Raw genomic sequence first — 239,918 nt, 5'->3', positions numbered from 1 at the left:
CCCACATCCCAAAAACATGGACACTCTAAATTGCCCCTAGGTGTGATTGTAAGTGCAGCGGTTTGTCTCAATGTGTCCTGTGATTGGCTGGCAACCAGTTCACTTCTGCCTGATTTCGGCTGGGATTGGCTCCAGCACTCCCGCGACCCTCATGAGGATAAGAAGCTCGTAAAATGGATGGATGCAGCAGTTCTTATTTGTGACCCCGTTTATTGGAGCTCATGTAATTACAGATGGATAAGAAATTAACATTCAAGTAAAAATCATGCAAATTGTTTGAGGATAAAACAAAACCAAGGTATAAAAATAAGCTTGACATCCACTTAGCACCTGTTGTTCCGTGGTCCTCTTTCCAGTCCCATGTCATTTTTCGGTGTAACGTCCAGTTTTCTGTTGCAAAACGGGTCTCGACTGCTGGGTGAGCAGAAGTCCAAAACGTTTATTCAAGATCACCCTGTACTGAGAGAACTTGTCCTCTGGGAAAAAAACCGACAGATTTTTTTAATTAAAAAATGACTTTAAGCTCCACAGACTGTGGAGGAATGTTTGTTATGAGTCCAACTCCTCATTTTTTTTTTTTTTTTTTTTAAAAGCTGTTGGATACTTTGGTCGCTTGATTAAAGATTGGGGACTACCTGGGTCAACCAACCATTGTAAAACAAGTACGTTGTAATTGTTTGAAACATCTTACATCAAGGGCGGCACGGTGACTCAGCTGGAAAGCGTTGGCCTCACAATCCCGGGTTCAATTCCAGACCAGTCTGTGTGGAGTTTGCACGTTCTCCCCATGCCTGCGTGGGTTTTCTCCGGGCACTCTGGTTTCCTCCCACATCCCAAAAACATGTAACATTAATTGGACACTCTAAATTGCCCCTAGGTATGGTTGCAAGTGCGACTGTTTGTCTCGATGTGCCCTCCGATTGGCAGGCAACCAGTCGAGGGTGTACTCCGCCTCCTGCCCGTTGACAGCTGGGATAGGCTCCAGCACTCCCACGACCCTTGTGGGGATCAGCGGCAAAGAAAATGGATGGATCTTACATCAACTCCGAAGGGGAGCGGTGGTCCAGTGTCCGTGTTCCTCCCTTTGAGACTGGTTGGGTTGAGCTGTCCTGGTGTGTGGGTGGTGTCCCCCTGGTTGGTTCCCCTGCTGGATCGGCTCAGTGTTTTGGCCCCCCCTTGCAGATGGAGCGGGCCGGGCCGGGCCCACTCTTCTTCAATGTGACAGCTCAGCAACTTCGAACACCAGTTGACTAACATGTATATGCTATGGTGTTCACTAATAAGTTCAATATACTATAAGACTTGTTTGCTTGTGCTATGAGCATTAATAACCACTGGTCACACTAACATCAACGAACAGGTTCTTACAGGAGTTTTGACACTAAAAAGAATCCTACCTCACCATATTTCATTCCTACTCCCTTGGTCATGTCCCACATCCTATCCTGGCCTTTCCAGTCCTTCTCTCATCTTGTTCTCTTGGTCGGTTATTGCATGTTGTCACCAGATGCCACCCCCGTCCACCCATCCATGAATAAGCACACAATATGACTGTTGTAACGTTCCTGTCACTTGTCCTTTTCATCCCCTAAAAGCCTTTTATGTCTGGCTGCCTTTTCCTATTAACAGAATAATTAAAATGTTTCAAAAGAAGCAGAGGCAGCATTTCAAACTACCCTGTTGCATAGCAAAATTGTTCCAGCACCAAAGGGATACACATTCCCCAAGGGCATAAAACTAAACTGAGCAGGTTATTCAAATCATAAAATAAATTCCACTTCAGCAGATTATGAATGACATTGCAGTTACAAAAATGGCCCAAGGAGGACAGCATTATTTCACTGTTTAGCCTGTCTCAAGAAAGGCATTCATTTAAATGTGCATCGCAACCATTTTGAAGAACAGAAGAGGGGAAAATATTGTTTGCTGCTCTTATAGTGTGCAGCCTGAGTGTCCAATTATTTTCTTCTAAGGGCCACATATAAAATTGAAAGGCATAAAGGCCACTTTGAAATTCTTAAACACTTTGAAACCAATTGCATTGTTATTTATCTAGTTATTTGGAATAACTGTTAAATCACAGCTTTCTCTTAAAGGTGTTAAGGCAAATCATGTAGGATTTTTTTCTGGTTTTCAGATGGCCTGTGACCATCTATGTAACTTACAGAAAATATTCTCCCCACTCGGAGCCAAAATGAGAACAATCTGTTGTCAGCTGAGGATTTTTAAGGCACAGTAATGCCAAATGTTCACAAATTGAACCTTGACAGGGAGGAGAAAGTTCACCAAATCATTTGTTTCTCTGAAATTCAAATATATTCACTGGGGCATAAGAGAGACATTTTGTCACAATTTTAGTTCCAGATGATGCATTTTGTAAAAGTACAAGTGTTCTCTATTATACCAATTTGTTCATTGTAATTGTTACGTGTGGGTATAGGAAACACTGTCATCACCCCCCACCCACGCCCTCCCACCTTTGTTTTCATTTTTTTTACTACCAAGACTGACCTGTGAGATGGTCACACAAGGCATCCAGACTGCTGGAGATTACAAAGAAGAAAGAGGAGGAGCAGAAATAGAAGATAAATGTTAGTTTATCAGGTGACTACAACTTTTCACCATTATGATTTTCATTGAGCTGACTGATTTTTCAAATGTGTGGCACTTTGTGAAACAAACCATGGTTTATTAAACTTTCATTCCCTGGAAATGCTAATATTCTCAAAACAGTTTTGCTAAAATAATTAAATAATAATAAAAAAAAAACTTGAAAATTTAAAGTTCAGTGTCTTCAGGTAGTCGGTGCTAAAAATGTCCGTTCGCTCCACCTCAGCTCCCAACCATCACAGCAACAGTCACAAGTGTTACGGTGACGACGAAGGTGTTGGCGACGAGACCTGTGCAGGAATTGCAATATGGCCGATCGCAGCAAGCATAGCGCATCTTGTACATGACCCCTTTGTACGAGAGGTCATGCTCTAGGCTGCAGACGCTCTTCGGCAGGCAGCCCTTTGCCGACAGAGCGCTGAAGTTGCCGAAGCGACCCTCAGCTTTGAAGCACACCTCCTCCGGCGGGCACTCGGTCACGATGGGATCCAATTTGTAATCCTTCTCCAGGATGGGCCTGAAGAAACAGCGCAGGTTGCCGCACAGTCCAGACGGCACGAGGTAGAAGAAGAATGTGGCAACTTGAAGGAGCTGCCACATGGTCGGCCTGGAGCAAAAGACAGTTTTCACTGTTATAATGATATATACAGAATTAGAATCCACTACAAATTACAATATTGCAATGCACGGGACTAAAACATCAATGTTTCTTTGTTTACAACATACACATTTTACTCTCTACCACCAAAGTGGGACCTTTGTAAGCACGTTTGCCCTATAGTTGAGAGCCCACAGGTTTCAATCTCTGCTCTGGCCTTCCTGTGTTCCCGAGGTACTGTGGCTTCCTCCCATATTCCAAAAATGCATTTTATCCTCATTGGACACTAAATCATCCATTGGTGCGTATTGCTTGGTTGATTATACCGCTTGGAGTCAGGTGGGGTCTCTTGTGCTGCATCTCCAAAATCATCCCATTTCAAGGGAAAAAAATAAAAATGCCCATTTGTCTACTAACATTCATCGTCAAAGCCAATTTCAACACTTTAGATTGATCAATAATTTGTTGAATAAAAAATTAAATAGATCCACATGGGGACCGTCAAAAAGTATACATTTGCAATAGAATGGAAAATTGAGCAAATGTGAACATTGAAGGTTTCCGCCCAACAGTGACAAAGTGCCCTGCAATTGGCTGTCGGTCAGCGGTCAGGTGACCACCCAGCCTCACACCCAAAGTCAGTAGGGTTGGCCTCCAGCTCACCCGCTAGTCCTATCACTTGACCTCTGACAAGAGAAATTCAAGTTTTTGGGTAGTAAACAACACCAAATAAATACTTCATACTTACACAAAAACTTAAATATAATGATAATAATTTCATATAAACCTGTTGCTGAAAAACAAAGCATGGAGGGTCTGTCACTTAAAAGCATGAGCACAGTCAATGACTGGGGCTGCCTTTCACCATTTCCTGTCTTTGTCTTATCACAGCTACAGAACATCTGCCATTGAAATTTGCATTCATGTTTTTGGAATGGAAGAGGAAGAAGTAACTGGAGAAAAGCCACACAAGCGAGGGAAGAAAATGTTACCATGAGACAGGAAGGTTGGAGCCAAAAATTCAAATTCTGAATGTCAGAACTGCAAGGCAGTTATGTGAACCGAGTTCACCTTGCCGACGTATTACTAAATCTCCCAAACAATCTAAAATGCTTCAAGAAGTCATTGAAAATCGAAAGTTAGAGTTGAAAAATGTAGCTGAACATTTAAAACTTGATTTAAAAAAAAAAAATAAACAATCCATCCTGGATGCAAACCTTTTTTTCCAGAATGTATAAATATAAATGATTGACAAAAACTGAAGTAGATGTCCATGTAATCCTTTCTATGCTGTTACCAAGTGACTCGTTAATTTTTAACAACCAGCATGTTAACCAGTCCGAACATTATCTTTGACAAGACTCCCGTGACAAAGTAAGCACAAAATTTTAAGTACTAAAAGTACTCATTTTGAGCACTTATGAGTAAAAGCAGCAGTCTGGTAATCATGTGTCATGCAAACAGGTGTGAATGCTTCCATAGAGATGTTACCCTGAGCCCAAATAACGTGCACAAAGATGGCATCTTTACAAGTAATATGAAAAACAAAACTTACATGGCGCCCGTTTTGGAAGTGGAACTTGACTAGCAAAAGCGTAGCATTGCGGGGATCGTCTTCATCAAGCCTCCCTGAGCACTGAGCGTCTTCACATGTAGGCCACACCTTCACTTGCACACACACCTGCTTGAAACACAGCCTAGCCAGTCTTTTTGCAGTAAAACAATATTACGAAAGCAATTGGTGAGATGTGTTACATTTCTTTTCTGTATTCAGTGACCATCAGCAATTAAATTTAACAATTTTAGTGTGGTGTCAAACTTAAGGCTGAGCGGCCAAATCCGGTCATTCGCATGACTTTGTGGCCCATAAAAGCAAATGAAGTGTATCTTTGCCATGTTTCCCACCAAACGTTTGTTCTTTAGATTTTGGCTGAAAATCCACCCATCCATTTTGTGGACTGCTTATCCTCACAAGGGTCTTGGGCATGCTGTAGCATATACCAGCTATTGTTGGGCAAGAGGCAGGGTACACCCATGACTGGTCTCCAGTCAATCACAGGGCACAGAGGAGCAAACAATCATTCACATCTACAGGGAAATTTTGTCAAAATACCACACTTTTTTTTTTTTTTTTTTTATAAATGGGGGAGAAAACCAAAGAAACCCATACAGGCACAAGTAGAACATGCAAGCACCACACAGGCAGATTTCCTAATAAGTTGTCTGCATGCCACCACCTGGCTAAAACTCTTCAAAATTGCACTTTCCCGTTTGAACATTTTCTAGCTTAATATACATTAACCCACAGAGGTTGGGGCTTATTCCATTTACCTCATGAAGTGCAGAAATGAATTATAAAAACATAGAGGGGAAATCTATCATTCCACAACTTTTTTTTGGTTGGGTGCCAGTATATTTTAGCATAATATCTATCATTAACGATTTCATGTTTGGACTGACCAAAATGAGACAGTACCTTTACATCACTCAGCTTTCAAAACAGGAAGTGTTAGTAGACTGGTTTGTTGCGCAGATGTGGGGGTGTAAGAGTATTTAAACTGATTGAAACTTAATTTGGCAATATTTTTTAAATTGTAAAGAGACATTTACAAAGTGGTATGTTAAAGCTTTTATTAGTGATATAATCCAGGAGGAGGGTTGGCAAATCCACCTTTTTTCTCTCTCTGGAGCAGCACAGAAACATCACGATTGTGATTCTCGCTAAAACAAAATGCATGAGGACGTGCTGAGACAGTAGGAGAGTGCCCTTGGCCATTAGGCCTTGCCTTCAAATCATGTACATTGTAAACATTCCTATTTCACAGATGCCGATGTTGCCGGGGTAACGGGGTCATCCCCGCAAGACCCCTGAAGCTGCCCCCTCAGAGCACGAGTGGCGTTGGCATACGCCTTCTCCATGATCATGCCCAGTAGCATTTTCAGTATGGCTTTGGACGTGGGTGGCACATTGCATTTGTCTTTACAGCAGCAGCTGTGCCTCGCCAGGTACTCCACCCCCATGTGGTAGACCACTTGGCTGGTCCCGCAGAGTGGGGCGTCCAAGCAGCCCTGGGAGGACAGCACCTGGACCACGCCGTAGTAGCCCCTGGTGGTAGCGCAGCGCTGGCCTGGCGCGCACTCAGTGGCGACGTTGGGACACGGGGCGTCTTTGGGCTGCAATGGGCAGAAGTAACACAGGAAGTTGTCTCGCTGTCCCACGGCTGAGAACAGAACTGCAGCCATCATGATGGAGGCCAGAGTGAGGCTACAGGAACAAAGTAACAGGTTTAAAATCACCCCCACCTTTTTTATTTTATTTTGACTCAGGAGACAAAGATTTTATTTCTATTTTGGATGAGTTTAACTCAAATAGTCAAAACTTATTCATGTAGAATAAAAGGGGCATCCCCCCACTCTTAATGTCTTCCTAAATATGTCTGTGAGGACTTCTTTGCAAACATTATCCACCCCAGAGGTACACCATATCAAGATGCTGACAAGATGGCATGATTGTACATGCACACGCGACAGAGGCCGCTTAGTGCTTACAATGAAAGGTCGTTCTAAAACATACAGCAAAGAAAAGCGCTCATTAGCCGAGGTATTGACCATATTCGAGAAACGCCACGCTTGTGTACAAAGAACAAGTTTTGGTGCATTCATAGGTATGTATGAATTTTATTCAATAAACTACTCAACTACCAAATTTCTAATGCCGTTCAGATGGAACACACACACACACACACACACAAGTCACAATAGCTTGAAAAAAAAAAAAAAGTGAACAGGATGTACTAAATACATCCCTTGTGCATTCTTTACTTTCTAACCAGCATATAAGATTTTTTCATGACCTATAAAGTCCACTACAGACAGAAAAAAATAAAAACTATACAATGGAACAGAAGAAATTAGTCCAATCATAGATTACCTCTGCTTTTTTTGTGCTGTCATCTTTGAGTGGTTGAGCCCAAATGAGGATGGGCCACAGCTTCCAAAATTTATACACTGACCAATTGCCAAGCAGAAACAGGTGTGGATTTTTCAATCATCTTAACTCTTTGGTATTTTATTTATAGACACACTTCACAGCATTTAACTCAAAGCGGGGTGGTCAAAAACCATGTTGGATTTCTAAAAACAGATTGGTGGGCTAGAACATTTGTGTATCAGATTAGATAGATAGATAGATAGATAGATAGATAGATAGATAGATAGATAGATAGATAGATAGATAGATAGATAGATAGATAGATAGATAGATAGATAGATAGATAGATAGATAGATAATAGATAGATAGATCATCCTACGATGGAAATCAGATATGCAAAATGGTGTAATGAAAAAAAAGTGATACTCATTTTTACTTTATCTAGAATATAGCTTTAATTTCACCACACTTAAATTGTTTATTAAATCAGAAAAGTTAAATGTCCAACCGTATAGTTTGCTAATTTTTTATTGTATTTACAATACTCCACCAAATGAGAAAAATGAATACAAATTATGTAAAAACCTTAATTAACCACTAAAATAAAAGATATAAATGTAAAATGTTAAATGTTAAATGCACATGTCACATGGTTTATTTTACTGGCATTTTTTGTTTCCAGTAAATAAAATAACTTTAAGATGTATAAAATGGTACATTTTAGTGAACATATTTTTAAATTAAATTAATAAATGTGCAAAAAAATGATTCATTTCCAAATACATTTGTCCTATTTGCAATCCATCAATTAAATCATGCATCTCTTGACCAACACTGATCAAGTGACCACTGATCATGTATTGATTACAAGATTGTTTGAAGTCTAATTTGCTTTAAAAATATAAGTAAATCATCCACCCATCCATCCATTTTCTGAACTGCTTATCCTCACGAGGGTTGCGGAAGTGCTGCAGCCTATCCCGGCTGTCAACGGGCAGGAGTTGGGGTACATCCTGAACTGTTTGCCAGGCAATTACAGGGCACATAAGTAAATCAATCAATAAAAAATGGATTGCCGGTATCTGCGGACAAACATTTAGATGCATGCATCTCATTTGTTCAAGCAACTCCAAACAAATGGAAAGATGAACACAGTCCCTTGTCATCTTTAAAGGCTCTGTGGTGACATCTTGTCTTTCAAAACAGATTTTGGAGCTGTTGAAAGTTCCTACGGATGTTTGTAAAATCCTTTTTCCCACTCACGCGAGTGAGGAGCGAGGGTTTTTTTTTTTTAACAGTGTCGGATTACTTATTATTATTACTAACGATAAATGAATATTACCAATGATTTTTTAATGAACCAGTTATAAAAATAAAATGTTTATTGTACGTATTTTTTATTACGTTGTTTTCGATTCATAATAAATTAAAAAAAAACTAATTTGTAGGGAGGAAAAACAGTTTTGGTCAAAAAAAATTTTAATTAAAATATTGCAGAATTCAGGATGATTTAAACGTTCGGTGGTCTGATGAACATGGGCCACACTTTGGCCAGATCTGGTTTAACTCATCAAAAAATACTTTGTGCCGCAACATTAGGTATTCATAGAATGTGCTAATGGCGCCATCTAGTGTCTATTAAGGCACTTGCAGTCCCTTGATAAACTCAAATGGACTTCAGGCCACATGCGGGCAGTTCAACGGTTTCTTCTGTTGCTGGAGTGTCTCTTTATTCAGAAGAAAATTTGCGATTGTTCAAGATATGTGTTCGTCCACACCAAACTGATCCAATTTGGTCTTTGTCGTCCTTGTTTGTGCTGGAGCATAAAAGGTGTCTTCCAAAAACTGTTCCCCAAAAGTTGGAAGCGTTCCGTTGTCTGTCTCGTCTGTTACATGCAGCAGCACAACGGACGCTACCGTCCATGAGTTGCTGCTATTAGTGAGCAGTGAGTACTTGGTCACTTTCCAGTGTACCATCCTCCCATTGGTGGTCTTCATGCTCTGCAGGATCGATCGTAGCTGTATGTTGGAATCAGCCGGTGGCGCAGCTCATTTAATCTGACACAATGAGGCATGACTATTCTAAATGATTAAACCTAAGGATCGTGATTCGAGCCAATGAAAATCTTACCTCAGTCTCCTCTTGAGGAACAGAACCTGTGGGTGAGCACAGCACTGCTGAGGTCACGTGATCGAGCAAAGAGGAATGGAAGAAAGCGAGAGAGCTCCTTACCAAGGCTGCCATACAAGCGAGCAGTGTAAGGAGGACAAGAGGGACGAGAGCGTAGCAGCCATCGAATCCTCTGTCGGGGGTCGCGGGTGAACTGCGACGAGCCGTTTGGTTGGGATACATTTTGATCCGCTCGGTCGCCTCCTGGGCGGCCTCTCGTGGCACCTTTGTGTCACATTTAGTGGTGCGCCGTCGCGTCCGTGACGCTTCAGTAGTGTCTAGATCGGGGGTCACCAACCCTTTGGAAACTGAAACCTACTTCTTGGGTACTAATTACTGCAGAGGGCTACCAATGTACGCAGAGGGAGAGAGGTCAAAAAATAGATGCTTGTAATATGATGCAGTATTTAAACATCCATCCATTTTCTTAGCTGCTTATCCTCACAAGGGTCGTGGGGAGTGCTGGAGCCTATCCCAGCTCTCAACGGGCAGGAGGCCGGCTACACCCTGAACTGGTTGCTAGCCAATCACTGGGCACAGGGAGACAGACAACAGCTGCACTCACAATCACACCTAGGGGAAATTTCGAGTGTCCAATTAATGTTGCAGGTTTTTGGGATGTGGGAGGAAACCGCAGTGCCCGGAGAAAACCCACGCAGGAACGGTGAGAACATGCAAACTCCACACAGGCGGGTCCGGGATTGAACCCAGGACCTCAGAACTGTGAGGTCAATCCTCTACCAGGTGAACCACCGCAATATTTAAAAAAAAAAAAATGAAAAAATTCCCCATTGCCTCAAAGAATGTTTCTGCCTGCGTTTTAAGGGTCGGAGAAGCATTCCTAAACCTCTTTGCTTAGAATTCCCCATGGTTACTAGTTTGACACACATAAGCTCAAAAGTATTTTTAATTGTGTTAGTAATAAATAATATACATACGCTGATCTTGTTTATAATTCATCACAATAATTCATTATCAGTGATGCAGCAGCATAGGAAACACAATAATATCAATCAGCAATACTTTGGCTCTAGTTTTCTTGACTGTGCAACGTTGACAAATGGTGTCATATTTTGGGTTTCATTACAAGTGATCTTTGCCAAAATGGCCGTACCAACGCAACAAAGGTGTGTCCTTTATCATTGGCCTAGAACACGTGAGTGGCAATTGGGAGATTGAAACTTGCACCTTGCTCAGTCTACAGCTCACTTCCGGCACAACGTACACCACTGGGCTAAGAATTTTGAAGGGTTTGATCTTGGTGAAGGTAAATATATACACAAGCTCTGCGGACATGCGAGATATATTTCATTCCTAAATATGTGAACATCATGCATCGAACCCTCTGAATCATTTTCAAAAAGGTTTACATTTTTAGATGATCGCTTTTCCATCAGGCGGCACACTGGAGCAGCTGTAAAGTGTTGGCCTCACAGTTCCGAGGACCGGGGTTCAATCCCGGGCCGCCTGTGTGTAGTTTGCGTGTTCTCCCGTGCCTGCGTGGGTTTTTCTCCGGGTACTCCCGCATCCCAAAAACATGCATTAATTTGAAACTCTAAATTGGTCATAGGTGTCATTGTGAGTGCGAATAGTTGTTCATATGTATGTGTCCTGCAATTGGCTGGCAACCAGTTCAGGGTGTACCCGTCTCATGCCCATTGACAGCTGGGATTGGCTCCAGCACTCCCGCGACCCTAGTGAGAATAAGCGTCTGAGAAAATGCACAGATGGACGTTTCCATCATTCACAGGAAATCACAATGCACGTCCCATCACTTCACTTCACTTCACTTCACTCATAATGTTGAGTAGTATGTACTGCAGATTGTCCAGTGGAGTGAAGTAGTGCTGCGTCAAAATATACTGCCAACTTTAACCTGTTTATTAGCATTCCTGAGGGAGGAGTGGAGGTCAGGTAGGTCATGCTTTGTTTATGTAAAAGTAAAGGAAGCTAGAGCGTGTGTTATTTTAGGAATTAGAAAACACTTCTATTGTCTGACCAGTTTGAATTTCAAGAAATACAAAACATATCAAGGTCATTTTCCAGTCAGAATTTCCCATTATGAGGTACACCAATGAAATCTAGAAGTATCCAGTACATGATGATACTTTTATTGACACACAGGCTTTGGAAATTCTTCCTCACCTTGAGAGGGAAAGGCTGATGTCATTCCCTCGACTGTCAATAATTAGCAGCTTCACCCTGAAACATGCACCCAGATGTTCAGAGCACCCTCGAATAATGCCCTGTATTTCATTGTCTTGCAAAACTCTAACTTATTACTTAAACAGATACTATGTTTAAGCTGGCTGTCTGGCAAGTTAGCCAGACTGTGTTTGGAAGTATTTACTGTTTATTTCCAAGATTTTTTTCTTTTTCGGGCCTGGGAATCTTTTACTGCTGAGATGGTCAAATTGGAGTGCAACTACCGTAATTTCCGGCCTATGAGCCGCGATTTTTTTCACACGCATTCCAACCTGCAGTTAATGCAGGGATGTAGCTAATTTGTGGATTTTTTTTGTAACGGCCGCAAGGGGGCACTCAAGCGGAAAGGGTATGAGTGAGACCGGTGGAATATATGTGAGAAAGTGACTTTTACCGGTATGTTTTTTTTTAACCGGGCATGTTGCTGCTGTGGTACTGCCGGGTCTCTTTTCTTTTAACCGTGTTGCTACTGTGTAGCTTCCATGGTTGATTTTTTTTTTTTTTTTACAGGTTGTTTTTTTTTTTTTTTTTAAACAGCCCTGTTCGTGCTACCGTGTTGTTGATATGTTAATCTAAGCTAAGATATTAAAACTTTGAAGACTCTTTCTGTGTACTCTCTTTCTTTGTAAATATCTCGTTTTTCAATGTGGGCATTCGCGGCCTTTACACAGCTGCGGAATATGTATGTGCCAAATGGGATTTCCTTTACAAATGTACTGGGTGAGACTTATGATCAGGTGCGCTCTGTAGGCCAGAAAATACAGTATATGATCTGACCAGGCGGCACGGTGGCTCAGATGGTAAAGTGTTGGCTTCACAGTTCCAGGGTCCTCAGTTCAATCCCGGACCCCTCTGTGTTTGCATGTTCTCCCCGTGCCTGCACTCCCACATTCCAAAAACATGCATCATTATTTGAATACTCTAAATTGCCCCTAGGTATGATTGTGAGTGCGGCTGTTTGTCTCTTTGTGTGCTGCCATTGACTGGCAACCAGTTCAGGCTGTACCCCGCCTCCTGCCCCCTTGACAGCTGGGATAGGCTGCAGCACGCCCCGCGACCCTCGTGAGGATAAGCAGCAAAGAAAATGGATGGCTGGATGTGCTGACCACTTTGTTCTGGTCTGAAGAAAGAAGGAATATTGTCCAAATGACTTATTAGTTATCAGTTTAAGCCATTGATATACAGTAAATAAATTTTATTAGTCGTATTATTAGTCAAAACAAGGGCAAGGAACCATATTTCTGCTGTATTAGGCAGAATGTTATTTCTCCTTGTCAGTGTCAAAAGATTATTGATTATAATTCAATTGAATGGGGAGTAATATATATTCCAAATAAGCATGTTCATGATTTTAAAACATGGGTATAAATGCTACTTAAACAAAGTAACCAAATAGTTTGGTTTATGGGGTTAAACGTGTCAAAGGTCAGCGATGGCCCAGCCTACAGGCTTTCCCCGCTGTCATTCTACTTTTCCTCCAGCAGAAAGCGCGGCGTCGGTGCTGTGCACGTGAGAGGGAAGCAGCAGGTAAAGTTCATCCGGTGGGAGGAGAAAATGCTCGAGCGTCACCGCTGAATGTTCAGGTTTAACTCGCTGAGCGTGATGGCCTCAATTTACAAGAAACATAGGACGGCGACATCATCTCTGATGGTAGGACACAACTCAAACACTCTTTACATATTATTTACACTTGGAGCACATTTTGAGCACGTTTTAAGTTTATCAACACTACACACCTGTGTTTTAGAATAAAATTACATTTGTGGATATGAGTAAAATTCCTCCTATGTAGCCATAAGACTCGGTATGATGATTGTTGTTGTTTTTCCATTAAGGTTGTCAAAATCTTGAGACTTAATTGTGGCATGCTGCAGCATTTCCGGTTAAGATTTGAAAGGCTGTCAATGATTAGACTCGACTCAAAGCTTCAGTCACATACACTGTTAACTAAAAAGTTAGGGATGTTCGGTTTTTAGGTGAAATTGTAGGACCATTATAAGTTAACTCAATTATACCTTGTCTATACTTCTGATTTCAAATGTCAGGTTTTATTTTTTACAACTTTCTATTGGCTGACAAGGAAATGAGCGACACAACACGTGTTCTAGTCACTAATCGACCAATACATTTCCTTGTTCAATTGCAGTTACTATTCACACAATAATACTGTGCAGGTGTTGACATCTTGAAACCAAGACAATGCCAAAGTATCGATCAACGGTACAGTATGTTCTGAGAAAGAAGTGCCAATTAGGCTTTGCATGTCATAAGGAGACTGACTGGAAGAATCACAGAAAAACATAAAAGTGGACATTTTGGGAAATCTTTTTGGATCAAACACATTTTGCGAATTTTGCTGTCCAGCCAAAAGTACCAGCACTGAAACATTAAACAATTGGACAACTGCTTTCATGGGTTCACAGAAGGTCAAAATAAATTCACCTTTAAAGGTTGTACTATACAGTAAACACTGTACTTCGCGGATCACCTATCGCGGATTCAGTGCATCGCACATTTCTGATTCTCCCCCCCCCCAAAAAAAAAATGGCAGATCCCTACGTATCAATGCACCATCCCCGGCTGACAACATGGACCAATGAAGCAGAAAAAAAAACCCAAAAAACCAGCATACATCAGTAAAGTACCGTGGCTGGAAGTCGCATTGTTAGGGTATAATGCGCCATCCCCAGCAAGATGACATTGGGGGAAAAAAAAGAAAAAAAATGCCATTTACCCCTACTTCGCGGTTTTTCACTTTTCGCGGGTGGGTCTGGTACCAATTAACCGCAAAAAAACAAGGAATTACTGTATTGCATTTCACCTGAAACTAAATATCCTTAACTTTTTACGAGTAGTGTAATCCCATGCTGCCATTTCTTCCAGGGTGTCCTGCTGTGATGTGACACACTGCAAGCATCAAGACCCACTCCAGCTACAATGTGATGGATCCCCGTGGACCGCAACGGGGACCACCCCCTTTACCAGCCCGTAGAGTGTTCCACAGACAAGATGCAAATGACATCGCCACGACGTTGACAGACGCTGAATTTGCCAATCATGTGTACGAAGAAATTGACATTATTGCGGAAAATAAAGAATCCTTGAAGAACAACTTACTCCATTCGAAATCCCAGTCCGACCCACAGGCTGACGGCCGACAAGGTCCTAAAAGTGCGCAGCCAGGAACACGCAGGCCTCCCCAACCTCTACGTGCCGCCCCTCCGGTCCGGAGTGCAAGTGCGCCAAGCGGACAGGACCACATTTCCCCACCCATCCCGCCCAGGAAACACGTACCTCTTGGCCACAACAAAACCAGGTTCTCCTGTGATCTGACTGTTCCTGTCCACAAACTGACCCGCTCCAACACACAACCAGATGACCTGGTAAATACCTGCCACAGTTTCTCCATGTGGTCGATGAGGTCAAATTGACAGTGTGGACGCCTAAACGATTGTCTTTAATTTTAGGATAAATGGGAAATCAAACTAACAGATACGCCTGAAGGCAGCACCACAGTGATGGCTTCATTCTGTCAAGCCACATCCAAGTAAGGCGATGGCGGCTGTACGAGGCAGAAAATGCTGTGCTGAAGTCTTGGGCCGCCACTAGCTTTGTTAGTTTAATGCACAGCCATTATGATGTTGGGATGGAGTAAATTGTGGAATTCATACACTTGGAATACCCGAGAGTCCAATTTCCAAAAAGACAAAGACCATATTTTGGTGATGATTTGGATAAAGGCGTACCTCTGGGAATTTTACACTTTGAGTCGTTTTGGCAACAATGGAATCCATGGAATGGAATCATAATGGCATAGATTAATCACTTTTTTGTTAAAGTCCCTGTAAATTGAAGATTATAGGGGGAAAAAAACATATCAGAAGGGGAGATGCATTTTTATGGTTGTGAAAGAAGGCACTTACTTTCTCATGCAGGAAAGGAGGGATGACTAAATTATGTCACTAGGTACTGCTACACGCGAAAAAATGCAAAATGCTAAAATGTTTAAAAAAAACCAGCTATGTCATCATGCTTTCATGCTGTGTAGCTCTGAGCCTTTGCAGATGTTTTCAGCAATTATCTTCCAATATGTATAATGTGTCTAGTAACAGCTCTGAATTTACATTATGGGTATTTTAACGGTTCAGCCTTGGTGGAGGTCAATTTAGTCCAACATGCTTATTGAAGCCTTGCCATAGCAACATGTTTATTGGTAGGCTAAGGCTTTAAAGGTTTTAGGTATACACCTGTATATCCTATTTTGTTTTTAATTGATATATTTTCGCAGGAGCACCACAACGTTATAGAGATTAGCAGCTCTGCCTCACAGTTCTGTGTTCAAACCCCAGCTGCATGGGGTTTGCGTGTTCTCTGTGTGTTTCGTGTGTGTGTGTCTGTGTGTGTGTGTGGGGGGGGGGGTTCTCTCTTGGTACTCCGCCTTCCTACCGCATTCCAAAAATGTGCATGTTAAGTCGATTTGAACATTCTAAATTGTTGATAGGCGTGAATGTGTGTTTGAATGATTTTTTTTTTTTTGGGGGGGGGTGTCTGTACTGTATGTACGCTGGTGGCACAGTGTGTCAGCTGGTAAAACATGGCCTGGCCTCACAGTTCTTAGAACCTTGGTTTTCTCTGGGCACATCCCAAAAACATGCAACATTAATTGGACACTCTAAATTGCCCCCAGGTGTGATTGTGAATGTGGCTGTCTCTAAGTGATATGCGACTGGCTGGCAACCAGTTCAGACTGTACCCTGCCTCCTACCCGTTGACAGCTGGGATAGGGTCCAGCACTCCCCACGACCCTCGTGAGGATAAGCGGCAAAGAAAATGGATGGATGGATATACCCTGTAATTTAGTAGTCCCATATACAAAGATAGCTGAAACAGGCTCCGGCTCAGCTCTCAGCTTAATGAGGACGTGCTACAGAAAATAAATGGACGCATTTTATGGCAAGCGGTGTCACAAACGGGGCTCGAGGGCGGACCCAAACGCACGAATCCAGAGGAAACCTTTATCCGGTCCAAGGTCAGGGATCAGGCAGCTATTCCAAACAAGCAGAGTTAATAGGAACGGCAGGCTTAAGAGGGTGGTCAGGGGACAGGTGTGGCTCAGTACACAGAAGGCAGAAGTCATGCAAGGAGAGCAGGAACAAGCTCTCAAAGGCAACAATCTGGCTGTGGACTCGTCGTCCCCCGGGGTCCTATATGTACTGAGTGTAATCAGCCAGGACAAGGTGCAGGTGTGCGCCGAGTAATTGGCTGGCCACGCCCAGCCTGGGCAGCAAGCCAGGAGCATGACAAGTAGTCGATAGGATATGGACAAAAGTATTGGCACACGCTTCTTAATCAGTAAAATTTCATGTGTTTGGCTAGAACACTAAATATTAATATTTCATGTTACTAAGAAAGTGTTGAACAAATAACATCAACCCCATTAAACATGATCATTTAAAAATACGTGAAATACAAATAAAGTGGTCACTCCCTTTAGTTGCAATTACTGAATGTCCTTTGTCCATGTACAGTCTTCCCCTTCTCCTGTTAGGGGTCGCCACAGCGTGTCATCTTTTTCCATCTAAGCCTATCTCGTGCATCTTCCTCTCTAACGCCCCCTGTTCTCATGTCCTCCCTCACCACATCCATCAACCTTTTCTTTGGTCTTTCTCTCCTTCCTCTTTTGCCCAGCAGCTCCATCCTCAACACCCTTCGACCAACATACTCACTCTCTCGCCTCTGAGCACGTCCAAACCATCGAAGTCTGCTCTCTCTAACCTTGTCTCCAAAACATCCAACTTTGGCTGTCCCTTTAATGACCTCATTTGTAATCCTATCCAACCTGTTCACTCCAAGCAAGAACCTCAGCATCTTCATTTCTGCTACCTAAAGTTCTGTCCAGTAATCCCTCATTTTTCAAAGTTAATTGGTACCAGTCCCACCTGAAAAAAGTGAAAAACCGCGAAGTAGGGGTAAATGGTGTTTGTTTTTTTGCTCCATAGGTCCTTGTCGTCCTGCTGGGATGCCGCATTATACCCTATCAATGCGGCTTCCCACAACAGTACTGTACTAATGTATGCTGATGTTTTATTTATTTTTTGCTTCATTGGTCCATGTCGTCGCGTGGAGGATGGCACATTGGTATGTAGCGATCCAGCAATTATACTATGTTTATTTATTTATTTTTTTTTTGGGTCGGGGGCTTAGAAATCCACGATGCATTGACTCCACGATAGGTGATCCGCAAAGTAGAGAGGGTTTACTGTAGTCCATTTTTGACCTATTAATCTGCTGTAATTATTCAAATAAAACTTTGTAAATTCAAAAGAATGTCTTTGCCGGCAGTCTGATGTCGCACTGCAAGCACACACAAAGAGCTCACAACTCAGGGGTGGTGTCTGCTCGAGTGTCACCCATCCATCCTGCGCTGCTGCAGGAGGTCGAGGTGACTGTCAGCGTGGCAACCAAATACAAAACTCACCAGCTTCCAATCCCAACTGCAGGTATCAAAACCATCACTCAAAATATAACACATACCAGTACACTACTTGGAAAAAGACACGGATGTTCGGCTTTTGCAGCTTTTGAATTTTAGAGTAATCATACAATTTTAGCCGAATGCTAAAAATATTTTTTGTCCCTAGTTTATGCTGTGTGAAACTTGTATCTTTTGTCTAGTGAATAGGACGGTGCAAAGTTTAATCGATGAGATCTTCCAGCTGCTGGAGCTCACTCGCAAAACCCACGGCCATTACGTTCTCAAGTTGTGCAACTCTGAGGAGTATCTCCACAAGTAAGTAGCTTGATTGGGCGAACGTAATAATTTCCCACACTGTGTATTTGTGCACTGACGGCCCACTGTCGCGACAGTGAAGAGCTGCTGGGTCTGCACGAGGTCGTTCAAACTCACTGCAAGTTCAACGTGGACCTCCCCCTTCGGCTGCTCCACTCCAGCAACCTGAAACACAGTTTGGCCAGGGATGTGAGTCACTTCTAACACTCCCAAATGTTAATCATTGATCAACAAAGGAAGACCTGCCCTGCCACATATTTATCAAGGCCAGTGTGGCTGTAAAACAAAACACTACCTGCAGTTTTCTTGAAGTCTTTGTTGTGCATACAAATCCTATCCACTACTGGCTACTGACATTTAGCGGAGAGTCTGAGAAAAAAATAATACAGATCTCGGTATTCTTTTTAAGTGTTTTTTGTCAAATACAGGATACAGTTGAATCTCTAAAGTTGAACGCAATCCGTTTCAATTTGTGGGTACTTGTATTTTTCCCATAAATGATGGAAAAAGTACAAAAATGTGTTCCAGTGGTGAACTGTTTCTAGAATCGTAAATATACAAGCAAAGGTTTTAACCAACGTTTTAACTAGTGATGTACCAAATTTTGAGCCACTAACGAGAAAAAGGCTCAAATGTGCTTTTTAATTTTTGTCACTAAAATAGTGAAACACAACGTTGTTATGATACAAGCAAAATAATTTCATGCCGCATAAGCTCAATACGAGGTACAACTATCGATCCATTCATTATCTGAGCTGCTTATCCTCACGAGAGTTGCGGGATTTCTGAAGCCTATCCCAGCTGTCAACGGGCAGGAGGGGGGGTACACCCTGAGCTGGTTGCTGGCATATTGTAGGGCACATAGAGGCAAACAGCCGCACTCACAATCACACCAACGGGCAATTTAGAGGGTCCAATTAATGTTCCATGTTTTTGTGATGTGGGAGGAAACCGGAATGCCCAGGAGAAAACCCACGCAGGGATGGGGAGAACATGCAAACTCCACACAGGTGGCCCGGGATTGAACCCGGGTCCTCAGAACTGTGAGGCCAACACTTTACAGGAGCGCCACTGTGCCGCCAAGCCACAACTAATGCTGTGAAATATTTTGCGGCGCTGCAAAGGCAAACATTCATTTGGCATCTAGTGTCAACGCAGCATAAATCACTAATCGTTGCCTCTCAGGCCGCGAAAGAGCTGCACTTCTGAGAAGTATCATTATGACAAAGTGAGGATGAGGAATAATTCACAAGGGGAAGACGGGAATGGCATGCTAATTGCTTAGCTATTGTGAAACGAAGTTGAAAAATACCAAAGTAGTTCTTTTAACACACTTGTCACATGAGTGGAAGCATGATCGTAGAGTAGCCAATTTTGAAGAGCAAACTAAACACGATACTAAATACATAATAACGCTAAAGAACCGGAGGTCAAAATGAATTAGTACATTACCGCGAGTCCACTTTCGCTTGAGAAAAGGGGCCTATAAATTTAAGAATATATTAATAAATATTCACAATCCAAGAACACTGCAGAATTATTTTTTTTCTTATTACATAATTTTTAAAAATTTTGAAACTCGGACAAATTGTTCTCGAAGTGAACTTCTACAGGTTTACAGCTTTTCTGTCATAGCCAGCCATTAATGCAATTTGACTAATAATTTGGTGCATCTCAAATTGTAACATTCTTATCGGGCATACGTGAGGGATGGATCTCGTGAAGGAGACGGTGTCCCAGTAGCAGTGACACTTGTGTTAATAATATACAGTAGCTCCTTAGTAAAACATTTTCAGACTATTTCTGGAGACTAAGTAAGTAAGTCCAACTTTGTGGGAACAGCTCAGAGAAGGTCCAGTTTTTGTTCCAAGTAGTGCAAAAAGCAAGATTTACGTAGTTTGTTGGACGAATGTGGTGTGGAAGACTAGTCGCAAATGTCTTTTGTATGAACTAGAGCAGATCTTGTCGGGCGACATGCTCGCTCTCATGTGTATCCACCATTCATCCATTTTCTGATCCATTTATCCTCACAAGGGTCGCGGGGTAATGTGTATCAACTAACCATTTAATTGTCATTTCTCTCCTGGAGGAGGATGACGATAAACTCTCGAGTCACCTTTATGAGCTGGTGCGGCCCGTATCCGTCTTCAACACGTGCAAGTAAGACAGCGAACTGTCACGTCTTTCTATTATTACTACCGTCACGGGGACATCTCCCTACACCACAAGAAGGTTTGTCCACATATGGTTGTCATCACTTGGGTTCTTTTCTCTGTCAGGTTGAGTCTCCAGAATGTGCTTATGAGCTACAACAGGGAGGAGGCCATGCTGATGAGAAGCAAAGTCAGTAAAAACAGGTGACTGCTTATGTGTCAAATATTTGTGAATGAAGCATTCCACAGTGACTTGATGTGTGTAGTCGAAGATGAACGTCAACGTCCTGGTGGCCCACGTTCGTACTATTACTGATCTCCTGTGTGGCGTCTCAAGCGGGGAGCTGGAAGACGCCATTGGCCGGATCAACAGAGTCAACCCCACATCTCTGGTAAGAGAGCACATACAGTACGTGACACTATAATCATCACAATCCGGCTTGTAGCTTGTGCTTTTCCCACATCACATCTTCAATTTTCCATGTATCTGATGCATGAAAGGTGTGTGTGTCCTCTCCTGTCCTTGCAGATTCATGAGGAGATGTTGGAATGCGAGAGCGGTGAGTAGATGTTTTGCATCTTTAGATGCTGTAATTATGTTTTGATCAGTGGGGGACAAAATATGCATCCTTGGGTCCCTTGAAAATCACAGATTAATTAGCGCAGATAACACAAACCGACGTACAGAAATGGAGAAGTAAACATTTTTTTGTTTGGTAATCCATAAACAATTCCCTAACTGTGTGTGTGTGTGTGTGTGTGTGTGTGTGTGGTGTGTGTGTGTGTGTGTGTGTGTGTGTGTGTGGTGTGTGTGTGTGTGTGTGTGTATTCTTGCCTGTCTTGTAGCCATGGAGGTGCTGCACAAGTCCCTTCTGAAAGTCATGCAGAACTTTTTTGACAACTTCCTGTCCAACTTCAGAACTCAAGACATTGCCAGCAAACCTCTGAGCAGTGATGTGGAGCGCAACAGTGAACTCTTACAGTTCAACGTGGCCGCCCTCTATAAACTATTACCCAGCTGGGTGACCACGTATGACATCAGCAGTAGATTTTTTTCGCACATCATGCCAAAAAATCTGATCTTTACGCCTTCTCTTTTTTTTTCTAGGTATGACTGCTTTTCTATTTCCTGTGAGCTGACGTATGGGGAGACGCAGCTTTGCTCACCCGCGGTTTCTGAAAACATCAGCACAGCTTTGGCCTTTGAAAAGAAAATACGTTGTAACCGCATGTGAGTTCTGTATTCATATTAATTATACGGTACAGCCTTAAAGAGTCCCTCGCAAGGCGACAGCGGAGCCACGATGCATCGAGTCGCAATCATTTGGGCGTGAAGCGCCTTGTTATTCACGCCGGCTTTCGTTCCAGCAAACGTTAACCCGCAGTTCAGCAAGTGCATGCTAAAATATCATTTGATGCTGTCTTTTTCAGAAAAAAAACTTTGGGAAACCTTCCTGCTGTACTGTGAGCTTTCCTCACAATATCCCACAAATTATTCTCCCAGAAGATGAATACCGTGATAAAAAGAAACTGTGAGATTGAGTTATTGTTGCATCCCTACTTCGGGAGCATTTAACTTTGTTGTTTTTACTTTGTATTGAAATTTTATGAGGCGGATAAAAACACAAATATAAGCGCAACACTTCTGGTTTACTCACATTTTCCAGGAAGAGCACACATTTAAATTTGGAATCTGTAGTTCTAAAGGCAATTGATTGTGACAAATGTGATGTTTTATTGCACAGTACCTATTTTTTAAAAAGTCATTTTCTTTTTGCCACAAAGAAATGAAAGATAAACAGATTTTTTTTTTTTTTTACCAAAAGGAAAATTGTAGCATAAATGTAACCATAAATGTATGTATGTTTGGATATAACTTTAAACATTCCCACAATTTGCTGTACAGGCCCTAAATTATCTGGAGGAAAAAAAACGAATGTTTCATTTAAATGAACATTTTATGATTAACTTCCTTACGTTAATAAAAAAAATAAAAGTATTTTAGGTTTTGGGACGTTTTCAGGCTGCCCCAGACCACTTTAATGCAACCGTTAGAGTACATAGTATAAATGGGCTGCAAACTTGCTGTAAATTCAAACCCAAATAATCATGTTGGCGTTTTTGAATGTCAGGATGGCGTTTCCTGTCCCGGTAAAGCAGTTGCCCTACGAATGCATGCTGACCTTCCAGCTGATGGGCTCAAAGCGAGGAAAGAGTCCCGAGCTGCTGGCCTGGGCTGTTCTACCACTTTACAGCAACAGGTACACCTTAACCACGCTGTACAGAGGCTGAATCACATTTTCTCTGTGAGAAGAGTGAAGAGCACCATTGCAACATTTTCCATTGTGCAGCAGAGTGAATGTTGACTAAACTGTGTGTGTGTAGAACCCTGGTAAGAGGGACCATCCTGCTCGCCTTGTCTATGTTGGCCATGCTGTCTTCGCCCCCGTCCCCAGCCCTCTTTGACAGCCACAGGCAAACAGTGGGGGTCATCCTGCAGGTGAGTAGAGTCAGAAAGCTCTGCCCTCTGTTGGCAAAAACAAACAAAAATAATGGGAAATCTCATCATCTCTTCCATGCAGCTTGAGTTTCCCGATGAGGTGAAGTGGACATATAAGAGGCCTGTCGCGCTGCCGGGGTCCTTTATGTTCTCCTCGCCTTGTGAAGATCTGGAAAAAAAAATGTTACAGGTGTCGAAGAAGATGTGCCTTTGCTTGTGAGTTAAAGAAAAAGTAGTTCCACTCTAAGAACATTTGAATAACTGAGGCATTTTTTTCAATGAAGAATGGAAGAATTTTAAATATGTTGGTGAAATATGATCGTGAAGAACCAATCATAAAAGGTTAACTATACGTCCTCTTACCAAAATTGCTAATGAGTTGAGACGGAGACAAGCGAGCCAGGAATGAAAATTGGACTCACACTGGAACAGCTAATTTCCTTTTGTCTCCAGTCTGTCAGAAAACGAGAAGAACTTCCTGTGGAGTAAACGTCACAGCGGTGACAAAGCAAGTACCTTCCTCCATCTGGTCTTGGGTGGAGCCCCTAAGTGGCAAGCTGAGGACCTCACAGAGATCTACACAGTTCTGGACCGCTGGGCTATCCATCTTCCCGAGGAGGCGCTCTTCCTGCTCACTGATAAGTGAGGGAGCAGCTCCGATTCCTGCCATGATACCAATTTGCTTAAGTCAAGAAAAAAGAGTCCTGTTTGTGTCATCCAGTTTTCCAGACCAGACTGTGCGCAAAACCGCTGTGGAGTATTTTAAACAAATTCCCGATGACGACTTGGAGCAGTTTTTGCCACAGTTGGTCCAGGTGAGCACCACAACACATTCACATCCTTTCCAGTCTCAATGCTATTTAATTTGGCTTCTTCTTCTTCTTCTTCTTCATCTTCGTATTCCCTTTTATGTTTCTTCTTCTTCTTTTGCAGGCTCTGAAGAGTGAATGGGAATTGGATGGACCTCTGGTCATGTTGTTGCTGGAGAGATCACTAAAGAAAATTCGGATTGCCCATCAACTTTTCTGGTGTGTAGCAAATCAATCATGGAATGTGGTGTTATTACACATATCTGATTAAAATAGCAGCTATCGTTGTCTCCAAAACATCTAACCTTGGTCATCCCTGTGATGAGCTCATTTCTAAATTTACAAAAACCTTGTCACTCCTGAAAAGAACCTCATCTTCATTTCGGCCATGTCCAGTTCTGCTTCCTGTTGTCTCTAATCCGTACATCATGCCCAGGCTCCCCACTGTTTTATAGAGTTTGACCTTCATCCTAGGAGAGACTCTTCTGTCACATAACACACCAGACACCTTTCGCCAGCTGTTCCAACCTGCTTGGGTCCGTTTCTTCACTTCCTTACCACACTCCATTGCTCTGTATTGTTGAACCCAAGTATTTGAAGTCATCCACGCTTGCCATCTCTTTTTCCTGTAGCCTCACTCTTCCGCCTCCACCCCTCTCATCCATCCATATATGTTCTGTTTTACTTTGGCTAATCTTCATTCCTCTGCTTTCCAGTGCGTACCTCCATCTTTCTCACTGTTCCTCCACCTGCTGCCTGTTTTCACTGCAGATCACAATGTCATCTGAAACAGGAAGGGGCTCAGCATGGATCCCTGATGCAGTCCACCCTAAATTCTTCTGTCGCACCTAAGACACACCTCACCACATTTCTGTTGCCCTCATACATGTCCTGTTGTATTCTAACATATCTCTCTGCCGTTCCAGACTTCCGCAGCAAGTACCACAGTTCCTCTCTGGGTACTCATAGGCTTGCTCTCGATCCACAAAGACACAATGTGTCCATCTGACTTTCTCTGTACTTTTCCATCAACATCCTCATAGCCAATAAGGCATCTGTGGAACTCTTTCTAGCCATGAAGCCATATTGTTGCTCACAAATACTCACTTGTGTCCTGAGTCTACCCTCCATAACTCTTTCCCATATCTCCATTGTGTGGCTCATCAACTTTATTCCTCTTATCACACCACTGCACATCGCCTTTGTTCTGAAAAATGGGAACCACTACACTTTTCTTCCATTTCTCAGGCCTCTTCTCACCAGCTAGAATTCTGTTGAACAAGCGGGTCTAACACTCCACAGCCACCTCTCCTAGATGCTTCCTTACCTCCACAGGTAAGTCATCAGGATCAACTCCTCTTTAGTGCCTTCTAATTTCCTCCTTACTAATAATTGCTACTTCCTGGTCCACCAAAATGGCCTCTTCTCATCTTCTTTCTCTCTGATTTTCCTCATTTAACAACACTTCAAACTATTCTTTCCATATGTCCAGCACACTGCTGGCAGCAGTCAACACATTTCCATCTCCATCCTTAAAGGGGAAATCCAGTTTGCATGAACAGTGTATCCAGTAGGTCATGTAATATGTACCCTGTTTTGACAATGTGATGTTAAATCCTCTCTCATTTAATAGTGTTTTGAGAAGATTTTTATCGATAATTACACATTTTCAGGGCTGCTGCCAATTTCTTGAGTCACATGACCTATGTGGACGGATGTGACGTGTTACGTGCCGTTCCAAACGCTCGATGACATGGGACACCATTTATGCCCAGCGCTGATTTTGCGGATTTATCCTCATCTGATGAAGAAATAGCAGTATTGTTTGATCGGGAAGACAGAGGAATACTTCCATAAAGATTTGAACCTGTGGCTGTAATTAATGTTGAGTATTCGGATGGTTCTTCGGGCGGAATGACGCAGAGTCTGACTACTCTGAGGCCTATATGGGACATAAGTGTATAAACAAAGGCCCCCGGAGCTCCGGGGCGGCAGCCGCAGATGGTTCTTCAGACGGGAATGACGCGGAGTCTGATGAGCGAGCTCCAGTGGCGGCCCGTCTAGGGAGGCCGTTAACTGAGCTTTGGCGTCCAGGGAGGCCGTTAGCCGAGCTTATGTGGCGGCGGAGGCCTTTAGCAGAGCTTTGCCGCCGCCGCCGGAGCGCTGCTAACAGCCTCCGCCGCCGAAGCTCGACTCGTGGCCCGCCACCGGAGGTTGCGCATCAGACCCCATGTCATTCCCATCCAAAGAACCTTCCGCAGTATTCCTCTGTCTTCCCGATCAACCGATACTGCTATTTCTTCATCAGATGAGGATAAATCCGAGAAATCAGCGCTGGGCATAAATGGTGTCCCATGTCATCGAGCGTTTGGAACGGCACGTAACACGTCACATCCGTCCACATAGGTCATGTGACTCGAGAAATTGGCAGCAGCCCTGAAAATTCGTAATTGTCGATTAAAAAATCTTCTCAAAAGACTATTAAATGAGAGAGGATTTAACATCACATTGTCATAATACATGACCTATTGGATACATTGTTCATGCAAACTGGATTTCCCCTTTAAACACCCTAATCTTCAGTACATCCTTCCAATGTCTGTCCCTCCATCTGGCCAACTTGTACAGATCTTTTTTCTCCTTCTTTGTGTCCAACTTAGCATACATGTCATCAAATGAATTGTTTGGCTTTTGCCACCTTTACCTTCGCCCTATGATGCATCTTTATGTATTTCCTTGTCCCCTGCTTGGTCCTCTCATTGTCTTATTTTTAGCTAATCTCTTTCTGTGTATAATTTCTTGTACTTTGAGGTTCCACTACCAAGTCGCCTTCTTCATTCTCGAACCAAAAGATGCATGAAGTACTCTTCTGCTTGTTTCTCTGATCATCTGGGCTATAGTGGTCCAGTCTTCTGGAAGCTACTCCTGTCCACCAAAAGCCTGTCTCACCTCTTCCCAAACAGCCACACAACATTCTTCCCTTGTCATCTTCCACCACATGGTCTGCTCTAACTTTGTCTTCTTAATCTTCACTCTTCACACAATTGACAATTCTCCACAACCAGAGTCACTTTACACACCGCTATGCTATGCTGTCTCTCCACACTTTCCCCTTCCACTACCTTACAGTCAGTAAACTCCTTCAGATTACATCAGCTGCATGAGATACCCCCATCTGTGTCTCCAAGTTCCTTTCCTGGATGCCAAACTTCCCCATCACTTCTTCTATGCCTTGTTTCCTTCCCCAACATGTTCATTCAAATCAGCATCGATCCCGACTCTCTCTCGGTCTGGGATGCTCAGAAATATATTGTCCAGCTCCTTCTAGAAGTTATCTTTAAACTCCAGGTCACATCCTACCTGTGGGGCTTAATTACATTTTGCAAAACACCCTCAATTTCAAGTTTTGATCATCATGCCAATCATATCAACCAAGACCCGACCATTTTCGTTATAGTCCCAACTTTCAAATTCCCTACATTCAGTTGTAGACTGTGCTTTCTTTCTGCCAAAGATCCACCTCTCCTTTTTCTTCGACCCAGAGTACCTTAATCTCCACCGGTAACCTGTAGGCTAACCGCACCATTGGCAGACGTTGTAAATCCGGACCACAACCCATTCAGCGAGGATTTCTTTAAATTAATGCTTATATTGGTTTGGCAAAGTTTTAAGTCCTTCTTGACGGAACCCTCTTAATTCATCCACCCTGGAAATTGGCCTCCAATTTGCATTGGCTTGTGGCCCCCAGAGGGCTGCATTTAACTTGATAACTATTGTATGCATTAAAACAAAACAAGACACAATGTAATTCACAGTTTGGACTGGTTTCTGTTAATTATACTTGATAAAATTATTACCATGGTACAAGTATATTTGCTATAAAAAAAACAAAAAAAACAAATGTAATGTGGAGTTGTGAGGACAATACTGTATATGAGGTAAGGTGAAATTTAAAGCATGCACCGTACTGTATTATTTCCAAGATATACCAAAGTTAGTTTTTTATAGCAGAAGAATCAGTCTATTGCTTATAAAAAGAACAATTATCAAGAAAATAGTATGGAAGTAGATTAGTGCCACCAGGATTTGAATTTGAAATGTAAAGTGATCACATTTTCAATAGTTGCTACAATTCGCTGTCTGAAATTCAACCGGCTACATTTCACTGTCTGAAATCCACCTGGCTACAATTTGCTGTCAAAAATTCATCGGCTGTGCCAACAGGCAGAACCCCCAGCCAATCGCAGTTATGCTTTCTTAGTCACATGACGTCACATACTAAGAAAGCGTAACTGGATTGGATGGCTGTTTGGTTCTGACCTGAAGTAACCCTGCCTGGTGGCACAGTGAATTGTAGCCGGTTGAATTTTAGACGGCGAATTGCAGCCATTTGAAGCGTTAACGTTGAAAAGTTACACTGAAATACAACTGTTGGAAATGTTTTGACTTCACAGTTTAAATTCCAATCCTGTTTTCTGTGGCATTTCAAATTCAAATCCTATTTCACTTTACATTTCAAATTTAAATCCTGGTGGCACTGATCTACTTCCATAAGATAGACTAATATCTGTGATACTACAAATGAATTAGTATGTTAACGTTGTGCTATCGTCCATTATTGTCTGCGGTGCCAGGTTGCTGGAGGATGCTTGCACAGAGCCGCACTACAAGAGCTGGTTCAGTAAGGTGCACGCGGCCCTGCGCTTCTGCTGCGGCCGAGCGCTGAGGGAGGAGCTGGATAAAGAGACCCGTTTGCTCTCGGCACTCGTCCAGGTGGCGGAGAAAGTCCGGACGTCGGACAAGACGCGACGGAAGGTCTTTTCATCTCATTCACAGGTTTAGACTTGGCAACAAAGCAAATAAATTTCAATGCATGTTAATTTTCCTCCAGGCTGTGCTGAACAAGGAAAAGGGGAAGATTGAGGAATTCTTCAGTGATCGGGGAAGTTGCTGTCTACCATTAGATGTTGGCGTCCGTGTCAAGGGGGTTGACCTCGATGTAAATGTTAAACAGCATCATGACAATCCAACCAATATATCTTTGAACAAATGTTTACAATGTGAGCTTTTATTTCCAGGCCTGTAAGTTTTACAACTCCAATACCTCTCCTCTGGGTGTGTCGTTTGTTTGCACTGACCCGCTGGCTAAGAACTTCACTCTGATCTGCAAGGTTGGTCATAAAGCAGCACTTTGTTGATCCACGTCGGCTCTTTAGTTATGCCCCCGTCAAGGAGAACTGTGAACTAATGGGCAGTTACGCAGCTGCTTGCACAAGCACGCCACTTTCAGTGGAAATGAAGCTTTTGACTAAACATTTTCCATCACTGAGTTGGATGTGCTCTCTCCAGACAGGAGATAGCCTGCGCCAGGACATGCTAGTACTGCAGATGGTCCGTATGATGGACAGGGTGTGGCTCCAAGAAGGCCTGGACTTGCGAATGGTCACCTACAGATGTCTTTCTACTGGCGCAACTCAAGGTGACTTGATTTGAACATTTCTTCGACCAGTACCCTAATGCTGTGATTCCCAACCACTTTTCCAATCACATGTTCCCTGGAAAATAATCCAGTTTTACGTAAGTGGTCCAAATTTCACGTCTCATTTATGCTAACAACATATAATGCAGCCAGAACAATGAAATGATCTTCCATTCGATGACAGAAGGTACTTAACGTGTGTATCCAGCTGTTGAGATGAGATCATGAGTTTGATATGAATATTTTTTTGGGCTATTTCTGTTAACTGGTGTGGCGAGTTCTCTGCTGAGAAAAAAATAATCATTGCCTTTATAAAAAGGCGCCTGGTACTCTCTGCAGTTGTCACGACCCATCGGAACGGGAGTAGGACCCAAACGCAGGACTCGGATGATGCAAGGTAGTTCAGGGAGAAACGTTTATTATTTAGTGGTTAGGGATCGGGCAGGCAGTCAGGTGCAGCAGCGGTAGTTGGGACGTCGGGCGAAGAGAGCAGGTGAGCGGGCCGGCAGGAGTCGGTACACGGGAGAACGATCAAAGCAGGCAGAAGTATCAAAGGAGTCAGGCTTACGGGGTCGGTCGGAGAACAGGCGAAGGTCGGTACACACGGGTTGTCGATCAGGGATACGGGAGTACTGGAACGGGACATGAAGCTCAATGAACTGGCACAGACCAGTCATTATCGGGGTCATATAAATATGCCGGATAATCAGCCCGCATGAGGCGCAGGTGTGCGCCACCCAATCAGCTCAACCGCACTGGCACCCGCACAGCCCGGGCTGGAGCGGGAGGATCATGACAGCAGTAGCATTGTAAAACCCATCGGAAACTATCTGTTATGAAGAAATAAGGTCGAGATGTGTCTGGAGTTTGTGCTTCATTGCTTGTGTTTGTGACGGACAGGCCTCATAGAAGTGGTTCCCGAGGCAGTGACGCTGGGGAAGATCCAGCAGGAGTGGGGTCTGGGTGGGACCCTTCGACAAGACACCCTGGAGAAATGGTTTCACATGTGGAATAAAACAAAGGAGGACTATGAAAAAGTAAACCGATCCCGCGAAACACTGATGCAAGTAAACATCAAGGGCTGGTCGTTAACCTCCGCTCCCGTTTGTTTATCATGTGTTTTCAGGCTGTGATGAACTTCATTCACTCATGTGCGGGTTGGTGCGTGGTCACCTTCATCCTGGGGATCTGCGACCGCCACAATGATAACATCATGTTGAAGCACAGTGGCCACATGTTCCACATCGACTTTGGCAAGATCATGGGCAATGCACAGAAAATCGCAAACTTTAAAAGGCACATGAATATTTCAACAGACATAAGGGGTGAAATTAAATACATCAAGTGCTAAAAGAAACTTTTGTGGGGTTTTTTTCCTCTATTATTTTTAACAATGTAGGGACCGATCACCGTTCATCTTCACCTCGGAGATGCAGCACTTCATCACAGGAGGTGGGCAGAAGCCTCAGCGCTTGCATCGCTTTGTGGAACTTTGCTGTGAAGCTTACAATTTCATCAGACACAGATCTGCCCTCGTACTCAGCCTGCTGGAGCTAGTAAGGACAAATCTTTTATCCACCGTGCCTATCAGATGTCAATAAACATTTATTTTAATGCCAAACACAAACACAATGGTGGATCATAAAATAATACACCATAAGTCAGCGTGAACTATGGATAAGTAAGTTGATAACACATCCGCCACGACATCTTCAATTTTAATAGAAATCACTGGAGTAGTTTTTGTGTAACAATACTAATGGACAAACACTTGACTCAGTTATGAATACATTTTCACTCATGTATTCATGGTGTTTGTGTATTTGCGATTCCCCAGATGACCAACGGAGGAATGCCCGAACTGAAGGACCGTAATGATCTGCATTACGTCCAGAGAAACCTCAGACCTCATGACACTGACCTGGAAGCCACGTCGTACTTTACAAAGTAACTGACCGCGTGCACACACAACACTTACTAGCTCTTCTTTCTTAAAACAAATTGCTCAAACCAAGTAAACGTCAATACTGTGTACATGTAGAATGTGTTGTCAAACTACACGTCAGAATATTTACAGTTCTGTTTTTGTTTTTTATTTTCGAAATCAACTTACTTTGAAACTGTTTGCAGACATGCTTTATTTCCGGTTTAACCTTTTTAACATATTGGAAGCCGCTCGAAACATATTTGCATTTTTAAAAATTTGATTCTTGCTCCGCCTCTGCATGCGCCGTTGTGTCTGTTGGGTAGGAAGATCAAGGAGAGCATGGGTTCTGTTGCAGTCAAGTTGAACTTCCTCACACATAGCATGGCCCAAGGGAAGAAGCAGACAGCATCGATCCGTGATGGGATTCCTGCTCCCAGCACCAACATTCAAGATGCTGTCATCCAGGACTTTTCTATCAAGGACAAAGTTGCGGTGAGACCAGCAGCGGAGTAACCACCGGTCCGGCGGTCCTTCGGGAGTGATTACCATGCTGATTATTTCTTTTACCCCTTATTTTTCAAAGAGACTGCACAACTAATTTAGAGTCACAGACAGTGTCAAGGTCTCCTACCGTAAACTAGCATTTAACTAGATTTAGATGTAATGGCGGCAGCACGCTGGCTCGGCTGGTAAAGCGTTGGCCTCATTCTGAGGACCTGGGTTTGATCCCGGTCCTGCCTGTGTTTGCATGTTCTTCCTGTGCCTGCGTGGGTTTTCTCCGGGCACTCCGGTTTCCTCCCACATCCGAAAACATGCAACATTAATTGGACACTCTAAATTGCCCGTAGGTGTGATTGTGGGTGGGGCTGTTTGTCTCCATGTGCCCTGTGATTGGCTGGCAACCAGTTCAGGGTGTACCGTGCCTCCTGCCTGTTGACAGCTGGGATAGGCTACAGCACTCGCCACGACCCTTGTGAGGATAAGCGGCAAAGAAAATGGATGGATGGATAGTTGTAATGGCAATAAAAGTGACCCGATACTGCCAGTGTTTTATTTTCACTGTAAAAACTAAAAAAAAAAAAAATAAGGCTGACTGGTTGTTTTGAGACAATATTCACTTTTTTTACTTGAAACATTTTTACAAAACATAGTTTCAACATAAGCCGCCAGTATTTTTTCATCACAGTGCATTCTGGGTAATGATGTAGAATGGGCACGTGCCGGATGCCTGAGCTAGTTTTTACCAGCAGCCACAGTGGCAACCCCCTGCAGTGGTGAACGGTATAGAGCCGTTTTCGTTTGAGCCGAGTTTTTCACTGCTGACTCAGCAATAATTAGAGTCCGGTTTGGGATGACGAACATAAATTGCTCTAATTGGTCATGCTCCGCTAATTATGAGGGCCCAAAACTAGGCGGAAACTGTCGGGGTCAATTATTTTTGTCCAGCCCTGGGTGAGACTAACAGATGCACTGTAGTCCATATTGTTCCAATAATTGATATTATCTATATCTGTAATTGATTTTATCTGAGACTGGTTGTCAACCAATTCAGGTTTTACCCCACCTCTCACCCAAAGATATGTGGGTCAGGCTACACCACGCAAACGACCCTTGTGAGGATAAGCGGTGCAGCAAATGGATAGATATTTGATTTTATTTCCCTCAACTTTGGTTTTCAAGGAAAGTCACGTGGTAACCCATCGTCAGTGGAGGAGTGGCCACCTCGCACTCTCTTAATCAGCCGCTACTTGTATCGGTGTTAAAAAAGTATCCAGACCCAAAAGTCAAACTCATTCTTGGTTTGTTTTATTTTTCATCCTTTGATTTGTCAGATCTTTGACCTGAGAGTGACTATTGATGATGGATTTTGGTATAACAAAATGACATTTGAAGATTTTGAGCTGATCCACAAACAGCTGCAGAAACACTTCATAGAATCTGCGATGCCTCAGTGAGTCAAGAGACAAGCGTTTATTTCACACAATGTTTGTACTGTAACACAGTACAGTAGTTGTTATTTTTCCTTTCCAGGTTTCCGTGTTGGTATATGATGTCATTCACCCCCAGCAGGAAGATGTCTCTGTTGAATAAATACCTCAAACAGCTTTTTGAAGGACCTTGCAAGGGTGTATGTTTGCTTGACCTCCTCTTTTTGCTTTGCGTTCTTCTAGTTTAGCTTTGTATTGTATTGATATAAATGCAAATCTGCTTTTTTCTGCTTTTAGAATGAATTTGTGTGCAGTTTGTTCTTGGATGGGCCAAAAATGGTTAAGGAAATTGTGGGAAAAGGTACATTTCTGCTTCTAAGTATATATTTTCATCAGCCTCAACTTTATTGGAGGTGCACCTGCACAATTTTAACAGATTTAATGTAAGAGCTGTGTCAAACCATTGAATGTTTATTATGGGCATAGTTGTCAAAGGTGGAAGCTGTTTTAATTTTTGTCACCTCATGAGGGGTAAAATGTCAGAAATTACAACTAAATGATATGATCTTCATAGCGGCAGACTTTCTGGTTCAGCACTGATTTGATTGTGCCTGTGTACCTCATGAAGTGTGTAGTAGGATGTACAAACTGTATTCGATAGTGTGAACTTCTCACTTCCCGTTACAGGAGCCTGTCCCCAAATCCAGCTGTATATAACTTACAAGGAACGAAAGCTCTCTGTTTTGGTTAAACACCTCAAGAACATTGTGAGCTTGTCACACTGGTGGGGGGAAAAAAAACCCTCTGTGTTAAATGTTCTTTGTTCTGAAGTTATTTTATTTTATTTTTACAGAAAATGCCCAATGGCTCCAACCCTGATGCCTACGTGGTAACGTGTCTGAGACCGGACCCCCAGCAGAAGTCCAAGAGAAAGACTAAAGTGGTGCGGAATAATGACAACCCCACCTTCAATGAACTGGTACAATTATTTTTCTTTGATGCATTATAACAATGTTGCATACAAAAATGAAATGCCCTTGTGAACTACAACAGCCTTCTGGCATACATTTTTTTTCTTAAATTATTAACATTTGAAGTGTGTATTATGTGAGTGAACGGTAAGTCTTAAATTTGATTGAAAAGTCTTAAATTGGGCTTTTTTCCAGCCTGTCTACAAAAGCTATAATCTATCCCAGCTAACTTTGGGCACAGCAGGGTACACTGGATTGATTGCTGGCAAATTGCGGAGCAAATCCACAAACGACACTCACATTCACACCTACAAAGAACTTCTGAGTCTTCAGCCAAACTAGCAGCACGTTTTGGGAATGTGAGAGGAAGTGAAATCCTGTTGGAAGACTGAGAGAGCATGTAAACTCCACACAGACAGGTTGGAGCTGACGTTTGGACCAGGAACCTGGGACCAGGCAGACCTGATAATCACTATTCCACCGTGCAGCAACATTATTTAGCTATACTAAGCAAGGAGTGTATATGTATCCGTATATGTATTACTTTTCAAATGCCCAACTTTGACATGTCCCCGAAATGTTTGCGTTGTTTACAGCTGGAGTACGCAAACGTCCCCCTCCTGTATGGGATGGTGCTGGAGGTGAGCGTGAAGAGCAAAAAGACGTTTGTAGCTGCCACCAACATTAAACTGGAAGAGGAGCTGCTCAACAAGGAGACTTGGTTGGCACTGGGAAACTCGGCACTTTGACCTCACTTGCTGCACTGCAGGCCTGAAGCCAACAGGGGGGGCAACCGCAATGTATTTTGTCTCGACTACCGCGCTGCACTGTGAACAAGAGTGTGGATGAAGTTGAAACTGGAGGCAGGGTGAAAGAACTTGATTCGGTATTTTAACTGCATTGATTGAAAGCAGCTTTTTTTTTTTTTTTTTTTAATTTCAGATGTCGGGATGATGACGATTACCGAATACGCCTTTTTCAGTGTTTCATTACCACGTAACATTGGATACACAGTTTGCATCCCCATGTACAGTCCACGTAGGCATCCTTGGTTGGCTTTGGTGTAGAAGCCATGACCACAACCCCATCAAATAATCCCCATATTCTATTTTCACCTACTGGATGGCAAGGGGGTCAAAATTTTTTTGGCGACAGTTCTTCCCTCACAGCTGGGTCCTGCTGAGAAAATTGCCCATAGATGCCACAAGATGGCAAAAAAGGAGCTTTTCTGTTTGCCAACGATATGGCCTGACTAGTAAGTTTCTTTCGCGTTGTCCCGTTAGGGGTCACCAGAGCGTGACATCTCAGATGAACGCTCATATTTGTTTGGCACAGCTGCCGGATGCCCTTCCTGACGCAACGCCTGGTTTACCAGGCCAATGCTCTAACCACTGAGCTATGGGGCCTCTACGGCTTTGGCCTGACTAAATCAAAAAGAGTTCCTCCCCTCACTTCAACATAATTCCGTAGTACCTTGGTCTCAAGTTCACTTGTTTCAGTGCAGAATGGGACTCAAATTGCTTATTCTTTGCTTAAACAAGTGATTCTCAGTATGATACAGTTCCCAATTTTGGTCAGCAAACTCCCTCTGGTGCAGGGGTGTCCAAATATTTCTTTGGAGGGTCGCATACAGAAAAGTGAAGGATGTAACATGTTGTTTTTTTTTTTTTTTAAAAACATTGTAAAAACATTCTGTCAAGCAGGCATGTATTATAGTAACATTATAAATTGCTACATAACAGCTTTGTCATGATAGGAGATTCGGTAAATAGATAGTTTGGGATTTTTCTATGATTTTAATTGGGTGGCCTAGAGCCCTGTATCCCACCAGATGAGATTTGCCCCTGCCTTGAGCAAATTTCCAAATTCAGAACCAAAAGAAGAGCAATCTGGAACAAGATGACAATCTTTAAAGCAGTGTTATTTGAGGATCATAATTGATGCGATATCTTCACAAAGCAGGCCTTAAAACAGCATCAGGTGAATTTTTGCCCGTAAAACTTAATTCTTTATTCACAAGGCATTATAAAGAGAAATTTTCAGCGGCGTGCATAGGTGTGTTGGTCCTAGGGGCCAAATACTGTAGTTTTTTTTTTTTTTTTTTCCCAAGCGGAGGTCATGTTGGAATGCCCACCCACCCCAACCAGTTGGGTTGATGCACGGTCGCGCCACTACATCCTCCGACTGCCCCTTTGCACGCCACATTTTTTTTTTGTGACTGTTACAGTTGTAAGTTGTTCTTGGCATAGCTGATGTGTACACAAACCGTACCATCCCAAAAAGTACTGGAATGCGAAGGTCAATCACTTTTTGTCTACTGAAGCCTTTTGTTTTCAGGGGCTGGAAGCTGCATTAACACTATTTCCGTACGATACTTTACTTTTTACAGAATGCAATTTCAAATGATTGAACAAGTTTGACATTCTGCCGAAAGCATACTGCTAGCAAGATGCTGAGCTGCACTGCGGTGTTTACATATTTTGCATGTGTCCAGAGCACAAGTGTCGAACTCAAGGCCCGGGGCCACATGATTTTATGTGGCTGGCGAAGTTTCCGTGATTCTTGTCAAAATATGTACCAAAATTTAAAATTGTCACATATCATAAATGATTTTTGTGTTACCAAATGTGAATAGTTGAAAAACACATTACCCTTGATTTGATTCTAAAACTTGTTCATAAATATGAGATGATTAAATATTTTTGTTCCAGTCATAATGGCCCGCGGGAAACCTGAACTACAATGTGGCCCGCGTGAAAAATGAGTTTGACACCCCTGGTCTAGAGTGAAAGACAGATGAAAATTGTGACTATCTTTTACATCATGGAAGCAACGTAGAGTATACCTATGGAGGGCTAATTTGAAACCTTGCTGATTATCATGTGTAAGAAAGATGCACACACACACCTCACAACTAAAAGGATTTGTCTTTATGTAGGTTCTGGTATGATCTTAATACCACCCTCGTGCTGACAGGACCGCTCAGCCCTCCTCTCACTGTCTCATTTATTGGAGTTGGTGATGAAGCTCGACAGAAATAGATTTTTCTTCACTGGATTTACTTCAATAATGTATACCTCTGTGGATTCTATTTATATGATTCCCTGCTGGATTCCTCACGTGGGAGGGAATGAGAGCATTTCTTTCAGAGCAGAGCTCGTGACTTGGTCCTCTAAACTAGTGTCATTTGTTCGGTCTCAACCCCACCAAAAGCATTGGCGTTGTTGTTCTAAGAGGGAAAACAACTTTGCTCCCATTAACTGAACTCGCACCAAAAGTTATTTTTTGTCACAGGAAACTAAAAGTCCCACTCAAGGGATTTTGCCCTTCACTTCGATTTATACACGCCGCAAACAAAGATATGCCCACTCATTCGAGGGTTCTGGTATTTTCCCCCGTGCAGCACTGGCAGGAATATAGCACATCTATTTTCACACAATAAAACTGATATTTATAACTGAGAAGAGGCAATTGCTTTGATTTATTTGCATCTTTTTGTTGTTGCTCTGCCATACTCGTCTCTGTTGGCGGTGTGAGTGTGTGTTTTTCTGTGTCTGTCAACTCAAGCTGTTTTTAGGAAAACCAGACAAAAACGAAAAGAGAGGCTGGATCCAAGCTGCAGCCGTCTCGGGACCGAAGCGGTACCCAGCGATAGCCTGGAGGTACAAAAAGACAGTGTGGGTGGAAAACAACGTTTAAATAACTAAAAATGAAACAAACTGGAGTCTTTACAAAACAAATCTGCGACTGACCTTTTTTCAAGCTAGTGAAAGGCAGTGTGTACTGGCCCACGAATTCATTGGACAAAAATCCGGTCTGGTCGCGGACACTGAAGCGGACGAGGCACAGGTCAGGAATGCTGATGCGGAAGTTCATGTCGGTATCCCAGTACGGATTCAGAGCTGCAAAAGTCACCAGGTTTTTCAATCAATTCTATCGTTAAGAAGTTCGATTCTGTCACTATATGTGAAGGCTGACACGTACTGTGGTTTAGGGGAGTGGTTCCCAACCACGGAGCCCCGGACCGTTACTGGTCCGTAGATCATTTTGTACCAGGCCGCAAAGAATGACTAATAAATGATTACCTTAATTTATCAAGTATAATGTGTCCTGAAGTATAATGCGCACCCCCAAAGTTAACCTAAAAATATCTGTAAAACTCTTCCACCAATGTACAATGCGCACCACCCATTTGTCGCTACCCATATGCTCAGAATATTAGGAATCATCTGTGTTTATATTTTGTTAAGTTTGTACTTCTATTGTTTTTCAAAAAATTGTCTGTACAACAATGATTAATAATAATCTTTGTGCATGTGCTGATGTAGCGGTAATATAATCTCGGGACAGGCCACAGGGCACACTTGTCCTGGTCCCTGTAATTGTCAGAACAGAATCCCTCAACCAACTAAAATAATTGCTCAATGATGGCACAACATCTTATTTTTATATTTTTATCATTGTTTTTTTTCCCCCGGTCTCTTATTTTGAAAGACAACCATTTCCGCGCTCGCCTTGTTTCTGCGCTTGACTCTTTGGCTGGTCTTTCTCTTGCATCGGCAGTTTAAGCTAGCCCTCGTAAAATGAAACAGAAACAGTTCACTGGATCGTTTCTTTGGAAAGGGTGTACAAGACAACATGAGACAAAAGAGAGGTCACAGAGTGCTTGCAAAAAGACAGCTGCATTTCAAAGAAAATATCAAGCTTCCTGTCTGTGTTATGGGTTCATCGCAACAGGTGATTCACAAGCCCCACACCTGCAGCGTCAGGTCACTATCAAAAAGTGAGCTCAAAAGTGAGAGGTGCTTTTGTAAAACTGAGCAAACATTTTAAATGTGTGCACTCTCCCGCTTTTTTTAATGTGCCCATTACACTCGTTTCTACGTAGTTTGAGCTCTCGTTTTGTTAGAGACCTGAAACCCTTACATTTTCAGTAAACTTTTCGGAGAGGTTGCAGTAAAAATAAGAAATGAGAAAAATAAATGAAATAGCAGGGGACATCGAGGCAAGTTACTTGAGGGGATAACTCGTATGGGCTATGCATTATGGGGAGTTCATTTTTTTTTCATGAATTCCGCATTCGATTTTAAGACAGTCATGTGAATTTATTTTTGCTGTGTGTGTGTATGCGTGTATGCCACACCTTGACAGCTAGCCCGTAAAAAATAATGCCTACTCGAAACCGGTCCGGGTGCAAAAAAAGGTTGGGGGACCACTGGTTAAAGGTAAAATGCCAAAATAAAGATCTAAATTCACAATAACGAGTTATTATGTGATAGTATATTTTAGGAATCCTAGTGTATTCCCTTGTGGCTGTGAGAAGTACAGTGGTGCCTTAGTATTTCAAACTATGCATTTTTTTTGGGATATGAGCAGTCTGGCCTGCTTCGACTTGCGAACAATGACTTGAGATACGAGCACTATACAGTGGCAGGTCACTCTGTTCACGACACAACAAGCAGAATTTGGTGGATACAAGTGTGGGGAAAAAAAATTCTTGCTACGGCCGTCTGAATTTTAATTTCAATTAAAGCATATAACAAAGATTTTTTTAAAAGAAAGTTTATTCAAAACAGCCACATTAAGGTCTTTCAGGTTAATGCTAAATAACATTATATTAATTTTGCCCAAGGATGGAACACAAACAGTGCAGCAGCACAAGTAGAAAGTCAGTATTCCAAATCATAATCATATATTACAATCAGTAAACGGTAACGTATATGCATTTATCTGTCTGCTCCGAAACAGAGAACACCAGAAGGAGCAAATTATTTTAGTTGTTTAATTATGTATGTGTGTGTTTTGTTTAAACGCTCTTGAAGGCAGCCCGGTGGAGAGATGACATTTGGGCAATGTCATTTGAGCCTTAGTAATTTTAGTGCAATTCCAAACATAAATAATGTATTATATTTGATTTTCTCCTGATGGCACATTTGGGGGGTAAAAAGTCAAATGTAGAGGAACCTCTAGGTGGCTCTGAAAGCAGATTTTTACATCACATCTAGGCCCCATGAACCCCACATTATGTTCTTAATTGGCACACAAGTGTAAAAAGAAGGTAAAAATAAAACCACATCACTCTCCCTTTGAGAACATGCAACATCACCTTTAGCTCTATATACGGTACTTAAACATAATACATCATTGCATAGTGTACCTCTTTAAACATTCCTTGTTGACAAAGCTCCTTATTTTTTAAAAGTAACTCAGAGTCAAGAAAAAAAAAAACATTAAATTCTCTCACGCATTATGATATGAGACTGGTGGTCCATCTCTTGAAAAAAGTGTTGCCAAAATGTCAAAGCGCTAAATAAAAACCAAAACTCTCCAAGAGTTTGTGCTTCTATGGCCCAAACTGAACTCATGTTATGTTCAGCTTTTGTGCAGCTTTGAAGTCATAATTTTTCTGAAAATGTTAGCATGATTTTGACTTCCACAATCTTCCTTTCCCTTTGCACAGTGAATAGTGCACGTCTGCCTAACAACCTAAGAAGTCCTGAAAGTCCTTTTGAACCTTAGCTCAGGGTCTCCAGTGTGGAAATACCTGTCCAAAAACATGCATGTTCTGTTTATGAAAAACTCTAAACCAGTGGTTCTCAACTGTTGTTACCCTGGGACCCGCATTTTTTTGTAGTTACAAAGTAATGACCCACTTTCATACAAGTCAGGAACATTTGTTTAAAAATAGTATTTCAAAGCATTTACAGTATTGCCTTCCTTTGTTACCGTATATCGGAGTTCGACAATTGCATATTCAGCGATTTGCAATTTTCAAAACATTCATATCACAGATAATCGTGCGATTTGGAGTGTATGCAATAATTGAGTTTGTTGTCAAATATATGATTTCTAGACTAAAACAAAATTGCCAAAAAAAAAATCATTAAAATTCATTAAATCACATATTGGGACTAAAACGTGCGTAGCATACAATACTACTGTGCATTGCTATAACTATGACTTTAAAAGGTGTTCAAGAGTATAATATTATTAGAGTACTGTATATGTTAATATGCACGTGTGGAAGATTATGTCATGCTCCTGGATTCCAGCCAGGGCTGGGCGTGGCCAGCTAATCTGAAGGTGCACACCTGCGCCTCATGACCACTGATTAGACCCAGTACATATAGGACCCAGGGGACGACAGCTCCTCTGCTAGATCGTTGCTCTTCATGCCTCGTTCCCGCACTCCTGCTTTCTCGACTTCTGACCTCCGTGCACCGACCCGCGCCTGTTCATTGACCACCCTCGTAAGCCCATTCGTACTGGTACTACGGATTGTTTGGACTGTCTACCTGATCTCAGACCTCGGACCGAATAAAGGTTACCTCTGTACTGTCTGCTGTCTCTGGAGTCGTGCATTTGGGTCCACCCTTGAGCCCCGCATCGTGACAGAACGATCTAGCCAGAACATGGACCCAGCCGACTCTGAAGCCATTCGCCGTGCGTTGCAAGTGCAGGGCAAATGCCTGGGTGACCAAGAGGCTGGTCTCCAGGGTATGACTCACCAGATCCAGGAGCTCTGCACCCAGCTGGAACCGTGGCTAGCCTCCCAAGCTAGCGCGGCCGCTCCTGTGCCTCTCCGTGCCACCATCACTCCGCTCTCTCGACCAGAGCGGTTCTCAGGCGACTCCGGTAACGTTAAGCCCTTCCTGGCGCAGTGCGATCTCCACTTTGAGCTGCAAGCGTCCGCTTTTCCCACGGACCGCTCCCGGATCGCCTTCGTCATTTCCCACATGACACGGAGGGCAGAGGCATGGGCCACCGCCGAGTGGAGCCGTTAACTCCGAGACCTGCCGCTCATGGGCGAGCTTCGTCTGCGCACTCACCCAGGTGTTCCAGTACGCGGCTCCGGAACGCCAGGCGGCGTCCTCGCTCATGACAATTCGCCAGGGACGTCGCCGCGTGTCCGACTACGCCATTGAGTTCCGGATTCGGGCTGCCGAGAGCCGCTGGAATGAGGAAGACCTCCATGACTCGTTTTACGAGGGACTGTCCCCACAGATCCGTGGCCACCTCGTGGCCATGGATCTTCCGCCTTCGCTTAACTCCCTCATCGCATTGGCCCTCAAGGTGGACCAGCCCCTCACCGTGCAGAGACAGATGGAGGGCCTGAGGGAGGAGGAGAGGGAGAGTCGCAGTCCGGTTGCTTCCGCTTCCCGGCCACCCGTGTTGTCAGCTTCATCGGAACCCATGCAAGTGGAGGGCCTTGGCGGCTCAGCGGAGGAGCGCTTACGTCGGCGACGAGAGGGACGCTGTTTTTACTGCGGGCGTTTGGGACACTTGATCGCCCGCTGCCCGACTCGACCAGGGCACTCTGACATCAGGATCTCTGCTCCGGTGAGTGTGCGGTACACCACGGCGGGGTCAGGGAGGTCCCTTCTTCAACTCACCTTGGGAACGGACTCCCGTTCATGCACTGTGACGGCTTTCATAGATTGTGGGTCGGAAGCTAACCTGATAAATCCCCGCGTGGTCGAGGAGCTGGGGGCAACAACCTTCCCCACGCAACGGTTTCGTCACGCCTATGCCGCCAACGGCAAGTTCCTTTGTCGGGTTACACATCGCACTCAGACGCTACGTATGAACTTACCGGACGCTCACTCGGAGCGTATTAGCTTTCATGTCTTCGACGCACGTAGTAGCGACATCATCTTGGGCAGCCCATGGCTCAAAGAACATAATCCGCACATAGATTGGCGCACGGGTCAGATCAAGACTTGGGGAGAGGACTGTCTCAGTCTCTGTTTCGCTGTCCGGAGAGACAGGGGTATTCAAGTTGCGCCGGTTCGGCTAACAGAACCTAGTACCGTCCTGGACCTGACCGCAGTGCCCTCCTGCTACCATGACCTACGGGAGGTCTTCTCTGAATCTAAAGCAAAGTCTCTGCCGCCACATCGGTCATACGACTGCGCGATTGAACTCCTGCCAGGCGCCTCTCCTCCCAGAGGGAAACTGTTCTCTTTAACAGGACCAGAGCATCAAGCCATGAGGGACTACATCGAGGACTCGCTGGCAGCCGGACTCATTCGCCCCTCATCCTCACCAGCCGGTGCGGGGTTTTTTTTGTCAAGAAGAAGGACTCCACGCTGCGACCCTGCATCGACGACCGAGGACTGAACGACATCACAATCAAGAATAGGTACCCTTTGCCGCTTATCTCTACAGCATTCGAACTCCTCCAGGGAGCCCGGATCTTCACCAAGCTCGACTTGCGCAGCGCTTACCATCTGGTGCGGATTCGGGAAGGGGATGAGTGGAAGACGGCGTTCAACACCCCCACAGGGCACTATGAGTATCTTGTGATGCCCTTTGGACTGACAAACGCTCCGGCCGTCTTTCAGAACTTCATTAACGACGTGCTTCGGGAGTTCCTGAACAGATCTGTCTTTGTTTACCTGGATGACATTCTCATCTTTTCAGCAGACCTAACCTCTCACATTCAACAAGTCAGAGAGGTGCTCCGGCGTCTGCAGCAGCACCAATTATACGTGAATATGGATAAGTGTGAGTTCCATCGGGCATCCGTGTCCTTCCTGGGCTTCGTCCTGGCTGAGGGAGAGATACGGATGGATCCAGGGAAGGTCGACGCGGTGCTGCGGTGGCCTACCCCCACCAACAGGAGGGACGTGCAGAGGTTTTTGGGATTTGCCAATTTCTATAGGAAATTCATAAGGAACTTCAGTTCCGTGGCCGCTCCTCTGCATTCGCTCACCTCGCCACATACCCCCTTTGACTGGTCCGGGACCTGCCAGGAGGCCTTCAGCAGGCTCAAGGCAAGTTTCACTACTGCGCCCGTTCTCATTATTCCGGATCCAGATAACCAGTTTGTGGTGGAGGTGGATGCATCGAATTCAGGAATCGGAGCAGTCTTGTCGCAGAGGAGTCCCAGGGATGGAAGGATCCACCCGTGCGCGTTCCTGTCTAGAAAGTTGACCCCGGCAGAGAGGAACTACGACGTGGGAGATAGGGAACTGCTGGCGGTCAAGAGCGCGTTGGAGGAGTGGCGGCACTGGCTGGAGGGCTCGCAAGTACCGTTCGTTGTCTTCACGGACCATAAGAACCTTGAATACCTGAAGTCTGCGAAGAGGTTGAACGCCCGTCAGGCCAGGTGGGCCCTATTTTTCACCCGCTTCCACTTTAAGGTGTTTTTCCGCCCAGGCTCCAAAAACGGCAAGCCGGATGCACTCTCGCGGATCCACGAGGGAGGGCGCTCGGATTCAGACGCCGCTACTATCCTGCCAGCGGGGTGCTTCATGGCCGGTTTCGAGTCGCGGGTGAAGGAGGCCCTGGGAGAGACACCGCCACCCGCGGATTGTCCGTCGGGCCGCCTTTTCGGCATCCCATCTCTGCGGGGAGACATCATCAACTGGGCCCATACCAACAAGACGGTCTGCCACGCGGGTATGGCGAAGACACGGTCAGTGGTCGAACAAAGGTTCTGGTGGCCTAACCTCAGCAAGGATGTAAGGGAGTTCGTCAACGCCTGCCCGGTGTGTGCTGCCAATAAGACTTCCCGCCTACGGCCTGTGGGTGAGTTGCAACCCCTGTCCATCCCCTTTCGTCCATGGTCACACATCGCGCTGGACTTCGTCACCGGCCTGCCGCCTTCACAAGGGAACACAGTGGTGCTGTCCGTAGTGGACCGGTTTTCCAAGATGGTCCACTTCGTGCCGCTTCCGAAGATCCCGTCGGCCAAGCAGACAGCCCAGTTGGTATTAGACGAGGTCGTCCGTTACCACCGCCTACCCCAGGACATCGTTTCGGACAGGGGTCCGCAATTCAGCGCCCGTTTCTGGAAGGAGTTCTGCAACCTCATCGGCGCTTCAGCAAGTCGGACATCGGGTCATCACCCAGAGTCTAATGGCCAGACTGAGAGGATTAACCAGGAATTAGAGATCGGTCTTCGATGTCTGGCATCCAGGGACCAGAGCACGTGGAGCCAGCACATCAAGTGGGTGGAGTATGCCCACAATTCTCTACCCTCCGCTTCAGCAGGTATGGCTCCACTCCATGTCGTGCATGGCTACCCTCCGTTCCTGTTTCCTCCACTGGTCACAGACTCCGCAGTTCCGTCAGCCCTGGCCGTGGTGCGTCGCTGCAAATGGACCTGGGAAGCAGCTCGGAGGACATTGCTGCGCATGAGCAGCGCCTACAAGGCCGCAGCAGACCGCAAGAGAAGGGCCGCACCAGAGCTCAGAGTGGGACAGCGAGTGTGGCTCTCCACCAAAGATCTCCCGCTGCTGACGGAATCCCGCAAACTTGCTTCCAGGTTCATTGGCCCGTTCCCGGTTTCCAAAGTTATTAACCCGGTCGCCGTCTCGTTGAAACTGCCCAGGTCGATGAGGGTGCACCCTACGTTCCACGTCAGCAGACTTCGCCCGAATCGCACGTCGTCGCTGGCTCCTCCGCTCAAATCCCCCCCGCCCCCCCGCATGGTCGACGGTGGGTTGGTGTATACTGTGCGCCGGTTGCTGTCTTCCCGTCGCAGAGGAAGGGGGGTCCAGTACCTGGTGGACTGGGAGGGATATGGCCCGGAGGAGCGCTCTTGGATCCCCTCCCGCTTCGTCGTGGACCGCTCCCTCATCAGGGACTTTTACGCGGCTCACCCTGATGCTCCTGGGCCGTCCAGAGCCGGCCGTTGAGGGGAGGGGGGGGCACTGTCATGCTCCTGGATTCCAGCCAGGGCTGGGCGTGGCCAGCTAATCTGAAGGTGCACACCTGCGCCTCATGACCACTGATTAGACCCAGTACATATAGGACCCGGGGGACGACAGATACTCTGCTAGATCGTTGCTCTTCATGCCTCGTTCCCGCACTCCTGCTTTCTCGACTTCTGACCTCCGTGCACCGACCCGCGCCTGTTCATTGACCACCCTCGTAAGCCCATTCGTACTGGTACTACGGATTGTTTGGACTGTCTACCTGATCTCAAACCTCGGACCGAATAAAGGTTACCTCTGTACTGTCTGCCTGTCTCTGGAGTCGTGCATTTGGGTCCACCCTTGAGCCCCGCATCGTGACAGATTAATAAGCATCTCAAGAGGTAGTACAGCCTTAGAATATGTAAAAATACTAAAAAAAAAAAATATTATAATAATAATTTCATGTAAAAACTTAGTACGCTTCTGTAATGTACTATAAAAAAATCTGGATGGGAATAAGTAAAATGTTCAACTAGTTGTCTGCGACCAAGGAACATTTTGGGGTCTCGACCAACCAGTTCAGAGTTCCTGCTCTAAAATGCCCATAGATGCGAACGTGTGAGCAAATGTTTTTATTTAGGGGGAGACGTGTGGGGGCTTCATTTATATGTGCCTTGCAAATGGCCAGTGACAAACCTCTTACTCAAAGTCATCTTGGATAGGCTGGAGCTCACCCGTAATCCTAACGAGTACAAGCACTACAAAAAATAGTTGAATGGACTCTAGATCTTGTACTATACAGTATTTAGGTACAGCGAAACTATTAGCACAGATGTTCTCTGAACAAGCCACATTTCTCTTATTGAATGAATCTGAATTTATTAAGGAATGTATTGAGTGTTGAAAATTATGACATGACGATTTGTTGTTTTTCTTTTTTGAACCTTCTACAATTCTGTGATGTTTCGAGCAAGGCTGAAATTAATTCTAAAATTGACACAAGCGTTGAGTGCACAAATAAGACAGAAAGCTCTCAGCTGAATCTTTCAGAGTAGGAGTTGAGTCTTGAAATGAAAGTCAAGGCTGACAAACTGATGAGTCATTAAAGTTACACAAACACATTTTACTGAAGTACTTACAGTTGTTTTTGACTGTGTTTGTGCTTTTTCTGTTGCAGTCCGATCCAATTCCATGGATCTCCACTCTGACAAAAGGATCCAGAGCCTTGCCACTTTTGGGAACCGGTAGGTTGGACCCACTGATCACCTGTTGGCAGGCACATGGAACGTATGATGGGCTGAACTGATGACCTCATTAATCATTCATCTTGGACAATCACCTCAAACCGGCCCTTATTAAAGTCAAACATTGCTATTTTTTGTAATGAGTTGGGTTGAACGTCTGATGTTAAAAACAGGCCATCGTATCAAGTTGCCAGTGTCATCCTAAATGCAGACAAGAAACCTCAAGAAAAGATACTTTACCCAAACACATGAATCATTTACAAGTTTGTATCACTGGCTGTTATTCATGATTCCCACAGCGTTGACTCGTCGACACGCCAAGGTTTCCCCTGAAATGATCAAATAATACCTGGTGGCAATTTGAATAAAGGTGATGCTCTCCCCATTCCTCCCTCATCCTAGCACAGAATAGAGCACATTTATATTTCATCCACGCAGCCGAGAACCGTAACTGTTTGTGCAAGCTTGGCTATAAAAAAAAAAAAAGTAAGATCTCTGGCAAGCTTTTGTCAACATTGAAAGGAATTGCTTAATGTTTGTTTTCAAGAGTGGCAACATAGTGAATGGAAGATAATTGAGGCAAGCTTCTTCTAGTACACACGATCTGGAATGAAAAAAACAGTCACAATAGCCAATACAGTGAAGGAAATTATTATTAGATACCCTGTCGGAAAGGGAGCCACCACATACATTGGGAAAACTTCAGAATCTAACGGTAACTTTGACCTTAGTCACCTACATACTTGGTAACACTGCCCCATCTAAACCACTCAGCGAAGACTTGGAGAAAGTGATGAAACCTCCATATTTGGCATCAAATTGACCTTGCTTGAAAAATGATTAATATCACAGAATGATGGAAAGAACACTAGCACCAAAAGAGTCGTGGCATTTAGCATACAGGAAGAGCTTTTTATTCTCTCAGCTTTTACACGTTGTGTGAAGCTGTTAGAAGATGAGAGAGATTGAAGTCTCCTGTATGTGGGCGCCACGATCATAGATTTCAGTGACCGGAATACTGAAATTTAATCTCGTGATCGCACCACGTGTGATGTCACTCATGTTTGCTACTAGCTGAGTTTGACAGTAAAAAAGCAACTGTCGTTTTCTGACAGCCAATAGTTTCTCTGTTGGCACATAAGACACATAGAGAAAGATTCCTTCTGTGCCATATTTTGCAGTCTCTCTAGCTTTACTTGGATACATTTGATCCCTTTCGTTCCCTCCTCTGGGATCCACATTTTTGGGGGGGTGAAGCTCCTGGTGATCATAACTCCGCGCTCGGTTGTTGTAAACAAACTGCCAGTAAAGCCACTAAACAAAAATCGGCAATACAGACCACCCAAAAAAAAATCTCCCAATAAAAAAATTCTGGTAAACTGTAAATTAATGAGGAAAATTTGCATAGCTGTCGTAGCAGGCTGCCAATTTAAAGGCGCCATATTTGAGATTTTTTTTTTTCAGACACGGAGAGGTCATGGATGGACTTGATGGACTTCCTTGAAGACAGTGCTCAAAAACATACTGCTAGGAAAACTTGAAAAAAAACTGCAGGGGGAGATGAAGTTTCAAGTTTCCAAGTGCCTTAAAAAACAGCAAGGGGCTCACTCGCATATGCTCCTGCTGTTGTGTTTTTGTGCTGGTCTTGCCAACAAAAACATTTCCTTTTTTTTTTGTTGGGACTGCCAGGACCATTGGGTATTGGGATAGTTTAACAGCAGTTTGGACCAGGTTTTGAACCACTGACTACTCTGCCAACTGCACCCCAGCCACCCGGTAGAACCAGCATGCTGCTGTTGACTTGATGGTAGCTCGTGCCAGTGTTATGCCAATCATGGTAGAATGCTCATCCAAAAAAGTATATGCTGGTAATCCTCCTGAGCACCATGCTGGTCTATGCTGTTTCTTTTTTTTTTTTTTTAATCCGAGAATCCTGTGATGGTGGGCCAAAATTGCTTCTAAGATGTGTTCAAACCTGGTGACCAACTACAAGAAACGTACTTGTTTTGAAGGCTGGCTCCATCAAGTACTCACTTATCTTTTTTCTTGGGGATTATATTCTCATTTCACTCAAAAGTGTTCAAAGATGCTGTATAAAGGTTTGACTGATTGAAATTAGCAGGGGATAAAATAATGACATCCTCCAATTTAGCCTACCCTAACAATGGTCTTCGACCTCTCTGTATGCCTTTATGTTCCGCTTTTTAATTAGTTTTTTTGTTGAAGTATTTCATGTTTCAAAGAATCATAGCAATATATTCTTGCAGTAATGATTTAATTGAGTAAAAAGACATATATTTTTTTTAGGAATTTTAGGCATCCATATTAGTATTGATTTCACAGACAAAGGTGTCTATGTGTGTTTATGTGTGCCTGTGTTTGTGTTCATTTGCATGCAGGCATGTTGGTGTGTATTGGAATGCTATTACAATTAAAATTACACCAGCAGTGCTGGGGATCTGCATAAATAATTTGTACAAACGCTGGTGACTGTGTGCAATCATGTCAAAGAAATTGAGTCAAAATGGAGCGGAACCGTTGGAAACGCTGTTCATTCAGTCTTTGTAGAACCTCAGTAGACCTTTGTAGCGGTCTGTTGAGACAAAGACGGAGCTAAGCTGAAAGACGAAGCTCTCAATTTACCGGACGATCACTTATGGTCACGAGCTTTGGGCGTCACTGAAAGAACAAGCACATGAATGGGGAGAGAGATAGATAGTTTGCTGCGATTACAGTTTGTACTTTTCACCACAGACTGTTGAGTTTGCTACATTGAAAGGTAATGTAATGAAAGGTAGTGTGCTCGTCAACGAAATTACCAAAACTCAGTCTGGCCTGTCTCCGTGCAGATTTATGCCGTCCAGATCAGGAAAATGGACCCATTAGTGGCAAGGTAACTATTACAAATTATTCATGCTTAAGTATACATGGATTTTAGGTTCACTGAATACTGCTGTGTACTTCACATTGTCCATCAGTGTAAATGTGAGTGTGAATAGGTACTGGTGGCGACCAGTTCAGGGCATGCCCTGCTTCTTGCACAAATTCACCTAAGGTTATCTGCGATCCTAATTAGGACAAGCAGAAAATGGATGCATAGATGCATCGCAAAGACCTTCAGCCTACCCATTGAATGGACCTGGGTGAAGGAAGTTCTCGTAATTGCCCTTAAATCTACTGTACCGTCGTCCTCCATCCAATAAACACTCACTCGACAATGAGCCAAATTAAAATAGACACGCACAACCCACACTAAAATTATTCTCTAACCCATTTAGAAAAGCTCAGTCGAATGTTAAAAGTGTTGCAAAATAGTAATACCTTGAGCAGCAAGTGTGTTGGTTGAACACTGCGTTGACTGCAGCTTGGATCAAAGCTCCTGTCACTGGACATGAGCACGGCAGGTTTAAGGACGTAACCGCAGCCCCCGTTGTCTTGGAAACGGCCATCATTCAGGTCCATAGGCAACCCCAGGGACTGGAAATTGAGCGCTACTGCAAAGTACAAGGCAGTGGAAAGATAATTAAAATAACAGCCCAAAAAAAGTAGCATCAAGCCTTGCTGTATGGCTTAATTTTTTTTAAATGCTCTTCCAGGAGGGTGCTAGGTGATTTAACAACTTGTAACAATTCTGCATGTTGCATCAGTGAGGCATTCAAGAACATCCAGTATGCAAGGAGTGCAATTTACTCCCCACTGTCTGCTCCATGCCTTTGAGTGAACAAGCATTGCAGATGAAATCGAAGTAACAGATGTAATCTTTTGGGGGAACTTTCTGTCACGTCATAATCATTACTGTCAGTTGTAAGCATCCGTCCGTCTGCATCACTTAAAAGAATATTCTGCTCATTTAACTATGATTGATCAATTCCAGCTTGTCTGGCACTGCGGCCTCGATCTGCATAGCAAAATGTCACCATCTGCACAGTTGGCCCCAGCAGTCTGCAAGATTTCAAGTCAGGCTCACTTTGTGGCAGATGAAGACAGGCCAAGCGGTAGACAGAACTCCAGACAGAAGACATAACAACACTACTGCCTGCATCAAGTCTGTGACTTTTTGCCAGTGTGCAATAAGGCACTGCCGGGATCCAAAAAAAGTGAGAGAAACACAAAAGAAGCAGTGGCAAATCAATTTCAGCAATGGTTTTGCAGGGTTTCAGGGAAAACACAGATTAGGTGGCCAGGCTAGGGACCGGAAGGAAATGTTCCTTTCCCCCCAGTTAATTAAAACAATTTCCTTCTGATGTTGAACAAAGCCATTCCCCAAAGACAAGATTTATTTTTCTCCACCTGCAATAAGAGGCTCTCTCAACTTACACCTTATATTTATGAACCATTTAAAATGGAATCCAGTCACTTTTTCAGGTTCCTGAAAGCACTTTGTTGCTTTCCAATAAAAAACATGTTCTTATTATTTGAAACAAATGAAAGATAAGGATTTTGTGGTTAAAAAAAAGGAACCGTTTTTAGGTCCAGTCATGCCTTGAGATGCAAGTGACACCAGTAACAAGTTATTCAAGATAGGTGGTTGTTTGGCTAGTGATTTTACATTGGCCGAGCAAAAATGTGTACCATGAGCCCTGCATGATGGCAGTAAATACACCTCAACTCACCAGCATCCCCACAAGTTTGGCACATACCAACTATTCTTCAAAAAAGACGCTTCAAACTGTTTAATGCCACTCCCAGTTTAATGTCAAACCAAATACAAAATGAAGAGAGTTACAGAGTTTGTAGTCAAAGCAAACACAACTTTGCATTATCTTAACTTAATGCTAACGCACAAAGAAAAACGGTGTAGTCGGGCTAACAAATATCATCGATAGTCATGGTGTTGTAATCCTTTCAGCGATTTGAACACAAATAGAGAATCAATACATGTAGACAGACAAGACAACAAAACTTAGAGGTATACATTTTTTTTATATTTACCAAAACATGTTACACCAGTTTAGAGTCACTGACAAGTAAGTAATTGTAAGTCTTCTATGTTTGTGTCTTCATGACTGTATTGTACTGACCTCCCCTGTCTGATTCACATAGACCAGAACAAGTCACAATTCCATGAAGCTAAAGTGTTTAATCTTTTACACTCCATTTAATTTTGTTACAAGTAGAGCTACAAGTTAATGGTTACTTTGAATTGACCTGCGAATGTGCCAGAAAAATACTATTTTTCGGATTCCAGTCAAAACTGACGACTGAATAACAGTACCAGCTGCAAAGCCGCCGCAAATTCGCATAACTTCCTTTGTTTCGAATGACTTCGCATGTGCACACCAAGTCTTGCAGCGGATCGTGACTCACGGATCCAGGTAGCCATCTCCGCTGAGGTGATCGTTTCCATGGAACGACGTGTCCTAAGGCAAAGCCCGAGGAGCTGCACAGATGTCCATGGTAGACTGAGACCGCCGTAGAATGAATTGGATAAGGTTATGCAATATTCATCCACCCACGTCGGGGCGGGTGATTGATGAGAGCTAGCAGCTACAGAAGATGTTCCCAAGCAGCCGTTACGCATTATGGAACACTTAGGCCAGAGCAAAACAGACGATGCATTTTAAACTCAAAAGAAGCGTTTCAGCAAGCTTTGTCAAAACACGGCAGCCCCCCCCCAAAAAAAAAATATATATATATAAAGCTATAGTTTTTAAATAATATTTTTTTTTCTTTTGATCAATGAGATGTGTTACAAAGAGTAAATGATTGGATTGGGATTCGCTCAGAACTCGTGACTGTCATTGTGAATAGTGAATGGGGATTTTGAGTGCACGTCTCAGTCCTTTAGGATGTTATGTTATGATGTTATTATGTTTTGAAATTCAGTATTGTTGTGTGCTATTTTCACACACACACATTTTTGGGGGTGGTTCAGAGGAGGTTGTAACGTTATCGTTCATTTTGTTGGGAGTGACTTGAGATACGGGTGTTTTGAGTTATGAGCGTGGTCACAGAACCAGTAAAGCTTATACCTCGAGGCACCACTTTAAATGTTTTTCATCAAACACCAACAACGATGTCACAAATTGCACATTTGTTTCTTTCACCCACCGAGCTGCGAGCCAACGTTCCAGAATTCTTGAGGGTTGTAATTGGACGAGGATGTCCTGGAGCCCGCTGGATAAATCCTGCTCAAGAACCTCTGGTTGTGCAGAACAAAGTCTTTACCTGAACACAAAACATGCTCCACATTCAATAAGGTGAAAAAATGTGACTATAATGCAGACACACATACAAATGTCCTACAGAGTCTCGAATTTACTTTTGCTGTAGTGGCTGAATACAACAAAAATGAAAAATAAATGAACTGAAAATAATTGTTATAATTCATTGTAGATGCTAACTAGTAAGACTCCAGATTAAGCTCTAGTGCTCTAGGTTCTCTGCAGATCCATTTTATTTTTACGTTTCTTTGCAATAGGGTGCATTTAGTTGTAATATTGGTGATTAAGCAAATATGGCATAAAGGGTGGGAGGAGCTGCAACTTAGTGAGCTAATACCTTTTCTTATAATGTGTAAACTGTAAATTATTAAACTGTATATAAGAGGCTAATTACATCCTTATTATTTATTCACAAACAATTTGAAAACCACAATAAAAGCAGTGTTGTAACAATAATGTAATTCCACTATTATAATGCTTGCTCTAATCATCTTTAATAGTAGCCCCGTATAGCTTTATTGCTCTGTACACAACCTTGAAGGGTTGTGACTTTGTCGAAAACCAGGTCAAATATAACATTGTGGACAGAAAAAAAAAATTTAACCCATTTTGCTGTAACTCAACAATTGGATGTTTGTGATCCCAAGGTAGACCATGTAGAGTATAGATTTGACCATGAATGATGCAGTCTGCGTATTTGCTCCATGCAATTTCTCGTCTTGTTACAAGAACTAAACTAAAAAGATAACTCTTGCCGTTTGTTTCCCAGTGTTGATTACACCAAGTAGTAATGATGCATTAACGGGTAATTCATTTCTTTAGCATTTTGGGTTCAAGACTTTTTTTTTTTTTGTCTCACAATGCTACCACATATGTGGAGGAGCCACAAACCTGTCGGTGATACTGCAAATTTACTTAACATTTCACATACTCGCCGTGAAAAGACTTGTCATTAACTGTGCAGAAGACATAAGTCACAATTACGGCTATTTGAATGGCACTTTATAAAATGTTGCCCTACTTTTAGTCTACCATGTCAATGACTAGCCGAACTTTTGCTATTTGTCACCCGAAACAACTCTCAGTAATAATTGTCGTTTTCAATTAGCTCTTTGGAGGATTATGACCAAAGATAAACGGCATAGCAGATGAAAAAGGGCCCTGCAGGGACTTCTGTTTAAGATCAGTGCAGTTATAAATCATCCAAATCTGCTCTCACCCAAATGACACGTCCGAATCAAACTTCCTTTTCCTTTTGAGTGAGTGTACCTGAAACTTTGGCCAGCTTGCGAGCTTTTTTCTCCGCCATGGATGTGTTCTCACAGGAGTTCTGGTTGTCTTTGGAGTGTCCAAAGCTGATGAACTTGACAGACACGGTGTATATGACGAGGTCAGACAGAGTCTCTGCCACCACCACCCTCTTCTTCTACTCATTGGATTCAGGTGGATGAGAGACAAGAGAGCAGTCACATCTTTGCAACGAGTGTAAATAGCATATACTGCGTTATGGCGCCTCATTTGTCTATATGGTGTCTTGGCTTGTTAATGTTGACTTCAAACCGGTTCAATGGCCCTGACTCACTTTCTTCTTTGAGCCTGCCTTTCTGGGGGACCAGAACTTTGATTTGCTCTGTTGATCCTCCTCTTCTTCCTCCTCCTCCTCTTCCTCCTCCTCCTCTGCCTCATCTGCACTGTCGCCTGCCTCTGTCCCTGCTGCTCCTTCTATCCTTGCACGAGGCTTTAGCTTTTTATTCTTGATGAGGATCTTATACTTTAGGTCCTGCGTGACCATTTACACACAAACTCATGTAGTACAATGTCACTTTACATATTCCTACACGAAACAGTGCCATGAAAAATATTTGCCCCCTCTCAAATGTATTTATATTCATTATTTTTGTGTATGTTTCCCATTGCAGTTAAGATGTTCCAACAAAAAAGTAAAAATCAGACAATTCGATACCAAGTACACATACAGTACAAATCCCAATGAAATTATCTAAAAATATAAACAAATACGATAATTAGCAAATCCTTGTCAACCTATCGTCAGTTGAATACACTTCAAAGACAAGATGTTTATTTATTTACAAATATTCACTCATTTTGAATTAAATGCATGCAAAATGTGCCCAAAATATGGGACATATGCACACTGTTTAAGTATGTAAAAAAGATATGTATATATTTTGGAAAATTCTGATGAAAGTGAACAATATTGCCTGGCACAGCTTATTAAAGAGTCTTTTTTTTTTTTTTTTTACTTCCATTTGATTCTATTTCCACGCAAATTATGTGAAATTAAATAAATAAATCCTCAAAATTGTTTAGATTGTGGGCTCTGAATCTGTAATCTATGAACGTTTAACCATTTGTATGGAATTATTATTATTAAGAAAATACCTTTTTCCATGATGTTGAATTATTTTTTGGGGGGGAGTGTCCAATTATTTATAGAATGCGTGTGTGTGTGTATAATTTTGAATTAATGACTGCAGCACACACACAAAACTAATCCATCCAAGAAACGATCCAAAACTTACTTAAAAATAGGAGACTGGCCTTATGAGAAGTGTTTTGCATTTTGAATTAAACCATAAAAATACTATAAATTTTCAAAGAAATTCAAATTCATTGCGATACATCTGTTTGGTACATTGAACTTCACACTTGTATACAGTATTTCATGGAGTTAGAAGCCCTTGAAATTTGGATTCTTTCTGCATTATCTCACACATTACCAAACAGACATGAAAATATTTACTTTGCAAGCCCACACATTGCAAAGAGTGAGTCTGAAAATTGCAAGTATGTAGTAAAAAGTGGTTACTAGATGTGATTCTGCATCCAAGAGAACTGTGTAGTCCCACTTGAGTAAGGTGCAAATGAAGCCCCTCCCCCTGTATTACTCAGGTGACATGAGACTGTTTCACCAACCTGTAAATATCATATTCTCTCGGTAAAGGCACAATTAACACTAATTCAGCCAGAGGCAAGATTATTGGATGGCAAGTACTGACAATAGAAATGAAAAAATAGTAGTGTACTACTGTTTAATGGACAAGTCATTGTATCCCTAAAGGTATGCTGATAAAGTGTCTGTTAAAAAGTGTTTGTCAGATTGACCATACTATGTTTGGGTTGCATGTTTTAACCAAGTTTCATGGGGGGAGGGGAGGAGTAAAATGTAAAATTATTTGAATTTTTTTACTGAGAATAACATACCTTCAACGATTGCGATATATGATTTCTTACTCTTAGTGTTCAAATGTAGCAAATGAGGGATCTTGAATTCAATCAAAAAGGCCTCAAAGTGGTCCTAAACCTTGCTTCTTACTTTCTTAAACTTGCACGTACTCTGGGCTCCCCACATCTAGTATTAATGATTTAGCAGCATGGTGTAAATCTGTGAAGTCTGCTAACTTGTGTGCTTAAAAGTTGCTTGTTTCACCATCCAAACAATAAAATTGCCAATTATTGCATTTATTTCCAAAGGGAAAATTTAGCCGAGCATCACAAATTTTGTATGCAAGGCTCTGGCTCGCCTTCTTTTGCCTGTGTTCCTCCACAAGTTAACATTATGTATACAAACTCCCCAGAAACCTAATATTTACTCCAACTAATGCAATAATTATGGTGCGTTCTCTAGCACTCAGTGGGAGTGTTGGCGTGTTGAGTAGTCTGGTCGAGTTTGGTCACTGTGGACACATTATGGGATGTTCGTAGCAGTAGTAAAATCAAAGAGGTGTTACTCACTATGCACTTGTTTCCCCTCCTTGCTTTATGTAACCCTGCTGCAACCCCTACCCCATAGGTGTCAAACTCAAGGCCTAGGGGCCAGATCCGGCTTCTATGTGGCCCGCAAATGCAAATCATGTGTGTCAAATTCCATGATTCTCGTCAAAATGTGTACCAAAATGTCAAATTGTCATATCATGAATGATAGCAATGAGATATTGCAAGCATTTTTTGTGCTGCTAAACATCAACAATAGTAGAAAAACCCATTATCCTTGATTTCAAAACTAGTTCATAAATATCATGGGTAAATATGATGAGCCGAGAAATGTTTATGGATTCAGTTATAACGGACCTCAGAGGGAAACCCTAACTACAATGTGGCCAATGACAAACATGAGATAGACACCCCTGGCCTACCCCAAGACATGGTCATGGCCCCTACCCCGCTGTGAAGTCATCAAGGCTGCCACCAGGTTTGTATAGGTGTCGAGTATGTGTTTAAATACTGTGTAGCAACAGAAACCCACTTGGTTTTGTTCATTTTTAAGTGAAACACAATGATAGCAGTAAAGGGTCAAAATGGCTCAAAACAGGACCAAAGCACCCATTGGGCACTATCGGTCCACTGGCATTACTGTCTGATTACTGATTTTTTTCAGGTCTGAAACAGCACTAGGAAAAACTTTAAACTCAGCTTTCAGAATTGAGGCTATAAGACATGTCTTTATGACACTTTGAGACTCAAGGTCTCATTCAATGAAAATACTTTCTTGCAATAAATTTCAAATTAGGAACACAAAGAGCTCCCAGATGAGAAAGCCGACAAAAAGCATCCACTCTAGTAGAAAAGCCCTTCATCCAACTCATCATATTGTCTACAGGCTGCGGTGAGTGTACACACATCTATCAGTCTGCTGTTCAGTAATTGGCTGATGCAATGCTTTGAAGGAGTCTGAATAAGGTCAAGTAGTTCGAAACACTAACAACTGGTATAGATTTAGATATATTTTAAATGGGACTATAATTGTTATAGAACAAGTTTGCAACTCACATTGTTCTGAATACCATTAATCAAATCTTAACTGGTTAGACAAATGTCCAAATTACATTAAGACACCTGTTGGTATAACTTATAACCATAGTCTTACATTTGGACTTGGGATGTCTCCTGTGGTTGGATGATCCAAGCGCACATCAAGCAGCTTATCCCCAAGTATGGAGGTGAGGTAGAGGGCCATGACTTCCTGCTGCTCTTTGGAACAATGGTTCTCTAGTGACAGGATTACTGGGTAAACAGACACCTGTCAGGAAACAATCAGCAAATGGAACCGAATTGACAAATGACACTCAAAGACAAGCAGATCTCGTTGAGATGTTTTCAAAATGGAGCTAATGGTGCTCAATTAGGGGGAAGGCGATGGGGGATATTTGGGACACATAAGGAGTTGTACTGTTCTAAAATTGAACTTACTGAGTGTTACCTCAAAAGCATGCTGTTCCACAGTTGTGATGACATCCTTGAAGAGAATCTTTGTGGTCAGCGTGTAGCCATGGTAGACGATGGGCTCCATGCCTGGGCCATCCCAGCAGTCTATCTCCAGACAACGGCAGCCTTTCCTCAGAGCGCTATGAATAATAACCTTTCTTAATGCAACTAGTGTATTGATTCACCTCTCAATTATTCTTCCAGGAGTGGATAGATTCAGCCCTGCAAGGCAGGTTGGCAGAAACACAAAAGTACACCTTCTCCTGTCACCAGCACCCATCTCTAATCAATTCCATCTTCTTGACAGGAACTACACCTTTTCCTCCACTTGACTCAGTACTCAAGCATCTTTGTGAAATAACAAGAATGTAAAGGGTAAGCCCTGGTTCCAGAAGTGAGGTTCAGTAAAGTTTACATTTTTGATGATGTGACCCGAAATGTTCACGGTTTAACATCTTTTTGTTGTATATCAGTCTGTACCCAAGCCAATAATGGAGACTGGGGCAAACAGTGAGGTAATAAACTAAAAGTCAATATTAGCTATCCCATAATTCCAAGGATGCATCTTTGAGAGAACCCCGGTGACAACGCCCTCGGAGGCACTCCTGAAAGCCACACGCACACACATAAATGCATTTTCTGAGCCGCTTAAGAGTATCATAGCTGTCTCCGGGCAGGAGGCGGGGTACACCCTGAACTGGTTGCCAACCAGTCGCAGGCCACATAGGGACAAACAACAGTCACACTCACAATCACACCTAGGGACAACTTAGAGTTTCCAATTAATGCATATTTTTGGGATGTGGGCTGAAACCAGAGTGTCCAGAGGAAACCCAGGCAGGCACGGGGAGAACTTGCAAACTCCACACAGGTAGGGCAAGGATACCAAACGTGGTTCTCAGAACTGTGAGACCACCATGCCGTCCATGTTAAAATCAATGCTATTTAATTTCTTTTGTAAGTTTATCTAAATTGCAAATGAAGGGCAGTGCAAAATTGTCTTAAATGTATGATGGGCTTACCAAACATAGGCATCCAGGTGGCTTTTGCCTACTAGTTGGTCTCCTGTCAAGTAGGTGTTGTGCGATGAAGAGATGAAGTAGTTGGTGAGCGGCTGGTCCATGTCTTGGTAAACAGACGTGTGGGTCTGCTCGAAGACACAGCAGTCTTTGGACTCCATGTAGCGGAGGAAACCCCCAAATGTCATACATTGACTTTCTATTGCTGCAAGAGCATAACCAAGCAATGTCACAATTAGAATTGCATTCATCCAGCCATTTTTCATGCCGCTTATCATTTTGGGGGTCATGCAGAGCTGTGACCTTTTCCAGCTGACTTTGGCCAAAAGGCAGTTTACACCCTGAACTGGTCACCAGTCAATTGCAGCAAGCCACACTGCTTACGTGCTGTAGAAGTCTACAGGTCCAGTTCACTATTAGTGACCCCAATTACAACCACATTTCCACAATTCTATGCACATTAGTCTTTAAAGATATGTAAATGAGGCAAGTATATGACTCGTCCTGTTGGCTGCACTGGTAGTTCAGTAGTGGAGCATCCTGCTACCTCTCATGCATATGTTGCAGGTTCAACTGCCGATTATTGACCCAATACCCCTCCACACCTATTTCCAAGACTGGATAAAAATTGTGTGAACCAAATCATGCAAGTGATCTTTGGTAGGGACATCTGATGGAACAAGCTGCACTTATTTTTCACTTTGAGGCCGAATTCTACTCTTACAGTGGCAGCATTTCCTGACTTTGTAGGTCAGAATGCATCCGTAACCTATACATTAACAGTCATAATTATAGTAAATGTTTTTATAATTGTTTGTGCTGATTAGTAATTTTATAATGTGCAATGTTCATAATGTTGAAATGTCATAAACTAGCAGTCTTTTACTTTTTATTGACTTGCATGACGTCTGTGTATTTATTAAAACATTACTTTGAAAAAATAAGATGAGCTCCTTAACAGATTGCATTTGATGTGCGACGTTCCACCGTATCTTCCAAGTGCTTATACCTGATGAGATTGTGCAAGTGCACCAAATATTGAGATCATTGAAGTGACGAGACATTGCAGTTTACAGCAAATCACATCAAAGCTTCCCAAAGTTTTTTTTTTTTCCTGTCAGAGCACAGCGTTCTCCCCACCGGCAGCCTGACGCGTCACAGCACTCGTCTCTCTCACCTGCCTCTTCGATTTCATATCTTTCGATCAAACTCTCAGCCGTGCCCTCGTCGGCGGTGACCTCCAGCTGCTCCTTGTGGAGGAACCTGAGAAGGGAGCAGGCAGGTAACGTGGTCTGGCCCGAGGCATATATGTTGAAGAGGTTCTGGATCTCTCCTCTCCTGGTGGATGGGGTCTTGCTTCTTTTCATCTTGCTCTGCAAACCACCATTCAAATCCCCATCTGATCCTTTTCTACTGCTAATATATAATTATATAAACTCAAAAAGATCATCATTTTTAGTTGACGTGCTGATTATAATTATCCACCAAATAATTTTTTTCAAACAACATGTGTGATCAACAGCTTGCTAAAAATATGCAGTTTTGGGAGAATTACCCTGTCCTTAGCTAACCTAAATGGAACAGTTTTACCAGATTATGCGCCTGTTCATTTAGATTGCTTGTTGTAGTGTCACTTATTTGTTCCAAAAAAATCTTACAGAAAACTGCAAAATAAATATTGAAATAGTCAAAGCAAGGAATAACAAATCCCCAAACAATTGATACACTTCTAAGTAGCTGAATCTAAACATGCGGCTCATTTATAAGTGAATGTCAATGAGTGTGCTGTTTTATTTATCACACATTTATTACTATTTTGAGATTGTAAATCTAAAACTCTTCTGATTTGGTCATTTATTCATTCTTGTAATAGTTTGACTTTTCACTTGCCATGAAGCATTGACACCGTCTCACTTGCAGCAATCCACAGGTTGCTTATTTCCAACAAATGCAAAGGGGATGTCAGTGACCCCTGTGCTTGTCATTCGTGTCATTCGCTCAGACATCTGCGTGTGTGTGTGTGTGTGTGTGTGCGCGCTGCCCTAGCTTTGTGCATCTCACGCTCCCAATCTTTCATCTTGGGTTCTACAGCCTCTCACAGTCGTGGCACTAGTTCAAACTAAAACTAAAAACGGGTACCCAGCAGCAGAGAGGACTCTCGGTGGATCTGGGGCCCCGTGCAGGATTATGTTCATTAAAACTCGGGCATCTGTGCCTGCGGGGCACTTGAAGGAATCATATCAACAAATCCTCTGCTTTCTGTCATTTGACAATCTGTAGAGTCACGTGAAATGTTGCATGGTGAATATAATTGCTTGGTTGGCCTTAAGCTGTTGGACAGACATTCATTTTCATGTCACTCACACATTGATGCTGTTTATTATTATTGATTACTACCCAATGAAAAACTCAAAACAAATTTGCAATTTGCTGTACAAGCCACAGCATTTCAAAAAGAAAAAGTAAGGCTTGATGGAAAATATGCTTCAAGTGTTTCTCATACCTGTGGCAGTCCCTTGACTTGACAGAACAAGCACAGACGTTATTGACATCTTCGTTCCTTCACACTCTGTGAAAACTAAGTTGGATGAAAATAACCATGTGCATCATTATTTTGGCTTGGCAAAGCCAAGATAGAGTACAACACACTTTTTTTTTTCCTTACGAGTGCTTACATACCTCTTTCAGCATGCCAAGGGAGACTTGCTCAGCTCTGCTCTATTCAGTATCTCCATTACCTTGTCTAGTTGTTTCTTGTTTTTTAAACAAAAAACAAACAAAAAAAATACCCGCAGGACATCTGGCTCTATACTATGACATCATCTTTCAAGATTTGTTGAAATCCTCTTGTTGACATCATGATAAAGTTGTTGACATCGTAACAAAGAATTTTTCACTAATTCCTGTGAAAAGACCCCCCCAAAAGTGACAGGATTTCAATGAGCGATGAGATTAAATATTTCACACATTTACACATGCATGACATGCAAACCGGACTTTTGGATAACAGCACTGAAGGAAGCAAACAGTGGCGTCATCGATTGTACTCGGGGAGTCACTTGCTGCATGGCAAATTACGGCAATTTAGGACATTTACTCTCCTATTCTGTTGAGACCACCTGTTTAATTCAATGCTTAGTTACCTCTAGGAAACATATGAGTGTCCGTAGGGCAATACTATACTTTAATGCAAACTAAGCAGATATGTTGAAAAGGAAAGAGGAGGAGGAATATGCAGTATTTTGGAAACTTGAGTGCTAGTGGATCTTTTCCACAAATCATGGGCAACATTTCAAACTCGGAGCCTCTCCAAACGGCGGTTACGCTTCTGTGCATTGATCCTCTCTATCTCTGGAGAAGACACCTTTCAAGATTTGGTGCCTCCTTCTGGTCTCAGTCATTGTTTTCTGTCAAGAAATGTACAGGACGTTTTCCAATCTGTAGGGTACATTTCAGGGGTCACAATTAAATACAGCTGAAGTCTGAATCAACGGTTGCAGAGTTTGGATTTAACTTTGGATTGCTCTCGACTCTTCTTTCAAAGTAGTTTTATAAAGTCCTTCTTATGATGGATAGTAATGTGTGGTTGTTATAAATTACAGGTTGTTTTCATTTTCTGACAGTCTTTCCACTTCATTTCTGATCCTACGGTGAGTTACCTTTGTGAGCTGACTTTCTGTTAAAGGTAGTGCTTATGTTTCAATTGTGACTTGATCTTGGGTGACACTTCTTGAGATTACTGTCTCTCTTCAGCCCAAACCACAAATAAAGCCCTGCATAATATTAGCAGTCTCTTTTGCCTGTGGAGTTTGCGATTAAGGACATTTTTATATGTGGAATTGAATTATTTTTACTTTTGAAGAGGTTAGCCTGAAATAAAACATTCTGTTTTTGATTGATTTTCTTGTCGTATATAGTGCATTGATTCAAACATTTCAATTAATTACTCTATCTCTTGTCTGTTCTCCAGAAGTCAGATTTTTCTTCAAGAAACTTTATCAGATGTTGCTGACTACAGTTACTACAGTTTGAATATAATATTATTTCCCTAACTGACATGATATAGTATTGATACAACATCCAGTATTGATTATCTCACTGTTCATCTCTCATGCTGATGAGATTATCTTTTTAATGTGATATGATTCTCAATACTTTTGTCAATGCTATGCATCTAAACCACCAATGAAAACATGCTGTTATTTAAGTTTTTCAACAGCTGGGCAGTTACTTTGTATTAGTGAAGGAAATGTAAACAGCCTTGGAAAATAAAATCAAAGCTTTCAACAGATGACTGACAGATCTAACATAGTTTCACAGCGCAGTCATCCAAGGGTTAATGGAGGCAGGTCATTGGATGAGTAAAATCTCAAGACATTCTTTTCAAAAGATCAGCTCTGTTTGCATTCAAAACATTTGACGTTGACGTGGTTTGTAAAGAATACTCACTAATGGTCGAGTGGCATGTCCGCCAGACTGCAGTGTGGGCACTGTGGGTTCCGTTCCCGCTAAGTGAAGGACCATGTGAATTTCTTTCTCTGTGTGTACTGTGTAACTGGCGACCAGTCAATTGTGTATTCCACCAAAGCTTTTATTAATTATTTATTCTAATTCAAACACTGTAAATTAAACTGTTAGTCGGAATCCAAAAGATAAACAGTTAAAATATTTCTGCAGCTATTTGCTTGACTTCAAACAAAAACAATTTAGCCGTGTAACTTGCATGAATCCCGATACAAAATAAATTAAATTTATCTTTTTCCTTGGCCTTTACACTCAAAAAGTGCCGCGGGGCTATACTATATGATATCACCTTGAAATCTTTAAGACATCTTTGCCATCACATCACCTTAAAAATATTCATAGCACAAAAGGATTTCCCATTTCTTAAATTGCACAGCTTATAAGTAATGCTCTGTTTCTGAGGACCATTGTTCACAGTGCATTGTTACAGGTATCAAACATTTGTCATGAATACATTATTAAAGGTTCAAAACAAGTTGATTTTATGCATTATAGTAGGTGTAAAAATCATCGCAGTGGTCTGACTTTTTCGACAGGTTCGTACAGAACACCAGTTGGTGGTTACCATAGTGACAACTATTCTTCTACTGAAGCTGTTTGAAAGAGCAGTACATGTTAAATGTTAAACGACCAAATTAACAACATTCTCACCTCACTGGACACTCGATTTGGTCCCCAGGTTCATAGATCATTTTACATTTGAGTTGGAGCCGTGGAACAAAGAAGCCCTGCAATTTGTCAAAATACAGATACAGTAAACCTCTGATACAGTATATCATGGTTCCTGCTTTGTGGTCCTGCTATCTTGCAGATTTTTTTTATTGTAATTGTTATTCTCTTTTATACTGTTGGTAAAATACTTTTGTTATCCATTGCTCTCTCTCTCCACAATTTATTATACTATATGTGTTTAAGCCTGTCATGATGGTAATTTTTTTAGAACAATAGAATGACCACAAAAGCTTCACAATAAACAATAGTATCGTTGATGTGATTTTTTTTTTTTTAAATGCCACTTAAAATTTACATGACAGCATAATAAAGAATTGTACATATCCTACAAATTCTGCTCTGGTATTCAAACATCTGAGCAAAACTGTGAAATACTCTCATTTCTGAAACAAAAGTACAGCTCCATTTCACAATAAAAGCATTCATCCGTCCATCCATTCTCTGAGCCGCTTATCCTGACACGGGAGTCTTGGAGCCATGAAGCCGATTCAAGCTATCTTCGGGCAGGAGGCAGGGTACACCCTGGATAGGTTCCCAGTCAATCACAGGGCAGGGAGAGGGAAAGAGAGGGACAACCGTTGCACTCCCAATATTACCCAGGGGCAATTTAGAGTCTCCAATGAATGCGTGCTTTGGGGGTGTGGTAGGAAACCCAAGTGCCCAGAGAAAATCCACGCAGGCACAGGGAAAACATGCAAACTCCACACATTTGGATCTTTGTCCTCGGAACTCAAAGGCAGACGCTAACAACTCGCTCGCTTTTGCCACCACAGTGAAAGAAAGTTGATAAAATGAAAGGTATGCATATTCAACTTAAAAGTAAGAAAAATGAAAAAGTTACAATTTCCCTTTTTTCAGTTTAGTATTTTGACAACATTGCAGTCTTCATATTCAATTGAACCAATTACCAATTGAACTGTTTTAGAGTTTCTTTGTTGAAAAACTTTGCTTCTTCTTTTTTTTTTAATCATGCGTTTCATATATTGTATTACACTTTTAATAACTGCTCCCAGTGGGAACTTCCCACTGAGAACAAAAATGACATTGATAGTTCCATTTCAAGCAAAATTTGTTTCAAATGTTGTCTTGTTTAATCTGTCATTTCTCATTTAGCTCAGTCTTTTACCTAACTTCTTTTTTGGCCACTATTTGGGTCCGTGTCGGACTGTTTCGGGATCCAGACGTGAAGCCTGGTCTGCCAGTCACTGACCTATTTTAGACAACGTTGCCAAAATCATGCGAGCTATTGAGCTCCTCGTCTCAGTTAGCTAGTTAGCTCCCAGGCTAGCGAACATAATGAATAGTTAATTTTCCTAAAGTGTCAACAGATGCAAAGCTGTGTGAGCAGCGTGCCAGATGTTACCACAACAATGAAAATTAATCGAGTGTGGAAAAAGTAGTCTCTGTTGTACTTTTGGATTGATGAGCCACCCATCTCTTGCAGGTTTGCTGTTGTTGTTGTGGTGTATGTAAAGCAGAGGAACCTAAATATTTTTGACTCACAATCATTTCTATATGTTTTATAGGAAAACACATTAGATCGGAGATTTTTCAAACTGTGGCACCAATAGTGGTATACCCTCGAGTGGTACACAAAAGAATCACTTCTCAAGTATGTTTTAAGAAATACAGTTTGATTAAGGTTATTTTTTACAAACGATTCATTTCATTAGTTTTTTTTCCCCCTGCATTCAAGTGTAGTGTCAACATTGAAACTGTCCATAATATTGCTATGGCTTACAATAGTGCGAAACATACTTTTTCAATGACTTGTTTTGATAAACATTTAGGACAACTACGCTACTGTACTTTAATATTTGTCATGATGGTATTCAGTGGTATTTTGAGAGTTGAGTAGAATTTGACATGGTATTGTGAGTAAAATGGTTGAGAACCACTGGATTAGATTATGTGAAGGAAGATGTGTTCCCTTCATGTTGCTCCTTGAGCATGAGGTTAAAACTACAGTACTGTGATTTCCTTTGCATTATGAATGCATCTTTATTTCATCTTATTTTCAGGTGCTGCCAGTTTGACAGCATACAGCTTCAAAGCCTACACAGTCTAGTAGTGGGTGGCAGTTATAATAACGTTTTTTTTTTTTTCATGCAAGCTCAACTCTGTGGAGTTTTTTATCCGTACAGTATAAAGAAACTGAATTGTGCATTTTGCAGCAGTTTATCAATTCAAACAAAATGTGTCATGTTGAGTGAATCTACGAAAATGGTAGAGTAGTCTTATGTACACCTTACAGTCGTGTGGTCCTGGATTCAAATCGAGCCCAACAGGTTGACATGAAAAAAAAACACACAGACTGAAATGAGAATGCAAATGTAGGCACAGTGGTGCGACTGGTGAGAGAGCGTGAGCCTCACATTTCTGAGGGTTCAAATCCCAGTCCTGTCTGTGTGGAGTTTGCATGTTCTCCCCATCCCAGTGTGGTTTTCTCTTGGCCATTCTGGTTTTCTCTCACATCCCAAAAACATGCACTAATTGGAGACTCTAAATTGCCCCTTGTGTGTGATTGTGAGTGCGACTGTTGTCTGTCTATATGTGCCCTGTGATTGGCTGGGAACCAGTGCAGGGTGTAGCCTGCCTCCTGCCCAAATATAGCTGGGATAGGCTAAAGCGCTCCTGCGACCCTTGTGAGGATAAGTGGCTCAGAAAATGTATGGGTGGACTTAAATGTATTCCTTCAGGCACACTCTCAGATCTTCTATAAAATATTCATCATATCCTAGGTTACAAATTAAAACATTGTCGTTTTATGATCATGGATAGTGCTGCAGCTTGCAGGGGCCAATAATCACATCTCCCAATAATTGCTGCGGTGACTTACTTTTAGCAGTACTACTTTCACAGAAAAAAAAAAAATCCAGATTTATTACATCTCAAAGCCACAGCACTGATGAAAATCCACATAAATCACAAGCACTCATGTGTGCAAATGTCACCGGTGCTTAAACAACAGAGGATCGCTAACTGACCGTTGTTTGTTGATTCAGCATGCTCAGCAAGAACTTCCTTCTCCGGTTTGTCTGTCAAGTCGAATGTCATTGGTGGAATGGAAAATCACTGGTGCACAACACTGGTCACAGTGCCGGCTTTACACCGGGCTCTAATGGCTCAGCTCCAAGCCTGTCACAACCATCGGTCGTGCATGTTTGATATGATAATTCGCAGTCAGTGAACATGAAGCCGTGGTCTGTCCTCCGTCTCTGCATCAGTGCACCTCCCTCCGCAGTAACACTCGTTCGGCACCACAGGGTGCATGTTGTCCACCTCTGCTGTGTGCATCTGTGCCAAACGCCAATGGTTCTGGATAAACATCAGCTGTCCAGATGTAGTTTTATAGAAGCATCGATATGCACCGAGTTTATATGCACCTCACTGCATCACTCCTCAGTCACTTAAACTGCACTGCTCAAGATGAATAGTTAGAGAATCATAGATGGAGATGATCTCAGACACTGGTGCACTTTTGTTTTCCAAGTGGACATCAGGTCAGGCCCCGTTTGTGAATTATAATGAGCTCATTTGGTACTTACATGATTCATTGGAGCAATGAGTCAGACATGAAGCCAAGTGACTGTGGCAATGCCTGATTTTGGATAGTCACTTATTTGAGGAGCTGTCAGTGTGTGACACAAGCTCAGCTTTGGTGTCAATGTGCGCTTTATGGTCGCTCATCCTTTGTGTTCTTCCGTATATGCCCCCAAATAATTATTACATAGTACTGCATAATTAATTGAATTTTAACTGTGATCGTGACTTTGGCTACCGCAATTAAATTTTACATTCAAAATACTGATACTGCTACATAATGAAAAATGCTTCATTTGTAGCAGTGCATGTAAACTAGTCAGCCAGCCAACAGGGGGCGAACACATGGTTTAGGCCTCATTAACGGCCAGCACCCAGCTCTATGGCTAACTTCAAAATAAAAGCTTAAAATAGCATTGATGTCCGATTCAGTAATATATCACGTGCGTAATGAAGCCTAGCCCAGCGTGCTCTGGGAAAGAGGCAATGTACACCCTGAACTAGTCGTCAGTTAATCGCATGTCACATTTCATCAAATGACTATTTGCTCTCATATTCACACCTACAAGCAACTGAGAGTCTTCAATTAACCAACCAGGCATGTTTAGGGATGTGACAGGAAACTGGAATACCCACAGAAAACCCACACAGGCATGGGGGGGACATGCAAAATACACTCAAGTGAGACCGGATTTGAACCTCAGTCCGCAGAACTGTGAGGTTTGGTGAATCCATTCATTCATTTTCGCCTCCGCTTTTCTGAATTAGCTCGAGGTGGAGCATACGTAAGCCAAGTTTGGGTGAAAGGCGCAGCAGATACGTGAATACAGGTGATCTGTAAACATCTTCCTAACCCTAAACATAATTTCATGAGAACATAACCTTAATTCTTGGGGGTGAAATGCCAAATGAGTTATTCACTAATTTTAAGAGAAATTTAAAAATGTATGCAAAGTTTTAAGATGCTGCATTTTGGGCTGTCAAATTCCCTGGATGTTTGGTATTGTCACTCCTCTCTATAGTCATTACCATAGCTCTGGGCAAATGCTCATCAATGAAAGAAAAATTCCACATCCATTTTGTGACATTATGATGCTGATGAAGAAAGCATTTTATGGTTATGAGGAGATGGTCTCGTTCAGGTAAATGTCTGAGTTCAAGAGATATTTTGCTGTTATTCATTACAGATTGGATGCACGAGACAACGATTTGCCTCATACATTCATTTTAAAGGATGTACAATGTAAAGAATACATGCCAAAGCATTCCTTGTGCGGCAGGTCCTTCACATCGTCTCAGTTGCCTCGAGACACATTTGCTCGTTACTCAAGCATACGTTAATTATTGAACTTTTCAGTCTTGTGAACACAAGACAGAAAGATAACAGGGTGTCCTGATGGCATCTCCAAAATAAAACAACCTGTCTCTCGTCGATAACTGTAATTATAACTTTTCTCACTGTGTTGGCAGAAGAGACATGCAGTAGCTGACTTTCTGATGAGCCATTGTATATTTTTTTCCCTCATTATCTTTGGCTGCAGTTGTCAAACTACAGCAAAGCTACTTGTGTTCATCTTCTATTAATGATTGAGCTAGAACAATGTTTGGGTGATACAAAAGGAGTGTTGCTATAATTAGAGTGCAACACCAATTTAGTGCGTTACAGCATAATCAACAAACTTCTGCTGACGACTGTTTTAATTAAGACTGACTTGAGGCAATATACTGGAATACTCCGTAAATACTAATCCTCACATACAAGATGCGTCAATGCTTTTTCCTGACCAAGTCATTCCGTAATTGTCAGTCCGTGAGAATCATTGCTGTTATTTACCTGTAATGTGACAATTGGATGTAGACAACTGAACACCTGGATTTAGAATCCGTTAGCTTCCCAAGATGTCCATATGCTTTAATGCAGTTTAAATGATACAGTAGTTCATGAAACATTGAGACTCCCTGGAGTAAAAGCAATTCAGACATCCTGTCTTGTGATGGAACCTGTTCTTGTGAGAATTAGGATGAATTTCATAATCGTAATATTGCACTGCACAAAGTTAAGAATTAAATAGTTTTTTTTGTTTCAGTAGATGTTTTATGAGTGTCACACTTCTGAGGTTTGGGGTACAAATCCGGGTTCCTGCATTCCTGTGTGGAGTTTACATGTCCTCCCCATGCTTGTGTGTGTTTTCTCTAGGTATTTCTACTTCCTCTCATATCTCAGATCACCTGGTAAAGCGTTGGCCTCACAGTTCTGAGGATACGGGTTCAATCCCAGCCCCGCCTGTGTGGAGTTTGCGTGTTCTTCCCGTGCCTGCGTGGATTTTCTCCGGGCACTCCGGTTTCCTTCCACATCCCAAAAACTTTCATCACTAATTGGACATTCTAAATTGCCCCGAGGTGGGATTTTAAGTGCGGCTGTTTGTCTCTATGTACCCTGCGATTTGCTGGCAACCAGTTCAGGGTGTACCCTGCCTCCTGCCCATTGACAGCTGGGATTAGATCCAGCACTCCCTGCGACCCTCATGAGGATAAGCAGCAAAAGAAAATGGATAGATGGAGGTTAAGTGACAACTACAAATTTGCCATAGCTGTGAATGTGAGTGTAAAGTCACATTCTGTCTATACAGTCCTGCAAGAAGTCCAGAATACTATGTGGACGGGACTTTTGAAACCCAAACTTTCAGACTTCTGATATGCAAACATACACTATATATGCAAAAAACTGTTTTAGTTTTTGAAGTTTCCGCTTGTTTCTTTTCACTAAGTTCGTTGTATCTTGGGGTGATGGTAGACAATGACACCCGACGTGTGTCACTTGTGTCCCGTCAAGTCAGCAATTTTGTTTTGGTTATCATTACTGAAGCAAATCTCGCTTCATGAAGATTGAGGATGAGCAGTTTAGGATGCTGGAAGTTTAGCTAAGGTATTCAGTGTTTTTTTTTCAAGTTCAGTTTTAATAAGCTTAATTGAGATTAGTAAAAGCAATGGGAAGTGGTTGGTCAGTGCCATGGGAGCCTTTTTTGTTAGCCAAAAGACTTTCAGAAGTACTGACCTGCATTTGCAACCACATTTTTAAAATGTTGCATTTTAGTTTCATTTAATAGTATCACTTTATTCCCAACATTCAATTCATTTTTTTTCATAGATTCGTATTAGTTGTGTGCGTGTTTTGCTGAAGTTGTTTTTTTTCTTCTCTTGGCTAAACTGCTTCCATTTGTGGACGTTTGATTCTTTTATCTAATGAGATTTCAGCCTCTATGTGTTGCCATGTTAACCTAATATGATCAGGGCTATCAGAATCTTCATAATTGGAGAGTAAAAGTTAGTGACTTTCATTTTTTTCATTTTTTAAAATATTTGACATTATTGCATACATATCCAGATGATCCAGATTATGTTGCCAAGTTGTGTGTTGTTAGATTCGCTTTTTATATTATATATATATATATATATATATATATATATATTATATATATATATATATATATATACACACACACACGTGTGTGTGTGTGTGTGTGTGTGTGTGTGTGTGTGTGTGTGTACAAACAATCATTACTTTCCTATAAAAAGTACAGTTCACCTCATTGTGTTTAACGAGCTTGGTCAACGAAGCTTGTTGCCACAAACTCGACAAAAACAAAATGCTTCACTAGCCTAAGTGTTTTGTCATTTGAATCTGCGAAGAGCGTACATGAATACTAATAACCAGACAAAGAAATATCAATTTGATGAGACGATATTACTCACTCCCTTTTCTCCCCAGAAATGGTTCTTGATTTTTACTCTTTGACTGTAAATTGTCTACTGCAAGTCAAACAGCCAAACAAATCTTAATTTCACCCCGCAATATTTGGGGAGTATGGGGTTGCGGAGTCTGAACCATTGTCATACATGTCATCACTAAAGTCCTCACCATTCTTGTGAAACCTCAGTGTAGTGAGCATCAAAAGCATTAAGCTTTTTATTTCTTTTTTGTGGTGAAATATATTCGGAGTAAAAAATAAAATGCAATAATAAATAAATACAATGACAGAGCACTGTGGGATAGTGATTAGCATATTTGCCTCACAGTTAAGAGATGCAGGCCTTGCCTTTCACACAGAATTTGTTGTAATGGGCTGCAGCTCACCATAATGAAGACAAATGCTATAGAAATCTTTCAATGGGCTCCAAGCAGATATCCGTGTTTTGTTTCAAAATACATTAATTATGTTTGAAGTGCTGAAAACAGATTTAGCAGCAATTTAGTGCTGTATTTTTGAATAGCTTAAGCATCTTTTTCACTGTTTATATTTTCTTGATTTTGCGGGTGGGGTAAAATGCAGGCCTGTGATCGTGAATTGCCTCCGCCATTATACTGTATAGGGACAACAGTGCTATGCCCAGTTCAGTCAGTTGTGACTTCACTTTTGTTAACTTCCATAACAAGGCTCATTTACCACTCCAGTTGCAGTTAGAAAGTTCATGATGTCGACACACTGAAAATTCGCCTTCACCCAATCCCTCATTTAACAAAACAGCTCCATGATGAGTTTTTAAGCTCCAAAAAAGGAAACTAAAAAAGAAATAGAGTGACTTTTTCAAGACATACAGATGGCGAGCTGAATTGCAACACCACCAGTTGACCCTGCAGTGCACATTTTACAACATATTTGAGTTTACTTTAGTTTCACCAGAGAAAAAATGACTTTGTGAGTAAAGTGATACTTGTGAATGGGGCATTCCCAACTTTCTGACTACCTGGGCTTCCGCCTACGGTCAACCTGTCATCAGGAACTGGGTTCGGCTGTGACATTTCCTCACCAACAATGAGGGTAAATTGACCTGTGTGCTTATTTTTATGATTATAATCCACAATGAACATTCTATTTTGAAGTTGAACCTTCAAGCCTGGTTTGACATCATATAAGTTGTCACCGCCTCACTATGTCTAATTTGTATTGGTGCATCCATTCAACACGCCCACAGCATTTGGGACCACAGAGGTGGACCTTATTATTCAAGTTTTAAATGGAAATTAGATTGGATATTTTTTAATTCTGATTTTTTTTTTGTGTTCATTCAAATTTGGTAGACTTTTTAAGATTACTCCACTCTGGTGTGTCCAATTTACATGCCATTTTTTGGGCATGTTTAGTGCAGCGTTGAAAAAAAAAATGTTATCATTTTATTGGGTTTGCCGATAATATAACTTGAAAATGCCCAGAATGTCCTTCTATGAGCTATTCTGGTTGGTATATTTGAGGTGGCAGTTGAGATAATCAGATTTCTCATTCATATGGAACATGTACCTAAATAAGATTTGCTCCTGTTGGCTCTCTCATCTTCTTAATTTAAATATGGAAAACTTTGCTCCGCTTGGCTGTTGGCAACATCTCTGCCAAACTTTCAAAGCAACCTCACGTTTGGATCATTCAATGTGGTTTCGTAATATCTGCAGTGTTGGCCCACGACTCACAACCACTGAGAAAAGAGGATGCGGGTGAAATAAAAGAGAAGAGAATATTTTCAGGAACATGTCCCATTCAATCACTTCAACATAACTAACTGTGCCGCAAGCCTCTCTCTCACATATTGTTTCACTCACAATGACCGCTAGCTTCGTAATTTAATCCACAGTTACATTCCGCATTATAAAGATCCATCCATCCATTTTCTTAGCCACTTATCCTCACAGGGTCGCGGGGAGTGCTGTAGCCAAACCCAGCTGTCAACGGGCAGGAGGCGGGGTACACCCTGAGCTGGTTGTTAGCCAATCGCAGGGCACATAGAGACAAACAGCCGAACTTGCAACCACACCTAGGGGCAATTTAGAGTGTCCAATTAATGTTGCATGTTTTGGGGATGTGGGAGGAGTGCCTGGAGGAAACCCAAGCAGGCACGGGGAGAACATGCAAACTCTACTCAGGTGGGTACAGGATTGAACCCGTGACCTCAGAACGGTGAGGCCAAGGCTTTACCATCTGAACCACCGTGCTGCATTATTAATACATTTAAGTATTTATTTTTATTTTTTTTTTAGCAGCAACACATACGAACTATTAGATATTGTATTTGCAGTGCTTGGTGGTGTGGCGGCTCGCTCTAAACCCAGAAATATACATAGAGGAGTGTGTGAAATCTTACTTTACGAAGTCACCCTCCACGAACTGTCTCTGAACACGGCACAATTCTGGCTCTGAAATGGTTGGGAAGTTCTTCCATAATAACTGAAATCATTTATTCCTCAACTCGTCTGAATTTGGCAGGTAATGGAATGCTTTGCGCATAATACAGCCGTATTGTCCAGCCAGTTTTCCTCAGATGAGTAAGCGGGTACCAACCATGAAGTGGGCCAGTCCATGAATAATGGTTTAACTTTTTTCATCACTAACTCTCGGAAGTCAAATCCGGTCATTTGTAAGCTTTGTGCCATTTGTCATCTTTTCAATTTAGTGCACAATCTTAAAACAGGTAACTGGCTTACTTTGACCAACATATTTTAAGGGGGGGGGGGGTAAATATTTGGATGGAAGGAGACCTTTAAGGTAAGAAAAACAATTTCTTTGTTTTAATATGAGCCATGGGGGCAAAGCATCACAGTTCTAGTGTCCTGGGTCTACAGCGTAGCCTCTATGCTTGTTAGAGCATTGCCTTCCAATTGATCGGGTGAGAGGTAGGGTTTTTGCCAACTTCCATCCTCCACAAGAGAACACCCACAGCCCTGACATGCTCCATCAGGCCAGGAACATCTACAGTGGCCCTCCACTTTGCAAAGCCCAGATCCCAACCCGCAATGGCCGCTACCAGGAAGCCCCATGAGTCTACGTGCATCTTCAAAGAGACGATCCACCGAATTTAAACATACTGTAACAGTAGCACTTTATTGATAATTGATTGACTGTTATCTAATGTTGAAGTTCGTGGGTGAAAGAACAGCACACATAGAGGGACAAACAATTACTCCCAGTTATATTTCTCTCCCAAATCCATGCATAAATGTATCATCTTACATATTAACTCCTGTGGGATGGAGTTTAGTGAACCTAATGATGACAAGAAGAATAGAAAATGTATTGTAAATATAAATCAGAAAATTGAGCATTCCACTGTCCTTCAAATGGATAATCAAACTATTTTCTCTAACTCAGTCTTGCAAATGGTTCTATGTACAAGTTTGTATGTGCAAGTGCTTCTTATGTTTTCTCTTTCCTGCCCACTCATGTCACGAGCTGTGACAGCGCTTAAATCCCTCCCTTAGAAATCATATTAATTTCACTGCGGCTCTGCGACACCAGCTGTACAGCACTGTACACACACGCTTAGTAGGAACACATGCCGCATGGCAATATCTGACAAGCGCTGATATATTGAAGCAAACTATCAGCCTATAAACACTCGCTATGCCTATACTGTTTCGGAAAGACGGATGGAAGTGAAGTTGAAGCCATTGTGCAACCCATCAAGCCTGTTGTAAATACCTGGCAGGCACAATGAGTTTGACAAGGACATTTGCATATTCAGGCAGCCTTAGTGCTACAATGTTTCAACTGGAGTCTTATTTACATTTTCTGACGGTCTCAGTTAATCAGATAATATTCTGGTTTGCGGTGGAAGCGAAGGATTGCAAGACATTAATAATAAATACAACAAGGCTTAGTGGTTTTGGAATTGTTCCCTCTTTCAATCACTATTTGCAAAGCCATTACAATTAGAGGATCTTTCAGTTTTTTGGTGTCATGCTGACAGATAGATGTTGTCTGCATGCAAAAAAAGAAATGAATTCTGCACCCTCTGCGTGACACACTTGACATATTTGCAGTGACATGCTTTTCAAACAAGCACTAAGTGCATTTTTATTGTATGGACAACCTCTACTTTCGGGGATTTTGTGTTAGTTACATTTTAATTTACATCACTTGGACTGTGCTTTTTCCTCATACGGTGATAGAAAAACATTCACTTCCTAAAGTCAGAATTAAGAATTTTTTGCTGAACTGTTGTGCTAAGGGGACCTCATTCATCTTGGCCCAGCAAATTAGGCAGTAATTTGTTAATTGAATTTCACAGCAATCAGGATCACCACATTAGGACCGAAGGAACTCATGTGGTGCACATGATAATAATTGCATGGTAGTTACAAATGCAATTAGTCTCTAGTCTTTTTAAGTTTTGTATGCTTTAAATTTTATTCATATGTTTTTATGGCACCGTCTGTAAAATGGTACAAATGCAGGATTTTATCCCCACACCTTTCATTTCAATTATTTGCCAGGTGAGAACATTTAACTGGCCATTTGTTCAATTGCTAGTCTTTAAGCTTCTGAAGTGGAAATGATCAATTTTATTGTTGATGAGCTTGCCTCATGACTGAAACAAACGAGGTAATGAACCACAAGAAATAGTATTGGGAAACTAGTAAAATAGAGACTTGAACTCGTCTGGGAAGAATTTCCTCAAAATTTTGGTGTACGTCTGTGTATTTTTGTCCTTGTAGTATATTTAAAAAAAAAAAAAATCTGATGCATTCATGAAGTCATTGCCATGATAAATAGTAAGAGTATATAGTATGATTCGAACATTTGGAAACATTCTAATTCACATTGCCAGTTTTGTCTCGAGGTTTGACTTGTATATTGCCTTGTCAAATTAAATGGTGTGCAAGAGAAGGTGTTGTAGAGTGACTGTACTCAAATATTCCATTTTGGTGCATTTTTTTCCCCAAAACTCAACATACTGGGGATTAAACAAGCACATACTACATGTGAATAGAAAACAGTTTAGGAAACAAGACTTTTTCTGGTGTTACAACATTTTCATTCTGACACTTTATTGTTTTTACACTACTGACACAATCGGTGCTTTTAGGTCATCCTGATTTTTTATTTTGCATCATCCTTCTATCCATTCATCACAAAGATATCCATCTTCGATGCATCCACCAACTGTTTTAGGTCACAAAAGAGCCAATTAAATTATAGATCTGTGTAAAGGTGCTGATATAGGAATTTAGTTTCATTATGAGCTGAATATGACATCAATGGAATCATCCACATCCCAAAATCATAATGGCCCCTTCCATCGGTTAATAATGAAACAGGAAGTATCTCATCAATTAGTCTGGCTTTGATTAAAAACACACAAGAAATGTGTCAAGTAATTAGTGCATATCTAATAAAACAGCAAGAGAATAAAATCCTCTTTAAGGCCCACCGCACGCCGAGCAATGTGACTAAATGCAGTTGGCGACTACTTGCCGCACACCAAGTGACTAAGCACTCACATCTAACCTGAACGGCAAAACTGCAAACTTGTCAGATTTCGATGTCCCAAATACAATGTAATTTACAGTAATATTTTTAATTGAATCATAAAAAAAGGTGTAGAAGAACCCAAATTTAGTTATTGTAAAACTAAACATATATTTAGTAGGGTCTATAATGTGTATTTTTAGGATCGAAATACTAATGTTCAACGTTCAGAGTCATTAAGCAATCCCGTATAATATCATTCCTGCTGACAAACACAAGCTTGACAGAGAAGAATATGTAGCTACGGCGAGCCACTATTTTTTTCCTCCCACATTCGTTAACAGCTTGGCCTTGGAGGATGCCTACTGATGTTCCAGTTTTACAGAATGTGGTCATTGTAGAATTGCTAAAGCAACAAATCTAATGGTGGCCTAAGGTGTTTGTAAGTTTACGCAATACGGTATCAGCAGCCATCAATAAATTCATGCCTCAATGCATCTCCCCCACCTCACTGTCTCTTTTAAGGGTTCAGTCACCCTCTATCTTATTGGTTTCTGCTGATATCAGCAAGTGCAGTGTATGAGTGTCAGCCATCCAAACTACAAGGCACTGTTTCATTGTCTGACTGCAATGAGATGACGTACGAGAGGGAAGGAGTGGTGCTTTGGTGGTCATTGTTGCAGGCAAGGGTAGGTGGAGTATAGCTGATCCACACGGTCTATGAGAGGCCCACTAGGGACCGAGTTTTCCTCTTAGTCAACTTGTTTAGAATGTTTAACCTTGGTTTTCACATCACAGTGCTTACTCTGCTGGTATCCATTCCTGACTGCGGGAGTGCACGTCTCTGACATCTCATCAGCCAGGCTGCCTTTGAGATAAGTGAGCAATCAATAAATATTGATTTCATGGAGTCGCCAGCAGAGTCTTCTCTTTCCCCGCCAGTTTTACCTCGGTGCCCGAGCGCAGGCGGCAGATGGCCTTGTGTACTCAATGGTGTGCAGCACATGGATGTGTTTAGTGGCCCAGGGACATTTTCTCCACAGGACTCAGCTGTCTTTTCCAAAATACCCACTGATTCTTGTCCAAACACACATAATTTCATTTCATTGAACATTTTAGTAGGCTTTTGTCAGGCATATGTAATAACTCCACCAGGTGCTTTCTCAAACTGAAAATAGACTCCACAGCTACGGAACATTTGTCAAATTGAAAGGGTTGTAATGCAAAGATTGTTAGTGGATTCAGTTTTTGCGTGGGCGATTCCACAATCTCTTAGGATTTGATGTTCGTAGTTTTGTCAAGTCAACTTTACAGGTAGCATGATATACGAGTACTCTTTGTGTCATCCATAACAGGTATCAATTAAAAATGGAGTCTACATAATACAAATATTTGAATTTGAATTGTATCTTACTTTTATACTGTATAATTCACAATCACAAACACTGGATGATTTACTTTTAATTTAGTAGCCACAACCTGAACACAGTAAGATACTTAGCAATCACAAGAAAAAACAGAAGCGCTTGTGAAAGCAATCAGTAACACATTCTGTTGAAACAAATGACTTCACAATACCTTTTCAGGTAATTCAGACAACAACGTAGAGAAAGTCTAGCAACAACCATACCTAGTATAAAATGTGCAAATAATAGCCTTGTCTGTGTGTGTGACCTTAAAATTAAAATAATGAGGAAAAAAAAATCCATGCCCAAGACAGCAGATGTTCATACATAAAGATGTGTACTGTTGATGTCAAAAAGCAGGTCAGTGGTTTTCTTTGTTTTTTTTTTTTTTAAGAGAACCCTCACTCCTGTCCTCGCTTTTTTTTTAGATAAATGAACAATTTATATATGCTGAAACTATTTCACCTCCTGTTTGCCATCATGTGTTTGTACATACAACAATCATGTTGATAATACTACTACTAATAATACTGTACTGTAAAAAAATGTTTTGAAAAAAAAAGTGTGAGATCAGCATCAGTGTTTGGTGCAGTGTTGGCTCCCCAATCATTGTTTTAATGTTGTGGAAACCTCACAGAACAGATACTTTGGATTTCATTGAATTTAAAAATAGTGACAGAATAACGTAATAAATTTAACACGGTTACTCCATTCTCCCAAACTGAGATACCTTTGGGAATATACTGCAAGTCTGTGAGGACTTCTTGTGTTGCCAATTTAAAACGACGAATGTCAGCCCAAAACCTCTCTTGCTATTGCTCACATGACCCTAAGTCCTCTTAAAGAAGATGGTCATGACCCGTCTGTCACACAGATTAGCTTTCCCATCAGACACAGGAAGTCAATGTCAACAAGGGACGACTGCATGTGGAGAGAAAAACAAGCAGATGTTGCATTTACACTTTATCCCCTTTTTCAGTCCAGATACTTTTTACAATACCATGGCGTTGTACAGGTATGTATTGGCTTGTCATGTCCTAATTGACTTAAACTTGATTTAGAATCTGAAACTTGAGCAAAGATACTCTACATGGTGGTGGTACATTCAGACTTGTGAAAATGAAAGTAGTAGGTGAATTTGTGATGTCAGCAGAAATGAATATATGTACGATCACTGTGTAGGCATACTCATGGACAGCATCGTCATGTTTGAATTTTTCTCGGGGGGGGGGCACATTCTCCAGTTGGTAGAACCCAGAGAAATCCCAATCAATTACAGTACTTGGATATACATTTTGGTCATAATGATGATAGCCAAATTTACTGAGCAGCACACTTCCTGAAGCTGTAAAAGTGGATTTGCATATTACTGCAAATACTTATTGCAAATACTATTACTTAATGTACAGACATTTATCAAGCAGAGAGCTTAATGGAGACTTAATTATTTTGCTACTAATGTAAAATATTCATGTGATTCAGTAATTGGAAATGCATGCAACCTTGTGATTATCATTGTTATTTTCATGCTGACCTGATTTTCAAAACAAAATAATCAACCAGTTCAGTTGGTTTGATGGATGGGTGATCATCAGTTTTCTTTTTTATATCGCTTAAACTTATATTTGCAGTTGTAGGAGAATTAAGAATATTAAAATAGTTTTAATAGGATGGGAACGGTTTGAGTTTTGTTTTGGATTATTGACATGATTTTTTTAAAGAGGGAACACTTTTGAAATATAAATAAACCAGAAAATATCTCTGTATTTGCCCTTTGAGGTTCCATTGTACTTTTTAATCAGCTGAACCACCACAAAGTAGTTCTGGGTGCTTAGTTTGGTGTTTGTAAAACCGCCACACCACAGCTGCAACGCATTTTGTGTCACAATCAACCGAGTCACGCTACAAACACCATCCTCTAATTACACAAAAGTCATTCAAACATAATGACACATCACTTATGGAAATCTCGTAAAAACTGAAAACAAAACTCTGGGGATGCTATGATGTCACCATTGTGGTCGCTAAACAACACCACAGAGATCCATTTGTTGATTGTCAGGTTTTGACCAACGACAGTTCAGTTCAATTCAGCATGTTCAGTGAGCCAGAGGTGAGAAATATTAGAGCCCGTTTGATAAACATTTTTATATTTAAAAATAAATAAATACTGTCAACTGCACATTTCAACTTCCTATGATCCTCCTGCCAAATAACCTCCGGCGTTTTCATGTTGGTCAAATGATGCCATGTGTTGAAATTGAAGCACAGATGACCTCATACAGAACAATCTGTGAGGTATTTTCTGAACGCTGTTGCATTATCGGATATCGTTGAGGTTAGTCCCTCCAAACGCTGTCTCTCTTAGGCTACACCTTTACACTAGATACTCTTGTTGTGTTTAGCTAATCACATAATTGCAGCATTCTCAAGGGATCAGTTCGATAGCTCCCATTTACAGTCATAAATGCTCTCAATTCACCAAGTACAATCTGGTTGATGTCTCTGTCGATACCATCTTTAATGCCAAGCAGATGAGAGCTGCACAGATGCAGTCTAAAGTGGTGAGTGCGTCCTCCTACAAAGTGCAGACATGCACATGGTTACTACTGGGCTGGCACCGGAACAAAGCAGTTGCTTGATGATGTGCAATCATTAATTACATTCTTATGGTGCAAGTTTGCTCTGCGTAACTGAGCAGAGAAGCGTGGACGAGCTGAGCACGAAGACAATTATGTAAGAATGCCACAATAGAGTGGTGGCGTACAAGACTGTTGTGTTTTTTTCTGTTCCTACAGTTTTAAAACAGTTACTTAATGATGTTGACTCAGTTTGAAATACACTTTTTTTAATGAAAATAAATACAATAAGTAAAGATCAAGGGTTAATGACGCAGCGGCTACAAATCCATCCATCCCACATGTAGAAGTCCACTTTCACCTTGACATTTTGCTACTGCTTCGGCCCACTTTCGTAAACGCTCCCACTTAACCTAAAGGATATTGAGCTGTGTCAGAGAAGATGGAAAGATCTCAAGTAGATCATCTATCATTCATGTTGACGAGTGAAAAAATGTTTGGCTGCATTTAAAAGATGAACTGAACTGACTTCCTGTTTATGTTTGGCTAAATCAACATGCACATACCTCTTTATGTTTGTGGTGTAATTATCTGATGGTACTGTGCGTCATTTTTATCCCGCATCCCAAAAACATGCTTCTCGGCTTGATTGGACATAAATCCGAATGTGAGTGTAAAGGATTGTTTGTAACCTGCAACTGACTCAGGACTTGTAGTCCAAGGTGGTTACTCTATAGAAAATAAAAGGATGGACAGTAACTAATATCCTTAGTCAGTCATATTTCATATTCAAGACTTGACTATTATCTCTTGGCAAACAAATATTGGTTACATCTATTGAATTTTCCCAGCTAATTCAGGATGTGCTGAATATCACGTGACCAAAAGTGGAAAAATGCTTTGCGGACTTCCTTCATGTAACGTAATAAGTAGCACAACATCGGGTTGACGAAATTATGATTTGAAAACAAACTTATTAAAATGTTTTATGGTTCCTATTTTCACAGTAAAGGTACAGTACAACGTTCATTTATGCAAATACAGTACGTGTCAACACAAACAAAAAAGAGATTTTCTCATCTTAGGTAGCGCTTGAAGAATCTTTTGAAAAGAAAAAACATTGCCAATGTTTAAAGTTCCTACAAATGCTTTGTCCCGGCTTCCTGCCATAGGACTTCACCATTTATCATGTCAGTGTCACGTGGGGTCTTTTTGAGGAAAGGAAGGCTAGACAAAACGTAGAGGACCCAAGTGAAGGGAAGAAGGGAGGCAAGGCAGAAGTCTCAAAAATGATGTTTAATTGCAAGTAAAAGGCAAACAAGGATCATAGAAAAGCTAACTGAACAAAGTCACAAAACTGATAACAAAAAGTAACAAATAAACACTTGAATAATCCCAAAACTGCAAAGAATGCATGACTACAGGCAACTACGACATGACCCAGACCGTCACAATGACAATGAGTTGACAAGAACTGAAAGAAACCAGGGAATTAAATCCAAACAAATTGACAAGACGATGAGGAACACCTGCACAAGACACGGGTAGCTGGGGGGAGGTTATTGGTTGACACAAAGTAAAAGGTTGCCGGGAACAGGCCAACATGACCAAATGAGCACACAAGACATGAAAAATGAGGGACTGAGAAAAACACGAAACATAACCGAAGACAATCCAAACTCAAACACAGACCATGACAGCAGGAGAGAAATGCATCGTTCAGTATTGCCAAAAATGGAAGTTGGTCTGGCTTATACAGTCCACTATTATGACACAGACCTCCAGATATTACCTCCATCTAGATGCCACAGGTATACAAGCACACACACGCACACACAGGTATCAAGCTATAATCCAATTATTTCCAGGCTAATTGACCTACTTAGTTGATTTGTTTTTTAGGGGAGGTGGGGTGCTGGCGGACGGAAATCAAGACAGCTATAATAAAGTACAGTACTGTATTTATTGTCAACAGTTAAAAGTTCCGTCATTCAATTTCAGATGCGGCAACCCTGATCAATACGAGGTTAATGAGAGGGACACATAAAGCCTAAATTGGTGACAATTGTGATGTCACACACTATTGCTTTACTGACCCCAGGAAAAAGAGAGAAGTATTTTGTTTGCACAATCAGTTGGTTCATTGCTTTTTTTTTTCTCCTGACTGAATGGAGATCAGTGCCCCTGTTGCCCTTTGTTTGGAGTTATTCTCAAAAGCAGATGACCGAGCCTTTGGTAGCTATATCCACTTCCCACTGCCCTTACAGCAGCGAGGTACCATGTGTCTAGCACACAATAGAAAACAATCGAAACAAATGGGCGTTGGATAACTTGTCTTTGTTTGGTGTGAAAGGCTGATGCTGCACTTTCGCTGCTCGATGACAGAAGACAGGCAACAACAACCTAAAAGTAGAGTGAGTTGAAAGAGTGTCTGTGCACTGTAAGTGTATCAGTCTCCGTCCAAGTGTCCTCTTATGGCATCCAGCAGTTCACTCAACAAATTTCTCAAGGGCTTCGGTGTTTGTTGCACGATGTTTGTGTATGACTCAGTTTGAAGGAGTAATAGTAAGTTTCTTTCAGCTTGTCCCTTTCGGGGTCGCCACAGCATGTCATCTCAGATGAACGCACATATGTTTGGCACAATTTTTACGCCGGATGCCCTTCCTGACGCAACCCTTCTCAGGGAGTGGAGGCCCCAGTGAGATACGAACCCACAACCCCGGATTTACCAAACCAGTGCTCTAACCACTGAGCTACGGGGCCTCTTGAAGGAGTAAGATCATACAGATATTAAAATGCCTCTTTCTGTGATATTAGGCATGCTAATTATGCTGTTCTTTTTTTTTTTTTTTTTTTTTTCAAATCACCCAGCCATGAGGCATATCCAAAATGGGAATTATGCCACTTGTTTGAATCCACCCGAAGAACCCTTTGACGTCCCACATGCTGTTGTTCTTTCAAAAGCAAGTAACACTGACTTCAGTTTTGTATTATCCACATTGTGGGTTACAATGGATAATGCTTGAATTATGAAAACAAAAATTGGACCGTTACACAGCTCCAGAAAATTGTTATGTTGCTGCTTTTCTGTTCTGCCTTAGACAATGAACTAAAGATGAGTCAAACATTAAGTATTTTAAAGAAGGTAAAAAGTGACCACTGATCAATGACACTCAAATTTTGAATAAATTGTACATTTGTATCAATAGCATATGATGTCAGATAGCTTCGTCGGGATCACACGCAAGAGCATTTCCCAATCTTAAATTGGATCTGACCAAAGGAGGGCAATTTCTAAGACACATTCTAGAAAGATAAGTAAATGGTCAAAATCTCATTTTCTCTTTCGACAAGGATCAAGAGGGACAATGAATAGATTTCATTTTAAGTTCTCATTTCCTCTGGCTGAAAAAAAACATTTTTCTTTTCAAATTTGCACTGCCAAGAACATTTAAAAAAAGAGATAGACAGACCTATGTATGCATGCATGTATGTACCATATGTGTGTAACTATATAAGCTATATATTTTCGGATAGATAGACAGAAAGGTACATACATACATGTATACATAAAAAAAACATTTTCCATCCAAATTCTACACCATGATAAATTGACCACATGAACTATCGACTAAATAAGAAAATCCCATGCTTATAAATATTCACACCCTTTGCTCAATACTTTTTTGATGTAACTTTGGCAGCAATTACAGCCTCAAGTCTTTTTAAATATTATGCCACAAACTTGGCACAGCTATCTCTGGGCGGTTTCACCCATTCCTCTTTGGTGCACCTCTCAAACTCCGTGAGGTTGCATGGGAAATATTGATGTACAATTTCAAATTTCCCCAGAGATATTTAGTTGGATTCAATGTCTCGCCACTAATGGACATTTACAGAGTTGTACTGAAGCCACTCTTTTGACATCTTGGATATGCGCTTTGGATCATCGTCCTGCCAAAAGACAAACTGCTGCCCCAGTCTGTCAAGAGCGCTATGGAGCAGCATTTCACTGTTAATAGATGCTTTTATTGATATAAATTACTGTATGCAGTAGTACATGGATAGGTCCATGACAGATGGCCACAAGAGCGGACCGATTTCTTCAACGCATTTTGAGAAAAATGAGTCAGTGATCCAAATGTCGTTTTCAGTTTTCACCAAAAGCAAGAGGGACAAAGAATTGATCTCCTTTATTGAGTTAAAAAAAATCTACAGCACACAGACACACACACACACACACTCACACACACAGAGAGAGAGAGAGAGAGAGCAGAGAATAGAGCCTGGTTAGAAATAAAAAGACAGTGACAAATGCACATAGTAGCTTTTATTGAGCCAGGGCATCCATTTTACAGAAATACAAATGTCGTCTCACAAAACATTACCAAACAAAAATATCCCCAAAAATTTAATTACTGGAATAAAGATTATCTTGTCTCAATTTATTGTGCGTTCAAAATTAACTAACGCAGTGTGAAATCTGTGCCTATTTAATAGAACACAAAATACGTAGTGAGTGCGAAATGTATTCTGTATGTATAGTGGCAAAATATGGATATTGCTTTATTGTACTTTGTGCCATCTCATGGAAGATTATTTTATTGTGCACTATGGCTGGCATAGATTGATGACATAGAAACAGTTGTAGCAGTAATTGGTAATCAACATTTTTTGACAAATTAAGGGATACTGGGTAATTTTCCACAGTACCTTGGTGGTGGAATCACTGGCATATACATCCATCCATTTAATGAGTCACTTATCCTCACATGGGTTGCAGGAGTGCTGGAGCCTATCCCAGCTAACTTCGGGCAGGAGGCGGGGTACACCCTGAACAGGTTGCCAGCCAACACAGAGATTTGAACCGCAGTCCACAGAACAGTTCGGCTAACGCTATGAGTCGGGCCATGTAGCCTCAGTATAAACGAAGAATATAAATCTTATTAAAATTAGGGAGAAAAAAAATAATAAATGCAAAGCAACCAGCCTGCATTTGTAAACCCCATCACTTGTGTTTACCGTTTGACGGGTTTTATTGTCACTTAAGGGACCCAGGCCGATCAACGCTGCTCCTGGGCGTCACGGTTGGGATAATTCGGCCCTGCCCCTTTAGTGCGTCCTTGCAGGCTCGGACTGGGCTGGCTGCCTGGCTGGGTTCGACAACAATAACACCAGAGAGTCAAGACACTTTGAGTGGAATTGTGAAAGTGATTGAAGGGAGGAAAGGAGAACTTTTCAAATGACACGTCAGAGAGTGGGCAAGCCGTGAACCGTACCTGGCAGCTGCTAGCCAAGTCAGCCGTTGCCAGGGTTTCCGTGTACGCGCTGCCTGCCTGCCTGCCTGCGCGCGCGCGCCACACTCCATTGGCAGACATGGCGGCGGAGCTCCAGCCCGAGTGGATATGCGGTCTGCCTTGTTCCTGGAGTTACGGGCTTACTCGTGACGGACGTGTCTTTTTCGTCAAGTAAGTGTCACCCCAAAAATAATTGAAAGGACGGCGCTCTACAAATGTCCGCCCACGGCTCATTCGAGCAAAGTCGCCGAGTGCTAATGTAATGCGTCTCGCTCTCGCCACAGCGAAGAAGCCAAGAGTACAACCTGGCTGCATCCCCTGAGGGGCGAGGCGGTCATAACCGGACACAGGAAAACTCCAGGTGAGGCGTCACTTTCCTTCCACCGCCTCTGCATGCGTTGTTACACACGTCGTCATGGCTTGTTCTTGACAAAACCTTTTTTTTTTTTTTTTTTTGGGGCGAGAGAGGCGGTGACATCCTTGCTGTGGGTCTGTTTAATGGGCTGTGACAAAGTGGCAGCTCCCATATGGTCACCTTTAACCGGGTCGTGACACTCCCCCTAGAGTGGCAAACAACACCGATTTCACAATGGCCATACACTTCATTTCACATTTAAAAAGATAAAGAATTGGATTTTGCTCAGTTAACCGATGTTCGTTTACTTGTCAATACAACATTCATGTATTGTCGCTATTCTATTGCTGTTTGCTGATGAATGTTTCTGATAATACAGTTCCTGCCTAGACTACAGTGTTGCAAGTAATCCCTTTCCCAATTTTCCCCTTTACAGATTATATTGATGACTCATCGGTTATTGGTCTGTCAAAACAAAATGTCGTAAGCAAGTTGTGATGATTGAAATATTCCTTGTCCCAAAGCAGCGCCTCTCAAACTTTGTACACTAAGTACCATAAATAAAATACCTCTCCTAGCACCAACATCAAGACCAATATTGAACTTTGTTAGTCCAAGTCTTGATCAAAAACTAGAAAGCGGTTTTATTCCTAAAAGTTATGGTATGGCAGTGGAAAAATTGGCTGAAAAAGTTTGAACGTTAACAATCCAGTCAAAGTGAGGTTTGGAAGATATGATCTCTTTGACTTGAGTAACATTTCCAGATTTATATCCATCCATCCATCCATCCATCCATTTTCTTAGCTGCTTATTCTCACAAGGGTCGCGGGAACTATTTTTTTTATAAAAAAAAGAATGGTGTGAAGAAACTCGAGTTGGTCATATTTGGTGGTGTATTTGTAGCAACTGCTTAAGTGGGCTGATCAAGGTACGTGGCCATCACCTCCTGTCTTTCCCAACTTTTTGTTCAGCTATTGGTTGTTACATGGGGCTGTCTATGCTCCTTGTGAGGAAAGAATAAAAAGAAAGAATCTGGCCTGAATTGACGAGAACACAGCCACTCATCTTTCGGGAGCTCAATTCTTCCACCCGCATCTTTTCACCAGTTCTTCAACTTTCCCTCAATGGGAATGAATGCTTCCGTTATTTTTGCGCTCCGTCCCGATTGAATATTGCATACCAAAGCGGCGCAGTCTTGCGTTTTTAACTCTTTTCGCTGACGATAAAAATTCTTCACAAGTGGCTAGTTTAGCTCTGCAGAGTGCAGCAAGTTAACAATTTTAAAACAGCCATTCCAAGTCATTATTCTCAGAATGCTTTGCACAAGCCAAAATATGGCAGCAACTATGTATAAAATTATGGTCTAAACAGAACAGTTTTTTTTAACTTTTAGGAATAAATTATAAATCTATAGTACTGGGGCGGCACGGTGGATCAGCTGGTAAAGCGTTGGCTTCACAGTTCTGAGGTCCCGGGTTCAATCCCGGACCCGACTGTGTGGAGTTTGCATGTTCTCCCCATGCCTGTGTGGGTTTTCTCCAGGCATTCCGGTTTCCTCCCACATCCCAAAAACATGCAACATTAATTGGACACTCTAAATTGCCCCTAGGTGTGATTGTGAGTGCAGCTGTTGTCTGTTTCCATGTGCCCTATGATTGGCTGCAAACCAGTTCAGGGTGTACCCCGCCTACTGCACGTTGACAGCTGGATAGGCTCCAGCACTCCCCGCGACCCTTGTGAGAATAAGCGGCAAAATGAAAATGGATGGATGGATGGATATATAGTACTGTGTTTTAGTAGAGATCAGTATTTATAAGATTAATGTATTTGTCGATTAAATCGGAATTGACTTTAAACTGAGAAAAAAAACTTTAATAATAAATCAATTCAAATGTATGGAATGTATTGTACATGTATGTAATAATGAAAATATTACCTAAAAAAGTTACAAAAAACAAACAGTTCTTAAAGATTAAATGGGAAAGTAAAATACCACTGAACTGTTTTGAAGCTGTTATTCTTTTCCATCCCACTAGAGGGAGTCTATGTCACAGTCATATCTGAATGAGAATAACTATCATAATTGCACTTAAAAAGTCGCATTTTTAAATATTTTGAACTTGTCATACTCTTCATTTTATTTTATCGTAAGGCATGATTGACTTACTGGTTAATGAATGAAAACAACAGTTATTTGATACATTGTTGCAGCCCAGTGATAGAACTTAATCAGCAAATGTGTTCATGCGAATAGCTTTTCGCAGATATTCTTCCATTCGTCTGTTTATGTGACACATTATTATTAGCTGTTGCAGCCGTAATGGTTTGTTATATGATTGTTCTCTTTATTCTTCCAAAATGACTGACAGAGAAATCAATTGTTCATTAGTGAGTGGAACTCCTCCCAAAATGGTTTATCTCTTTTTCACAGATCTACCCACTGGATGGGAAGAAGGATATACGTTTGAGGGTGCACGATGCTTCATCAAGTGAGTGACACCGCTCAGTCGCATTTTTACAAGATCCAAAACATCGTTGCACCCTTTTCTTGAATTTCACAACACATTTACTATACATAAAAAAAGGATTTGTTTTTAAATTCCTTCCTGTGAATTTGGAACTCCGACTCTATATCTTTACCCGGCTGCCCTGTCAAAAGTTAATGATTACACATAGTAACATTGTGCAAGCACATGGCAGACAAGGGCAAAGTATGGTTGTTGTCTTTATGAGCTGATTTTATTGATTCAGTCCTACCCTGAGCCAACTTAAAGAGCGTGAGCCGTGTTATCAGGTCTGTTTTCTTTATCCCGCTTGAGTGTGTATGATCTGCTCAGACTTCAAATTCCTCTTGTCTTAAATACTTTAGATGGTAAAAGGTAAAAAGATGAAAAACATTTCCCAGGTTTGTGCAGCATTACAGCAAATTTTAACAGCTTCGTGTTCAGTTCGCTCGTTTCCAAGGCTTGGATATACATAAATTATTTTAGGTGCTGGCTGAAGTCAGGTTTCTATCCAAATGGTTCACTCATCTTAAATCCATTTCAGGAAGAGCTGCAAAACGCAACGCAAATGCACAGGCATTTCATGTATTTTTATCATTTTTTTCAGTTGTCATTGAACATTGAGTATGAGGTTCACTAAAACATTAATTATGAGGTAAACTTTCATTGGAGCTTAAGTCGCCCTAAAATGGTGTCATGTCTCAATAGAAGGAACTTGATAATGCTCAGGCAAGTTGAGCTCCATCCAAAATGCATCCTTAATGCAGAGTTGTCAAATATTGCAGATTATCTGTATTTTATTATTTGCAGAGCCCAAGTTAAATGCTCTATCAGTTCAGTAAGAAGTAGAAATACCAAGATAAGAATAAATGTGGGTGCTTTTGAATATTTATTTTTGATGCCAGATTAACGTGTCAAATGTCACATCACATTTAAGCACTTAAAAATCTGAACATAAATATTTTGCATACACCTTATTTGTGCATGAGGGTTACAAAAGTAAAAAAAAAAACCTCGAAAGGTCAAGTGCATTTAATTTTAGAAATTGTACAAAAAAAAAAAAAGGAAATTTAAACAGTCTTATTTGTACATTTGGAGTACGACAGCTTTGTATTGGAAAAAGTAGTGTATGTTTACATGAAACAACATGTCCTTACTTATTAAGGTTAGTGTTACTATTATTATTTACATTCAGCGTATTTACCCTAATTTCACATGTATAATGTGTATAATGTATAATATGCACACCCAAAGGTGACATCAAAACTCTGGAAAACCCTTCTTTGTATAATACATTTTTACAAAGCATGATTTTGCTTTTACCTTTATGATCAACACATGAAGAATTATGTTTTTTAATGTTTTTTAGTATTTTCAAAGAATTGTTCTGAAGTAAAGGACTTTATTTGAACACATGATACATTTTTTAATTTACTTGCTCTTGTTTTGTTAGAAGCCCTACTTTTATTTAGTATATTTGAAAACACTTGTTCTGTATATATGCGTGATTACCCAAATAATTTGTACGATTGTCACAATTCTTTAAATAAATCTTGATGAGCCAGATGAAACATATTTAATTTTATTTTAATGGGATTCAAATATTTCCGAAAAGGATGATCATGAAAAAAACATAACCATCATTAGCATGTCGTTGTTCATTCATCAGTCATGTTTAAAAAAAAAAAAAATGGTATTCCACAAATTCTGCGATGGTACAGGGAGTCCTCGGTTTAAAGCTGAGGTCCGTTCCCACAGTACCGACTTAACTCGAATTTCGATTTAAGTCGGATTTCACCATTAAAGTCAAAATTTACGATAACCGCTGGGATTGGCTTCAGCATTCCCGTGACCCTCGTGAGGATAAGTGTCTCAAAAATGGATGGGTGTTGGTACGTCATATAATAATGTAAAAGATATAAGAAGCTTAACTTACTATTTGGGAAGATGAGGCTGGGATAGTGAAGAATGAAGTCAGGCTGTGCTCAGCTGCTAAACAAGCAAGTGCAGGAAGCCGTTGCTAGTGATAAATGCCTCCTCGGCGTCCTCTCTTTTCTGCTCTTTCAAAGTTAGGAAAATACTCCGAGCCTTTTCCCTTAATGAACATGAGGGTGATATTAAGCCTACGTTGATTCAGCTCCTTGACCCATAACGTAAGTAATCTTTCCATCTTGGCCACGATTGAAGAACATTGCTTTGTGGGTTTTTTTTTTTCTTACCCAAAAAAGTTGCTTCGTGATCACTGTATCCCTCATCGGGACGAAACCCTTCACGTGCGCTAAAATACGAGCTTTGTTCTTAATAATAATCACCATGGTCATCCGACTGGTGCCCAAGTCTTTCTCCGTCAGTGTTTATCCTTTCTCCGTTGTTTTATTTTTTATTTTTAATGATGTTAAGCTTCGGTTCCATGGTCCAAAAAAAAAAAAACAAGCTTACTTCTTTTGGGCCATAACGTGTAAAAAGGTGGGTGAAAAGGGCAAATAAACTCTCAGCACACAAACACAGATAAACCAAATGCATGAGCGAAGCAGAAGCACTCTGGTGCTGGGGCCATAATGGTGTGCAGGACTCGGGTGTCATAAAATCGAAACGTCTTAGGTCGAGACCGTCTTAAACCAAGAACTCCCTGTATATAAGCTGACTAAGTCTCCATGTCCATTTTCCAAGACATTTATCCTCACAAGGGTTGTGGGAGCGTCAGAGCCTATCCCAGCTAACATTGGGCTGAAGTTGGACTACACCCTGAACTGGTCGCCAATCAGTTACAGGGCACATATCGACACCATCAACTGTACATACAGTATATGCAGTCTTATGTAACCCTGTCATATTGGAATGAAAGTTGTAGGCTCCACCTTTTTCATGACCTCCAGGTGGGATATTGGAATGAAAATATACAGCTTTTTCATAACCTCTAGATGGCAGCATCCATTTATAAAATGTGATAACTCACAGAGCTAACCAATCTAAATTACACTCCACTTCTGAAAAAAAAAAAACATCTTACTTAAGATGTAATAAATTATTGGGAAGAATGGCTACAGAAATGAAACATTACTGCAGATTATTTATTTTTAGTGATTCTATTTAAGACCACATTTATATGGTTTCAAAAGTTAGATTCTGTTGCAGTAAGTTTTTATTTAAAAAAAAAAAAAAAAGAGAAAAATAGAATCAATCTAGGTGGCACGGTGATCAGCTGGAAAGGTTCGATCCCGGTCCCGCATGTGTGGAGTTTGCATGTTCTCCCACGTGCCTGCGTGTGTTTTCTCCGGGCACTCTGGTTTCCTTCCACATCCCAAAAACATGCAACATTAATTGGACTCTAAATTGCCCCGAGGTGTGATTCTAAGTGCGTCTGTTTGTCTCTATGTGCCCGGCTAGCAACCAGTTCAGGGTGTACCCTGCCTCCTGCCCATTGACAGCTGGGATGGGCTCGAGCACTCCCGCGACCCTCGTAAGGATAAGCAGCTAAGAAAATGGATGGATGGAAGAATCAGTCTATCCACTCTTCGGAAAAGCAAACAGGAGAGCAGCCTAAATGCTCCCAACTTTAAACACTATTTAGCTAACCAATTACAATACCTCATCAAATGTTTGCACCACAATGAAGAGCGTAATTAGTGACTAGAATTGAAACAAATAGACTGCAACACCATCAAACTCCCAAAGTTCCCATTTATTTCCATTCATCCATTTTCTGGGCTGCTTGTCCTCATAAGGGTCACGGGAGTGCTGTAGCCTTTCCCAGATATCATCGGGCAGGAGGCAGGGAACACCCTGAAATGGTTGCCAGCCAATTGCAGGGCGCACAGAATCGGACAACAATCGCGGTCACAATCACACCTATGGGCGATTTAGAGTGTCCAATTAATGCTGCATGTTTTTGGAATGTGGGAGGAAACCGGAGTGTGCGGAGGAAACGCACACAGGCACGGGGAGAACATGCAAACTCCACACAGGTGGGTCCGGGATTGAACCTGGGACCTATGAACTGTGAATCCAACGCTCTCACCAGTTGCCCTACCATGCTGCCTCCTATTTATTTCCATTCGTCCTAAACGCCATGCTTCAGGAACCCAATAAACGGATCCACCTTGAAGATTTGGTGGCAAAGTTTAGAATACAATGGATCTCAATTAGCTATTAGTTTGCACTCCAAATCTGACATAATCCACATTTTGAAATTAATAATGTACATGTTCATTTTAGTAGGTGGGACCAACATTGAATTGTCCACCTACAACTATTTAAAAACAATGTTTTTAGGACAGGAGATGAACTGTTCAAAGAATTCCAAATAACAGGCGGAAAATTTCTTCAATATTAACAATTAACGGGAACGATTAAAAAAATAAAAAGAATACAACACTCCAGAGCACCCTTGAGCTGCCAGTTTGTCGAGCAAATAGTGAAGTTTCTCACGCAAACTAAAAGAAAGCTGTCAAAAGTTTATACATAAGTTGTATGTACTAAATCAATGCATTTACCATTCATCAAAAGGGAAGCCCTCTCCTTGTCTGCTGACCATAACTACTTGGTACATATATACAACAATACATTTAGAATGACAAAAAATATATACAAATTTACAGCTTATACAATATAAAATAGAACACACTTTACTGAGTACAGCATGCATAACACAGGCTTTTCTCCGTCTAACATAAGCGTGCAATATACCAAAAAATACCCCAGAAAGCCTCAAACTGAATAGCTGTATGTTATACTTTCAATTTGCATTGGGCACGCGCGCAGTTTAGAAAGAACATTGGCTGACTTCTTTTTTTTTTTTTTTTTTTTCACACTGTCCCACGATCAACCAAGACCGCCTCGCGATCGACGCATTGAGCACCCCTCCTATATGGGAACATATACCAATTCAATGCTTTTGGTCTTCAGTTACACAAAACCTCTTATATTTTGAGTTGCATACTTGGCGACTTAAGCATCATCAACCTTCCTAATAAATATACACAATCATTACTCATTGCATTACCTACTGCCAAGAAAAAAGTCTATTGACGTTGAAAACAAACAAGCTATTAACATTAATCTGTGGCTAATTGTCATAATAGAATATATTGTGTTGGGAAAAATATCATCAGAACAAAAAAATCATTTACATAATAGATGATCACCTTTCCTCAACGTGCTAAATGTAGACTTTTGATTCTTTTCCTGGATAGGGTGCTTTCTGACAATATCAAGACTACTTTCGCAAGTGTGAAAATGAACTTTGAGTTCTGTATTCTTTGTTGTCATTGTTGTTGTGTTTGATTTTGTATTATTCCCACACATTTTAGATTGGTTTGCATGGTGAAAGGACAGATGCAGGGAGTGGGGATTTTCTTTTTATATCCCTCTGTTTGTGGCTTCAGCTTCTGTGGCGGTTGTTGTTGTTTTTTTTTTTTTAAATTATTATTATTTTTATTTTTTACTTATTCCCGATCTTGGAGTGTGGGGCGTTGGGGGTCAGAGTGGGGAGAGGTGGGGAGACCACTTGGGTGACCTCCCAGGAAGTATTGGTTGTGTGATGGTGACTCGGCCGTGTTCTGCGGTTACTGGAGCCGAGCGAGCTTGCGCCCGCCAGGGTCCCCCGCTGTGGCGGCTCCTTGGACCTGCTTCCTCCTCTCCGTTCTTTGCATCCCGCTGCGCTCACCTCTTCCTTTTCCCATGAGGGGCCCAGGTGATCCCCTGCAGGCTGTGTCTTTATTTATTTTTTCTGTACCTGTGGGGGGTTCCACCTTTCACACTATGGTGTGCTTGTGGGAGTGGGTAGGATTCGGGGGGTCCTGGGGTCGGTGATCGACGGTCTGTCCACATTTTCTTCCGAAAACTCACTTTGTATTTTGGCTTTGCAACATTTTTCAGACCAGACCTTTCTCGTTTGAAAAAGAGAAACTCTCATCCAGCTTCACTGCTTTTACTCCAACAGTCATTGCATATTAAAATTTATTTTTGTGCTTTTTTACTTTCACCATTATTATCGGGGGTAAACATAAACAGCATGTCTAGCTCGTCTTCGCTTTATGTTGCCCAGACCGCTTTGATAACTAAACACCGGTGGTGGGCAGTGCATGAAGACACTGGCATTATAAACAACATTGAAGGGCTGCGATTCAATCTGGGTACAGTTAGTAGTTTGTGAGTGGATGAATGCGCAACAGGCTTGCGCGCACATAGCGTTAACCTTTAGTGAATTGAAAAAAAAAAAATAATCTTCTACAAGGGTTTATTGTCTTGTACAGAATGTACCCAACAAGTACCATCCCATCTCTATGGTATATTAGGATAAAAGTACAGCTCATGAAATATTTCTGCGTTTCTAATCAAAGGCTACATCGAGGCCACCATCATTTAAAATATGAAAGTTAATCCCATTTGTATATTTTTGACTGGATTTCTTTTACAAAATCATGGTAAAACGTTGGCCTCACAATTTTGAGGACCCGCATTCAATCCTGGCCCCGACTGTGTGGAGTTTGCATGTTCACCCCGTGCCTGCATGGGTTTCCTCCGGGCACTCCAGTTTCCACCCACATCCCAAATACATGCAACATTAAGTGGGCACTCTAAATTGCCCCTAGGTGTGATTGTGAGTGCGGCTGTTTGTCTCTATGTTCCCTACGATTGGCTGACAACCAGTTCAGGGTGTACCCCGCCTCCTGCCCATTGACAGCTGGGATAGGCTCCAGCACTCTCCGCGACCCTCGTGAGGATAAGCGGCAAAGAAAATGGATGAATGGAAGTAGACCCTATGAGGATGATTTTGCATTGCAGAAGATGGAAGAGTCTTGTGTCACCATGAATTCATGCTCCTGCTTTGACTTCCTCATGAATTCGAGCAGCTCCATGTGGCAGGTTGTCAGGGAGTGAAGCTGAAAGTCACTTTATAGCCCGGTGTTTTATCGTTTTTGTCTTTCAGTGCAACCCAAACTCCACACTACATCTATTAGTTGAAAAGAACAAGACTCGTTCAATTATAGCTCATTCTATTTCCTCATTCGTTAATAAGTATGGATTGTTCAAATGTTTGAAAGTTTACACCGGTCGAATTTGTGATTGGTTGTGAAATTTGTTGTAATATCAACTTTTACTGTAAGAGAATGATTATTGATTATCTGACAAGTGAGTAGCAAAATCTATGTGCCCTGATGTATAATGCCCTTTTAGTTGTGTGTGTTTGTGTGCAGCGATCCTTAAGAGACACGAAGATGCTTAAGTCCAATGCAATTAAATTAGTCATAAAACTCACTCACGGCTGATTCAATTGGCTGGTCTTCTGACCTGCAGGCAATATTCTAGTATGTAAAGGCTATGTTTGAAATTGCCGTAAGTGTCTTTAAAATGTGATGACAACACCGCTCTTCAGCACATGAAGTTGCTTGCCTTCCTCTTCATTTTCTAGCTGCATATGCTTCTGCAGCCTGTTGACCGTGTTGACACCTCCGTCCACAATAACGCCTCAGACTTTGTGGTTGTGGGTTAGTGGAGATATTCCACAGTGCCAAACAAAGGCCTGTCAGTGTTACCAGCCTTGCAGCCCACTTGGCAAACTATTACCCTGTTATACAATATGTTGTATAAACATTTTGCTACTTTAGTTTATTCCCTGGTTTAACAGCCCAAAGTATTATTTGAGGATGGTAACCCAACGGTGACCTTTATATCTGTAACCTTAACCTGCTTTGTAACTCAGAAACATGGATGATATCAGAGTAAAGAACAAAAATCTATAACATGACACCAGGATATTTGACAGATTATAGAATAAGAAAGGCCTAGATGTACCATAGAGTTTATAGCCTTATTGAAGAAACATGATTTAAATACTCAGTTTTGTGTTTTAAATGTGATATTTTGGACTTAAATAATCCTTGAAAGTGCCCTATAACCACTTCTACCCGTGTGGTCGGAAATAGTCTGAACAGGTTCTGCTCCAGAAATTCTCATTTCTTTCTGACTCAGATAGTATTTGTTGACAGGTTAATGTAATGGCGATGTTGGAGAATACACAGTTTGAGACTTTAAGACAATTAGCTAGTAAGCGCCTGAGAAAACCACCCAGGACCCTAAACCTGATGATTAGAGACAACCTGTACTCCGATTTTATTCTCTTATTCAGTTTTTACATTTCAAAGACATCGGTTTTAAGTGTTTCAGTTGAGATCCCACCATGTTGTCTGACTTAAAAAAGAGCTAAGTGCATTATTGATTAATCTTTTTGACCCGACACTGACACTTTTTTGATGCTGTAAAAGGATCTCAGCCATTCTGATGATGGTCGCATGTCTTGGCTGTCATTATTAGGTTACACAGTGTGGGCATCGAATAGCAGCGTGTGCTGACATCAGCTGTTCTTTGAAGGGGAGGGTGGGTGCAGGGCAATTGCTGTGATGGTGTGGACTTAGTATTTAATTATATTATTGTATTCAGTAGATTGCATTGTGAGTTTGTAATTAATCTTTTCAGTTAACAAGCTTTTGGCATCTGGCCTAGTGCACTTAGGATGGTTTTTGGAAGATAATGCTCTCTAAGATCATGAGTAAACAGTGGTTTCGTGAAATCGGATGCAGCAATTTTGTGTTTGATCCAAATTTTGTTGACGCTCCCACAAAAACTTGACCAAAGATCTCACAAAAAATCAGCTCAGTGACCATCTAAAGAATTTCACAAGGGTGGTGTATTTTTTCTTGTTCACTGCAAAATCAGCATACGTATGACTCATTCAAGAAGTGCACGCAAGCGTTGATCCTGTTCTAGTATTAACAGTGGTTTTGTTTCCCCTTTAACTAGTAATTGACCCCTCCGTAGAAATTGCGTAGGCCGCGTTGCTGACCAATCAGAGGCCAGAGATGTGCCTAAACCACGCCCCTTGGTGTCGTCCGCCATAACCTCAGACAAAGTCACATGGTTCAGGAGAGCTTTTGTTTGCGTTTTATCACGTCTTAGGGATCCTTAACAATAGATATGGTTAAGAGGTGTAGTCACGGGCTTTGTAATAGTGACGACAGGTATCCCGATAGGCTAGTTGGTGGAGTTCAATTTGTACCCTTTCCAAAACTGAAGACCGAGTACGAAAAATGTCTTTGATGGATCAAACTTTGTGGAAGACCGCATGATCAACTGAATCCATCTAAAATCAACTGGAACAGATATGTTTGCACAAAGGTAAGCCCTATTTGTTATTTTCAATACATGTCCTATATAAATGAATTGGCAGTTCTTCGCTCGCATAACATAGCTACGTGTGAATGATTGACACACTTGATCTGTGTTGAGCGATACTTTGCAAGGACCTGACTGCACAAACGTGTCTTTTTGTTGGCGGCTAGCGAGCTAAGCTAAACCGGACTACCGAGTCCTAAAAGCCTTTGACGTCCACCGAGACACCAAGAATGAAGGCAGGATGTTTGAGGACACTAAAGTAGTTATTGTCGTACTCGGTCGGGACTTACATAGGTTCGGCACTAATTCAAGAATAGTTATTGAGGGGAGCGCGTGACGTTACACAAAGAAAACGAGAGAAACAACTCGTAAATCAAGCCTCGCCTTCTTCTTTTCCTTCATACGGCGGTTCACAAACGGCTATACAGATACACATACAGATTCTGCTCACAAGTGTGATAGGTAACACGAAAATAGGAAACTGTCAATGATGAATTCGTCGTTGGGTTATAATATATTATATTATGTGGCTTCTCGGTCTTCCTCTGACTCCGGAAAGATCTCGCGCTAATATCAATGGTTTCTCCGTCGATATGCATGGAAATACCATTGAAATACCCCTCGCTGAAATACTTGAAGCCCCGCTGTCTGCTCTTCAACGATATTTCACTATTCGGTAAGAATGCGAGTGAAAAATCAGATGGTAAATCGAACAATTTCGCTCTCGACTTTTCTTCCTGTGACACCATTTTGTCTGTTTGGAACACTCCTGCCATTAGATAAGAAAGGTTATGAGAGAATTTTTTTTTTTTTTTACATTCAGCATTTTTAAATCCAAACTTGATCTGAGAGGTTGCACAAACCAAGTAGACTTCTGTTATTCAGCTACTTTTAAATACCTCGCGATTTCCTTTGCAAGCATTTTATGACTATTCCTTATAGGAATTTGTTTGTTTATTGACCAGTCAAAGAGGAGAAAAACATTCCAATCATTAATTTTCTCTGTGGACAAGACTGTTGCTTTTTTGATAAAATGTCCAAAACTGCAGCGGCTTGCTACAGTATTTAATCTTAAAACAGCATAATATTATGAGTTACTGAACTATAATTTTTTCTTACCGTTTTGACTTCAAATTGTTTTGGTTTGTGCACCAGCAGGCGATTAGCCAGCAACACCCGAAAACAATTTTGAAGAACGATGTTTTCCATTTAATCATTGCGCATGACAATAGAATACGTAAAACGCCTGCTTCTTTTTCTTCATGCTGGTCTGTCCTGTAGATTAATTTCTATAATGTACTTTGAGTATCCATGTATAGTGATGAATCTATCGCAATGTTTCTCTAGTGTGTGATTGGAAAAAAAAAACATCGCATATCATCACACTTTTGAGTTTTATTGCCATATACTGTTTCCCTTTTATTGCTCGTATCCATTTTAGGGTCACAGAGAAACTGTCGTCTGAAAATACTTGGGCCAATGCTTCCCAACAATGGAGATGTGGCACACTAGTGGGCTGTGAGAGATTCTCAGGAATGTTTTGGGAAATTTGAGTTTTGAGTTGTTTGAGATTAAACAGTTGGCTTTCTCTTTAACGCTGCGGGACAGATTTTTATTTTTATTTATTTTGTGACTGGAGTACTTTGTAAATCCAGTCTGATGGGCGGTACATCTCTGTGCCAGGATTGAGTTAAACTAGTGTTGGTATTTTCCTGGAGCAGTGACCCCAGCACATTTAAAAGAGGGAAGGTTGTCTGTCTTTTTCCAGCTGCTTAATTTGCCATGAATCAAACCAGCTTCTCTCCTTCGCTTTACATGTGGCGCGTTAGTCGCACACTGACAGTCTTGAGATGCTGGAGTGCAGACCTCAAAATTTATTTGAGTGAAGGGTGCAAATTACCTTTATACTGAACTACAAGCAGACTTCCATGGGTGAATGTTAGATTGGGAGAGGAGATCAGGCTGTGAAGTGGGCACTTGGAGACTGTCCCCTACCTAATTGTTCACAAACCCCCCATAGTTCTGCCGCCCAGTGGGATGATTTAAAGTAATAGGATACTACAGAAAATAATGGAGGTGACATGGCTCGCCCATCTGCCTTACAATTCTGAGGCCCCAGGTTCAAATCCAGTCTTGCCTGTGTGTAGTTTTGCAACTTCCCTTCATGCCCGTGTAGGTTTTCTCCCAGCATTGAGGTTTCTTTCTACAGCCCCAAAACATGCATGCTAGGTTATTTGAAGACTAGTTTGCACGTAGGTGTGAAATTAAGTGCAAACGGTTGTTTCTTTATACAGTGGTACAGTACTTACAAAATTAATTCATCCAGGAAGGCGTTTCGTAACGTGAATTTTTCACAAGTAGAACTGCTTTTTCCATGTAAATAGCCTCATCTAGTCTAAGCCCCCCGCCAAAGATAAGCATAAGTACATAATGTAAAGAATAATAAAAGTTATGTTCATTTACTGTACCTTTGGTCTTGGGTGACTATGCAAAGAGAAGGGTGAGTGACAAGCAAAAGGCATCGTGGCCAACGCAGGAGGAGGCAAATGTTTGACAGTTGAGAGAAAACATACATATGAACGTACAAACTCACGCACACAAATTAATTCCACTAAAGTCTCTTGGGGCACTCAGTGAAAAATGATGAATAAATTTGCAAAAAAGACAAACGAAAAACTCACAGAAAGTTGTACTTTACCAAAATGTGCTAGCGTGTGACAGCGTGTGAAAAGACTATTAGGATTCGGTGTTGAGTGCCCAAGGGAAATGAAACGGATCATGGATAAAGATTGACGTCGCTCCTAGCTCATGGGATGCCAGTAAGATGCTACGGTGAGAGCCAATGGGAGAGCAGCTCTTATTGCGCCACACAAACCAAAATACAAGATGTTTACGTTCAGTGGAATTTGGGGGCCTATTTTTTCCTTTCGTATCTTGAATTTTCCTTCACAACTAGAGACAATATTTTTCCGGGGAGATGTTTCGTAACTTGACTTTTTCGTTACTAGAGACGTTCGTAAGTAGAGGTACCACTGTATGTGCCCTGCAATTGGCTGGCAACCATTCCACGGCGTACCATACCTCTCACCCAATGATAGCTGGGATAAGCCTCCATCAAGCCTGTAAACCTTGTGAGGATAAGGGTTATGGAAGATGAATGAATAATTCAGAATCACCTTTAATGGCCAAATGTGTAAAAACACGAGAAATATTTCTCCGGCAGTTGGTGCTGCCCTGGTGTGACATACAGAACAAGAACAAAGAACAAGAGACATTTCTGTTTACAGGAATTATTCCCAATAAGACGTGCAAGATGTAAAATCTATATAGATAAGTGTGTTAACAATTGCAAAGGGAGCAGTTTAAAGTGATGAATCGTGTGGTCTCAAAATATAAAAAAAAAAATCTAATATATATATGTGTTTTATTGAAAGGATTGGTGCTGGTTGGCGCTCAGGAGACAAAGACGACACTCAACAAAAGACCAACATTCCCAAGTGCTATTTAGCCTCAATAACTGGCATATTTATTTCGACCAAATGCAAGTTCTCAAAACACAGTTGACATTGCGTGAAATCAATCATATGAGCCCCTTACCTATGCCGAGAAGGTGGAGAGCCGATCACCCAGGTAGAGGTCCGCTTGTCAACCAGCTGGGCGTCCGTACGAAACCCGCAGCAGACTCTACCTGTTAGTACTCTGCATCTCTCTATTATACTTTTCAGTTGCGTGCGACAGAATGGACGGGTGGCCTACCCGTCCCACCTGGCGCCGCAACAATTGTTTCCTGATTTACTATTGACACCTAAGTGTGTCCTTCAGGCTCTGAGAAACATCTTACGCAGCCATAACTGTCAAGACATCCCACAACAATGTTCGTCTTTGGTATGCATGTGAACAAGATAGTGAAACGGTCCAGACGTCTTGACCAGAAAAACAAGTGATGCGAAAAACAAGTGAGTGATACGAAAGTGAAAAACAACTGAGTGAAATACAACTTATATAACCATGGTTGCACAATACATTCGGGTATTCAACGGTTATGGGAAGCATCACTAATTAACACTCCTTTCATTATGTGTATATATATATATATATATATATATATATATATATATAACTAATACTGACTGGACCAGCGGGATGTGAGTGAGTGTCCTAACATGGCACGAGGCAGAAAAATAGTAGGTTCGCTGATCAAGAATTTAATGACTTAATAGCCAAAGGGAAAAAAACTGTTCGAATTAGTAGTGGCAGGGTACTTTTGACTTTCATTGATCTGTAGCTCTTTCCCGACCGAAGGAGCTGGAAGAGCTGGTGGCCAGGATGTGGAGGATCCGAAAGGATCCTGCCTGCTCTGGACCTAGTTCGCGTTGCGTGGAAGTCCTCGATTGTGGGTAGCGTGGTGTCAACAATCCATTCAGCGGTTCATTCATTCAATGAGTTGCTTTCTACAGTGATGCAAAGAGTTTGATGCCCATTGTTTACATAATTTTTAATTCAATACATGTTTGACATGCATCGCACATCCACAGAGCACCTCATCTTTGTCTGTCTGCGCCTCGATCAAGTTAATCAAACTCTTATTAGACCGGAGGTGTACGGTGGACCAAAAGTTAGACATGGTCTGAGCAAGCGGAAGTTTACATTGACTTTCTGCCACCAAATTTTCATTCTGCTGGGTGCAACCCATAAGACACACCCTTGTTGGTCCAGAATCCCCAATTTTTCGCAGACCAGTCTGTGACCCTTGTACTTGCACAATAATCAGCCTACACCAGCATTTGTGCCCGCCATAGATCCACTGTCTAGGTAAAAAGAGCCCTGAATGGTTAGAGCACACAAACCTCCTGTCTTTAGTCACTATTAATGGGCCTCATTTACTAATAAATACATAGTAATCTTCTCATTGTGCCCACATACATATGCACAAAATCCCTGTCAGATTCCTGACATGTGTGTACCTGCTAATTTTCTTCGCCACCACTGTGCGTATGTTAATAAATCACAATTCAGTCTAGGTCACATGCTTGTGCCCGTGACCTGTAATATGCATGAACCATGCTCCTATTTCCTGATACACAAATACTGTACACACAAATATAAATGCACATGTGTATGTGTACAAGCGCTTGAACGGGATGAAGGTAAAAGCGTTGAAAAGTGCCTTTTATAGTTTTTACCTAGGACAGTCAATCCGCGAAAAAAATTCAGGTTTGAGTTATTGTTTTTATTTATGAGTGTTGTTCCAATATGTTGTGCATCTTGGGTAAAAGACGTTTTATCTAATTATGATGGCTGATCCAAAGTTATTTGTACATATGCATGGTCTAAAAGTGTTCTTAATTTGTTTGCAACGTACGTACATAGATATATCACATGTTTGGGCGTCAAATGTGCATACGCATGATATATATATATATATATATATATATATATATAAGTTCAGATTTGTGCAAAAACACAGTAAATGAGGATTTTTGTCTTTTTGAGTAAATCTTGGATGGCGATAATTGAACTTGGCTGCTTTGATGAATTAACTATCGTCTAATGAGAAGCAGCAGAGCCTCACAAAGCTTTAAGCCAGTCTAGTTGAATTCTATTCCATTCTTTAGGTCTCATTTAATGATATATTTGTCTGTCCTTTGTGGGCAATTTGCTGTAGCATCAACATGAAGCACGACAGAAATATTTTTATACTGTACTCTGCAGTGCTTTCATAAGGCGGCTCACTTGTGCTTTGGTATTATTCAACAAGCAGAACTGTGGAAGAAAGCTAGTGGAATTGAACTTTGGCCATTACAATAATCACTTTTAAGCTTCTCCATCATTTGTGCTTTGAAGTTTGTTTAGGGAGAAAAACTGATGACTCTCCAATCATCCTTTTTTTCCTGATAGGATATACTGTAAGTTTTTGTATTGTACCTCTCTACTGAGTTTTCTGTGGAGTTTAAAATATACTATGCCGATTTGATCAGCGTAAACGGATCTGCCTAATCGGATCAACTGATAATTGTTTTTTTTTTTTTTCCGATCGGTTTTGATCTCATAATTCACCGATCTGATCAATGACATCATACATCGTCCTAATTTTGAGGTCCAAAACAAGTCTGGGCCGACAATTTGAAATAACGAACGTGTTCAGTATTCATTTATTAATTCCTTCGTTCATTCATTTTCTGGGCTGTTTATCCTCATAAGGGTCGCGGGAGTGCTAGAGCCTATCCCAGCTATCATCGGGCACAAGGCGGGAGGCAGAGTTCACCCTGAACTGGTTGCCAGCCAATCGCGGGGCACATAGAGAGAGACAACAGTCGCACATACAGTCACACTTAACAGCAATTTAGTCACCCATTATTGCATGTTTTTGGGATATAGGAGAAAACTGGAGTGCCCGCAGAAAACCCATCCAGGCATGGGGAGAACATGCAAACTCCCCACAGGTGGGGCACCCCGGTCCTCAGAACTGTGAGGCCAATGCTCTGACCATTTGTCACACCTGTCTTTGTTTTTAGGACAACATCATTTTACGAGGTACCTTCAGCAATCTTCCAGAAACATTGGCGCATACCAGAAGTGTCTCTTCCTCGTCCAATTTTTAAGATCATGTGATCGTGCGAGATTTTGAGCTCAATTATAGAAGACAATGTTTGTGTATGGTGTTCTGTGTTATTATCGGAGCATACCACACACAATATAACCAAAACTGTTATGTCATAGTTATATTATTTGCATCTGTGAGATCTTTCACCAATAAATGATCTATTAAGTTTTGAAAAATCCTCATCTGTGTAACAGGCCTTATGTTTGGAGTTTGCAAGCTCTCCTCAACCCGCATGGTTTTTTTCCCAGTTGCGTTTGCTTTCTTCCACATTCAAAAACATGCACATTAGACTCATTCAACCATAAATTGCAGTGTGTGTGAATGCAAGTGTGAGTTGTTGTCTATATGTGCCATGCAATTGGCTGGCGACCAGTCCGGGGTGTACCCTGCCTCTCGCTGAGAGTGCACTGGTATAGGCTGGAGCTGGCCCTCGGGCAAACAGCATATAAAATGGATGAATAAATGAAGTGGTATATAACGTGGAGGCATGGATGAAACATTCTAAAATATTGGAAATGTGTCAGCACTTTTTTTACATTTCTTGTTAAATATGATGCCCCAGTGCAATTTAATCGAAGGGCATGTTTGTGACTAGTTATTGGGATTCATTACTAAAGTTGATGCTGTTACATTGAAAATGCAGTACAGTTGTAGTTTAACACTTCCTCATATTCATAATACAATGGCTTCAACATTTTGTGCACTCAAATGAAATATGGATAGAGCATTTTTAGAGCCGTTTCATCAGATGGAGTGCTTCCCTCTCCAAGAATAAAATGTGCCCACTGTAGTTCAATTGCACTGTGATAGAGTCCTCTGTCTTCCCAAAACAAGATTACAGCTGCAGTCAATAATATTTACACAGTTAACCTTCAGTGTATTGGAGCTGGGAACATTTACTATATTTTTACAGTGTGGGCATTGCAAATTACTTCATCCATTCAGAACATCATCACAATAAAGAGTTAGATGTAAATGATGCCACCTAAATAACATGAAGTAATAAAACATTGTAAAGTCACAATTTTTCCAATGGCCCATCTAGCCAAAAAATATGTACATCAAATGTGACCAAATCTAAAAAGGCTAGAGGAAAGAGGTTAAGATCATTTAAACATTATTGTGGCACTGGTGTCTACTGTGTTTGGATCTGAAACTGGATACTAGCTTAGAAAAAGATGGGCTCTTCTCTATCTGCCATCTGGCCTGCACAGGGAAAAACACATTCTAATTGTTTGGCTGCTTTGTGTGTGTGAACATATGTTTCAGGATCATTTGATGCCAGTGATTGCTTCCAACCATGATTAAAACCATTTTGTCTGTAAAAATCATCCACCTCAGTCTTACTTACAGGATAGTACAGTATATGGAAAGTATTGATTGCCTCGCACATTACACGTTGGTCGTGTATTTGCGGTTTACATTTCTTTTTAACTGGGTCGTTATTAAATCAGCTGTTATACTGAATACTTGAGTGTAGTGATGTGCATATGTACAGTTCATATATGCTTATCCAACTCATTTACACAACTCGATATAAATAATTCATGCTGCAACCTTCTGATATTTTACTGTATATTGCTCCTACTTAACTGAGATTAGCATCAGAAAGTATCGAAAGCTGCATTTTACTATTCAGTGCTCCCTTACATAATTTATTTGGTTAATTAGTATTTTATAATTGTTCTCAGTTAGCAGTCACAATGCAACCCATAGTTGGCTGTAGTGAAATGGAGTGAACACAACTAACCGTAACAATTATTAAAAGGGCGGTACACAACTTGTAAACCTGTGAGTTTTTAGAATTTGTGAGCCCAGGCGGTGATATTGAATGAGCTGTTATTTCAAGCCTGCGTGTATGCATTGATAAATTACAAGTGGAAGTCGATGTCTCAATCAATCTTAAACATTTCTGGTCCCCATTTGAACACACACACACACACACACTACTGTTTTAACACTTCTTGAGACTGATCTCGAGACTACATTTTGAAAGTCTTGGTCCTTTCTCAGACTGGTGTCCCCAAAGTTTCGGTCTTGTCTCGGCCTCAGACTGGCGGGATTTAGGATTTCCTGTTGAGATCGGTTGCGATCAGTACTGATTTGCCGTTTTTCAGTTTCCTTAATGGAGATAAAGAAAATAGAGAAGCACTTTTTCCCACTCATCATGCCCGCAAATATTATAACCTTAAATAGGGCAACGAAAACAGGATAAGACTGAACACACACGATGTCATCTTCATTCATTTGTTTAGAGTGAGCATGGTGGATGCTGTTTCAAATCCTTACTTCCATCAAAGGCATGGCCAACAGACAACAGAGCAGTCAGTCCTCGCAGAAGAGGTCAGTGTTTATTTGTTAATAGCCATTCAGCCATATCCATTTTCTGTATTACATATTCTCACATGGGTCGCAGGCCTCCTGAAGGCTATCCCAGCTATCTTCGAGCAAGAGGTGGGGTACACCCTCAACTGGTCAGCAGCCAATCACAGGGCACATAGAAACAAACAACCACTCACATTCACACCTACGGGCAATTTAGTCTTCAGTTAATCTACCATCCAGGTTTCTGGGATGTGGGAGAAAACCTGCGACTAGTTCAGCGGCTACCCTGAGACAGCTGGGATAATCCCCAGCACGCCTGCGACCCTAGTGAGGCTAAGCGGTGTGGAAGATGGATGAATGAAGGATTCATCCCTAATTTGAGGTTGACTATGTCTGTCCAGCAACATTGCTTCATCTAAGAGAGCAAGCCATTCTCAATACTAGTTGATCAGTAATTTTTGAAAATAACAGACCCATGTGGGGATCAGTAGTATAGATTTGTTTAATAAATGACAATGATGAAAAGTACTACATATACAAGTATGTATTGTTCATATATTTTTGTACTTTAACTTGAGAAGTGCTTATTTTACATTTTGAGCATTTTAACCCTGCATCCATCCATCCATCCATCCATTATCTCAGCCGCCTATCCTCTTAAGGGTCTCGGGAGTGCTGGAGTATATCCCAGCTATCTTCGGGCAGGAGGTGGGGCTCACCCTGAACTGGTTGCCAGACAATCGCAGGGCAATATTAATGTTCCACCAAACATAATTGTAATCACAGAAACATATTCCCTATCACAATTTATACATTATGTGCCCAATATATCACTCAGTGTTCAGTATATAGTATGAATGAACGTGATAATATAATCTATGCTATGAATATGTCAGTTGACTGTAGGCCCACATCTGACATTTTGAAGGGAAGCTTTTAGCCTGCAGTAATTCTTTGGTCTCGAAGCTTCTTAGATTTATGCTATCTTGTATTTAATACTGAGAAAGCATCGAGTAATCCCCATAGTAATCTGCAGTGAGCTGCCCTTTGCTGATGTGGTGCCAGGTTGAATCGAGGGACAGCTGCTATCATGGGGCCTTTGCTGTTGCTTGACTGGCGTTCCCCCACTATTTCATTTGTATCAATAAAGAATCTGATCAACTTGGCACAATTCATCTCATTCCTCAGAAGTAATCTTTCTGCAATTGGCCAGAAGATGGTGTGCTACATTTTTTATGCTTGCCTTCTTTTCTTACTCATTTATGATTGGTGGAAGCCAAACTGCGATATTACAATGCCGAAACGATCATTGTGTACAGCATATCATTATTATAGGCTGTGTGTTTGACTAATATTCTGTCACTTATTTGTGCTCATCTTTTGTCACATATTTTCATCACTGACTTGTTTGTATTTGAGTGGTAGAAAATATCTTTGTGATGATCATTAAATGATAATGATCACTAAACTATTTATTTGAAGTTCAAAACATCTGTTTTTTCATTTGGGTAAAGATGTCCCTCAGTCTTAACACAGCTGTCATATTTTTCTTTGACAACCAATCATTATTTCATTTACCCTTTTGCTCCTTCTGTGTTTCTTTTCCATGTTTACCTCTGTCCAGTTGACAGTGCACAGCCTAGTTGTTTTCCAGATGGTCTGTGTTGATTAGGCAGCTTTTAGATGCTTTCTCCTACCCAAACATGACACAGCTGTGAGCTCTTGGAACACAGTGGTGAAATGTGCACAAAGTGATTTGGAGCAGTTAAGTATTTCCTTAAACATTCATTATCTGAGCCGCTTATCCTCATGAGGGTCGGCGGGAGGGTTGGAGCCTCTCCCAGCTATCTCCAGGCATGAGGCAGGGTACATCCTGAACTGGTTGCCAGCCAATCACAGGGCACATAGAAACAAGTATTTTCACTCAATATCACACCTAAAGGCAATTTGGAGTCTCCAATTAATACATGTTTTTGGGATGTGCGAAGAAAACAGAATGGCTGGAGAAAAAAAAAGATGCAGACACAGGGAGAACATGCAAACTGCACACAGACAGGCCTGGGGTTTGGAACTCAGTCCTCAGAAGTGTGAGGCTAACGCTCTAACCAGTCACGCCATCATGCCATCTTCCTTAAACATATTTCTTCAAATTCAGCAATTTACATTGTATCTGTATTGATCCGAGTCTAAACATGCAGCTTTTGTGTGTGTGTGTGTGTGTGTGTGTGTCTGTGTGTGTGTGTGTGATCGTGTGCGTGTGTGTGTGCGTGTGTGTGTGTGTGTGTGTGTGTGTGTATATGTATATATATATATATATATATATCCATCCATCCATCCATTTTCTTTGCCGCTTATCTTCACGAGGGTCACGGGGAGCACTGGAGCCTATCCCAGCTTTCAACGGACAGGAGGCAGGATACACCCTGAACTGGTTGCGAGCCATTCGCAGGGCACATTGAGACAAACAGACACACTCACAATCACACTTCGGGGCAATTTAGAGTGTCCAATTAATGTTGCATGTGGGAGGAAACCGGAGTGCCCAGAGGGTGTGTGTGTGTGTGTGTGGTGTGTGTGTGTGTGTGTGTGTGTGTGTGTGTGTATATATATATATATATATATATATATATATATATATATATATGTATGAGAGAGAGATAGAGAGATTTACGTATTGACAGGTGGAATACAAGTAATTGCATTACAGTATCCATCCATTATCCAAGCTGCTTATCCTCACAAGGGTTGCACGAGTGCTGGATCTTATCCCAGCTATTTTTCTGTCATTCTGTCTATCTGTCCATCCATCTGCCTGTTACTCCGTCCATGTCTCTGTCCGCAGCATATTGAACAAGTGGTTAGCAGTCCTGAGGTTTTGTATTTTAATGTCAGGTGTTCTGGAATCGGCAACCACGAATTATAATGGAAATTGAATTGCTGCTTCAACAAATCATTACTCCTCTGCTACAGTACATCAGGTGTTCTCAATGCGTCACTCGCTATGTTGGTTGTTCCCATGACCCCCATTGTTTGATTCAGGTGTCCCCAATACGTTGTCACATGTTGTTACATGTCATGTCAATTGACTGACTGTCGGTTTGACCAATCCTGGCCTTTTCTGACATGCGTCAATCCACTTCTTTGCTCATGTGCACATAAAGTTGTGCTTTTGCAAGCTTGTGAGTTGGCCTCCAATTCATGTCTAAACTTAAGCGTATAAAAATGAGTGGGAAAGCTGGACCAGGTGAAAAAACTAAAACATACTAAATGAACTATCAAAACCGCAGCCCTCCCAGTAGGTAAATCACGGGAGGTTGGCTCTTTGAAAAGTAGATCTTTGGGCAAAAAGGTTTTGGCAGCCCTACTGTATATCAAATGTGCTGGAGCCTAGATCCTAGATCAGCTGACTTCGGGTGAATGGCAGGGTTTTCCAGCCGATTCCAGTGCACATGAAAAAATGGAACAGACTGTACCATGACAAATTGTACTGATTGATATATGCTGGAAAACTTTATTCCTGCAATTTTCTGAAATTGGTAGGTTGTTGTACAGTATCTGTTGTATTAATCTATTGACAAGACATTTTATGAAGGACTTGAAGAGATTCCATAAATAGGTAAGGGTTTTACAGCTGCAAGAGGTCAATTCTGTGTTCATATGCTTGGAAGAAGCCCGTCATGTCTTAAGTGGATGGTAGATTTTATTGCTTGACATTTATAAATAGATTCCTGGCTATCTCGTCTGCTGCAAATAAGATTTCAGAGACATCTACTTTATAGAAACATACCGTTCATATTTGGCAAAAAATGAGAACACAATACAGCATGCATAGTTACAAACTTGGTGAGGGTTTTAATTGTGTTTCTGGGCGACAGGGAGACATTCTGAATAATAATTTGTTACGTTTATGGCCCAGCAGCTGTGGGCATACTCTCTGCTGTGAGAGTCTTCTCCCACGCTCTGTCCTCAGATCTGGAGGTCCCTGGCTGAACAAATATTTGAACTGTGTGGGCTTGTGCTCTTTCTGAATAATCTATACAGCCTGTGATTGATATTTTACTTTTGTGTCTCACTGTGGCATCACTAGCAGTTACTCAAAGAATGCTTTAACATAGGATTGCACTTGCCTAGAATCAATATCATGTACAAAAAACTTCATACAGGTATACAAAAGGTGAGTCAATGTGTTTCACATGATTAAAACTATTTACAAAAAAAGAACTCAAGAAATTGAAAAACAAAGTACATAGAAATAAAAGAGCATAAAAGCATTGAGATTACTGTATTAATTTACCTTCTCCTTCCTGGAATTCCATTCCGTACTGATCATCCAAGGTCATACTTTAGATGCTTGTTAATATGTTAAGTAGATGTGATTTTGTCAGGCACACTCAACTTCTTCAGGCCCGTAGTGGTTTTATTTATGCTATTCAGTTTAGTTGTTTGATTATCTCACTTATTTTAAGATCCTTAAAAGCATGGTATATATAATTAATGATTTTGGATGTTTTTTTTTTTTTTCAGGAGCAAGGAAACTTTCTGGAACTGCTCTGAACATTTTGACAGATGTATTTTTGGCCCATTTTATTTTTTTTTGGTAGAGATCTCAACATGTTTATGTCAATGTTTAAAAAAAATAAATAAATACATTCCCTATTTTATGAACCACAAGCCACTACTTTTTTTCTGGGGCTTTAAACCCTGCAGTATATTGAACGATGCAGTGAAAATTTTGATTTTTCCTTGTTGTTGGTTGCGGTTATAAGTTTAAACGTACAACAAACTTGTTCAAACATCCATCCATTTTCTTTGCCGCTTATCCTCATGGGGGTCGCGTGGAGTGCTGGAGCCTATCCCAGCGGTCATCGGGCAGGAAGCAGGGTAGAACCTGAACTGGTTGCCAGCCAATCGCAGGACACATCAAGACAAACAGCCGCACTCACAATCACACCTAGGGGCAATTTAATGTGTCCAATTAATATTGCATGTTTTTTGGGATGTGGGAGGAAACCGGAGTGCCCGGAGAAAGCCCACGCAGGCACAGGGAGAACATGCAAACCCCAAAGAGGCGGGGCCGGGATCCAACCCGGGTCCTCAGAAGTGTGATTATGTTCGAACATAATGGTTAAAATATGGTCGGTCCCTATCATGCTCTCGGGGTAAGGCGTGCGCAGATTCCTCCAATGTGAAGTCAAAGCTGCCTCAAGCATGCATAGAAGACTACACTAGATTTTACTGTGCTCAAGGCAAAACGCAGCATGACACGCACGAGAGCAAAATATAGATTTTTAATTTACTCAATTTAAAGTCCTTCATAAAAACTGGGCGCATGCGAAGGTCATCCTTTTCTGAGCCTGGCAGTAGATCTTAAAAGCGTGGAGTCGTGTGAAAGAGTCAACCATCACCAACGCATTTCAAAATGCTGGACTACTATGTGAGAACACCACAGCTTCAGTGGTAACCTGAGATAAATTTGATATTGAGAGAGACAAAAATGGTGTGCGACGGAGACTCTCTGAGGCTCTTTAAATCTGACACCGAATATGACAACTTTCGTGGTTTGAGTGAACAGGAGGAGAGGTAATATACACAATTACTTTTCTGTTATGTTTGAGCCGTTTTACTGCCATGTTACAATCACTGTTTAAAAAACAAGGTATGTTATACAGTGTTCCTACGTTATTCGCGGGATTACGTTCCTTGTGCGAATCACAAAAATCTGCAAATAATGGATGCAGTATTAAACTCACTGGTTACACTGTCAGCATCCATGCCAGCACCTGTTTTGGCATATATGTAAGATACCATATGAGGGCACTCACGAGGTAGTGAGGAACAATTGGATTTCACATCTGTAAGCAGAAGAAGCTTACATTGCCCCCCACATTGCATATCTAGCCAGGTCATTAAGTATCATAACTAGAGTTTAAAAGCCATTTTTCCCCTGTAGAGCCCTTTGAAGCCTCTTTTACACACACCTTCTCCAAATTAGCTGCATTCAAGCTGTAAGGAATTCGGTAATTATCCGTTTTATACAGAACCCAGCAAAAATAGGATATTGCTGCAGTTGGATATTCTTTCCCACAGTGATATGGCATCACACAATAAAATAATTATGTGGGCCGACATCAGCATCAGCCTCTGGTGTGAAAATTCGCATCAGACAGCGAGATTACTTCAAGCACAACAGTGTAGAAGTGAATATCAATTGGGAAACTCCACACTTATCTTGCCATTCCAGCATTCCCTTCGATGCATGCTCTCCTGGCTCTGAAGTTTTGATACTACAGTACCTCTTAATGTGAAATTTTGGTGGGATGACTTCACCATGCCATATCAGTTGAGTTTATTCGGAAAACATCACTGACAAAATACTGTGGTTTTAAGGTTTAGGCTGTTTAAGAGGCTTTATTTGCCTCTGTCCCTCTGTGTTTTTGTTTATTTACGGAAGGGGTAGGATCATTAGTCCTTCACACAGGCAATTCTAATATGTACACATGATGTTTGCTCTTTGCCAAGAAGAAGGATGCTAATTGACAAGCTTTAAAATGGGGTGACTTCATCTGCACTTACAAAACAAAAATGTCACAGAGCTCTTCCTGCCAGGTCAAAATTTGCTTCGATATTTATCAGATTGTCCTCAAGACTTTAAACTCTCTACAATAGCCTTTTACTGAGCTCATTTTTACATTGTTAAATAGTAAATAGTAGTTGCAATGCAACTATTTGGCCCAACGATAGCACTAAATTCCAAAGACATTTTGCACGATGTTGTATATTTATGTGGTAAACATCTACTGTTGAAAATACCTCTTGAACATCTTCATTTTTCTTCAGTCTGTAAATGCCACCCTCGGGTCAAAGTCTTCAGAACTTTAATGTTGACTATCGTAGGTATGCATTTCAGACATTAAGATCCATGGTATTTAACAGCGTCTCCAAATGATAACAGTTCAATTGAGGTGTTGTGTCACTGTCTGAAAAAAAGAAGGGATGAACCAAAATTCCCATGAAACCTTGGTGCGCTAATACAAAACTCCAATTCCAATGAAGTTTTGACTTTGTGAACGTAAATAAAATATTTATTGCTTTATAGTTTTCACTTTGAATGGTTAGAGTGGGGGGCACGGTGGAGCAACTGAAAAGTGTTGGCCTCACGGTTCTGAGGACCGGGTTCAATCCTGTTCTCCCCGTGGGTTTTCCCCGGGCACTCCGGTTTCCTCCCATATCCCAAAAACATGCAACATTAATTGGACACTCTAAATTGCCCCTAGGTGTGATTGTAAGTGCGGCTGTTTGTATCGATGTGCCCCGCGATTGGCTGGCAACCAGTTCAGGGTGTACCCCGCCTCTCGCCCGTTGACAACTGGGATAGGCTCCAGCACTCCCATGACCCTTGTCAGGATAAGTGGCTAAGTAAGTGGCTGGATGGATGGTTAGAGTTTTAACTTGCATTTGTTGATGTGACGGCAAACAGTGTCCCTGAGCCCACATGGCAATATCCTTTTAAATAATGATACTCCTTTTTAATCATCCTGAGAGATTAAAAGTTACGGGCATACAATGGTTGTTTGGTTTTGCCGTTTACATCCAGCGATTTCTCCAGATTCGCTGAATCGTTTGATGATGATATGGACCGCAAATGATGAAATCCCTGAAATCCTTGCAATTGTACATTGAGAAACATTCTCAAACTTGGACTATTTGATAACACAGTCGTTCACAAAGTGATGAAACTCACCCTATCATTTCTTGTTCACAATTGCGCCTTTCCGAGATGTTCCTTTTATACCCAGTCTTGACACTGAGCTGTTCCTATTTAACAAGTTCACCTTTAAATTTTCCAAACTTGTGATATTTCAGCATCCTTCAACTTTCAGTCTCTTTTTTTTTTTTTTGCCCTCCCAGATTTTTGTGAAAAATTTTGTCGGCCTCAAATTCTAAATGAGAAACAAACAAGATGAATCAGTTTAAACCATTGAATACAAGTTGGAAAAATTTGCAAATCATTCTATTCTATTTATATTTACACAACGTCCCAGTTTAATTGTAATGGCCGTTTGTAATTAAATATGCATTCTCTCACTTTGTTTTTTTTTTTTTTTATTCTACAGTCTCGCAGAAACTTTAAGGGTTTTTCACATTAAAATCTCCCAACTCTTTAGCAGTAATTTGCTCCCATAAGAACTGAAGCTCATCTGCTTTGCCTTGCTTTTTAGGGAGATTAAACATGTTCACTCCCAGACCCTCTAAGGGCATTCGAGTCTGAAATCATTGGCAGAATATTCATTCTTAATTTGCAATACTTACTAAATTAACAATAAAGCTTCTTGAATCTTGCATGTCAAAAACGGTAGCCCTAGAGCCCAGTGATCATTTGGAATTATTTTTGTTGAAATAATCTCACTAGGTTTAAAATCTCTGAGTATTATATTGTGTCTGTGATACTATACTGGAATGATAATCAAAAAGTTTCATACTTGAGATTTATCATCCTGTTGTTCTTATGACTTGTGTCTGAAAAAAATCACAACAGGTGTCCCCCCCCCAAAAAAAAAAAAATCAAAACAAGACAATCAAAGCAGGTCAAAAAAGGAAGGTGAAAGCAGTATATTTAAATTTTGATATTTAAATTTTATACCAGTGTATTAATACTTCTCTCATTATTTCATATTAAAATGGATTTTTTTTAGCTGCTAATTTCTGTAAAGACATCTAAGTTAAAGTGACATATCCATCCATCTTAATTCTGGATTTAAATTAATTGTAATGTCTCATCAATACCTTAGGAGGGCAGTGTTGTGTTGTGGCCAAGCATTTCAGTCGCCTCAGTGCATGGGAGAGAGTCCGTTTAAGATTTTGTATGCTTTAAAATTAATTATTGAGTTTATGGGCCATCTCATATCGTTCTAACCTCAGTTTTCACGCTAATCACTCTCTCCCTGATTCATCCAGCCTTCTGCATGGTCCATTATTGCTCCAGATAAGATCTAGTTTGGTGCATTTTACATTTAGGTGCTAAAAAGCATTGTCCCACAGAAGTGAGAGGATGGACAGGCAGATTTCGTCTTGATGTGTTCACAATTATGTGGGTGTCCAACAATGAAGACAACTTCTGTCTTGGTTTCTCGTTCTTTTTTCTCTGCAGATACAGTTTGTATTTACAAATACATTTTGATGGCACCATTGCAAGCTATTTGTTTATACTATTTTCTTGTCATTGACACACAATGATAAACTTAAACTCAGAACTCAATTTGGGGCATTTCCAGAGCAATTTAATGCCTTGCTTGGGGACACTCCCGGAATAAATGCATGGCTGTAATTGTCCTTAATTCTTTGCCGGTTTGGGGAATTCAAACCAAGCGCTCTTACATGGGTTCCACCTTGTGTTTTGATTTTCAAGACAGTTATTTTACTACATACAATTTATGGATCGTCATCGTGACCCACAAAACACATTGTAACCTCCACGGACAGGTAACTCGGAGTTCAAGCAACATTTTTTGGAAAAATAAGACGAAAATACTGAGCGGTCCATCCATCATCATATATCAGATGTTATCCAATATGAACACATCTTTCTCATATGTGTAGCAACTTGTTGAGAATCTTATATTATGAGGATGATTGAAATAGTGATGATTAAAATATATTTAATTGGATCGTTGTTACAAAAAAAGGACCCACTACTAAGTACTCTGTATACAATATTGGTAAATCAACACGCGACATCAGGATTAAAGGATTGTATGTACACCACAACATGTTTAAGTCTTTGTGAAGAGACTAACCTCCCACACAAACACGGTAATGTTTGCATGTTCAACAAACATTGTCAGTAAAGGGTGAGACAAATATGTTGAGTTTTACTTTACAAAACTCACATAGTGTATTTTGACACATATGGGTTTAAAGCATGGTCTCAAACATATGGCCTGGCGACCAAAACAGGCCAGCTTCGGGGTACAAATCCACCTGCAGGATAAATTTGAAAGTGGGAAAAATACAAAAGACATAGTGATAGTGGGGACAAAGAATAGTTTTGAGATCCTCCTATTTAAAAAGCAAAACAAACAAAAAAAACAATTGTAATAATTCCCAGATCATTGTAAGTTGATTCAATTTTAAAGTGGAACACTAATGTTCCAGTTCCAGTTCCAAATACCAGTGACTTAAAGGTTTGTTCCTTAAAAAAGAGTCACTGAGATCTGTTGCACACTATGTAGACCACAAACTGACACAAAATATTCTAAATCTGAGGGTGGTTTTAATCTATCCATCCATTATCCAAGCCGCTTATCCTCACAAGGGTCACGGGAATGCTGCAGTCTATTCCAGCTATTTTCGGGCAGGAAGCGGGGTACACCCTCAACTGGTTGGGCGATAATAAATGGGATAGGCTCCAGCACTCCCGCAACCCTCATGAGGATAAGCAGCTGAGAAAATAGCTGGATGGATGATTAGAAACACAAACGGTATCCTAGAATGAATTGTGTTTGACTGTTGAGTTGCCACTGTGAAAGCATCCTTATTTTAAAATGCAGATTCTGGTGTTGTATTGGTTTTGTAACTTCTCCCCAAACCATGAATATACTGTATATGTATCTGTATACTTGACATATGCTGCAATTTTTTTTAAAATTGCAGTTAACTTGATATTTGTAACAGAACATGGAGCTTGTTTACATGGCGTAATAGCTTCTCTCATATTTATAAGGAAAAAGATGGATTTGACACCTGGGAGTATTAGACACACTAAGCTGCAAACAAAGAGTATTTGATCACAAAGAAAAGACAGTTTTCCTTTTTCTCAGTGGACACCAGCAATGTACTGTTGCTGCACCTCTAAAGTCAGCAGTGGGCGATGGACACACCCTGAAAAACTAACCAAATGTGGCTTTGCGCTCCAATGAACCATTAACATAGAGAGCCTACTGTCTAAATCACAGTACAGAATGTTTTGCCCTGTTATTGTCTTGATTAGCTATCGTGGATGAATTCCCAGGTCAGAAAGAACAAGACATATTCTAGTGTGGCATCATGTACAAGCAACAATTTGGCCCAACCATTGCCCGACAACGTTTGTATTTTTATATCTCCCTGGAGTGTGACATTGTTGTTAGCACTTGGGCAACGCACTTCAACATTGACCAAAAGTATTGCGTATTGGGTCTGGTGCTTCACCTCCCATGCTTGCCCGTTGTCATCATACTTGGTCCTCGTTGGCAACATTGATTCACACGCACCGACCAGTGTTTACCAAAGTTTAAGAGCATGTTTCAACAGAATACTGACTTGTTTAGAGACATATGTTAGTGCTAGCACTTTCTTCCAAGGCTACAGAACCGTATCTTGCGTGCTTGTGAGACAGGTTGTATTAAAAGTACGTGAACTTACAGCAACCTTTTCTTGAATGGACAGCCCATTCCCAAGCACCGGTGAGTCCACCATGCATTTTCTCTTTCTTCTTTTTTTCTCAACATAATATAATACAATGGTGCAATCCATTGTCGTTATTGTTGCCATGGTAACAGGTGTATCTGGTCGCGTTGACAGGGAATACATTATCTGACTGTGCCTGTTTAATAGTGTTTGATTTGACAAAATAAAGCCCAGTGACCATAAAATAAAGAATATACTGCTATCAGAATGCACATCATGGAGTGTTGCTACTGTCTGCTTGAGATATGACAAGGTTTTATGGCAGTCGTCTGACATAGTGCATGAAAGACCATATCTGTCTTGCAGTTTGATCCAGGCATTGGTTTGACAAGCCAAGTAGGGATGTACTATCTGGCTGCCGCTTTTCAATGGTACTCAGTCATATAATGCTTTAAACTTTGAAGCTTGTGAAGTGGAATATAGAGGGAGGCGTCACAACTCAAGTTGCAAGAACATGCCACGCTCTCTCAGTTGCTCCAATGCTGGATTGAGTTGCTCACTGGGCAGCTCTGAAAGCTGCCCTCAATTTGTCAGCTGCACATTCATCTTTCACTGCCTAACGCTTGTTGTAGAGTGGCATTGATTGACCCCATTTCGGATATGGATTAATTGAATTGTGCAACAGTGTAGCAAATAATGATGTGCAAAAACACTGCCATTCCACTTCAGCCTCAATGTGAACCTGCCATTGTTCAAAAACATCATGTTTACAAACTTTACATTTCATCGAACATTCTGCCAATTAAAAATAAATTACAGAACTGCAGGTCAGTCATCCTTAGTTCTGCATTGCAGCATAAACAAACAAAAAACTGGAAAAAATTAAATATGGAACTGATGTTGCTGCATGAACTGTTTATGAACTATGATGTTTAATGAACTGAGGTAATCAAACTCCAAAATACATTTGAAAGTAACATGCATTCTGAAAGCCAAGCTGCTCATCATTGTTTATAGGTGTCATGCAAACACTTAACCGGTGAGTCAGAAATTGAATAGTTAATTTTGACATCTCCTGTTTGTTGACACATTACAATTTATTGACAATACGAACACATCATAATTGTTTGTAGACTCGATAGGAGGGAGGTGTTCCGGTTTACCGGCCAACATTATTTTCTGTGTTCTGAAGGCTGAAAATGTTTGGAAAACTGAAACCTATCGATGGCAACACTGTTCACGTTTCCGTGTCTTCTTTGTCGGGTAGAAGTAATGAAAATTGTGTTTTGTGAGAGCGGAGGAGATGCACATTTACTATTAGGTGTACACTGATAGAGGGCCACATGGGTGTTGCATTTTATGTTGCTCAAGAAAATGACAGCTAGCCAAATTCACTTCACTGCTGCTGCACTGCATCAAAACTTATGGTTCATGAGTAGTCTTTCTTTACCAAGCTAAGGAAAGCACTGTACTGTACAGTGTGTCACACCAATTTTCTTTTTTTTTCAAGGTCCATGTGAACATGGATCGTGCTGATCTTTTCTTTTACTGGAAATTTTTGAAACATAAAAATCATTCCCATTTTGATTCCTCTTGGTCATATGTCTTCCCTTTGTTTCTGAATTCACTCTCATTTGCACATACTTCTCTACCCTCTCTGTTAGCCTGGTGTAACTTGGTCTGTCCCACTCATGGTTGACCCATTTCTGTTGGTGATCTTTTTTTCAGTCGAGTCAATGTGTGCAACAGTGGCCTGTCACGATGCCTACGAACAAGGCCTGGGGTTCTGAGGAACTAGAGCTTGACAGATCCTAAATTCTTTTTTATTTCAGCTTTTCACGCTTCTTTTCCAGCTGTGTGCTTTCTTTTTTTTTTCTTTTTCATCAGCCACAGTGCATTTCTATCTTTGCGTGTCAAAAATATGGCTCGTAAATATATCCATAGGGTCACTCAGCACAGGGAATATGCATTTGTTTAAAGCTCTGGTTGATTGAATTGTGGTGTGCACCTCGATTGAGGCCACGTAAGTGTTTCATTCCGTCACTGACACACGCGCTCACACATACACATGCACATTCACTATAAAGACAGTTTCCATGACATTGTGTTTCTGAGAAGTAGGCCAAAGCAGTACCCGGGTCCTCCGGCAGGCCAACTGAGCACGATTATCAATGCCAAAGGCGAGTAGTGGATCAAAATGTCATTTCCCTTCCTCCACCATGGAGTCACTAAAGCAGTATTTTTTCAATTATATAACACACATGCAACTCCCTTTTCCTTGTGGAAAAAATGCTGAGCTCATAAAATATGTTGCAAGTAAGTGGCTAGTATACTGCATCAGTTCCATAGTTGTTCTGTTTTTTTTTTTTACAGCACTGGTTTCACACGAGCCTATTTTGCACCATCTATCACTAGGTCATGGTTTGGTTTCCATTTGGTGCAGCAGTTTTTAAAGACATTTTAAAAGACATAATGAACAACGAACACATGAATCACAAGTTGTGATAAAGCTGGAATTTAAGTCAGTTGTGATTTGTTTGAGATGTTTTTTGTTTTTGTTTTTTTTAGCTTGAATAGAATTTGCTGATTTTTTTTCGTTCTTTTTTTCTTGTACCTATTGTGTCTGAGACAAGTGTTGGAAAAATGCTCCAACAGAGGAAATTGAGGATGAGGGAGATGACCAAGGAGACTGTAAATGCTCTTTTGTATTTTTTCGACCCTGTACTTAATTCATTGCTTGGAAGAATTATACAGGGTGATGGTATACAGTTTTATTATTTCTTTAGCACATGGTAATATCCAAACATTTTGTTTACCGCAAGGACAGCCTTTAATCTGTCCCTCTCACTATTATTGGTAATAAATTTCTGAATCTGAATTTCTGAATCTTGACGAACCAGAAACATTCCCCAAATGCTACAAGTTCGCCAGCTTGCCCCTTCTCTTACTTCTGTTAAGTGGGTCATATTTGACCAAATATATACACCTGCTCAAGCTGTTCTTGAGTTCTGACTTTATGACGAGCATTCTTTAGGTTGCAATTCTAGGTCTGTGTTCTCGTTCAAATGGATTCAGACATTCAAATTAGTTGGTGTCGTAAAGCGTGAAAACTTTTTAGTGATGGATGTTTGAAATATTGAACTGTGGTGGATCAAGCTAAACAGACATGAGAAACTTAATAATTGAGGGAGTAATCTGAAAAGGCTGTGGGGGTGGTCAAATGGAACTCTTTTTATATTTTGCAGAACGATCAATGTTAATAAAGGAAAGTTTAACGTCTGTTCTGGAGAAAGAGTTACGGGAGGCTGGCTGCGTGCCATCGCTTTTATCATCAGATTGATTGTAAAGACTGTCAAGATGTTTATAGCTGATAGAACGTTATATTCATTATGGTTATGCTTGTTGTTGGCTGTAAAAATCATTTTTGTTGCTGTGTCTTACAGTGTTCATGACAGGCTTTGCCCTTAGCAGATCAATCACATATCTTACAACAGGCTCATTACAGGCGAAAACGAGAGTTCATGATTCATAAGCCCAGAGAGTATGTAATTATATCTTCTGTGTAGTCTGGAAATGAGTGAGGTCTGGCTTGTAACACCGTTTAACAAGAGGAAGTGGATATATATGTAGGTGGTTATGAAAGTTCAATGAAGATATCATGAAACTGTTGTCATAACCACGGTGTACATTCCCGTACGCCTTACTTGTAGTTATGATGCCTTTGTTGCAGGGAAGTGAGTGTAACCAACGAGAACATTGGATTTTCCTTTGAGATCAGAGTTCTAACAACAAACCAGGAGAAATAATTGCTCAGAGACGGGACACACTCTGGACTAGTTGCCAATCACATGGCATGTATGACAACCATTTACATTCATACATATATATATACATATATATATATATATACAGCACAACAACAAATATGCAGTGGAACCTCATTTTTTGGGGGGGGTTATTTTTATTAAAAATGTAGCTGGACAGAAAAGGATTTTAGGGGACAGAAGGAGTGGCAGAGTGGGCAAGAGGACTGGGGGGAAAAAAAACACCTGAACAATAGTTAATGTAGATGTTTGCACACAAGTAACATTACAACAAGTTTTTTGTAGATTGGGGGGGTTAAAGGGGGGGGGGGCAACTGGTGAGGCCATCGAATACCTAACCAAGAGAACAAGCTAAGAGAGAACAGAAAAGGGTGGGACAAGATATGAGAAAATTAGCAAGGTATTACTACTGTCGAGTGGTGCAGCGGGATTCGTTTTAGTCTAAACTGTAAGAACCTGTGAGTTTATGTTAATACAACCTGTAAACTCCTATATAAGTGCAATCCATTTACCATATTATATTTCTCAAATATGTAGCATTTGCAACCTTTTGTAATCTTGCAACTTTCATTGGAAAAGATGAAAGTAAAGCTCGATCAGCACGCAGTCATGGTTTGCTAAAGATTTGTTAGCTTGTGTTGCAGGGAGGGACGGGGGTGAAAGCTGATGCTTACGTGCGGTGCTGTTTTTCATGCAAAATTTGGAATTTGTGACAGTCAGTTAGGCCAAGGTTTAAAGTACTCTAAGGCCATAAAGTCAGGCTGTCCGACATGTTGTCCTCTTCATGACCTCTTGTGATGCCACTCACTTGGAATAGTGTGCTTGAAAACAACTTAATGATTTCTAATCTGCTGCGCTTGTGTCTCTCCACACTTTTGCCTCTGTTGGGACTGCAGTACCTTTGTTTAATGACACAATTGCACATCTCTGTGCTTCCAGTTCGTTTTTTTTTTTTTTTTTTGCTTGCTCTTGCAGTGTGTCTCACTATGATACAAATCCGAGATACAGCCCATTGATTTTGTATGAGTCATTTGTACAGGGATTTTTAGCTAGAGCATGTTCTGTAATTATTGTCAGCGGGGTGTTCAGCTCGAAAATCCTAGCAGCTAGGGGCACTGTAGAATCTGACTTCCTCATTGATTGGTCCATTTGGATGGCTTGTGTAAAATGAGCTGCATTCCTCTTCATGTTCTAATTAGCTTGTGTGCGGACATTTTCCTTCTACATCCTCCCAAAAAGCAGATGGCTACAACTGTATTGATGTTCGTGCTATGTGGGCTTTCCACATTAGAGGTATCACATCAAAAATGGAAAATGCACTTGTTTCATGCTGACTTGTTGACAATTTTAGAAGCTAGCACCTGTTTCCTGTAGAAAGTAGTCACTTATTTCTTGAGTGCTAAAGGAGAAGGGTAACATAATTCTGGAAAGGCAAAGTTTATTATGTTTTACTCTCAGCATGAATGTGCTAAATCATTAATTATCAGTTAGTTACCAGTAATGTAATAAATTCATTATGGATTTATTATTTCTTGAATAAATTGAGGCAAAATGGAATGAACTACTTGTAATGAGCAGATGCACTGTTGATTAATCCACAACTAGTTTCTACTCTGATGAAGAGGATCATGATGTCATGGGGGGAAGTTGAACAACATCCATGCGAATTCTCGCAATATAGCACCACCCCTCCAATGTTATTCCATCTTTAGAGATGTCCAATGGTAATGTTTTTAAATAAGCTATAATTTTTTTGTAGTCCAGTGTTTACCAACCTTTATTCAGCCAGGGCTCCCATTTTACTTTGGAAAAACAGCACACAACCAAAAAGAAGTCTCTCAAAAACTACTGAGAGGCTTATATCCTTTCAATTTACCATATCATACCATTTTACATACAAAGCCTGAATTATCACACGAAGCCACGACTTATTCTGATGTATAAATGGTAACTGTCAGATCGGATTAGTTCATTATATGTTGTGCCCTCTAATGGAAGAACATTTTATTGGTCTTCCTCACACGATGGATCGCTGCCATACATAGATGAACAAAGATAGCCATCCATCCATCCATCCATCCATCCATTATCTTAGCTGCTTACTCTCACAAGGGTCGCAATTTGTAATATATAGATAATACATTTCTGAATTTAGTCATTTTCCGCTGCATACCCGGTGATCTCTCACAGTACACTAGTGTGCCAACATAGCCTGATTAGGAACCCCTGCTGTAGTCAATTAAAAGAGCCACTGTCAACCCTTACTCATAACAAATGGAGCAACTAACCAAGAAAGAATACGTGATTCTTGCCTACTACTCTTACCAGTGTGAGTCCTATTGCTTCTTTCGTCCATCCAGTTTCTGGAGCCGCTTATCCTCACGAGAGTGGCAGACGTGTTGGCACCTAGCTTAGGTGACTCTGAGTAAGAGGTGGGGTACAACCTGAACTGGTTGGTAGCCACTTGCATGGCACCTGTAGATCAACAACCATTAAGACTCACATTCACAATTTTGGACTACTTAGAGTCTTCTGTTAACCTACCATACATATTTTTGGACTATGGGAGGAAAACAGAGTACCTGGAGAAAACCCACGCAGGCTTTGGAAGAACATGCAAACTCCACACAAGCGAGGCTGGATTTGAACCTGGGCCTCAGTAGGGGGCAGCATGGTCGTCTACCATGCTGCCCCCTATTGCTTCTTTTTGGGTATTTTTGCATGCAATATGTTCAAAATTAATAATATGGAAAGGCAGCAATACCACAGATTTCTGTGATCGGCCAATATCAGAAAGGGCCCCCATCTGAATGTAGCTTTCTGTTCCTGTTTAAAATCAGTGGTGCACATTTTACCCCGGCATTTTTTTTGCATGATTTGAGAATGAAATGAATCTCACTGTTCTGCTTTGCCTCATTAAATGGTTGCTTGGATGCTTGCTCCCTGCAACATGAAATGTTTTCTTAGAAAGAAATAGCAGTAATACTCCAGTTGAGATACAATTAGCTTGGAGTGTGGTTTAAGTTGACCTTTTTTATTTAATTATCAAGCCAATAACATACACGTTCATTTTTTTGCAGTTATTTCAAGCTTTACAAATAGTTGTTTTCGGCCCTTTAGATATGACAGATGACAGCTCAAACCTATAATTACAGGAGTAAAACACCTGGAGGGTGCATCAGTCCATCATGTCATTGGCTTCCTGAAGGAAGACAAGTCATTCATTTTGCACTCTTTAGCCATCGTTGAGTAAGAACAGAAGCCCCTCCAGCATGCTAGCCAATGCTAATTCTGATGAATCCATGCTGTCTTCTTGATGATAACATTTCCCATGCAACCACACTGTCTGCAGCTGTTCTTCCCAACTCCAGCAGGTAACAACCTGATCTTCACTTACAAAGAAGAGCGTGTGGGTGCGTAGGTGGATGAGGTAGGAGCCAGCGTCCAGAGCAAGTGAATATGTAGGTGGAAAAAAATCCTCTGAGAATTGATAAACATGAGAACACTTAGCAAGTCCCTTTTGCTGACTGTGTGTGGGTAGTTAATGAGTCTGAAAGCTTCTCTGGTGTATCTGTCACTGAAAACCGAATGGAGCCTCTAATGTGGCTGAAAAAGCAACATGCTATTGCTCATTGATAATTGCCCCAGTGCAGAGAAAACCAGCTCCTCTTCTGCTGAATCTATGCATTTTGGACCATGCTTATACAGTAACTGTTGAATGATGCATGCCCTGTGGCAATTGTGCCCACTGTTGGATGATTTAGACGTTTTAAAATATAAGGTTGTCTGTGTTCCGATGCAGGAACTGTTAAAATGATCTGCAGCGATTCACGGAGAGTAGGCACTGAGCCCTGCTGCAAATAGTAAAAAGCAAAATCTGAGTAATCTCTTACTTTTTCCGACACTGACATTTCAGACAAGTCATCAAAAACATAAAACTATTAGGTAAACACATATAGCATACAGTGATGGTACTGAAAATATAACTTTCTTTATGTCGCTTGTTGTTCAATGATAGTTGTTTGTGTGGTATTTTTATTTAGTCCAGCAGTATAAAACGGCTTCCTCTTGATTATGACAAAATAAAGTAGAAAAAAAATATATAAAACATGACATGTAATTGTCAATAGACTGAGAAATGAAGACATTATTGAATTAAACCCATAAAAGTTTGTTTTTATTGTTAAAATAAGTGATCCAGTCCATACAACAGGGGTGGACCTCAAATGCACCGATGGGAAATGAAGTATGTCAGGTTTATGTCAGTTTTGAGTGACAACAAGAAATAGCAGGAACACAAAATATACTTTTTGTGAAACGTTTGCCTTCAGCTTGTCACGTACAGTCACATAAGAAGATAGAATATGGAATACTGGTAGACCTCAATTATTGTTAAGATGAAATGTATTCTGTTCCTTCTCTTTATTGAATGTACAGGTTTCACTGTTGCCTGTATGATGTTGCATTATTTATGTAACCAAGGCACCTAATCCACCTACAGTACATGCCTTGTGGACAAAACATGAGCGAGATAGTGGTTTACCATTCCTTTTGTGTGTATTTCTGGAAGCTAACACAACATTTTCACTGTTTAAGATTGAATTATAAAGCCTAATTGTTGCAATTATACGTACTTTGAAACACTGTGTCCCCCTCGGCAAGCGTCGGCTTGAGATAGCTGGAGTCTTGGAGACAAACTAATTTGCATTTCTACCATCAACTGATGTTACTACTGTAAACTTCAATGGTGTGTAGCCAAAAAAAATAAACTTTTGGTTGTTGGAGAAACAGTTATTTAGAGTGAAACTCTTAAAAAGATGTGGAACAGGTACTCCCACTGATGATTGAAGTAATGCTATGAGTACATTCATTCATTACTAGGCTGGGTGATGTACTGGAGTCCATTCCGGGCTTGTCTTGGCGAAATGCAGGATACACCTTGAACTGGTCGCCAGCCAATTGCAGGCCACATATAAACAAACGCACATTTGCACTCATATTCACACCTACGAGCAATTTAGAGTCTTCAATCAACCTTTCGTGCATGTTTTGGGGATGTGGGAGGAAACCGGTGTACCCAGAGAAAACTCATGCAGGCACGGGAAGAACATGCAAACTCCACACAGGCGAGGCTTGATTTGAACCTGGGTTATTAAAACTGTGAGACAGATGCACTAACCAGTCCTCAGATGTGCCACCCGCTCTATGTACTTTTCATTAATATTGTTGTTTCTGGGGCTGCACATCTTATATTGTGCCCTTAGTGAGCCAATTTGTCAAATGCTTGAATGCAATTAGAACTGCAAGTAGTTTTCGTATCAAGGCAACATCAATTTCCTACTAGTTTTATTTTGATGAATAGCGATTCATCTTTTCATGAGTGCTTTGAGTATGCTTGATAAGGTTTTCTAGTAACACAAAGGGTTTGTCTGTGGGGAGAAAAACTGCAGTAGACCAGTGTTTGATGTGAGCAGTGATAGCAAGCAAGGTTTCTGCTATCCTGGATAGAAAGATATTCTCTCTTGAAGCAAGACTGCACTTACACAGATGGCTGAACAGCTTGCTTTGACATTTGCCTCTGACACCTTTTTCTCTGTGTTGGAACACACGATCCTTTGCCAAGGATTCTTTCTTGAAGGACCCAGCCACTGAATATCATACCACATATCGTCCAGATATGGTGTTCATTCTATGTCCCAAGTGGTGGCTAAATCCGATGTCTCTCAGTCTGTGCAGGTGGTGCGGGCTGCCCTGGGCTTCTTGGAGGACCAATAGTGAGTGTGGGAGAAAAGTAACCGCCAAAAGTGTATTGACTGGTTGGAAATGTCTTCGTGCTCCGCTGACTGCTAATAACAGGGTGATGGCCGGAAGAGCTGTTTGACTACTGGGCAGGGGACAAGGTCATTATCTGGGGTTTCATCTTTTCAATGATTGCAGGTTCCTTAATTGAACCTATTTCATATTTATTTATGTTTCCCAGTGATTTACCAGTTACTGTATTTCCGGTATTTAGAAAGGACACAACATCAGGAACACATTCACATTTTAATGAGATGATTAATAAGATGTGATACAAGCGGCAGTCAATGCACTCTAGGATGAGTTTCTGGTAAAAGCAGGTTTTAATTTTGTATTGTTCTCTTTTTTTTTTCTTTCGCTCTCTCTCTCAGTGGTCATGGAATATGATGCAGCTAGATAGTTCCTCTGAGTTGTGTGCAACACATTCACAACCACTTCATCAGAGGGGAGTCAAATAGTTTTGGGATGAGCCATTCACAGTTCAGAGAAACCATATTTATTTTCTCAACAGGCCACCTTTGTCAGGGCTTGCTGAAGAATGAGCCAACGGAGGTGCAGCTACGCTCGAGACATTACATGCAAGATAAAAAAAAAAAAAACTACTAGGGAGTGAAAGTATACTGTTCAGTATAGTATGCTGCATATTCAATCGAACCTATAATTTTAGATGTGTATGCTGTTTAAAATCTGTTCAAATTATTAGCCGACACTGTGATTGGTTGGCAACCAGTTCACAGTGTACCCCGCCTCCTGCCTGAAGATAGCTGGGATAGCTGACCCTTGTGAGGATAAGCGGCTCAGAAAATAAATGGATGGATAGGGAAACAAAAATTGACTGGCCATACATAATCATGGTAACGCGTATATGTTGTCTTTTTTAATGACATCTACAGCCATTAATTATTTGTGTTTGTATTGTTGATTTTTTTGATCTGTTGAATTGGCTGCAAAGAAGGACTAAAACTGATAAAGATTTTGGCGAAAAGTACTCAGCATTTGATTTGAGGTGTGAATCTCTGATCTGGCCTTCCTTTGTGTAGTTTGCATGTTCCGCCTTTGCTGACGTGGGTTCTCTCCAATATCTTCCTCCCACATTCCCAAAACACGTACGTTAGGTTCTCCAAATTATGCAGAGGTGTGAATACAAGTGTGAATTGTAATTTGTCAAATTGTGTCCTGCAATTGACTTAGAGGCAACCAGTCTCTGTGCCCCTGCCCCTCACCCCAAGTTAGTTTGGCCAGGTTCCAGCTCAGCCCCTGGACAACTGGTATAGAAAACAGATGGGCAGATGTCAATATCTCTTAATAGTGGCATTATTGTGAAGGATTATGGTTATTTTTGGTATAATCAAGAACAGGTGTGTCAAGTCAAGGGACACATTGTGGTTATGGTTGCTCTCTCTCATAGATAACAAAATATGCAAATAATGGTATATTATTTACATTTCATGGAGTTATCTTTTTTATTTTTTAGTGTTACAGACTGCGCTGCTGCTTTTGTGATGAAAGCACATCAAATACCTCTTTTAAAGACCTATTCAATGAACGATTTTATCCAAATTAGCCTCAATTGTTTTACATTTACAATAACTTTGAATAACTAGAACTAGATTTAACTTTTTTTTTTTAGATAAGTCTCAAAGAAGGGAAACGTCTGCTTTTTGTTTTTAACTCGCTTTATTGAGTATACAAATGAATGTAAATTGACATTTTTGTTAAAATATAAAAAGGAGAAACACTATAAACTCATCTGTCAATAGTAGATGTAATTTATAATTAATTTTTATAAAGCATACGATAAGTTTGTATGATTGTATCATTGTAGTATCGATTTATGTCTCCTGTCACAACACTACGGTATCATGCGGTCATTGCGTATGTATTATCCGAGCCCATGCTTGCAGAGACTGCAACGTGCACCTTGCTTCACATCCGGGCGGTGACGTCACCGCCTCTCGGGTTTCACTCCAGCGTGCGTGCGCGCGCGCGCTCGTATGTGCGCCTGCAGTCCTGCGCGCGCTGCTCGTCAGTCAGCACGAGGAGGAGGTCTTGATAGCACAGCTGCGGGGCGAACAGGCAACAGCACTTCGACTTCTAAATAACAAGAAACTAACTGTGCGACTTGTTTTTTCTTTTTACCGGATTAGCAGAGCTCATTTCTTGACTTTTTTTTTTTTTTTTTAAAGCTTCATGAGGATCTTGAACTGCGTGAACGCCACGGAGGGTTTGTAGTGTAAGTATGAAAAGGAAAAAAAAACAACCCCAAAGCAGGTCGTCACGAAAATTGTGCTATAAAGGGGATGGTTCAGTACATCACTACGCATGTTAGAATTATATGAAATTAAATATTGTGCATCAGAGGCTTTTTGATGTTATCTGGAGTTGCATTTGGATTGGTGAACACATTCATGATAAAATAGTCGTAATACAGTGTGCAGGTACAGTAATTCACTGCAAACTAATGGTTAACATTAGTTTGTATTTATTGAAACAAACTGTTTCATTCGTCACTCCCAAAAAACAAACAAACAAAAAAAAAAAAAAACACGGATTGGCTGGCGACCAGGCCAGGGTGTGCTGTAACCAGTCTTTCATGCAAAGTCAGCCAGGATAAGATCCAATGACCCTAATGAGAGTAAGCTTTGTGGAAAAAGGATGGATGGGGATTAAATCATTTTACGCTAAATAGTGAGCTTGCCGTTCTGATTAAGTAGTATTGTATAGATCCCTTTTGTGGGTCTTTTTGATTCCATGCAGTGAGTAGTTATTGTAAGCCATAGTTTTACACAGGACACTTCCATCTGATGGTGATTGTGGATTCTGGCTGCAGCTGATCTTTTGGTGCTTTTATTGGCTAATTATTGTTTGTTATATACTATAATTAATCCACTCATTCTCTACAAACCAGCCAAAGGACATCGATACAGAATTACTATGTTATCAAGCATCACAAGCAAGGCATTGTACAGCACCGTGTTTACTTTTGTGGATAGTGTTGGCTGTTATGCATGGAGTCCTTTAAAAATAAATTGAAGTGGCTTTCCACTTTGTGTTTGCAGACTTGATGTTATCAGCCCATTCTACACTGGCTGAGCCTCAAACAAACTCCAAGCAGTATAATGTCACTCTACACTACATTTTATTGTCTGTGGCTACCATTTGTTGTGTTTTGTGTGTCAAAGCAGATGTTTGTCTTTTCTCAGTCTAACTGACTGTATGCAATTTTAAAGGGTTGAAATTAATTAAAACACAAATTATTGTTCAGTTCAGGAGCTAAAACTATACCAAAAACTGATGTGAGTTTAGTGTATTTACTCATCAATGTTGAAAACATTGATAGTGGTCTGTGTGGATCTCTGGGGGGCACTTTCTCATTGAAGACTGGGCCAGAACATCAGCCAACGTCTTGGTAGAGGAAATTGAGCTGCTTCGATGGAGAATTCAAATGAATTAAATTTGTAGTTGCGCCCTCATTAACCAGCGGATTAGCAGCCATGCAGATGCACAGGCGGGTTGCACTGCTAATTGCTTGGCCAGCTTACCGGACAGAACGCATCAGTCGCAGCGGGGGGAAGCGTCTGATTTGATTTTAGGCTTTGAGTCATGAGAGGATAAACAGCGACAGCTCAATTTCATCCAATCATCTTTTTGTCAAGTCAAAGTCCTCCTGTGACCTGTATTTACCACCCTGCTGCAGTCAAGTCTCAGTTTGACTCAAGCATAGTGTGTCGTATAATTTTCCTTTCTTTAATGTTACAGTAATGCACTTCCGAATAGCCGCCACTGAGACTTTGTTGTCCCAGCCTCTGTCTTCATCTATTTCTTTAAGAAGTTGACCTTGATTAGATTGTCTGAATACTATTTTGGGTGTACAGGTTTTACTTTGTCTTACAATGGCACTACAGTCCAATACAGCTCAGTAGGAAATTGTTTTATTGTATTGCTCTTTTCACTATACTGTAACCAAATGAATATCCCTTTTGTTTTATATTTTTCTTCAGACGGCAGCTCGTCACCATGGCGCTCAAATTCGCTCAAATCGCCTGTTCAATTGTGTCACCTTGACACTTTTAACACAGTCAGTATTGCCTCAAGGGGTGGCAAATTGAGTTATTTAGACAAAAAAAAAATAGATTTGTAGCCAGAATGAGCAATTGTTTTCTGTCATTAGGTGAAAAGGTTGAAAGGTGAAAGTCAAGGCTTAAAATGTGTGGTGATGGCACACAATGGGCTTTAGCATCATAAATATATTAGTGTACAGCTTTGCAGTTTTGTGGCAGCACTTGCTGGATTTGAGGTGGCCTATCTCATGGGGGTGGGGTAGGGGGTTGCTGCAAAGCCGTTTTGTGTTTTGGGGCTTTTCTTCTGTTGCCCCCCACATGCTCTCATCCAAACTGCTTATTCAGTCCAGCTTTTGTGAGGAGGGCTATTCATACCTCTTGCCAATGTCCATTTGGTATTGAGGAGTTCCTCTGCAGTTAAACTCCTTTCAGCCAGAGCTGAGGGCACTCATATATGGTACTACCTCACCTCCTTTCAACTTTAATAGGTTCAGATTTAAGATTTTACAAGGAAACGTGTTACCACTGAGAGACTATAAACTATCTGAAGTCCTCCACCTGTCACCTTGTCTGGTATTTAATCTGGATACTTTACAGTAGAGCCTCCAACATCAAACACTCGTGAGGGGATATCCAGCAGTCTTACGTATGTATGTATTGCAGCAATGCATAATATAAACTGTAAGGATATTGACCTCAGAAAATCTCAGGAGACCTGTAATGTGCAAGCATCAAATGATTTGCAAAACTTTCAAGTCAGTCCCAAAAGAAGAGTAGAAACATTTGAGAAGAGAAAAATACACATGAAAGTTAGAAGCAGGGGGCTTGCAATCGACCGAGCAAGACCCGAGTGCTCTTGCAGTACAGTGGTACCTTGAATGATCAGTGCCCCCAACTTATGAGTATTTCGAGTTACGAGCTGTTGGCCAGGAAGTTTTTTGCCTTGTGTTGCTAGCCAAAATGTTACTTACGAGAAGATATCATACAAGCCACAACTCTAGTAAAGAGATGTTACTCAAAGATGTAGCTTAAAAAAAAGTGTGCACGGTCAATAAAGGTCTTGGGGTATTAAGAGTTTGGCCCAGGAACTGATTTGTATTTCCATTATTTCCTGTGGGGGAAAACAGTATTAAATGCAAACAAATAAAAACAGTGCAAACAGTGGCCTAACATCTCCTTGTAACCTATCGTGTTCAACCTTAGAGGTCCATTATACTTCCACAGATAATGATAATAATGAGTTCTTTTCACACGAGCAGTCGCATTAGGTGATTAATGTCTTCATACAGATGTGAATGGAGAGTGGCTTGTGGCTGGTTCAGATAGGAAGCAAGGTTATGGTGTGAGGAACCTGGATTGTACAGTATATCATGGAGACTTTTTAAATAGGGTCATAAAATTTGACCAGCGCACTCGTGCCAGAGGAACGATGGGATCCCACTGGCCAGTACATCCCACTGTGGGAAGTACTGATTTAAAACAACCCATCTATGCAGTGGCTGTTGTTAGATCATGTCCTCAGGGAAGCAGGCTGGCTGTCTGGCCTGACCTGCACTTATTAAATACAGAGTTGGCCTGAAGCAGCTTTCATTTCCATATGCATATGTTGTATGTAACCACAAACTTTCAAATGACATTAGAAGATCAGTTAAGCAGTTCAAATGTGATTCAGTTTTTCCATTCCAGCTCAAGCATTAGGAATTTCCCCCTTAATGCTCAAAAAGTATTTGAAGTAACGATTCCAGGTTTGGGATGGTTTTCAAGTGAAATATTTCGAGAAAGGAGCTGCCGTCAGGGCCTCTAACCTCTGTTGTTAAAATAACATGTTTTGCTGTTAGGACACTTCCAGTGTTGAGAGCCTCTTGGGGGCTTCAGTTGTTAGTGCTTGACCTAGTAGAAGAAGGGGAATAAAGAAACAAAGACCCACCCAGAGCAATAAAAGCTAAGCCTGTGATGTGTTGACCCTAAGACCTTAAGCTCCCCATTACTGAATTTCACTGCTCATTATTATGGACAAGACAGTCCAGAATCCAAGACGCTGCCCTGCCCCTCCCCGCTGTGAGGCTGTCAGCTCATCATGTTACCCCAGGTTCTCCACCTCTTCATCTATTGCCAAGAGGGCTTCTTTGGCCAGATCCACCTCAGAAACCAACTTTTTCCTTTAAAAGAATTCTTACTAAATAAAGAAATGTGAAGACCATGTCATGTTTTTGCCTTTTGAGAAGCAGAAAAATGTTACCATATGTTGCATTTTGTGGGCACCCACATGAAGAAACTCCAAACCTAATGCTGACTGTGGGGACCAGAGACCACATCTGCCATTGTAAATGGGGTTGTTGCTAAGTTTAGTCACTAGATGTGTTATTAATTTCACCCTCCTATATTTATTTTTGTAATAGCAGCTTCTGTCGAGAATGGTCTAATATTCACAATCTGTCGCGAGGCCCTGGCTTCTGTTATGTAGTATTAAGTCACTTTTGTCTTTTTATTCTTTTGAAGACTGGCTAAAGATTTATTTTTTTGAAAGAAGCTGTGATTGGATATAATAAGATGGTAGATTGTGTGATTTGACTGAATTTAAACCCATTTTCCTTGGGAAGTACTACAAGTACTACCCCTTCTTAAGATCTTATGGGATGTTGTGTTAGCAACAACATAAAATTGTTAAAATGCTGAACCCCACACATCCCAAAAAGTAGGTTAATTGAAAACTCTGACTTGCACGTTGGTGTGAGTGAGTGTTTGTTTTTATGTGCCTTGCGATTGGCTCGAGACCAGTTCAGCGTGTACCCCACCTCTCACCCAGAGTCAGCTGGGATGGACTCCAGCACAACCATGATTCTAGTGAGGATAAGTGGTATGGAAAATTCATGTATAGATTTACCTTATACTATCACATCAAAGATGCGTGTACAGTACAACTTTTCAATACTGTAAGATAATATGATGGTGACTTGATATAATGCATTGTGTCACAGTTTTTCTTTTGGTTCCTATACAGGCAGGAGTGATGACACTTTTAAAAGCGGCTGCATTAAAAGCCCTTGTCGACATTTTTTGTCTGAGTTTAAATTAAAACAAACTCACGAGCAACCAATTCTGATGTTTGGTGCAGTAGCAACAAATATGCTACGCTAAATGAACGTAAAATGGCAAACTCTCGCGTGCAGGTCAGGAAGCTCAGGCTGGTGGCGCACATTCCTGTAATACATATAAATGTGTAACATAAGACATCGAATATAATATTGAAATGTTACATGTAGACCTTTTTAACCCCCCGTGTACCTGTGTATGGCTATAGAGTGTGATTTTCTTTTTATTTCAAATCTATACCTATATATAATGCACTCTACTTTTTTTATAAATATTTTTGGAAAATTGTACGCATTATACATGAGAAATTAAGGTATGTTAGGTTAGTTAAATGCTTAAATGCTCAATGAAGCTAGATTTGCAGAGTTATTGTGATGAGATCCATGACTTTAGCGACGTTTTGCTCCCAATATGTTCTTTTTCATTCTAAATTTTGATGATGTCATGGGGCTTTTGAATTTCGAGGTTCCACTGTATGTTTGACTGTTGCACTATTTATTGTATTCATTTTGATAAGTGTGAGACTCCCTGCTTCCTAAGTGCGGCAACTGAAGTCATTTCACTCCTGATCATTCACTGTAATCCATGGGGGTGCTCCTTCTGAGTCAGAGTGCAGTCAAACTCAAATTTGTGTACAGAAATATCTCATCCTGCATTTTCTGGCCCACACACAGCATCACGTTGCTTTATAAACTCTGTGCTTGACAATGAAGTTTAGCAACCATCCTTCCATATAGTTGTGTTAGTAATGTTGAGGACTTTCTCAAGTAGTTTACCTCCATATGAGTTTTGACTCTTTGGTTCTCCGCAGCCCCTCTAAAAAACCTTAACCCTTGAATACATGTCAGTAAACACATCTGCAAGCCTTAACAATTGTTTTACTTGTAGAGTCAAGTGATATGCTGTGGTTACAAATGAGAAAGGTTAGTTGGAAGTTTGAAGCTATCAGAAAATGTGACCTTCTAATAAATTACAAGATGATCTTGCCTACATATTTTTCTTTTCATTTAGCACTTTATGTAAGAGGGCAGCGGTTGAATTAGACTGTTCTTGCTGGAATTCAACATTAGTCTTAAAGCAGTAGTGTGATCAAAAATGGCAAATAGAGTTAAAATATTCCAGTGTTCTCGAAAGTGAACATTGCGAAACCCACAGACTTGGCAAACTCATTTATATCAAGGTCATTGCATTTTTCGGCCAATACCACATCACTATATCAAGTTCAAGTATTTGTCGTAACTATAGAGACAGAGCAATGTGGTCATGCTGTTGAAGCCTGGAACAGAGGAAGCAGATGCTCTTTGTAGACTCCCAATTGTGCTGTTATGTATTACCTTTATGATTTCATTAATATCAGACTGTTTTTCATGAGGTACAAGGTGGAGAATTAGCATAAGCTCACTGTAATGCTGTTTGTAGCTGCTGTGTCTAAACTACAGAATCTTCATCAAATAAGTTCAAGAACTTAAGTGGTTTATATACAATACATTGAGATAATTTTGACTGAACTAAATTAAACTCATCTCATATTTTATCTAATATATGGTACATGCATTAATGCATGTTTTGTTTTTAAATGTGCTGTATTATGACCAACCCATTTAAAATGTAGCTTTTGTATCGCTAGTGGGTCTGTCACTAGTGTCAATTCTGACATTCTTTCAAGTGTCAGCCAACCTATGAGGCAAAAACTATGTGTAAAGGGATAATCGTGAATAATGGTGCTATTTGTCTGTCCCCAGACCACACAGAGCTCTGCAGCCAACAGTGCCTCCTGTAATTATGGACCAGAACTGTGGAGACTATTACTCTCCATGCTAAACTGAAACCAAACCCCCTATTTCACTTTTGGTATTTGCTCTTTTCAGCACACGAGAAGCCCGTGTTTAAAGGCTGTGTTATTTTTGGGCTGCAGTTTGACTCCCTTCTGTTGATAGTGGAGCCTGAATGAGTAAAAATGTAAAAGCACATGAAGGAGGCCACATTCCCAAAGACTGTTGTTGACATTGCTTTTTTTTTGCTTATTTGACGTAAATTCATGTTTAATTGTTCCTGCACTCAGTCACTTTGGGCTTTACTCTAAATTGACAATCTTCGGCAGTTACTAAACTACTTTTATCAAAATGAAATGACTGACAATATGCTATATTTACTAACCCAATTCCAGTGAAGTTGGGATGTTGTGTTCAACTAATAAAAACAGAATACAAAGATTTTCAAATCATCCATGTATCCATTTTCCTTGCCGCTTATCCTCACGAGAGTCGCTGGGAGTGCTGGAGGCTATCCGAGCTGTCAAAGGGCAGGAGGCGGGGTACACCCTGTGCTGGTTGCTAGCCAATAGCAGGGCACATCGAGACAAACAGCCGCACTTACAATCACACCTAGGGCCAATTTAGAGTGTCCAATTAATGTTGCATGTTTTTGGGATCTGGGGGGGAAACCGGAGTGCCCGGAGAAAACCCACGCAGGCACGGGGAGAACGTGCAAACTCCACACAGACGGGTCGGGGATTGAACCCAGGACCTCAGAACTGTGAGTCCACCGCTTTACCAGCTGAGCCCCCATGCCGCCATTTGTAAATCATGTTCAACCTATATTTCACTGAATACACTCCAATGATAAGATATTTAATGTACAAACTTATAAACTTTGTTTTTAGCAAATAGTCATTAATATAGAATGTTATGGCTGCAACGCATGAGTTGCATCACCCTTTCTTTTCGCGACATTCAGTAAACGTTTGGGAACTGAGGACACCGATTGTTGACCTTTTGTCATGGGAATTCTTTCCCATTCTTTCTTGATGTAAAGCTTCAGTTGTTCAACAGTTAGGGGTCTCCATTGTTGTATTTTTGGCTTCATAATGCGCCACACATTTTCAATAGGAGGTAGGCTAATCTAGTACCTGTAGTGTTTTACTACGAAGCCACACTGTTATAACACGTGCAGAATATGGTTTGGAATTGTCTTGCTGAAATAAACACGGGTGTCCATGAAAAATTGGTTGCTTGGAAGGCAGCATACGTTTCTATAAAACCCATATGTATCTTTCAGCATTAATGGTGCCTTCATAGATGTGTAAATTACCCATGCCACTGGCACTAACACAGCTCCATACCCGCACAGATGCTGGGTATTGATCTTTGTCTCCATAACACTCCGAATATTCTTTTCCTCTTTGGACCGGAGGACACGACGTCAACAACTTCCCCAAAAAATGTGAAATGTGGAATCGTCTGACCACATAACATTTTTCCATTTTTCATCAGTACATTTTAGATGAGCTCGGGCCCAGAGAAGCAGACAGTGTTTCTGGGTGTTGTGGATAAATGGATTTTATTTTGCATAGTAGCATTTTATGTTGCACTTATGGATGTTGCGCTGAACTGTAATTACTGACGTTGTTTTTTTTTAAGTGTTCCTGATCCCATGTGGTGATATGCTTTTTAATGCAGTGCCGCCTAAGGGATCAAAGGTCACAGGCGTTCAATGTTGGTTTTCAGCCTTGCCGCTTACCTGCAGTGATTTCTCCAGATTCCTTCAAACTTTTAATTATATTACGGACCGTAGCTGATAAAGTCCCTTAATTCCTTTCAATTGGACGTTGAGGAACATTGTCTTTGAACTCTTGTACTCTTTCATCAGCACCTGTTCACAAAGAGGTGAACCTCGTCACATCTTTGCTTGTGGATGACTAAGCAATATAGGGCGCTCCTTTGACAACCAATCATGGAACCAACTTGCTCCCAATTAACCCAGTCACCTGTGGAATATTCCAACTAGGTGTTTGATGATCATTCCTCAATTTTCTGTCTTTTTTGCCTCCTGTCCCAGCTTCAGCCCAACTTCATTGGAATTAGAATTGTATACAATGAAGCTCAGTAAGGAATCAATTATCTATTCTTTTTCTTTTTCATCCACAGTAAAAACATGATTTATTAGTGACAGTGAAGTATGGTGATGCTGGTAATGTCTCCCCGACCATTCACATTACACACAATTGACTACTTTACTGGAAGGCTGCGACCAACAAGTGAGTGTGTGGCTGGTGTCCTGGAATGCAAAACATGTTGTGATAGAAATAACTTGTCTGGTGTTTGTTGCACCATAGTATGAGTGAAGGAATGCCCCACAAGATGGCAAAACAGTTCCCCTCACGTTGTACTGTAGATTGTGGGAGTTTTTGACTGTTATAGGAATTAAATAATTTTGCAATATTTTGTTTTACATCTAAATCATCCAGCAGTGAAGTATTTCTTCAAACAATGGAAGTCATAGTAAGTCTTGGGAAGCTGAATGGGGAGCTGTTAGAATTTCAGGATTTTTTTTTTTTCCCCCAGACAGTTTTTGAAACAGTTTTGGTCTTTTCTGTTTGGATTCTGTTGTTGTGATACAAACTCATCCGAAACTAAGCTGTAAGTGTCAGGAGCATGGCCAAGGCACTGCCCTGAGCAGAGCTGCCTCAAGCAGGAGTCCCACACCTGCGCTCCATGGACACGAATTGGACCAGGAATTTCAGCCTTTAGTTTGTCTTCTGCACTTGCCAGTTCGTTGTGCTACTGTGTATTGTATACTCCACTATGGTGCGTGAGTACGCAAGCGTTGTGTAGTGCTTTCCTTCATCACAGGGTTCCTGTGCCACTATAGTCTTTTTATGTCTTGTTCACGTTTCCAAGTTTTGCCTCATAGTCATCGGACCTTGTTTCACGTTTTTTGGACCTTGCCTTTTGCCTTGTGTTTTTTTGTGCCTATACAATCTCGGACTGCTTACCTGCGTGTGACCTCAGTTTCGAATATAACCACTCTCAACATCATGTCCTTATCTCAGAGTCCTGCAGTTGGGTCCAGTCCCTTGCCTCATGCTTATGACAGTAGATTATTACCATTACTATTTATTTTATTATATATATTATTTGCATTGACGTTACTTTACCTTAATGGAGTCCATAACTTATAGCCTATGTTTACTCTCCCATCTGGTTACAATAAGTACTATATGTAAAGGTCTCGTGCCACCAAAATCAATTTTTGTTCTCCTGTTTAGTGCATAACATAGATCTCAATTAGTCTGCCACACTTTTGACAACTATCGTCTTTGTTTATTGAATTCAAAAGCCAGAAAACAGCAAAAAGGTGGCTCTGAAATCATCGTTGTGACATAGTTTCGCATATTAATATACCTTCCCACTTTGTGGTTGGGGCTAACTCATTTAACTCAGCTGAACGGCAACACGGCAGACTCCCGCCAAGCTAAACAAATACAGTATATAAAGTTTCTATACACTGCTGTTGAAAAAAGTATTGGCCCCCTTATCAATTTTTTATATATTTTTTTATATTATTTTATGTTTCCCAGTCAGTGTTTAATATCATCAAACAAATGTAAATATCAGACATATTTAGACCCAAGTGGACTTATAATGCTGTTTCTAAATGGCAATGTCATTTATTAATGCAAAAAATATATTTGGATATTTATAAGTTACCAGGCGCTGTGTGTGGAAAAAGTAATGGCCCCATAAACCTAATAAGTACTTTGACCATTCTGAGCAACAAGAATTAAAATCAAGTGTTTAAGTAATTAACTAATTCATGGATTTTTTTTTATTTATTTTTTTTTTTTACTTTTTGACATAAGGCCAGGTCACTGTGTTTTTTTTTTTGTTTTGTTTTTTTTTTCAAAATAATTGAAATAAGTTAAAAACAGCAATTTAATTTTACATGGGTTATATTTGTCTATTTACATTTTCTTGATGAACTAAAAGGAACTTCAAAAATATAAGAATTTGAAAAGGGGTCTAGTACTCTTCACAGCATTGTACCTCTTGATGAAATAGCAAAGTTTGCGGTCATTGTTGCCAACATGTGTTTGTGCGATGAATGCCACGTGCCGGTTATGTTTAAGTGAATGCGGCATTCACGTCCCCTGTCAGCTCACGTTTCCCTTTCGTGGGGCAACAACACAACACTTGTCAAATTCTCCCTCACAATGCTAGTAAGACCCCACATAGAAGGAGCTTAAGATCACTTCCCTATGAACCCTTGGCCGCCACAACCCACAAGTTGCTGTGATATTACTGAGGATCAATCAGCAATCAGTTATTTTCTTATTTAAAATTAAGAATAACATTTGTCCAATCAGAGCAAAGTGTAGTTACATATTGAATACACATAAATGAGGAATCTGGCTGTCAATTCACAGGCATAAAACACAAAGTAAAATAACTTGAACCTGCGCATTTCCAACACAAATGATCTTAAATCAGACTAAAGAACATCATAGATTATGAAAATTTAATTTTTAAATTGGTGGCAGATCACTTCGATTTTAATGTTTTGCTCTGAATGTTTCAAAAAATGTTTCATACATTTGTATTTTCCTCAAAGTTATTGTCCCTTTGTGATTATTATCTTGAATATACAATATAACAACACAGTAAAGTACAGATTACTTGATTTTCTAAGCCCATAAAAAATTTGTCTACAGTGTTGTCCAATACATTCTCACCTTTTCTCCCCCATTTCACTCTTTGTTTCATAGCCATAATGAGCGAAAGGTGACTTGCAAGCATCCCGTTTCAGGCTCGCCATCTCAAGACAACTGCATCTTTGTCATCAACGAACAGTAAGTCTTTTATTTTTTTTTTTCTTTCTCCAGAATGTCGCTGGGTTACATTTCCACGAAAACAAAATGCTGTTCAAACTTCCGATGCCTTTCCACCCCTGCCTCTAATTGCAGCTCTGCTCTAATCATTCAAAGGCTGTTCTTCCAAGGCCTATAAGTGTGTGCCAATTATTTCGTAGATAAGGGAGGAAAATAAAACAGCCTTTGTATCACGTAATCATCACTCACTTGGAATGTGATGATTCACATTCAGTTCCTCTTGACCCGGACTAGTTTGTGACCTTTTCGGAAGTCATGAGTCCAATACCCATGTTAAGTCCATGTGATCTCCCGATTTCAGCAAAACAGTATTTTCATTCTGACCAATCTATATATTTTATATCTTTTTGGTGCACTTGTGTGCCACCTCTCACCTGGAGTCCGCTGAGAATGGCTCCAAATTCTCAAGAGTTATTAACTTAATATGCCACTGAATGGCTGTCGAAATTAGTCACTCAACTTGCCAAACATACAATCGGAGATTTTGAGTGGCGGTGGAACTGTTGTTTTCCAATTAACTGCATTCACGTTTTTTTTTGTCTTACTCACATACACAACTGACAATTAACTAAAACAGGTGTCTTCTTTTAGCTATGACGTCTTGTTCTTTGATATTTGAAAAACAGTCACCATGGCAGCTCATGTTTTGTGTCACTTTCAATGCTAATTGTATTAAATATACATTATGCACACATATGTGTGCACACACAAGATTTCCAATTATACCATTCATTCATTCGTTTTCCATACTCTTTATCATTACTTGGGTTGCAAATGTGCTGGAGCTTATCCTAGCTGATTGTAGGCGAGAGTCAGTATACCTTGAACTATTTGGCAGGCAATGACAGGGCCCATTGATACTAGTCTTTTGAGTACAGGATAAAAATGAAGTGTTATTAAAGTTTGAAACTCAGAGTCAACCAAAAAGGTCACAACTAAAACCTCGACCACGACATTCACTGCCAGCCTTCCCAGTTAACATGGATATTTGACTTCTGAAGCGATTGTGATTTAACTTTCAATTAAGATGTTGACTCTAAATTGCTACAATTTTACTGATTTCAAAGAGTCCAACCTTTCTAATTTGTTCCAGGAAAATGAAACCTATACCTTAGAATTATAATTCAACCATCTGTGTCTTATAATGAGTGTAAATCAATTCAACATTTGAATTTTATGCAGATACCTAGAGAAATGGACACATTGCCTGTGAGGCTTCTTGTTGTGCGACAAGCGTTGCACTACACTCTCTTGACACATTCCTCCCCTCACTGCCTTACTCTCACTTCTCTGCTGCTTCTCACATAAATAGGCACAACATTCTGGTGCAAGATGACAGCTAAACTGGAAACAAGCACCAAAAAAAGTGCGTTGGATTGCACTCTTGGTAAAAAAAATAAAAAATACAATGGTGAACTTCCAGCATATGACTGTTTTTCAGTGAAAGTATTATAAATAACCTATGAACAAGGAGAAAATGTGGATTTTGTCTGCTGCAAGGATAAAGAGGCCATGTGGAAACTTAAGTGACTGCACTCAAATTTGGCATTATAATAGGGAGCATCCAGCCAGCAAATAATGGAAAAACTATACACTACAGTGGAACCTCGATATGACGAACCCCATTCTTACGTATATGGGATAAAACAAGAGCACCGAGACAGAATAATATGTCCTAAAAGAGTTTACATTTGTCACTTAAACTGTTGTTGACAGCCTTTTCATGCATTACAGGCAGAGAATTGGACTGATGCACACTCACAGATGTACAATATGACTACATCCAAGACTTCCTGTGCTAATGTGGCTGGCATGTTTAATGTGGCACATTTTCAGGCCTTGGTGATGCTGGTACTGTCCATTGTATATTGTGCATAAAGTGCTGTGCAGAAAGAGTGACATAGCAGCAGTCTTAACTCTAAGAGAATATGAAACACAAGTCTCTGGATTTAGGAACACAAAGTTTTTAGTCCATTAACAGTTTTTTTTTTTGGTTTGTTTGTCAAACCATTCGTTTGTGGCAACAGATTTGGAACAAGGGATCACATTAATTCCTTGAAGCTGATGAAAACAACTCGCCTATTGTCACGACCAGAACATGGGGTTGGACCCAAATGCACGACTCGGGAGACGCAGAGGCAGTTTGGGAAAAGTGTTTATCCGGTCCAGTGTCGGGGATCAGGCAGGCAGTCTATGGGAGCAGCAGTAGCAAGAACGTCAGGCGTAGGAGGCAGTTCAGTGGGCAGGAGTCGGTACACGGGAGATCAGGAACGGGATTACGAGAGTGCGGGAACGAGGCATGAAGCAACGATGTAGCAAAGGCCAGACCTTACGTGTGGTTCTATATAACTGGGATATGATTACTAGAGACGAGGCGCAGGTATGCGGCAGGTGCGTGCCGCCTCGGGGACTGGTATGGCCAGGACATCTATGAGCACTGTGAACTAGTACTTTTATGTTTGTGAACGTTTCGTTCAGAAGTAAGAATGTTTTTAGTGAATGAACTGAACAGAATCAATTTATAAAATTATTTTCTATTTACTTGGCCGCCACTTCTTGGCGGGCGGTGAACGAGTTTCCTGAGAGCAGAAACTGAACAGTTGAAGCATTCTGTCAGCGAATGACCAATGAAGAGCCAACGTACAGGCGGAGGCAGTCATGATTTGCGACTCGGCAGCAATGTCACATACTTGGCTGAATGACCAATGAGGAGCCAGCGTCAGGCATTGCCCTGCAGGCAGAGGAAGGACTTAGGTGAACTGAGTTATTTGTTCTATGAACTGGTGGACTGAGGAACTGAAAAGTGATTAGTTCGTTTGTGATCTGCTAAGGTGTGATGTATTAGTACAATGAGTGATTAGTTTGCTAGAGGAAGTGTGCATACTCATCAGTGATCTTTAACTAGCAGTCTTTTTTTTTTCTTCCAAGCTAACGGCTAATCACTATTTTCAACAATGTCACCAAGACTAAGCAAACCAGCTGCTAAGTTTGGGTAAAATCTAAAATGTTTTATACCTTTTCAATCATTTACACCCCAATTCCATTAAAGTTAGAATGTTGTGTTAAACACAAATACAGTGGTACCTCTACTTATGAATGTTTCTAGAAACGAAAAATTCAGGTTGCGAAGCACCTCCTCGGAAAAATATTATCTCTAGTTGCAAAGATAAATTCGGGATACGAAAGGAAAAATTTGATGCAGAATTAGCAGGCCCTAAATTCCACTGAACTTAAACATCCTGTAACTTGGTTTGAAAGTGGCGCGATACATCTGCTCTCCCATGGGCTATCGCCATAGCATGGAATGGCTATTTACATGTAAAAAAGAAAAAAGCGCTTCTACTTGTGGAAAAATTCACGTTGCAAAACGATTTCTGGAACAAATTAATTTCATAAATAGAGGTACCACTGTAAAAAGAGTTTCTTGATTATTCCCAAATCATTTTCCACCTATATTTCATTGAATACAGTACAAAGACAAGGTATTTAATGTTTAAACTGTTAAGTTTATTTTTAGCAAATAATCATTTATGGAATGTTCCAAGCAGGTATTTCATGAGCATTCCGCAACTTTCTCAGTCTTTTGCCACCAGTCCCAACTTTTTGGAAAGTTGTTGCAGCCTTAAAATTTAAGTTAAGTTAGCGATTATTCACTAAAACCAAAGTTTATCATCCATCCATTTCCCGAGTCACTCGTCTTCCAAAGGGTCATGGTATTTCCTAACCCTATGTCAGCTAATATTGGGTGAAAGGCGGACTACACCAGTTTTAAAATTTAAATATATTGTCTATATAGTGTATTCAGTTAAATATCGGTTGAACATGACTTCCAAATTATTATAATCTGTTTAACACAACATCCCAACGTCATTGGAATTGGGTTTGTATCTAAAATAACATTATTGTATTTACAATACAATAACGGGCAATGCCCTGCCCCAATTCTATCAAGGTTCCATTGTATATAAATTAATTTATATAACATAAAATAAAGCAATGAAAAAATGATCAGAACTAAAAAATGATTCACTTAAAGGCCATCCAAATTATTCCAGTCAAGAAAAAAAGTGGGCCACTATTACAAGTGACATAACCCACTTTCTGTTCCGAATGTTCGCTTTGAGTGTTGAGACAGCTTTATGCCACAGATATCTTTCACTTCTTTTTTTTTTGAGTTTCCTGCTTTGCAGCTCGTGTTGACGTCCAGTGTAACCATGTGCCTAACCCACTTGCAAGGACAGGCAGTCTCAGCATTCTATCGTTACTGAACATGTTTCAACCTTTTTTCCTCATGATCATGTGCATGCTGAGAGCAAATAGTTGCTTGAATATTACCAAACGCTGACATTCATCAATTATACATAAATCCAATCTGGAAAGAGTCATGATTATAGCTACATTTTTTTTTAAACTAGCAGATGGCATTGAGATATCTGAACTGGAATTATTGATTCCTCCCTGTCCTGCATGCCTCCACTCCTGTCCCTAACCTGTCTGGTCATATCCTATATTGTCCTGACCTTCTCTCACTTCTGGTGTAGCATTGGTGACCCATAAACACTTGAATTCAGTGTGTCATTGTATTAGATATATAATTCTTCACTTTCCTCTTGTTTCCAGAGAGTGTCTTGTGTTTTGTTGTGTTCTTTTACAATTTACAATCTTAACTCTCCTTTTTTTTCTGTCACTAATATTTAAAAACTTTCTGTTCAACTTAACAACTGTAATTCTCAGAAAATATCCATCAGAATAAAAAGGAACCACAGAGGCCACTGGGACACAGTAAAACTGTTCCGGGATCAAAGGGACACTGATCTTCCTATCTGCTTGACCTAACAGCCAAACAGGACAACAAAAAAAAAAAAGATTTTAACGTTCTTATCCATACTCAATAATCAATTATGGTGGAACCTTGAAAGTTGAACACATTTTACATTACAATCCAACCCACTTTTGAGTTGTTGTTTTTTTAAGTCTAAAGTCGCACAAGACTTGAGGTTCGACCACTGTCTTTAATTGTGATGTGATCTTAGACATTCAGCTCGATTTAACGTTAACTAAAATTCAAGTGTTTAAAATGATACTCCTTATGCTGTGCATTATATCTTCATCATTTGTGAATTTGTCAATTGTTAACACCATTTACTAATGACAGTGGGTATCTTATTTTCACACTTCACTCACGGTTAATGTTACATTTTTATTTTTAATGATGGCGACAGTTTAAACAAGCAACACATTATTTCGGCGTATTAGTTCCACTGTACCCTGTTCACGGAAAAATCCAATGCTACCCATTTGCTAAAAGTTCCAACTCTATTATCTGATATAATGGACAAACTCAACAGTTTTTTCCCCCTCTGTTTTGTAGTGTATATTGTGGAAAAATGTTTCATCCAACCTGTAGCAGGTAAAAATCACTGTTGGCTACAAGCATACTGTGAACATTTGTGTGTATTTGAAGCACTTGAATGTGTCAGTATGATGGTAAGCTTTGTTGATGCACACTAACAGATTGTGGGTGATTTGAATGCTGTGTTGTGTGATAAGATGTGCTGCATTTACATTCCAAAATCCAGTCTATGTTCCACCCAATCTTAGCGAACAACGAACATAAAATGGGCAGCTGATACAAAAATTTATAAGCTATATCACCTTTCTAAAGGATTGAGATGCTGGGTAAATCTTCAGCACAACAAGGGCCACAATGTTGACCGTGTGCTCATTTCCACGGAACACCAAATCTGCTCCTCCTTTGACTCTGCAAAAGTTGCTTGATAACATGCCAGTTGGATTACAGATTGTGGTTCTGTGCTGAAGATACATGTTGCTCTAAGCATAAGCTTACCTTGTTGCTTACTTGGACAGAACAAAGACGCATTCATGTGATAAGACTTGTTGAGCTCTCTAAATAGTTGTAAATTGTTCTTCACTGCTTGGCTCTACAGTATACGATATCGTGATCCAAGTCTTTTGTTCACCAAAAAGGGAAAAAAAAACGTCTGGTCCATTACCAAACAAAGGTGTTAGTTTTTGCTTTAGAAATGCTGTGTGGCCATTTTAAAATGCACCCTCAGCCAGTCTCACTTCAGTTATCCCCAGCCGCCACCCAGCTATTACTGTACGCAGGCCACCAAGCCTCTCTGCCAGTGTTATCATTCCTGAGCCTATTGTCGCACACACACGCACTCAACCACACACAGATGTACACCGCCGCACACACGAACACATATGTACTGTCACTATTAGACATAAAGGAACAAGCCTCATATATGTGATACTTTGCCTTGTTAATGACAACCAACTCATAACGGTATAGGATTTTAAACCATCCATCCATTTTCCAACCTGCTTATCCTCACCAGGGCCGCGGGAGTGCTGGAGCCCATCCCCGCTAACTTCAGGCGCATGGTTTTAATATAGTATTCTGCTTTTCATCACACTTTGATATGGTCTTCTCTTTTTGCAGTGTGATGCTTTTCAGCTAAATTTAAAGTAATCCCAGTTAGTACTTATAACTCTGCCCATTTAATTTATGTTGGGGTATTGTTAAGACATACATTTATTGTTTTATAATATAAAACAATTAGATGTTTGATTTTGGAAATGATGCAAAGTTAATCTTGACTTTACCTAACCTAGTAAGATTGGACGTTTTGTGGAACAAGAAGTGTATAGCTCAGTGCAGCAATGCAAAAAAAAATAATAATAATCATCGAGTTCATTACATGCTTTGGTGGGTACAATTATCTTACTGTATTTATTAACTACACCAGAACAACAAAGTGACCTGTGAAGGAGTGAGGCGCTTTTTTTTGGGTGGGGGGGGGGGCTCACTCACTGTTGTCTCAGTTATGGGCATGTGCACATTTGTATCAAAGTACATTTAAAAAAGAGCCTGTGTATGCTTTGTCAGTCAACACAATCTGACTGCAAGCTGTAATTTAAATTTGGGAATGACATCCTGGTTCAAAAACATGGCTGTTGTTGTTTTGTTATTTTGGTCTGTTACTGTCTTCAAAAGTCATAATCATAACCACTATACACTTGACTTGGAGAGAGAGGATCTCAAATGAAATGCCCCAAAATACTCCATAAAGTCGACAGGCATGCAGAATAATGTTATGCATATGGTTCTAGGCTTCAGCATAGGGCAAATCCCAAACTGTCCTTACTGAAACCGTTAGTACACAAATCATGATAAATCATCATCTCATTTCTAAACGAAAAAAAATGTCACACTCTGATTGAGGGCAGAACAAACCTTATTATGGTTATGCAAATCAGATGTAATGTAGTAAGAGTTTATCCTTTTGCTTAAGTGGAACCTCAAAGATAAATTTTAAGGTTGCGCATGAGCCTCTCTAACGGGCGGTGGAACATGGAGCATGGCTATTTTGTGGTACATTTTCAGTCCAAAGGTTCACTCTTCTCGTGTGTGCGTGTATAAAAAAATAGGAGCACTACAAGACTAACTTCGTAGGTTCCACTGTACGCGCATGCTTTCAGTTGTGCTCAGTACACTGTCATGAAAAACATTTTATAACTTATGAGGAATGGCAACAAATTCTTTGTCCACAAGACCACTAAACTGATTGTAACACACAAACTAATTATCCACTAAGTACTATGTATATAAAATGGTGGTAGTTAATGTGAAATGAACATTAGAGAAATACCTCATAGGCCTACTGAATTACAAATAATAGAAATATTAAAAATAATAACTATTAAATATTTGAACGATATGTAAAGTATTCAAAATATCTTTCCAAGTTTTTGTCCATATCTTTTTTTTTTTTAAATATACAAATCAAACAAAAAATCCTTTATGACTGTGTCCTTCATCCCTCAATGGCCCTCCCACAATGTTTTAATGGTCAGTCGACACATCCTTGATTACAGCTTATTTAATATTTTACTCTCCACTGCAAGTGCAGTAAATCTTCCGAGCTCATTACCAGGAGGAGGCAAATCTCAGTGGCCGCTCATCACTTTTCACAGGACGCTATTTTAGAGATGGAAACTGTGTCGGCTGTGATTCAAAGGAACATGAGTGAGCTGGAAGTCCATCACAAGAGTTCAACTCTGAATGAAACTCTGTTAATTATTCAATCCCTGACACAGCAATATTTCAAAAATAATGAATAAAATAATCTTTATGAGCAGTCATCAATGAAATACATAATCCTTATGTGTGGTCATTCGTAGTTATATTTTCATAATGAAAAATGCTGCTGCATCTTGTGGCCAACAAAAAAAAAACTTTTGCTCAAAATACAGGGAAGCACCTGATTGTTTTGAATGGTTAATTGTTCACGTTAGATAGGTTGCTGTGCTGCATGGTATTTGAGCATCGTGTTAGTGATGCCTGCATTTTATTTTATTTTTTTTTTACTGGGTAATGTTTTCCTTGTTCTATTGTCTCTGTATGCGCACCTTGACAATGACAGCATGGAATCCGAGTGTCTTTGCTACTACAATAGTCTCAGGCTCATGTGTAAGATGGGAAATGACAGAAGGAATGAATGGAAAAGTACTCATAGGCTCTTGTTCGTGCATGATACCATGTAATCTGAGGATTTGGGGGTCACTGGCATCAAATGAGCAAGTTTCTTGAGGGAAATTTGAGTTTGCAGCAAACTTGGTCAATGACCCACAGAACACTGCAGAACACTGTCAGTGCTGCAGTGCTTCTGCTGCTCTGTGGTGTCATGTTTCTACAAGATTATAATGTTGTTCCCCTCCTAAAGAATGTAAGACAACCCCATGGGCCAGACACAACTTGATTTACATGGCGTTAAAACCGATGACAGGTTTTGTGAATATGCTAAGAGGTTCATATAACAAGCATTCTGGCATGATTTACCCCAGCTATGACTTTTTCAGTATGTCAGCATTCTCAAACTAGGAATGTTTTCAGAAGTGACTTTGTGGTTATAGTTGACTTGATTCTTCCCTCCAAGCTAAGACCTTATGACAAAAGTTTTTAAATACAGTGGAATGATTGGTCATAGACAATAGAGGTTGCCTTCTTCTATTTGTTACCTTTTACTGGGATTGCAAAGTTGGACTTCATGTGCTCCTGTTTGGCTTGTGGGCATGTTTAGATCGGCTGCGAAAGTACCAGTGAATGAAAAGAAAGAACAACCACGAAGCACCATGAGCGAAGTCTCCAACAATGCAGGCGGCTCCGACTGTGGTGCAAACCAAGCCAGTGCAGCTGCAAGAGTGAGGAACACACTGAAATGTTGACACATTTTTCAAAACTAAAGTGAAGCAAGTAGAACTAAGTGCTCATTTACTCTTAAAAATGTGAAAAATAAATAATAATGGCCGTTGATATTCTCTATACTCCATCTGTAGGCATCTAGACCTCCCAAAAAGCTTCATAATTTCGGGAAAAGATCAAATTCTATTCGAAGAAATCCCAGTGCTCCAGTTATAAAGAGGAACTGGCTTTATAAGCAGGTAAGCAAAGCTCTTTTTATTATTCTTACTCTTCTGTGCATTTATATCAATAGTTACCTAGAGGTAAGACTTTCATGATAAATCACAGAATCTCTACCATAATAGTCGTGGTGCTTTATTTTTAGTGTATGGATTTTATGTATAATAGATAGGTGTTCAGAATTAGGAGTAATAAGAATCCAGTTTTCCCTTCCAGATTTATTTTGAATATAAAAAGTCGACACCTCTTGTAAAGCTGGGTTACACAAAAAAATATACTGGATATGAAATATGAAATTTCCTCAATGCATTTGGGAAAATGTATAATAGCCCAATGAACCAAGGCAGAACTTTTGGCCACAATTATAAAATACACACTATGCTTGGAACTGGGGGTCATGATGAATGACTGGTTAGCATGAGGTGTGAATGTGAATAAGAATGATTGGTTACATGTGCCCTGTGATTGGCTGATGACCAATGCTTGGTGTACCCCACCTCTTGTCCAAAGATAGCTGGGATACCCTCCAACTGGCCCTTGACCCTTGTGAAAATAGGTATGGAAAAGGGATGAATGGATGTTCAAGACAAACCACTTTAACCACTGTATTTTAATCGACATAAGATGCATATTTGATCGGAATAAATTTTTTTTATTTTTAATTTTTTTTGCTACCGAGGCAGCACAAGCGCTGTTGAATGGCAATCCTTCACTGAGCCTCCTGTTTAGAGCATAATGGTGAAAAGGGGATGCCTGAGGTGGTCATTTTGCCAGGCAGGACTCTCAGGCGTCCTAAGTGGCAGACTCATTTAGTTTTGATTTCAGTCTCCTGGCACCATCTTTTCAGTGCAGGGTGGCTCCCTTTAGTTCTGCTCCCAGTTGCTGTTTCCTTAGCAGCTCAATCAGGGTGATGGAGATCAACCACAGACTCACAATTCTGCTGCCCTGAATAAAAGCTCGATTTTCACTTATTTTCCTGCCTCTTTGAAACGTGTAGCTATTGACGTCCTTACTAAAGGAATCCGTGAAACCCTTCAGATGGCCCATTAGGTGGCATATAAATGCCCCAGTGTTTTTGAATTCAGTCTCATCAAAATGATGTCTGACATTGTCTTGAGCTTATGCTCAAAAAGTTTGAGAACACCTTGACATATTCGACTAGCTTAAGACTTTGACTAATAGTTTTTCTTCCGGTGATGTTAAATGTACCTTTTTAATACTCAAAGACCTATACAAAGAGTTATCTTTAATTTCAAGAAAACTATTGGAACATTGTGAAGTTGAGTCAGGTTGGCAACGCTCCAGGCAGTATTTTTTTTTTCTCAACACTGGCATTGAAACCAGAGTTGAGACCATTCAATGAATAATTCTTCTTACATAAATGTTTAAATAAGAATCGCCTTTTCTTGATTTTCTCCACATTATTGATATCAATCAATAAAATGTTGTCAAATGCCCACCTCTAAGCCATTTTAAAAATTCAATTCATGATTACACATTAATTATGAAATATGCTCTTCAGTTGAATGATTCTTCTTGTTGTTAGCCAACTGCGTGCCATGGTCTTCTGTTATCTTTGCAGGACAGCACAGGGATGAAGCTGTGGAAAAAGAGGTGGTTTGTGCTGTCGGACTTGTGTCTCTTCTATTACAGAGGTGAGTCATTACAACTAAAAGTATCTTTCATCGGTACTGCTTGCAACAAAAGCGCTCTCAGGAAAGCTCTCAACAATGCTGTCGAGCCTTTAGCCATGCCCTTGGCAACTTCCGTCTCGCTGGACTCAGGTTGACTTAAAGAGACAGTTGAAATGGTTATGTGAGGAACATGGCTTGGATTATAACTTCTACATATGGTTTTGACAAAAGAAGCTAAGATGGAAAATGGGTTTCGCTCTTGATTTAGAGTTATGACACCAGTTTCCAAAAATCAGGCAGGCTGCTCTCACATTGTGGTTCCATTCTCACAAATCCTCAATTACACTTGATGACATCTACAGATCCCCTTGTAATTTCACTATACCGTATTCCAAACAGCGTCCCCCTTTTTTTTTTGATCATGCTTTTTAAAAATATTTTTAGCAGGATCAATACTAATAGCTTTGGCTGCAGATCCACATAAAAGGTTTCTATCTTGGCTATTCTTGCACCAAAGATGGCGAGAGAAAATTTGTTGATATTGAGTGACCATGAGACAATATAAGGAGGTGTCAACTTTTGGACAATTGGAGTCAGTGATTCACTCAGCTCTTCCATATTAAAAAATATAATAAATGGTAGTCTGGATTACTTCTGCTTTCAAATCATCTTCTTCCCAATTTGTATAATATGATGTAGGGTTCCTGTTAATCATTACAGACTCTTTCCCAAAAATTGCAATCTTATGGCAAAGTTTATTTCCATAATACCGTTCCAAAATTTTAACTTTCATTAATTATAGATTCAGGGCCCCCAATTCAAACAATTTAAAATATTTATTTGTTTGTGTTTTCATAATTTGGGCTTCCAGCTCATAAACCCACAAAATCAGATATTTAAAAAAATGTCACACACTAACCATCTACTAAACTCAAAGCACCTGCACAGCTATTACCAGGTACCATTAAATCGCTTCAGTTGGGTTCAATTGTCTCAGTTGGTGTCAATATGGGGAAGACTGCAAATCGGACAACTGGCCAGAAGCCCATCATTGATCCCCTCCATAGGATGGGGTTGTCACAAAATGTTCGAGCTAAGGAGCCTGCTGATTCACAAGAATGCTCTGTCCATACATACCAATGGGGAGTCTAGTGGAAGGACAAAATGTGGCATCAGCAAACGAGGTGACCATATGCTTCAGCAAATTATCAACCAAACAATATTCAAGAATCTAGAAGAGATCCATCATGGTTGGAATGAGGTGGGAATTACAGTTCCAAAAACCACCACATTCAGATCTATCCTGGAGATGAGCGACAACTGTCACGTTCTTCGGGTCAAGCTGATCGTGGGGCAACGTAGGAAGTGTCTCAACTGGGCCAATGAAGAGGATGACTGGACTGTCGGCCAGCGGTCCAAGGTCCGCTTTTCTGATTAAAGTAGTGTGCCTTTCATTCGGGAATCAAGAATCAAGGGTTTGGAGGAAGACTGGTGAATAGCCCAAGGTGCTTGGGGGCCAGTGTGAAATTTGAGGTGAAATGTCCAGTGCAGGTGTTGGAAAACTATGCTTTCCTTATCCAAGATCACTGCAAATTTCTACCAGAATGCATAAGAGGACTTCATGATGCCCTCTGCTGAGGATCTGTGAGGAGATGCAGATTTCATCATCCAACAGGACCTGACACCTACTCATATCACCAGAAGGACCTAAACCTGGTCTGATGCCCATCCCATCACAGTGCTTGACTGGCCAGCCAACTCGCCAAATCTAAACCCCCATTGAGAATCTATGGGGCATTATAAAGAGGTAAAAGAGGGGCACGAGACCAAAAAACAAAAAAGGACTAACATCAAGTATCAAGGCAATCTGGGCTTCCGTTACACTCCCAGGCAATCCCACAGGCTGATTGCCTTAATGCCAGTGCACATCAACGCAGTGATTAAAGCAAAGGGATTACCAGCAAAAATATTGAAGATTAGCATATCGTTTTGAAAGTAGCATACTTGATTGATTTTAATGTGAACTCTTTTTTTTGTTCTACACAAACTGAGATGTAAATGGTATTTTTTTTCACAGTACTGTTATTTTTTTAATTCCTGATATTGTGGCTTTCATGATCTGGAAGCCCAAACTATTTAAAAGTAAACAAATACTTCCATTTGTTTAGATTGTGGGCCATGAATGTGTAATCCATGAAAGTTTACCTTTTTTAATGGAATTATGGAAATGAATAAACGTGTCCATGATATTTACATTTTGGAGAAAGGATCCATATATACAGAGAAGGCTGATTCTGTTTGCTCAATTAATGCAGACCCGGTCATTCTGCTAATCGGGATGACATCGAGTCTGTGTTGTTTCTGCTGTCTGACAGTGCTGTTGCCTTCTTTCCGCCCACTGATTGACAAAAGCCATAGTCCAAAGAACAGCGCCAAAGGATTTACTCACATGGACATTTAGCGAGTGGGTGGCTTGTGTGGTCCTGATCATTCCTGTCATCAAGCAAAAAAAACAACTGCTCTCTTTCATATTTATCAGACAATTAAACTGCACTCTGAAGCTTGTAAAGTATCATTTTATGCCCTATAAATGTCTGTCCATATCTGTTTTAAAGAAGGTTTGATGTCTGGTTTAATGTCAAATATTCCCTGAATGTTTCTACACAACCAGAAAGCAAGCATAGATCAGTTCCCACTGTTTTACCAAATCATCATTCACAATTTTGGATGGTTATCATTTTCCTCCTCTTTTCAAGTGATTTATTTCCTTAAAAATATTTTGGTGAATAATTTTCCCAGGACATTTGAGGTGATTTATGCATCAGGCCAAGTAAATGGCACATCAGATGTGCTGATGTTTTGTTTTTCTGCACTTTCTGCTGTGTACAGAGGTATTATAAGTATCACGATGGGAGGTTAGATTCTTGCTTAAAACGCAGAGCTCAATCTAATCCCCTCGTGGAGAGCGCTCTATTGTCAATATGAAGCCATGTCTGCAAACTTAATGAGGATTAGAGCCGCACAGAATTTTGAATCACTGCTCATTTCCACACACTGCAGTTTGTAACTGCAATGTACACGTTTGACAAACACATTTGAATCTACTTTTTTTTCAAGTTTTGGTACCCAAATGTTGATTAAAAACAGCCACTCTGCCTGAATATTGAAATGTGTGATTTTTGCCATCCAGATGAAAAAGAGGAGGGGATACTTGGCAGTATACTCCTACCAAGCTTCCATGTATCCATGCTATCTGTTGATGATCACATCACAAGAAAGTATGCCTTCAAGGTCAGTGCTTTTACCTTCAAACAATTAATGAGTCCTTAAGGAGAACAAAAGAATAGACCCCAGATTGAATAGACCCTCTAATATTTCCTTCTGTTACAATCAAAGTTTGAAGTAGAGTAATGGAATGTCCATTGAAAGCGGAAACATGACGACATGCAGCCTTATGTTACAGGGTAGTGGTCACATTTCATGGGTTCGCATAACTTTGTAGAATTATGATTTTGGGTACTTCTTAAACCCTGAAATTCAACAACTCCTGCCAAGCACAACCAAATGCAGACACCATGGAGTCTGTAAAAGGGCTCCAACCACACAGCCCACTTCTTTTCCAAACTTGTCACAGAGAGGCGGTTGAAGTAAGAAGGAAAATGCTAGAGCAGGACATGACCTGCTGCAATTTCTTCGCTCTAAATTTTCTGCATCGTGTTAGGGGTACTTGGAGTCTCTTGTCAGAAAGCGGCAAACAGGATATTGGGGTTGTCCAATAATTGTTCTTTTTCTCTGTCACTCTTGAACATGTTGCTTAACTGGCTGGGAGGCATCTGTTGAACTATGCAGCAGCAATGTGTCTGCCATAACATTCACCACCTGGTATGTACAATTTTACTGTGGCAGATCTACTATGTGCTCATTCCCATTTCGCTTTCCTCTTAACTTTCCTTTGCTAAGTCGTTGTCATCTAAATAAAGTGCTGTTATTTGTAATTCCCAGAGTTGACATGACACTTTTCTCCCTTTCAGATACTTGCGCATTATCATGACAGGCGACACACCCCAACATGCGGACATACTACTTTTGCACTGACACAGCCAAAGAGATGGAGTCCTGGATGAAAGTGATGACAGATGCCGCACTTGTGCATTCCGAACCCGTTAAAAAGTTAGTCAAAGATATACAAATGTTGTGAACATTCATAATGCTAAACATGTGATGCAAATACTCTACTACGAGAGTTTTGGGGGTTATTAATTGCTCCTATACAGTAGTCCTTTTTGATTGCAATGCAAGTTTGTGGAAATCTTTATATAAGCTTGTTAAGTTTATTGGCAACAGTTCAATACATACATTTGGATTGTCTAATTCCTATTTATGTTAAGGATTCCTTGACCTTCATCAATAGAGATGATAGTCTTTCCCATTTTGTGTTAAATGTTATTTAACTGCGTGCCTCTGTAATGCTCTTAAAGCACGGGTGAGCAGAGCCGTAATAATAAAGTGCTTTATTAGCTATGCAGCACTGCAATCTAAAATCTACTGAATGGCACTGTAAGTTTGGTGCTGCTGAAAGCAACACTACTCTGTGTAGTAAGTGCAGGATTATATTTTAGTTCTTTTATGGGTGCCATGTGGTTTCAGATAGTAAGTTGAAGGATGTACAGTACATTATTTGAGTGTGGTAGCGATTTAAGAGGGTTCTAGCACACTCTTTGAAAGAATGCTGGTTGTTGCTGAACCATTAAATCCACCTGATAAGGGGAATTTTTGCTCATCTTCGAAGCGGTAACCTTGCATCCAACTACATTCAAGGAAGTTTCAGTTACCTCTGCGAACCACCCAAAAAAACCACAAATTTGTAGAGAGCTGCAAATAGATTTCAAGTGGCTGAGCAGCACCTTTCAGACATGCTCTGGCAAAGGCTTTTTTTTTTTGTTGTTGTTTTTTTTTGCATTTTACACACCCAGCCTCGTCTGGCTACTGGAAGAAACATTGTGCACCTTCTCTTTGTGCGTTCTCATTGTTTTGTTTGCCAAGGTAGCTGTGCATTGGAGCTGCAGTATAATGGCAGAAAACCGGTATGATCAAGTGATTCCCCACCAGGGTGCCATGCCACACTAGTGTGTTTTGAGAGATCATCAGTGGTGGAGCAGGAAATTTTCCAACTTTGCTTAAATTGTCCCAAAAACAGTTATTATATTATACAGTATATTTGTTCGCACATCTGCGACAGTGACGTGTAAGGCAGAACAGTGGTATTGTCTTCCATTAGATGGCAGAAGGTACAGAAAAACTATGCATCCACATAAGTCATGACTTCTTGCTAGGTTGTGCGTTCAATTTAACAGGGTCATATTTGATACTGAGTAAGTGTTTGTATGACTAAATTGAGACAGTCTCATCATTAGTTCATGCTTCATACGTTTTGTGATATTTTTGTTGGGTGGTGTGGTGTGAGATTTTTGTAATGTAAAATGGATGCCTTGGCTCAATAGAGGATGGGAAACACTGGTGTTATCTATAATATAAATGTATCTTACAAGAATTCAATCTTTTCAATATCATCATCATATCGCAGCGCAGATGAGCTCATTTATATTTGTTCCTATGACTGCTTTTACCAGGTTGGACAAGCTAAAAGTGGAACAGTGTGGACCTCAGGAGGTTAATAATATGCCCAATCATAAGCCACCGTTGACACAGCCTGAAGTTGAGAACAACGAACGCAACCGGGAGGTGGACCGTGACCACATGTCGGAAGAGGAGAGGAAGCAGCGAGATGCCGAGCGCTATGGCTTCCAGAGAGATGGTGCAGACCCGAATCGCCCTCTCACCAAGATCAACAGCATCAAAATGCCACCAGCCCAAGCAACTGCTGTCACGGTCAAGCTTGCAGTACCACGGACCCCGGCAGAAACAGACGGCTCACATCACAGTCCTCAAGTCAATGGAGCTGGTGAACCGGGTCCAGCTGACAGCACTGGAGTTCCTCCACAGCCAAGTCCAAACTATGAGGCAGAACGGACTTTGAGTAGGACAAGCTCCATGCAGCAACTGGAGCATTGGGTTCGCACACAAAGAGGACGCAACCCGGATGATGACACTCGAAGGTTTGTTTGATTAAGTTGGGTTAATTGTTGTATCTAGATTAATAAAATTTCTAACTAAATTATTGACTGAGGAAGAAAGGCTTTACAACTGAGCTGTTAAAGAGCAGCAATTAAACACAGAAGGTTTTCATATTGTCTTCACGATATAGCTTCCCAGTTTCGATATCTTCAGTACTTTCATTTACCATATTTGACTTGAAAAACATTTACAGTGCCGTGAAAAACTATTGGTCCCCTTTTGACATTCTTATTTTCTTGGATAGTTTCCCCACTTTTGCTTTAAGATCACCAAACAATTATAAATATCACACCAAGATAACCCAAGTAAATATAAAGTACAATTTTGAAATGGTGATTTCATGTATGAAGAGGAAATGAATTATTCAAAACAATGTGGCCCTATGTGAAAAAGTAATGCACCACCACGACCTCCCCATGTCATCAATTAAAGGTGGCTAATCACGTTTTGTTTCATTTTCACTGACCAAACCCAATTCTGATTACCTCAAGGCCTGATCAATCAAGAATTCACTCAAATACAACTAGTTTGACAAAATTAAATCGGGAAAAAAAATGGAGCAAATCACCACGATTAGAGGTTCAAGGACAAAATTATGCTTCTCCAAATCATCAATGATTTCTTTGTGCTTGAATCCATCATAATTGAAGAAAAAGAAGGGGCATGGGGGAATACAACTAATTCAGTTAAAAGAAAAAAAAAGTCCACTTGCCATGATTCCCCCATGATGGATAACTATGAGTTATATGACTAAGAACCTACACAAAAAATTTAAGAAAAAAGATAATTTTATCAAGCACATTTTTTTGATCCTGTGAAATTAAGTTAAAAAATAACGATGACAATTATACTTTTAGGCTAGCATAAAATGTACAGCACATCCATGTTCACTACCTCGCTAAAGGATAGTCAAACCTCATCTATTATATTGCATTTACTCATAATATTCTGGGAGCCCATTTAGCTGTAGTGTCTGGAGATTGTTTTCAGTTCCAAGAGAGAAATCGTAGGTGAATGGATTTTTAGTCGGGGCCTCCCCCTTTACTATGAAGAGTTGCTGTAAGACAAAGTACGTTTTCAATAAATAACCTTATGTCGACTACAGACGTCATAAAAAGACCACTTTACTTTAGTTATGAGTCAGTAGGTTTATAACTATTACTTAAAAAAAAAAAATGTAAAAAAAAAAAGAATAGTTTTATGTTGTAGTGAAGGGAACAACATGTGAGTTGATAATTTGACTGCTTATTTTTCTTCCACAGCATCACATCGTATCAGACACTTCCAAGAAATATGCCAAACCATCGAATGCCCCATGTGCCTCATTATGGTGACGGTTACCGCAGTATGCCCAGAAATAGCATGGCACAGAGGGACAGCATCTGCAGCATGTCACCGTCATTGTATGACCAAGCCTTGGGTCCCTCGATAGCTGACAAACGCCGCTCCATTCGCTCTGACACCATGTGGCAGCTATATGAGTGGCAGCAACGACAGGCGTACGGCAGACCACCAGGGATCTATGGCCATATGGCCAGCCCCAAAACCATGATCAACCTTTCAGAGCACGCTGCGCCAAGCTACTCCATCCCACCTTCGCCCTCCCATGGTTCCCTGTCGACATATGGCGGCTACACTCAGCCCCGATCCTACAACATGAGCAGCGCCCGGTCTGAGATCGCGTCTCCCATCTACGAAAGGGACATGAGTATCAGCAGGCGGCAGGGGCACCAAATCCCTAAGGTTAGTTAAATACGTAAGGCGCTACTCACCTGTATAGCAAAAATCTTACGCCCATTTTTTACAGTTAGCATTTTTTTTTTTCACCAGTCAGCTGTTTTGGGTTTTTTTTGTAATCAGTCAAGAGTTTTTGACATACTTTGCTCCCATCTTTACATATATATGCCCTGCAATTGGGTGCAACCAGTTCAGGGTATACCTCGCCTCCTGCCCAATGAGAGCTGGGATTGGCTCCAGCACTCCTGCGACCCTCGTGAGGATAAGCAGCTCAAAAAATTAATGGAGGGATGGATGGATAATAATGTGAAATGACACTGGAGAAAATTATTGAATGCCCCAACAGGTATTTATTTAATACTTTGTGTGAATGGTTGTTTCTTTGTATTCTGATGAAATCTCCACCCTCGTTTCCTTTTTATCATCCTAGCACCTTTGGAAATATATTTAGTGAAAATTTGTGATTTTTTTTTTTTTTTTTTTTTTAAATACTTACTTCATGTGCTGTATGCAGTTACATTTATGTGGGTTGTTATTGTATTTTTGTCTTTTTGATCAGCAAATGTTGTAAATATTGTAAATATATATATATATATATATATATATATATATATATATATATATGTGTGTGTGTGTATGTGTAAATATAAATAATATTGTTGAAACAGTGGCAAATGTCTACGCTCATCCTATTATGAATCAAACTCGTATACAAGAAGGAAAATAATTGAGGGAGTTAATGCATTGCCTGTCTTTTTCAGTATGCCTTTGCACCTGATCGGCGGTCAATGCCCGTAGGAATTCCAGTCCAGAGTCTCACTCCCCAGTCTCTCCAAGGCAAAAGTGTAAGTAGGCTTGATTGGTCAATTAGCTATATGTAAGTTGTGTAAGTCCATTCTTGCGGTATGTTCTCAAATGTTTTGTTAGGGTTGGGTTTGTTTTGACTTTTTGTCCAAGCTATTACACCCTAACTGTGTATGTGATTTTTGTCCAAGATGACCTTGTGACAAAATCTTAAAATGGGTACAATCAGTCAAGAGTTCTCCTTTCAAAAAGCAATCGGATTAAGTCTATGCCAACTTTAGTCTCCCTTCAGAGTTGCTTCTCGCCAGCAGAGATTTAAAAACCCTGTCACTCACAACTTTCTAAGCCAGCTCAAGAATGAATGTCAAAGGCACTGCTGGAAGTGTGTGAACTGGTTCCTGTTTTCAATGCTAAACTGTTCCTCTGTCTTGGGTGCAAGTGGGGAGTATGCATGCTGCCAACACCGTGGCTAATCTCATTGTTGTGATCTGCATGAAAACTCGCTACCTGGGAGCATTGATGTATTTCCTATCCTGGTGTGTTCTCTCCTTTTTCCTACTCCCCCTACGATGTCCCTGCTTGATAATGGCTGTGCGTGCCCCACAACGTCACCTCCCTTGAAGGCAGAGGAACTGACTTTGCTTCTGATAAAGCTGCGTCGGCAGCAGGCAGAGCTAAGCAGTGTCCGGGAGCTCACACTAGCACAGCTTATGCAACTTAACATGGATGGCGACAACCCAAAGGTCAGCCCCCTCCCCCAAAGATTCCTCTGGAGGCTTGTTTGTTAATGTACGGTGTGTATGCCATAAAACTCCCACCTCAAGTATCCATCCTGATATCAGTATAATAAGGCCCTTTTTTTATAATAAGGGACATCATTTCCCCTGCTTCAAAATATGATCAAATACTAAGTTAATTTTAGTCGGGCAAGCACTAGCTGATTAAGTTATTTTACTTCTATAAAGAGTCCAGACAGATGTTAGCAGGGAACAAAACTTAAAGCCATTGGCAATCTTTAAACTACTTTGGGCGAATGGCACGTTTTGATAGTTAAATCTGGGTCCCAACTTCATTTTCCATTGAGATGTCAGACTACAGATTTGGCTTTTTTAGGTCAGCAGGCTGTGGGATGAGGGTTTGCCATCACTTAAGACTAATTGTTCCAGCCACTTTAAACTGCTGTGACACAAGCTAATCCCAGCTGTTGTATGTCATACTGACAGAAGTCAATTTATTCTGTAGATTACCCTTGATACCCTGTCTTTACTTCCCTCTCCTTAAGCATCTCTTTCCTCTTGCTTTACTTCCGTGTTCTTCTGTATACTTGATGACATTAACTAAGTTGTGAAAGAAAAAAGGAATACAGACTGCCCCTCATTTGCTATCCATTTTCTTCTTCTTCTTGCCGCTGGCACTAGAACGATGCTCTGTCTCATCATCTCCAACGGACTCTAATGTATTTGGACAATCAGGTGGGGTAATGAATGGTTGCATGGCCCTTGCTTATTTCCTCATAAACCAATTGTTATTATTCAGACAATTAGGCTAGCTGCCATTTATTATGGCGCTATATACATATCTGTCAAGTCTGTAATATTGGAGTTACGTCATCTATATGTATGTTGTTCTCATCGAATTTGTCAGCCAAATATGACCATCAAATGTTAAAGTATTATTTTATAACATCCTGTTATATATAACGTGTAGCAAAGCACACGCTCATTGGTTGTTTGGCTATATGCTTTTAGCAGGACATGCGACGGAAGATGGAGAATCAATTCATGTTTTTTAAAAAAAAAATGGGGGGGGCTCCCATCTAAGTGGAGGTTCAGCATTTCTACCAGACAGCAGTGTTACATATACAGTAGTTTAAATAGTGGATCTAATAACATATAGTATATCGTAGCTTAGCTGAGTAGCTTTACATCAGTGGTTCTTAACCTGGCTGGAGGTATCAAACCCTGCAAGTTTCATCAGAAAAACTTAATGTATTTTTAATTGGCAGTAAGTGTGTGTCTGTGTGTGTATGTATATCTATATATATCTACCTCTCTCTCTCTTTCTCTCTCTCTCTCTATACACACACACACATATATATATATATATATATATATATATATATATATTGTACACATAAACATATAGCAATATACATCTTTGTAAGTGTTGTGTTTAAGTGCAGCACTGCTGTAAACTGACTCTACTGCTCCTCTTCATGCTGGACTAGATGAAGGAAAATGACCCTTTAATCGTCATGACTCACACTTTGATTGAGAACTCGGCCCCAAGGCCTCAACTTTACCAGCAAGTAAGGCCAAACCTAAGGCTTTGCTCCAGCTCATCCTCACGTTGATCGTTTTTAAATGTTTCTATTTTTTTTTCAACACCTCATGGCATATGAAGACTGGTGTCCCTGTATTACATTGTATCGCCAATGCCAACCCATTCATTGCTTTGACTGCTATCATGTTGAGAAGTCATGGCAATAAGAACATGACTTGGAAAAGAGAAGTGTCATATGTGCACTCCACTTTTCCGTTAGTGTGCTTCCTCATTTTCTGAGGAATTTGTGAGCTGGGTACAGTTAAATTTAGAAGCCGCTGTTGTGAGAATTTCCAATTTTGGTATTTTAGCAAGAAACATGAAGTCAATGCAGATGATGTGCTCTTGCGGCCACATGAAATTTTGTGGCAGGCCAGATCTGACCCCCCCCAGACTTGAGTTTGACATCTGCGCTCGAAGTGAATTTTCTCAAAAGATTTCAATTAAGAAAACATGCTAACTGAGACAAACAAATGCCACGGATCTGGACTGGAGCCTTTTTGTAATTCTCAAGTCAGTGAGTATTTCCGAGGAGATTTGGAAGGAGGATCACCACGGCTAAATAATACCCCAGACTCCCGCCTTTCTCCCAGGCTGCACTCATTAGCGTACTAGCCAAGCCAACAGCTGCGTTGTCACCTGTTCAGCTGCTAGCAGTTTGTCGCTCTCGTCACACTGCCGTCCGCCACTTCATGTGACAGTCTGCATGTTCTGTTGGGAATATTTCTCACCTCCAGTTTTAGCCGTCCTGTGATCCAACAGAGTAAAAACTGTGAACTACAACTGTAGTGGAACTGTTAGTGTGTGGAGGCTTATAAAAATGTTGTCACATGTTGACTTAATTATTTGCAATTTGGATTAACTCAACCAGGAACTCTCAAGAAGTTTTAGAAATTGTATGATTTAAATTTGAAACACATTTCATATCATATCAACATATTTACATGTTTCAATGAACTCACAACAGTTGTACCAAAGTGGATGCATGATGCCAAAATAAACTTTAACTTCTCTGTTTGTCATTATATTCTCATGGCATCAAAGTTGAACCTGATGTCACACCTGTTTTTAGAGGTAACACTATATAAGTAAATCCATCCATCCATTTTCTGTACCGCTTATCCTCACTAAGGATGCGAAGCATGCCGGAGCCTTTCCCAGGTATCTTCAGGCGAGAGGCAGGGTACACCGTAAACTGGTCGCCAGCCAGTCACATGGGACATATAAACAAATAACATTCACACCTTCGGGCAATTTAGAGTCTTTAATCAACTTACAACGCATGTTTTTGGGATGTGGGAGGAAACCGGAGTACCTGGAGAAAGTCCATTTAGCCTCAGAGAGAACACGCAAACTCCACACAAGGAGGCCCGGGATTTGAACTGCAGTCCTCAGAAATGTAAGGCAGATGTGCTAACCAGTCGCCCACCATGCCGTATAAGTAGTAACAGTAACACTGTATTTCCAGTTCAGTAAACACGATTGTCAACATGCCATCACCATGTAGTTCTAATAAACCACTGTGTTGCACTCAGGGAGACAAATTGGCTGTCAACAATACAAAATAAAAATTGTCCAACGACAAAATGCTTTCTCACCCGTTTGATCGGTAATGTCTGATTTTCCAAAATGATTTCTATCAATAAAAATATATTGCTCAATGAGACCACTCACAATGATGCAATAGGTCTCTGGACAATAATGGAAACAGCATGATAAGATTTAGCTACTTATGTTCTGTTTTGTTTCTCAGCTAAGCCCAGAAGACCCAAGAGAAGACAGCTACATGCCAGAAGAGGTGGACATTGATGTATGCTCAGTTTTACTCATTAATGACGAGCTATGTTCAGCTCACGTCATGACACATTACCTACATTCAGCGACCTTTGAATTGTTTTTTTTTTTTTTTTTTTTTCTCAGACCAAACTTAGCCGATTGTGTGAGCAGGATAAAGTGGTGAGGACACATGAGGACAAACTTCGGCAGCTGTACAGAGAGAAGGTGACTCACCACTGAATTACTTAATATTGCGGGGGAGGGGGCGGTTGAAGAAAGACAAGGTTTTGCTGGTCTCTTTTGTCCTATATTAAAAGCTTAATAATGAGGCAAATAGAGAGCTGTGGAATTACAGTTTTACCTTTACTTGCGGATGTCTGTAGTAACGAAAAATTCAGGTTACGAAATGCCTCCTCTGAAAAATATTGTCTCTAGCCACGAAGGAAAATTCAGGATACGAAAGGAAAAAATAGGCGTGAGATTTGCAGCCCCCAAATTCCACTGAACCTAAACATGTATCTTGGTTTGTGTGGCGAGATAGAGCTGCTCTCTCATTGGCGATCGTTGTAGCATCTTTCTAGCATCCCATTGGGTCAATCTTTACCCGTGATGCTTTTCTCTTACCGTGGACACACAACTGTCACGGAGTCACGCTAGGGCTTACACATGCTGTCCCAAGCTACTTTTTTCGTGAGTTTTTTTTTTTTCAAGTTTATTCATCTTTCTTCACCATGGGCTCCAAGAAACTTAAATGGAATTAAGTAGTGTGTGTGTGCGCACAATTATATGTGTCGCGTCCCATCGGAACGAGAGTAGGACCCAAATGCAGGACTCTGAAGATGCAAGGTAGTTCAAGGAGACATGTTTATTATGTGCAGAGGTAGGGGATCGAGCAGGTCGTCCGGTGCACCGGCGGTAGTTGGGACGTCGGGCGAAGAGAGCAGGTGAGCGGGCAGGCAGGAGTCGGTACACGGGAGAACAATCAACGCAGGCAGAGGTATCGAAGGAGTCAGGCTTACAAGGTTGGTCGGAGAACGGACGGAGGTCGGTACACACAGGTTCGATCAGGGATACCGGAGCACACGAACGGGACATGAAGATCAACGAACTGGCGCCGGCCAGTTGTCATCGCGGTCATATAAATCCACAGCATAATCAGGCTGCATGAGGCGCAGGTGTGCACCTCCCAATCAGCGCACCCGCACAGCTCGTGCTGGAGCGGCAGGATCATGACAATATGTATGTTTTCTCTTGGCTTTCGAACATTTGCCTCCTCCTCCGTCGCCCACGATGCCTTTTGGTTGTCACTCACCGTTTTCTTTGCATAATTGACCAACACCAAATGCTTACTTTAAATACTTTTTTTTTTTTTTTTTGGGTGGGGTAGGGGGGGGGGTCTGTCATGGAACGGCTTAGGCAATTTACACGTAAAAAGCGGCTCTATTTATGAGAAATTCACATTACGAAACAACTTCCGTTACGGATTAATTTTGAAAGTAGAGGTACCACTACATTTTAATGTGATCCTTTTCCTCATGCAAAGTACAAAAAAAACCCCATTCCAAACATAATTTGTTTTTCATGTTCCAATCGGTCTGTGTGGGCTGGAAGAAGCAAAGAGACCGGCATTTCAAAGGACGAATGCAAATTTGAAATGTTGACATAAAAGTTATATTTAATGGCAGCAAAAGCCTCATTAGCATATAATGAGCAAATGATCAGTGAGTAACAGAGTTTTATGTGTTATATAGACACTGTATTTCATATTGGTACGTCGTCATCCCAAATGAAGTGTACATTTGATCAGTGTGTCTCCTCGTTGAATAGCAGCGTGTTTCGTAGACATTATTTTCTAAATACGGAATGAACTAAATCTGTCAGCATACAGATTTTATATGTATAGTAAATACAATTTTGAGCGATAACACTTAAGGACCAAAATGTGTTGTTCTTGTAGCTTTTCTAATTATAGCTAATCAACAAGGCAGATTATATAAATGATACATTGTCTTCCTGCAGCATACTCTGGAGACAGCATTGCTGTCAGCAAGCCAGGAGATAGAACTGGGTTCAGACAACTCTGCTGCTATGCAGAGCGTTGTCCAGCAGAGAGACTTACTGCAGAGTGGCTTGCTCAGCACCTGCAGAGAGCTCTCCAGGGTCACAACCGTAAGACCATCCATGCGGTCCGACTTGTTTTAAAATGTGTTACTTTTTATGGGGGTAAAAAGATGCGTCTTTTTTTTTCGAACCAGGAGTTGGAGCGGTCATGCCGCGAGTATGACCATCTTGAAGGAGCTGTGATTCTAGCGAAAAGCAACCTGCTGGAGCAGCTTGAAGCACTGGGCAGTCCACAGGTAGGATTGTCAAGACTAAAGCTTCTCTGCTTTAATCTCCAAAATCAGTCTTTGCTCATGCACTAGCATCAATAGATGTGTACTTGATACCTTCTGGATGTGACAGCTTAGATTGATGAGCATAGTGATGCTGAAGTCTTTTGTCTTGTCCCTCATCTTGTTTATTCTTAGCTCAACACGGCTCAGTTCTTTTGCTAATTAGGAATTGAGGGCCTCAAGGGAGTCTCAACATATCCTTATCAAGCACTGTGCTACATAGTCTGTCACACTGAAAATGTAAATCTATAACTTTACAACATGCACTTTTTCTTTCATCAGTAACCATGCTCCCATTTCACTCATCTGCTGCCAAGCCCAATTCTGTGCTAATATTGCTCACTGTCCTCACAGACGGAACCTCCCAGCCAGCAGCACGTGCAGATCCAGAAAGAGCTGTGGCAGATCCAAGATGTCATGGAGGTCCTCAATAAACATAAAAACCAGAGAAACACTGATGCCTCCATGGGCTTGTATGGGCCCAACTTTGGCATGCAGAAAACAGAGGTGAACCATTAAGAAAATCAATCAGTGCTCAACAACACCTATTTTCATGGTCATATTCGCAATACTGATAATTGGCTTTAATATACAGGGGTCCTCAGTTCATAATTGTCCCAACACGCAACATTTTGAGGTTACAAACGGCTCTCAATGTACTTGTTTGTGCAGTGGCATGAGAAGAGGCATTACAATTAAATTACCGCAGCAGTAACTGTTTTTGTTTTCTTTTATATCTAAAGCCTATAAGTCTTTTCAATAAAAAATGGCATTTCTACAGATAAAAGCAATCTCTTCACTCAAAACCTTAACTATAATCAACATGTGAGTATGTATCACAGTCGCGCTCACGCAACAACCGAATGTGGAGCTCTTGCCAGTTAAGAGGAGTCTGGACGAGATGGAGGTTGCACAGACCGTGCGTGGCGGCCGCGCCGTCCTGTGTCACCTTGCTTCCTGTCATGCCTTGTATAATCCCCCAGGAGGACTCTGTACCCCCACGGCCACCTTTACCCCAGTCATATGAGCCCAAGCCCTCAGCAATGCCCTCTCATGCTGGAGTTCGCTCAGCATCCCTCCACAGAACAGAGGACAGGAAGACCAGTCAGAAGAATGGCACACACAGCGTAAGCTTGTCAACCCGCTGACTTTGCCTGCAGCTGTGTCACTGCCTACTGTGAAGATTTTTTTTTCACTTTCATTTGGAATTCACTTTTTTTTTTTTTTTAACATTTTTGTTGGATCAAGTCCCTTTTTAGTTCATAATTCCATATTTTTGTTTGGACTAACCTTAAGGATTTTTTTTCTTATGTATAACATTGACATTTTTTGTTGTCTATTCCTTGGTTGCTAGTCATCCTGGGTTGAATGTGTCTGCCGGGTGCTGTACAACATTGTGTCCATCCAATACAACATGGAATTGTTTCCTATAAATTCTATACAAGCTTGTGTAAAATGACAGCCTATAAACCCAGAGCACCATCAACAATTTTAGTTGCCCCTCTATACTTTGAAGCTATTCCATGGGAGAAAAAAAAGCAATCTTTCTTCTTGCTTTGGAATCGTAGAAGTGATGACATTCTCAATGTGTTGAAGCATCCATTTATCATTCATTGGTAGGGGCCGGACTACCGATTATACAAGAGTGAACCGGAGCTCACCACAGTAACAGAAGTTGACGAGAGCAACGGCGAGGACAGATCTGAACACCCATCTGATCATCCTGCAAGTAAAGGTACAGTACGACAACAAACCTATGGCCAATGGCAATGACCAATTTATGATCATTAAAATTTAGCCTAAAAACTAAAATTGACTTTGGTGGCACTTCTCAGGGGTTGTCATGGCGCTGATACAAATAGCACTTCACAATGAGGATTAAAAACAGGATCAGACATTTCTTCTAATCACAAATGGGTCAGCATCATTTAAAAGACGTACTTCCATGAATATGGTGGGATTTTGAACATTGGACTTTATCATATACTGGGAAGAAACCAAATCGTACAACCTAAATTTAACACAGAAAATTGTGTCCATTTATGCACTAGTGAGATAATATTGGATCAACTCTAAAACTTTTCAAATATTTTTAAAGCTTTTCATGAATATATATATAACAGTGACTATACTACGTTTGTTTTTCACCCACATAAGAGGAAAAATAAATAAATAAATTGTTTCATACTGTACTGGTGTTTTCAGGTGTCAAAAAAAAGTGCTTCGATTTAACGGATAATCTGATTTAACAGTCGACAGCTCCTCCCTATTAGTCTGTTAAATCGAGGTTCCACTGATTACTGAATTGTTTGTTTAGTCAACTGCATTCCAGCGGTATATAGCCTCTCGTTTTCTGTTTAAACCCTTTCTACTTAATAGTTTAAATTGCATTATTGCGACTTTGTTGTTTGTACCATTGTCTCACAGTATTTGCCTTTTTTCCTCCTACCAGGACTCTCCTACCCAGTAGGCATTGTTCCACCTAGAACCAAATCCCCAGTACCTGAATCTTCCTCCATAGCCTCATATGTTACCCTAAGGAAGAATAAGAAGCCCGAGTCCAAAACAGTAAGTCTTAAAATGTGTAAGCTGAATGGACCACTAAGTAGTTAAGCGTTACTGGGTAACTTTTAATTTCTTACACACATTTTACAGCCACAGAAACGAGCACTGAAAAATATTGAATAATTTTGCTATGCTTATTTGTTTTTTTGTTGTTGTTTTTTTTACCTCTGTGCCACTTGATGATTTTTAAGGGCCTCTTAACTCCCTGTAGTGGTCATCAAGCTGAAGGTTTAAAACTTGAGCATGGAAAGTAGGCTATTCACCACGTAGCCCGGGTTTGACCAACCCACTGGAAAACAGACTCTTGTAAAATGAATGAGAACCACAGTTTATACAGTTTCCACCCACACAAACTATCACATATACCAACTGTGTTATTAGTGTCCCACATGGCAGGGTGTGTCCTTTTTTTTTGCACAGTTTGTTTCTACATATCTCTTTCAAAAAATGAAGACGGGCTTTTAATCTGAATGAAAGCAGATCAACCTTGTAAAATGTCTGCTGCCAAACGTCGAGGCTTTGTTCTAGTTAACTGTATTGCCTGTAGTGGTATAAGAGTGCCTCAAAGAGTTCAACTCAGGCCCTTGGGTACCAGCCCCTTGTACAGCAGCTGCACCGTCCTGAAGCGCTGGACGGAATCCAGATTTAGCAGTTCCCCCTAGCGTGGCATCAAGTACAGAGTGAACATTTTCACATTGTCAGCCTCTTATGCTCAGGCATTAGATGGCCCTCCCGTTTCTGTGAGTGCGCATACATGTGCCAGCAGAAGCGTGCCAGTGCATAGCAGCCATTGATTGAAGTTGCTTCCGAAGCACTCACTCTGTTTTGCATGAGTGGACGTTGAAAACCCATTAACTGCCATTATTGTGGCTTTTTATTTTGTTACCTGAGCTACATGTTCAGAAAGTAAATTATTTGGACAGAAGTATTGAGACACACCTCAGTTAACTGCTCAATCATGTGGACTACATTGCTTAGTTGTTCTTGAATCTTAAAGGACAGACCATGAAGATGTTAAGAATTTTCTTAACCCTATAACCCATTTACAAACTGCCATTTCATTACTTAACCCCCACGAATAATGAAAATCCACAAATGATGGACGCAGTATTGAAATACCTATCAATAATATGCACCATATTTTTGCAACCGTAAGGTGAACTTAAAAGTCTTGTATTTTCTCCAAAATGGACAGCACGTCTTAGGTGCACAATGAGTTGCAATATCTATTAATACTGTTTTGTGACTTGTCCAATGTAGTAGACTTGAAGACACTGTTGGGTTGTTAGTATGCATCCTAGCACATGTTTTAGCATGTATATAAGCTACTCTTTTACATTCTGTGAGCAAAAGAAGCTCACATTGTCCCACACACTGACTGTGTAGGCCGCTCATTACTGACGATAACTAGCAAATAATAAAACAAATACCTGAATAAGAATGACTGAAGAAGTAAATGACCAAAAAACATGCACTTTAAACGCGATTTACATCCTCCCACCATGCTTTGCGGCACTCCCAGGATGCTTTGGGGCACTAAGGACCTCTTTAGCAAGCAAGAGGCACGCAATACAGTATATAGGAATGTTGCATACTATGTAAAAACCTGTGGTGTGTCACTGAAGCATATATGAATATATGATAAGTAAAGTTGCGCTCAAAAATACTGTCACCTCTTTCGAGCCATGACTGTTTAAAAAGACGTGCTTTTGACATCTCGTCACATCGAGCTAAATTGCCGCTCTTTGTCTGATGTACAGCTGCTACTTGGCTGCTGCTCGTCGTCGTCATCGTCAGGTTCCGACCTCTTGAACGGCTCATTGAACGATCTATTAAGAGAAAAAAAAGGCTGAGAAAACTGTCAAGCAGAAATCTAGCTAATAGCATGTTTTTCTGTCGTAGTTTCAATCAAGCTCCTGAAGCCCTACGTAACAGGTCAGCATGAAGCCGCGTAGGTGTTCCAGTGACTGGCAATATGCCTGGCAAATGACTGATACCTCATCAGTCAGGCTCTTATTGGTTGTTTTTCTTTGGGCACGGTGGTTTAAGCTTTAAAACGGGGCCCGAGAGGGCAGATTTATTTATTTTTTAATACTGACACTTTTGAATATACTGTACATGAAAAAGGGGATTTTGAAAAAAAAAAAAAAAAAGCAGCTCAGAATCTAACAAAGGTGAGAGACTGCCACAATTTTATGTGCTTAAACACAGTGACACAGCATCCCAGAATCAGATGAATAAATGTAGCAAAATCAGCACTAGTTGGTTGGAAATGAAATGAAATGCAGTGCTAAAGCCCTCCAAAGAGCCAGAATATTCGCAGGCAATTGACAAACAGTGAATAATGGGTTATTTAGCCATGTGATTCATGGGGTGTGTCTCAGTAGTTTTGTTCATGTAGTTTGATTTCTGTAAACAGTTTTCACATTCTCAACAAGGCACACTAATGCTTATGGTTGTCTCCATGGCCAACAGGAGCGTCCACACAGCGCCATGGAGCATCAGCTGTGCGCGCTGGAGACCAGTCGGCCCAGGATGAGCGTGGAGGAGCAGCTGGAGAGGATTCGCCGCCACCAGCAGGGTGCCCTCAGGGAGAAGAAAAAGGCCATCCGCATTCGGGGCAGCAGCGAGGAGAATGCGCTGTCGCGTAGCAATTCGTTTACTAAAGACAACCATTCACGCGATGTGCAGGTACAGAAACGCACGCTGTTCTAATACAGAATCAGTCCTGGACTCTATCTGTTCTTTTCTGAATTTTTAGCAGTCTCAAATGAGGCGTAGAGGAGATGTGATGAGCACCGACATTCTGGCACTAGAGGCCTCACTTAGGCAGCAGGAGGTGGTGAGGGAGCAGGAGACGCCCGCCGAGGAAATAGCGCGTCTCAAAGAAGCCTCAAACGTAGACCGCTTTAATGTGGTTCGAGAAGTAAGCCCTAATCACTCTCACGTCAGATGTTTAACCTTCACACAAAAGTGGTTAGGAAATTGTTGACAAACAAATTGAATATGCTTCTCTGTCTCGCGCTTGCTGCAGCTATCTGTGCCTGACAAAGTCCTGATACCTGAACGCTACGTGGAGTCTGAACCAGAGGAGGCACTGAGCCCAGAACAGGAGGCGGACAAGCAGAGGAAAGTTGACCGCATCAAAGCTCTCATTGCCAAAAACAGGTAAATCCATAACCTATCATTTTAGACAGTTGTGTTTGAACGTTTTGACAATTGATGAAATTTCTCTGTTCAATGTGAAGTAGAGGATGCTCAGTTTCCTTAACGGTTTTCTGTTGTTGAACATCTAATACATACAATTTATGTGTTCCCTAGCATGCAGAATCCAATGCCTACCGTAGCGTTAAGCCCAGTGGAGACCGAAGAGGAAATTACAATCCAAGAGAAAGAAAAGATGATTAATATTTCTTACGAGCTGGCAGCAGAGGCCTCCAAACGTAGCAAGTTGGTCACAGGTAGGCTGCAAACAAAAGCAGACATTAAGGGGAATGGAATTGAATCAGGACTGCAAATTATGATAGAATCTTGTTAAGGGCCCATAAAAAACATTTGTAAATATCTGCCTCTTTTGTTGTTCTCTCATTACAATTTTTTTACCTTTATAATGCAGTACCTGGAAACAATACCTCAGTGTCATTATGCATGTGGTTTTGTTTCTTACAGTCGGTATCACACTCTAAAGATGTAGAAAAACAGCACATGCGACTTATATTTATGCACACCTGCCAAACCTTGTATCACTCTACGAGGTTTCCAAAATGTTTATTCTTGTGGTTGACATTTTTTAAACCTTTATTACGCAATTTGTAGTACAGGGTGTGTTGTAAGAAAAAAGGTTGAATTTTTTGAAAAAAAAATCTTTTGATGAGTCCAGGTTTCTCAAACGTGCTGATCAAACCATTAACGCAAGTGTAGAACATGAGATGGAGCTTCACCTTGCTGAAAGTAAAATGGGACGCCTCCATCCTCACTTAGCAGGGATTGAAAAATGTCTTCTTGTAGCAATTGTAGATTTCCATGTTTTAGAAAAAATGTCCAATAATGTGGTACCTAAATCAGTGTCTGATGAATGTACTGTACACATTTTAATTCGATGCTGTTAGAGGAGTGTGAGGATATTCACTAAGCAGACTAATTTCTACTCTTTTTGATGTGTTCCGTGTAGGAATTGCTTTTCCATTTATTCTTAAATGATCACTTCAGCCAAGCCAGACTGTGGCTTCTGTCTCCATGACATCACCGCTGCCCACTTGAAAGTGTCTGCGCATCAGTGACTAAAACGGATGTTCTCTCACTGATGTTCTCTGAGCTGTGGTCGAGGCCAAGGCTCTAATTAGTGGTAGTAGCAGTAGATGTTAAATAAAAGGGATATCTGAGAGGAACAAGGGACGCAGATGTGAAGCTCAATACTCAATTTCTAGCTACAAATACATGGAGAGGTGGACACTCAGATGCATGGAAAAAAATGGCCCAATCAGGGTGGCTAAAGTGTTCATCGAAAAGTACTCACGAGGGGCTGTGGGTTTTGATCCCATACCCTTGTACACTATATGGACAAAAGTACTGGGAGACCTAGCACCAATCCATCGTGACAATTAAGATGGAAGAAGATGTGAGAAGACTAATGTGTGATTTGTCGAATGTGTCACAGGGATTTTTTGGCCAATAGAATTCAGAAATCACTGATAGTAGTCAAGCTTTTGAGAGGTTAGAATTTTGAATTGGAACTTTGTTGACAAGGATCAACAAAAGGGAAAAATGCTCAACTATAGGTATCAATCCCGTTTATAAATAATTAACAAATGCCGGTCTATCAGTACATTTGTCCTTTTTGGTCATAAGTCTTCTTCCCTCACATTTACATATTTGACAAATGTGATGTGAGGTGTGTGTTATAGCATGTTGTGTCCTTTTTTTTTGGGTCTGCTGTGGTGTTCAACATAATTTTGTGTTTTGTTGCAGTGAAAAGCCCATCGCCATCCTCCCCACCCCTCCCATCATCTCCTAACACCCCGCCTCAGCTCACTGACGGTTCTCACTTCATGTGTGTGTAGTAGCACCAGTAAGGGCCTTCATCACCTGTTGCCATTTGTCCACATTCTTTACGCTCGAGTGTTGTTTCAGTGTTGGTCATGTACTTTTTGTTTGTCTTTTTTTCTCTTTAATAACTGGGAAGCTGAACAAGGGTTATGATATATTTGTGCATCCATATCGAGCTTGAGTGACCCTTTTCTTTCTCTCCTCAGCACAAGCTTTGGCGTCAGTCAAAACATACACATGAAGGAATTAGCGGTGGACACGTAACCACGGACACAAGCGCTCCCGGGGTCTTAAAGTAACCCGCGTGTGATCACTGTGACATCTTAAGCACCCTCCATGTTGCCACGACCAAAAAAAATCTTGTCTGTAGTACTCTCATACTGCTTTGTTTTTTTTTCTTAACATTGGAAAGTTTTACCAAAGCCTTTTAATTATTTATGTAGTCCAACAAGCATTCTTCAATCTGTTGGTTGAGCTGTTATTATTTAACCATTCATACTTAACCGTTTACAGTGCATATGTTTGTTGCTGGGTAATTTGAGCATATAAAACATCGGTGAACAGAAGCCCCATTTTGCTACTATGGACTAATTTGATTCCTGTTTCTCTGTTGTAATTACTTAAAATGACATGCTTGCGGTCCATGTTAAAATACTGACACAATACTGATGGCTGTTCTGGTTTAAGTCTCTAGAGTTTTCTTGTTTCTTTGTAATTGCTGAGAGTTGTATTTAAGAGATGGGGGGGAAAGTATGTTTGGTTCTATTTTATGATGTAGGGTTTTGTAGGCCGAGAACGAAAGAAAGATACTAGCACGTAAAAAAAGCAATAATGCAAAAGTTTGTGGATGCGGGTTGCATATTTCTGTTGTACAAAGTGTAATTAAGAGGTTTACTATGTATATAATGTTCTTGCTACAGCAGAATGGAAGCATGTATCCTACATGTCGTCACTGACTACATTTAATTTACAAATGTTCATATTCCATTTGTTTTATAACATAAGTAAATGTTTGTTCTTTAAAAAAGTTTGCTTGGTGTTTTGCTTGTTCCTACCCGATGAATGAGATCAACTTCAAGCCCCAACTGTGGTAATAATACAGTATTACCACTACTGGAGGAATTCCAACGAAATTATATTTTCAACCATCCATCCATATATATATTTTAACTTAACCCTTACTGGGGTAACAGTTGAGCTGGAGTTGATCCCAGCTGAATTTGAGCATTGGGCCTGGTACACCCTGTACTTGTCGGGTTAGCACTTTACCATTCACACTCACACCTAGAAACAATTTAGTGAACCAATGAAAGACTAAATAAATCCATTCACCGATATACTACTGCTACTGTAGCAAGAGAAGTGAAACCCTCAACGGGCGTAACACGCAGTTTAAAAATATAGAGATGGCGCCCTCGTGTGATCATAGCGCCGACCAACAACGTGTTCCTCATTTTGAAAACGAGCTGCATCTTTGATTGACTCAATGTGAGTCAGGTTACGTGTGGGTATTTAATAGAGCTATTGCAGATATTTAGTATGATGTATTATGTAAAAGACAGTGATGGGCTGTGATTTTCTTGTATCTGGGCTTTCAGTTCGGTGGACTGATTCCACATGATTACAAAAATAATACCATCATTATCACATTGCAATATGCAAAAATAATATAACAGCACGCAATTGTGTCATGTACATCATCTGGAGTGATATAAAATCAATGTATGACAAAAAGGTACAAATGGTAAAATACAGAAGTTGTTTCCATCTGCCAGTGGATTTTCAGCTTCCTGACCTACAGGACACAGCAGGTGAGGCTGGGGGGCACCAACTCATCTGCACGGCCTACAAGAGGAGCTCTTGAGGCAGTTCTACAGACCAGTCATTGAGTCAGTCCTACACTAGCCACAAACTCTTCCAGCTCGTTTCGTCAGTTAGGCGTTATTGAACAATGCAAAACAAAACCAGTAGACATTCCAACAACGTCTTCCTTGTTGCTTTTAACTTCTTAAGCAGTTGACTTAAAATTACACTGTAACATGCTGTCAATTTCACACATCTCCGTTGAGACAGTACTGCCGTAAATTCACTGCTAAATGATTTGTTCACTCACTGTAGTAGTAGTCTTGTTAATCTGCACTATTTGCATCTCTGGTGTTGACCAATACTGGCCACTCATGTGCTTGGTGCTCATCTGCATCATTTTCACAATTGTCCCAGACTATCACACGATTGCGTGGGTTTTCTCCACGCACTCCGGTTTCCTCCCACATCCCAAAAACGTGCATTAAATTGGGATCCTAAATGTGCCCTGCGATTGGCTGGCAACCAGTTCAGGGTGTACCCTGCCCCCCTGCCCAAAGATAGCTGCGATAGGCTGCAGCACACCCACGACCCTTGTGAGGATAAGTAGCTCGGTAAATGGAAGGATGGACGGTCACTTTAAACTGCTTGAGTTTCTTGAAGACAGCATTTGCACAATCGTCACTGTACCAGATTATTGCACTATTAGTCACATCAAGGCGGCATGGTGGAACAGCTGGAAAGTGTTGGCCTCACAGTTCTGAGGACCCGGGTTCGACCCCCGCCGATTGCATGTTCTTCCCGTGCCCGCGTGGGTTTTCTCCGGGCACTCCGGTTTCCTCCCACATCCCCAAAACACACAACATTAAATGGACACTCTAAATTGCCCCTAGGTGTTATTGTGAGTGTGGCTGTTTGTCTCCATGTGGCCTGCGATTGGCTGGCAACCAATTCAGGGTGTACCCTGCCTCCAGCCCTCCCCACGACCCTCGTGAGGATAAGCGGCAAATAAAATGGATGGATGGATGGATAATCACTTCAACCTGGTTTAAATTGCTTGAGGACTCTGCATCATTTTCACAATTTTTACTGTACTAGCACTACCACATTACTCTTCTCTTGTTATTGCTTAATGACTCTCTGTAGTTTGTTTTTATGTCTTGAAAGTATTTTTTTTAAATCACAGTGGCTCCCACTACCAGAGACAATTCCTTATGTTTTGAACATATTTGTCAAATAAAGATGACTCTGATGTACTTGGTGTTGTTTTTTTTTTCATTATTATGATTCATATTTAGCAGGGTCGTTTACAACACTCTTCTCTGGAGTGTGTAGAATTTAGAATATTTCTTTTCACACGAGTCTCATTACAGCAGCGCCATTGATTTTTAAGGTCCTGCATCAATATGGGAGTACATATAAAGGCTGAATAAAATAAAATAAAATAAAATAACCAGTGGCAGCATGTGGAGCTACTATAAACAACAGTGACATATGGAGCTATTAAATGCCAAGTCCATGTGTTTTCTCCGTCCAATCACAGGGAAGCTTACGTGACGCCCCGCCCCTTCTACTTACGATACAATTTTGACACGGAAAGTGATGGCTGCCACTGAAATGGCTGCCGCTGCCTCCGAGGTAAGTCCTCCGGTGAGGGACGAGCAATGCGGTCCCAACGAGGACAATATTGATAACTCTGGCGACTGCCGTAACGAAGCGGAAACGGGAGCGCCAGCTGGCTGCGGTGAGCCGAAAATGGCTGAGTTGGAGGCTGAGGCGGCGAAGCAGGCCGCCAGCGAAGCGCCGCCGCCGACTGACGTTCCAGAATCGGTCAACCAGGCGGCGACATCCCCTCCCCAAAATGAGGTTCTACCTTGCGATGAGGTGTCGTCGGAGCCACAGCAGAACTACGCGGAAATCAGCGGTGAGCACTTAAATTGTGGCACAGCGAAAGATGCCAAAGCAGAGCCCGGTGAAGAGAGCCGGTGTTCGGGTATGGAGGACTGCGACAAGAGCAAACCCATTTGCGAGGACGGCGACAAACTGAGTGGCGGGGACGCAGCGGTGGGAGACAAGAGGCGGCCGAGCGTGGAGATCTCCTCCTCCGACGGTGAACCCCTGAGCCGCATGGACTCCGAGGACAGGTAAAAGAAAAGGAAAGGCCAGCCGCTTTTACTTTTTCTCCATTCCATTTCCAAGCCGCTTATCTTGCTGCGAAACACTCGGGCTCACCAGTTCCACGTGCTCAAAGGGGCAAAATCCAGCCACTTTTAACTAAAACCACCAACCTCACTTCACAGGTGTCAAACCCAAAGACCAGGGGTGTAAACTTCACTTGCTAAAATCCTTTGGTGTTTTTTGTCCATTTTGGAGGTGTGTGGAGAACTTTCATTTATTTTTATAACAAACCAATGAACAGTGATATTAAACCTTACCATTTCCAAACGTAAGCAAACATTTCTTGCCAATAATCTGAAGTATAACTGCTGTCATCCAGCATCATGAACGCCACCAAAGAAACTGGCAATGGAATCGAACTAGGTAGCTGTATACTTCCGGTGTCTTTTAGTACATTATTTGGTCACATACTTCTTATTCTTTACGGTGAAATGCCGAAAAACAGTTTCTTTTCTTGTTCAGGAAAAGGTGGACTTTGCATATTTCACAGTAGCATATAGGCCTAGTGGCCTGTAGAGAATCTGCTTCTCCATAGGGGTTGCCATGTTGGGAAATGGTCACAGGCGTAATTTTGACATTACGGCGAACCACAGTGGTTTTCCTTTTGGCGTTGATTCCGGAGAGGATAATGTCCTGCTGCAGTATTTGAACCAATCCCAGCATCCTCTAAACCTCGGATGTTCAAATCTCTCCTGGTAAAATCAGTGTCAAACAAACAAAAACCCGTTAATGTAACTGTTAATAATGTTGACATTAGTCTTTACATATATTTGATCGATGAGATGAGTATTGCCTGATCATGAGCATTTTATGCTGATTGGTTGATCGGCTTTATTGTCATAATTCGCCTTTCCTATCAATGACGGCATTGATCAGGTCTGCAAAAGTCATTTATTCTGCGTTGCCATTGTGCTCAGTATATTTTGAAAACATTTTTTCATTTCATTCTCTCGTCTCTTGATGTAGAATTGTAAAAACTGATGGCCAATAAAGTAATTTTTTTTAAATAGTGGGCTGCACGGGAGAGACGATATAGCCGAGAGACAACACATAGTAATGGATAAATCACATCTGGTGAAGCGTATGGTATGCTTGCCCAATTGTGTCGACAAGCATATTGGTGTGTTGCATGGTGAGATCTGGTGGACTTGAAAAATAATTGCAGGCTGGAGAGAGGACTGTGTTCAATTAGTTTACTTACATTAATTTAGGTAATTTTTTGTATTAATTTTGCAATTACACTATTTTTAAATTATCAATATGCTGCAACATTGTGTTTCAGTATATTAAATTTACTTTCTGCCCAATTTAGATATTTGTTTTTATTTGAATTGTTTGGTACAACGCATTATGATGAGCGCGTGAGAAAAGAGAGCGGTGTTCATGTTAAGAGAAATGTTAAATCAAAAAATGGTATCGGAAGACTGTCCTGCCATGTATCTAACTTTACTAAGAAAGACACCAGAAAAATAAATCTGTCGCAGCGACAACCCATCCGGAATCTGCTACGCCACAGCCTCCGAGGACGGGTGAAAACAACTTTTAAGGAATACAATCTTACCTGCCGCAATGTGCATGTCACGAGCGAGCAGAGGTTCTGCTCCCACGGCAAAGAAGCCACAGTGTGACTAAAGAGTCGCGCTTCCCCATCGTAGAAGTTGAAGCTTTGCGTCCGACAAATAAATACTTTTTCATAAAGCGCCACGGCATTGACATTGTAGTGTTTTAACATTGAGGAAGTACTTTTATTTGCATATGACCGCTCTTTGGGAGTAGAGCCGACATTTCCCATGCAAATAGAATTCTTAATGCATGTAAAAACGATTTCAATGAGTTTTGTGGAATGTCATTAATTTGAATGAAAAGTAGGACAAATTGGAAAAGGGTATCAACAACCTTATTTGGCATCGTCAAATGAAAATAATCCCAGACTGCAGAAATTCTCCTCTTTCTCGGGAGGAGGGGGGTAGGTGGAGAGTTTCGTTAGTGACATAGATAAGGTTTAGAAATTCCAATGACCTGATTTAAGCACTCTTGTATACTGAAGCACCTTAGAGCCAATATAACTCCCAAATACTAGAAAAGGTTGGTTTGGGGAAATGTGGGACCCTTTTAACAGGTGCTGGCACAATATTTTTGTCCATATGTCGGGTGCGCCATGAGTCGTGAGAACCATCATGCATAGAAAATCAGACTCGGCCTGTATCCCTTCCCGCTTAGTATCCCGTATGGGTCGTCCAATTATCACCTGTTGTTCATGCATGTGTAAGGTTTTAATGTTTCATGCACATTGTCATCGTCACTGAATTATTTAACCCTTCCCTCCCTTACACCCCCGCTCTGTCCTCAGCATAAGCAGCACCCTGATGGAGATGGAGAGCACAGTGTCAAGTGGGCGCTCCACCCCGGCTATGATGAACGGACAGGGCAGTGCCAGCTCCTCTGCTGTTAAGGCCGTCGCCTACTCCTGTTGCTGGGACCTTTGTCTTCAGTATTTCAACTCAAGCCCTGATCTTGCGGAGCATATCAGGGGCATCCATGTGGACGGACAAAGAGGAGGGGTCAGTACATTTGACTGTGAACACATTCCAGGGTGATAAAGCTTGTCGGTCAACTTGGAGTTTGTTCATTTGGTTCGAAACGATTGTGCTGGGATTTTAAGGATGTAAATGTCGTTTAAAGTGCGTGTTTTGTGTCTTTTATTTCTTCAGTCATTGTTTTATTATTTGGTAGTTATTCTATTATGTTTGCTGTGGTGTGATCATTTTAGTTTTGATTTGACACCGTGAGTGTGAACAACATTGTGAGTAATGACTTGACTACACTGTTAGTGTGTGTGGCAATGTAAGCTTGTTCTAGTTATTATGTAAAACTTTGCATATTTGGTGGTAGTTAATTGAAATAGTTACTCAAAACACTTTTACAGATTTTGGGCCTTGGTGCCCACATAAGTGTCATATTATAAGGCGCCCTGTCCATTTGGGAGAAAATTTAAGACTTGTAAGTGTGCCTTATGGTCGCGAAAATACAATATGTGTTTGTATTATTGAAATGAAATGGGTTTTGCTATAGTTAATCTGTATGTTGTTTTAAATTTCATTCATTCGTAGCGCAAGAGCAAGAGTATTCAGGAAAACTTCCCGCATGCCATTTTAAAGTCTGTCTGCAAAGACCCTCTCTTAGTGCCTTTTTTCCCATCTTGCTCTTCAGGTCTTTGTGTGTCTGTGGAAGGGTTGCAAGGTGTACAACACCCCATCTACCAGTCAGAGTTGGCTTCAGAGGCACATGCTGACCCACAGTGGAGATAAGCCCTTCAAGGTAAAAACCATGATTGTCAAGCGCATCCAAATATAAAGAATGATTGCCTTGAAGACACATACTTTTTCCCACCACAGTGAAGATACTTGCGTTTGCTGAAAACAGCACATCTAGTGTGCGTTCACTGTATGTTTTATCTGCATGGTGCTGTAAATCCCTGCCTTGTGCTCCTCTGCAGTGTGTTGTTGGTGGCTGCACCGCAAGTTTCGCTTCACAAGGAGGCCTGGCTCGCCACGTGCCCAGCCACTTCAGCCAACAAAGTTCTTCCAAACTATCCGGTCAGGCTAAACTTAAGGAGGAGTCACCCTCTAAGGCTGGTCTCAACAAGAGGAAGAAGCTCAAGAACAAACGCAGGTGCTCCCTACGTACGTAAACTAAAAGCCACACTAACATGACTACATGATATCTGCACAGACATTTCCCCTGCCATTTTATCCTGATTAGATGTTACATCACGTAAACAAACAAAAAGTAAACCAAATCCTTTTTTTTTTAATTTTGAGAGGAAAAATGAATATGAGAGGAGAGGATAATTTCAGTTTTTATTGCTCTTTCCCGACATTAATATAGGGATCTGATACATTTGAAAGAGTTCCGTTATTTAGAATGTGAAATCACATTGTTAGGTGAGGAAAAGTACTGGAAGAAGTTAACTTAATATAAATGACAGTGAAGGAGATGTAATATTTTGTTGTTGTTTATTTTTTTTTTGCATTCCGCAGCATGATCAAGGCCATTGACATCACCAAGCTTTTCTATTCTGTTTTTGTGATGATTTTCTCGAACTTTGACCATAGTTTACTTCAGTTGTTTTGGAGCAGGGGTTCCCCCTTCAGTCTCCTCTTTAGAAGGTAAAATGTGTAGAGTTCAAATTTAGAGATTCACCTGGCTAGTCTTAAGATTTCCACTCCTTGCCTGATGAAATCCTCATTATTTGAGTAGTGTGTTGCAGTAATCATTTTGATTTATGATGGTTCTTCCACTTTGGCGCATCATTTAAACTGTCTGACAGAATGTTTTTTGTTATCAGTTTGTTTGATGCTATCATCATATGTTGATCACTTGGCTCGTATTCATCTTTCGATGTTTAACTCATTCAAATTTGCTTCAACAAAAAATAAGGAATTGGCCTCATAGTTACAGTACTTGTGGAGGGGAGTCCATAGTTTTCTGAGATGTATTTATTTTTATAATTGGACACACTATATTTTTTATATCTGAATGGAGTTTTCTATAGAACATTTTTCAGTGTTGTGCATATTGAAATTTGAGTACCCAACATGGTAGCTACAGCAGTTTTAACAAACCCCTCCTCCCCATATTTTTGTCAAAACGTTGACGGAACTGTCCTGACTTTACCACAATATTGAATAGATGACTTGGTCCTTATCATTCTGACAGTACTGTATACATTGTCTTCGTACACCGCAATGCATTTAGTTGTAATGTTGCTGTAAATCTGTGAGATGCTCCTCATTTGGAACGTTGGTCTTTTGTTGTTGTTTGTTGTTAATCAGTTGTTGTTTGATTGTCTCCGCTTTCTTTCTACCCTACCAGCGAGGCCTCATGATTTCTTTGATGCTCAAACCATGGATGCTATCCGTCACCGAGCCATCTGTCTCAACCTATCGACTCATATTGAAAGTGTGGGCAATGGACACAGTGTGGTCTTTAACAGCACAGTGAGTCTATCTCCTCAAACTCGAGTGTTCTTCTTAGCAAAGAATGAAAGTGTGTTTGAACATTCCCCTGCACAAATTAAGCCAGACATGCAAGCTATGAGTGGTTTGTTAGTTTCCATTCATCCATTTTCCAAGTCGCTGATCCTCACAAAGTTTGCTTGAGTGTTTCAGCCTATCCCAGCTAATTTCGGGAAAAGGCAGACTACACCCTGAACTGGTCGCCAGTCCGTTGTATAAAAGACTTTTCTGTATTTGTGATGTACAATTATATTGATATTTCTGCTTAATTCCCTTTTTACGGCAGCAACAACACAGGTTTATACCAAACACACTGTAGTTGATTACTAACCAACGGTAACACAGTGCTAACGCAGGGTTTGTACAGTCACGAAAAACCTTGATATATTATGGAAATGAATACAGGTGATGACTTTTTCAGGTCTTTGAAAAGTTTTGAAAAAGTCATGGAACTATTGCATGGGTAATCTTTAGGATGCATAAAACCTCAATAAAATGGTTTAATCTGTGATTATGAAACCAAGCAACTTCATGCTATATGTGACAGTTTGCATTTGCGTAAAGCAAAGAAATGGAGTGTTCACCTCCACTCTCTCTGCTCAGAGTATATTCTGAAATGTCAAGAAAATGTAGTTTCAACAATTAGAGGGTTATAAGTAGAACTTCCCTACTGAATGACCCTTACCACGGATGTCCAATGTGCAGACGTTGCTCTTAATCCTTAGATGTAGCCAACATGATAGAAACGGTAGATCAAGGGGAAGACACACAAAGTAGCGGCCAAATGTTTCAGAAACAACTTTATCAGAGTTTATTGCAACAGGTGATGGCGTTACTCCAGTTTGCAATGCAGCAACACGGACAGCTGCTGCAAAACCAACCAATATGGATAAAGCTGTTCTGATGTCCATCATTTTGTGTGCATTAATGTAAAAGTGACGAACTTCCACTCATGCTACAATACATTAGAAGACATACTGTAGTTTCTCTTTCCTGACGGAGAGATTGATAGGAGATGGGTACGTGGTGAGAAAAATTTTATATGTTTTTGTGCTTCTACATGCATACTTTGGTTTGGGAAATCAGGAGATAGTATTTTTAGCTCCAAAGGACTTTAAAAAATGTCCTTCTGTACCCAAGGTAAGGCTATTAAGAACAGTTTCATACAATACCAACATGGAGGCAATTTAGCATTTCGTGTCTTTTCCAAGGACACTTTGACAGTGGACAGTCAGAGCTGGGATTCAGTCAATGGCTGACCCGCTCTACCAATTGAGCCACAGCCACCCGTAGGAGACTTTTTTTTTTTTTTTTTTTTTTTTTTTTTGCTCTCCGTACCACTTTTTCTCTGTGACATAGAGGTCAAATTATTCATCTGTTGTTTTTGATGACTGCGTTAGTGTCGGTGCTGTTGCAATTTAACCAAAACAAAGTTGATCAAAATGCATCTTTGGGTTCCGTTTAGAAACACTAACTACAGTGTTTCAGATGAACTTGTCATGCAAAAAAATGCTGAAGAATGTGTAGAGGTTTTGGTAAAGCCATAAGTACAATAAATATTTCAATGGGGGGAAAAAATCATCTGGGCCGTAATTATAAAAAAAAAAAAATGGAAAAACTCCTCAAACTGATGAATAAATGAAGAATTATTTTTGTCAGTGGCTTAATCATATTAACTATATTATAATTTAAATTAATTTAATGAAAATATAAAAGACTACACAACAGTCGATTTTTCTGTGTTCAAGAAATCAATCTGTCCAATCATTGGTATGGCATGAGTATTTAATTTTTGAACAGCAGGGGGCGAGGTACTCTCAGTATTGGAGAAGCAACTACTGATTCATGTTTTTTTTCTTCCCTTTGCACTTTATATGAACCTTTTTTTTGCCTCAAGGCCTGGCGTTATTTTTCTTTGAATCAGACTTCACAGAAAAGCCAATTGGAATTGTGTTTGTGTGTATGGTGCTTGTCAATCTAAACTTGATAGTGATATATGATCAGCCGTTTGAAGCCACATATAGAAACCACATTTTCCACCACTATTGCATTCAAAAGGTTTTTCAAAAAGTCAACATTTCTTATCGTAAAATTTTATTCAGTTTTGAATGGCGGCTTTTCCTGCATAGTTCTAATTGAGTGCACCCTTTCCATGCGACTTCAAGACATTGAAATTGAAAACATGTTGCAGTATGCAGTGACATTCGTCCAACAAGTTAAAGGGGAAGTCCACTCATTGAAAATAACAATGTATCAGATACGTCATGTCATTGGTACTACAACTTCAAAATATATATATATTTTTTTTATCAGATATCATTTAAGTTTGTTTCGCTGACATTTTGAGAGTCACATGAGCGGATGTGATGTGTCATGTATTTGGTTATGTTCCTACACAGTTATTGTCAGCGCTGATTTCTCGGATGTATCCTCATCTGATGAAGAAATAGAAGTATCGGTTAATCGGGAAGATGGAGGAATACGTCCATAAAGATGTAAACCTTTGGCTATAAGTAATGTTGAATATTCAAATGTTTCTTCTGACGGGAATGACGCAGAGTCTGACAAGCGAGCTCCGTGGCCGACGGCCGGCTAGCAGCCTCCCTGGCGGTGGGCCGTTAGCTGAGCTTCGCCGGAGGCCGTTAGCCGAGCTTCGGCGGCAGGGCTCGTTCGTCAGACTCTGTGTTATTCCCGTCCGAAGAACCATCCGCAGCTGCCGGCCTGGGGCTCCGGCGGCCTTTGTCTACGCACTTACTGTATGTGCCGCGGGTAGACCTCCGAGTAGTCAGACTCCGCATCATTCCTGTCCAGAGAGCCATTATTTACAGCCACAGGTTCAAATCTGTATGGACGTATTCCTCCATCTTCCTGATCAACCGATACTTCTATTTTTTTTTTCATCAGATGAGGAAAAATCCGAGAAATCAGTGCTGAGAATAACTGTGTAGGATTTTAACCAAGCACATGACACGTCACATCCGCTCATGTGACTCCCAAAATGTCAGCGACTGGGAACATTAAATATTGCCGATATAAACAACCTTAAAAGATATCTGATGAAAATCTTTATTTTACTGCTATGTTGTTCACTGTTCTTGCTTTACCATGAATACTCACTGCTAGCTGAGAAATGAAAAATGGAGGGGAAAATGTGAAGACAGAGATTGGGAAGAGTTTAAGAGAAATCTCAGCATGTTTGGTCTCAAGGTTGGAAGGAGGAAGATTGTGTGTTCGAGAGAGAGTGAAGCTTTTCGAAAGAGGATGAGGAAAAGGGGTTTAGGTGAATGTCCGGGTCATGGAATTGGAAGGAGATTGGGCGTTGAGTGTATGTTCTCCTTCCCGCCAGCCCTGGAGATTTGTGGGCGAGAAGGACTGTGGTGCTGCATCAGACCACAGGCCCAGTAGACTCCTCCAGGCCAGGGACGGAGGAGAGCTGTGGGGGTTTTGTGGAGTTTGGCCAGTGTGCCTGCTGACACGCCAGAGTAAGTCAGCCATGTTTATGGTGGGATATTTTTGTTATAGCGCCCATCTGCGTCATCCAGTGCTTGACCCGCTGACATGAGACAGGCACCCAGTTAGAACAGGCCAGCTCTCCCCTGGTTTTGGTCTGACATTTTTTCACTGCCTGTTTTGGAACCATTCTGATGTTCACTTTTCACTGCTCATCCTCCCGTTTTCTCTACCTCCTCCTCCTCCTCCTCTTCTAAGTGCTTAGTTTGACTGACGTGGCATCATTAAAGCACATCACAAATCATATTATCTAGCTCCAAAATAGGCCATCGTATTTATCAGCAGGCTTTACATACTTTACATGCATACATACCCTCACGGTAAATATATATGGTCTATGATAATCAACAACTTCTGCTTTTCTTAAATTTAAGCAGCTATTACATTCAACTTAGCACGCCCTTTGGTTGACCTCAGAAATGTCTGGTCCCCTATGTGGATTTCAGTTATTAAAGGCGCCAGAGTAGAAATAGGTATGAATATATATCTGCAGTTGAGTCCAAATGTTTACATACACTGTACAATAACACACATTTAATTGTTTTGTCTCAGTGTCTGATCCATTATCCAAGCTGCTTATTCTCACAAGGGTCGCGGGAATGCTGTTTTGTTAAATGCCACAATGAGAAAGCAAATTTCTTCAAGAATTTTACATTTTCTTCAAGGTCAAAAGGTTTACATACACAAAAAAATACCATGTCTTTAAAGAACATGAGGAAGCCTAGATGATGAGGTCATGCTTTTGGAAGCTCCTGATAGTTTAACTGCCAACATGAGTTAATTGACGGCACATCTGGGAATGTATTTAAGGTCACACCTCAAACAGTCTGCGTCCTTGTTTGAAATCATGGGAAAATCCGAAATGAAGAAAATAATATAAAAATCTCTAAGAAATGTTCTCTCTCATTATTGTGGTATTTCACAAAATTAAATATTTTCAGTAATCCTGACTGACATGAAACTAAAGGGTTAGTGTGATTTGACGTCAGATACTGACATAATAAAAGAAATGTTTCTGCACAGTGTATGTAAACTTCTGGCATCAACTGTGTGTCTTTCACGCTCTCTAACTTTCTATCTCTTGCCCTCTGTGTATCTGTGTGTGTAATTGTTTATCCCGAGAGATAAAACACACACTCAGTGGTTGGTACCTTGATAAAAACAGATATCAGATAAAACGGATTGTCTGGACTGAATAATGTGTCCAAAAATAGTTTTAGTGACATAGAGACTGTCATTGACAAAGTCCCAGATTTGGTCACTGTTATTTACTGGAGTTGTGACGGAATATATAAGTAGAAAATGGAACTGTTTTTCCTGGTCACAGATGCAGTATACAGTGTGGCGTAAAATATTGGCCCCATTTATTTGCTGATCTTCAATTTATCTGAAGATCATCAAGCAACTGTAAATCTCACCTGTTTTTTAAAAGGTTGATTTGATTTTTAAGAACCCAAAAAATATTTAGTTACCTCCCTCTGTGGAAAAAAATAGTCTTAGACCTAACTTTTCTGTTAAAGAGCAGAATTCATAGTTCCATCAATCACAGCAAGTTTTTCAGGTCCTGAAGTCGTAAAGCAGCTCAAAACCTTCAGACTGCCACCACCATGTTTGACTCTTGGTACAATGTTCTTTTTCTGAAATACTTTGCTCCATTTACGCCAGATGGAGTTAGCGACACCTCAACTGTCATCACTCATTTCATATAATGTCCTCTACTTGTGTGTCAAATCCTTTTGTAAATATTTGCGTGTAATGTATACCTCAGCATAGAAATTGTACTGTATTTATGAAAAGCAGTCAGTCAAAACGGTGCAAAACTCAGCCAAATGTATTTTGGTGGTGAAAACTGTCAAGTTGAAACATCTGCTTAAGGAGGTCTTGGTCTCGTGTGAGTGGAGTGTCCTCCATCCTCTCCTCTAACTAGTTTCCATCCTGCCACATTCAGTCTCAGGGGTAACAAAAATAATTTCAGATATGCGTGTGCGTAAGAGAACTTTTTCAATGTGAGCTCATTCACCATCCTAAAAATAGACATTCCTAACATAAAAGAGCCAATTGACGCAAGAGGTTATATCTGTGGCTATTTTTAATGCTGCTGGTTATTTTTCCAGCTCTTTTTCTTCCTACTGACAATATTTATGAGTTCCAGGCCAATTGTACTGTAAACTGACACAGCATGATTGGCGGAATGTTATGCAAAGTAAAGGCCAATGAGCCAGAAAAACACTTTTTTTTGTCTCAACTGTATTTTCACAAGTGCAAAGTTGGGAATTGTGGACAAAGTTGGGAATTGTGGACAATCATGCTGTGATCTGTTTGTGGGCAGAGTTAAGTTAAGGTGAAGTCCATTTGACTTCAAGTCCTCCTGTCTGAACAGATTGCAATACTCTGACTTAAAAGCCACAGTAAGAGGACTATAAAAGAACTTATTCTCATACTTGCACTCTTGATAAGTTTTTAGATGACGTTAGATATCACAGAGGATCAATAATAATATAGTTTTAATTGTAGCATCAATTAGGTTATGTTGTGTGGTTGCTGGGTCTTGATGCGATGTCTGTTGGATCATTTTCGTTTTGCATTGTAAAGAAAAAAAGAATACAAGAGAACAAAAATACATCACAACAAGTGCATAAATATGACATTGCTCTTTTCAGTATAAAGCTGACATAATCTACCAGGCTAGCTATTACATGACTTTGCTAAATAACTCAAAGACACCTTAATTAAACATAAATACACACAGGAGTTGTGAGGAAATCTCACAATTACCCGATTATCGCGGGTACTTACAATCCTCGCAGTCCTTTATAACCAGAGTTCCTGTCGGATATATTTTTATTCATATTTTTAAGAAAATTGAAAAATACTGAAACATATTGGATATCCTGGATTATGCCAGTGTAACTCCAAATAAAATTAGTTTTGTCAAGACCACGGTATTTACTTGCAGTCTGCCACCCAAAGTACCATGGGGCCTCATGTACAAAAGGTGCGTATGCACAAAAATGTGACCTACACTCTTTTTCATGCCAGAGTTCAGATGTATCAATACTGAAATGACAGAGGAAATGTGTGGTGCCTCACGCCATATTCATGGCTGGCATATCCACGTTTCAACAGCTATGAATGATTTGGCAACATTTAGAGGTTATGCTGGCAAACTGTTAGGATAAATATTCAAATCAGAGACACAACAATTGGCTCTGATTGAACAATTAATGCCCGGCAATGTTTTATTTCAACAATGTAAATAAGGCAAGGATTCAGAAATCATCTGTTAAATAGTGCATTCTGTATGTCCTTTGAATTTACTTAATTTGAAGATGTAAAGAAACCGAAATATTTAACAAGTCACCATTTTTCTAACTGAATATACTTCCAAAGGTGCTATTGACCTGAACATTTCAATAAATGTTGGAAACAACCGAAGATATCTATACATTAAAAAAAAAAGATTAAATTGTGCGTAAAAATGTGAAATTACAAATGCAAAAAATCTCTAAAACCTGAAGAAAGGTAGCTGAAAAAAAGGCATGGAAAATCAGAACAACACCCAACATCTGACAATAATTAAACAGAAATCCACCATCTTGTCAGTGCAAATGAATATCAGCTGGTTCAGTCCTAATGTCTTACAAAAAGGTCTCATTGGCAAGCTGTTAGTCAAGACACATCTCATGTTGGGTAAGAGCAGAGACCTGTCAGGACCATCACAAACTAATTGTTACAAAACATAACGATGGCATTGGTTACAGGCTCATATCTAAGCTTCTAAATGTTCCAGTAAGCACATTTGGCACCATAATACATAAGAGAAAGCCACTCATACCACCATAAATTTGCCTCAATAATGTGCTCCTCATTGGATTTCTGACAAAAGAGTGCAAAGAATTATCAAAAGAATTTAAGAGACAAGCACCACGTATGGAGATCTTCAAAACGACCCATTTTTTATTATCAGGTAATGCTGTTGTCCCAAGCAAAACAATGAGTAATGTACTCCGCTGCCATGGCTTGTATTTACACTCAATGCAAGACCCCTTTGCTGAGAAAAAAAAGCTTGTTGTTAGAATTGAATTCTTTAGAAGTCGTAATGCACACGCTTGGAAGAGAAATGGCATTGCACATTGCCCTAAAAACACCATACTTAATTGATGTTTGCTGGTGGGAACGTGATGGTATGGGAGTGCTAATCAGGAAATGATACTGGTAAAAGTCATATTTTTGAAGAGAATGTGAATGGGCAAATGCACGAGACGTTTTTGACAAACGTGTCATGCACGAGGATGATGAAAATTAAACGAGGGTGGCCATTTCAGCAGTATAATGATCTAAAGCATTGCTTAGGAAACTTTTAATTGGTTTCAGACAGAAAAAAATAAGGTACCATAATACCCCAGCCTATCACCCTATTTGAAGCCAATTGAAACTCTGTGGAAAGAACTGAATCGTGGTCCATAAAAGAAGCCCACAGAGCCTTCAAGATTTGAAGACTGCTTGTGTTGAGGAATAGGCCAAATTCCCACTAGAGCAATGCATGCGACTAGTTTCTCCATGCACGTGTCATCCTGAACCAGTCATTGCCAACAAAGACTTTTGTACAAAGTATGAAATAAATACCAGTTGGCAATTTCAGTGCTTTTTCCTCATGCCATTTCACTTCTTACACACACCTTTGTTTCTAAGATCATTTGTTCTGCTTTCTTTGTATGTATGGATTAATTGGTATGTTCCCAATTTCTGGTGAAATGTTCATGTCAATGTCAATGGCACCTTTTGAAATATATTTGAGAAAAATGAAGTGTTAAATATTTACTTCAGCTGCTGTACATCAAATGGACATGATTAAAATTACTTTTTCAGAGAAGAAGGATAAATGATATAAATTGAACATTTTAATAATGAGCAATCGATGTACATGTTGATCCAAAGAACTTTCTTTATCGGTGAAAGGCGAGGACACAGAAAGTTGGGCAGGCTGCAGCAGCCTGTTATTAGAGTGTTATTGCGTTGGGGACGCCAGAAATGGTGGATGAATCTCTCATACATGTACCCCGTGGCTACAACTGGGTGTCCTCCCCTATGTATAAAAATAATAAAATTCTGTAATACAATGAGTCAAAAGGTTTACTACTACCATATGTACATACATTTATGCATGAAACTTTATTTCATAGCACTGATCGTATATTACGTTACTATATGAACACATTTGTGAGCTATAAAAATACATGGTATTTACCTTGGCAGTTTGCAGTCACCCACGAGCAGTGTCACTCGTGATTGCAGCGATTGTTCTCGAATGGGGTGAAGCCCTCCCCGGCGGTTCCTCTTCCTCGTTTGGGCACTCTTTAGCGTTGGGCAGGTGTCTTCCGCTTCATATCCACCCTTACGTCTGACCTTTTTAGTTAGGCATGTGTGTGCTGTTCTGACGCCACAGGATTGATGGCCACATACACGCGTTTCCATTCACACTTCTTTCGCATTGTTCATGCCAGAGGACAGCGTGCCAAAGAGGATTTTCTTGTACACCTCTTCAGTGAGCAGCGTCTAAACTTCACATTCCGAAAAATTATTTTTCTTTACTGCCTTGCTAATTTTCTTGGATTTTTGATCGAGCAGAGATTGGGATCTCGTGCAGGGTCAATTTAATTATTTGCGTGTTTTAATATGTGAGTGGAGAGGGCGGGGGGGTCACCTACTCCAACGTGCAGTCTATTCTACGTTGATTGGGATGTACGAAAGAAATGTACTTGGATTCATATGAATCCAAATATTCATACATCTGGATATTTTTGTGCTTAGGACATGTTCTAGATTTGAGAGTAAGGCATGCTTCAGTAGGAAATCCATACAAGTCTTAGTTCATTAGGGCTGTGGTGTCAAATATGAAATAGTCATTATTTGGTGGCACAACTCCAGAGGCCCTGCTCCTAGGCTCCACATCTTTTGATTAAATAAGGCGTTTGAGTTGCCCTGCAGAATTAAATCACAATCAATTAATAATTGCACATTAAGTTTTCCAATCAAGAGATCTGAAATCCATGTTCCTCATTTGTTGTAGGGAAACTGAAGCTCAGTTTCTTGAAAAGAAAAATCCAGCTTCACTGTAGCATGCATTATAAAGAGTCCCTACACTGCATCTGTCATTTAATGATCAGCCTCTTGTATCACTTGATGAGGTGTTTGAATTATGACGGCTCATTTTTTCCTTGTAGAGCAGCATGCCTTTGAAGTTGCTTCTCTACACACAAGGGAGAATAGTTTCATCATACTTTTTAGATCACATTTAATTTTTGCATCAACTCTAATCTGTGGACAAACTTTTCATTTTTATTTTTTAGCATTTTTCAGTGATGGGTAATTGATTTTGTTGTTTTGCATTTTTTTCATACAAATAATGGAAATAATTTTGAAGTCACTTTCATAATGTTTTTTGTTTTTTGAATTGTTGGCGTGTAGGTACTGGCCAAAAGGAAAGAAGGCTCAGGAAAAGTGAAAGTTCTCTTACACTGGACACCAGAAGACATGTGAGTAAACTCTTGCAACTGTAAAATACTTGGAAAATTTGAAATCTGGATGATTATCAGTAGAATACATATGTAACAAAGGAGAAAAGGGGCAGCACTGTGAATTTGTGGTTAGCTGTTCTACATCATACTTCTTGGGTTCTGTAGTCTGCATTTTGGCTTTGGCCTTCCGATGTGGAGTTTGTGTTCTCCCTATGCTTTAGTATTTTTTTCCTCCAGCCACGCTGCCTTTCTTCCATGTTCCAAAAACATTGTTAGGTTAAATGAAGATTCCAAAATGTCCATGAATATAAACGTGAGAATGAATGTGTGTTTGTTCTTGGCTACCAATGCTTATGTATTGGGAAGTGACATGATCAGTATTTCAATTTGCTGATCCTGTACAGCAGTGTTTCCCACATGATCTGTTTGTGGTGGTAGGTATCCAACAGCTGGCTCGGGGTTAAAGTTAACCAAATGTGGAACCAAAAACTATGCACAGTCATGTACAATCACAACAAAGGGAATGGGAAATAACCTTTCACAGGCAAGATATTATGAAGCTCTTTTTTCAAGTGTTCTGTTTTAAAAGCACACACTTTTACAACGAAAAGTAAATCTGTCAGTGGAGAAATTCACAAGTTGTGATTCATTTTTAGGGTCCATGCATTGAGTGTTCTCCTCATGCCTGTGTGGGTTTTCTCCAGGGACTCCAGTTTCATCCCAAATCACAAAAACACTGGGGGACTCTAAATTGCCATTAGGTCTGATTATGAGTTTGACTATTGTTTCTCTCTATGTGCCCTGCGATTGGCTGGCAACCAGTTTAGGGTGTACCCTGCCTCCGGCCCGTTGACAGCTGGGATAGGCTCCAGCACACCCGCGACCCTTGAGGAAAAGTGGCTTAGACAATGGATGGGTGGATTTATTTTATTTTTGTCTTGAATGGTCTGGACCTTATTTTTTTCATTGCACTTGTTGCAATGACGACAAATCTCTAAATATGAATATTGTGTCCCAAATGCATTCGTTGGACACTCTAAATTGCCCCTAGGTGTCATTGTGAGTGTGGCTGTTTGTCTCCATGTTATCTGTCTCTTTGTGCCCTGCGATTGGCTGGGAACCAGTTCAGGGTGTACCCTGCCTCTCGCCCGATGACAGCTAGGATTAGCTCCAGCACTCCCGTGACCCTCATTAGTCATGAATAGTTTCTTAATCGTGTCAGCTCAAGTAACAATAGCTGTTTGCACAGGGAAAATATAAATGAGTGATGTAGTTTTTGGTTCTGTTTTGCTGCCATTTTTGAATGAAAAGTCATTTGATTTAGAATTACCACAACAACGTTTTCTGTTACCCCGTCAAAGGCAATCACTAAGTCAGGATTAAGATGCTGATTTACCTATTTTAGACTATGGTTTTGGTGAACATTTCCGTTCTTAAATATTAAATTGAATTCTCTTCTTCTATGAATGCTATTTTCTGTATGTATTATTCTTCAAGTATGTTGGAAACATACAAGGAATTTGTCCCCTGTAGTTGGAGCGGTTCTAGTATGACATACATGGCGACAATAGACATAAAAACAGTAACACTCACGGAGCAATTAAGACTGCAAATAATCTGGAAATGATGGAACTTTTTTTGACAATTGTGCAAAGAATGCAGAGTCCTCTAGCATGTAGAGCTTTTAATAGCAAAGCATATAATGCATTTCAAACAGACGGTAAGTCAATGCATTTTACATGATTAAAAGCTTTCTAATACATAAATAAAAGTATTTGAAAAAGTACTGTTTAAAAGGGGTTTAGTGCAAGAAATATCACTGAAAAGTGGAAGTACTCTAAGACACTTGAGAAAATTTTATTCTGTATTTGAAAACTCATCTGGGTTTGATGTTACCTCTGTTGGCACCTATTCAATTTTTTTGCTGAATAATAGCTAAGTTCTGCTTCACTATGTTTGCTTTGGACTCTGCAGTCCATTATTAGAGCTGAGTCAGACGGTCTCAGAGCCCTAATAGGGTTGTATCCCATTAGCATTTCTTTCATGTATTTCAGGACCTAAACCATTAAGTGATTTATAGTCCAGTAGCAGAACTTTGAAATCTATTCAAAAACTGACTTGAAGCCAGTGTAAGGACTTCAGAATGGGAGTAATATGCTCTGACAGCTTTGTTTTGGTTATAGCTTGAGCTGCAGCATTCTGAACGAGCTGCTGCTGTTGAATGGTGTTTTTTGGGGAGCCCAGAATACCATTACAATACTCAAGTCTACTTGAGATAAAAGGATTGATGAGCTTCTCTTGGTTTGCTTGAAACATGCGAGCCTTATGTTCTATACAATATATACGCTTGTAACAGAGCAATAGTCCAGTGTAATGACCATTGTGAAAACAGTGTCAAGACTTCAAGGAATGTGTGCAGTTAAAAGTGACTAGTCGCGCAGTAATCTGGGACCATGTCGATTGTGCAAGTGTTGCAAAATATTCCTGTCGATTGTGCAAGTGGAGCAGATGCTACTCAGGTGCAAGAGGCTAGTATTGTTCAACAACAGATGTTCAGATGGAGTAACATGGTGAGACTACTCCAGGGAGTCAATGAGTAATGTATGATATAGAATAATAACTTGACAAGCAGAATGTGATGACAAACTCAAGACAAAAACATATGGGTATGTTGGAGTTGAATGTAAAGTTAGCTGTTATTTGCAAGGGGGGAAGAATCTGTTGGAATGCCTGCCAGTTTTGGTTTGCATTGCTCAGTAGCATCTACCCGAGGGAAGAAGTTGGAAGAGTTGGTGGCCAGGATGTGTAGGTTCTGAGAGGGTTTTGTCTGCTCTTGTACTAATTTGGGTAGCATGCAAGCCCCTGAAGGTGAGTACCGGAATTCCTTTCAGCAGTTTTGACGGTCCTTGGTAGTCGGAGTTTGTCCTTTTTTTTTTTTGGCTGCACCAAACCAGACAGTGATGGAAGTACACAGTATTGACTTGATTACCGCTGTATAGCAGCTCTCGTGGCAGGCCGTGCTTTCTTTGGAGCCACAGGAAGTACATCCTCTACTGGGCCTTTCTGAGGATGGAGTTAATGTTGATCTCCCACATAAGGTTGAGGAAGACTGTATTTCTGAGGAAGTTAAAGGTCTCTATGGTCGGCGCAGTACAGTTGGACAGCGTGAGGTGCAGCTGTGGTAAAAATGCCTCCTCACATCCACAATAATCTCTACTCTTTAGTCCATTCAGCTCCAGGTTGTGTCAGCCACACCAAAGCTCCAGCCTCTCCGCATACTGTCGATACACAGACTCGTCACTGTCTTTGAGACTGATGACTGTGGTGTCATCAGCGAACTTCAGGAATTTGAGAGCCAGCTGCGTTGAGGTGCAGTCATTTGGGGAGCGAGAGAAGAGCAGCGGGGGAGAGGACATAACCTTGGGGTTCCCCAGTCCTGATGGCATGTGTGGATGAGGTAGTGTCCCCCAGCCTCACCTGCTGTGTCCTGCCCATGTGCAAGCATAAGGGTGTCCACATGTGCACTTGGCACCAAGACACCACGCATCCATTAATGATCAAATTTCCTTGTTTTAAAGAGACAGTCATGTTAAAAAGTAGCTGTGGCTACATTCATCATAGGAGGCAAAGCTGCCTGAAGTGATGTCAATGTGATCTCAACTTTTGTGATTCTTATTGTAAAGCATAATTCAACTATTTCAATATTTGTTAAGGCTGTGTATTCTTGCCAATACTATCATTTAACTGCCAACCAAAGGCCTTTACACTGTGTGTGTGTGTGTGTGTGTGTGTGTGTGTGTGTGTGTGTGTGTGTGTGTGTGCGCGCATTGTTTTAGGCACAAAAGCAATTTTTGCAGTGACTATGAAAATTCACGTTATTAATGGTGGTGTTCACTTTGTGACTGGTACTCATTAACTCCTTTTTGCGCACTTGAAATTTACTGAGTATGAAGGAAATAAAACCTGTATAGGTTTTGTCTGCAGCTGTTTTAAACCACAGTGAAGCCTTTGTGAGGAAAAAAAAAAAAATCAGTCCGCACAGAATCACTTGATTCCAATAAGATATTTTTCAAACACTCCTTTTAAAAATTTACAATAAGTCAAACTTAAAGGTCATGTGTTGTCAAATGGATGATTTTTGGTATATTATTAATGAAAAACCCACAGCCAATATGGTCCCATGTGTTTTTTCACCACAAAACATGATTTTGACGTATACAGCTTTTTGTAACTCCCGCCATGAAAAGCCTCTCGAGGGATTTGTCTTCGAGAAGAAGCAGGAAGTGACGTACAGGACAGAGGCGCCCCCTAGTGGACTCGTTTGTTTCCATTAGTTTTACCTCTGGGAATGTAGCTCGTTGTTCCTTTGCGTTAGCCAAAATGCCGCCTTATTGCATTGCTGGACATTGTCTGAACACCCTTCATAAGTTTGAAAGAGACCCTGTTCGTTGTGAAAAATGGATTGCACAGGTGCAGAGGACGAGAGCTTTGTGGGTTCCAAATAACAGATAGGTGTGAATACAGCTCCAAAAAAAAAAGTTTGGGGCGGACCACGTAATCGGTCTCTCTCATAACGTAGCAAAAGATCCGCGTATAAAATGTGTTGATGAGCGCATACAGCTTCTAAAAAAAAAGTTGTTTGGGGCGAGCCACGTAATCTGTCTCTCTCATAACGTAACAAAAGATCCACGTATGAAATGTGTCGATGTGCGCGTCGCCCAGCCAACAATGTTTCAATAGTGTTCATCTCGTACTGCGGCAACTTTAAACATACCTCTAAAAGCAACATAGCTAGGCTCAGTCTCCTCCTTATATGCCACCACGGGCGCTGAAACTCTGCTGGAGTGGATCGGACAGGATGCGGTTTGGCCGTGATCGGATATCATCTGAATATGGCTCGAAACAATACTGTAATATTGCCCCGGTAACTTCACTCGGTTGTGTGGTGTTGTCCTTTTCGTGACAAAAGGGGCGTCGGACAAATGCGGATATCTCTTTTGTTCAACTTCCACAGTAGCAGGCACTGCGCGTTTTCAACGGCGGAAGTGACGATGACGTCAAGGACAGAGGACGCGACTAATATGGCGACCACTTGGATGTCGAGGGACACTCAATTGTGCAACTTTGTCCATGGATGACGCGCTCTCCGCTCACTTTTTTTTTTCGTATAGACATTGAAGTGAATACTGTTATATGTATTTTTCGTTATATCTATTTGAGAATGTTTATAGGGATGTCAGTCGCACTTTAAAGCAATACAAGACATTGTTACAAATTTTCTTGTATTTCGTTTTTAACGAGTACCCTTTTTTACTTGTATTGAAAGCATTGGGAAATCAATGACTGCCTGACCTTGAGATATTTTGCCATGATTTTGTTCAAGCCAGTCTAGATTATCAAATTACTTTGCATTCAGCAGCACATTGTTTTCTTTGGCTGCATGTATTAGCTCTGGATAATATACATGTATCGCACAAGCCACCTTTCAACTCGTTTTGCAGAACTTCTTTGATTGTAATCAGATATTTTAATTCAGGTCCAAGACCTAAAATATATATTTTATTTTATTTATTTTAATAGTGGACGTTTTCTGTCAGCCAATACAATTCAAGGAAACTTCTTTTCATGTGCTACCATTACCTCTGAGACAGACCTCACCCAACCTCAATATTTACTGTACCCAAATGGAAATTGCCCTGGTAATTATGGTGACTAGATTTAACATTTTAAACCTAGTTAAGCTAAATTTTGAGTGGCTCAGTATGTAGAACCAGTGATTGAGTAGCTGGTTCGAATCGTGGCTCCGACCGTCTGGATGTCAAAGTATCTTAAGGCAAGACACATAACTTGTTTCCAGTGAGCCTGGCAGGGCCTTGCATGGCAGCAGTCCTCCATAGGTGTGTGTGTGTGTGTGTGTGTGTGTGGTGTGTGTGTGTGTGTGTGTGTGTGTTGTGTGTGTGTGTGTGTCTATATATATAGAAAATGAGGCACGCGGGTACATGTGTGTGAATAGATGAATGTGAGGTTCTGTAAAATACATTTGGGACTGTGATTGTGTAGGTAAAGCACTATATAAATGCAGTCAATTTCCATGCTGTGCGATTGGCTGGCAACCAGTCTAGATTGTACTTTGCCTCCTGCTCGAAGATAACTAGGATAGGCTTCAGCGTTCCCGCAACCCTCTGAGGATAAGCAGTTCAGAAGATGGATGAATGGATATCTACTAGATGAGATGATAACTGGAGTTACAGATCTGTACTTCACATTGCGGATTTCTGTAACTAGAATTTATTTAACAGTCATGTGAAACCCCCCATATTGCATGTACTTTTTACATTTAACAGAGTGGATATATGTTGCAGGTATCTGTAACTCAATTTTGCGTAGTCAACAAGACCATTGCAAATACCCATAACAACATTCCTCAACCATCTATCCATCCATGTTCTTCAACTTGTCCGATGTTGGGTTGGGGGGGTCAGCAGCTTAAGCAAGGAATCCTTTAAAGCTCTTTCCCTTGCCCTAGCTCTTTTAAAGCTCAGGCCAGCCAACAAATGTAGTGTCTCCAGCCTTTCCTGGGTCATCACAGGGGACTCCTCCTAGTGGAATGTTCCCAAAACAACTGACCAGGGAGGCATCTAGGGGATCTTCCTAACTAGGTGCCCAAGGCACCCCATCTGGCTTCTCTGACATAGGGGAGCAGCGGCTCAAATCTGAGCCTCTCCTTCATGACTGAGCTTCTCACCCTATTTTCGAAGGGAGACCCCAGACACCATGTCGAGGGGAAATTAACTATTCGCAATATCCTATAATCCACAGCGTAGTCAATATCAAACTAATATCATGGTCATGACATGTTTCATATGAAATACCTTTATTTGGCTGCGGGAATATGTGCCTTTAGATTCTATGGTAGATTTCTCCCTTTCCCCAGAGATGTATTTTAAAATGACATTTAAATCCAGCATTCATTCTCCTCAGTCCCAAATAAGCCTCTTTAATATGTTCGCAATTTAATATACGGTGCTGCTTTGTGTTGAATGTATTGCTCCTGTCATTTTGGTGAGCATCTAGATTTGGCTGCACCCATCAATCCACATTGCAAGTATGAGCTTTTCTCTGGCAGACAACCCCCCCGGTATCTCTATTCAAAGAGACCTCATTTGCTATACATATTTCTGCTTCTTAAATAATCATGACAAATACCATTGATATGTCATAATTTGGTTTGATATGACTGAATTATTGAAGTCTCCTGGCAAGTGTGCGTGTTTGTGCACATACTGGATCTGTGCAGCAGATTGGGTGACTTTTGGCAATGGGCATGCGACAGCACAATCAATATAACATGTTCTGGTTGACTTTGGGGTTGAACAAATTAATACATGCACACATGGTCACTCAGAACACAGTTGAATGTTTACTGACAATTTAAAACTCAACAGCATTTGGAGGTTTGCTTTGTTCAAGGACACTAACTCAAGACCAAGCCAAACATTCATGGCGTGGGCTGGGGGCTGGTTCTTCTCATGGTCCTTCAGCTTCTTGTCACTTTCTTTCTGGTCTCCCTGTCAATTTAAGATATTACATCACAATTAAAAATTGGACTGATTGGACACAAAAATGAAAAAAAAAAAAAAAAAACCTATAAAGATAGATTCCTGGTTAAGTAATTAGTTGCCCTTAAGGACATGGATGCTTGTTTCAGATCAAGCCTTCTTCCTCCAGTGGCGACATTACCCAAAATTGTATCACAGTAGTATGAAAGACATTCATAGGCCATACATACAGTATAAAGCAATCAGATTAACAGGAGTAAATTTAATGTTAATTGATTGTGCCTTTTTGTGCTGCATGATGACGTATTATGTACACTGTTGAACTATACCACTGCTTGAAATTTGTAACCTTGAAAATTTGTATCTCGGTACCATATTGAACAGAGAGAGCATCCCCTGTATTCTTTGGCTGCAGTTGTTACAATATACAGTGAAGAAAAAAAGTATTAGAACACCCAGCTCTTTTTTAAGTTTTCCCAAGTACCCCAGGACGACGGCACTGGATTAAGGAGAGGATGTCCGTGGCTATGTATTGTGAGATTTTGGGGAACAACCCTTTCCCTCAGTCAGAGCATTGAAGATGGGTTGTGGCTGGATCTTTCAACATGACCATGAGCCGAAGGGCACAGCCTGGAAAACTAAGGAGTGGTTCCGTAACAAGGTAGATTGGAAGGAAGATATCAAGGTTCTGGCATGGCCTAGTCAGTCTCCAGACCTAAACCCAATAGAAAATCTTTGGAGGGAGCTGAAACTCCGTGTTTCTCAGCGACAGCCCAGAAACATGTGTGATCAAGAGATCTGTGTGGTGAAGTGGGCCAAAATCCCTCCTGCAGTGTGTGCAAACCTGGTGAACAACTACGGGAAATGTTTGACCTCTGTAATTGCAAACAAAGGCTACTCTATCAAATATTAACTCGTTTTCTCAGGTGTTCTAATACCTATTTGCAGCTGTATACAAAATATTCGGACAACAATACAGCTAAAAAAAATACACAGTATTTTCTCAATTAATTGTACTTTTTCTGCAGCTGTCACATTATCGTGGTGGAGGAATTTGTGTCACCCACTGATCCGAGAGGTTGAATTGTCACCCATGACGAACAGGTCTTAGGTGATGGACCAGACAAAGCAAGCTCAAAGATCCCCTTACAATAAGAAAAACATTTGAACTATCTTTCCACTCTTGGATGTGGGTCATAGAGGCCCCACTCTGCAGCCAGGCTTGCAGGCGGGGCTGGATGACAAATCCTTGGTGGCTAGGCCGGTACCCATGGCGCCCACCCTAACACAGCCTTGAGAAGGCCCATGTTGTCTTTTGTGTCCTTTTCTGGAAGGGCTAAAGCAGTCAGGTATAGTGTAAGTAGGGCAGCAGATGAAGGCAGTTTGATTCTTGACAGCAAAAGTTAGCTCATGGTACTTGGAACAAGGGCCTGTGTTTGTGAGTGTAATCAAGGAATGGACCCCTCCTTACAGGGCACTTAACCACGCCTCCTGAAGTGACGTCACGCCACGTGCGCTGACGTCAGACAAACCATTAGCAAAAATATCGGCGCAGCAAGAAAAGAATAGAGCGAAACTGTCCGATTTACCAGCTGATTTCTCACTCGCATTCTTAGCTAACAGTGAAATATCGTTGAAAAGCAGACAGCAGGGCTTCAAGTATTTCAGCGAGCGGTATTTCAATGGTATTTACATGCATCTCGACGGAGAAACCATTGATATTAGCACGAGATTTTTCCAGAGTCAGAGGAAGACCGAGAAGCCACATAATATAATATATTCTAACCCAAAGACGAATTCGTCATTGACAGTTTCCTATTTTCGTGTTACCTATCACACTTGTGTGCAGAATCTGTGTACGTATCTGTATAGCCGTTTGTGAACCACCGTATGAAGGAAAAGAAGGCGAGGCTTGATTTACGAGTTGTTTCTCTCGTTTTCTTTGTGTAACGTCACGCGCTCCCCTCAATAATTATTCTTGAATTAGTGCCGAACCTACGTAAGTACCGACCGAGTACGACAATCACTACTTTAGTGTCCTCAAACATCCTTCCTTCAGTCTTGGTGTCTCGGTGCACGTCGAAGGCTTTTAGGACTGCTAGTCCGGCTTAGCTTAGCTCACCGCCGAACAGAGACACGTTTGTGCAGTCAGATCATCGCAAAATATCGCTCAACACGGATCAAGTGTGACAATCATTCACACGTAGCTATATAATGCAAGCGAAGAACTGCTAATTCATTTATATGAGACATGTATTGAAAATCAAATATAGGCCATACCTTTGTGCTAACACAGTCCGGTTTAGCGTAGCCGCGAACAAAGGGACACGTTTGTGCAGTCAGATCTTCGCAAAATATCGCTCAACACAGATCAAGTGTGTCAATCATTCACACGTAGCTATATTATGCAAGCGAAGAACTGCTAATTCATTTATATGAGACATGTATTGAAAATCAAATATCGGACTTACCTTCGTGCAAACATATCTGTTCCGGTTGATGGGTTCAGTTGATCATGCGGTCTTCCACAAAGTTTTATCGATCAAAGACATTTTTCGTACTCGGTCTTCTGTTCCGGTTGATTTTAGATGGATTCAGTTGATCATGCGGTCTTCCACAAAGTTTGATCCATCAAAGACATTTTTCGTACTGGGTCTTCAGTTTTGGAAATGGTACGAATTGAACTCCACCAACTAGCCTTTCAGGATACCTGTCGTCACTATTATAAAGTCCGTGACTACACCTCTTAACCATATCTATATTAAAGAACCCAAATACGTGATAAAACACCAACAGAAGCTATGCTGGACCATCCAGCGTTGTCTGAGAAAACTGCGGGTCAAAAAAAGGGGCGTAGTTTATGCAGATCTCTGGCCTCTGATTGGTCAGTGACGCAGATTGCGCAATTTCTACGGAGGGGTCAATTCAGACAGGCTGTAAGAGGACATGATGTAAGAGCTCCTTGGTGGTGGCAGGGCCTCGGTGAGGGAGTATGAGATCTGGCTAAAGTTACGAAAGCCTGTTCAAGTATATTTGCTGTTTTAATTACAAGTGAATGAAAAATTGAGTGTGAGCTCGACAGACTTATTGTTGCACCGTCTGCAGTAATGCAAACTGTATCAGTCTGTCATGGTATAGGAGTTGAGCAGGAAGGAGAATATCTCAATTTTTGAACAGTTCCAGAAGAGGCAAGAAAATAGGGTGACCTAGAGCAGAGGTAGAAGATGTAGGTGGATTAAAACTTTTGCAGATGATGTAATCTGAAGGTTATTGACTCTTAAATTAGTGGAAGCAGAGAGGCTGGAGAGACAATGTAGTATGATAGTGTGTAAGGAGACTGGTGGTTAGGGGCGCAATTAAGAAGACAAAGGCAAAGCAAAGAACCATGTGGTGGAAGATGAGAAAGGAAGTGTTGTCTGGCTTTTCTAGAAGAGGCGTTTCCAGAAGACTGGATCACTACAACCAAGGAGATCAGAGAGACAGGCGGGAGAGTACTCTGTGTATCTGTGTATGTATTTTGGGAAACGGGAGACAGGAACTCACACGATATTCACTAAGAAATGGGACACAGAGGAGAGGAGAAAGGAACACATGGAGATGAAATGTTCTGGGAAGGTCGAGATGGAAAAGGCCAAACAAGGTCATATGATTGCGTATATGCCAGGTTGTGCACTAAAGAAGGAGAAAAAGATCAATCCAGGTTGGCCAAACAGTGATAGAGGGAATGGATATGCAACAGGTTAGGATGATTATCGATAGAGTTGGAAATGTTGACTGGGCCCAGTAGTGTGCTGGATAAATGGAAGAAATGCTTTGAGAACTTGATGAATAAGGAAAGTTAAAGAGAAGGAAGAATGTAAGAGGCAAGTGTGGTGACGGGAGGTAGCTGTGATCAGTAAAGGTATATGTTAGAAAAACATTAGCGAGGATGAAAAATGGTAAGGCAAATTGGTCCTGATGACATACCTGTGGAGGTATAGAAACATCTAGGTTCTAGGAGAAGCAGGAGAATGCAGGAAAAAGTGGGCTAAGGCCCAGTTTTAAGAACAAGGGAGATTCACTGAACTGTGGAAACAATGGTGGAATAAAGTTGATGTGCCACACAATGAAGTTATGGGATGGAGCAGAAGATGCTAGAGTCTGGACAGTAGTCAGTAATTGTTGAACAACAGTATGGTTTCATGGGTAGGAAGCAAACCTCTGCATTATTTACCTTGTAGCCATTGATGGAGAAGTAGAAAGAAGGTCAGGAGTTGCATTGCCTCTTTGAGCTTGGGAAAGTGTATGACGGAATACCCACAGAGGCACTGTGGTATTGGATGCAAAAGTCTGGATTGGCAAGAAGTATGTTAGAATAGGACTGAATATGGACTGTATTAGGCAACAAAACAGTGGTGAAGTGTGCTGTAGGCGTGACAGGAGTTTTTATTGGAGGTGGGACTGCATCAGTGTTTAGCCTTGGGCCCAATCCTGTTTGGAGTGATGATGGCTGGATGATGAATCAAAACGGGCATTGCATCCACCAATATATACTGTATCTGTAAGAGTAATGGCAAAAAGGTGTTGTAAGAGAAAACTCAACCAAGAAAATAATGGTCCCATGTGGTAAATTGAGAAATGTTGTAGCCTCTGCTATCATTTAAGTTGCCCATCTGTGCACCAACTGGCATCAGGTGAAAACCTCCCATCTCCAAGCCACTTCTTTCACATTTCTTCAGTTAACATTGCATCATCAAAGACAACAAATGTTTTTCAACACTTAAGATTGATCAATCATTTGTATGAAATTACGTGCGCACGCGAGGACTAATGCATCAATTTTTCAAAGAAAAAAAGGGAAACTGACCAAATTTGGATATGCGATAGGTGCTTTTGGCCCAATGCCGCCGGTATTCATTTCATATGTCCTTTTTATGAACTTTATAATATCTTTTTAAAATATTTTTACACTCTTCCTCCAGTGGCCTGATTGCACTGCATGTGAACTACTTTCACGGCATCTCACCAAACAGACTGATTAAGCATGTGAATGAGCGATTTGGCAGGGTGGGTGCCTGCTTTGTGTGTGTATGTGCATGTTGTGTGTGTGTGTGTGTGTGTGTGTGTCTGCGCATGTGTGTGTGTGTGTGTGTGTGTGTGTGTGTGTGTGTGTGTGTGTGTGTGTGTGTGTGTGTGTCTGTCTGTCTCAGGGGGCTCCAGTGATGACGCACATAGTGACGAGGGGAATGCTGGGGGCGGAGATGAGGGTGAGCTAGGAGAAAGAGGGGTGGGGGTGCACAGTTGACTCGCTAAGCTCTTTGTTTCTGTCTTCTGCAAACTCACTTGCCACGCCAAACCTCGCACACTTCCTCCTTTCAAGGGGACTCTGCTGACGTGGGAACAGTAAGGTGCAGCTGTGCACTGCAGCACATCATGTGCATAAGCTTGTCACTTACCCTTTACATCTATCTTTAAGATCCATAATGAAAGACACAAGACACACATTAGTACCCTCCATATAGTCGTGGAATGTACACATAGACCACATGTACAGTCGTGTGAAAGTGTTAACCACTTTCCTGATTTAATTTTTGAATGTGTGTCACCCTTAAGTTTCCCACCATCAAACATATTTACATATTAGTCCGAGCCAACAAGCATAAAATGTTATTTTTCATGGTTTTTGTTTATAAGGGTGAGAAAAATCCAAAGGTACATGGTGCTGTGTAAAAGTGATTGCCCCCACCACCCATTTTAAGATAACTTTGGTTTTTCATATCTGATTTTAATTTCTTTAGCAAAACCCAGGCTTGATACTGACATACCTGTTCTCAATTGAGAAATCACTTAAATAGCACCTGCCTGACAAAGTTGACAAAAAAAAAAAAATCCTCAATTGCTATACATTTTGCTGGGATCTCAAGAAATCCAGGAACAAATGAGAAGTAGTAATCGACCTATGTGGACGAAGTCCTAAATCGATTTCTAAAGTTTTAGGACACCAGCTAACCACAGTGAGAGGCATGATCCACAAATGAAAACATAGAACAGTTTTTAGCCTCCATAGGAGAGGCTGGCCGACCAAAATTACCCGAGACCACAGTGAGGACTCATCCAAAAGGTGGAAAAAGACCCCTCAACAACATTCAAAGAACTCCGTGCCTCACTTCCCTCAGTTACGGTTCAGCGTTCATGAGTCCACCATAAGGGACAGGGTGAAAATGGCCTGCATTGCAGTGTTCCAAAAACACTACTGAGCAAATTGAACATTAAGTCTCAATGTCTCAAATGGAACATTAAGTCTCCATTTTTCCAGGAGACATCTTGATGATCCCCAAGACTTTTGGGAAAATACGCTATGGTCTGATAAGACAAAAGTTGAACTTTTTGGAAGGTGTGTTTCCCATTATGCTGTATCTGGCATAAAAGTAACACTGCATTTCATAAAAAGAACATCATTCCAAAACAGGAAAATATGGTGGCGGTAGTGTGATGATCTGGTGCTATTTTGCTATTTCAGGACTAGAAGCTGTGATAAATGGAACCATGAATTCTAGTGTTTACCAAACAATCAAAGAAGAGAATATCTGGACATCTCTGTGGGCTCAAGATGAAACACTGATCCAATACATGCCAGAGACCACCTCTGAATGCCTGAAGACAGACAAAATGAAGACTTTAGCATGGCCTAGTCAAAGTCCTGGCTTGAATCCTATTGAGATGGTGTGACATGACCTTAAAAAAGTTGGTTCGTGGTTGAAATCCATCCAATGGGGCTGAATTTCAACAATTCTGCAAAGATGAGCGAGCTGAAATTCCTCCATAGCGCTGTAAGAGAGTCATTGCAAGTTTTTGTAAATGCTTAATTGCAGTTGTTTCTCCAAAGGGTGGCCCAATCAGTTATTAGGTTTTGGTGGCAATCAATTTTTAACCGCAGAACCATGTAGTTTTGGATTTTTCTACTCCCTTAATCATAAAAACCTTCATGTAAAAAACACATTTCATGTTTATTGTATCTTTGAGTAATATTTAAATGTGTTTGTTGTGAAAACAAGTGTGACGTGTAAAAAAAAAAATAAACCAGGCAAATACTTTTTCACACTTAGTATAAAGTTTCTTGTTTCTGGTTCTCCAATTTTCTTGTGTTGCTCTCCCACTACTTTTGTCAAAGCTGCGTTCTCTCGTGCAGAGAGAGGTGTTAATGTGCCTGGGACTCAAAGGGCCTCTTTGTTCATTTTACTCCAGCTGACCCATTCATCTTGAGTGCCATGCCACCCCTTTTCTTTTACCTCTTCCTCATTACGGCTCGTGGTCTGACTACATGTTCTCTGGATGTTTCTGTACAGTCTGCCTGACGTGTGGGTGAATGAAACTGACCAATCTCAGCTGAAGACGAAAGTGGTGCACTTATCCCAGTTGCCACAGGAAACTGCCATGCTGTTGGACCCAAACATATACAGGTGAGAATCTGTGTGATGACCCTCCGTTTCATTGTATATGTGCATAGCCAAACAATAAACAAACAACCTCCGTTATTAGCCAGACAACACATATTTTGTGGACAGCATAAAAAGACTTAATGAAAGAGGCTTATAAAAAGTATTTTCGACTCTGTTTGGGACCACCAGGGGGCCCCAGTTCTTGTTAGGCTCTTGTTTTGGAGCAATACGTTTAGTCAACCATTGCACTTAGCACAACCTTATTGAGGCTGCCACTGATGATGTATAACTATCATATGAAACAGTTGTTTATATATAGTATATATCTCTTACAATCACTAGGTGATTACATGACTGTATTTGTCTACAGCTCTGGTAGCCACTCTACAAGGTAAGAATACAGTTGAAAACTGCTTTACATTTATAGAAGACGAACAGTCATTCCTCAAAGAGAAATATTTTACCTAAAATATTAAGAATTACTAAAGGATTTACTGTATAGAAAGCAAACAAACATTGGTACATCCTAATGGACGCGAAGCTGCAGTAGCTACAGTGGACTGATTTCATAGTTGAATATAATTGTCACACTTCAGTAACGTTCTTTCAATTACATTAAATCCAATTACACAATTTAGCCAATTCCCAAGTTAATTTAAAGAATATCTAGAATGTTTTCGATGTTTGGGCTGGACTAAAACAAAACAAACTCCATTAGCGGCCCACGTGTATCATATCATTAAGAGTGGTCAAGATGAGTTTCAACACTTGTTTTCCCGCCATAACCTTGGGTAATGTTTTTCTTCCAAGTCAGTTACTAAGTAAGCTGCAAACAATATATTTCATGGTTATTACAGGATTTTATTCACCTTGTGGGCTTTCTCCTTTATATTTCATCTTTCCAGGGCACTTCCACAGAAGCGACTAAAGCAGAGGTAACTAACACTAACACAATAGTGATATCATCTTATCAACCAGTCATCATCTTGCTAATGTTAATAAAAAGTTTAAGAAATTTTATTTTAAAAACCATAAAAATCAACTTGACCTTACTTGTAATTACTACTGCATTGTAATCACTAGAATGTTACACAAGCTACTCAGTTCCATTATTGACATTATGTCATAGTCATACATTGGAGTTAGAATTTGTCTTTGTAACAAACTGAAAAATTGACTCAATCATTCCAAATTTCTTTGCATAATAGCATAACAAATTATGTTGAACTTAATAGCAGTCATTAGTTGCAACATTTTTTACTGCCTCACCTTTAAAAAAAAGACTTAAAAAGCAAAAATATAACGTTATTTGTTAGAAGAGCAGTATGGGAAGAGGAAAAGGACTTTGGTTATACGTTTAGTTTTTTTTCACTAATTTAGAGTATTTGTTATAACTGGCTTAAGAGGCGTTTGAAGTTTTTGTTTTTTTGTTGTTGTTGAAAATTCAACCAAGCTGGGAGCTCTTGTCATGTTGTTACAATTATAAAAGTAATACATTTGATAAAGATTAGAGTACTTCACCACCATATGCATGTATGAAAATGATTTTTTTTTTTAAATACAATAATCAACTAAAGTAGCTCATGTTTGTAATTGTACTCATTCATTCTTCACTAAAAGAATCTCTCTTACTTTCCCACATTTGGCTCAGCCTGTAAGGTGTTCTCTCTGGATTAGGTTTTTATTCCTTGGTCCTACAAGTTATTTCTAATTGGGATGAGACACTCGTCGCCGTTCTTTGGAATGGGACATGGAACAATTGAAACAATTTGTCTTCATGAAGAACTCAGAATAATGCTGTACCCCCACACCCACTCCCCACCTCAAAAAAGACAGAAAATCTGAAAATATCTCATCATCTAATGTTGTAACAATTATGTGGAATAAACATTTTTATTGTTTTGTGTGTATTATATATGCAAATTTGTAACTTATTTTTATAGGAAAAACATAATTGCCATGTTTGTGAATTTGTGTGAGCAACTTCCATGGAACCGTATTTACTGTGATAAGCTATTTTACATCTGTAGTAGGGACACTTGGACTGTTTATTTTGAATGTGAGGCAAGTCTTAAACAGTATTATTACAATGTCAAAATGCAATGATTTTGACTCGCCATATTAACCTGTGGGAAGTATATACTGTGTGTGTGTCAGAGTAATAACTATGCTCATGATATTCTGGATGATCGACTTTATCAAAAACACTGGCACGCCCAAATGTGCCTCATTTTTTTCACTCCCTGCTTTTACAGTTTGCATTGTATATTATGCTTTTGCATTGTATATTATGCTACTTCTTACAATTCAGCTGTATAAGCACTCTGAATCCCTTTTAATCTAGTTGTTTCTACTGTACGTTATCCTGTTTCACTGGAGCATTGTGTTTCTAATAAAACAAGTTCCATGACAGGTGTTGACAAATAGAGGTGGTTTTTACCAATGAGGGTGTGAGGTATGAACCTGCCAGAAAGAAGCAATACTTCTGTTGTGGTTTCAGTGAGTTCCTTTTGTTTACATAGGAGAGGTTGGCTGCCTTATTTGGCATCCTGTAGCCAAAACGCATTGGGAGCATGAAGTGGAGAAGCTAATGACTCAGCCAGCAGGCAGACCTGCGTCAGCCTCTCTTGAAAACTGAGTTCAGGCAGAGGTCTGCTGTCCTGCTCTTTATTAGCGGGGAGTCCCTCTGCCTGTTCCATGTGGACTTTATTGAACTTGAGTACTATTGGACTTGATAATGACACATTTAAGTCTTCAGTTTTCAGTGAAGCTAGACTGAGTTCTAAAAATTTGCATATACAGTAATCCCTCTCTACTTCACGGATCACATATCACGGATTCAGTGCATCGCCCAAAAAAAAAAAAAAAAGCCGGATCGCTACGTACTAATACTTCATCCCCGGTGGGATGATATAGACCAATGAAGGGGGGAAAAAAACCCAAACAAAAAAACACCAGCATACATTAGGAGAAGGCAATGCGCCATCCCGGGCACGACAACATGGACCAATGAAACAAACAAAAAAAAAAAAAGCCATCATGAATTAGTACAGTACAGTAACAGGAAGCCGCATTAATAGGGTATAATGCGGCATCCCCAGCAAGATGACAAGGACGTATGAAGCAAAAAAAAAAAAAAACACCATTTGCCCCTACTTTGTGGTTTTTCACTTTTCGTAGGTAGGTCTGGTACCAATTAACCATGAGAAATGAGGGATTACTGTACAGTGAAACCTCTGAGTTTTAAACATAATTCGTTCTTGTTAAGTGTTCAAAGTCTGAGTTGTTCAACCTCTGAAACATGTTTTCCCATGGAAAATGATGTAAATGAGTTTAATCCATTCCCAACCTCCAAATAGCAAATTCCCATTTTAACTCCTATTTTTATAAAAATATGTACGCTTTGTATTTAAACAATAGAAAATGCATAAACCTAAAGCAACTTAAATGTGCATCATTTGCCTTTTGGGTGGTGGTGCGATGGCTCGAGAGGGAACCATGAAGTGTTACACGAAAGTCACCTTCCATGATTTCACAGCGTGATTCTCAAGTAGCTTCTATACTGTATATTAATGCAACTGAAATACAAATGTTAAAAGGCCACTTTTTTTCCCCTCAAAGTTCAAGACGCTTAAATTCCACATACAATTATAATCAACACTAAGACATTTTGTTTAAAACAACAATACAGGATGAAAGGCATTTCCATTTTTATAAAAATTCCAAAAAAAAAACATGCCCCCTGTTCCTAATATATATCAAAAACTGTAAGAAAGAAGTAAATATTTACAATAGTTACAGGAGCATCACATTTAACTAATAATTATACAAAACTAATAAACAGATTAGTAAGTAAACCCACATATAGGATAAATGGTCACGATGATCAAATCTACATCATGCACCAAGAACTCTTAAAGTTAGCATTATTTACACAGATATTTCCTGTGTAATGCTTTTATTCTGGAAGACAAAGCACGACACCTTTAAGTGGTGAAAGTAGCTTGTATAGTGATCAATACACTGTAACGTTCAATAATATTTAAAATACTCTAATAATGCATTGTGGTGCAAGTTTTGGCTCTTGCGAACAAGGCGCTTAAAGCAGGGGTGCCCAATGAGTCAATCACACGAGACCCATCTATCGCCGAGGTAGTTTTGGCCAATACGTCAATCACTCGCACATAAAGGCACGTTCTAGCAAGCTGGCCTCCTATTTGACCATCTGTCTCTTGGTTTCTCCATGTCAGTCACGGCAATGTATGTTACTGTTCAATGGACCCGGGCACACAGGCATTTTCATGATTTCATTCCTGATCTTTTTCATGTATTGGCCATAACCTCGACCCATTCTGTGCATTTTATTGGATTTTATTCTTTAAATAAAATAATCTACTATGTACATCATGATTTAGACAATTATTTGCAGGATATCGTAAATGAAGCAAAAGCACATTGTTTCATAGGCTCAGCTCAAGTGAACACAATGAACATGAGGAGGCAAATGGTTGGTTTTTAGCCTTCTTTTTAGAGCAGTCACTCTTCTGCCAAATCCTGATCATCATCATTAAGAGGCGCTCTCCTTTCGGGATGGAAAACGTAACGGGAAACCCTTCCTGGCTTAACCTGAATGATTTCACTCCCTCTGGAAGCCTAACCCTACGGACAATGCATAGCACTACCACAAGCCCAAAGGATGAATGAGATTTCAAGGAATGATTGATCCATTGCTCGTCTTCTTAAATAATTAAAACTTGGCTGACACTTGCTGGGGAATAATTTGTCCACGTGTCTCACTGTTCACCATTGCATTCTTTTCCTTTGGGTTCCTTTCACTCCATGTGTAACACATGTTGTAGTAGTTTTTCCTATTGCACATTGATTTATCTATAGATATTATAAAACTATGAAAATAAATAAATTGTATAAATCAAGGTTAATGTATAGGACACCGCAAATAATGCAAACCTGGTCTATTGGACCTTCTGTAGTCGATAAAAATCATGCTAAAATCTCCTAGTTCTGATTCAAGTTTCATTATTTTTAAACACTGCTGCAATTTACTGCTGTTCTTTACATTTTGTGATTGGATGTGTCATGTGTGACGTGTTTGGATAACGTGGAAAAGTCGCTGCTTGACGACTGGTGCCTGTAAACAGCAATCCTTTTGGTGTAGAATTTAAATGAAATACTCTGTTACTTAATTTGGAATTTCAATGTTTTCTCATACTCTTCCTTAACTGATGCAGTACATATATCAAATTGAAAGTTATTACATTATTTTGCCTTCCGAATGCATCTAATCAAGAAATAGCAATAGCAGAAATGCAATATAGTACTGTGTGATGCAGAACAGTTCTACACTACTGCAAATAATAAGGGTAGTGTTAAATTAATGTTTCTGAGGCAGAATATTCTCTCAGTGGACCTCATTCAATTCTAAATGTGTACCTTACGTTGTGGCCAGCTAGGTTGTGGAGAACATGCACTGTGCCTATGTGTTACGAATAGAAACAGTGAGATGATCCTTCATTTTAACCAGTGTGATTGTAAAGCGACATGAAAATGTCAGTTCTCATGCTTTGGGAGAGTAAATTTGTGGAGATTATGTAAATTGTCATTAAAGCTGACCCAGCAAGCAATGCGATGGCCTCTATTAGTGAGTTAATGTGGAGCTTTGCTATTATGTTTGCCCAAGACTTGGCACTCATTCAGAAGACTCTGCCACTCTGCTAGACAATCCCTTTGGCCATTTACTGAACATGCGTCCCCTTTCCCTGCTTCTCCATCCCGCTGTGCATCTGAACAATTGCAGTATCTTTTATTCATAGACAATAGCATTTCATCATACAGTATCCGCATTCTGTCATCAACTCTACATGAAAGAAGAAAGAAATAAAAGAGCAACACTAAATGTGCTGGTGACTGTGTTTTTGACTTACAATTCAATTCTATCCTCACAGATTATGGAAAACTACATACCTCTGTATCCTCTGGTTTATGTGGTACTAAGAGATTGTTCGAATTAGATTCCGTACAAATGAGCGCTGTGCAGCTAGTTTCTTTCTTTCAGCTTGTCCCATTCGGGGTCGCCACAGCGTGTCATCACAGATGAACGCACATATGTTTGGCACAATTTTTACGCCGGATGCCCTTCCTGACGCAACCCTTCTCAGGGAGTGGAGGCCCCAGTGGGATACGAACACACAACCCCTGGTTTACTAAACCAGTGCTCTGACCACTGAGCTACAGGGCCCACTGTGCAGCTAGTGATCATCATATTTTAAAACATTTCAAATCCAAACATTTGTACTGCTTTGTTGTATATAAATAGATAATTATTGTTCAGTGTCTCAACTAATTGGATGTTTACATTCTTATAGCTTGTGTCAGGAGTAGAATATTTTGAGGTAGGATTACTGATTTAAGGACTCTTTGGTATGATTCTTTTAATAGCTGGCCAACATAAGTTCTGACAACGTGCATTGGATCTGGCAACTTAACAGGAGGATTTATGAGGGTCTAGGGCATCGAATGGGCCGATTGCAACACGCTGTGCAGTGATGACATATTCAGAAATTATTTTTCTTTTTTTCGTATGTTCAGAACTCAGACCCTCGTGAGCACCAATTAGTGAAGGCATATTAGCATCAGCTTCTTTTCTACGTTCAGTGAACCAGTGCAAATCCATTGTGCCCTAACACGTTTCTGTGAAGGACGAAAGTCATCCCATAGGAATAATGTAGTGCCGCTTGTCTGTTCAACCACTTCTGTAGTCCTGTACAGATTGAAACCTGCTTTAGTGCTTTACTATTGTATTCTGCAACACTTACTATCAGGCTCGTCACATTGTGCGCGACACAGAAAAACACAGTTGAAGTGGACCATTGTACATTAAAAAATAAAGACAGTATGCCACTTCACCACACACCAAACAGGCACTGTGCATCGATGGACATGCTGCGACAGAGAAACTGCAAGTCTGCTTCAGGTTTTCAGTTCCCATATAGAATATATCTTAATTTTCGACCTACAAACCGCAACTTTTTTCACGCGCTTTCAACCCTACAGTTTATGCGCTGATGTGGATAATTTGTGCATTTTTTTTTAACGGCCGCAAGGGGCACTGCAGCGGAAAAGGTAAGAATGAGACCGGTGGAATATTTGTGGCGAGGAAGTGACTTATACCGGCCCTGTTAGCGCTATGATAGTGTGTTACTGCTGTGTTGCTGGCGCGTCTGTGATCTTTACTGGTAAATTTTATTTCAACCGGCCCTGTTAGCGTTAGTGCTAGCGCAGCACTAGTGTTAGCACTAGCATTAAACTCATTCTGTGTACTGTCTTTCTTTGTAAATATCTTGTTTCAATGTGGGCACTTGCAGCTTTTACACAGCGTATGTATGTAGCAAATGGTATTTCCTTTACAAATGTGCTCAGTGAGGCTTGAACCAGGTGCGTTCTGTAGGCTGGGAATTGCGGTACTGTGCTATACTTTGGTTTATTGAACCACTAAAACGCTGTTAAGGAATAAGTGGATACTCCCAAAGACAAAACTGGTAAAAATAAAAAAAGAGGACGCTGAGATTTGACATCTATCACGATAAAGCTACTCTACCGTTGGTTTTCACGTAACACCTTCCTAGCATCACATCCCTCCATTGGTTTGGAGGGACGTCAACATTAACCCATGATGCACATCTTGCATCATCGTCATCGAATCCATTGTCATACGCTCACACACACTCACACTGTACAACTTTTTTGCAGATTTAGTCATCTTTTTTCACCATGGGCCCCATGAAATTGAAGGTCAGTGCCAGTGAGAAGAACACAAGAGTTGTTTTTGTCCATCGAAACACAACGAGAAATCGTTGAGAAATTTGAAAAAGGCATGCATGCATGTGGCCTCATGCTGATGCTGCTCCAAGGGATTTTGAGAGGGTCAAAGTGGAGGTTGAACCTGAAGTTGAGGAAATTGTTTCACTGGGAAAGGCTGAGGAGGACATTGACAAGTTGGTTCAGGAGCACCATGAGGATCTTTCGACACAGGAGCGAAAGGAACTGGCGACGATGCAACACGGCAATGCGCCACCAGTTTGCAGCGTAGAAAAGGAGGCAGCCGCTATTCCGTCAACCAGAATAAAAGAAGTGTTGATGAAATTCCATGACATTTCCGAATTTATTCAAAACAATCATCTGGAAAATGCTAACTAGTTGGTCTATCGCTCACTTCGATGATGTTTGCCTTTCACATTTCCGCAAGATTATTAAAAGTCGTCAAAGGCAAACATCCTTGAATTGGTACTTCACGAAACATTGAAAATTAATGTGAATGTTTGTTTTGAATTCATAGTTTGTGGAATGTATTCATTTAAATGGAATTAAGTTGTGTGCGTGCCTCCTCCTCCATCCCCCACGATGTCTCGTCACGCACCCTTCTCTTGGCATCGTTGTGCAAAGCCAAAGGTAAATGAACCCATTTTTTAAATTATTCTCTACATTATGTGCACTTTGAATGCTTATTTTGTGCTGGGAGACGGCATTTCGGGGGGCTTGGAATGGATTAGGCTATTTAGATGTAAAATGCGCTTCTACATATGAAAGATTCAAGTTATGAAACGACTTCCAGAAGGGAAGAATTTTGTAAGAAGAGGTACCACTGTACATTGTAAAACTATATATATATAGTGTGTATTTCATTGGCTGTTGCAATGGCGTTGACTCACAATTCTGCTTTGTAGGAGTGGAGCTAAAAAGATGAAAGGACACTGACTTAGGATCGACTTCTCAAGTTTTTCAATACGATTGGTCTGTGTTAACCCCACATCATTGTGACGTATCAGTGGAGTAATTGAGGTTGTCTATTTGCTATCAGAGGTGAACCCCCTCACTCCCTCCTCCTTTCTCAGATGATTAAATGCATTTGTCCTTGAAATATGATTGGCCTTCTGTACTTCGACACTTTAGTGATTTCAAGGAATTGCTGCATTTTCTCTCTTCTCTGTGATGTCTTTTCTTCACATTCTCAACATTACTGTCTTGAAACATAATTTGGCTGGGATGTATTGTTTCTCCAATTTCATTTCACAATTAAAAAGCACAAGATAATTGTGACCATCACTGCAGACGATATGTTTGGTCTATAAGCATATAATTAGCATATAATTGACTCTTTGCATTGTTTATACATCAGTGTATTTACATCACAGACTGCGTTGTTATAACACTGTCTACTATACAGTACACATATCACACAAAGACACTCTTGCATAAATGTATACTTGTTTCATAAAATTAACCAAGCTATGATTTAAGAAAGTCACACCCCGAGTTCAAACTTTCATAATAAACCGATCTTCGTATACCTCTGTAGATGGAACTATTATATTGGATTTTGCATGTATATGTAATGTTTTTGCCAGTGTGTTTCCCCTGGAATTGAAAAATTAAAATGTGGTCGTTTGTCTCTCTGCTGAATAAACTAATCCAAATGTCGAGTACTGAACCGGCATGAAATCACTGCGATATAAAGTAAGATTAGCAAATACAAGATCTAATATTGTCAGACAAAGATCGTGCACATGAAGCTGTTGGGCTAAGCTTGTTGGATCCAGCTGACTCACCGGGTTTGTGTTTGGCTGCCTACTCAGGTCAGATTACCTTAGCTTGGGGTTGTTCTCTCTCCACTTATAAACACACGCGCGCACACATGCATTTGTCACACATATACATGTCATGCTAACTCTGGCGTGGATGCTGCCTCCTTGATCCATGTCTTTGAGTGGGCTCTCCTAAAGTCAGATGGATTTCCAGATATGGAACAACACTTGAGGTCTAGACCCAGGGGTGTCTCCAGGTTTTATGGATAGGGGGACTTATTCCTCCAAGGAGATGCGGCGAAGGTAGCGCACAAGCACAATATTTAATAAAGATTGAGAACCTGCTTTTTCACATTTTTTGACAGATTTTCAAACAAAATACTGGGTAAAAGTTCAGTTATTTCAGTCCATTTTATATATGGTGCACAAAATAAGCATGTTTACAGCATTAACCACCAAAAAATGTTAATTTTTACAATGTATGCAAAAAAAGTGACAAGTGTTGTAACAAACGCAGCCAGGCCCAATTTTTTTCCAGCAACAAAAAATTACAGCAAATAATTTCTCTTTGACGAATTGACATTGCAGTGGAAATTCAATAAGCAGCTGCAATTGTGAGCTTTTTGGAGGGTGGGAGCATCAGCAAATGCTATCTGTTTTTAAAATCGGTCATTCTGTTGTGACGCAGATTCTGAAGTGCCTGTTTTTTAAAAGACAGCAGAAACAAGTGACAGTAGATTTGTTCTTTGTGAAAAGGGGGCGAGTCAGTTGATGGTTTTGCATTGCTTTTTTTCTTGTGAACTTTCATAATGCTCTGTTCCATTAGCATTTCTACATTTTTGTTTTGTTTCAAAGATTTCATTAACCCGAGTTATGAGTTAATATTTTTGGGTGTTACTTCTTGTAAAAAAAAAAAAAAAAAAAAGGAAAATTGCTTATTTCCCCTCACTATTGCTTGCTTAGTTATTCTGCACTTTTAATAAAAAAAACAAAAAAAAAAAGGAGGCTGCGGCCGAGTCGCTACGGATACGGCAATTCACCCCCAACTCTGCTACTAAACCATACATTTTAAGCAAAAAAATAAATATATCTCTGAAATTTTTATTATATAAAGTATTTAAACTATACATGTATTCCTACTATGAAGTTTGTCAGGAAAAGCTAAAAAAATGCTTTAAAAAGCCAAAATATTTTTAAGTTTGGAACACATTATTTCTTTTTCCATTCATTGTAACGGGAAACATCGATTCGGTTTTCGAACAAATCATTTCTCGAGCCGCCTTCTAGAGTGGATTGTGGTCGAGAACTGAGGCTGTACTGGAAATAAGTAACGTTCAAATAGTCTTAAATATCTAGAACAGGTTAATTTAGCTTATATTTAGCTCTTGGCCCTCTCCACTTACTGATCATTCCTCTTATCAATAAAGTTTCAAGTTGTCTTATACTATGCTCCTTGACTGATATGTTTCCCATTTCATAATTTTACTGAGTTCCATATAATTTCTACACTCTTATCATAAATGGCTTTATTCTGTGAAATCCTTTGAGCTCACATATCCTGTAATGTCGCTCTCTTGTTACTCTCTCAATAGTCACATGTCCTACAGTAAAATACGGATGGAGGGATGATTATTATTAGTCTACTATTACTATTATCCATTGAGAACTATAAGTGATTGATGTATCTCCTATTTCATGTTGCAAATTCATGAAAGTAACTCTTCTTCACTGCTGGTAGAAACTGTTAGCTCCAACTCCCCAGTGGGGGTTTTATCCCTTCTTATTCAAGACTCAAGATTAAAGATTCATTTAGGAGGCCTTAAGAACAGTTTAGAGCAACTGAAGCCCTCGTAAAATCGGGCTAATAACACTACTGTCCAAATCACTGTGTGAATGGATGTGCAGCAGCTGCGCATGTCAGGATTAGCGTCTGATGTATCGTGTAATTGTGATTTAGCTTTATCCTTATCATAAGTGTTAGTTGTATGCTGCAAGCAATTTTGTCCTTGACTTTAGTCTGGGAAAGGGTCTCGGACAATTACCTATCATACATGTTAAACTATTATCTGCACAGGATTCATGTTGGTTAAGTGTCAACATACATTTTTTGTTAGAAGGAAGGAACCAATGAGATTAAAGCTCCCCTTTCTTGACTGCGACCTGTCCCCAGATGTCGGCTGTTCCAACATCGTGTCATAGCTGGCCAGGTTATGTAACCTTCACCTCACCATGAAATTCTGTGCATTTATCAGCAATGGCTAAAGGCAGGATGACAAGCTGCCTCCTGCTCTCAGAGGGGGCACAGGAGAGAACTGATGATGATAGCTGAGCACAGAGTACCACGATTTGTCATTTTGCTACAGATGGGGGGAGGGCGGCGTGCAGAGGGCCCTTCTTCTTTTGTAGCCTCATGCCTCTCAGGGCTCCTTTGGCCTGTGTATAATTGATGAGTAGAGTGAATAAGAGATGCATTTTTGACTGTCAGCCAGCCTGATGGGGACAGACATGGCTCAAGTTTTGCTCTCCTTATCTGGCTGATGATTACAATGGTGTGGATGAGGTCCTTGTTTCTTCCCTGCGCTCATCATCAACTCTATCGTCCCTGCGCTACATCTCAAGATGGCAACAGGGTTGTGGTACAAATGAAGAGGCTAAGGGAAGGTTGTGATGAGAGGCAGGGTCAGTGCTTCAGTTAAAATAAAAACCTTTCAGCTTGGAGCGACGTGGAAAAACTCTAGTCATACACATCTGCTGGGAAACACACGTGGTTGGTCCGGTTTCCTTCCACATCCCATAAAACATGCATGGTAGATGAAGTGAAGACTAAACTGCCCATATGTGTGAATATGGGTGATCGATACCGGGTCAGTTTTTGCCATCTTATAACCTTTCTGAACTGTGCAGTAAATGTTTTGAAGTGATTACAAAGTCAAAATAAACGTCTTCTAAATTTGGCACTACAAAATGGATGTACTTCCTCTAGCCCACTTCTCCCTGCTCATAACTACATCTTTGAGTCGCTACAGTATATCCGCTTAAAGCTGCCGTTGAATATTCAGTATCCCACTGGTCGCTGCGGGGATTTTCCACATGGCAACCATGAGGTGCCATCTCAGTGCGGATCCCTGTCCACAATTTGGCTGTCATATTTTACTCCCCCCCTCCCCACTCTCAATGTCATGTGTGTCTTTCCACCCGACAGCGAGGCACCATAAAGGTACTACACCAAGTCTGAAGTGTACATGATGCCTGTGCATATGATCCCGGAGAAATGCCCTTTCATTTTGTTTTTACGCTGCTTCAAACTATGTGACAAAATTTTTTTTAAAGATGATCAAACAATGACATCTTGACTTTGATCTTGTTTCACAAAAGCTTGAAAAAGGCAAAGGAAAAATAAAACCCTCAGCCCTGTGATATAATTGCTGGATGCCTGCTTGCGCTTGTTTGTTGGTGATCTGTGACAATGTCGTGCATTTCAACGCTAAGAGCTAAAGAGTTGCGTAGCTCAACGCCATTGTCGCCGCTGTTCACTGGTTTAATTGAAAAAATATTTGACTATATCATATTTTATATATATATATATATTTATTTATTTATATTATTATTAATATTATAAAATAATCCGTAGTTCCAGCCCCTTTTTAATCATTGACTAAAACTCTCCTACATCCCAAAAACATGCATGGTAGGTTAGTTGAAAAGACAATGAATTGCTCATTGGTGTGAAAGTGTCTGCGATTTTTGTTTATATCTGCTCTGTGATTGGCTGGCAATCAGTTCAAGGGTTCCCCTGCCTCTCGCCCAGAGTCAGCTGGGGATAGGCCCCGGGCACGCCTGCAACCCTAATGAGCATACGTGCTGTAGGAAATGAATTAGTCGCTAGAGTAATTGACAGGATAATCCATTTTTTTAAATTGGGACAGCTCAAGAGTCATTCATTCATCTTATCTTCCCAAAGGTTCATGCACTTTCTAATCTCCCTTCAAGCAGCTACGTCATTTATTGTCTTTTATAATTATTTTTTTCTACTACCCTTGAACCGTTTGAACTTTTACTGGCCTCATAAAAGTTAAGCCTTCAAACGTTAACACCACGGAGCTGTTTTAAATCATGCTTTAAAGCTTTTTCTATGGTCTAAACACATAAAGTCCACCCATATGTGTCCATCTGCCTGTTTTACAATAAAAAGGAGACAAGTTATGGGAACCCGTTGGCTGTGGATAGCGGTTAGTGGTCCCATTGAGAGAGAAACTCTGCCCTTTACTCAACCACTGGGACTGAGTGACTGACATTTCTGCTAATGCCATCACATGAGCCGTGCCATTTTCGTAAAGACATGGACTACTGCCACCATGTGCTTCTACCACTGAGACCACACAGGAAATTGCACGTCTGTTTGTGTTTTCCACCGAAAGCCAGCAGAGGTGGAATCGTGCATGACCATCTATGGAGGTGCACTGCCTCCTGAAATCTTTGGCCTGGTGTGCCCCATGTTGCTTTGGCAGTGCATTGCTGGACATTGCTTTTATCCATTCATAAGAGTTTCTCTGCTTGCCAAGTTGGAGTTGATGGCTCACGCCGAACTGAGACCAAAAAAGTGTACAATTTACATTTTGTGTAGTTGGAATGACCACAGTTACGCTACATAAATACTGTGACATCATACCAAGGAGACATGTAAGCTACCAATGAATTCAATAATGAGCATCATGACATCCGAAAGTGGTATGTGCTGCCATTATTCTTAAACTGCAAAGCTAACCTGCTTTTAATCATAATCAATGGATCTTTGGCCTACACGCTATCATTAATTTACCAATCATAACACTGTTCAGCAACAAGTGTTTTTATATGGAAAAAAATGGTAGGGCGTCAACCAGTCAGGTTGATTATAAGGAAGACAACAATACTCTCCAATCTGCCATTGTATGTAAAGTTTTCTTTCAATTGGATGTCTAATCAATATCAACATTTTCCAAGTGATATTTAACTTTAGGTGGTGTGGAAACAAGCAAGCAATGGTATTTCTCATAGTGGCCACATCTTGCTAGGCTGTATTTGTAAATTTGAGATAATGAAGGAAAGTGCAATATGCAAATCAAGCCTAGTTGGGATTTTGGAATTTATAACTTTGGCAAATTCCGACGTGTTCTCAATGTGCTGCAATTATACGAAGCGTTGTCATTGCAGTTTTACTCCATGCTGCCTTTCCATGTAGCTAGCACGGGTTTTGTGACTGGCCTCAACACACAGATTTCCACTGCCAGTTCAGAGCCCGAATGGAAAACCAGAAGGCTGATTTCAAAGCATGGCACGCTCAGAAAGAGAAGAAGTCTTCCCTCTGTATTAAGTGTAAATATTGAATGATACAACCCAGGCACAATCTTATAAAATTAAATGTGAAAAACAGAAAAAAGAGAAAAATACTGCCATCTGTAGCAGATGCGCCAAAAATAGGATGCCAAAAAGATCAACTGGTAAATTGAGAGCTTCACCTTTCGACTTAGCTCCCTCTTTACCACAATGGATCGGTACAAAGTCCGCATCACTGCAGACTTTGCACCGATCCCCTTGTTCTTTCATGTACCACTTGAGAGAACCTGAGCAACACGATTGGTCCTTGTAGCACATTTATAGAATGGACGATATACGCAATTAAACATTTTTAGGGGCATCATCCATTATTCTCAGTTCAGGGTGTGGGTTTATTGTACTAAAATAATATCTAATTTACTCACAAATGTACTCCCTCAGTGTATAATCTGAGCCTGTTTAGTTGACAAAACAATTATTCAGTTGTGTGCTCTATCAACAGGTGAATAAACCGCTTTATTGGACTTTCTGTCATCTAGTGAAAGACTATTTAATTGTTCTGCTTTTCACATGCATTGCCAGCATAGATCAATGAACAAATGTATATTTGTCATAAATAAATGGTTTTCGGACCAAGCACACTTGAAGTTGGGAATAGCTGTTGTAAACATCTCAGTACCGTAGTTATTGATGACAACGAGGACTTAAGTGAGTGCACCATTGTACCGCGGAGGTTGTTTAGTGTACGTTGTGGTCAATGCTGGCCCAGGTAAGTGGATACGTACAAACTGAGGGGCTGTTCCGTCTTTGCAGTTTGTTCAATGCAGTGGTCTGACGTGCGTGTAAAAGGAGCTGCTGCCGTCTGCCTTTGGGGGAAGCTGTGTGCTGGACACGCAGCAGTTGAGCTGTACAACCAGGAGAGCTTTTGCCTTCACCTGAGTGCAGCATTTTCCTCCTGATGGCTCCCAGATGTTCTCAGACACACAACACTCGGCTCCCTTTCATTTTCCCTTTTTCTGGCGCTCCCCACGTCCTTCCTTCCAAATTTTCCCTCTTCTCACAATGTTCACTTCACCTTGTCTGGTCGTTATCACCCGTCCTCTAATAAACAGCCGTTTTTCACATGCTTCTCCATCCCTACATCCTGTCTCAGCTCCTTTTTCACGCCCTTAATCACTTGTCATCTGCTCAGAATGATTCTTCAGCTGTGTTTGATCACACAGCCAACAGTCTCGAGCAACAAATAACCTGCCCATGCAACATTCATGTCATTCTAATGCGCTCCACTGCGTCTTTGCTCCACAATATTCAGTAGTTTCGCCCATTGTGCAGAAGCCCTAAAACACCATTTTCAGGTGTAAAAATAGCAGCCGCAGTCCTCATGCATGAATTAGTTTGGACGAAAATGCAAAGAATGAGATGAGGAGATAAATATTTTATTGGAATAGGGACGTAACATCCCCCCTTAACTTATCTGAATGAAAAGGGCCTTAATGGAGTGTCAGGATTCATTCAACATGCACTTCTGTACAGCCTCTTAAAGGCATACAACTTTTTTTTTTTTTTTTTTTTTTGCAATGACCCATTTATCAGTTTCCCTTGCAGATGCTTAATACTAATTATTTTGATGATCATTACTATTGTATATTTGTATATCACACGTATTGGCGTATGTTGATGTGGGCTTTTTACATTGTAGTGTCCCTCAAATTGCTCTTGTGTATTTAGATTTCCGTGTCTTATGTTTGGAGCCACCTTAATGTGCATCATTTCAAAGGAGGACCCCAGATGGAGCACTAAAATAGCACTCAGTAATTTCTTAAAGCTGAAAGGTGGATAGGCTCAAGTGTCTGCGCAATAAATGTAATGATGCATCCCTCAAAATTACTGACATCTCTCAAGGGAATAACCGCCACATTTTTAAACTGTTGTTATATGACACTCACGCTCACTGTTTAAAAACTGAGTGTTGGATTTGTTTATCAGACCTTTCAGGGTTCGATAATTATGTGGGTAGTTGTCATCGCTTCTATCTTAAACATACGAGATTGATCTGATTTTCTGCTTGGCGTGACAGATGGCAACATCGTCTTGTTAAATCAAGTTTTGTGAGTGTGAACTTTAATGATATTCTAAAGTGCTGCAGTGGCACATTTCGGAGGCTGTCCCTTGCAAAGTGGCCGACTTTAGGTTTTCTCTCCGTGCAGGTTTCACATGCATAGCCACTGATGCTCAAGTTGACTGTAAACACACTGAGCTGTTGTGATGACGCACAGCCCAGTGCAAGCTCACTGACTCAAGAAGGGAACAAATGGCAGCAGTCTCCTCAGCAGCAAAACTTTTCCTTGAGTCTTTGATCTGAGGAACTCCAGACTTGCATGCATAGATGATGTACAGCCTAGCAGTTTGGTAATGTGCACACCACTTTGACACATTCAGCCGCTGCAATAATTATCTAACCAAATCTGCTATTGCAAGGGCAATGCAAGGCTATTAAGGTTTTTTATGGTTGTAATCGTTTTTTTCTTCAAATTAAAACATTTTACAGGTGTCTTAATATTGGGGCTGTCTAAATTAAAGCATTACTCATGATTAATCACAAAAAAAATGTGAGTCATCTTCCATTCACCCAGATGGGAATTGAGAAAAAACAAAGGCCACTTGCATCTAGTGGGGCATTGAATCCTATTCAATGCCCCACTAGATGCATTTGCATTATTTCAAAGCAAAATGTCTTACTACTTGGTACCCCTGTGATTAATCCAGATTAATCAAAATTCAAATTTGGGATTATTCTGATTTAAAATTTCAATTGACAGCCCAACTTGATATGTCTCTCTTTGGTCAAAATGCCACAAGAAACATGAATTAGAGCATACTTTTCACCCTTTTTACAGCCGTCCCTTTTAAAATCTGAATATTTTGGTTTTAGCCATCCATACCAATAATGTTTCTTTCAAATGAACCACTGCGCACTGATTCCCTTACTACTACTGCAGGGTTTTCCTGAGGGGTCTGTCTTTGGATTATAATGGTGACCTGGGTCAAAATTGTTTTAGGAGTAACCAAGCAACCGTACGGACAGAAAGGCAAAAGCTTTATTTTTATTTGTGTAGGTGGCCCTTCATCACCAAGCTGTCATGTTACACTTATCAATTAGGGTATGGATATGTACATGGCACCTGTAGTAGACACGTCACCAAGCACAGTGTCTTTGGATGGGTCAAAATGAAAACAGGCAGCTCACAGTCATGTACTTGGCTGTCTGTTTCCTACCAGGTGGGTGGCCAGGCACTCCACAGACCCAAATATGCGTTTGATTTTCCACTCCAACTCTACTCCACAGCACATGGTAACAGCGATTGCCACTGCAAAATAGCACCAAAACTGTTTGGGGGGAGGGGGAAAAAAATGTTTTCAAGGCACTGTAACATCTACCACAAAGGTTACAATAACTGAGTAAGGTAAAGTTAGCATCTATTTTTAATGCAGTCCTATGGGTAGCACGAGCCAGTGCATCAGGGATCAGCCCTGAGGTCTTTCCTGTTTGCAGTGGTGATGAATACGGTGACAGATGAGGTTAGACTGGAATCCCTGTGGTCCATGATGTTTGCGGATCACATTTTGATCTGCAGTGAAAGCAGGGACCAGGTGGAGGAAGAGTTAGAAAGATGGAGGAATTCACCAGAAAAGAGAGGAATGAAGATTAGCGCCATTAAGACAATGAACATGCGTGAATGAGATGGGTGGAGGGGGAAGAGAGAAGTGACCAGGAGAGCAAGGTTGGAGGAGTTTAAATATTTGGGATCAACAATCCAAAGCAGTGGCAAGTGTGGTCAGGAAGTGAAGAAACTGGTCCAAGCAGGTTGGAACAGCTGGTGCAAGGTGTCATGTGTGTTATGTGACAGAAGAGTCTCTGCTAGGATGAAGAGCAAAGTTTATAAGACACAGGTGAGGCCACCCATGATGGACAGGTTAGAGACAGTGGCGCTGAAGAGACAACAGGAAGCAGGACTGGAAATGAAGATGTTGAGGTTCTTATAAACTTTACATCATTGAAAAAAGAATGGACGAATGTACGGAGACATTTGTGACAATCTGCTGCCATCAACAAGGATAATGGAAATGAAACGAGGGTGGACATTTTAGCAGGATCATGAACCAAAACACACTACCAAGGAATTTCTCAATTGGTTTCAAAGAAAGAACAAAAAAAATAAAATAAAACTGCTAAAATGGCCCAATAAATCACCTGACCGAAACTCCAGGTCGATAAAAGAACCCCTTCAAGATTTGAAGACTGCTTGTGTGGAGGAATGGACCAAAATCGCACCAGAGCAATGCATGCAACTAGTTTCTCCATACCGAAGGTTTCCTGAATCAGTCATTGCAAACAAAGACTTTTGTAAAAAGTATGAAATAAATACCTGTTTCTGTGTTCAATACTTTTTCCCTGGGTCATTTCACATTACGCCTAACTTAATATCTGTTCTTTTTGTTCTGGTTTCTTTGTATCTATGGATTACTTGTGTTGTCCCCAACATCTGGTGAAATTTTCATGTCAATATCACGTTTGGAAATATTCCGGTAAGTGGGGGGGGGGTGGGTGGTGACGTGTCAAATACTTATTTCAGCTGCTGTATTCTTCTATCAAGTGTCAGCCTCTAACGTGCATCTCTTGGAGATTGCGGTTGCTTATAGGAGTGCTGCTTCAACACTTAATAATAATTACAGCGTTCACTTGTCTGCTGACACCGAAGGCTTTTTTTTCCTCCTCTGGTTGATTTCGACTAATTTAGAAATGCTAAACTTTTGCGGTTCTTTCAGCCATTAGTATAAGCAGAGCTTGTGTCATTTATCTGCATTATATTTCGCATAAGAGCATGTTTTACTCTATCGAGTGCATCATAGTCTTCTCTTTTTGGGTCAGGTTTGTACAGTGGTTTCACCCAGATCCCTCTATGACATCACACATATTTGAGTTGCACAAACACAAAGATTTTTGCGGAAATGATATGTCACCGATATAATGAGTAATTGCCAGTTTTTCTTTCAGATGACTCCTATTTCACATATTTTCTCCTATTTGGCTCAGCCACACTCTCACAGCCTGCTTTCCCGTCGGTAATGAAAAGCATGTTTATGGTTGTGTGTTGATTTGGGGCAACATCGAGGGGGAAGAAGTCCTATGGGAGAAGATGTGTTCTTCAAAAGGGATGAGTCCGAATGTGATTATCACAACAATGCCCGTAATTAGAGGAGGTCCACTTGAGCATAGTGATGAACTTTGTACTAAATTCTTTGAATCATTGTCTTGCATCATTATACAGTGAACTGTAAACTCATCTTTATTTCTCTGTATTCACATATATTTCCATCCTTTACGCAATTCAGTTTTCCTTACTCGAGAGTGAATTTCACGCCACACTGTATCTCATTCTTCTACACCATAAAGGATAACACTCTCCTCCATCTCCCTACCTCCTTTTACGTATTTAAAAATCCTCCCACTTTAGAGTCACCCTGGCGCAGGGCCCACTCACCTCCACTAAATAATCTGTGGCATCTTGCAGGAGCTTCAACTCCGAGCTCCTACTCGCCCTCTCTCGATCACCGACTCTCAGCGTGTTAAGAAGTGACGCACGGCCATGCTGTCAGAGAGAGATAGTAGACCTGCCTCAGGCTGTGACGTCGCCAGGTTATCTCTAAGCGGTCCCTCCGTAGAGTGCAGACGTGGCTCACACATGCCCACATGTGTATTGGTACTACAAAGACTCTCATTGTAGCTGTAACTCCCAAAAACCTCAGACTAATTAATGGTACACAGACATGTTGCCCACAAAATCCAATCAATACATGTATATTACTGTTCAAGAGCTTTACCTGGCCTCAATGAAGTGTGCAGTACTTCTTCTGTTGCTGAGTCATCCATCATCCATTTTCCATACCGCTTATCGTCACAAGGTTTGTGGGCATGTTGGAGCCCAACCCGACAGAGTCTGGGTGAGGGGCAGGGTACACATTGACCTGGTTACCAGCCAATTGCACATTCAAACCCATGGACAGTTTACCCTCCATATTTTTAGGATGTGGCAAGAAACTGGAGCACCCAGAGAAAAGCCACACAGGCACGGGGAGAACATGCAAGCTCTACACAGGAAGGCCTGAACCGAGATTTGAACGCCAAACCTCAGAGTGCAGAGGCAGACATGCTAACCACCATGTCATCTTCATTTAGGGCAAAGCGAGAGATGATTACCACAGTTTGGTAGTTTCATTACCCGTTGCACTCCTTCAGTCCTTTTCCACTCACTCCTCTATTGTGCCATTCTGCGAAGCCCACTTTTTTAAGGCTGTCCTGATGGCTCACTCAAATTGTTTGCTACGTGCCCATGCAACGCACTCTAGCACTTTTCTGTGGATTGGAACTTTAGTTAACGACCCTGACCTTCTTGGCTCGTCATTCTCCGGGTAATACCCTCGGTCTTCTGCACTCAATCACAAGTTCTTCCTTTGTACATTTGATGGTGCACATAGCTGTTTGGTATTTTACGACAACAACAACAAAGTAACTGTTTGCACATCCTGTTATCTGTGGATTACGTTACCTGGCCCCAAACTAACTTCCCATTCTTCAAAGACTCTTTTTCTGACATTGAAGTTAACCGCTCTTTATCTAGACTTTGAACTTAATGGAGCATGGCTTGTCACACATTTGTTTCTGGGCTTGTCGCACTATTTTTGTGGTCCACTGTATTGTATTTGGGTTCAACATATGCCAGTGTCAGTTATAACAACTTGAGTTAAACTTGAAAAATTGAACAGTAGCAGAACAAAATTATTCAATGGGCCAAACAGAGCCCAGGCATATCTACGGGTATGGCCAACTAAATCAAGAGACAAGACAGGGCATACCGAACTGGCACAAAACCCGTCCATGGTTGTTTGTCAAACCTCGGAGCATTCCTCATTTGCCTTTCTTATTTATTAAAGTATAAATATTTCAGGCTTGACATGCAGCCCCTTATGTTCTGTCCACTTTGAAACCATACCTTATTTCATATTCAGGACTGTGCTTATGTTAGTCGTTAATGCGATACCTTCTCTCCCGAAGGGGCTGTGAAAAGTACACCATTTCCAAAGAGAAATCTCAGGAAGACAGAGTGAGAACACACATTCTCTCATTCCAAACTGATTGTGACTGCAATGCATATTGCAAATCAAGAAAAAGAAGATGGAGTATGTCAGTAATTCTTTGACGTGGGAATTCTGGCAATGAAGTAAAGGGAGTTTGTTTGGGATTCACACGAATTAGATGTCCTAATTTTTCCATTACACTGAATTCAGATCAGGACATGGCGCCAGCTCTTGGATGTATCCCAAAATCTGGCACGGCTGGCGATGGCAGCAGCAGATCTGTATCCAACACCTCATCCAAAGCTAAGGAACACCACCACCCACCGTGTTACTGGATTTTCAACCTTCTGCTTCTTGTTTAAATTTGTGGATCTTTTCAACAGATTTACTCAAAGGTTATCACCTTTTAAACTGTTTATTTGAATCTTAACATTGTTTTAATTCCTCTGCAATTGCTCTGTTTCATTATATTAGGCAGTGGAATGTATCCATAGTCTCTTCACAATTAGGGCAGTTGGATTCTGTGTGTGTCCAGGGACATAAGGGAGGATGAGAATGAGCAAGCTAAGTAATGACATTAGCCAAGAGTGCATTGATGCAGTGAGCTGAAAAAGATGGAGCCTTTTTCTTTGTGCTGCCAAGCTTTCATCAGCCAGTCATGATGCAACATGGCCTCTATAAGTTACAATAGTGTAACAGAACACGTTAGCGCATGAACTCGCGTGAGGGTATGATGTGACATTTGCGGGGCGCCGGGACTACAGTATTGTTTTTCCGTGGGGATACCGTGCTAATTTTAAGTACTGGAAGCAGCCGTAAGACAGCGTGTACCTGAAAACTGAGAAATGTTTTCCAATGCTAACCTGCAAATTTTAATCAGCAAAGTTTAACTACCAGACAAGAGGTCTTGTTTTGATGGTTGTTTGTTACCAGGAAACAAGAAAATACACAGTTTTGATTTGTGCTGAGGAAATCCCCATGAATAATCAGTGCATTTCTGAAAAAAAAAATGGATTGAGAAATGTAATTCCTCATCTGTTTTAGAACCGTTCCTTCTGCTACAGAATGCAAAAGATTCCAATCTTAACACTTCACAAAGTAGCGCACAAACTAATATAGATGTATGGAGGAATATAAACACAATCATGCCGTTCTACATATTTCACTCATTGGTTTGTATGCGGCGCTGTAGCAGTGGCTTAAATAGAAATCTTTCATCCAGGCGTCAATTTTCTTCCTCTTATCCGGGTCACCGGGGAAACAGTCTAAGCTGGGATAACCAAATTTGTCTTGCGTTCCCAGGACAGCTATAAGCGCTGCCAAAGGTCTTTCGTTTTCAGTCTACTGGTCTCAATTTTCTATCCAACATTGTCCAACTTTTGAGATGTTATATGGCATTTTACATAAGGACACCATGGAGTTGTTTGGAAACATCTGAAATCAATGCCGCAACCACATCAGCGGGCTCCTTCCTACATTGGAAAAGTAGTGGTTCCACTCCCTACTGAATGGCCCATTTGTTCACCTTTTTTATTTCAAAATTGGTCCTATAAGCTTCACGTGACACCCTATGAGAGGAACCCATTTTAACTGAGGTTCGTTGTCTTTTTTTTTTTTTTTTTTAAACTACTCAAAGCTTTTAGCCATAGGTCAGTGTAGGAACACTGGTGGAGCTTATCTTCCAGAATGTTTTGGCACACTAAGAATGGGGTTCCCACTCTCCACTGCCATCTAATATGAATTGCACCAGACACAGTTACTCTGTATCACAGTGTGATGAGAAAAGGAAGTTGTTGTTTCTTTGTTTAACTTTCTTGGAGGTACTGTGGAACCTCAGTGCAGATTGTAATGGACATATTGGTAAAGGAAACAGGGGCGATGAAGAAGTGATGGGTAAGTACGGCATCCAGGAAAGGAACTTTGAGGGACAGATGGTGGTGGACTTTGCAAAAAGGATGGAGATGGCTGTAGTGAACACTTATTTCCAAAAGAGGGAGGAACATATAGTGACCTACAAGAGCGGCGGTAGAACCACGCAGGTAGATTATATTTTGTGCAGACGATGTAATCTGAAGGAGGTTACTGACTGTAAAGTAGTGGTAGGGGAGAGTGTAGCTCGACAGCATAGGATGGTAGTATGTAGGATGATTCTGGTTGTGGGTAGGAAGATTAAGAAGACAAAGGTAGAGCAGAGAACCATGTGGTGGAAGCTGAGAAAGGAAGAATGTTGTGCGGCCTTCCGGAAAGAGGTGAGACAGGCTCTCGATGGACAACCGAAGCTCCCGGAAGACTGGACGACGACAGCCAAGGTGATCAGAGAGACAGGCAGGAGAGTACTTGGTGTGTCATCTAGTAGGAAAGGGGAGAAGGAGACTTGGTGGTGGAACCCCATAATACAGGGAGTCATACAAGGAAAGAGATTAGCGAAGAAGAAGTGGGATACTGAGAGGACTGAGGAGAGGCGAAAGGAGTACATCGAGATGCGACGTAGGACAAAGGTAGAGGTGGCAAAGGCTAAACAAGAGGCATATGAAGACATGTACACCAGGTTGGACACGAAAGAAGGAGAAAAGGATCTCTACAGGTTGGCCAGACAGAGGGATAGAGATGGGAAGGATGTGCAGAAGGTTAGGGTGATTAAGGATAGAGATGGAAATGTGTTCTCTGGTGCCGGTAGTGTGCTAAATAGATGGAAAGAATACTTTGAGAAGTTGATGAATGAAGAAAATGAGAGAGAAGGAAGAGTTGAAGAGGCAAGAGTGAAGCACCAGGAAGTGGAAATGATTACTAAGGGGGAAGTCAGAAAGGCATTACAAAGGATGAAAAATGGGAAGGCAGTTGGTCCTGATGACATACCGGTAGAGGTATGGAAGCAATTTGGAGAGATGGCTGTGGAGTTTTTGACCAACTTATTCAACAGAATACTAGCGGGCGAAAAGATGCCTGAAGAATGGAGGAAAAGTGTTCTAGTTCCCATTTTTAAGAACAAAGGGGATGTTCAGAGCTGTGGGAACTATAGAGGAATAAAGTTGATGAGCCACACAATGAAGTTATGGGAAAGAGTAGTGGAGGCTAGACTCAGGACAGAAGTAAGTATCTGCGAGCAACAGTATGGTTTCATGCCTAGAAAGAGTACCACAGATGCATTATTTGCCTTGAGGATGCTCGTGGAAAAGTACAGAGAAGGTCAGAAGGAGCTACATTGTGTCTTTGTGGATCTAGAGAAAGCCTATGACAGAGTACCAAGAGAGGAACTGTGGTGCTGCATGCGTAAGTCTGGTGTGGCAGAGAAGTATGTTAAAATAGTACAGGACATGTATGATGGCAGCAGAACAATGGTGAGGTGTGCCTTAGGTGTGACAGAGTAATTTAAGGTGGAGGTGGGACTGCATCAGGGATCAGCTCTGAGCCCCTTCCTGTTTGCAGTGGTAATGATAGGCTGACAGATGAGGTTAGACTGGAATCCCCTTGGACCATGATGTTCGCAGATGATATTGTCATATGCAGTGAAAGAGGGAGCATGCAGAGGAACAATTGGAAAGATGGAGACATGCACTGGAAAGGAGAGGAATGAAGATTAGCCGAAGTAAAACAGAATATATGTGCGTGAATGAGAAAAGTAGAGGGGGAAGAGTGAGGCTACAGGGAGAAGAGATAGCGAGGGTGGATGACTTCAAATACTTGGGGTCAACAATACAGAGCAATGGAGAGTGTGGTCAGGAAGTGAAGAAACGGGTCCAAGCAGGTTGGAACAGCTGGCGAAAGGTGTCTGGTGTGTTATGTGACAGAAGAGTGTCTGCTAGGATGAAGGGCAAAGTTTACAAAACAGTGGTGAGGCCGGCCATGATGTACGGATTAGAGACAGTGGCACTGAAGAAACAACAGGAATCTGAACTGGAGGTGGCAGAAATGAAGATGTTGAGGTTCTCGCTCGGAGTGACCAGGTTGGATAGGATTAGAAATGAGCTCATTAGAGGGACAGCCAAAGCTGGATGTTTTGGAGACAAGATTCGAGAGAGCAGACTTCGATGGTTTGGACATGTTCAGAGGCGAGAGAGTGAGTATATTGGTAGAAGGATGCTGAGGATGGAGCTCCCAGGCAAAAGAGCGAGAGGAAGACCAAAGAGAAGGTTAATGGATGTGGTGAGGGAAGACATGAGGGCAGTTGGGGTTAGAGAGGAAGATGCAGGAGATAGGCTAAGATGGCAAAAGATGACACGCTGTGGCGACCCCTAACGGGACAAGCCGAAAGGAAAAGAAGAAGACTGTGGAACCTCAGAACGTAATAAGAGTGGGGGTCGTACAATATCCATTACGTTGCAGTATTTGTAGGACTTTTTTGAGGCCATACGTACCCTATTACAGTACTGATTTATTATTTTGAATTTTTTTTCAGTGCCTAAACCAACCATTAAGGTACCAAGTTGTTGTAATTAACTATAAAAAAAGGTTTGACACTTTCACATTTTATTTAAAATTACCACACCATTGTGCTTGGTCATCAGGGCTTTGTTGGTGTATAGTGACGAATTAGTGTACTTCATAGATCCAAATCCATTGCCAAAGGTGAACAGCTTGACAAAAAAGTGACTGTACCAAAAATATGTTCCATACTCCAATTACGTTTTTGTATTCCTCAGAGCCATTCCGCTCTCTATCTGCCAGCGCTCTACACACAATAGACAAATATAACCATCATGACATGGCCACCATGTCATGGGCCCACATTCAACATGGTCACCGTGTAGGCACAGCAGACTTGTCTTTTGGAATTGTATCCAGTCATATTGTATATCTCTGATGTGCAAATATGCCCGTCCCATTTTCTGATTGCATAATGTCACAACGTCAATAAACAAAAGCAGCCAATTCTGGGACTAACAGAGTTTGTCAATGACATTTTGAGTGACAAATGGAAACAATTTTTCGGAGACATTGTTTAGTCCCAATTTCCTCTTTTATGCCAGAGGTATTTTATTGCAGGTTTGTTTTTTTGAAGTTCTACTGTATTTCCTACACTTAGCACGATAGCAGTAAAGTTTAATTTTACTTTACTTTTTATTATTCAACCTATTCAATTCTATTTGCTATTCCTATTTCATGCTTACTTGCATATGTTCTTCTTTAAAATGTTTTTCTGAACTGTTTTTTGGCCAAGTAAAGTAACTGCACGAGGTTTCACTTTTAATTAATGTGCAGACCTGATGGTGGTTTTCATCCTCTCACCAGAGTAAGAAAACAAATATTGATATTGCCTGTACTGTTGAACTAAGGTTTGGCCAATTAAATATTGCATTTAAATCTCTGTTATTCCCAGTGTGAAATTTATTTTTGAACTTTGTGCAAGTGGTTTTACCAAACCGTTTCCAAATTTGTTTTCTTTCAATGTATTGGGCATTGTAAACTAGCTTTTAATAATAACAGTGGTATCACAGGTGCAAGGTTATGTGCATTTATCAGGTGTCACATGTCAACATTTCAAAACATAGTACACAATCATTTGGGTGTCTGCATTTACACTGTTTAAAATGATGAGCTTGAGTAACTTTGTCAAATATTTGCTTTCCATTTATCAGTAACTGAGAAAGACCACTTCAACCTGACATTCCAGATGGTTTGTTTCAGGAGAGACTATAAGAATTATTTAGAGAGAGCTCAACAGCGAAAGGAATTACTGCAATGTAACTGGAAAAACATTGTCGAGCTGACCAAATCATGAAAAAAATAGTAAAGTGTTGACAAGCAGCCAGTGTCAAATTCTGAAGTCATCACTTTGCTTTAAGGATACGAATATGAGCTATCAAACACGTGCCAAAATGTTATGGTCTGATGAAATGAAGGCAGGATCTATTGACAGTCATTCTAAGAGGTTATGTTTGGCACAAACACAACACTCTCATCACCAAAAGAACACCATGCCTGCAGTGAAGCATGGTGGTGGCAATGTCATACTGTTGGGCTATATTTCTTAAAAGTCCCATATTTTAACAAACACTTCTTCTGATATTCAGGATGTAATATTGTCTCTACGGTGCCTCCGTAAACATTAAATATGAATTAAAATCGCAAAAGCATTCCTGAATCCCAAAGATTTCTCTGTCGAAAGGCCCAAAGTCTGGTCATTCAAAAAAACAACAACACCCCAGTCTGCCAATCCAGAGGCACAGTCCCCAATGCCCACTCGATGTTGCAGAAGCGCGTCAACAAGGACAACCCCACAGCAACCAAAGGCTTTAAAAACTCTGGGCGAATCTGATCCACACCTGGGGCCTTGCCACCAAGGAGTTGTTTTAACCACCTTGGTGACCTCAAACCCAGAAATAGAAGAGCCCGCCCAAGAACACTCACTCTGCTTCTTCATGGGAAGGCGTGTCGGTGGAATTGAGGAGGTCTTCCAAGTATTCTCCCTACCTACTCACAACATCCCTATTTTAGGTCAGTGGTGCCCCATCCTATTATAACAGTGTTGACTGTGCATCGCTTCCCCCTTCTGATACGCCGGATGGTGGCTCAGAATTTACAGAGCTTGGCCACATCAAACCGACTTCTTCCCCCACCATTGGAGCCGAGTTACTGCCAGGTGGTGATCGGTTGACCGTTCCGGCCCTTTCTTCACTCGAGTGTCCAAAGACATGGCTATACACATCCGATGACACAACCTCAAAGTCAATCATTATACTGCAACCTACTAGAACATCTGAAAGATATTTGGGGTTAATCGGATGCACTTTAAATGGTGGCAGGTATGTTCTCACTCCCATTTAACATGAATTTGAATACTTTTGGTTAATTTGGAGCAAAGCCTCATCTCATCTGTAACAAGAAAAAAAGGCTGCACAACTGTGTAACCACATAATTTCAGTGTTTTATTTTTGAGCTACCTCTAAAAAAAAAAAAAAAAAAAACTTTTTTTTTCAATTTTGTTGTATCATGTTCAACTCTAGGTCATAGGTCTTGGTCATAGGTCATTTCTGGAAAAGGTTTTGAAATTATTTAACTTTCTCATTTATTTTACATCACAAAACCTGTGGATTTCAACTCCAATGAACTGCATCGAAGGGATTCCATTAACTGTGCTCCATAAAAAACGCATGAAGTGAACAAAGCCAATAGGAAACAGAAGGTGGATGTTAGCCACTCACTGTCAATCACAATTAACTACATTTGAGTACTGTTGATCATAACATATTGATTTGGTTAGAAGAAACCAATTCAGTGATGTGACAGTGGAAATGGACCTCGATATAATGGATGCACTTTCTTTGTTTTAAATAATTCACCTTGGGATTCAAACCACATGTGGTACAGTTCTATCCAGTTAGGGTTATTTTTCACGGAATCAGAAAAATTATTGGAATTGAAAGTGCCTCGGTCTAATCTGAGGAGCTAAATCGTAATTTTAAGACTTTATGGCATCCACTTGTGCGGTCACATTAGATTAGGAGCAATATCGCAACCTTTTATAGAAAATTGATGTGGATGTAACGCGTGATATAGCCTACTTTTAAACCACTGTCATAC

At 40.8% G+C, this 239,918-nt stretch overlaps 6 protein-coding genes and 1 non-coding gene across 25 annotated transcripts; 3 read left to right on the top strand and 4 right to left on the bottom strand.

Annotated features, from left to right (window-relative positions):
• Positions 1-2,579: 2,579 nt before the first annotated feature.
• On the bottom strand, positions 2,580-5,083 carry bncr (bouncer). Of its 3 annotated transcripts, none has more exons than XM_061823718.1 (2): positions 4,764-5,083; positions 2,580-3,217 (listed from the first exon to the last, which is right to left on the bottom strand). In XM_061823718.1, coding segments are annotated over exons 1-2 (387 nt in total). In that variant the 5' UTR covers positions 4,766-5,083; the 3' UTR covers positions 2,580-2,832. The 3 variants fall into 3 exon arrangements, with proteins under 3 accessions (XP_061679702.1, XP_061679704.1, XP_061679703.1); XM_061823720.1 differs by lacking the exon at positions 4,764-5,083 and adding an exon at positions 4,700-4,730; XM_061823719.1 differs by lacking the exon at positions 4,764-5,083 and adding an exon at positions 4,426-4,641.
• Positions 5,084-5,822: 739 nt separating this feature from the next.
• Positions 5,823-7,261, bottom strand: LOC133502664 (protein Bouncer-like). Its single transcript, XM_061823717.1, has 2 exons — positions 7,140-7,261; positions 5,823-6,473 (listed from the first exon to the last, which is right to left on the bottom strand). Exons 1-2 carry the CDS (start codon positions 7,160-7,162, stop codon positions 6,023-6,025), a joined length of 474 nt encoding a protein of 157 aa, XP_061679701.1. The 5' UTR covers positions 7,163-7,261; the 3' UTR covers positions 5,823-6,022.
• Positions 7,262-14,457: 7,196 nt separating this feature from the next.
• pik3c2g (phosphatidylinositol-4-phosphate 3-kinase catalytic subunit type 2 gamma) lies at positions 14,458-34,831 on the top strand. Its single transcript, XM_061823283.1, has 32 exons — positions 14,458-14,898; positions 14,983-15,062; positions 17,858-18,015; positions 18,191-18,305; positions 18,383-18,494; positions 20,395-20,465; positions 20,585-20,648; positions 20,725-20,850; positions 20,988-21,018; positions 21,305-21,488; positions 21,567-21,689; positions 22,591-22,719; positions 22,844-22,958; positions 23,041-23,174; positions 23,412-23,600; positions 23,680-23,773; positions 23,892-23,986; positions 28,402-28,582; positions 28,659-28,766; positions 28,846-28,938; positions 29,117-29,246; positions 30,147-30,283; positions 30,373-30,542; positions 30,646-30,802; positions 31,084-31,193; positions 31,497-31,665; positions 33,006-33,124; positions 33,205-33,301; positions 33,399-33,462; positions 33,789-33,868; positions 33,955-34,080; positions 34,669-34,831. The coding sequence occupies exons 1-32, from the start codon at positions 14,458-14,460 to the stop codon at positions 34,819-34,821; spliced, it is 4,155 nt and encodes a 1,384-aa protein (XP_061679267.1). The 3' UTR covers positions 34,822-34,831.
• A 2,760-nt stretch (positions 34,832-37,591) lies between these two features.
• LOC133502468 (1-phosphatidylinositol 4,5-bisphosphate phosphodiesterase zeta-1-like) lies at positions 37,592-62,252 on the bottom strand. 2 transcript variants are annotated; one of them, XM_061823284.1, is made up of 13 exons: positions 62,050-62,252; positions 61,874-61,948; positions 60,548-60,743; positions 59,374-59,575; positions 58,347-58,491; positions 58,014-58,166; positions 54,708-54,905; positions 54,395-54,551; positions 53,013-53,129; positions 50,283-50,455; positions 46,857-46,983; positions 37,825-37,974; positions 37,592-37,728 (listed from the first exon to the last, which is right to left on the bottom strand). In XM_061823284.1, the coding sequence occupies exons 3-13, from the start codon at positions 60,735-60,737 to the stop codon at positions 37,646-37,648; spliced, it is 1,695 nt and encodes a 564-aa protein (XP_061679268.1). In that variant the 5' UTR covers positions 60,738-60,743; positions 61,874-61,948; positions 62,050-62,252; the 3' UTR covers positions 37,592-37,645. The 2 variants fall into 2 exon arrangements, with proteins under 2 accessions (XP_061679268.1, XP_061679269.1); XM_061823285.1 differs by having other exon boundaries at positions 60,548-60,633.
• A 24,472-nt stretch (positions 62,253-86,724) lies between these two features.
• On the top strand, positions 86,725-177,368 carry LOC133501834 (pleckstrin homology domain-containing family A member 5-like). 16 transcript variants are annotated; one of them, XM_061821891.1, is made up of 27 exons: positions 86,725-86,858; positions 86,972-87,048; positions 89,474-89,531; positions 142,356-142,439; positions 151,589-151,709; positions 151,845-151,949; positions 153,512-153,584; positions 156,754-156,854; positions 157,618-157,733; positions 159,194-159,679; positions 160,961-161,441; positions 162,197-162,280; positions 162,863-162,982; positions 166,315-166,371; positions 166,482-166,562; positions 168,357-168,506; positions 168,593-168,694; positions 169,085-169,237; positions 169,714-169,857; positions 170,351-170,465; positions 171,183-171,298; positions 173,771-173,986; positions 174,057-174,221; positions 174,330-174,463; positions 174,617-174,756; positions 176,264-176,363; positions 176,548-177,368. In XM_061821891.1, the coding sequence occupies exons 1-26, from the start codon at positions 86,767-86,769 to the stop codon at positions 176,353-176,355; spliced, it is 3,663 nt and encodes a 1,220-aa protein (XP_061677875.1). In that variant the 5' UTR covers positions 86,725-86,766; the 3' UTR covers positions 176,356-176,363; positions 176,548-177,368. The 16 variants fall into 16 exon arrangements, 14 of the variants coding, with proteins under 14 accessions (XP_061677875.1, XP_061677862.1, XP_061677864.1 ...); XM_061821878.1 differs by lacking the exon at positions 162,863-162,982; XM_061821880.1 differs by lacking the exons at positions 162,863-162,982; positions 169,714-169,857.
• Positions 177,369-179,670: 2,302 nt separating this feature from the next.
• On the top strand, positions 179,671-212,243 carry LOC133502557 (zinc finger protein aebp2-like). Its single transcript, XM_061823473.1, has 9 exons — positions 179,671-180,288; positions 182,673-182,883; positions 183,533-183,640; positions 183,819-184,005; positions 185,198-185,322; positions 195,319-195,386; positions 210,253-210,366; positions 211,251-211,280; positions 211,997-212,243. Exons 1-9 carry the CDS (start codon positions 179,747-179,749, stop codon positions 212,001-212,003), a joined length of 1,392 nt encoding a protein of 463 aa, XP_061679457.1. The 5' UTR covers positions 179,671-179,746; the 3' UTR covers positions 212,004-212,243.
• Positions 212,244-216,528: 4,285 nt separating this feature from the next.
• On the bottom strand, positions 216,529-216,601 carry trnat-agu (transfer RNA threonine (anticodon AGU)). The gene has a single exon. It is a non-coding gene; the product is annotated as a tRNA-Thr (tRNA).
• Positions 216,602-239,918: the final 23,317 nt, after the last annotated feature.

This window comes from Syngnathoides biaculeatus, chromosome 6, assembly GCF_019802595.1.
Source record: "Syngnathoides biaculeatus isolate LvHL_M chromosome 6, ASM1980259v1, whole genome shotgun sequence".
In the NCBI taxonomy this organism is placed as follows: domain Eukaryota; kingdom Metazoa; phylum Chordata; class Actinopteri; order Syngnathiformes; family Syngnathidae; genus Syngnathoides; species Syngnathoides biaculeatus.
The sequence above is the reverse complement of the archived record's forward strand: the minus strand, read 5'-3'. Positions and strand labels throughout refer to the sequence as shown.

What these genes read in the sequence shown, in the direction of transcription:
- LOC133502557 (XM_061823473.1), top strand. Translation starts at nt 179,747, where the DNA reads ATGGCTGCCACTGAAATGGCTGCCGCTGCCTCCGAGGTAAGTCCTCCG. An exon ending in CGCATGGACTCCGAGGACAG is followed by an intron (nt 180,289 to 182,672) that starts GTAAAAGAAAAG and finishes CTCTGTCCTCAG; the next exon opens with CATAAGCAGCACCCTGATGG. An exon ending in TTGGACCCAAACATATACAG is followed by an intron (nt 210,367 to 211,250) that starts GTGAGAATCTGT and finishes TCATCTTTCCAG; the next exon opens with GGCACTTCCACAGAAGCGAC.
- LOC133501834 (XM_061821891.1), top strand. Translation starts at nt 86,767, where the DNA reads ATGGCGGCGGAGCTCCAGCCCGAGTGGATATGCGGTCTGCCTTGTTCC. An exon ending in GTGTCTCTTCTATTACAGAG is followed by an intron (nt 153,585 to 156,753) that starts GTGAGTCATTAC and finishes TTTGCCATCCAG; the next exon opens with ATGAAAAAGAGGAGGGGATA. An exon ending in AAGCACTGGGCAGTCCACAG is followed by an intron (nt 168,695 to 169,084) that starts GTAGGATTGTCA and finishes CTGTCCTCACAG; the next exon opens with ACGGAACCTCCCAGCCAGCA.
- LOC133502468 (XM_061823284.1), bottom strand. Translation starts at nt 60,737, where the DNA reads ATGAAAAGAAGCAAGACCCCATCCACCAGGAGAGGAGAGATCCAGAAC. An exon ending in TGGAACAGCATGCTTTTGAG is followed by an intron (nt 58,167 to 58,346) that starts GTAACACTCAGT and finishes GTTTCCTGACAG; the next exon opens with GTGTCTGTTTACCCAGTAAT. An exon ending in CAAGCTGGCCAAAGTTTCAG is followed by an intron (nt 53,130 to 54,394) that starts GTACACTCACTC and finishes TTTTGTGTTCAG; the next exon opens with GTAAAGACTTTGTTCTGCAC.
- LOC133502664 (XM_061823717.1), bottom strand. Translation starts at nt 7,162, where the DNA reads ATGACAGCACAAAAAAAGCAGAG. An exon ending in ACAGCACAAAAAAAGCAGAG is followed by an intron (nt 6,474 to 7,139) that starts GTAATCTATGAT and finishes TTGTTCCTGTAG; the next exon opens with CCTCACTCTGGCCTCCATCA.
- pik3c2g (XM_061823283.1), top strand. Translation starts at nt 14,458, where the DNA reads ATGGATCCCCGTGGACCGCAACGGGGACCACCCCCTTTACCAGCCCGT. An exon ending in TTTTGCCACAGTTGGTCCAG is followed by an intron (nt 23,774 to 23,891) that starts GTGAGCACCACA and finishes CTTCTTTTGCAG; the next exon opens with GCTCTGAAGAGTGAATGGGA. An exon ending in AAAATCGCAAACTTTAAAAG is followed by an intron (nt 30,543 to 30,645) that starts GCACATGAATAT and finishes TTAACAATGTAG; the next exon opens with GGACCGATCACCGTTCATCT.